We start from the raw sequence: 288,358 nt of genomic DNA, 5'->3' as shown, positions 1-288,358 counted from the left end.
ACCTAAATTTTAGAAAATGTTTACTTATATATGTTTTACATTAACAAAAAAATCTTCATTAGTTGTTGATAAATTTAAAACGATTTTTTTAATGCCATAAAGAACTCAAAAAACTTCACATCGTAAAAGAACGTTTTAGATAAAGTAATTTCATTTCATACTTTAAGAATTGGTTTTAAAGAAGTAATAACAGCTTATTTTCGTTAAACTTTTAGTATTTAATCTAAAATATGTTGCTGCCTTTTGACTTAATAATGTTTTTAAATTAAAAATATTAAACTTATAAGTAGGAAAATATCGTGCATACATTTTTAGTTATGAATTTGTACTTAAGTTACTGTGGCCACAGTAAAAATTGATTATTAGTCCAGAATACCTAATTGTACACTTATAAATGCTAAAAACTTTAGTATTTTAAAGTTACTACAAAACACCAAAAAAAGAAATTTAGTTTGAACTTTTTATAGCTTTCAAATCCCAGAAGTAAAAGTTTTTTCGTGAAGTAATTGTTTTTGAAATATTTATGGATCTTCCTTTATTAAAACATAGGCTTAGAGAAAACTGAAACAAGTATTTTTTATCAGCTTCGATGTAGTTAAGTATCATTTCTATTTTAAAATTAAATTAATTTTTAATGAAAGTTGCTAGGATCTACTTCACACGGTAAAGTAATGGTTTAAAACGATAAAAACTTTACTTAATAACAGAGAAAAATTATTTGAATATTTATCATTCCAATACAAATGTATTTCATTACTAAAGTTTTAGAAAAAAAATTGTTAAATTACATTAGAACGTTTACGCACTATAGACCTATAGTGTCTATTAACTATTTTTTATTAAATTCTACAAAAACTTTGTCATTATACTTAGTAGGAAAAAAATGTTCTTATTTACACTGACAACCTATAAAATCTATGGTTTAATTCAAAAAATATATAAACTAACTCAGACCTGAATATTTGTATTCTTTGCACGATTTTTTGTATTTGTTTTCTTTTGTTTTTTCGCAACTAAACATGCACTTTTTTGCTTGATTTCGTTTAGCAAAGATAAGCTTTCTTAGGTATAACGATTCTAAATATTAATATTATCATTCAAAAACTTAGTAAACTTTTAGTTACTAAGGAAGTTGTATAGTACAAAAACAAAATTGAAAAAAGTTAAACTATATACATAAGTTTTTACTCAAAAGTATAAATGTTATAATAAAACTAATACTTGAACTCATCCAAACCTACTAAGTTATATATTAGTACAAACAGTTAGTAAACTGTGTTTATTAACAAACTTTAATTTTCAGTAATACATATTTTATAAAAACTTGTTGAAAACAACTGCAGTACCAAAAAGCGGCTTGAATATTGCGCTATTACAAGTTTGTTACTTTGCAGTTGATAGTTACAAAAAGCACAGTCTTTGCTCGATTAGTATGTACAAAAACATTTACAGGTGCTCGAAAAGGATAATTACCAGATAAATAAACTTCTTAGAAAAGATTCTACTTTCATTAAAACATTTAAAGCGTCTTATACAAAATACTGAACTTTGAAAATCTAATTGTAAGTAGCTTTAGAGCTTGGTAGAATCACATCAAAGAAAAGATTATGTAAATTACTTAAAATCTCGTCAATTATTATATAAATAAGGTTAAAGTCAAGATAATTTTTTTAATCTATTTTATAAAGGAATTCCTAATAGCTAGAGGCTACACAGCATTCCAGATTATTTAGCTTCTTTTAAACAAACAGAATAAACAGTTATAAGCTAATCCCATTGTACCTCTTATCGTTGAATGTTGTCTTTGAAGCGAGTAAGTAAGAAAATTGAAAAAAAAAACAATTATTCTAAAATACAAATTTGTTGTACGATTCAAATGAAACTGAGACCCTTTTTCACTCAGTTGCTTTAGAAAGTTTTAGTAAATGAAGGTTAAACTGAAAACTCTACCTAAAAACCTTCCATCAAATTTTTTTTTTTCTTTTTTTTATAAATGAAAAATATGTATAAAGACTAATTTTAGTTTCAAAAATTTACATCAAAGATATCGTTTCTAAATTGTAAATATTTAAGCACAAGTTATGTTTCTAATTATTAGTAATTACTAATTTTATACTCAATAAGCTTTTAAATTATACTTATTCATCCTACAATAGTTTTTTTAAAAGTTAAGTTATGCTAAATAAAAACTTTAAAAATAAGAATATCATTAAGATACAGTAACCTGCCGCTTAAGTACGTATTTTGAACACAGCGCAAAAATTGCGTACCCAACCGGAAACTTACCTGAGAAGCTTTGGTTTTTATTTAGAAGCTTACCCACATTAAGCATATACAATCCTGTTAACTATTCACTAAAATTTACATATGACTATCGCACGAAATTCCCCTAAAGTATTTTCTTTTATTGATATTGTTTTTTAAAATTTATGTTTCAATCATGGGGTTTGTAAATGTCAATTACACTGTACATTATTTTAGTTTATCTTAATAAATATATATTTTTAGACTTTTTTTACGTTTATGTTTCAATCAGGGGATATGTAAATGTTAGTTTAGCTGTATTATATATTCGTTATATAAACCATAGCTTCTTTTCTGGTTTCTTTAATTGTTGCTTTATTTAAATTAGTTTAGACTATAAATTATTTTGAAATATAATATTTTTTTATTAATATTTTTAGATTTGTTTTTTGGTTTCATAGTAAAAAAAAATATGCATTTTGAACACAGCATTTTTCGGCCAAAAAGTGCGTACCCAGCCGATAGTTTGTAACTAAGAAAATAGTATCTAAACGACAGGTTACTTAAAAAGTTTAAATTGATTTGAACATACTTAATTTAACTTCTTAATTAAGGTTGTCTATTTTTACAGTATTTGAATCTTGAAACTAAAAAAAGTTTTAACTTATTTAAAATATTTATAATAGCTAAACCAATAAGAAAGTTAAATGTCTAGTTTCAGATAATTTCATAATTCATAATAAAAAAACTTACTTTTTGGAGAATACTTTTTTAAACTGTTTGAGTTCTCGAAAATGACAAAAAACGTAAGCAAACCTAAAATAAATACTATACTTATCTTCATTCTAGTTTTCAAATTTTTAAATGAATACTACCAATAAACTTTAAATTTTATTCAAATAACAGCGAATTTTAACTTCTTTTCTGTTGTCTCTCAAATTTAACTATCAATCTCTAAGTCTAAACTTTTCATTTAGAACTTTTTTGTATAAAAAAGTTTTAACTCTGTTCTATTTTTTATATGATAATGCATTTGTTAATAAATAAGTTAATTGATTTTTTTTCTGAAATATTTGTAGTAATTTAAGACTAACTTAATGAATAAAAACTTATAAGTAAAATTTAACACGGTAGAAATCGTTTATTCACGAAAAGAAACTTTGATTAGTTATTTTTGAATACAAGTTTCAATTTTTTATTTAAAACAAAATTAATGAAATTTTGTTACTTCATACTAAAAAACAAAATGATTATTCTTATACACAGGTTTAAACTAAAAAAAGTTTCACAAAAAAAACATTTGAAAATTTTGATGAATTTATTTATATGTGTCATTAGCTTTTAAAAAGTGTTAGCTCATCATTATTATTTAGTCATCATTATTAACATAAAAAAAATAAAAATTTGTATAATATGAAAAATTTTGAAATCATTACAAATACCTATAAAAATGTATATTACTATTTAATAAGAAAACAAATTTATAACTTGATATAACGCATTACAAATTTTTTTAAGTTGTTTGCATCACTTTCAAGATTTTTAAACTTAATAATTACTTTAGTAAGGCTGAATTTCTGTTTAGATTTAGATAGTTTGTATATTTTTTTAAAACTAATAAAAGGTTTTTTAAATTTACTCGAATCACTAAATAAAACTTTCATTTACAGTTTAATGTAAACTTTATGTATTTTCAATGAAGTATGCATTAACAGAATTGATATTAAAATTCGTGATGGATTTAAGATTATAAAATTTTATACGATCATAAATTATCTGGTTATTTTATTTGAGTATAGTAAAAACTTAGAGTCCCAAAATTTATCATAATGAATGGTTAAAAACATAAACGGAAAATTTCTATGAAAAGTATACTTAAAAATATTTTCAAAAACAAACTACAAAAATTTATATTTTTGTAGGTAAAAAATGTAAAAAAAAATATTTTTAATGATACTAAAGTCGTACAACTTTACCAAAAATATAATTTAGCGTTTTACTAATAACGCATAAGTACAATTTTTAGAAAATGACTTACTAATATCGACAAAGTAGGCTTTTAATAGTTTTATTCGTTCCCAAAAAACATTTTAAAATAAAAGTTGTAAATTGTTCTATTTGTAACTTTGTTTACTAAAAATGTCAAAGTGTTTATATTTTATCTTTTATATATTGTAAGAGTTTCGAAAAAGCAAAAACTGTTACAAACTAGGCTAATTACTATGTAACTTAATAAGAGTTAAAGTATTAACTAAATAAAAAAACGATTTATAATTAATAATACTTTTTAAAGTATTTCAAGTAAAGCTATTTTGTTAAGGTTATCAAAGTACTAAATAACATTGACAAAATAGTCAAATAACAAGTGTTTACTTATAAAAGTATAAATTGCGTTTTACTTAAAAATTAAATACTAGTTAAAAGTTTTCCAGGGACAAATTGGTTTTTGTCGAACGATTCGGTGTCTTTTTTGGCGTCCTAGTACTGGGGCTCTGAAAATTCGAGTCCCGTTTGTAAGTATAAATCCAATAAGTGTTATAACAGCAAAAACTAAAATCGATGTCACTTTTTCAAGTCTTTTATTTTTTTGCACCATTTTAATCCATTAATAAACAGTCAATTTTTCTTTTTATATACAACTTTCTATAAAATAATGTGATAATCTAAAATTTATTAGAAATTTTAAAGTTATTAACTTAAACTAAAGTTTTTCATCTAAGTTATGTTTTAGTTTATACCAAGTATCTTAATTTTTTGTTTAAATGGCTAATCTTTCATCATATGAGCTTAAAGTTAACTGTAGTATTAGGACTTTTTAAACTAGAATAGACTTTTTCAAAAACTTCATTTATTGAATTAAACCCAATAAAAGAAACGTTACAGTTAAATAATGTGTTTATTCTATACTTGATAAATTACTAATAAAAAAATTGTAAATTAGTAGTAGTATTTTAGTTTTATAGTTAAAATATTTTTTGCAAAAAAATATTTTTTTTTTGTAAATTAGAATGTATATTAATAAGAAATAAAATCTAGTTAACTTAAGTTATATATTAAGACTTAGTTTTTGATAATTTTAATAGTCAGTACTACTTTTTTGTTTATAATTTTGGTTTATATTACACTTTTAACTTATTTGCTCAGTTTTGATAGCTTTGTATGCAGCTGTTTGTAAATGTATTTTAAGAATATTTTTATTAGACATTTTTTATTTTATAAAAGTTCATGGTATATTTTGGATTTTTACTTCTTAGAATTTTCTATTTTTAGTGCTTTTTGTAAGTACTGTTGTTTTATTTTCGAACAAAAATTTTTTGCATGTCATACAATTTTCTCCTAACATTTTTAAAAGCAAAATTATTCAAAATGAAGTTCATATAAATGTATTTAATTTTTTTATGTTATCTTATTTTTACTTTCATTTGTCAAGACTAGAAATTTGACGATCTGCATTTAAGAAAATAAATTTACACGGCTAGATAAAAAAAAAGTTTTCAAAGTTTGTCCTGGACATGACTTCAAACTGTATCCTGGTGTATGACTCGATAACCGAAAGGTTTTTTCGTAAACCAGGCCCTTGAACCCAATATTTGAGCGCTTTTTCGTTCAATAAACAATTAAACTTTGTTTGTAACGTTTAATGACAAGTCGAAATATTAGTACTTTAATTTACAATTGTAAAATACTAAAATTAAGTCATAACATACAACAAAACTGAATTTGTTTAATAATACACTATCTTAAATTTTATTTTAAATATTATATGTTATTAACAAAAAGACAATTAATTCTATTTTAAAGTCTTTGTCATAGCTTAGTATATAAAAGCTTATAACTAGAAGCACTGTTTTAACTATTTATAATACTTGAATAAGTTTTTTTTTTAAATATAAAAAATTGTTAATTTTTGACTATTAATCACAAGTGGATATTACTTTAAGTAACAAAATTCAAATAAATGATCTATGTAAAACATTTGTTTCATTAATATTTTTTCTTGAATTGTTAAGTGTTTTCTTTGTTATTTTTTTTTTACTTGGTTTAAGAATTAGTCTTTGATAAACTTAATAAAAATTCCAACAAGTTTTGATTTAAAAGAACTTTTTTAAATTCTTTTTTAGATACTTACCTTTCTATATAATATGAAAATTTTTAACATTATATAGACTATACATTCACTAAATAAAAAGTACCTTTTTTAAAAAGAATTACTTTTATTGCTAATCTTTTCTATTCAATAACTTTTTAACTTAATGCCACCGTATACTTTTTAATCGAATAAAAGAACAGTATTTTTATATAAGTTAATTTTAAACTTCTAGTATTTTTAAAATAATAATAAATTATTATAATTTAGCATTAAACTTAAAATACCTTGTACTAGTGTTGAGAAATTTTATGTAGTATACTTTTAATAGATATAATTTCACTATCGATGCAAGATAACAAACTATTTTCTTGTTTATATGCTTATTTTAAATTTTATGATTTCAATATAAAACCTAATTTAACAAACAAATATATTTTTAACAGATTGGGAAATACTTTTTTTAAATCTAAGTTTTAAACGCAATAAACCTGCACATAAACTTATAAACTGCTTGATTGTGACTTACTATACAAATATATTAACGTTGGTTTGAAAGATAAAATTTTCTATAAAACGACGTACCGCCTAAAACTTAAAACATGTCTAAATACAAAGATGTCACTTATAAAATAAATTTAATATTAAGCAATCGCTATCCTTGAAATAGACTATTGATTAAATTTAACTGTATGCTTAAAAACAGAGACTTAAAAGTTCTTTTTTTTAATGAAACTGTTCTTAACAAAACTTATTTAATTCTTAGCGATATTTGTTAGGGTATATAATAAATATTTAAACTCATGTTAAATTTAATAATAGTGACATGCTCAATGTTAAGTAAATAGTTCTACTGTGAAACAACCTCAACCTAGTTACAGTATCCATTTCTTAATCATACTTAAAAAACTAAAATGTGTGTTTTTTTTTAATTTTTTATTGTCTAGTTCTTACTTTAAAGAAATCATTATACACCAAAAAATTATAAAATTAAAAAGCAACTAAAATTTTTTGGGAAAGACATTTTTTTGTGAAACAAATGTTACTCAAGTCACGAGTATTACATCATTAAGGGCATCTATATAAAATGAACTTAAAAACGATTACCGTGAAAATTTATGATCTCAAAATTTACTTTAATGCATAAAAGCATGTTAACTATAAACATTATCTTTACTGTATACTTTACTATATTAATAAAGTTTTCTTATAACAAAGTTTTCTTATACAAAAATTTTAATTTAAGCCTTTTCAATTCTAATCAAATTTTTTTTTTTCGTTAAATAATTAAAGCAAAAAACTAATTAAGTAATTAATGCAAAAGATATGTAAAATTTAAGATTATACATCTAAAAATAAAACATTAAAAAAGCACAGAAAACATAAGTAGACTATAAAGTATAAAACTTGGTTAAATATTTTTAAGTTAAATCAAATGCAATCGATAAAAAACTCTTTTATTAAGTATACAAACAAAACAAGTATAGTTTATGTTTTATTGACATCGTTTAACACTTTAAAAACTTAATTAACTTTTGATTAAAACTTTTAAATACAAATGAAAATTCAGAGTAATATTTTAGTTGATAATTTAATTTTTCTTGTGATTTCGATTCCAAAGGTTGTAAGGTTTGAAAAATTCGTAAATACTTATTTCCAATTTGTCAACTCCTCCGAACAAGAAACCACATAGTAAATAAAAGGTGCTCACAATTGAGAAATAACATCTTCCAGATTTAAAACTTAAAATATATATCATTAGTGGCAGCGACAAAGTCCATAGTACTAAAGATATCCATTGTTCAAGTGTTCTTGGTTTTAAATTTGGAACTTTTTGAGCAGAAAACGATCTTTTTGAGGGAATTAGTTCACAGTAAAACTTTTTTAATCTCGCTTCTTTCTCCTTCCAAACAAGGTGAATCCACTTTACAAGTTCCTTTTCATCTTCGGGTATCTAAAAGTAAAGTAAGTAGAGTCATAACTACCTAAAGTTTTACACATTACTCTACTTATATACTTGTTTTATTGTTTAGTAGGGTTTGCTAGTTTAACGAAGTTCTTAAAAGGTCAAGTCGAGGGTAACTAATGATGGTAAAAGCTTTTCCATTAACAAAAAATCAAACTTTTTGACTTGTTTTTTGAACAATTAATTATTAAATCAATAAAATATTTAACCTATGCGTTTAATTTCATTAGTGTATACGTACAAATTCTTTGCATGTGTTTTGTACGTTTTTGAAGTTACATAAAATCTAATAAATTAGATAAATTAAATAAACTAAACATTTTTTGTTTTTAATGTAAACATGTTTACTAAAGACTTTCATTAAAAATAAAACACTGTATCGTGCGTATACTGTTTTATGTCTGTGCATTTATATTAAAACATTTTTTTCAAATTGAAGAAACGATGAAAAAAATCTAATTTATAATAAATAGGCGGTTTCTAAGAATACAATAACTAAATAGAACGATTTTTTTTTTCCTTTTCTTTGCTGGTTTTATATAAGTAACTTTCTCAAAAACACACATAATACATAATTATCAATCTTTATCTATTTCGAATTATTTCATTAAGTTTTTAACAAGTAGAAAATCAGTTTAATATAACTTTTCTAGTACAACATAACAACTATTAATGAAATTTTCTCGTACTTTTGACTTACTTATATATAATATTCACATTTAAATCAGTTTTAATTTATACAAAGTAGATTTAAAACTATTTAGAAAGATTTTTTTATCTAAATACATACTTCTTTAGTATTTTTATTTTGATTTAAAAGATGGTTTAACAACAGTTAATAAAAGTTTTTTTTAATATTTGGTTTTAATAAAGTTTAAGATTTATACTTTTGCAAAAAAAAAAATAAAAGCATTTTCCAATAATGTTTAAAAGGACAGCATGGAGGCAAGCATAATAAACATTAATAATTTTTTACTACCGATATTTACTAGTACACTCTATAGAATTAACATATCTAAAGAATAGTTATGTACACTTTGTACTATTTGAATATATTTTTGATCGACATCTACAAAGTTATTGATTTAAATCACTTTAAATTTTACAGATTTAACAGAGTTATAATATTTTAGTGACCTATTTTGATATTTGAAAATATTTAAGTAATAAAGTTTACTAACTATTATAGGAAGGTTTTTGAACGTATTTATATACCATTTGCAACTTAATATTAATAGATTATTCATTTCGTTTTTTATATTTTATCACACAAAGCTTTTCAAAACCATACGAGTTTCATTGTCAAGTGATAAATTTTAAATGAAACTTGAAAAAAAAATTATTAAGTGAACAGCTCAAAAAATGACTTTAAATTATGACGTATGAATAAATTCAAAAACACAAAAACTACAAAAATTAGAGATTTAGCAATTAAAAACTAAAGGTATGCTTATTAATAGATTGTTAATAATTTTGTTTTTCCATTTAATGCTATTTGCGTATTGAAATTATCTATAATTTAAATACGCAAGTAGCATTAAATGATGTTATTTTTTATATATATGAAATGATATAAAATGATAAAAAGGAAGTTATTATTTGAGCTGTTCACTTGACAAAAAAAAAATTCAAATTTCATTTAAAATTTATCACTTGAGAATGAAACTCGTATGGTTTTGAAAAGCTTTGTGTAATAAAACTTAAAAAACAAAATGAATAATCTATTAATATTAAGTTGCAAATGGAATATAAAAAATTTTACTTAATAACTAAGATTCCAGAAAATAGTGATTGAACCTTTATATACAATTTCAAATAATAATACCTTGTTTATCCATATGCTAAGTTAATAGTGGTAAAAACTATCCTGTTCATTTGAAACTTACTTTACAAAAATATTGCTTTACAAATAATTGTAAATTTATATTTTTCTTTATATGTTGAATGAAAATACCAATTATATAGCTTCATAAAACTTTATGTTATCATAGTATTTATAAGCGTTGTATAAATTAATTTTACCTCATTAATACTGTATTTTTTAAGATGAAAATGAACTTCTTTAGGGACTTCCCCTTTAATTAATTCTTTTTCTCCTTGAGCGATGTTGTACGGGTATCCTACCGTCACGTCATAAATTAAGTCTATTCCTCCAACTGTTTTAAAAGTTTTATTTTCAGTACTAAATTTACGTTTTGAATGTTTTTAAATTCGTTAAGTTTTATAACATTTTTTCTTACAATTCACAACTAAATCTAAACATATAGCTTAACTTCATTAAATTACATAATAACTTTAAATTTACTTTTTAAATTTAAAATTAAAATACTAAACTTTTTTATAAGAAGTGAAAACAAAATACATATAAAAAAGTTTTGATATCATTGTTTTAGTTTTGGACCATAGAAATTACCACAAATAAAATGAACAACATTTGTTAGATTCTTAATTGATTATCTGAAGTTGATTACGAATTGCCCTTAGTTGAAAAGTGAATTTATAGTGTATCAATAAAAAAAAATGTTCAAATTTAGAATCTATCAAATAATTTTTTATTTATGAATACATTATATAATAAAAACGATAGATTCGTTTTTATAAAAGCACAATTTCTTAAATTAAAAAAATATTTGTTTTACATGAAACAAAATTGATATAAAAAACACAAACAATAGACTTGAATCAAAATATATTATAAACTTAAGTCATCACTAAAGTAGTTAATTACTTACTCTTTACACTTAATATAGTCTGAACAAATTACGGTCAAAAGTAGCAGAAACTTAACTCATTAAATTATGAGTCTAAGAACTTTTAAGCCTTGAAATTAACTCGTAGTACTAATTTGCTTGCAATTTGAACAGCTTATTTCAGGTTTCTACTACATTAATAATGAAAAAGATTTTGTAAATGTAGATTAGTATAATAATTAAAACTAGTAAACGTACAATGCACATTTTAACAATTATTAATTCTAATTGTGTGCCAGTTTAATAACATATGAGTATAATACTTCTTTTTTAGTTGTTTTTTCAACTTTTAATTTTATAAAATCTTACTTTTTCGCAGTGTTTTTACAAAAAAACAAAATCCGGTAACTCTCGGCTGCAATACATATTCAAATTGCGGTAAGTTGTTCTTTTTAGCAAACTTTTGACTTTTAGCTTTGGTTTCTTCAGTTAAGTCAGTTCCTAAGGATATTCTTACTTAATTAATATAAAGTCAACATAAATTGATATAGACAGACGAGTTGAAAACATACTTACCATTATGACAATGATAGAAAATTATAGCAGAAACTTCATATTGAACAACATCAATAAATATATCATAATCGTATTAAAAATGTTTTAATAATTTATTTTTACTAAATTTTCTATAAAAAGTTGAGGCACAAGATATTCATACACTACTTTTTTAGATCCAATTTAAAATGTATTTCGACTAACCCTTATCAATTACAGTTGTTGATAACTAAATAGTAATTTAGATGCTATTTTTGGTTCTCTTAGTTCTGCTGCACATATTATAAACAAGAGAATTAATAACAAAATCACTAAATTTTATAAACCAACTATACAAGAAGAAAATAAATGTCCTGTTTATTTGAGATTACCATATTTAGGCAAAGAAACAAAAGACCTTGAAAAAATGTGAGAAGCACTGTTTTGTAAACTTTTAGAGCAATTTAACTAAGAATTTTTCATGTCACAAAAAAACAAATGTTATTTATAAAGATGTCACATCAAATGAAGAAAAAGCAATATTACTTATAAAAGTGAAACTGTTTATATCGGACATGCATCACAACGATTCTACTTAAGAAAAGGCCGACACATACCTTTAAAGCACTTTGAAAATGGGTTGATACTGAACTGAATAATTCACCAACAAACCACATGTTATCGCAGAACATTTATTGAATAACTTTGAGTGAACTAGAAATTATAATGATAATCATTTTTTATTTTGTTTATGAAAAGCACGTAATTTGTATAACTAAAGTGTTTCAAAGTCATCATTTACAAGAAAGTTTAGGCCTAAATTATGTAAACAACAGTTTGTTTATGAATCTAATCTTTACAAGTAATTTTTAAAAAATGTAACGTATGTTTAACTAAAATCGTTAAATATTGTAACTGGTTGTAATTTTTATCATGTTTAATGACTATTAATTGTTGTATGCGTACTTATGACTAAACTGTAAATGTATGCTTGCTCACAATTTATTTTTATTAGTTGCTGACAACTGTAATTTATAACAGTTACCAGAAAAATTTTTACATTGTACCTCAATAAATAATTTATGAACGTCTTGTGTCTCAAATTGGAAGCTATAACATTTAATATTTTGAATTCCTAATAAGTTCCTAAAAAGTCAACATAAGCAGAAACTAAATAATATTTTTTTATAATACTTCACAAAACTTCTTATGTTTTCAATGAAAACTTTCATTCATTTCATTTGATTTTTTTGCTTTTTTTAACATAAATTTCAAGTTTCCATAACTTTTGGAGCATTTTGACATTTTTGTTAATTTTTAGCAACTATGACTTCAAGTAATAAAACAAGCTTAAATAAACTAATAGTTTATATAAAGTATGTATTATCTAAGTAGAATATTAAAATTTATTACACCTTCTGGAAAAAGCAAAATGTTTGGAACTGAATTTAGATCAATTTGGTATTTTAGTATTCTTTTGATATGACTTTTGTCTTTTTCCCAATTTCTATCAAGAAATATGTAACTGTCCGCTTGCATAGCCCAACCTTCAATAAAACACAACATTAATCGAAATTTAAAGTAAACTAATATATATATATAACATGAAAATTGCTTTAATATAATATAATACTGAACTTTTTAATTTTAGGCCTACATCAATAACTTCTGTTGTTAAGTAACTGTTTTCATTTTTTAATTTTAGTGTTTGATCCTAAAAACTTTTAAAACGCTTTTAGTCTAGCGAAAGTAAAAAAAATTAAACATTAAGTAAATTTAAATAAACTATAATTAACGGAAATTAGTTTAAATATTTATAACTAAATGCATATATAATAAAAGATTAACTATAAGTACAATCACCTATTCCTGGAAACCATTTAAGAATTGCTTTGAGTGAAATTTTGTGCCTGCTCAAAATGTTTGAATGAAAAACGAAGCTAAAGAAAAAGTACCAGTCGTATCTGGTGCGATGGTTTAAAATGAAAAGTACTTTTTTGTTGGTTTCGACAGAATTTCCGGTGTAAACCATTTTGATGCCAAAAACCTTTTCTAAAAAACTGTTTTTTTAATACTTTGTTTTTAAGGCTTGTATTCTATAAAATACCTCTGAAATCGTATATAACATCTGCTTTGTAATTATTTTGTTCTCTTTATCTTTTAGTACAAAAAATCAAAACTATTAACAAAATATTTTTAGTTATTTATTTAGAACTTAGTTATAAATATCTGTAATTAAAATTGAAGTTAAAGATTTGGTAAAAGAATTTATTAACTAAAATAGTTGTGAAACAATTAACTTAAGATTAATCTGACTAAACTAAACTTAGTCTCATTGTAAATATACTAAACGAATATAAAGAAATAGGTTGCTACTAGTTGGTCTTGAAAATAATTATCTATTTTTAGTTTTTATTTCATCAGTTTTATGATACCTGAAACAATATAAAACAACTATTCTAAAATTTTAAAAATAAACTAAAAGAATATTTTTTAAAAATAAAAATAGATATCTACTGGATTCGGCTGTACCCTAATTAATATACGGATCTAATTAATTGGATATACCATGAGTCCATTTTCTTGTAAAAACAAACGGCTACAATTTCAAGTTTTCAATTTAAACAATAATTACACCAAATTTATTAAGAAAAATCGACTGAAAATACATAACGTTTGAAAACGTAGATTACTTATAATGTAAGTATATTTAAGTCATTTTGATTGTTACAAATTGCTTTTGTCTTTTACTAATCTTTTGATTACTTTATGATTACTTGGTTACTAAATAAATTTGAAAAATATTATCTCTTGTTAGCTTTGTACTATACCGATGAGAATTGCTTTGGATATATTAAGTTTTATGTAATTTGTCTTGTGTATCTTATTGTATAGTTAATGCTTAGTTATGTTCCAATGTTTAAAAATACATCAAACACTAATAAATCTACGGTATTAGATACTTTTACAAAAAGTAAATAACCTATATTCTTAAAGTATACAAATGTTTATAAATATTTCCTAATTGCTATAGAAGTCACAATAACGTAAATATTTAACTTGTACCTCATACACGCATTTTTCCAAATTAAATCAATAAAAACATGATGATTGATTAGCTCCCTATTTTAATGACACACCAATATTTTTATAAGTTTTTTTTTGAATAAATTAATTTACTTATATATTGATTAATATTTAATAGCGGTGATCAGCGGTCTTTTAAAAATTAAGGGTCAAATTTATATAAAATGTCTTTTGCAGGCCAGATTTGTTAAAAAAAAGTCCCTGCAGGTCATGCAATTTTTATAAACTCTATTAAAAAGTTCAATGCTAAAATTTAAAGATAATAACTGTAAAATAAATATTATTTTCTATTTGAAATAAATTTGAAACAATATTTGTAAAAAAAAATGTAAAAAGCCCGACTTTATTATTTTCACAAGTTGTTTGAAACTAAAAGCATCTACTAGGCGTACCGTAATTTGCCGAACCCTGTTCTAAAACAAAGTAGACTCAAAATTTGTAAATCCGAAACTACTTCTCTAAATTTTTTAAATATTAGTTTGAATTTGATAATAAGTTACAACAAAACAATATTCGCAGTGCAATTTAGCATTAATTATTTGTAAAACTTTAAATATCGTAATCCGTATTTTGATTTTAAAAATATCAAGTTCCTAATTGGTGACTGTAGTAATTAATTACATACAAATTACTTTTACTGTCGACTTTTTGACCGCATGTGCTTTTATAATCCTTTATAAATATTTTTTAATAATGACTTTTTTTTTCAATTACCCTACTATGAAAATTAAATATGTACTTTGTTAGGCTAAGGTTTTTCAAACTCATTCACCATTTCAGGTTAAAAAATAGACTAACTTAATATAGGTTTATTGTTTTTCAAATGTAACTATATTTTGTACAGTTATATAAAAACAATAATTATTGTAATATCATAATCAAATAAACTACTTTAATACATAGGCCAATTGTAAAGCAGTTGTAATTATTTTAAAATTCACCTATAAAGTACAAAAACAAATTGTTACAAAGTTACAAAATGCCCATACTTAAAGTAAATTTTGAGTAGAAAACAAACATATTTTAATTTTAATAAGTTTCTGTGCTCAGAAAAATTGTTTTTCAGCACACTATTATTGATATAAGATTGCTGAGTTAGCTTGTAAAGATAGCCAAAATGAGTGGAAATGTTTTCAGCAAAAAAAAAAGTATTTTAGATCACGCAAAAATAATAGAACATTTAAAGACCACTAAAACAATTTACTTACCATGTTTAAGTTAAATTTTTGCTAAAGAGATTATGACAAAAAAAAATACGAACACAAAATAAAAAAAGTTTATAACAAAATTTTAAAATAGTTATTATACTTACAATTTTAAATTTCTAACTAAAAAATTGTAACGTTTTAGAACTTTTACTTCGACAAAATTTACATTTTTGTTTTATCAACTTTACATAGTTAAGTATACATACTATCAACAAGAGAACAAATATATGCTTGCACACTCTAGCTAGATCAACAAAACTCTATTAACTATATATATATATATATTAAAGGTTTTATACAAAGTTCTGATCGATAGTGCTCGACAAATAAAATTGGAGCTTAATTTTATTTAATTATATAAAAAACTATAATTTAAACAGCTGTTTCACACATTGAAATGTAAAATTTCATGTGATCGTCAGTAAGTTACAGTTTATTATAATAGTGAACAGAAATTTCGATTTTAGAATTTTTATAATAATTGTGACGTAGTAATGGTACAGTTTATTGTACGATTAGCTGAATTTGAAATACGCTGTGAATGTTATTTTATGCTTTTTAGGAAAGCTGAAAAGGTTATTTTGGGAAAAATGTTTTAAGCTATTAGGAAAAATTTTTAGACTGTTGGGAAAAATTTTATAAAATGCTATAAAATACTCGTGTTTGCCGCTTCGATTTTATTTTGTTTTAATATTTAGTTGGTTTTAATTTTATTAAAAAAGTATTTTTGATAGTGGATGCATATGTTTTGTCTTTCGCTTTTCTTGTTTAGTGTTACGTTCTTATCTGATTTTTCGATTTCTATTTTTTCTAAGTTGCAAAGTTTGCAGCCGAATTTAGTATTGAATTTTAATTTTGTCCTGTTTAATATTTCCCATTTAATTTTGTAGTCTGTATTGTTATTTTTTAAGTTCCATATGTAATTCGCTAGTTCTGTTGTGTGTCTTTTGTTAATATTGTTGAATGATGATTTGTGATTTCTGTATCTTTGTTTAAAGGTATTTCCTGTCGATCCTATATACTGCTTTGTTGTTTTATTTGATGTTACTGTTGCTTTATAAATTATATTTGACACTAGGCATTCTTTATTTAAAGGGCAAGGTTCTTTACGGCAATTACAAAGTTTATCTTTTATGGTGCTTTTATCGTCTATATTGTTTTTGTTTAATATTTTGTTGTTGTGGGCTATTATTTTACTTCTGAAATTATTTGTGCAACTGTAAGATATTTTGATTGTGTTTCGGTTGAATATTTTATGGAATGGGTGATTTTCGTCAAATGATGTAGTAATCAGGTTTAAGAATTGTTTGCCTATTTTGGAACTTATATTTAGACTGAATGGTGGGTTGAAATATATTATGTCTCTTTTTCTTTGTTTTTTATTTCTTTCTGGTAAAGTGGTCTTATCGTATTTTAAGGTGTTTTTATAATTGGCCGAATTTAATGCTTTTTGGTATTCATTTTTTACATTGTTGAAGGATTCTTCGTTATTAGATAGTTTTATTAGTCTTCTGTTTATTGTTTCGGGTAGTTGTTTTAGTATTTGTCGGGGGTGGTTGGAGTTGTAGTTTACGTATAAAATTGGTGAGTTTGGTTTGTTGTATGGTTGGTAACTTGAGTTTGATATGTTGAAGGATACATCTAAGAAGTCTGTTTGGAATAATCCGGATTCTATTGTTATTTTAAAGCCGTTTTGTTTGAATAGTTTAATTAAATATTTAGCGGTGTTTTCAGCTGATCTCGGTGATTTGCTTCTTATTATCCCTAGCCCGTCATCTCTATATAGTCCGAATTCATTATCTATAAAAATCTTACTTTTTTTGATTTCATTTAGTAAAAATAACCCTATTAAATCGCAGATTTCTGCCCCGTTAAATGATCCCATACTTACATTACATAATTGGTCTGAATTTGTTTTTTCCCAGGTTTGGTTTTTATGAGTTAAAATTTCTTTACAAGAGTGTATAATTAAATTCATTTCTTTGTTTGTTATTTGGTAAAATTTTTCTGCGAATTCTAATGCTTTAATTAAATTATTTTTGGTTATACTAGGGTAAAATTTGGTGATATCGAATTTTATGAATCTGTAGTTTTTGTTAAATTTAGAATTTTTGAACCAGGTGATAACTTCGTCTGTATTTTTCCATTGGTTTAATTTAGATTGTTTTCGTATTATACAATTAATTTTATCTATTAAGTTTTTTGAGTATTTGGTGAAAGGTGATTTACTTGGGTTTATGAGTCTGTATTCAATTTTATTCGGGAAGTTTTCTTTGTGGTCTTTGATTGTAAAGAATGCTTGTTTTTCTTCTAGTTTTGGTATTTTGCCTTCTACGTTGTGTGTTTTTATTAGGTTATAGGTCTCATAATTTATTTTATTTACTGTGTTTTTGTTTGATATTTTATATTCGGCACATATTTTTTCGTTTAATATTTTTTCGTAAATACATTTGTCTACTTTATATAGGTTATTTGATTTGTCAGCAAACACGAATAGTTTATTTGATGATTCTATTTTCTTTAAATCGTATTTTAACTCAGTTTGGAATTTATTATAATGTTTTTTAAATTTAATGTTACTTATAATTTTGTACAGCGCATTTTCAAGTTCAACTAACCGTTTATCTTGTGGTGCTGATCTTCTTGTAGGGAAGGTTCTTTTGGTTTGTTTTGCTGCTCCTCTTTCTCGGTCTTGTTGGAAGAAGAACGCTTTCCATCTCATTCTTTCTATCAGTTGGTAAACTTTTTGGTACATTAAAACTATGTATTCTGATTTCTTTGTTGTTGGTATGTTCTTAAGAGAGTAGTTGAATTTTACTTTTTCAAAATTTTCTGTATTGTCGACCATTTCTTATGGTTTAGAGGCTTTTTCTTTCAGAATGAAAGGAGCAAATATTAAAGGTTTTATACAAAGTTCTGATCGATAGTGCTCGACAAATAAAATTGGAGCTTAATATATATATATATATACCTTGTGAAAGATTAAAACTTTTAAATATCGAATTCTAACTTTAATGTTTTTTTTTACTTTATAAAACTTTACTCTTTTTAAAATAAACGTTATTATAAACAGTTTTAAACATTGATAATATAAAAATACTAACATCTATATAAAAAATTTAACTAAAGTATAACAAGCGACAATAAGTTAGTACCATTTATTTTATCTTTTCTATTCTAAATTAAGTGATCGTTATTATATGTTTAGATTTTCGAAAACTAAAAGAAGATCTCAACTTCTAGAGGAAAATTTAATTAATTAAGTTATCCTTATAGTAATTTATTTCGGCGTCGAAGTAAACGTCAAAAATAAAATCAAGACAAAAAATTAATTTTATATAAAATGATTAAGAGTTTTTTTTGATAAACCTTAAAATTAGTCTGAGTTTCTTAAGAAATAGAAAAACTAGCTTGAGTAACCCTGATACAAAAAGGGACGTCTACTTTATAAATCCACTTAAATATGCTTTTACCAGCACTAGTTAGATAAATTAATATGATTTTATCTTAAGTTTATTATTAACTTTATTAATTTATTTTAAAGTTTATTAAAACATTTTTTGCTTTACTTTTCCTAATTATTAGTTAAAACAAACCATTTATGGCAACAATAACTGGATGCCAGACCGATGCAATAAACTCCATTGTTCTCCTATACAGTTTAGGCCATATAAAAACTAAAGGTAAGAACGGGCCATAACAGAAAACTGCTCCAACAAGTCCTGATAAAACCACCAAACTGCATGTCAGTATACCGAGAACTCTTTTGTGAATTGTAGTTATTAAATGCATAAGTAAAAATAGCACAAAACTGCTGTATCATTCAATAATAATATTTTTTGTACTTACATGGATTTATCTATATTTAAATTATCATAAAGTTATTACGCTTATCTAGTTTTATTTAAATACTAAAGTAATAGTAAAATTAAAAAGTAAGTTTTATTACAAAAAGCGACGCTTTGAATTTTTGATCATTTACAAATGTCAAATTTTAAACAACATGTTTTTATGTTTGATTTTTTTTCAAAATCTGTGCAGCATAAAGTAAGCCAATAGACTTAAGAAGATTTTTACACTTAAAGTTTTATTATAGAAAAGTTTTTTTTATTTTACTGTTTAATTATTGAAAATATTAATTTTTACTAGCTTAGTTCTACTGACAGAGATAACACTTAATGAACTATAAAAGCTATGAAATCTTTCAAAGCTACTTAAATATAGACGATAAATTGCTATAAACAAAAAGTATCTAAATAAACAAAGCTTAAGATAAATAAATTCAAACATAAGTCACTCATTTTAAAAAGGTTTATTTATTATATTCGTTTAACGCATCCTCAGAATAATCTTGCTGAGGATGCGCTCAACGAAATTAATTAATAAACTTTTTTGAAATGAGTGACTTATGTTTAATTTTTTAGTCAAAACTAGTACCAAAACCAAACTATTCAAATAAATTTAGTGTAACACAAACATTCAAACTTAAAACAGTAATAGTGTTCAAATATACTGTAAGGTTTTGTTTAAATCCATGAGCAAAATTTAGATCAACTTTTGTGATTATGACGTTTTTATTCAGCTGTATAAATTCAAATTAACTGATATTTGTTGATTCTAATTATAAGTGCTTCTTTAAATTAGTTCATATAAACTTTTTACAGTTAGTTTACTTTTATAAGTTTACTAATTAAAGTTTTGAAAGAATAAACTATATTAATTCTCCTATAGAATTAGAGGTCTCAATATTTTTCTTTTAAATCTAAACATATAGTAGAATTTTTACATTAAAGTTAAAAACATACAGCTTCAAGTAACACATTCTAATTATACATTATAACCATTCTAATAAGTAAAAAAATAAGTTTATAGTTATTTGCATTATAAGCATACACAACACTCGTATTGATGTAGTTATATTTATTAAATATTGATGTATACTTAACATTTTTATGTATTCAACTAACAGTTTGCCATTGTATCAAACTAGTTCTAATCTAAACTTAAAAATAACTGTTTTAAAAGTTTCGATCATGCAGGTGTCGTTCAATTAATCGCTGTTAGGTGAAAAAAAGTAAAAACAGTAAATTTAAAACTGAAACTGATTAAAATGTTAACTGTAAGATTTTCCATTTAAATCAAAGAGTTTTTTTTGTTAAGTCTAATTAAGTAAGTTTTTTTTACTACTCACAGCTCTTCTTAAGAGTAAAACGAATAAATACTTTAATAAAGTTTAATTTTACCTAAGTTAAAAAGTTACTTTTTTTAAAGGTAGAAAAATAAGGTAGATGTTTAAGTAAAAAGTTTAAGTAAGAAGTTTAAAAAATTAGAAAAGTTTTATTTACATTAATTCTACTTTTTGTCTAATATATTTTTTTCTTAATATTATAACAGTATATAGTAATTGAATAATGACAGGTGAGTGAACTTACTTTATCAGAAGCATTTATTTCTATATACCTTTAATTTTTTTTTCTTTAGTTTATAGTTAACAAAGTAGACATTTATGTCTTAGTTTTTTAAATAAAGAGTTATATACTGTAAGTAGTATTTAAAAAAGTATTTTCTTGATTTTCATAGCTTTGTTGAAGTGTTTTAACCCATTAACACACAGAAACATGTGTTAGGGTAATAAATACTAGTAGTAAGTACTGTTTAATTTGTTATTATTATACATTCCAGTGAACTTGTTTTGCTCGGATCTTTGTTAAAAAACGCTTAAATTTATATTTTTAAACAGTTATTTTAAATATATCTTTTTTAGTTTTATACTTCACAATAACACAAAGTAATTTCGCTTTTTTTTAGGTGTATTTGTTTAGAAACTAATTTTACTTATAGGTTTTCTAACTAGTTAAGACTATATCCCGTTATTTTTTTTAATAGTCTTAGGATAACAAAAAATAGAAGTAAATTAAAAGTTATAAGAAGTACCAAGTGAAAAAACTAAAATAAATCTATAAAGTATGAATAATTAAAATTTTCATAACTTACAATTTGTCTTGTATTTCTACTTGCTTCACATCACACTGGTATTTTACAATAGTTTTTTAGTACGATTAAAACTTTAACATAGAAAAACTTACTTATCTTCTGTAAAAAATAATTAACTTTTACGAAAAAAACAAAAGCATTGTTCTATGTACCCATTTTTTAATCTTGATGATTGAAATATAAATACATACATGATTTATCAAGTAAAAACTACTTTACAAGACCTTATGAGTTAGTTTAAAAAAAAGAACTTTAGAAATGAAAAAGCTATTTCTACATGTCTAACATAAGTATTGAACCATATTTTTAGATGTGTGCAAAAATGTTAAATGACTGGGTTTAAAACTTATTCTGTTGTAAATAAATTATCTAAGAGACTGATGTTTTAAGAAATACTTAAACTAAAATGAGAATTACCTACTTAAAATTCGAATCAAAAAACACTTAAATAAACTTAAATAAGAATTTTACAATATACTATGAAAATAATAATTTTGTATTACCGGGACTACATAATAATGCTAGAACTGTCTTTTTGAAGAAGGTTTGATAAGTATGTTATACTTGAATAACTATACAATGGCATAAAACATTGCATCAGACGTTTGTAATTTTCTCTTGCCCTAAATTTTCTCCCGATCTAAACACTATTTTAGTTGTATCAGAAAAAGTTTCTTGCTGATTGACTCTACATACTTGACATTTAAAAATATGAAAATAAATGTTAAACAAGTATTTTAATCTTTTCAGTAACAGTTTAACTAATAACTTATCAATTAATAATCACAAACTTTTAATACACTTTTTTTAAGTCTAAAAATGCTAAAATTTACTATATAAAAATAATTAAAAACAAAAAAAATGTTTCAAGTTCTTCCTTAATTTTTGTCAGAAATTTCGGACATTTTTTTCCGATATTTTCTCAAACTCCAAGTTTTTCCAGGTTTTTTTACCCAAATTATCAAACTCGAAATTTCTGGCAAACCTAATATTAATAAGAACTTCTTGGTATACGTCCATACAAGTCCTGGACAAGACGTTATAAGGTATCCGTGGTGTGCGACTCGATAACCGAAAGATTCTTTGTGCACCAGGTCCTAGAAACAAATACCTTGAGCGTCTTTTTTTGTCTACCAATAAACTATAATAAAAACATCTTAACGTATCAAAGTCAAAAACACCTGACCTCTTAATGGATTTTTCCTGTTCTTTAAACAATTTCGCATCAGTCACACTTTTTGGACCTTTTAGTTGACTTTTCCTTGCTGTATGGCCGACATTAATGCTTTCTGGTATTTTAGATGCTGTCAGAGTGCTTTCTGGGTTACATTATCGCTTTTTTGTTAATTTTCGAATGCCAAGCATCTGTTTTTTTTACTTTTTAACGAAGTAAAAGTCCAAGTTATCGTTGCCACTTTCCAATCCGGTTTCCACACTTGTGTTTTCTTCATCCAACCAAACTTTGTTCAAGATTAAGATTACGGACAAGATGCTTTCTGTAACTGAATTAATGGCGTGTGATTTTTTCTACCATTTTTGCCTTTGTAGAATTTTTTTGCTTCAATTTTTATGATCCAATATCTCTCATTTTTGAAGGATTTACTGATTTAATTTGAAGTTTTTTCTTAGCTTTATCAAAATTTTATGTATAATCTACAAAGCAGAAGTGCGTTTGTCTCATCAACAATTTTTGTCAGGTTGATAAACTTTGTTGTGGGACTATATTCAACATTGTTTACAGGTAGCGAACTCAATAAGTTTCTCTTTTCACTGCTTCAAATAATTTTGTTCAACATATAAGCTATTTTACTACTTTGTTTTTTATGGTATTTCTTAACACCTTGTATGAGGAAACTGAGGCTGCAATAGCAGGTTGTGTCATTGCATCATGTGCCTTATCTTAAACTTCGGTGAAATCTATACTTCCGTACCCTAGCACTTTCTTACTTGTATCCTATCTACTAAACAAGTCATCTATCTTGAAGAATTTTGTCTGTAAATTCTACCTGCTTATTACGGTCATCTTTTGGGAAAATTCAGGGGTTTTTACACTGACTTTTTTCTTCAGATGGGCAGCATGTTATCTTGTATGCTCAGTCAAATCCTGTCTTTTAATAAGAAAGTCTGAATGTCGGACAACAACTAAAACAGAAATTATTTCAAGCTGCATGATCTCTTGGACACTTAAATTCACTACGTTTGCATGTCCCTTTAAAATAGCATTGCCTAACCTTAATCACATCACTGGTAGTATTGACGACGTTTTTCTGCTTCTGACACCTCTGTGCTGTCTTTCAACGTTGTTTACTTTTGCAGAAACGTGTTACTTACTTCTACATTACAGTCCCTCCCTATTCGAGGCCGGTCTGTCTTTAGAGCTTTTAGATTGTAATAACTTGTGTATAAATAGAAAAGAAGCATTTAAATCTGGTGTCTCATATGTATAATTTTTCAGTGGCAGTAAATCACAGGCATCTTTTACTTGATTTATCATAAATAAATATATTTCTTGTATATAAAGTTTATCAACAAATTAGTTATAAAAATGATGAATCTAAAAAAAATCAACAATTAACACAAATCTTGATTTATACTCATAAAACCAAGATTTTTTAACTAGACAGTCTATTGAACGAAACATTTTGTTGAAAAAACTCTCTTGTGGAAAATAAACCAATAGCAACGATAAAACCAAAACGGATTTTAGTAAGTTGAACACATTTGTGCACTTTTTCTAAAGCTTCAGAATCACTGACCTTTAGTATAAAAATTAACATTGTTTGTGTTCAAGTAAAGAAAGAGTATTTTGTCACTTGAAATGTATCATTTTAAATGGTTACTATGTACTGCACATAGTTTCGTTTTATAACATTCGTCTGTTTACAATAAACACTTTTATGGTTTTAGATATCAATGCATTGCAATGTCTTGTAAAGGTCAAGTCACTCAATAAAACTTTTTTTAAGTACTTATCCCTTTTATGTTTTAAAAAATATAAGCATTAATAATAAAATTAACTTGCTTACTGATAATATATACATAAATCACTTAGCTTGATCAAGGGAGTTGGCACAAATTAAAAATTTCCAAATTTTTTGTATTGAAATATAGTAATTTTAGTAGCTTAAGTATAATAATTTTGACTCTGTTAAATTACTAAACTTAAAATATAGTTAATAAAAGTGAAACATATTTTTATATGTAGTAAAATTAAATACGCACAAAAAAAACCGTTTCAGAAAGTTTTAGTAAAAAGCTTGTTTGCGCGATGCAGTAAACAGTTTGAAAGTATACATTACATATTTAACACATTACAAATTAGTATTTTTTATAATAAGAATTCAAAAATACAACTAAATCATGACATATTATTGTTAACTGAGTTTAGCTTATTTATCATAATAATTTTTCAACTATCTTTTAAGCTAAAACTTTACTAATTAACTTTTTAGTAAACTATGAGTATTAAATAAAAAAATAATTCAGATAAACTAGGACCGTGAATCATCTTTTGTTTCACATATTTTGCATTATTTTTAAAAATTTTATAGTACCTTTATGAAAAATCTAATGTTAAACTAGAGAAGTTATTTTGATAATAAGAAAATGTTTTACTATTAGCACACATTGGATAAATACTAAGTTTACTATTTACTTTAAATTTAAGATCAATTTAATATACTATCAATAAATTTGGTAACTTAAAAAATTTAATCACTATAAAATAATAAACTTAGTTGACAATTAAGTTTTTTCTTAACTTTTAAACAAGAAACTAAAATTTTAGTAAACGATTGATCAAAATGTTACAAAACACACAAATTTAAACTAAAAATATTATTTTTAGGAGCCTGATTATGTAAACAAGGTAAGTTAGTTTTAATTACAAAAGTTATCATTTAATAAAGTTTTTTTTAAGTTATCATCTATCTAAAACTTGTTTAGTTCTTATCAAACTCCATGGTAAAACAGGTAAACTAGCATTGCAAATTTTAGCTGCGATAGATTAAAAATATAAAATAAAAATGATCTTTTATATTTTAATAATCTTATTTAAACAACAATAAAAACATGAAAGGTACTGCATTAAACTGTGAAAATTAGATGTATTATCAAGGAAATATTTTCAACTTATGTTTTTTAAACACTTGGAAATATATTAAACATGATTTTCCGTGAAAAAAATGACAAGAAAAGTAAAAAAAAATATGTTCAAAACAATTAAAGCAAACAAACTTAATTAATAGTTTTGTATAAACTTATATAAATTAAAACAAAGAGTCAAAAATTAAATTGAAAAACAATTAAGAACTTGAACAAACATAATAATACAAAACTATCACGATTTCCTTTAAATTTGTAAGAAAATGATTAAAAAATACTTTTGGAAGCGTTCAAAAATTTGTTGGCTAATGCTTATTTTGGTCAAGAACTTTTTGGACAGTTTTATAAAATCAAGTAAGGTTTTTAAAAAGTAAAAAGTTCAGGTAGCATATTTTAATGGTTAAATGTTAAAATTTGTTAGCAAGTTAGAGTCAACTTTTGAATCGATAAATATATGGGTACAATGCTTATATTAAACTTTAAAATTAAAATGCTAGTACTTTAAAATTTACCTGATGTGTTTTACTATTCAAGAATCTTATTTTAATAGACGAAATATTCAATCTGACTGCTATATATAATGTCAACCTAAATATACTGCAATATTTTAATAATAGTAAAAAAGCATAAGACACAATGAAATCACTTTTTATAAACATTGTTTAATTTTTTAAATACTTGTCGTATGGGTTGCTGTACTTAATTGGTTTTTTAGCCCAGAGCTTATAAGGTTTAAATCGTTCGTAAATTAGCATTTCAACTTTGTCAACGCCATTGAAAAAGTAACCACACACAATATAAAACAAACATATCACAAAGGCATAAAACCTAGCAATGTCATAATTCCAAATTATAACGAACATTAAAAATGTCATGGAACACCAATAAACCAGAGACAACCACATCAAAAAAGCTCTTGGCTTTAGGTTTGCAATTTTTTTATCAGAAAAAGATCTTTGCGCCGGTGTTGGTTCTGAATAAAACTTTTTTAATCTTTCTTCTTTATCTTCCCATACTTTAAGAATCCACTTTTCAAGATCTTTTTCATCAACTGGCAACTAAAATTTATTCAATTTGTTTCGATTTGAAAATGTGTAGATTAAATTTGTTTTCAGAACTAAAAAAATTGTTTTAATTAACCACATATATAATTTTTTTTTAATACTAAAAAGTTATTCATCATTAAACAATCAAATATACAACAATATAGATAATCAATAAGTACCTTAGTTAATTTGTAAAATTTAGCTTGAAAATCATAAGTTATTCTATCTTTTAGTAGATTCTAAACTTCCTATTCTTTACTAAACGAGCTTGTACTTTAAATACTTCGCCACTTTTTTAAGTTTGCAATTTCAAAAAAGACCTAGATTTCCTTAAGTATTTTTTAACAATAAAGACCTAAAATTTTAGTTACAAAAAACGTATTTCAGCCCTAAAATATGCACACAGCATACTTTAGGAAAGACTTAAAGAGAACAAAATATAGTGAAATCTTTTTTATGTAAGATCAAAATATTTTATCATTTAAAAAAAAAAAAAAACATTTTTTAATGACAAAACTAATTAAATAAGCAGTCAGTTAAAACTTGTTTTTGCTACCTAAAAAAAGTCAAACACATTAAAAAAAAAGACTTTTAAAGGACTTTTTTTAATTTATAAAATGTAATAAATAGTTACAATAATCAACTAAATCTTTAAAATATAGTTTATTTGAAGATTTTATTATATCTACAGATTTACTTTACTCTTTTTGAACAGAGTTGCCAAATGTTTTAGGAAAATTTTCTCCAGGTTTTCGAAATTTCTTCCATGATTATTAAAGTACACATTTTTGGGTCCATTTTTAGTTTAAAGTTAAGTTTAAGGTAGGAAACTGTGTTAAATAGTATAAAATATTGGAAAAATTTATAAACTTACTTTAAATGTGTTTTTTAATAAATAAATAACTTTGATTATGACAAAAAAAACTATCTATATGATGGAATTTTTGAGTCAAGACGAAATTTTACTACTTAACATGTTAAAATTGTTAGAAATTCCAGGTTTTTTGTCGAAATTTCCAAATTCTAGGTGTTTTACCCTAAATTGTCAAATTCCAGTTTTTTCAAGGTTTTTTGGCAACCCTGTTTGAAGTAATTATTGTCTCAAATACAAAACATGTGATTTGTCGCATAGGTTTTTGTCAAATTTCTAAATTTTGCAAGTAAACTTGAAAATTTCTTGTACTAAAGATTATAGATGTAAAGTAGTTTAGTTACTATATCTTATAAAATCTAGTATTGAAATTGAAAAACCAGAACTATCGAATTACTTTGCTGTTAAGTTTCAAAATATAACTTTAAAAACAGATAAATATAAACTTCTAGGTAGTCTTATAAAAGTTTTAAGCGAAGTTTAAGCAAATTTGTTGATGTAGACATGATATGAAGATTAATAATACTAATGTTTATTTAGTACGAATTAAAAGAATTCAAACAGTCATATACAATATACATCTAATACAATTATTGTATAAAAAACAAAAACTAATTCGCTGACTATTTTCTATATCTTATGCAGTATTTAGAGAGCAGTAGTCCATCAGTAAAAATAGTCAAAAAACTAGTTTTTAAAAGATCAAAAATAAAAAGTTTAAATTTTATAAATTGCTTTTAAACGGGTTTTAATTTATTTTGTTTATAACACCTGATACCGTAAACTATCTTTTTTCAAAATTTATTTATTGAAGTAAATCTCTTTTAATGTTAAACTAAACAATGTGTACTTTTAAACAAAACATTAAACTAAACAATAAAGTTTAAAAATAATATTAATATATGTTATTTTTAAACATAAAAACATTACAAGGATATATTGTAACAAAAGATTTATATTAAACTAACAATTAAATATATTTATTATAAATTAAAAATGATAATTTCATTCAAATGCAAACGTCAAGAACTTAAATAAAAGCGTAAACACTTAAGTAATATAATCAAGTTTTAAACATCATTTCAACATCATTTAAACATCTTTTTTTTGGCAACCCTGATTATTTTAACAAAAATTAGACAATACAAAACTTACTGTGACATAAAATTTTACATCTAATTTTTACTAATTTTTATTAAGTTATACTTTTTCGAGGTGTCAATACTTATAACCTAACCACATTCATTATTTTATTCTTTATGTTCTTAAACAAAAAGATTTTACAGAAAAATTAAAATATTTACGTTTTAATTGCTTTATAATAAACTACTAACTATCCACTAAAAGTTTTTTAATGTTTCTGTTTGTAAGTATTTTATAATGATTAATTTGGTAATTTATTTACATATGTTTTTGTAAAAATACAAATAACTATTTTAAAAAGTTTAGCTAATGAAATAAAAAGCAGTTTTTTTTTTAATAAACATTTTTTTGAAGAAAAAAATAACAAAACATGTAAAACAACAGTAAATATCTTGTCTTACAGATATTTTTTGTTCAACATAAAAGATAACCATTACAAGTAAAAAATGTTTATTTACATCATGTATTAGTTCGTTGACATTTTACATTTGCTTACAACTTTATCACTTATTAAAGTTCAAATACTTGAACATGTCAAAACATCTAAATCAAAAAAACTTTATAAACATAATGTAAAATACACTAAAATAAATATATATCTAGTCAGGTAATTTTGATCTAAAAATAAATTTTTTTTTGTCATAAAAGTTTATTATAAAAATATTCTGTATTTTTACAAACAAAATATATCTATTCTTTAGTTTTAGTTATTTAACTTCATAAATTACATTCAGTTTTTTTTTAATATATAAGTAAGTCATATAAAACTTGAAATTAAAAACTAACAAAAAACAAAAAAATAATAAAAATTTTCTCTGTAAAATATTTCAAGTATTTCTAATTGAGATACGATTTTATTTACTTTAAGCATAATGAACTAGTTGCTTTAATAAAAGAAACAAATCTTAGTGAATTAACGAACATACTAAAAAGGAAAAATTTTATAAACTTTGAAAAATAATTATATAGTTTGTCCTATAATAAATTTTAGTACTACAATAAATGAAAATACTCGGATTTATTTTTCTTTGCAAAATACTTTTCTTATAAAAGATAATATAATTTTATTTATAAATCATTCTAAATTCAGCGTTAACAGAAAATCTTTCAATAATTTATAAATATTTTTAAAACTTAGTAAAAATATTATAAATGTAAATGTAAAAGGATTTATAAACATTAAAGAATATAAAAGTATTTAGTTTAATAGTAAACTACATGCTAAAAATAATTTATTTTAAACTTAATAGAAAAATTCTTATTTTATTAATAGTATATATAAATACTCAAGTATAATCTATCTTATAGGATTTCAAAACTAAAATAAGTTAATTCGAAAAAAAGTGTAGCTTTTTTTGACAAAAAAAATTAGCTAGTAATTACCTACTTAGGTAAAAACTCGTAAACTATTCAAAGACTGTACACTGTACAGTATGTTTAATACAAAATTTGTTTCTTTCCAAAATATTCATTCTAGTTAAAGTTTTTTATAGTTTTACATACTAAGTAATAGAAGATAGTTACACTACTTTTGTCAGCTTAGAAATTTTGAGTTTAGATAACTTATTTAACATAAAAATAACGTGTACTTAAAATATATATACTATAAAGCAGTGCTTCTGAAATGGGGTTCCGCGGAACCCTAGGGTTCCGCGAAGCCTTTCAAAATCTAAAAAATATCATTAAAAAAGTAAACATTTTAGTAAAATTGAAATTAGGGGTTCCGCGGAAAAGTTGAACTTTAGAAAAGGGTTCCGCCACTAGAAAAAGGTTCAGAAGCACTGCTATAAAGTATTCAAAAATATAATTTTAAGCCTTTGTTAACAAAGATCCGAGCAAAACAAGTTCGCTGGAATATATAATAATAACAAATTAAAAAGTACTCTTTCTTTATTACACTAACACATGTTTCTGTGTGTCAAGGGGTTAACACACTTCAACGGACCTTAAAATAAACATTGTAAGGAAAAAATAAAAGCTAAAGTAAGTATATATATACATATATATAAAATAAGGTTGTTATTTAAACACCTTCTACTGAGCCCACTTGAAGGGCTTTTAAATAATTTATTAGAAAAACAAGATTTTAAAAATACTGGTACACGTGTTTCATAAGACTAGACGCCTTAATCATCATGCAGCTAGATTTAAAATCCTGATTCTCTAAGAAAGAAGAAAATTTTCTAAAGACAAAAGATGAATATGAAAAAATAATGAAAAAATGCGGATACGATAATAAACTTAAATTTGAAAAACCTGAGCAACAACCAAAAAATAATCAAAAACATAAATTAAAAAGAAATGTAATCTGGTACAACCCTCCTTTTCGCAACTCGGTTTTACTAACATTGGAAGAAAATTTATAAATCTAGTCAAAAAACACTTAAACAAAATGCGCTAACAAAAATTTTCAACAAACATAATATGCGAATAAGTTATTCGTGTACGGCAAATTTGGAGAATATCATTAAGGCACACAACCAAAATATTTTAAATCAAAACTAAGGAATTCGAAGTCAATGTGGCTGTGCTGGTAGCTGTAAATATAATTTGAAAGGGGCAATTGCCGTTCAGAGAACATTGTTTACAAGGTCACAGTTAACTCTGGCGTTGAGACGAGATTCTATGTCTGCTTGTGCTGAACTTTCGAAATATGTTTGTGGCTTAAAGCGCAGACGAATTGACTTTGAAATATCCTGGGAAGTTATAAAAAGAGCACAGCCTATAGCTGACGGCAATAGCCCAATATGTAGGCTGTGTCTCAAAGAAGCAACAGCCGTTGTATATGCACTGAAACACAAGAGATGCCTAAATAAAAGAAGCGAGTTTGTATCGTCTTGTAGACATATTAAAAAAACACTTATAAAGTTTAAGAAGTTTTAATTTCATCTTAAAATAATCTAAATTTCAATTTGTACCTTAAATTTATCTTTATCTCTTTTAATTATCTGTCGTAATATATATTTACTCACTGAAGCTTTATGAATTTTTGCCAGTTTATTGTCGATTGGTAAATTAATTTTTGCACAAGCCGTTTTGCATGATTTTTGATAGTTTCAAAATTACGTCATAAACTATTTATTCTAAATTTTTTAACTTTCATTTTTGTGTTTTGTTTTGTGCTTTATTTAAAACTTGTTTTGAAGCTGATGAGTGCAAAGGCACGAAACTCGAGTCCTTTGAGTTTTACATCTTAAATAAACCTTTTTAATAAAGCACTAAAGGTGGGCTCAGTGTGAAAAATTTAATTTATCAAGTTAAATAACTTAATTATATATATATATATATATATATATATATGCGTGTTTGTTTAATGAAAATTAAATATAAATACTATAGACTATTGTAGATTAATTTCTAATAATAAATACATACATAATGTTAAGTCCAGCTGTTGTAAAACTATATAATATTTGTAATTATTAAGTCTAAATTTAATAAAATAAAGTTAAATACAGAATGAAATAACAAATCATAAGATAAAACCACTTAAATGAAAATCAAAAAACTACTGATTCAAAATATTTAAACGTTGCTAATCATTGAACTGAATATACGATAATTACGTCACAATATTACACTTTTATATATTAACATTTAAAACAAGTCAATTATCTTACACTATAAACTAGATAATTTATTATTCATGTTTAATTTAAAAACCTTACTACTTTTTCCAAAAATAAACAATAAATTATCTAGTTTATAGTTTATAGTGTAAGTTAATCGACTTGTTTTAAATGTTTATATATAAAAGTGTAATAATGTGACGTAATGACTATATTTTTTTTTGAATAATTAGTAACGTTTAAATATTTTGAATCAGTAATTTCTTGATCTTCATGTAAGTGGTTTTATACTATAATTTGTTATTTTATTTTGAATTTTACTTTACTTTATAAAATTTAGACTTAAAAATTACAAATATTATATAGTTTTATAACAGCCGGATTAAACATTATGTATTGTATCTATTATTAACCATTAATCTACAATAATCTATAGTTTTTATATTTAATTTTTAATAAACACACACACATATATATATATATATATTTACTTTAGCTTCTATACTTTCCTTACAGTATTTATTTTTTACAAAGGTCCGTTGAAGTGTGTTAACCCGCACACAGAAACATGTGTTAGATACTGTTTAATTTGTTATTATCATATACTATTTAGCTATTTAAACTGTTGTGTTAATACAAACATTGGTTAGTCAAATAAACTATTTAATAATTAAAGACTAAATTGTTTCTAAAAACGTACAAATGACTTCAAACTTATTAAAAGCTATTTACTGACACCTGCTTTTATATTTACCTTTAAAAAGTCTGCATTTTTTTAATTCTCTACATTAAAATTTAGCTTATTTACTCAAGTTATTAAAAAAAAATGTTTTGATCAACTAATATTATCATTTGATAAATATATTGTTATTAATGCCAATTTTTAATTAAAGGAAACCATTCATAGTTAGGTAATATAATAAGATAATTATTTATTTTTGGCATACTTGAAAAGAGTAAACAATATTTTTTTTTTCAATTCTTACTTTAATAGCTTTCTTAAACTAATAGTTAAGAAAATACAAAACACAACAAACTTACCTCACTAATACTGTACTTTGTAAAATGAAAATGAACTTCCTTAGGTACATCCCCTTTTAATAACTCTTTTTCTCCTTGAGCGATGTTGTACGGATATCCAACCGTTACGTCATAAACAGAATCAATTCCTCCGACTGGAATAATATAAAAACAAGTTTAGTAAAATTTATATCTATTCAAAAATATTATTATTTCACATTTTTAGTGTAAAGGTAAACACCAATGACGATATTGTACGGAGTTAAATACCAAGTAAACTAAAAATGAATTATATTTGAAAAAAAAAAGATTAATAATATAAAGTTTCTACATTGGAAATTATACTAAACACTGAAAATTATTATTAGAAAACTATTTTCAAGGTCTCAGAATCAGATGTTAATAGGAAGAACTTTGTTATAGACTCTTTTAAAAGAGCTTTAAACTGGTGAAAATGGCAATATTTTGTATAAATACAGTAACCTCTCAAGAATCTACGCACATTGTGTTCACAGCAAATCTGCGTAACTAAACGGGCGAACGTAATTAAATGAGAGGAAGTCTATTAATCTTTTATACATGATCAAGAGCAAATTCTAAAATTTGTTTAGTTTAAATTTTCTTTTTATATTGCAAAGGTTTTAATTTTTGATATAAAAAAACTTTAAACTTGGCATAAAAAGTTACAAAACTTTTTTCAATACAAATAAATTTGGCTGGCAGGTTTACTACATTTATATTCTTGCAAATTAACATTTTTTGTATCTTTCATTTTAGTACACTAATATAATGTAGTTTAAAATGAACTAAAAATTACATTTTACTATTTATGTTATCCACAAAATAGTTTTATATAAAATTCTATAGAATAGATTCAAAAAATTGCTTTAAGAATTCAATACATGCTTCACATCAGTTAATTTTTATAAATATTTGTAATACACAGGGTTGCCATAAGTTTTTTAAAAGTTTATTCAAGGTTTTCTATATTTCTTCCAGGTTTTTGAAAGTACAAGTTTTTTTGTCAACTTTTAGTATAAAACTAAATTTAAAAAATATATATCTAAACCTTTAAAAATATTGAAAATAATTTTTGATGCTAATTTAAATGTGTTTTATAACAAACAAAATTCTAAATAAAACTACAAAAATGTTGTGTATTATAGATTTTTCGTATCTAATTTAAACTTCATTGTTTTATATGTAAGAACTTTTTAAAATTTAAGGTTTTTCTAGGTTGTTTTTGTTTTTTTTGCCCAAGTTATCAAGTTCCAGATATTCCGAGGTAACACTGTATAAAAAAAAAACATTTAACAATCATCAAAAAATTCATCAAATTTTATAATAAAAGACGTAAATTTATTTCAATTAACTCACTTTCTCTTAAAGTTTTAACAAAAAAACAAAATCCAGTAACTCTTGGTTGTAAAACATATTCAAACAAAGGTAAGTCATTTTCTTTTGAATACTTATGACTTCTTGCCTTTGTTTCTTCTGTCAAGTCCGTACCTTATAAAGATGTTACAGATAATTAATAAAACATCATTTGTTTTCATTCAAAAAATAATACAAACTCTTTTTTTTTTTCTTTAAACTTAAAGTTTTCTTATAAAGAGAATTCAAGAACTGAGAGGTAGTAGGTGTTTCTTGTTCTAAGTAGAATTTAGAATCTACTACCCATGTAGTTCTTGGCATAACTAGGTCATTGAGGAGGTGTTCATGGATAGATAATTGTTTAACTATAGGGTTTTCGTCATCATTAAAAATGAACCTTTTTAGCTTTTTCATAACATGCTGTTTTTGTCTGGTATGGCAACATTGAGATGTACTACCTTCGTAGTCATTTCAGCAATGAAAGTTTAAAACCTATACTATGTTGCTTAATTCGTAAGTAGATTTAACTATTCTATTAAGTAGTTGGTTAGTGTTATATGTGATGAAAAGCTACTAAACTCGATTTAATAGGTAGCTATTCAATCTTGCCTAGCCAAACTAATTGAGTTTTCAACAATGTAAGGAAGCCGGGATTAAACTGGGCAAGGAAAAGCTAAAAGGTAAAAAATCATTTATCCATAAACAACTCCTCAACAATCATAGTTGTAATAAGAACTGATGTGAAGTAGATTTAAAATTCTATTAATAACAAGAAAAGTAAGTTTTAATACAAGATATCACAAAAAACCAAAGGGCTTGTTTATGTTCGTTTGCAGATTCATGTTTAAGATAATATTGGAAAGGTTTAAGGTAAACAATTTAATTTTTATACTTTTTACTATTAAGGTTGTATTTATATCGTCATAAAAGCAGAACTCCCTAAAATTAAAACAATTTCCAAAATTAACTTGAAAACCTTTAATTTTTTGCTAAATACCCTTTTAAGTAACTTAAATTAGATGCTTGTATTTTAAATGTTGTAATTTTAATACTATTATATTACAACTGTTTGAACTTTGTCACAAATAAATGCAAACAGTTACTTTTTAAGAGTGTTATTTAATCTTAATTTAGCTCTAAAAGAAAAAAGCTACATAATTTGAAGTTTTCAATTATTTTTCAACTTTAAAAATCGTAGAAGCTTATGTTTTTAAACCTTAATATTTTTTAAGTTGCAACCATTTAAACTTTACCTAAAATAAATACACACTGTAACATGAGAGTATAGTTCATTCCTAATTTAGTTCAAACACTAACAACTCTTTTTATAAATTACTAAAACTTTGTATAGATGTTATCAAAAGTATAAACAGTACAACCTAATATTTTTAATATTTTAGTAGAAATTTTTACTGAGAGTAGGAGCTTAACTTTATTAAATTTTAATTTTTTTTAATTAAAAACACTCAAACTTTGACTCAAATAAATGCATACACTTACAGTAGCTTTTTTAGATTGTAAGCTAAACATAATTTGATTTTTTTTTATCATTTTAAAAACAACTCAAACATTTTAGAAAATTAATATTTATTGATACTGTGGCTAATTTCTAGACAAAGAAGCAATATAGTTGTGTAGTTTTTAGAGTAATTTTTATTTTTAGGCGTTTTCGGCTCTCAAGGATTTATACTTGTAAAAAATATATCGACTGTAGCAAACTTCTTGATATTTAATCTTTTTAAAATGTTCTTAAACATAAGTCTAAAATAACTATATATATACAAAAAATATTTGGTTTTTTGTGAGATCTTAGGTAAAGACTTACAGCAAAGAGCTCTTTTTTATTCACTTAAAGTATTTTTAACACAATCAAAAATCTCCCATTTTGAAAGTTTTGAAAATCATTAAAAAAGTTAAACAATGTTTTATTGTGATTTTTCTAAAATGTAAATTTTTTAGAGCTGAAAACTCGAGTGTTGAATTTCTATATGTACCCTACTGCACTTACTTATCCTGTAAAAGAAGCAAAAATAATATTTAGAAACAAACAAATGTTTTTAAGACTTTGAATACTAGACCTAAAATATTTTATGACTGTTTTACTTTAGTTTTTGTCATATAAAATAGTAAAAATAAACAGCCATATTTCATAAACAAATGCAAAATCCTAGCAATAACATTTTTTTAGTTTAACAAAATATTCTATGACAAACATTAAAATATAACATAATTATGAAAAATATGTATATCAAAAAAATTATTTGTAAATAAAACAACATAATTTTTATCAACTTCTTAATAAAGTTTATAGATTGTAAAAAAAATTTGATACTTTAAAATATTTGAAATAAAGTTATAAGCAATATAGGTGTTAGAATTTAAAATTTATAAATTCAGCTTGGTTTATATAAGCTATATAAATTTATACACTTTTAAGTATATAACAATCAAACCTTCAGGAAAGTATAGTATGTTCGGTTTTGCATTTAAATCTGTCTGATATTTTAGTATTCTTTTAATATGGGTTTGATCTGATTCCCAGTTTCTATCAAGAAATATGTAGTTGTTTGCTTGCATCGCCCAACCTAATATTTTTTTTAGTTTCATACTAGTGTAAATAAATGGTAGATAACATTTTTAAGACTAAATATTTTTTTGGCCTTATTAATAACAAAAGTTGTGCATCAAATAATAACTAAAACTGTTTTATTTTAAGTAACTTTTGAAAAAGCTACACTAAAAAGGGGCCAGCAAATACTAACAACAAAATACAGTTTATGTACTAGAACTTTTAAACTTCTAACAATTACATTTCATAAATCATAAAGACTTTAAATGTATACTCAGCTAAATAATTCTTTCTCATGTAAGTAATTTTAATGTAATAAGTTCTATATGTCTGTTATTTTTTAAATAAAAACTTACTTTAAAACAAAAACACATTGAAATTGTTTAATAATAAAAATGTACTAAATTTAAAAACACTTTTTAAACTCTAAATAAAAATAAACACAAAAAGTTTTAGAGGAGTCTTTAAACAATTTTTTAAACTTAATTAAATCAAAATAAATTTTCAAGGCATTTATTGGTTTTAATCTACATATTCAGATTTTTTAATTAGAAGTTTTAAAAGTCTAAACAAGAAAAAAGTAACTAAATTTATCTTAGTATATAAAAAATCATAAAAAAATACTACTAGCACAGAAACTTTGCTTAAACAGAGAATCAAAGAAGTTGCTTTGGTGTTTTAAAATTGAATTCATTATTTAAAAACTTTTAGGAATAAGTTTCAATAAAATAGTTAAATTTAAATTCAAAATAAAACTTATATAGCTTAATGCTAATTTTATAGCAAAAATTGTGCTTTATGAAAAGGTAAAACTATAGTAAAGACAATACAAGAAAACAATTTATTCTAATTTTGCTGCGGCTAAACTACTTAACAATTTACATACCAATTCCAGGAAACCATTTTAGCAGTGCTTTCAATGTAATTTTATGACGATTCAAAATTGAAGAATGAAACACATAACTGAAAAAAAAGTACCAATCTAATCTTGTGCGATGGTTAAGTATAAATATTGTTTTCTCATGTCGTTTCACAGCATCACCAGTATAAACCATTTTTATACCAAAAATCTTTTCTGTTAAAAATAAGACTTAAATTTTTATTCTATTGTATACTAAATTAAATTTTCTTAAGATTAAACATATTTGCATGGAAGTACTTACAAGTTATCTAGAACTTATAATTAATGTTTAAATTATTAATCTTTGGCTTTTTATCATATTTTCTACATTAAATTTGTAACAAACAATTGCTCTTTTAGGATTCTAAGAAAACTGCTGGCAGTCATAAAGCCATAAAGGGTTTAAATTTGATTTTTACATGTTGGTTTTATTTTGTAGTTTTTTATCTTAGTTATCAGATATTTTTAACCAATTAACAAAACTCCAAGTAAATTGTAAGATAAAAGCAATCAAAGTCAGTGAGCTAAATAGGTTCTTATGGAAGGTGCAAACTAAAAAGGAGAAAAAGGCCTATTTCATTAAAAATTTACCTTTCTTCATTCTTTAACCAATTTTATTTCGATTTTTACAGAAATTCCATTACTAATATTTAAATCGAATCAATGGATGATTTTTTTTGTTTGGAAAAATGTAATTTTTATAAAAAATCATCTATATATTTGTTACCTTTTATCTAAAATTTTGTTTTTTATTTTGCTAAGATCACAACTTCCTAAATCTTTTAAACTATAAAAGTAATGTTTCCTGGAATTATGAGGTCTTTGGCTCAAAAATGAAGGAGATTATAAATTTATAGTGATTTTTAAACTTTTAAGGTAACTGACCCTGAAAATTTTGCAGTCCATATTTTTGTATTGGAAACTTTAGAAAAACTACAATTTCTCAAAAGTTAAATAAAACTTAAAAATTAAAAAAAGACTGGCTTGTAGTTTATACTCAAAGCTTTTATATTATAGTCAATATCAATTTTTGTAAAAAAAATGTTTGACTCCCTTACGGCCTTAATAATTGAAAAATTATGAATATAAACTAATGTATACTGATTTTGCAAGTTGTGAGTAAGTTTTTTAGTTGTAAGTAAAAAAGTTGACTAACTTGAAAAATAACTAAAACACTTTAAATGTACAACTTTTTAATGGTATAAGTAAGTAAACAAGTTTGTTTTTCTACTCACATGTAATAAAGACTACTGTTTAAGCTTATGGTTGTACAGGCAGTAAAATTAGACCTTTAAGTATTTACATTCTAAACTTAATTTTACTTTTACAGCTAATTCAATGGTTAACCTTTAAAACAATTTAGATAGTTCTCCTTGCCGAGAAACAAGTATATTTTATAAAGGGAAGTTATTAATATGAAAATTTATAATAATAATAAGTAAAATAACAGGGTGGTCACTGGTTTTTGAAAAACTTCTTCCAGAATTCAGAATTTCTTCCAGGTTTTTTAAAGTACACGTTTTTGAGTCTAACTTCAATTTAAAGTTATATTTAAAGTAAAAAACTGTATTTAATAGTTTAACAAAATTGATTAGATGCTCTTATTCCTTTTGTTTGCATAATTCTGGTTTTTCTAAAAATATGGAGATAGCCTCAAACTTCACAAGATCAAATACACTAGTGCAATGATGGATTATTCTAAATCTTGATATGTCATATTTCCTAGCACAATCTCTATTATTTATTGAATTGTGCAAACAAAACAAATTCGATTACAAAGGGACTTTATTAAGTTAAATTATCCTTTTTTTTCCGTGAGTAGTGTTTGAGTTTAATTATTTATTACTTTACACTGATTATTTATTGCGCTTATTACTTTGTTAGTTTCAAGTTTTGTATTTTTGTTTAAAAACTATTCATTATTTTAAACTTGTTCTACTGTTAGGTTCTGACGAAAAGTAGTGAATAAGTATTAAACTATCACAGAAAAATTTGGGAGAGTGTTTTATATATCTGTTATGCATTTAAATAAAAAAGTTTATAATAATATATTTGATATAATATATAATAGGTGTGAGCTAATTTTTATTAGCGTTGTGTTTTTCAATTTTATTAACTTTAGTAGATAAAGAATTTATAATGCTAAAATTTTTTAAGTTTTTTAAAAGTTTTAGGATACTATTCATATTTTTGAGTATATATGTTAGAAAAAATGAGGATTAAATCTTATAAAATGTTTAAAATTTAAACTCATTTTATTGCCTTGAATCAGGCAATTGAAGCTAATGCAAGGATAAACAAAAAAGATATTACTTTGATTGTAGATTTTTGAAAAGTTCAGGAACTTGAATCTAGCTTCTTTTTTTTTCAATACTTTACTTAGGCTAACATTTTCTTATATTTTAATAAAGTTTTAATAAAAATTATGATAAAGTTTTTAATAACTAACTCATATTTTATTTTTTTTGTCCATTTTATATCAGGTAAAACTTGACAATCAATAAATGTTTTCAATTTGTAACTACAAATATTAAAATATTTAACTTATAAACAAAAGGGTTGATCATGCCAATTCGATCATCAGACCACAATTTTTGGTAGACTGAGACCGGTTTTGTCCTTATTAGGACTCATCAGTCAGTCACAACCAAAAAACTTTCAGGTAGCAATCTACAAACGGTTTATCATGCTTTCACACAAAGCAACCATTGGCTGGCAATGATCATGATCACATTAGCATGATCAACCCTTTTGTTAAACCTTAGCTTAGCTCACGACAAATAAAAGTCCGGACTTCTGCTCTGCAGACTTTTGCCAATACTTTTTGTTGATCGTACTAAAACGAGTGTACCAGTTGTCTTGCCTAGTGGACAATGCTTTAAACGTTGCACGGCAAAGACAATGCTGACGTCACTGATCATTGCCAGCAAATGGTTGCTTTGTGTGAAAGCATGATAAACCGTTTGTAGATTGACAACTGCAAGTTTTTTGGTTGTGACTGACTGATTTGTCCTAATAAGGACAAAACCGGTCTCAGTCTACTGAAACTTGTGGTCTGATGATCAAATTGGCATGATCAACCCTTTTGTTTAACCTTAGCTTAGCTCAAGGCAAACGAAAGTCTGGACTTCTGCTCTGCAGACTTTTGCCGATGTTTTTATTAACTTATAAACATCATGAAAATAATTAATAAACACATACTAACTAAGTTTAGTTTCTAATTACTTAAGGCCATAGGGGGGTCCAACATTTTTTTTACAAAAATTAACTTTGGCTTTTATATGAAAGCTTTAAGTACAAACTACAAGCCAGTTTTTATAGAATTCAAAAATACCATTTAACTTTTGAGATATTTAATTTTTTGTAAAAATTTTCCAATATAAACGTATGGACCACAAATTTTTTGGGGTCAATTTTCTTTGAAATTTTAAAATTCACTAAAAATCTATCTCCTCCTTCATTTTTAAAGCAATCTTCTTCAAATTTTCAGGAAACATTCCTCCTAATAAAAGGTTAAAACGTTACTTTAGAATTATAATAATTTAAAAAAATAAAAATTTTATCACAAAAATTAAAAAAAAAAGTGTTTTTTTTTTCAAAAAAAAAATATTTTTACATTTTTTTTTTTTAATTCCAAAGTAACGTTTTTTTTCTATTGTATAAAGATTAGACTGTGAAAGTTTGAAGAATATTGCTTGAAAAATTTAGGAGGAGATAGATTTTAAATAGAATAGTCTTTTTTCAATGTTTTAGTTTTCCTTTCCCATAAGGAACCTATTATGCGGCCCGACTTTGACTGGTCATATCTCAAAAAATAGTTTGAATTTTTTAAAACAATAAAAAGCATCTCGAAGCTTAGAAAAAACTCTATAAAACAAGATCAACTTGTCAAAAACATGGTTTACCCCCCGCCCTATGGCCTTAAGCAACTTTTTATTCTATTGAAACTTTATTTAAACTACTAAAAAGTTTAAAAGAAAGAAAATAAACTTACCATTAACAGTAACTAACAAAGTCTGCCACATAGAAGCAACTATTTCAACACTTCTTCTATACAGCTTTGGGTATATAAACATCAACGATAACAATGGTCCATACATAAAAATAGCACCAAAAAATCCAGAGAGGATAATGATCAAACATGTTGACAAACCTAACACTTTTCTTGATACCATTACTATTTTAATTATTCAAAAATTACAATTTATTTTAAAAATCTAACAAATTTAGAATTAGTTGTAAAACAACTTGAAGAACCATTTATGACTATAATATGATGTTTTAACTTTAAGCTTAGGTTCCAAAAATATTAAATATCAATAAAAACAAATCACAACTATGTTATAAACAAATTTGTACGAAGTATTAATAATAAATTAAAACATGATACCACTCACTTATTAGCTCAATACTAAATTTTTGTAACACTTTTAACTTCTTGTTTTAATAGTTGACTGAAAACTGATCTTATCATTTAAACTATTAATCTCTCTTGATTCTAAAGACCAGACAGGATTGAAAATTTGACTAAACAAAAATAGAAAATGATTAGAACCATCAAAAAAATCAGTCTCAGTCTTTTATAAACATTTTGAAAAGATCTTTTGTTTATCAAAAAATAAATATTTTCAATTCTTATTCAAATAGAATAAGAATTGAAATTTTTTGATAAACAAAAGATCTTTTTGAAGTGTTTGTAAAAGACTGAGACTGACTTTTTTGATGGTTCTAACCATTTTTTAGTCAATTTTATTTAAGGTATAAGTTAGTTTTAATTTTTGTAAAAAACAAATGTCTTTAAGTAAAAAAATAATTTCAGTTTTTAGTTTAAGTGAAAATTTTATTGATAAAATTTATCACAACACTTAAGGATTTAAGCCTTGAAAGTGTTCTATCTTTAAAAAATGAATTAAATTAATTTATAGTTAATGCCAAGTTAAAAACAATTAATAAGCCACTATGTTGGTAATTATGTAGTGTTTATGTGTTTAAAAACTTTATTTTATCTAGGCCCACACAGTAATAAGAAAGTTAAAAATTAAAAAAAATATATTAGAAAATACATTAAACAACAATTCTGAAACGATTTAGAAATTTATATAAAAAAAAATTAGATTTTTAATGGCACTAGCTAATATTTTGGAGCCTATAAAAATGTAGACAAGAGTGTTTAATATTTCAGGTTTAAAACAAAGTAAGAAGCTGTAATTAAGTGAGCATCTATTAGTGAACCATAAAGTGATTTAATGAAGGAATTTGTTGTTACTACATGTACATTAATGCTTGGAAAGGGCACACCTAGGCTAATAAAGTACAGGAAAATGATTTGTTTAAAATAGTTAAATAATAAGTCGAAATAGTGTAGGATTATAGTATAAAATATAACTTATGAATAACCAAGGTAAAAATATTTTTTATTTATAACATTCAAGTCTAATTTGGTGTTTCCCAAAGTGGACTAAGTGGCTCCCTTGAGGGCCATTACAGAAATTTAGGGGGCCATGAGCAGTAAGAGGGCCACAGGGGGGCCATGAGGTCATAAATTGAAACTTACACTAAATTATGGAATTGATTGAGAAAAGCAAAAAAAAAAGATCTAAGCATTTTTAATGATAGTTTTTAAACTTATACTAGATATTAATTTATAGAAAAAAATTAAGAAAATTAGCTGGCCACAAGCAGTAAAAAAGGAAGCCACAACACCATAATTTTAAACATACACTAGATATTCGGGAGTTGATTATGAAGAGCAAAAAAAAGGTCATAGTGGTTTGAACAAAAACAAAAAATTGCTCAATTTTTTTTGGTTCAAGGACCTGGATACACAAAATTTGAATACACAAAGGCAGTTTTACTGGTATTTTTTTAAGAAATATTACTAGAAGGGGCCATAGCTTTTTTTATTTCTTTAAACAAGGTCTTTTGAAAATAAGTTTGGGAAACCCTGGTCTAACTACACCTTAATTTAAGCTGTTGATTTTATAAACTTAATTTTTTATTTAATATTATATCCATGGTAAACCCACTTAAGCATTTTACTGCGCAAGGTACTTACCCTTTTTAACGATCTTAAATTATATTTTAAAAGCATGTCCATAAAAAGAAACAATTCATAAAACCAATGTTAATTGTCAAGTTTTTGAATGTTAAGAATATCATACACTAGTATTACTTTTGTCCACTTTAAGTAACTATCTTTAAAAGCTAATGTTGTTTTAACAGTAAAAAAAAGAAAGAATATGGCAGTTCTGCTATCAGCAAAAAAATTTAAAGCTTCAATTGTACTTTTTTGACGATAACAAAATACACTTGATAACTGTTTTTTTTTTTTCTGTTAAAATTATCATTGTTAAAGTATTTGAATTTGTTAGTTTTAAATCACTGTAAACTTTTATTTTAAATCGCTTTATTTGAGCTCTAATTGTTTGATTTGAAAATAAATCAAAAATTACACATTTAACTATATGATATAAATAGTAATTAATGTTTTTAAGTATGTAAAAGAAAGTATTTTAACGCTACAACAGATAAAAAGGTTCAAAACTTATTGTTATGTTATCATTAAAAATCATAAAGTGCTAAGTTTTTTTTGGTTCTTCTAACTCCTATTATTCATTTTTTTAAACTCAAATATGTAAAAGTTTGATATTTAATTATCAATCTCCTATCAGTGGATAGATTACTGTGTCTTATTTATTTGTTCTAAACTCTCTAGTTAAAATTTGATATTTAAATTATTTAAGTTAGAACTACTTTGATAACTTTTAAAACCGTTCAAATATATTTGTTAAATCTAACAACTTTTGTAAACTGTGTTCGTATTTTTACATTCTAAGATTGAGCTAATATCTAAACGAACAAAAAGCCCATTGTTTTTAACTTTTACAATTTTATATCAGCCCATTTAAATATCTTTTTAGTAACTTAAAGGTTTGTTGAAGTTAGCGACGTGAAAGACTTTCATTTTAAGCTTAAAAACCTTTTTTTATTACTTCAAAATTAGCCTAGTTTTGTTTTGATAAAAAATTATTGCTTTAAAAAATACAAGGTTGTTGAAAAATGTTTGCGTTTTATTTTTTTGATACTATTAAGCATTATCTTTAAAAGGTAGAGAACAACATTAGTAGTAATAAAAAGTAAAAGGTTTTTTAAAGTTGAATCGATCAATAATTTGACTCAATAATGAACTATAAAATGCAGTAGTATTTTTATATTCTAAAAATAATAGGATCACTTTGACAGGTTGCACTCTAGACATTTTTAGTGAGGTTGCACAAATTTTGTCCAATAGTAGAGTATTTTTTGTATAGTAATTTTCAATTATATTTTTAGGTTAATTTCATAACTGTATAAAGTTTCTCATGTACATAAAAATGTTTAAACTTAAAACAATTTAAAATACAAGTAAAACAAAAGGCAAAATTTTAATGAGTATTCCAGTTCTTTAGTTTTTGGTAAAGTAATTTGAATTTAAACCTATGTGCTGTTATTATTGACAACGTAAAAATTTTGCTATTCATTGTGATTTTTACTTGAATTGAGAAATATTTTATACATTAAAAAATAAAAACAAAGTATTAATCTAAATTAGTAATTAATTTGTCTTATTAATAGCTTAACATATTTAATGATATGTAAACAAATAATTTAGCTAAACAGTTACAGCAAAAAAATTTTATTTGAAAATAATAGTTAAATTTGAAATAAATTATGTTTTTGAAACAAACTTGTAGCAGATGCGAGCAATTATTGTACAATTTGATGAAAAAATAAATTGTAAACTTATGTATTTTCTAATGTTCTAAAAATAAAAACAATATGTTGTTCGGTCAAAAGTTTCTAAGGTAAAAATGAAATCATTCGAGTTGTAGAATTATTCAAAAAATATTTTTTAAACTTTTTTGGTAGGCTAATTTTGAATGTAAAGTTTCCTTAATCAAGTAGTTCAACTTTAGTAACTCTAAAATTTTTATATAGTTTATACATTTTTAATACAATAAAACTTACAAAACTATGTAATTTGTGAAGTAATTCTTTATAGTTATTTGTCTTAACTAAAAAAAGATTGCTCAATTTACTGAAATGTAAAGAGCTTATTTAGTAAATAAAATATTTAATTTGCACATCTATATTGAAGTAGTTATTAAAAAAAAATACTAAACTTACTTGATATCAAAAAGTTAATTAATTGATGTGATTTTAAATTAGAATATTTTAAAAGGAAACCATATTTAATTGCTTTTTGACTACGTTTATTCCAGTTTTTCAGGGGTCACACAGGAAATCAGCTAATATACACCCCTTACAGTTAGTATATAAATATTGTCTTTAAAAAATAGAAGCTACTAAACTTTAAAAGTGTTAGTGCATATATGTATTTTTGTCATAAGTTTAGGTCAATTATGCAATTGTTTTTAAATAAATGTTATCAATTTGATATTTCTAATTTTACCAGTAAATTATTATTCACATCGCAGCTGCTAGATACACAGTATTAAAGTAATGGTAACTATTGGACTAAAAAACATAAAATAAAGTTTAGTAAACTCATGCATTACGAGTAATAATTTTCTTAATAGTAATCTAGGTATATTATAGCTGTCACTTATAAGTTAAAACTGACACTTATAAGTGTGTGACACTTATAGAATGTCATCTAGATTCTATAGAAAAAAATTATAAGTTAGCATGCCATCTTAACCATTAAGAAAGTTATCAAAAATTAAAAAGTTGTTTCGAGTTTTGCAGATATAAGGTAAATCGTATACAAAAACAAACCTTAGAGTTTTTAAAATTTTTATTAAGATCTACTCGAGAGAAATTAGATTAACGAATTTTTTTCTTCAAAATAAATTTATTCCTTTAAAGATAACTTAAAAACAACTCTGTTAAAAATTACAATATATTAATATTTATTCTAAAAGTGTGGTGCTGTTGAAACCTCTGAATAAGCATTATGGTATTAAAACTAGAGCATTATGGTATTAAAGTAATACAGTATTTTATTGCCAAGTTTTATTTTCTTAGTTAAGGTTCTTAAATCATTTTACTGGGTCCGATTTTAACTAAAGGTAATTACCTAAACATTTGCTGAGTCAGCAAATGTTTTTTGAAATATTTTTTTAAATTTTATTTATTTATACCCTTAACCCTAACCTAACCCACCTTACCTAAACATTTTAAAAACTAATTAAATTTTTTTTTAAATAAATATTTTATGCTGACTCAGCAAGTATTGGGGAAACACCTAGAATTTCAATAAGATTCTTAATCTTTATTTTGATAAAATCATAATGCTATTGAGATTCATGCTAGCTGCATTGCATTTTATAAACACCAGTCACAAAGTTTGGTTATTGCTTGATTATATGAGTATAAAGTAAGGGTTTTTTATTGAAATATGTTATTGAAAGAAATACATATTTGAAAAAATAATTGTTTTATTTTCTTGAGTAGGGGTCGGCAGGTCAAAAAGGAAAATTTTTTTATGTGCTTTAAAAAACATATTTAAAAACAACTTTTTTGAAGAAAAATAAATTAGGCAATAGAATATACTTTAAATATAACACCAAAATTATATTTTTGTGTTTTTGAGAATATTAGTATACTAAACTAGTTGAATAAAAAAGTTAATGTGGGCCGCAGCTTGCCAACCCCTGTTCTTGAGCAATGTATGTAATATTGTTTAATTACTATTATTTTATTTAGTTAAAATTCAATAATCCGTGTATCTTGATGGTGTAGGAGTCTTATTAACAATTTAAAAAAATCTGAGTTGATTGCAAAGTTAAAGACCAAGTGGTTGACACATAAACATACAAAAGTTTTCTTTGAAAACTCATTGAAAATTCTGGAATATTTGACTCAACTTTTTGCTAAATTTATTTGCTAAAAGTAAGAATACTTATAATTATGGTCAATAGGTTGGCGTGGAGAAAGACTTTTAGGTCATTGAGCTACACACCATAAGCCTGTAAGCAGTGTAGTTAGCTAATTTTACAGTAACAAGATACTTAATGATTATAAATTTATTGAACATTGGTTGACACTTTGATAATTTATTTCAAAAAATACACAAGACTCAAATTTCATAAGAATATTGTATTTTGTGTGTATCTGCTTAGTAAACAACTGACGATTTAGGCACAAAATATATATTGCTATGATATTTGAGTCTTGTGTATTTTTTTTGAAATAATAAAGAAAGAAAGAAAAATGTGAACGCTCACAACTAAGGTCAATGGATTGGTGGGGAGAAAGACCATTTGGTCATTGAGCTGCGCACCATTTGCTTGTAATTAATACTTGGAGCTAACTTTAAAAGAATTTTTAATTAGTTTAATAATAAATTTAAGTTAAATATTAGTAAGCAACCTTTTTAAGCCCATTAATGCCAATATTGACCATGTGTTAATGTACAACAGATTCTAAATTCATTACATTCATTCATTCAAAATCTAAGGTTTGGAGCCCATGGTAGGCTATGGTTTCCATGGTCAATATTGGCAGTTATGGGTTAAAAAGGGTGCTTACCATTTTTAAACTTAAGAAAAAAAATTAATGTAAATACAATTACTTTTTAAGTTTTTTGTTTTTATTTTTTCATTATTGTTTTAAAGTTAGCTCAAAGTATTAGTTACAAGTAAATGGTGTGCAGCTCAATGACCAAAAGGTCTTTCTCCACACCAATCCATTGACCTTAGTTGTGAGTGAAACATTTGTGAAAACATATGTATTCAGGGTTGCCAAAAAACCTGAAGTCCTGGAAAAACCTAGAATTTGAGAAATTAAAAAAAAAACCTGGCACTCTGAACAAACATTACTAAATCCCAGAAAAAACCTGCAATTTTGAACAAGACTTTAGTTTAATAATCTTTTGATAAAATTTTGATATAATATGTGGTTTCAAAAAATTAAGTCAATGTGAAGATTCACGTATTGTAAACTAATTATTGGAAATTCAGACAGTTAGTAAGTTTTACTACAAACTAATTTTCAAGCCCTGATTATTATTTAGAAAAAAAATATTATGTTTTAATAAAAAATACGATTGAAAATTGGTTTGGGGTGAAACTAAGTAACTTTCCGAGTTTTTCAATAAATATTTATTTAAATAAAAAAAAAACTTAATATTCTTATAGAAAAAACAATACAGCTTGACCTTTTACTCTGTTTAAATAGTAAATGATAAAACTTAACTTAATTTTAAAAAGTTAACCTTATATAAAATATCTTTTAAAAAGTGATAACACAAATTTTACATGCAGTAAACATATCAATTATGATGCTTTGCATGATTCTTAATTTTGTTGCTCAGTAAACTTGTTAAATAAACTCTATAATGAAACAGTTTAGTGTAAAAAATTCAATTAATTTTAATAAAGCTTGAAAATTTTGATTAATTTCAATAATTGGTATGTTTTATAAGTAACACTTTCTCTTAAGAATAACAAGTACCTTTTAAATAACATTATTAATTTTATTACTTTTTATACTCTTAATAGCTATTATAAATTTATAAATAATTTTATGATCAAAATTTATGTTTGTATGTTCATGGTAAATTTAATTATTATTTTAATTAAACCTATTATTATTTATCTCTTAAAAAATTCTTACTTAAGTTTAATGTACAGTATTATTTGTTCTATAAGACATTTAAAGTAGCATTAAAGTATTTTTCAGTGATATTATAACTTTATATACATTATTCTAGCTTTAATTTGGTTTTATTCTAAAAAAAACAATAAAGTTACTTTTTATAAAACCTTAAAGAAAATGTGAAATTTTATTTTTTAATAACCTGTGGGGGCTTTAAGTGTTAATTAAAGTTTTAAGTTTAAACAGTATACAAAAAACACTTAAAATCCAGATATATTTATGCTATTTTCACCAGTGGATAAATGGCAATAAATAAAAGATAATTTGAACTTATTTAGTAACATTAGTAATCATCATAAACAAAAAATAATTACATACAAAGTCAATTATACAAAACCAATCAAAATTCTAATTAATATTAGAATGCATTAAAAGCATATTAAATTAATATAATAGCTGATTAAAAATGCAAACATATAAACACCAAAAAAAGCATTAAATAAATAAAGCAACACTATAATCAAATTCTTTTTGCCTACAAAGAGCAGATTTTCTTTTTAGAATACATATAGCTTCCATTTAAAATATGTCAAAAACATAACAACTTTTAATTATTTTGAATCTCTCCAAATTGAAATTTTTAGCACAACTCTGGTTGCTCACCATATGTTCCGCAATAGCAGATCTTTTTATTGCACTCATATTTTTATTAGAATTCTTTTTGTTTTACAGCTAATTTCAAAAACTTGTCAATGCAAGCAGGTATATGTTTTTTGATCCTCTTCTTCAGTTGTCTAGTTGTAAGACGGATATAGCTATTGTTGCAATAGCATGTGAGTTGGTTAAATGTGGGTATCAGGTCTTTTCCTTCAGGTGTCAACATAGGACTTGGGGTAAAAACTACTTTAAGTTTAGCAGGGTTGCCATACACTCAGGAAACTCAGGGATTTTTGATTCTTTTTTTTTTAACTCAGGGAAACTCAGAACAGTTTTGGTTTTTTCTAAAAGTTTCAGAGAAAGTTTACAATTTTTTAAAAATCTCATGAAATTTTTTTCCTAGATCTAGAATGATATTTAGTTGGTCCAGCTTCAATATTTTGTTCAATAAATTTAATTTTAATAATTTTTAAGTGCTTATTTAGAAATTTTTTAGCCTAGTTCTTCAATATTCTTAGAATTAACATTGTATTTTTTTAATAAATAATAAAAATTTTAAGGATTTGAAAAAAAATCAGGGAAACTCAGAGAAGTTTAAAGTTACTCCTCAAAGTCGCTGGTCACTCAGGGAAGATTTTTTGACTCAAAGAGTGGCAACCCTGGTTTTGCAGCTGAAAAAAAGAAATTATTAGTTGCTTAATATTCTTCTCTAAATAAACAGATCTTTTATTTATGTATGGAATTCTCAAGGTGATAACACATTTTTCTGGTCCAGTTTCCTTTTTAAACCATTTAGGTGAGATTTAATAGTTCTACTTACTAACTAGGAAGGATATCCCTTCCTATACAACAAGGTCTTAATAAAATGAATTTCTTCCAAAGAATTCAGGTCAACAGATTAAATGTGCACGATGATACAGTGTCCTGATTAGATTGACTTTTTGTTACAGAACACAATGTGACTGAAAATTCAGATAATGACCTGTAATTTTTTTTATTATGAAAACAGTAGTCACAAATTCAGTATTCGTCTTTACACCAGTACATCAAGGTAGGATAACTCATTATTCTGTTGTTTTTCAATGGTAAACTTTATTGAGTTATGCTGCTCATTTAATAACTTGTAGAAATTATCCACTTCCTGTTCATTTTTGTCTAAAATGAATAGTATTTTAAAGTTTGATTTAGAAAAAACAGTCAGAGGTTTTAACTTCATAAATGGAGAAATAATAAATTTTAATTAGTTTGAAAACTTGATAGCAAAATATTTTCATTTTTAGATAAAATACATTGTATAAAATATGCAAAAAACCAGTATAAGTTGAGTGTCTTAAGCTATAAATGTACCATAATATAAATAGACTATTTAATACAAAGCTTTTTATTTTAAGTAGGATGAATTTTAAAGCATAACTATAAATTTAAACTCTGTTTTATAATTTGTTTTTAACATTAACATTTTGTCATTTTTTTAGTCTCTTTGTGTACCTTATAGTGTTAGTTGTGCAGCCTTGAGAATAAAAAAACAATAATAAGTATAGTATTATATGTTTTGATTTTAAAAAACAAATAAGAGTTCTCAACTACTAGAGGAGAAAACATATATTTTTTCTTTCAAGACTTTATTATGCAAACTAAGTTTTGGTCAAAGATCTTGCCAGTGCTTAAATAAAAAATCTTATGAATAAAAAAAAATATATATTTATTTATTTAATCACTGACAAGGTCTTTGACCAAAACCTAATTTGCATAATAAAGTCTTGAAAGAAAAAATATAAATACAGTATACTAAAAATACATAAAATAAACGTTGTGCATAAACTATGAAGTACTATAATAACAGTAGATAGATTTTTTTGAAGTTTTAAACAAATCTTCAAAAGTTTAAATCAAGCTATATATTTTTATTTCTATAAGAATTATAAGCATGTATTTCAGGTATATTTTAGTTTGATATAAATATGGAAAGCAATAAAGATGAGGCTCAAAAGTGTATTAGAATAGCATTGATAAGTATAAAATCTGGGAATTTCGAAAAAGCTTTGAGATTTGCAAACAAATCACAAAAATTATATCCATCTAAAGCAGCTTTAGGTTTGTGAAAATTAAAAATAAAAGTTTAAATATTCTTCTATATAGTAAGGCATTGAATTACTACTTAAGATAAATTCATGAATTTTTATGGTGTTCCTATTAAGGCCAAAAAGTGGAGAGTTAAGACTTTTTTTACAAAAATTAACATTGGCTCTTAAATGAAAGCTTAAAGTATAAACTACAAGCAAGTTTTTATTCAAGTTGATTTTTTAAAACTTTTGAGGTATTGTAATTTTTGTTTGGTACAAATGTATGGACTGTAAATTTTGGTTGTTTGTTTTCTCGGAAATTTAAAACTTAACTAAGGATATATATTTTCCTTAATTTTTTGAGCTAAATGCCTGAAATTTTTATGAAACATCCTTTATAGTTTAAAAGACTTTGAATATTTGGATTTCAAAGTATAAATTAATGAAAATTGAAGATAAAAAAAAAACAATAGAACTTTTTTTTTTAACAAGTTTATTGTTTTTCAAAATAGAAAAAAATCTGCATTCAATTTATTAAAATTTTAGATATGGACATATTTAAAATATTAAAAAAAAAAGATTGATTAAAAATGAAGTAGTCTTTTTTTGCCTTTTTGGTTAGCTCCTTTGGAAGAGAACCTATTGAGGTCACCAACTTTGATCACTTATATCCCAAAAATTACTTTAAATTTTTTTTAGCAGGTGGACCCTCCTATGGCCTTGAGTTTTTAAACAAGTAAACATTTAAAAATAAACTTCTGATTAAAAAGTCCTAACCATAAACTTAATAGTTTTAAAATATATTTGTGTGTAACTACAATTTTTACAAGTTTCATCTAAATAAAACTTTGCCAAATTTTTTTGCCTCGATTTTTGTATTTACTAGTTTTAAATGTTGATAGGTACTAAAGTTGTTCATATTTTTTTATTCAAAAAATAAAATATTAAGCATAAAAACATTTATAATTTCTGAATGACTAATTGACTTATGTTTTTATTATTTATTGAATTACGTTATTATGGTTCTATTCAAAAAAAAAGTAGGGTTTATTCCTTTTATAAAAGCTAACTTTTCCAGTAAGCTAGAAGTTCAAGTCAAACATTTTCAAATAGATTGTTAAAACTTATTACTTACTTCACCTTCAATTTTTTAGTGTGAGCTGTATGATTTTGTTTTTTTTAAAGTAAATTTTTTTACTAGAATTGGAACAGGAAATTCTTAAAAAGCAAACACAAGGTGAAACTTCCCCAAATCACAAAGGCGAGAATGTATCAAAAAATGATAGAAATAATGGTAATGAAGACTTCTCAAATCTACATGGACAACAAGAAAAAGAGAATAAAAAGTACACTAACAAGCAAAAAGAGCTAGCTGAAAGGTTAAAAATAATAATAAGTTTTACCTGTGGTGTTATAACAAGTTTTTTTTTGCTAGTCGTTGATATAAATATAAATTTAATTAGTTTTTATCGATAAGTTGAAATAGGAATTAAAAATTTCTCAAGCTGATACAAAAATGTTTTATATTTCCTAAAGCTCCAGCAATTTAAAGTTTTCACAAAATCCTCTAGTGTTTTTAAGTTTTTTATTTTAATTTCTAAATAGTTTTAAAGACTTTTAGTTGTATAAGTTATGAAGAAACATTATTAAAAATTCTAAAACCGATTTATGTTTATTGATTTATTAAGTTTCTTATGTTCAACTTTTGTTTATTGTCTAGTCATGGTTTACAGGCATCAGACTAAATTATTTTTGGTAACACTGCCAAAATGTCAGTTTTTGTCTGTTCAAATGCATAGATATTTATGAGATTTTATTATATATTTTAGAATCAGTTTATTTTTGAAAATTTTGTTAAGTTGTGAGTATATTTCTAAATAAGTATTTGGTCTTTTAACCTTAATTTTGGTTCAATCAAGGCATTTTAGGAAAATTGTCTGGAGTTTTTAAAATATATGCTGTAAAATTTCTGAATTAACAAAACAAACTTGAAAATTAATTTGATTTATTTTAATTGTTTTTTAAGTAATGTTTTTTTTTCTAAATGAGGACTTTGCTTTTTTAGCCGAGCACTTAGTGATCTAGCACTCTGAAACTAGATTTATAGATGCAATATAGCTTAAATTAATTAGAAAATTTAACTTATCCTACTAAGAGGGTATGTTATTTTTTATTTTTTTGAGTTCAACTTTCGTTACCTTTTAAAGGGTTCTAAATTGTATTTAAGGTCACAAAAAATAATTTAGTTGGGTTGACTTACCTCGAAAGCTAGCCACCAGGGGTCCTCTGTTGGGCGAAAATTGTCCAAAATCAAGAATATAGTCAAAAATTTTAGTGTCAAAATAGTTGTAGAATTATGATTTTATTTTATATTACAGTACTAAATTAGTTATCTAGCAATTATATTTCAACTATTTTTAACTAAAATTATTAAAAACATTATTTTAATTAAATCTTAGTTCTACCAATTGATTCTACAATTCCTAGGATTAAAGAAATTTCAAGAGATTATTTTTAAAACTAACCGGAATATTAAAATTAATTAGCATTGATTTAATACATCTTTTACAAGGTACAAGTGGTAGCCTTTTATTTATATTGTGGAATGCACTGTAATCTGCTTATTAGAGTTTTGTAAATCTCAAAGTAGTTTGTTATTGTGTGAAATTACTAATACACTTCGTAAGATTACTACTATTGTTATGCAGGATAAATAGGTGTAAAGATTTGTATGAAATACTTGGAGTAAGTAAGCAAGCCTCAGAGCAGGAAATTAAAAAAGCTTACCGTAAAATGGCTTTGCAGCTGCACCCAGACAAGAACCAAGCTCCCGGAGCTACTGATGCTTTCAAATGTTTGTTTTAACTTTAAATACATAAATACCAAAATAACGACTTTTAATTACAAGTTTGAATAAATAATTTTCGAATAGTTTTGTTTGATAATTAATTAAAACAATGTTCTAAATAAAAGTTTTTATAGTTTTATACTCTAGCTAAGTTATGATAGACTTAAACTATAATTCTGCTTTCATTGTTAATTAATACCAAATGATATTTTTTCAGCTGTAGGGAAGGCTTTTAAAGTTTTATCAGATGACAAATCTCGGCAACATTATGATGCTTATGGCAATACAGAGGAAGAGCATGTTATGCGTCGTAGTAATCAACAATATTACAATCAAGAAGAGTTTAATGCAGAAGAACTATTTAACATGTTCTTTGGTGGAGGATTTCCTCAAAGTAAGTTATTTTTTTACAAGGTCAATAAAAATTTTTATATTCGAGGATTTGTTATTAAACTATTGAATTCTGACTCTGTTTTTTACTTAACTATATTATAGTTTTCATTAATTTTTTTAGAAAATTAAATTTTACTACAAATTTTGGTATTAGCTTTTCTTATTTAATGCTACTTAAGCTAGCTTGTTTTTTTGTTAATATTCTTTTATGCTTTTTTAATGTATTTTTAAAGTTTTTTTTATTCTAAATAGATTGTGTATATAATTAATAATAATAATGATAATAATCATGCAAGCTTTGATAAAGAAATATTGTCAAATAAGCATACAGCGCACAAGCAATGGATTTTTTTTTAGCTTCTTCTTTAAAGTTTAGGCAAAATTAGACTACTAACTAAAACTAAGTACGTACAGTTTCGAGTTATTACAAAAAAAATTATGTTATTAATTTATTTTATTTAATTTATTTATTATGTTGCCACACACTCACAATAACTTAAGCTAGATTTTTCACTCAATTTTTTTTCTTAAGAATTTTTGTTGTTATTTAGTTCTTTTGTCTTGATACTTTTAGTATTATAAGCTATATTAAAAATTTATTTTTCAGTTTTTTACTCATCTTATTAATTTTTAAATTTCTTGTAAACTCTATCCAACAAAGGCAAAAGGGCTAGCTTAGTAAAAATTCAGACTAGTTTTAAGTCACTCAGCCAGTAGCCAGTTTTTTTTTTGCCTTAAAGAGTGGAAGCCCTGTGAAATGATCTCTCTGCTTATTAAATTATATTTTTTACACTGCAAGAGGCTTTTTTACTTTGTTTTTATGTACACCCTTTTCCGCTGAAAGTTAAATAATAGTATTTAAAAAAAACATGTTTATATTTTTCTAAACAACAATACTATATGATACATTTTTTCTACTTAATAAATTTTGGGAAATTATTTTATAACATTTAGTTTTAAATGTCCTTCTTAAATTACGAATGTTTTTAAACAAGTAGTTACTTGTCATGCTAAAACTATCAAATAACAATGCCCTAAACTTTGAATAATAGTAAGGTTGTGATTAAATCATATAAATTCTAAATAGAAACAAATCTTTAAAAAACTTGTAATAATATTTTTTAGATACTAGAATATAAGTTACTTTGTGAAATTAATTTATAGCTATGCAGCATAAGCTAAATACCAATGAAGGAAGATTTTTTTTCATCACATCAGAATTATAATGGACTTTCATACTTGAGTAACTTCAAAATAGAGTAAAAATTTATCTGAAAACATTTAAAGTGCGAGAGTTATAGGTAAATAGAAGGCCATAGGATGGCTCTATACAGTTTTTTGATAAAATAATGATTCTTTAATTGAACCTTGAAATGTAAGCTGTCATTAATTTTTTAAGAGTATGAAATTTTTAATTAAACGTTTGACATATAATAAATTTTGAAAACTTTTCTGATATAAACCAATGGATTTCAGTTGTAAAATTGTCAGTTATTCATAAACTTAAAAAAAAAATTAGTTGAAATAAAAAGTTTCAGATAAAAACTAAAACTATATATTTTATTAAAAAAAGTAAAAAAAATAACAATTCATTCTGCCAGAAAGGTTGGTTTAAAAACAATTTATTAGGAGGAAATAAATTTTAATAATAAAGTATTTATTTTAGCTTTTTAGTTTGTGCCTTCTGTAAGAAATTCTATTTAGCTCTCAATCTTTGATCGCTTATATTTCGAAAGTTATAAAAATTTTAGTTAAAGGTAGAAACAACTGGTATCTTGGTATTAATAAAAAAGCAAAACTAAAAAAATGTTTTATACTTGATCGCGATAATATATATACTTTTATTAAGAACATTTATAATTGCTCTGATAAATTTTTTTGTTTAACTGAGTTTAAAGATAACTTTTTTATTAAGATTTTGATGCCAATAAGGCAAATAGATCTCATGTACAAGATAAATAAACTTTTAAAAAATTACAAAGATTTTATAATAGCAAAAATGTCATTAAACAAAATGTTAAAATGTTTAAGTTTCTGATGGGGAAAATAATTTAAAACCCAAGTGTTGACAGTATCCCTTTCTTTGCAGTAATATAACCAAGTACTATGATTTGTAAAAAGATAAAAAAAGAAAAAGATTTAAGTTTTTTCTCTAAACATGAAAAACTATTTCTTAAGTATCAAGTTACTAAAGTATATTTATCACAGATGTTTTTGTGCTAAAACTTTATTCCGACTAACGGCGTTTCACTGCTCTCAAATAAATTTAAGAACAGATCTACGGAGTCTATAAAATGTTAACACACATTAGAAAAAAAGCAGAAAAAAGCATGTATAATTATGTATAGTGTTTATCTAGGTAGTAACTATAAATGGACTTTATGGTTTAAAAACAAAGTTTGGGATAAAAGCGTAAAATTATAAAATTGTCTACAAAAAAAACAAATTTAATAAAAGTAGGCACCAACCTCAAAAAGCTCTAAGAATAGGCAAATTTTAAAAATGAAAATTAAATTGAGTTGTGCAGAAATGTTACGTCATAATAATTTTAACAAATTATTCAATAATTTATACAGCTTGAAAACATGAAGTATTAAACTTGCAAGAATATATAAGTTTTGTGAAATAAATTAGTACATAAATAGACAGAGTTATTTAAAGTAGAATCGTCGGTTATGGGGACAGATATTCGATAAATCTTGCCGCTTATTCAGAAGTAGGTCTTTATCTTCTGCTGCAATTACTGCTCTTTCTGTATTGCAAGTTGGGCAAATTCTACTTACTCCGTTGGAGTAAGTACGGAGTAAGTAGAATTTGCTACTCCCAACCTACTCCCAACCTACTCCCAACGGAGTAAGTAGAATTTGCCCAACTTGCAATACAGAAAGAGCAGTAATTGCAGCAGAAGATAAAGACCTACTTCTGAATAAGCGGCAAGATTTATCGAATATCTGTCCCCATAACCGACGATTCTACTTTAAATAACTCTGTCTATTTATGTACTAATTTATTTCACAAAACTTATATATTCTTGCAAGTTTAATACTTCATGTTTTCAAGCTGTATAAATTATTGAATAATTTGTTAAAATTATTATGACGTAACATTTCTGCACAACTCAATTTAATTTTCATTTTTAAAATTTGCCTATTCTTAGAGCTTTTTGAGGTTGGTGCCTACTTTTATTAAATTTGTTTTTTTTGTAGACAATTTTATAATTTTACGCTTTTATCCCAAACTTTGTTTTTAAACCATAAAGTCCATTTATAGTTACTACCTAGATAAACACTATACATAATTATACATGCTTTTTTCTGCTTTTTTTCTAATGTGTGTTAACATTTTATAGACTCCGTAGATCTGTTCTTAAATTTATTTGAGAGCAGTGAAACGCCGTTAGTCGGAATAAAGTTTTAGCACAAAAACATCTGTGATATACATTCCGATAAGCTTAGCTTATCAGGATCTCCAGGATTTAACGCCTTATAACGTTACATCTTATAAAGTATATTTATATATTTAGGAAATATGCGTATGTACAGAGACGGAAATACATATTACTACGAGAGAGCTAACAGAAGACGGCAAGAATACCAAAACCGACAGCAAGTTTGTAATTATTTTAAAAAGTTTACATTTTTATGTGCTAAATAAACTTAATAGTTACATTTTTGATTATGGTAAACAAAACAATTTGAGATTCAGTACCTAGATTTTATTTTAAAGAGTCGTCAAGAAACAACTGGTTTTGCTGCTCTGATACAGTTCTTACCTTTAATAGTGATGTTATTGTTTTCAGTTCTTGGAAGTTTTTCATATTCTGATCCGGTTTATAGTACCATGCGTCATTCGTAAGTATATATGTCTTTAATGTTCATGTTGAACAAAATTCTTATACTAGTTTGTTAAACAGGCCGTATAATTACCAACGAACAACTAACAAAATAGATGTAAGATACTTTGTCAAATCAGACTTTGATAGGAGCTACCCGAAAGGCTCTCACTCTCTTAGAAGATTCGAAGATAACATTGAGCAGGAATTTTTGGGGAATTTGCAAAATCAATGTTACAGTGAAAAGCACACTAGTAAGTTTAGTTCAATGTTTTAATTCATGTAAATTTTAGATTCTCTGTTTGTAAGTTATTTACTCAAAATTTTAGCACTGTTTGTAAGTTATTTTAATTTTCTACCCTTTTTTAACTTTTTTATAAATTTAAAGTATAATTAGTTTTATATAAATTAAAGTATAATTAATTTTAGTAAAATTAGAGAGTGAAACTTCTGCAAGCACATTGTATAGTTTTTAACTCTTGAACTTTTTAAATGCGACGAGCATGAAGTAAATTTTTTATTTACTAAACCAGTTTGAATCATTAACTTAGTCTTCAAATGATTCTAAAAACTTATGACAAGTACAACAACTTTTGATTTTTTTAGTTTTTCTTAAACTAAAATTTATATATACTTTTTTGAATATTAAAACATATGTGAACAGCAATTATACAATAAGATATACAAGACACACAATTTAAATAAAACTAAATATATTTCGAGCAATTCTCATCAGTATAGTACAAAGCTAACAAATAATAAGATTTTACAAACTTATATAGTAACCGAGTAATCAAATAATCATAAAGTAACCAAGAGATAAATAAACGACAAAAGCAATTAGTAACAGTTAAAATCATTTAAGTTTACTAACGTTATAATTGATCTACAGTAAAACTAAACATAAATAAAGATTTTAACTATACTGTTTCCTTATTTTCGTAATACTTTATAAGGATTTTTTTCATTTTGTTTATGTTTAGTTTTACTGAAGATCAATTATAACGTAAGTAAACTTAAATGATTTTAACTGTTACTAATTGCTTTTGTCGTTTATTAATCTCTTGATTTCTTTATGATTATTTTATTACTTAGTTGTTATATAAGTTTGTAAAGTCTTATTATTTGTTAGCTTTGTACTATACTGATGAGAATTGCTCGAAATATATTTAGTTTTATTGAAATTGTGTGTCTTGTATCTCTTATTGTAAATATTATTAGATTTAAGTATTTTTTATTTTCTTATTATAAGTTTCTTTATATAAACAAGTATTTTGTGTTCGTATTAGAAATGATTTACTCGAGTAAAATCAGAGTTTTGTCATGACCGGTAGTTGCTAATTTCTGATATTTTCTCCTAAAAATATAGCTCTTACTACAAAGATTTAGTATTAACATAAATATTGAAAATTAAATCAGAATATTTTCATTTGATTTTATATAGTTGTGGATAGCAAACTCGATACCTTTTGCAAAATAAAATGTAATAGCTTCTGACTTCATAAATATCACTTGAATTGTTTTAACCTGATATCTTTCTACTGGTATTTGTAATTACTTATTAATACATCTGACATTGTGTCAACAACCTACCATTTAATATTCTCCTATGATCCCTTCATAACTTTAGTTTTAGTTAGTATTAAGTAGTTTGTGAACTCTTGAAAAAATTAAAAATAGTCACTCTGATTTCTTCACGTAAAATGAAAAAACAAAACATATTTTTTTATTAACATTTATATAATAGAATTTTAATCTTAACTAAAAAATGTTCTAAATCACTAAAATATTTTTTTATGATAAATAGTTTCCTGCATTGTTATACTGTATAATGTATTATTATAACCAACTTGACAGTTTTGATAAATTATAAATTCATGTTATTTAAAAGTGCATTCAAATAATTTTTCTAACCTAGTGCAAAACCATCCTATGATGATTATCTTTAATCTGAACAATTACATAAAAATATAAAGCAACTATTGATTTAAGTTAAGTATCAATATGTTGGTCAAGTTTAGTAATAGATTTAATTGTTATTAACAGAAGAACAACTGAGAAGGTCTGGTATGTGGACTGGAAATAAAAAACAGATAAAAAGGAGTGACGAAATGAGAACACCAAGCTGTGATAAATTTAATGATCTTCTCGCAAAATATCGAAGTAATTAAATAAATCTATAAATTTCGTTCTGTAGCAGTATTTTATTTGTGTTTTAAAATAAACTTTTGATAAAAGTTTATTGAATTAAACTTTCGGTTTTAACCGAGTATTGAAACTAGATACGAGTTTATTTACAAGTTTCGTTTCAATGGTTATACACAATAATTAACTTTGAAAATATGCTTTAACATTTAGTAAACGGTAAATAATATGTAAAAGTATGTGTTCTGAATCTTATATTAAATGTTGACAATTTATGTTATAGAAACGCTTTTATTATTTCTAAATTCATGCTCTATTTTTTTTACGTTGGATCTTTTAAGTCTTTTACTTTTAATTGTGTGACTACTTAAAAGTTTTTTTGGAACATTCTTTTTATGTTTCCTGGTTGCAATATTAGTTTTTGCTAGAAATATGAACTAGCTTTATAAAATCTTAAAACTACTCTCTTTTTCAGAAAAGTTTTGAAAGTCATAGTTTTTTTTAAATGTTTTCTATCAAGGAGCTGCTTTTTAAAAATATGTTGAAATTTTTATAAGTCTATTAACTAGTTTTGATTAAAAAAAATTCTAAAATAATTCAAGGAAAAGTTAAATCCATAGGGGAAATTGAAAAGGAATTGTGAAAGAAACTTGTAGCTTAGTCAAAACTCTACAAAAACAAATATAAATAAAGTGATTTATGGTCTTAAATAATTTTCTATTAATCTTTAATTCCCAACTAAATTGTTGTTTTATTTTTGATATTTGTTGTAATATTGTCATATATATTTTTAAAACTTTTTGATTTATAAATCAGCTATTTTATTTTTTAGGTTGTTTATGTTGTAATTTTCACGTTGTTAATGTTTTTACTCCTCCTAAGCGTATTTTCAAGCTTAATAAAATTATGATTGATTAAAAAAGACTAGATTTTATTATTAATTTAGAGTAGGTTTATTAATAAATAAAATACATACGCAATTTATGCCATGAAGGTCGTTTCCTACGTTGAAATAACAATACAGTTCTACGGAGCTCTAATAATAAATACAAACTTTTTTTATTAATAAAAGCATATAAATTTTAAGCATAGGTAAATTAAATAAAAACTAACAATAACTATAATAATCACAATTAATTTTATTTGAATAAGATTTTTTATATAAGCACTGACGAGGTCTTTGACCAAAACTTAGTTTGCATAAAAAAGTCTTGAAAAAATAGATTATATTATTTCTCTTCTCTTTCTTTTATTCTTAAAATCGAAACATGGAATATAAATAATAATCGTTTTAAGTATTAATTTACAAACATTAACCTGAAATAACTAGCAATATAACTATTGTTTAATGGGATTTTAATAGATCTTGAACAATTACTACAAAGTCTAAGACAACTTAGTTATAGCAGAATAAAATAAATTAATAAAAATGCATATGGTAGTAATAAGTTAAATTTTAAGAAGTAGCACGGTGGTACTTATAACTTAAAATTCAATTATATCATTGTACTCGATATTTTATTATAAATTGTTTTGAATAGTACACTTAGGTCAAAAGTAACAATCACAGAACTCAACTTGCATCCAAGAAGAAAAATTACAAATTTACTGGCTCACTAATTTATTGTTAAACAATGTTTTACATAATTAATAAGTTATATTCTCAGTTATAACAAATAGATTATTCAAATAAAGAAATTTTTGAACCAATAAAATTTAAATACCTTTGGTTAAAAAAACTGACTGTTATATTTTTAGGCAGTTAGAACAAACTGCATGTGTTAGTTAAAATTTATAGTAAAAAAAACTTTTGGTTGGTAATTTTTGTGCGAAGATAACAGAAAAGAACGACTTTTCTGTGCACTAAATTGACTTTGTTATGATTAACTTGTTCAAGTAGAATATTTCTAGTCTAAATCGTATTGAATAATTTACCTGGAAAAACCTGGAATTCGACAACTTGGGCAAAAAACCTTGAATTTGGGAAATTAAAAAAAAAACTGGAAAAACCTGGAATTTTCACATGTTCAGTAGTAAAATTTCGTTTTGACTCAAAAAATCCATCATATAAATAAAAAAATTAGTCATCATCATAATTTTTTTTTGTTATAAAACATATTTAAAGTAGCTTTACAGCATCTTTTCATTGTTTTTAACTATTTAACACAATTTCTTACCTTAAACTTAACTTTAAACTAAAAATAGACTCTCAAATGTGCACTTTTAAAAACCTGAAAGAAATTTTGAAAACCTGGACATTTTTTTGAAAAACGAGTGGCAACCCTGATACAATAATAGTTACTTAAAGTTTTAATAAACCTGTTACAGAATAAACTATAATTAAATCTTATTATTTATTGTTTTTAAATTAGTACTTGTTATGATTAACATTTTTTGTTAATTATTAGTTTACTCATTCATAAAGTCTGTGATTTTTTAAATTTATAAAAATGCACATTTTTATACTACTACATACCTTTTATTGTTTCAGATATACTTAATTTTTTCAGAAATCCGTATATATATTTTTATTTATTTAACAAAGAGAAACAATTTTAGTTTTAAATAACAATTTTCTTAGGGATATTTTAATGAACATGTTTCGTTTGAACCAAAAATTAAAAAAAAAACACTATATAATATATTTCAAAGCCATTATATTTATTTTCTTCTTTATTCAGCATTATCCAAAAATCTGACAAAAACAAGTGTGTATCGGATCTCTTTTCGTTGTCTGAGTAAAGATACATTATGTACTGTTACTTAAAGGAAATATGCATATGATTAAAAAGTTTAACTATTTCGTTGTTTTGCTTAACATATAAGACGCCATGGATATTATTAAACTTCCGTCTTGAACAAATACTAAAACTGCTAAATTATAAACTAGTACTTTAGGAAGGACTAGGAAAATAAAGCGAGTTTAATTGAAATTGGTTGACATAAGTTAGTTACTTAAAATTAACTAACTGTATCATCCAAATCATAATTATGAAATTTGATAATACTAAATAATGAAGACTTTTTTAAAACAGGCATTCTCTACAAGCTAAAAGAAATCAGTCACAAATTAAAGCTGTTAATTATAAGTTTTGTAGGTATCTTTTATTCGAACAAATGTCAAAAATCTAATTTAATATACCTTTTCTGCGCCATATCAAATTGTTACTGACTTAGGTTTAAAAGTTTTCAGATTCTTAAAATTTTATTACAGCTCAATAGCTTTATAAATAGAACTAAAATTTTGACTTGAAGCTTTTTAGCATTAAATTTATTTTTTCATTAAATATTGTTATCGTAGTAGTTCTAATTAAATGATAGATAAAAGTTTTAGACATTAAACAGTAGTTATTCTAAGAACTTTCAGCTGTATAGCAATGTAAACGAAGCATAGTATTTATAAAACTGTATAAAAGAGGAATTATACATCAATTTAAGTTATTGAAAACTAAATATACTATATCATGAAGTTTGTTTAACCCTTTATTTTTTATTTTTTTCTATAGTTGCAGCTCATGGAGTAAAAAAATCTGTTTAAAATTAAAGCAAAAAGTAAGTTTTATAGCACTAAACAAAATATTGTAAAGCTAGAAAAAAATTGCATAATGTGGTTGATATAGCAAAGCAGCTAAAGTGCTTTAATTTTCAAACTAAAAAAACAGGTTTCAAAAATGTATGATTGCAGGTAAGTAAACTTTGAACCCTTTTGTAATATCATTTAGATATGAGTTGTGACTTTTATATAACCGAACATGAATTTTATCTCGCTAAATTAAAAATATAAACTTAAAGATTAATTCTGTACGACAGCTAAGCTTAATTACTGACAAAATTGCATATGATAAAAATTAACACTTCAAGCATAGTTGCTTCCGTCGTGATCTATCAATAATGTATAATGAGAAGATTAACAACGAAGAAATTATAATTCGGTTTATTACTCCTACCTCAGCCAGTGCAAGAAAATTCGAGCTAGTTGTATTCCAAAGCAAACTCATTTAAAAGGCCTTATTGTACAGCGAGTCGGTCGTTTGCAACTAGGTCGGTCGATCAAGACTACGTTTCAAAAGCCGACCTAAAAAGTTTATTGAAAAAAAAGATTGGAAAAAACAAACTTATGGCCGAACAAATTGACACATTTTTTAGTAAGAAACTGGATAAACAAAAAGTATTTTAGGAGACCAAAAAATATGACTAAAGACCTTTTTTTTTTCATAAATTTTTAATTGTCTTTTTTTGTGTATCAACTTTGCAATAGTTACTATTGGTTTCTGCTTGATGTTGTGGTTACTAAATTACATAGCCACGTCATGTAGGTCAATTTTTTCTAAAGTATGCTATAGTTATTGAGTGAAGTTAATTTTTAAAATCATCTTTAGACATTTCAAAAACAAATGAATACTTTAGTTAACTCTCTTTCCTTTTTTATCATTAAAGTAAAGTTATCTATGAGCAATTTAAGTGTTTAAGCTCATTGTTACTCATTTCGTTAGGTTTAAAAAATACTAATTACGAATTAGTATAAAAAGCCGATCGCTACGAGAGATGGCCTATTTTTCGAGATTACATAAGTTATATAAATTTCAAGTTCAAAACCGGTTTTTGATTTTTGTCGAAAAGCGCGTATTGTCGACTTTTTGAAATAGGCGTTATTTTGAGATTTTTTAAGCAAGTGGGCTTTACGCCAAATAGTGCGGAGTGAAGTCATCAAGCTACCTACATGGTCTAAATTATATAAAATATGAGTTTTATTTCTTATTGCTTCTTTCTTTACGTTGTAGAATAAACGTTTAGTGCTTTCAACCGTTTACTGTTTACTAGTTACAGATTAGCTTAGCCGAAAAAAAAATTTGTCCATTAATCTGCACCCAAGTGATGTACACATCGATAAGCGAGAACATTTTTTGTACACCAGGTCCTACGACTAATTAATTTGAGCGTTTTTTGTCGTTCAACAAAAAATTGTTAAACTCAGTAGGGCCTACATTTAAGTTTTTAATAAATTAAGTTTAAGTGAATAACACCTAGTACCTAAGTCCTAGTTTATCAATATCTGTAGTACTAGTCACTAAAACCGACTAGAGTACTAGTAGTAACCAACTCAAGCCTTTGTCATATAGAAGCATATCTAGAATGATTACCAAGTATGCAAAAACAACTAAAAAGGCAATTGGTACTAAAAAACATACACAAGCAAATGACGCTAAGCAAACTACGACATCTGACAAACAAAATGTTTTATTAGAAAATAATAATGCGATGTAAAATCTTAATAATGTGTTATCTGAGAGTAATGTGAAACCAGAGACAAATTTAGTAGCAATAGACTATAAGAATTACTTCCAGACAAACCTTAGCTTCACTAAATCTTATTAAGTATTATGATCTCTATTTTAAGCGAAAACTTTTAAACTTTTTAAGGGTGACGAAAAATATTTAAACTAAAGATTAATTATATTATTTATTAACTTTTTTAGATGAGTTACAGTTATTTAATGTTTTTAAAAATGTTTAGATGTAGCAACGCGATTTCGAACCCCCATGGCGTAACAAGTAACATAAGCTTAATTGAAAATGTAGTTAATACTCAAATTTTTTTTTTTTTAGTGATTTTAACACAAATGCATATTTCAATATAAAACATCCAAATTAGTTCAAATTCATCTGCTCCTTTTATTACTTCATCACGCGTAATAATAAAGTATTCATTATTATTTTTTTCATTTTAAGTTATAATATAACATTCTACTATAGTAAACTAAGCTTGAATTTATACAGTTTATTATTAAAAATTTTCTACTGTTTCAAAAATAATTAAAAATAATATATTTTAGGTACAACACAATTCGAGCTAAATTTTAACATTTTTTTTGTTTTGTTATAAAACAAAATCTATGAAAACTTTAGACCGTTTTGAAAAATAAAATAACCTTTTTTATATATCTTTAAACCAGAACTTTATATTTTTTATTAAATTTAGGCAAGAAAGCATGTTTTATATTGCCTAGATCAGAGTTTTCCAAAATTTTTAAAAAATGGCCCCCTTTTTAGAAATTAAAAAAAGCCATGGTCCCCTTCAACAAGATTACTCATAAACAACCTTTTTTTTCTCTTTATTTGCAACTCGACAATATCTAGTGTAAGTTTCTAAACTGCCATAAAAACCCCTAAGACCTTTTTTTTGCTCTTCATCTGCAACTCAAGAATATCTAGTGTAAGTTTCAAATTATGACCTCATGGCCCCTCTGAGTATCTGTCATGATCCACTTTGGGAAACCCTGGCCTAGATTGATTAGTATTTTTACTGGTCATCTATAGAAAAAAGACTACTATGACTACACATAATTAAAAACTAAACTTAAACATAGTGTATTATTATAAAAGTTCATACTAGTTGTAAAACTATCCTTAATTACGCTTAATAAGACTTTTTTTTGCTTCATAATATTTATTGTAAGTTTTAAAATATTTATATTAGATCCGTTTAATTTTTTAAAATTAATACCCGGCCGGATCCAGAATCCAGATGCTTTGATTTGGTAGATCACTAGTTTTAATATATTTTTGGGTTGCATTCTTCAGGAAGGTTTATTTTTTTAATTCGACATTACAGCTAGTTTAGATTTAACTTAAAGAGACTAATTTAAAAAACTTATATATTATGATTTTAAAATTTAGTTTGTTTGTCATTAAGAGTCAATTTCGACAAATATTAATAAAATTTTGAGCTATGGTTAACAATATAAAAACACTTTTTTAAGTCATTAGTTTAAGGGAAATCCCCATTAAACAAATTTTATTGCAATAATATAAAACCTTGTTATACAGCTTTAAGTAAAAATAAACAGAAAATTCTTGGACAATTACAAAATACTACAAAAAAGGCCTTTTCAAATTCTTGACTTTACTCAAGTTTTTTAAATTAAAAACATACAATAGTGTATTATGAAGTTAGCTTTTATTAAAACTTATGAAGAAAAGTAATATTATGACAACAAGAAGAAGGGAGAGAAACAGTTGATATTTGCTTAATAAAAGTAAATATTCTGAATTCTTGCTTTTAAAATTATTGAAAATTTAAATAGTTTTAAGTTAGAATGTTTTTGATATATCTTAATGATTCTAAATACTTATTTTGATAGAAAATATAAATCACTGTATAACATTTGAGTTATAGGCTGAAGCAAAACAGTCATTTTTTTGTATATCTTATGTATTTTTTATATATTTTTTAGCCATGGATTTTGATCTTGCAATATTCAACTCAGAGAGCTTTTACATCTGTCATTAGGACTCCTTATGCATCAGGCCAACTTAATCAACTTCTGAAGATAATTTATCCACTTTAAAATATTAAATTTTTTTTTTTTTAATCAAGGGGGTAGCAAGTTAAATTTTTTTTACATATTATTGGCTCTTATTTCAATTAACTTTTATGATATAACAAGTTTTGAAAATATTCCAATAAGTACAACCATATGGAATTAAAAATTTTCATGGTCAATTTTCTTTGAATTTAAAAAATATTTTTTAAAATATATTCTCACCTTCTATATAAAAGTAATTCAATGCAAATTTTCAATAAATGTACTTTTAATAATACAAACAATTTGTAGGAAGCAAAATAAAAAAGAATGTCATTGAAAATTAAAAAAAAATAAAAAATTTAGGTAATTACCTAAGATGATGTTGCACCAATATCAAGCTGAAATTATATTACTTTTTTTTTAAATATAATTTTATCAAATTAATGTTTTATAAATACATAAATAGAATTAAAACTGTTCAAAAATATAGGTTTAATTGTTTGATTACAAAATATCCTAGTGAAGTAACTTCACTGGAATATAAATAAAAACAAGTTATACAGTAATCTTCCTTTATTATACCAACATATGTATCTGTGTGTTAACTAATCAACATACTTCAACTGGGTTCTGTAAAAAAATATTACTGTAATGAGAGAATAGAACCATAGAATAAAGTAGGTGTATACATGTTTTCATTAAAAAAAAATATTTTCTACAGATAATAGTTAATAATAGGTAAAATACTTAATATTAAATCCGACTGTTCTAAAACTATATAATATTTGTGATTATTAAGTCTAAAATAAGTAAAGTAAGCTAAATTACACAACAAAACAACAAATCATAATATAAACAAACAACTCACGTTAATTGTAAGCTCAATAACAATTTTTTTTGTGTTTTGTTTTCTTAAAGTTTAAATTTTTCACTTTTGATTTTTACATTTGAACTAAATCTGCTTCCTAATTGTATATAACTTTGATTCAATCATTCCAAACATTCAATATATAATATACATGTTACATTGAGTTTCTGTGACTTTTATTACCTTCACTGTTGTTAAGTTTTATTAAATTTTATAAATACACTAACTAATGGTTAATGTTTTATTTTTGTTCAAAATAGATTACATAAAAACTAAATTAATATAATTTGCAATAAAAATTAAATAGTTTAAATAACCTCATTTATATTGTGACTAGTGATGTACCGGACCCGGATCTGGACTTTTTTTTTCAAATTAGAATCCGGCCGGAACCGGATCCGGACTTTTTTTCAAATTAGAATCTGGCCGGAACCGAATCCGGATTTTTTTTTCAAATTAAAGTCCGGCCGGAACCGGATCCGGACTTTTTTTTCAAATTAGAATCCGGCCGGATCCGGATATTAGACAAAAATGGCAATATCCGGCCGGACCCGGATAGTGAGTCCGGTACATCACTAGTATAAACTAGCCTGAGTCAGAATGAGGTTTTTAAAAACTGAAAAAAAGAACTTTAATCTAATAATAAGTAGAACAGCTAGCCACAAGGTTTACAAATTTAGGTGTTATTTACAATAAAAAATCTGAAATCAAGTTTTTGAACAAAATACACTAGAAAATTACAAAATATTGAAAACTGGATCACCTCAAACTCATTCAAAATCTAAAAGAAAACTAGCTAGAGTTTCAATAAAAAACTAAACTAACCTGAGGCAGTCTAAGATTTTCTAAAATTCGCAAAAGTTTTCAAACTAGCAGGGTTGCCACTGTTTACGTCATTAAAACTATCTAGAGTGAGTATAAACAAGCCTGAGTCAGAATGAGGTTTTTAAAAACTGAAAAAATTACTTTAATCTAATAATCAGTAGAACAGCTAGCAAAGGTTGACAATTTGGTAGTAAAGTTGTGGACTGATTTTAGTACACTTAACTTATTAGTACTACCCATCATATTTAAATCCTACCTTATTTAATTAATATCTAACAAATACTAAATTCTAACTGAGACTACTTTCAATAACCAGACACGACAGTTTTGAGTGATGAATCTTTTATATAAAACACAACAAGAAATACTAGCATATTCAAAATTATCAATTTTTTGGTAACACTTTAAAAACTGGAAGCTCTCTAAGTCTATATCAAATGACTTAAAACAATAAACTAAAAATTAAATGAAACTTTTAGTAAACAGGAAACTGTAAAATTTTTAAAAAACTATTAAACTATAAACCTTGCTTAAATATTTAAACAATTAAACACCAGTTGAAATATTCACTTTTAAAACAAAACACTACTTACAATAACCATTCACAAAAAAGTTCAAGATGTTTTGTTTCATCAAGCTGCACACCAAACTAAATAATGCTTACATATAAACTGCCTGTCATGTTCTAATGTTTTGTTGCATCAGTATTTAGTTTGAAACATTTCGTCATATGATTCTCATTGGCTCGTACATTTAACCGTATTAACTCTAAATATTCTCTGAGCTCAACTTTAAACAATAATTAATGCAAGTATTCATTCCAAAGTTTTCAGTTTTACAACATATGTAAAAAGTTGCATTTCTGAAATGTTTATTTCATAGTTTAAATGTAAACAAATGTAAATAAGTTACGTGTACAAAATGAGCCAATTACGGTAGGTGTTTAGTTTTAACTGACGAAAATGACTCTTATTAATTTACACAGGGTTTGATTTTGAAAAAATACTTTTTAGTATGCTCTTTTTTACTAATAAGATCCGGGTCCGGACTTTATTTTTCAATTTAGAATCTGGCCAACCGGATCCGGACTTTTTTTTTAAATTAGAATCCGGCTGGAACCGGATCCGGACTTTTTTTTAAATTAGAATCCTGCCGGATCCGGATATCAGACAAAAATGGCAATGTCCGGCCGGACCCGGACCCAAATAGTGAGTCCGGTACATCACTAATTGTGACGTAATTATTAGTTGTAATGAATGTATTTGTTTCATTAGTTAACAACAAACGATAAAATTTGAATCAGTTATCTTTTCCATTAACGTGAGTTGTTTGTTTATATTATGATTTGTTGTTTTGTTGTGTAATTTAGCTTACTTTACTTATTTTAGACTTAATAATCACAAATATTATACAGTTTTAGAACAGTCAGATTTAATATTAAGTATTTTACCTATTATTAACTATTATCTGTAGAAAATATTTTATTTTAATGAAAACATGTATACACTTTATTCTATGCTTCTATTCTCTCATTACAGTAATTATTTTTTTACAGAACCCAGTTGAAGAGTGTTGATTAGTTAACACACAGAAACATATGTTGGTACAATAAAGGAAGATTACTGTATAATTTGTTTTTATAAATAGAATTAAAGTTATTTATCATAAACTAATGCACCATTAATATGTAATTGCTTTTATTATACAATATAAAGCAATTATATCAATGCAATACTTTATATTGATTACAATATATATTGTAAAATAAAAGCGATTAAATATTTAAGTTTTATTAAATTATTATAAATAAACTTTATTCTTCTTTGTATTTATATAGCTTGTCTATAACAAATTATCTTTTTAGACTAAACATACTAGGTTTAAAAAATTGATTTTTAGCCTAAAATTATGATCAAAAAACACAGTGAATACAATATAATTTCAACTTCATATTGGTACAACAACTTCCTAGGTAACTACCAAAATATGTTTCCTACAAACTGTTTAATATTTGTTTAAGGTTACTCTGAAAAAGTTTTAAAAGGATGGCTCAAAAACTGAAGGAGGAGATAGATTTTTAGTGAGTAGTCTGTTTTTGCTCTTTAAGTTTGCACTTTCCATAAAAATCCTTTTGAACACTTTAACTTTGATCGCTTGTATCTCGAAAGTTACTTTGAAAAGCTGTAAATATTAAAAAGTTCCTTATCTAATTATGTGAAAAATAAGACTAAATTTGAAAAAAAAGTGTTCCACCCCTTATGCCCTTAAAACTATCAGTAATTACCTAGCATGATGAAATAAACTTTCAGATTTTATATTAAATAATAAAAAAAACATTAAATTTTCAACTAATGATGCCAGACCCATTTTAACCTGGAGGTATCTTTGATAATAATAAAGAAAATAACAATAAATAACTAAACTGTATCTAAGAGTTATACAACTAAATAACCTATAGGCCTAACAACTAATAGCCTATTGTTGCCTCCGACTTTGACCAGCTATATCTCAAAAACTGTTTTGAATTTTTTAAATGTGTAAAAAGCATTTTGTAGTTTAAGAAAAACTATAAAACAGGATCAAATTTCAAAAAAAAAAAGGTGTTAACCTCCCTATGCCCTTAATTGTTTGTTAACAAAAGATCCTAGCAAAACAAGTTCACTGGAATATATAATAATAACAAATTATACGGTATCCTTCTTTTATTACACTAACACATGCTTCCGTGTTTTAACGGATTAACACACTTAATCCGAGCTGTGTAAAAAAATAAGTACTGTAAGGAAAGAATAGAAGCTAAACTAGGTATATACATGTGCCCATTAAAATAAAAATAATTGCTATAGATTTTTATAGGTTAACAGTTAATAATGGATAAAAAACTTAATGTTAAATCCGGCTGTTATAAAAATGTATAATATTTGTAGTTATTAAGTCTAAATTAAATAAATGAAGGGCATAGGGGGTAGGATAAACGCTTTTTTTTTGGATTTTGATCTTATTTTATATAGTTTTTACTAAGCTACAAAATGCTTTTTACGGATTTAAAACATTCAAAATAATTTTTGAAATATAGCCGGTCAAAGTTGGAGGCAACAATAGGTTCCTTATGGGAGGCGGAAACTAAAACGGCAAAAATAGACTATTTACTAAAAATCTATCTTCTCCTATGTTTTTTGAGATAACTACTTCAAACTTTTAGGAAATGTTCCTTAATATATTTAGAAAATTCTGTTAAAAGGAATTTAAAAAAAATTAAAAAATAAAAATTTTATATAAAAAAAAAACAAAAAAAAAAACAGTTTATTTTTTATTTTTTTTGTTATAAAATTTTTATTTCTTAATTTTTTAAAAATTCCTTCCAACAGAATTTTTTAAATATTGCAAGTTATATTTCCTGAAAATTTGAGTTAGTTATCTCAGAAAACATAGGAGGAGATAGATTTTTAGTGATTTATAGTTATTTGCAGTTTAGTTTCCGCCTCCCATAAGGAACCTATTGTTGCCTCCAACTTTGACCGGCTGTATCTCAAAAAATATTTTGAATTTTAAAATAATTTTGTAGCTTAAAAAAAACTATATAAAATAAGATCAAAAACCAAAAAAAGGTGTTTACCCCCCTATGCCCTGAAAGTAAAAAAACAAAAAAAAAATAATATAAACTACTTACACGGAAATGAAGGAAGTACTAATTCTAAATATTTAGTATTTGCTAATCATTGAAAAATATATCTAATAATTACGTCACAATATATATTAAAATAAGGACTAGCTAGTTAATTTATGCTACATAGTTAAATAATTTATTCTTTATATTTGGAAAAAGTAGTAGATTGCTATAATTAAAAAATAATAATATGTAATCTATTCTGAATAAAAAGTAAAACAACAAACATAACGTATTGAATTAATAAATTAAACAATAGTAAAGGCAATAAAAGCCACAGAAACTTGGTATAATGTATATTTTTATTTATTGAATGTTTATAATGGTAAAATCCAAGTTATAACAGAATTAAAGTTAGATACAATTAGAAAGCAGATTGAATTTAAGTTTAAAACAAATTTTTTTTTTAAATTACAAAAAAAACAAAGCACGAAAATCAAAGTTGTTATTAAGCTTTTAAAGCCCAGACTAATAACTAAGTTGAAGTGCCATACATAAAACCACCATGACTTAAACTACATATCTGTTATATAATAAGTAAAATAATTAATTATTGTTTTAGGAAGAAGCAGTCGGTCGCCTAAATTAAAGATCTTATTCATATGTTTTAAATATTTAAAAATTAAATTACGTTATAAATTAGGGTTTGTGTTCAATATGAAAGTTAAATTATAAAACATAAAACAGCCAGGTGGTTATATGCTAAGTATAAACTTGCAGTAAACAGACCTCTAGCCGTTCTATTAGGCGTAGTAGGTAAAAAAGCACGGTTCATCTGTGATTTGAATACAGGTTTCCAATTAAACTTGGAACTTAACATATAAAAATATGAAGAATTATAGTCAAAGAATAAAATCAATATATAAAATGTTGGAGAATAGAAAGTGATACGTTTGAAATAAATATACAAAAATAAATGAAGAAAACTCTACTTTTACTTAGGATATATAATTATATTAATTTATATTAAGTGAGTGTGTGTGTTTATGTAAAAGGTAAATGAAAAATGAAAGGTGAGAAAGCGCCAAGGTGTTATTTGAAGAAGAACTGTGGGTCGTGTACACAGCTGTTTGAAGTATCACGCCTTTCATTTAGTAATTGTTTACTATCTTCTGCTACAATTGCCATTCAGTAAATATCAATTAGTAGCAACTCGGGAAACAAATTTTATGTGCACAATGACACAAAGTTCTGGTTAGAAGTATTTTCTCTTTAAACTACAGTTGGATTGAAAATTCAAATAACAAACTGTAAAAGTTTTCTTTCTATACATTGATGTTAAAAATCTATCTTATTTTTGTTTAACTCGTACATCCTAAAGTGCAAGTTCATTATTCTTTTCTTTTTCCATTGTGAAAGAGTAATGCTCATAACTGATAAAGTTATGAGCATTATTCAAAATATTGAAAAATTTATCAATAATTTTCTTGCTTTTAACCAACCCAAAACAATCATCAACATACCTTAGGTAGAATAAATTACTTTTGAAAGCAGGAATAACTTTTAATTCAATATAACTTATAAATATTTTAGCCGATGTTGGTCCCAAGGAGGATCACATGGCTATCCCGTCTTGTTGTGGTTAAGTTAAGGAATTAAACTAAACTTAACGCCAGAAGTTGTAAATTTCAAAAGTTTTTTAAAACTCATTCTGTTAATTGTAGGTTTACTTATTTAATACTACCTATCAACACAGATTTTAATGACCTTTTCCAACGATGCGTTAGTAAAAAGACTTTAAACATCAAACTTTTTATTGAAATTGTGTGTCTTGTATATCTTATTTTATAATTATTTTTTACTTATAAAAGTGTTTTTTGTAGTTTTAAGAAAAACTTTAATTTTTGACAATATATTTTATATCTTACAAAATTTGTATGCTAGAATAATTTGAAAGTGCTTAAGGAACATTTATTGTAAGTTAGAATTTATTTAAAACAAACAGGTTGATAAACTTTATTTTAATTAATGTTTTTAAAATGAAATTAACTATAGAGTTGTAAGAAAACATGCTTTTATAGTTTAACATAATCAAACTAAAGTATGCTGCCAACTCAATAGTACAATTAAAAAGTTACAGTGTTTGTAATAACTTAAGTTAACTTTTATTTTTTTATTCATTATTTTTGTAAGTTTTTTAGTTTCTTTAAGACTGTTTTAACTTCTTTTTATATTTTATATAAATATATTGAATCAAGCTTATTTCTAGAATAATAATTGTTTTAAATAATTATTTAGGAAAATTGTTTTATATTAATATATTAAAATGTCATCCACTGCAAGCAAAGTTTTTGCAAACATGCAAGGAAAAAAACTGGATTCGTATTGGAAAAAGCAAATAGTACTACAGCATGCTAGAGTTTTTGCTCACAAAACATCAAGAAATAGATACAGATTAGCAGTGCGTGCCGTGAGACAAGCAATGTTGATGGAAACTAAAAAGAGAAAAACAGATAGAGAAGAGCTTAGCAAACAAAGACTTCAAAATCTGACTGCTGCCTTGAGTGAACATAACATGAAGCAAGATGTATTTATGTCCGGACTTAGGAAGGCAGATGTTCGCTTAGAAAATAAAATGCTTATCTATATGTCTCTTTACGAACCTCGCACTTTAGAGTCCCTGATTGAGCTTTCTAAACGCACTTTGATTGAAAAAGCTTGGGAAAATTCCATTCCTATTCCTGATAGATGTTTTTCTAAAGTTCTTGAAAATTAATTTTGGACTATGATGTATTTACATTAGAAAATTGAATTTAAATGTTTAAAATTTAGTTGAAGTTAAGTACAAACATTAAAAAAAAATTCTTAATTGATAAAGTAGTTCTAGTTATAATCTTTAAAGTTAGATAATCTTTGTATTTAATAAAACAAAGTAGACTTAATAATCAAATTACTACACTATATCAGTTGTACATACTTTTATAAGTAGTTATTAAGTAGACTTTTATAATCAAATATAAAATGGGAGACTTGGTAGTATCAAAACCTCAAAAACTATTTAAAATAATTATCATTGGAGATTCGGATGTAGGTAAAACATGCTTAACATATAGGTTAGATTTGTTGTTATTTTGATTATTTCTTAAATAACTAAGCATTATTCATAATTTATGTTTAAATATGGTTGGCTCTTTATCAATAAAGGTAAGAATTGTTATAAAAAATATTTTTTTAGTGTTCATTAAAAGTCAGTGCTTTTTTAAGATCAGGTAATATTTTAAAATATAGATATGATATTTTTTTACTGTATTAATACCTAATATCTTTAAAGAGTTTTTTATTAATTTGTGTTGTTTAACATAATTTAAAATATTCTTAGGAGAAAAAAGACATTAAAAATAAATTTTACTTATAGTAATGCTTTAAAAAGAAGTTTATATATAATGAGCTTAGTTCGCTGATAATTAAGGGCTTTGTTCCAGTAGTTAAAGTAATATTTTACATAATTAAATCATACATTATGTCTTTATATTGCATGTTATAAGTGTGATGTTCAATGTGCAGTGTGTAGATAAAATTGTTAAAAAAATTTATATCAAGTTTTAAGACTTTACAGTCATAATTGCTTACAAGACTATACATGACAAAACCAGAGTTGTTCCCAAATGTTTTAATATTCATGGTGATGTTATTAGTTTATTGGACAACAAAAAAACGCTCAAAATATTTGCTCTTTGGACCTGGTGCACAAAAAACCTTTTGGTTATCGATTCGTACACCACGCATACCTTTTAATGTCTTGTCTAGGAAAATAAAGATAGTAGTTGTGATTGAAAAGTGAAATGCTGATTGATAAAATCTAAAGTTAATGCGAGCTGAGCAAGCACAGTAAAGAAATAAACTTTAATTGAAAAAGTTAATCTTAAATGAATTCATTAAGGTTTTTGAATGACCTGTAGACCTTTTTGAAATTTTCTGAGGTAACCATAGTTGGCAGCAGCAAAAGAATGGATGCTTTTTGTTTATAATTTTTAAAATGTTTATATTCTCAGAAAAGAATGAGTTAAAATATTCTAAATAAGAAGGATTTTTTTTCTAATTTATGGTTTATAAAAAAAATAAAACTATTTTTTAATGAAACATTTTTTGAACTCTTAAATAAATATTTTTGTAGGCTCTGTGCAGGAAAATTTCCTAGCAAAACAGAAGCAACAATCGGTGTAGACTTTAGAGAAAGGATTGTTGACATAGATGGAGAGAGAATTAAAGTTGGTCATTTAATAGTTTATTTTGAAACTTCATAGTATAAGACGCCAACAATAACACTAATCATAAAGATGCTTACAGCTTCAACTCTGGGATACAGCCGGAATGGAGCGCTTTAGAAAATCAATGGTTCCTCATTACTATAGAAACGTTCATGCTGTTGTGTTTACTTATGATGTCACAAATGTAAGTTCAACAAATTTAAAACGTTTTTAATGTGTTGTTTTTATAGGCTAGATTTACAGATATAACATCAAAAACAAGTAACTTCTTTTTAAAAAGAATCTTATAAAGTTTTAAAGAATTATCTAAATGTATTGCAAGTTTATTAATTTTTAACGTCTAAACGTTTCTTAAACGAACTTTTTTAAGTATTAAACTTACAACATATTTTATGATTATTTATAAATTTAAACAACTACTGACAGTTCAAATATAATCCTTTGAAATTCATATATTTTTTATGGGTAATTTTGAGTAAACTTATCTCAAAGATGACTTTAATTGAAAATAAAATAAAAGTGTTCAACAAAGTCTATTTGATAATTATTATGTTAGTAAAAAAAAGCAGAAAAAAAAGATTAAGAGATAATTCATAATTGCTTGAAATAATATAGTCAATTAAAAAAAGCCATATCTCAAAAAAAAAAAAAAAGAAGTTTACTAGATAGTACAATTAATGAGGTTTATGATAGTAATAGAAAATTATTTGAAAAAAATTAATTTACAAAACTCAAAATTATAAGGTTTTGAAACGTATGATTTTGAGTTGTCAGAGTTTAAAATCTGAAAATTTGAATCGTTGTTCATCTTAATAAAGGTAATATCAGGAAAAGATAAAGACTTAGATTTTTAAATCTTTTCTAAACTTTTTTACCTCTTACTTTTAAACAAATCACAGACAAAAGTTAAAGAAAACTATTAATGTTATAGTAATTCCGCATATATAGATAACTGCCTTTTTCACAAATTAAAGTAATTCATTAAAAAAAAATTAAACGTTTAAACTATGATCTAGAATACAATTTTTTAATACAAAGCATTTAAACTCAGGGTTGTAAAAAAACCACAAAATCTGGAATAACCTGGAAAAACCTGGAATTTGACAATTTGGGCTAAAAATCCTGGAAAAACCTGGAATTTTGAAGAGTTTTAACATGTTTAGTAGTAAAATTTTGATTTGACAAAACAATATATATTATATAGATGAAATTAACTTTGTCATTATCAATATTTTTTATTAAAAAACACATTAAAAGTAGCTTTACACTATCTTTTCAATGTTTTTATACTATTTAACACAGTTTCTAACCTTAAACTAAAAATAGACCCCAAAATGTGTACTTTTAAAAACATGGAGAAAATTTTGAAAACCTGGAGAAAATTTGCCGAAAACATTTGGTAACCCTGTAAACTATGTATTGCGTAAAAATTTTATAGGTTGTGTTAAATTATAATTAATTTCTTAAGCTGTGATATCTCTTAAAAAGTTCAGATTTTTTTTAAACAACATACCTAAAATCTATAAGTCTATCTGTTTACGACTAAAATTTCAATTTTAACTATTATTTACTTTTCGAAGACTTACTTATCGTAAAGCTAACTTGTCATTAAGAAAGTAATATATGAATAACTTGAGTTAAATTAATACTTTTACAAATCAATACTTATGGGTAAACGCAATTTTTTTTTTGTTTTGACTTGAACACATTGAATAAATACAATTATAATTTAATTTTTTTTAACTAGCCTCTTTTCAATATTTTATTTTGATATTATAAGTGAAATATAGTTAAGTATATTTTCATATTTAAGCAATTTATATATATTTTTATTAAAGTTGTAGGTATTTTTTTTGTATTCAGGAGATTAATTTTTTAAAACAGAGAAAGTCTTTCGAGGAGTTACCAAGTTGGATTGAAGAATGTGATGTTCACCTTAAAAATAAATTACCCCGTATTTTAATAGGGAATAAGTGTGACAGAAAAGATGAAAAACAGGTTTAAATAATCATCAACTTTCTATATATTAGTTTGTTTTACACAATTTTAAGATATTAAAATATTTTTTCAAGAGGTTTAAAAATAACATATAAAGCTACTTGATTATAAACCTAACTATTTGGTAATAATGCATATGATAAATTTACGTTTATAAGTTATTAGCAAGGTAGAATTAATAAAACCTTAGTTTATCTTTTTATTACATACTATTTTAGTTTTGTCTTTATGTTTGTATGTATTGTATATTTGTTATTAGTATAGCTAATGATTGTTTTAAGTGTTTCAAAATTTATTTGTTAATGATTATGTATATGTATACAAACTGATAATTTTTTAAATATTTTTTTTTTAATTGAAACCAATACTTTGTAAGGTTATAGTTTAGTGTACAACCACACTAAAAACCATAATTAAATCTTACTCAAGTTATACTAAATGCTGATATTAAATATTACTTAGGGCTACTCTATATAAAACTAAGCATGATATGAATGAACATATTTTATAAAAAGAACAGATACAAACACTAACAAATATATTAAAAACATCAACTTCAGAAATTACCTTAAATAGAATAAAATATTTTAAACATAAATCAAATCTATAAGGAATTTACTTTAAAATGTGAAAATTATTTACTTGAAATTTAAAACAAAAAACTGCTTAAAAAAATGACATTGTTTAAAAAAGAACCAACAAAAAATACAAATGTCTAAATCAGCGATTCTTAATCTTTTTTCTGTGTTTTACCCCTATTTGAATGGTTATTACTAAATTTATCCCCGATCTACAAAATAAAATTGAATTTTTAGGAAAACAACTAGATTTTTTGAACTTTGCTTATTGAATATAAAAAATCGTAAAACTTAAAGAGACTATTTAAGTTTGAAAATTTCAAATATATACTAACTAATAAAGCGATTAATAAACATTAATTTACATAACTTGTAACAAAGAAAATTTAACCTAAAACAAGGCAATTTACCTCAAGGGGTAAATTGACCCCAGGTTAAGAATCACCGTTCTAAATGAACTGTTAGCGTGTTAGCAGCAGCAAAATGGTATAGAATGATCTCCTTTCCATATGTTGAGTACTTATATATGGCTATAGTATGCAAATGCAAACTTGCATCAGTAAAACACGTGACCTTGCGAGCTTTCTTTTAAACGCTTGGATAAACAAGAACTTTGATTCAAAACTTTCCATTAGATTTAAACAGCTATCAAATGCAGTTTGATATCCTGTTACAACTTTATAAGTTAAACATTCAAGTTTTCAAATGTGAACATATTTATTTGGTTTTTTAATAGCAATAAAAGTTTATTACTTCAAAATATTATAACTTTAAATTTTTTATATTAATTTTAAAAATGAAATATAGATGGATTAGATCAGAAAAGTTATTAAAAAAATTATATATTTGCTACATTGTTTATATTTTGTTATATACTAAAATATCATTAATTTTTAAAATTACGATGTACATGAAGTTTATATATTTTTTGTTGATAACGTAGTTCCATTATTCATAAATTACTAAGCCATTTTATGGCACTTATTCTAATGTAGTAAAAAATTGCATTAGAAAAGCATAATAACTAAAACCTTAAGTTTTTTAAATAGTAATTTTATATGTTAAATTCTTTATGTAAGTTATTTTTTGTTAGTATTCTAATACATAGTTGATGCAATAACATGTTTTTATTATGCAATAGTCCTTAACATGCACACAAATAAAATGTGTAAATTAAAAGGTTGAAACGTGGGAGGCGCAGAGGTTTGCGGACGCGCACCTGATGCCACTGTTTGAAACAAGCGCCAAGGAAGACTCGGAAAAGGAAACCGTCGAAGGAATTTTCATGACCCTCGCTCACAAGCTGAAGACTAGTAAGCTGCTGTTCACATCCGAGTATCCAAAAATGAAGCGCGCCACGGTGCTGAGCGTGGAAGCTGAAGTTATGAGGGGAAGTAAAACTGATTACTGTTACTGTTAGACAGAGTTTCTAATTAATCCCAATTGAACAATGAAACATTTTGGAGTTTTTCTCGTCTGTTATCAAAGTTGAATATAATTCTAACGAGGAACTGGTACGGAGTTTTGTTTTAGTACATAAAGTATTTAACATATTGTTTTATAAACTATCAGTTTTCTTAATTTACACTTTGTACTAAATATTTATTAAGAATTAAGCTATAAAATATTAAAATATTTGTAAAGTATATGCATAAAAATTATTTCATACTTGACATTTTAAAAATTAAGTATTATGCAATTAGTCTAGTTTTGAGTCAAAACTATTTTATACTATTTTATAGTTTTTATGACGATTTAATATTTTTTTATTTAGGTATGTGTTTATATAAAATTATAAATTTCATTTATGTGAATTCTGTGAAATTCCGACTTTATATATTTTATTTACTTGATAGTTTTTATTTTATTTCTTTTTTGCTTTTGTTTGTAACTTTTACACTATATTTAAAATATTATATGATAATAATATTACGAAAAAATCTTTTGAATATATTAAATTTTTACTACTTATTCATATACAAATTGTTTAAACCCTAATTCTAAATAACAGTTGTATCCAATGTCCTTCAATCTCTATAGGTTTATTTGTTTACATATATATTATTTATGTATAATTTGTTCTTTTATGTTTCTTAAAAAGTTTTTTCTGAACACTTTTGTTGTATTCTTACTAAAAACTTCCTTTTTTGTCTACAAGTAAAACGAGTCGATGGCATATAAAAATAACTTTTAGTAAATTAAACATTGAAAAATGATTAAAAATTCATATGAGTACCAACTTTTAGTAAAAATAATACTTTACATAACTCTTAAATAGCTTCCTTACATCAGCTAGATAGGAAATAAATACTCACTTTATGCTGACATTTAAATAGATTAATAGCTTGGGTTTTCAAACCAATGGTTTCAATATTTAAAAAATCTGCCCTATTATTTATTTAAGTAAATAATAATCTGTTCTACCAAGTATATTGCTATACACACTAAGATATTTCTTGAATTTATGTTTATTTGTAAATATAGATTAAACGCAATCTTAAAAATATTGAAATTACAATTTTTTTTAGAATTTGTTAAGCTTAATTTTGAACAAGTTCTCTATATACCAATAATATATGTAATTTACACGTTAAATAAACAGTAGTTTTGTTTTTAAATACTTGATATTTATTGGTACAAAATTTTATTTAGTAAATTTTAATTTGATTTAAAGAAAGCAAATCAATTCCTATTGTCGTAGTGTTTTGGCGTATAAGTTTGACTAGGTTGTAAAACAAGTTAAGATATTAAATAAAAAATTTGAACTTAAAACCAATTAATTTGTGCTACAAACTCATAGCCTTTTATCTAACTTTTCTATATATTTTTTATTTTTGGTTAAGTTTGTATAACTTATTTTTGATTTATAACAAATCATATACCCAATGTGCATTACTTGCTTATTTTTATTGAATTTATTGTATTTATATTTTTCAGACTTATGTGTATATATTTTCTATAAGCATCTATTATTTTAATTTTCTACAGTTAAGTATTACATTTACAAACTTGAAAAAAAATTACAATTTATTTAAATATTCATATTTTTAACTTATTTTTACTTTTTCAATATAAACTCGCAAAATAAACGATTTAATTATTATATGATCCGATGATATTTTGATGTTTGTTAAATTTTCAATAATGTATCAATTATGAAATATTTTTAAGCATTTGTTTCATAGTTGTACTTAAAAGTCGGGTTAACCAAAAAATAAGGCTTTTTTCTAAATGTAATCTTTTTTTAATACATCAACAAGAGTAAGTTTAAACTTTCCATTCAAAATGATGATAGATATATTTTTACAATAGTCATTTCTACGTTTGAGGTGTTTTCAAACAACCTGCAGAAAATATGTAGTCTGAGCAATTGCATGGTTCTTCAACCATTTAGCCTTTTCCGTATCATACATTAGAACTTTTGAATGTTTTCTAAACACAGCAACCTTCTTTCCGATTGAAAGTGCTCAAGCTGGGTAAAAAACCCTAATATCATCGAGTTTCAATGGTGAGCTAATAACGCTAAAATTATTTGTGAATTTATCAAAAATTTCTCATGACTACATATATACCCCAATTACAAACAGTTTACTTTTCACTGACACAAAGATGTGATAGGACTTGCGTTGCACCATTCTCGACATGCGTGTCCATGTATTGCCATGCGCCACATGATCGTATATTTCGACTGAGTTTGTTTTCTCTGCAAACAAGTAACCATTATTGTCTCTCATCATGTTATTGTGGCCATCAGCGATGACTATTTTTCCTTCATACTTCGTGCATGCTGAATCGCTTCTCGTTTCGTTCATTGCAGAAACTTCTTTGAACTTACAAAACGTTTACCAACATCTAAATATTTTACAGGGAGTATGTTTTCACAGTGAATGCTGCTACTAACAATTACGTAAAGTTAGCCATTAGAACAAACAGCTCTATTTACGTGATGTCTATGAGTAATAAAAGGAAATAAACTATTTACCTTCAATTTTTTCCATCAACCGTATTTCTCCATTAATTACAACATCAAACCAGTTTTGAGTACATTATCTACTAATATTATACTTTGCAGTATATGTTAGCTTTGCTTCCTTTTCTTCATATTTGATTGTTTTTTGTATGAGTTGTTCTCTAAACTCATTTGTTCCGCAGATACGATATTGTTATTCAAAAGATCCTTTAAAGCAGATTTTGACAACAAAGAAAGACGTACTAACGACAAACGTGAAAACTTGGAAAACTTGGTGATCTGTTCTGTTATAATCAAGTTTTTGCTCACTATATATTCATTAGTCCTAATATGTTACTTAACATAACTTAATTTTTTTAGTTGAACAAGTGTTTAACTTAAATAAATATGTATCTAAAGTAAAATTACAGTATTTAGATCAAAATGTGCGTTTATAATAGAAACTATATAGAAAGTTTGTTAAGGGGTTCTTTCTATAAACAGACTCTCATGAATTATAAACTTATTATGAGTTTATAACAAACCTAAAACTTAAATCTTTTAATAGCTGTTTTATAAAAGTGCAAGATAAAAAAGAGATATACTTTAAAAGAGTTGATGTTGTGAAAACATTAGGTTGTATAGTATTGTTTAATAAACGATAAAAAATTTGGTTCAAGGACCTGGTGTACAAAGGAACTTTACGGTTATCGAGTCGTACACCACGTATATATTCAACATTCAAATATTTAGTGATAAAACACTATTATTTCTACTAAACCAAATGAAATTTAAAATTTCTTATTTAACTAAGCTTTCACTTGATAATAAAAAGATAATTTTTTCATTCTCTTTTTTTTCATGGTGCACGAAGGGTCACTTTTGCGCAAAGACACTTTCACAAAGATCTCAGTGGGTAACTTTAGTTTATATATATGTATATATATATTTTTTTATTTCTTCCTTTTTTGTCTTAGCTATCATTGTTACCCCTCACCCTTGGTCAATATTAAAAAAAAAATTCTATTAGTTTTTGTTTGTTGTTTTTATACTGTCGTGTAAAATTAAACTAGAACACATTGACAAAATCATTAGTTTACGCGTACGTTACTGTTATTAATATTTTTTTATTTTAATTATTGTTACTTGTAAAAAATTCATAAAAAGAAAACTGATTAACATACATTCTTTTATACAATCTTCTTTTTATATTTTCAACATCTGTTTTTTTAATAATTTTAATGAACTTCATTTTAAACATGACTTTGACATAATTGTAAAACAAAAAAAATACTATTAATGTCCACTAAAATGTTTAATAATATTTTTATTTACAAACATACCCGGTATTCACGTAAAAATGAGATACAGATAGAACAAAAAATAGCTAAAATAATTTGTTAACTCAAACAATTAACATAATAATAAACAAATTTTCAAGCAACGAACAATCTTTTAATTAACAAGATTATCGAATAGCCCTTAAATCCAGCATCTACAAGTTCAGTTTAGTATACCAGAAAACAAAATATCCAAAAAGCAAGAAAAAGAAAAATAATTTACTTTAACCGCCCCTTTTTCCTTACAGTAGCAAATTTCTAAAATTAGTCTATCAATAATATCAATAGTGAGATTGTTAGTTCTTGTTAATCATGTTACTTCTTTAATTTTTTGTAACTTTTTTTTTGTTTAGAAATCTATTTGAAGTTCGATAGCTAAAAAGGGACATACTTTTTATTTTTCTAAAACTTAAAATACAGCTAAAAAGACTTAATAAAGACAGCAATAATACGAAAGTTTATAAATGTCAATTTAACACCATTGCTTTTAAAATCAGCGAACCTTACTTCAAGCCACTGTATTAGTTTTTGTTAATGGTAAACAGATAGTATACTCTGCTAGGTATCACAAATTTTGAAACATAAGTACATCTTAGATAAGAAGAATTTCCTTTTAAACTTAGATTGATTTTATTTTTAAGATTTTAGATACACTTAACATTTTGACTCATAACTAATTTTTTTTTTAAATATTAATTAACTTAAGAAAGTAATAAAATTTCAAAGAACTTACTTAAACAAAAGTATTATTAATTGCTTTACTTTAAACATTATTGTCAAAATTTATTTATAAGTAGCTAAACTTGATTGTATATCATAACAAACAAGTTTGACTGCATAAAGTATCTTAAAAACTTTGTTTGTGAAAAACTTTTGTATAATCCATTATATGCAAGCAAAACAAGATCCTTATGAAACCTTATTTATAATCGTTGACGAAGACTAAGATATTTCAATTGTTGTTATTACATTATAGAATAAAATTGATAGTTTAAGTCTGCATACCTGACTTATTTCACCTAAGTTAGGGTTGGGCAACGTTTTCAATCGGCGGGCAAGAAGTGGAAAAACTTAGTTTATGGCGGGCCAGAGCATTTAAATTTCTTCGAATTTGCGACAAATATTTGATTATAAAACTCATTTCAAATTTTTTTTTTCACTGTGACTAACTTTATTAACTATATGTAGTGTAAGTTTTTTGGATTTTCATTTAAAATATCAGAAAACTTAATTTAAGTTTAAAACTTAGATTTATTAGGCCGTAGTTTTAACTTTCGCGGGCCGGATTCTACTTATTTTTTTTTAATATTGGCGGGCCGGTCATTTTCACTCCGCGTTCCAAATACAGCCAGCAGGCTGCACGTTGCACACTTATAATCTAGCTAGACAATAAGTGGAACGCTTGAAAAAATATACTCCAAAGTATATCATTTTAAATGTACTTTAATTTATCTTTATCAGTTATATACTAAAGTTTTTGTCGAGGTTGAGAAGAATAAAGAATGTGGTAAGAATCTATCAGTAAGATATTATTAAGCACAAGTAAAATATATACAAAAAATTTGTTGAGGATATCTAAAACTCAACTAACTTTTGGCTGAAGTAAAAAATTAGTAAATCAAAATATTTCAATCTTCTGAAAACTTTTTTTTTTATAAGTAATGATGATTCTAAAGATGTTTTAAATTAAAATAACTTAGTGTTAAAAAAACTAGTCTTAGCAAAACAGTAGTTGCTCAATTATTTTTCAACAAACAAAGCTGCTAGTCACGGTTTTTTTGAAACAAGAATTACGTTTTAATTTTTTCTCATAAACGATTTATCTGAACCTATAACTTAAAATTACAAAGCTTTTTACAATATAGCTTTTTAATTACTCTCAAAAATTCAGAGTGTAATCAAAGCTGATTAAAATAAATATTATTACTTGTTTTCACACATAAAAAATACGACTTGTTATTTTACTTATAAATTGAATAAGTAACTTAGCAAAGTAATTGTAAACTATACTATACAAAATTGATAATTAAAAAAATACATGACATAAAGTATGAAATATATAGTTTTATAAATACAGTCGTTTAATTCTAAGAGTTCAATTATGTAGATAAATCAATGCATCACACTTGATTATAAAAGTATTAGAAATATCATTCAAGCAAAGTCTCAGATGTTGTTTATGGTCGTGCAATGTACTCTATTTCATATTGATGGCGGAAGCATCTCAGTTTTGCTGAAAATAACCTTATAAAAAGAGTATAGACTAATATCCCTAGTTCAACTGACTGTATCATAGAAATTAATTTTTAATGATCTACTTGCGTCAGTTTTTGTGCAATACCCGGTGATGCTTCAGCGCCAATGTACTTTTGTTATACTTCAACAGAATTTTCACACGAATATATCTGCTTGATGAGTCCTAATCAGGACGAAACCGGTCGTAGATGAAAATGTAGTGAAATCTATTTATTTTTAACGCAAACATAATGGTTATGCAAATATGCTTTTAAACAAAGAAGTATTTAATTAGGTTATAAAAACACATCTAATATATTTATTTTAACTATACAAACTTGCAGTACTTCAAACACGTTTTTTATTTTTACTATAACTAATCCAAAATAATGTTAATTGTTTGTTGCTGTAAAACAACTATTGCATAAGTAGTTTTAAATAACTGCTAATATCATATTTTCTTTAAAGAACTGTGTACCTTAATACTATTTTAATCACTGATTTATTCTTAAGTTTTTAATGAAATAATTTTATATCAAAATGAATTTTTGAAAATAATAAAGTGAAAACATTGTTTGCTAACAAAAGGTCCGAACGATTTAAGTTTTTTGGAACATAATAACTACAATTTAGAAATTACTCAATTATTAAGAACCAAAGAAGTTTCTCTATGTTAAATTAATGATACAGCTAAAAGGATTTCTGAAACAATATAAATACTTTAAAGAATGAAAGAAAAAAAGCAGAAAATAAGTTAGTGTTTTTGTTAAGGTTCTGAAAATAAGTTGTTGTTGGTGGTCGTGTGGTGAAGTTCAATATTTATAAATGATGGCGCGAAACATCTCAATTTAGTTTATGGTGGCCGTAATAAATACTTGGCAATACCTAAACTAGCTCATGTACTTTGTGTCATTATTTCACATTTAGAATAATTCTAAAGTTTTTAATACTTAAAACATAGCTACAATATTGTTTAAACATCAGAATAGTTAAAACTTTAAATTACTTTTTAAACTATTATAGTTTGACGTAGATATTATTTTGAAAATTATCATGCACAAATACTTTAACTCAGGGTTCGGTAAACTTCGGTCTGCAGGCCAAATGCGGCCCGCAAATTAAAGATTTACTTCCTCCGATGTAGTTTATAGCTTAAAATATGCTATTTTATTACTAAAAAAATAAAAGTTATTGTAAAAGAACTTACAACTAGGACTTTATTTTGATAGTTACTAGTTACAAGAGTTTTTTCAATACTTTCCAAAATACTTTTTTTGTTAAAAATAACATTTTTTTATCTATTAATATGTTTATTTGAAAAAATACGGTCCGCGAAGGATTAATTTCTATATGTGCGGCTTGCGAGCAAAAATTTCTAAGAATATTAGCCAGTTACTTAAAAAGGTTGCTACACCTAGTTATATATTTGATTTAGTACTGCTATCTACTTTATAAAATTAGTTGAAGTTGTTATGATTTTTATTTTAGAATATTTATTATTTTAAGTAATTTTTTTGTTTCATAAGTATTTATCTTATTTTTTGAAGTTGTTTTATACATCTATACTTGAGCTAAATATCTACAAGACCTTTTGATACATTTGATATGAATATTGCATACTTAGAGTAAAAATAGCTTTTATTTTGTTTTTAAGTTGAAAAACTATTGTGTTTAAATCTCATTTGGCAGTAGAAACATTTAGAATGATGTTAGATTTTCAAATATTAAACCTTATCTGAACTTAGAACACTATTTAAGTTATTAAATTAACTATAATTTTCTGATTGCATTTTATTTAAACTTAGATTTAAACAAACCAAGTCAAAAATTTGCTTAAAATATTTTGTTTTGATATGATTTAGATTTTTTATAGTTTAAAGTTTATATTAGTGAATAACGGTATAATTTTGGTAGTTACTAAAATAATATTGAGCTAAATTCAATTATTTAAAGTTTGAATATATTTTTAAATAGTTCACGTTTGCTTATTGTTTATTATTGTAGCAAAAATATGATTTGTTAGTTAGGTTTAACAAAATTGTATTGTTAGTATTTGGCTCAGATAACTACAATTTCTTTTACATTAGCAGTATTATTTATCAAAATTTGGGCTGTTTTTTAATAAGAACAAACCATATAACACTGAACAAGCTAAATTTAGTCTATTATATTATTTTACGTTTTTCATACTATTTTAAATGATTAACGTTACTTTAATTTAGGGTTGCACTTAGTAACTAAGTACACAAGTAATGATGCAGTATTTAAAGAGTACTATTTTATTGAGCAACAAATACATTTTGGGTTTATACAGCTTTATAAATACTCAAATAAAAATGTTCAAGACAAGCAAATAGAATCAATAATGAATTGAGAGAGTAAAAAAGGTGGTTGTAATCTATCTGTTTAATTTTTGCATTACATAATTTCTTTACTATCTGTAATAGAATTTAACAAATTTGTTTTGATCGTTAATGTTTGCGAATCAGGAAAGCAATATAAAATTTTAGTTTTTTTTGTTTAACTAAAAGTTTATTAAAGTATTATGTTGTACCATGTAAGAGTTTTTTTTTCTTATAAGAGTATTAAAGAAGCTTCAAATCAAAACTATATAACAAAAGTATCCTAACCAATTTGCTTTAAAAAAATATTTTTTTAATCTTAGTTTAGTTCTTAGTATTATTCATTGATGAGCTAAAAAGTATATCTTTTAAAGTAAACAGTTCGTTAATTGAAAAAAAAAACTTAAAGTTGATAATAAAAACGAAATTGGAAATGATCAAAAGAAAGATGTCAATGAAAGATTTGTTAAATAGATATATAAAAAAAAAATTCCGGCTAACTTTTGTACCTTTAGTTTAAAATGACTTTAAAAAACTAAAATAAAAATTCACCAAGGAAAAAAATACTTAAGTAAAAAAAATAAAGCTGAATTATACGTAAAAGCATTCATTTAAAATAACAAATTTAAAAATACTTTACCATTGATTTTATCTAAAAGTATAGAATACTCAAACTTTTTGCGATTTCATAATTTAAAAGTTAAAAGTCTATGAAAAAAAGTAACAACCACTTTATTTGTTTTTTATCTTCTTGAAGCAATTTTGATTCAAAATTTTATACTTAAACTGATTTGCAATAAAAAGCAGACATATTACGAAAAATCTTGTAAAATTTTATAGAAAATAGTTTTTTATTAAAATGTGATTGTTTAGGTTCGAATGTAAGTTCATAAAAATTTTGAGTTTTAATTTTAATGAATAAGTATGATTACATACGGACTTGTACAGTCAGTATAACTAATTTAGGATAACAATCTAGTTACAGTTTATTAAAATACGTTTTTGTTTTTATTTAGTCATCTTTTTAAACGTAAAAATAAAGGCTAAAATAGTATTAATATACTTACTTATTATAAATAAAAAAACTTTTAGCCTTTATGTCTTCTTATATGTTTATTTTAATTTTCAGATTTTGGTCTAAACAAAAATATCATTAATCTCTTTTACTAACTAAACAAAATTTTGTTAAATAAAGTTTTTCAATTACTAACTTTCAAAAAAAAGCGTTTGAAACCTTGTTTAAAATTATAACTGTAAATTAAAAAAAAAAAAAAAAAAAACTAGACAAAAGAAATAAATAAAACTACCTATTAATAAAAAAATATTATAGCTAAATAAAATAACTGTAAATTGTAAAGTAAGTTGATTGAATTTGTATTCATGAATTTCTTGTTTACTAGCTACAGTAAATAGTACTTTTCTATAACTAGACACAAATTCAAAAGATAGTTATCATACAATCAGTTTTTGAGCATTTTTTAATGAAAACATAACTGCTGGTTTAAAAAATTTCAAATCAGTCCTAACTAAGATTTGTTAATATATGTATAACAGTTTAGTTTAAAAATTAAATAATGTTTAAACTTATTCTTAAATTATAAAATAAAAGTTTAATAGTAAGTTAAAATGAACAAACATTTTATTATTGAATCAAACTAGTTGTCTCTTGAAACAAATACAATTTAAAAAACTTTTCATCGCATTAAAAAATAGCTTTCTTTTATATAATTTTCAAAATAGAAAGTAAATGAATAGTTTAAAAACCTGCTCCTTGTTTTTTTGTATTTCAAAATAGATTTACTATTTTTAACATTTTTATTGTTTAACTTGTATGTTATACTTGAACATATCTATGCAACAGATTAAAAAAAAAACGTTTATTTACAAGTTTACTTGCTATTATTTTCTAAGAAATGTATAACTTCAGTTTAGAACTCATATAAAACTACTACACTATAAGTACAGTTTGGTTGCAAGTATAGTTTTATGTTAAAAAACTAAATTTCATTACTGATTATTTATTTCTTTGTAGATATTAGATACTATACTGTTTTAAATTTAAGTAAAAACCGTTCTCTACGATGTGTAGCTTACAAAGATTTGTACTTATTTATAAATTAGTTTTAAAGGAACAGTAGAGCATATTACTAACAGGTATTAAGGAATTTTTAATGTTTATGAATAATTTAATCAATTCATTATGTTTTCTGCTTAGAAAATTGGTTTAACAAGACTCAGTGTTTAATTTTAAAGTTTATACTGTATTTGTATTCAAGTTGTATTATTTTTGTGTAATGTTAATTATAATAACTTAATTAAAAATAAAATATTATATGGCACTTTACTTTCATTTTAGAAAAGTAATTTTATGACGAATAATTTTGATAAACATAGATTCAAATTCTACTTAAAATCTTTTATTATTCACAAATTTTAAAACCATGTAAGTACTGTTAAAATAGATTTAACTTTTTTGTATCTTGGTGAAAAATAGAAATGAAACAATGAAGGAGTCAGTTTTAGATTCCTTAGAGGTATATTAATAATAACTTTTACTGTTTCCTAAGAAGTAGCTTTAAGAAAAAATATGTTAAATAACTTTTGTTGAGAAAGAGCAGTAAAAAAAGTTTTTGTTTAATTCTTTTATCAAAATGTTACCTTTTTATTTTTATTAACAGTTATATTTAAACTTTTTACTATTGTTAATGAATAAAGTTTTAACAACAAGAATTAAAAAAGCATATCACTTGTTTTTAGCTTCATCAAAGACAAACCACAATTTGCTTTTTTAAATGAGAAAACCGTTGTGATTTTTGTTTTTAAATTTATTGCTTTGTAGTGAAAAAGTGTTTTAGTTTTATATGCATTTTACAACAGCAATAATTAAAGTCCGTTTGAATAAGTTACAAAGCTATTCAATTTTAAAGTTTGAATCTTTGAACAATGATAGTAAGTTTTGAATATAAAAAAGTAGTTCTTTGTAACAACTTGTTCTAAAATTAAGTTGAAATTTATTACCAAGTTGTATTAGATTTTTAGCAACTATCAATTTAAAGCAAAACTTTATTTGGAATATTTAGAATACATTTTTTTCAGTTTTACTATCTTATAGCATCAAAAGAAAAAAAGATTAAAATAAGCTTTAGTTTTGGTTATATAAGATCATTTTTTAATGGCGTTTAATTCAATTATAAATTTTAACAAAATAATGAGAAAAACACTTTAAATAACAATTATATAAAGAAAGTGCTATATATAACTTAGTTATGTAAAACTGCTTTAGTACGAGTTAATTAGTATAAATTTATATCCGGATTGTAAACAAATAATTTTATTTCAATTGTCAATTTTAATTTAAATTTTATAAAAACACGATAATTACTTGTTTCCCATCGTCAAAAGATAGAAGTATTTCCATTTTGGTGCTCTAGTTAAGTTTAAATAACTATATAATTTTTTTTTTCATTAAGCAATAAATTGAAACAAAAGTTTTATGAACTATAAAACTAAGCCTTAAAATAACTATACTAAAACTGAAAAAATATAAAATTCTTTTATAATTTCGAAAATATTTAATTCCGAATAAGAAAAAGTATTCCAATACAAAAAATACTGTGCTGGAAAGAAAAGATATGAGGTAATTTTAAATTAATTTGTATTCTGTATACTAAAACTTGAAATTTAAATTTAAATGAATTAAAACATATTCAAAGTTTTTTTTAGAAAATCAAGTTTTACTCAGAAAAGTTTTTATCAATTTCATTAAAACTTCGATCTAAATCGAATTCTATAATAACTTTAAAAGTATTAACTAGATTTAGAGTTAGTAGAAATAGTTTCATTTTTATTTATTTAGTTTTAAAATATTGTTTTTTGTTTAAATAGTAATCTATACTGTGAAAAAAAGTTTTAAATAAAACAAAAAATATTTGAAAAATTTAATTTTTTTAAGGTAATTATAATCCTATGAATTCGATTTCTTTTAAAAAAACAAAAAAATTAACAAAATGTAACAATTAAAAAATTTTTTCGTAGTTTTTGATGATTCAACGTTTTGAAGTTTTTTTTTTTGATTAGATTAATTAAATATTTTACTTTTCTCTTTTCTAAGTCAAGAAACTAAGCATACAACTGTTTTATAAATATAATGTCAAGTGATCTAAATTAATATTTTTTACATCTTTTTTGTCTACTTAATTATTCTTGAATTTTTTTTTTAAGGAATTGTAAAATTTTAAGCTTTATAACTAGTGCATATGTTTTTTTTTTAAATCTGAAACTAATACATACAATAATAAACTTTAAAAAACGCATACGACATGACTTAAGAATTTGAAATATATATTGTTAGTTAAAATTGTTATTATTTGAAAAAATATTTAAAATGTTTATAAACAAAAGTTTTTTATAAAAAATTATAAAAAATGTAAACTCGTTTATAACCAAAAAATATTTTTAGATTTTTACAAAGTTTAAGATTTATAATAAAAACAGTTTGTAAAATTTTCCCAATAAAAGAAGTTTGTTTTTGAAAAAAACTATTGAACGAAAAAATCTTACTTTTTTTTTCGTTTATGGTTAACAATTATTTTTGTTTTAGGTTTGCACTTAGAAATAAGTCATATGCTAGATAAGATTAATAATGTACAACTACTTGAGTTAGTCTTCTTACTTTAATTGATTTAATTCATATTTAAAAAACTTTTAGTAATAATACACTTTTTTTGAATTCTAGTAGCTATACTTTTTTCTTTGAATATATTATAATATACTGAAATAAAAAATAGAAATATCAGTTTAAGTAACTTATTTACTCCTTAAATCAGTTTATTTGGAATAAAAATTAAAACAGTATTATTTAAATAAAACAAATACACTATTGATATGTGTTTATAATTACACATTTTAAAGTTTTTGAATTGTGAACGAAACTTGTACAGTTATCGAAAAAATATTATTTTTATTTTGAAGACATATTACTGATTTATTAACGAAATCATTTCTTCAAGTAAAAAAATAAAAAAAGAAATTAATATTAACTTATGCGCTGCATTTTGGACAAAATTTAACTTCTAATTAGTTAACGTGTTATTCACAATTGCCAAGTCTTTAATGTAAACTTAAACTTTAAACTGCTGAAGCTTTAAAAATTCATTTAATCTAGGGGTCGAGCAACGAGCAGATCAAGTATACTGAAAATCATTTTGCGTACCGGACTTGTAAAAAAAGTCTTCGCCCTACTCGTAAAAAATATGAAAATGATAAAAATAATCTAAAAGCAAAGTTGTGCTGAAATGATAGTTTGTTAAGCACTACCGTGTATTGAAAAGAAAACTCTAGACCAAGTTTTAAAGTTTTAGTCACATAAGATATCAGTTTTTTTATTGCGCAATTTTTTTATATTTAAGAAATGATCGTGGGCCAGATATTTCTAATTCAGATAGTACTTTGCCCCTTACTGTGAAACAATTATGGCAATTTTCAAATAAAGTTGTTTTTGTTTATACTAAATAAATTTAGTTGCACTACAATTAAAAAGTTGTAAGTTTTAGTTGTTTAAAAGCAATTTTATCAATATAAAATAGGATATAATAATTAATTAATTAATTAACTCAGTTACCTAATGTAATAACTACTTTAGAACTTTATTAAAAAAAAAGACAGTCTAATATTATAATCTAAACTTACTTAAGATGTAAATAAGTATTAAATGTTAAGTGTTGAATGAATAAGTTAGTAAATGGTTTACACTACAATATAACTATTTAGCGCCTCGTGAGTTTTAATTAACAAATATTATACAGTTGAGAAGTAGAAGTTGTCTTGCTCCTGATAGATTTTTTAACCTGCTATTAGAGCAGTTTTTTGCACAACTAGGATTATTGGAGGTTGTGTTCCTTGGTCACTGAATATTCCCCTATGAGACATCTTTATAAAGTAGGCTTTTTCAGCTTTATTGTTAATTGCTGATATCGTCTGACATAAAAACGTTGAAATTTACGACTTACGTAGCCATTTCCGAAATAAATAGAGTAAAATTATACGACATCACTTAAATTAAGGGGAGGTGTATCATCGCTAATTACTTGTTCAAACGAACGGCAGTTGTCATACAAAGCACGTAAAGGAACGCTATTGAAGCTCGAATCATTACATTGTATATAATTTTTTTCAAGTAACAGACTACAGAGTATAAAGTACGTGCTTCTACTAATTATAAAATTTTCACCAACAAATTAATTCGAGTTCATTGTTAGATTTTAACTGTTTAAATAAAGCCTTCTTATTCTTTGTATTCATATTGCTAACATTTATTTCTTCTGCACAGAATAGTCATACTACTTTTACTTTTTTAAACATTACTAGTTTGGGTATTTTGTTTTCTGTTGTGCTGAACAAACTGCAATCTTAAAGCCAGAATTATGTTTTATAAGGTTTTAAAAATATGGCACAACACCAATAAAAACTAAAATATTTCTTATTTTTGCTAATAGAAAAAGTATATGAAGACAACATAACAAATTTATCTTAAGTTTATAAAAAATGAACAACTTGCGAGCTCTAAAAAAATGTAAGAAACCGAAAATTAGGCAATTTTACGAACATTTTAAAATGAGTCTTAAAATTTTTCATTTCTGCAATATGATGGTATTACTTTTAATTATTTATACTTTTAGTACTTACATTAAAACTTTTAAAAGTGACAGCTAATCAGCAATCTAAAGACATTTAAAAAAGTGTGGTTACACTGTAAAAATTACTATTTTTTGAAAATTATAAATAGTTTTTTGTAAAACGAGTAAATTAAATATACTAAAAACTAAAAATAAAAAAGTCTATGAATCAATATACCATTCTCATCGAATCGTTAAAGTATTGCAATCATTTTATCTTTTTTTTAAGTTTTTTATTTTTAAAATTTATTATAATCAAATAAAGATGAAGCGTTCTTGGTAGACTTCTTAAAATATTGATTTATGAACAGTTAAGTACTATATATTTTATTTAGGTACTAAATACAAACTATCTTATAGAAACATTATAAAATTAAGTACAGTAACCTCTCGCATCTTTACGTACCCGTGACGTTACGCACTCTCGTTTAGTTACGCATTTTAGAATTCTAAAAAATTCAAAAAAAAAATTTTAACATTTTTTAATGTTGCACAACTTAGGTTTATTTTATATTTTTTATGTAAAATATGTTTTTAAATGCTAACTCACTTCACTATATCTTTAGACTTTGTAAACTTATGTTCCTTGACTAATTGATAAACATTTAGTTATACCTCAGTATATCAGAAATTTTGTTAACAATAAGAGTTTAAATTAGAATTCTGAAAGAAATATGACTGTGTTAAATAATGAGAGTATAATGAAGTAATGAAAAATTAAAACACAAACCAATAATACAGCACTCTTGCCCTATATATGAACAAACATATAAAAAAGAAATCTTATGAAACTTCCTAGCAAAAAGTAGCAGTGATACTTAATAATTATAGAATTTACATATAAAACAAATGCTTAATTATAAATTGAATTTGCTAAGTAGAATAGAATATAAATGTTTAGTATCAAATAAATCACATATAAATAAAGATGAAACCTACTTATTATTAAAATTAGTAAAAATTTTCTACAAGTATTAGTATTTTATATAAATCTAAATTCTTGTTTTAATATATGTATAGTTATATCTTTTGTGTTCATATTATAAATAAATTTAACAAATTTTTTAAAAGTTAGAAAGTCTCCAGTCTGCTTTTAACTAGAAGCAATATCAAAAAATAGCCATTATAGTAAGTATATTTGGTACCTCTCGTATCTTTACGATCTCTCGTATCTTTACGCAGTTTTTCTGTGGACACAATGTGCGTAAATAAGCGAGAGGTTACTGTAATAACGTAATTAAAAAAAGCTAGTATTTTAAAACAAAAGTAATATAAGCATTGAATTTACTTATGAATTTTTTTAAAATGCAGTTTAGTTAACTATAATAAATTGTTGAGTTTAACGATATAAGAGTAATAAGAATAGTTTAATTTAATTACACAAAAAATATAACAATATGATACTGGCTTGTTCTGCCAAAACTAATTAATAAACCATATACAATTGCTGATTTTATCTTAATGCATTTATAATTTTACTATTACATTTGTGTAAGTCTATTTTTGATTTTGATTACTTACTTTTAACAAAGTAAGCTAAACTAAACATACTTCATAACTCAAAACTAAAACCCTATAAAGTGCTGAATTTTCAAAATAGTTGTTAACATATTTACAAAAGACTAAGATTATTTATATTTTTATTTTAATAAAAAACCTAATTTTTTTGTATAGTTTTGTAAAGTGATAAAGCACAAAAAAACTATTTGATAAGTAATTTTAGAAAATTCAAAATATATGAGTTAGAGACTATAACTTATTAAATTTACAATTTACAAAAATATTATAAAAGGTAATAAAATATTAAATACAAAATATAATTTATCTAAACTTATTCTTTTTAGAAAATTTTTAAATTTCTTGGTAGCTGAAAATTAAAACATTTTACATAGCTTAATCTTTATCGGTCTAAAAGTATCGATAAAGCTGTATTTTATTATACTTCTAATATTCTATACAAAAATCTAAGACAGGATTCATTCAAAAACATCTTTTAATAAAGAAAACAACAAATAAAATCGATTTTGGCTAACACTTATCAACTACTTTTGTTAGCAACATGTTTTAATATTAAATTTTGAGTAAATAAATAGTTAGAGGTTACATCATAAAAAACAATCAATTAACACTAATTAGAATAACTGAGCAAAAATTAATTATACATTCACAATTCATAAACACATATTTAAAAATATTTGATTAGTAATTTAACTAAGATAAGCAACAATAACAAAACAAACAATAAAACAAGCGACAAAATTCGAATAAAACTAAACAAAGTTTAAAATTTCATTCTATTCAATTCCAACTTATAACAACTTATAAAGATTAGAAATATAAACGTATTGTTGCTTGCACAAATTAGGTTTGAACGTTTTTATAAATAAAGATTCTAAAACACTTAGGTGATAATCATTACGAGCTTTACTTATAATTGAAAAATTACTTTCACTATAGTTCTTTGCACAGTCTGAATTGTTTAATAAGTGTTCGGCAATCGCCGATGATCTTTTAGATGGTTTTTTTAAACCCGTGTCCATCCAACTTCTGAGGGCTTTAAAAACATGTTGATCTCTTCTATATGGAATCTCTGGGACGTTCTGCCAATGTACACACTGTCACAGTGGCATTTGTATTTATAAATTACTTTACTTTTTCCGAGATCAGCAGTGTGATCTTTATAAATTTTATTTAAGGGCTTTCTTGAAGTATGACTGATTCTTAATTGTACAGAATTAAAAGAGGAGTTTACTGTGTATTTGAAATTATTTTCAAGAGCAGTTGCTACTTTATCAAGATATGGCAGTCTTAAATATACAGGGCATTTACTAGGACCAAATTTAACAGGTTTTTCAAATTTTGAGATTGTATTGTTAATTGTCTTTTTGACTAAATGTGATGGATAACCAAGAGCTTCAAAATATTTTTAATTTTATCTAATTCTTCCTTAAACAACTATTTCGAACAAATCTTGTGTGCTCTGAATACTAAACAGGATATTTAGTCAAGATTTGTTCGAAAAAGTTGTTTAAGGAAGAATTAGATAAAATTAAAAATTATTGAAGCTCTTGGCTATCCATCACATATAATCAAAAAGACAATTAACAATACAATCTCAAAATTTAAAAAAACCTGTTAAATTTGGTCTAAGTAAATGCCCTGTATATTTAAGACTGCCATATCTTGATAAAGTAGCAACTGCTCTTGAAAATAATTTCAAATACACAGTAAACTCCTCTTTTAATTCTGTACAATTAAGAATCAGTCATACTTCAAGAAAGCCCTTAAATGAAATTTATAAAGATCACACTGCTGATCTCGGAAAAAGTAAAGTAATTTATAAATACAAATGCCACTGTGACAGTGTGTACATTGGCAGAACGTCCCAGAGATTCCATATAGAAGAGATCAACATGTTTTTAAAGCCCTCAGAAGTTGGATGGACACGGGTTTAAAAAAACCATCTAAAAGATCATCGGCGATTGCCGAACACTTATTAAACAATTCAGACTGTGCAAAGAACTATAGTGAAAGTAATTTTTCAATTATAAGTAAAGCTCGTAATGATTATCACCTAAGTGTTTTAGAATCTTTATTTATAAAAACGTTCAAACCTAATTTGTGCAAGCAGCAATACATTTATATTTCTAATCTTTATAAGTTGTTATAAGTTGGAATGGAATAGAATGAAATTTTAAACTTTGTTTAGTTTTATTCGAACTTTGTCGCTTGTTTTATTGTTTGTTTTGTTATTGTTGCTTATCGTAGTTAAATTACTGATCAACTATTCTTAAATATGTGTTTATGAATTGTGAATGTATAATAAATTTTTGCTCAGTTATGCTAATTAGTGTTAATTGATTGTTTTTTATGATGTAACCTCTAACTATTTATTTACTCAAAATTTAATATTAAAATATGTTGCTAACAAAAGTAGTTGATAAGTGTTAGCCAAAATCGATTTTATTTGTTGTTTTCTTTATTAAAAGATGTTTTTGAATGAATCCTTTCTTAGATTTTTGTATTGTGTATGTAGTACTAAAAAGTTATATACTTCTAATATTAGTAACGAGTAAACATGCGTTAATGCTTATAATGACATTCAAAATAAGTATAAATAATTCATCTGCTTACTTTGATAAAAAGAAAGTTCTTAATGCAATTTATAATAGATTTCTAAAACAAACATAAAAACTTTAACCTTAACTTTTGAAATAAAATAAACTGACATTTAAACTTAATGACATTTAATATATTTGAAATAGGTTAGATTTTCTTTAGATTAACTTAACCATTTAAAAAAAAGATAAATAGTTTTAAAAGATATTTACAAAAAAAAAGATAAATTTAATTAAGCTTTGATTTTTTTGTTACTTGTTTATAAGAAGTACAAGTGTGCTAATACTGCAATGATATTAAAAAAGGTAAAAAAAGTTTGTTTAATTTTAAAAATAAGGAAATTATCTCAATAAGAGAAGTTCTTAAAGGGTAAAAAGAATAGTATAGTATAGCAGATTAATACAACAATGGAACAAAACTTATTTTCTATTTACATAAACGAAAGAAACACAAAGATACATTATAGCTACATCACACTATACTAAAACTACACTTAAACAAAACTGATAATACAGTTATAATAAGTATCTTATAACTTAATTAAGAAAGCATCTTGAATTTAACGTGTTTGAAATACATCTAAAATTTAAGCACACCAATAACTGCCGAATGCTCATAACTTTCAAAATGATGTTTATTTTATATCAAAATCAAAGAAAACTTCTTTTTTCGTACGTATTCATTGTTAAGAAATTAACTCCTAACAATAAAAAAATGTTTTTTTTTTCAATACTGGAAGCACGTCACGAAAACTGCGTAAAACAGTATACAAAATCCGCTTTTAAATAAATTTATCGCGTGAATACTGCGACAACATATCTTTAAATTTTATCGACATTGATAACGTTAATGATTATTACATTTCGTTCGAAAATTTTTCTTTAATTATTTTAAATGTCGTATAAAAGTTTACAATTTTTTTTTTTATTAGTAGTTTATTACGTTAAATAAATAAAAAATTTTAAATTGTATTAAGTTCTTTTACTAAAACATTAATCGAATTATTTTAAATAAGCACAACGTTATGTGTGACCCAACTGTTTTTACTTGTAGAATAAATTGATGTCGTTTTATATTTTTATAACATAAATTGAATGGGTATATAATTTTTTAATCAGATATAGTTTTGCAAAGCTTTAATAAAACACTTATAGTACTTGAAAAGGATTTTTTAAACTTGAAATCAAACATACCAAACTTCAGTATGTATGTTGCAAAAATGCAGTATAAATATTAGTTAATAAAATACTAATCCGTGTTACAGTGTTAACTAGGCAAAAACTGTATATTGATAATATATAAGTAAACATTATGTCCCAGTATAATTGCAAGAGTAGTAGATTGACGTAAATCTAGCGGTTGTAAATGATAAAGTTTCTTAAACTTTGATCTTCAAGTGTCTATTGCAGGGTTTCCTAAAATGGGCGGTATCCCTGGGGCAATTTTAGTAAGTCGGGGGGGGGGGGGCAATAATTAGTAAAGGGGCGAAAGGGGGGTGATTAAAATTCTGGCAGTCATAAAACTTTTACTTTATAGCTTGCTATTGAATTTTTGACCCTGAGGTAAAACTTAGACAAATAAAGTCCATTTTGTTTACGAAAAACATAGAAAAAAAATTTAAGTGTTTAGGACTACTATTTTCAAGTAAATTACATATTCTTATTCATATCTTTTCTCTTTTAACAACTACATAGATCACAGATGAATGGAATCCTTCTAACCATAACTTGAAATATATGCTATTAGGTACCATAAATTGTTTATAAAAATCTATGTTATCTATTATAAACTATCACCTCATAATATTTTCAGTTGTTTTGAAAAGTCTATTAGTTGGACTAAAAAACAAAACTATACTAAAGTCAATTTTTCAATAGAATAAAAAAGTTGTTGTAACTAATTGAGTTATTTTCTGTAAGTTATGTTTTGAAATCAATATTTAGTTTTTGAGCTTGCACTACTTAATTAAAAAAAGCAACTTTTGATTATCATTTATTTACAAATTTTTGAAAAGGGGGCGATTTAGTAAATGAGTTTAAGAAACTCTGGTCAAGTGTTAGCGAATAAAGGTCAAAAACGAAGAAATTTTAAAACAGATTTAATGAACTTCATTTGTAATTTCTCTGCTTTGATAAAGGAGCAAAAAAAAAAAAGCCGAGACAAGTTAATTATTTTTATACGTGTTTCTTTTCATTTTAAAGACGAAAAGAGCAATTAAAACAAATAACTTTTAGAAAAGGGTAATTATAGATAAGATAATATTGTGACACAAATTAAATCAAAGTAAATAATTTTATTTCAAACTAAAGTTATGTTTTGCTTGTTATCATATGGTAGTAGACAATTAAAAAAAACAGCTTTTTTGATTTTTGACAAACATTTGAATAACTGTTTTATGTATGTTTTGTAACATATACATAAATATTGAAGTTTCTAGTTTGTACTTTATTTATCTGAAGCAGTTTCTTTATTTTTACTTTTTTAAATCTAAAGTCTAAATTTTATACTGTTTTACTTGTTTTTTTCAATTAAAAGTACTATCTAGTCGAAAATTTCTAAAATATAGTAAATTGGTTTATTTATTAGTATGAGTTTAAGAGTAATTAAGTACAAAACAAAAACTCAAATAACACCTAATTTTAACTTTTCTTGTTAAGGTGTTTATTAATTACTCCGTTATGTTTGAATATTTTTCTTTAACTAGGTTATTCAAAAATTTTATATAGAAACGTGTTTTTACAACGAATAAAAACTAGTGATATAAAATATCAAATGTACTATAAATGTTAGTTTGTTTTAAATATTCCAATATAGGTACTAAAGAAAAAAGTAATTAAATTATATTTTTATTGATTGATTTGTTATGGGGTGCGGTTTGTCTGCGCCTGTTTCAGATGGAGCCCTAAAATCAAATGAAATAGACAAACAGCTAAGAGAGGATGGAAAGGATTATGACAAGGAGGTAAAACTTTTTTAAATATCATGTCATTAATTTGCATTAAAAAAAACAGTTTCATTAATCATCATAGTAAAGTGCTTATTCACTTATCCGGACACGTTGGGCAAGATTTTTCTATAAACATGTCCGGATAGCTAAAAATCCGGATAACTACAAAAAAATCAATTTTATTATATAAATATAACTGCTGCATATAATGCAGTGCATAATAAAAGTGCTATGGTAAAAAAAAATATATATTAAATAATTGTGAGCAATATATAATAAAATGATACATAACAATAATAAAAGCTAATTTTTAGGTTAATTAAATTATTTTTGTCTAACGTAGAAAAACATCAGACTAACTAACTCTCTGCAACGATATACGTTTTTTGAGGGTCAAGCAAGTTAAATTCACCATTTGTAATTCCGCCTGCCCTAACTATCAATTTTTAAAAAATATTAATTTTTGTTTAAGAGAAAATATAAGTTGTTCTTATTTTTACAAACGAAAAATAATGGCAACCTATCTCTGTAAACAAAAAAAAAAACTTTTAAACAAAGAAAAAAAAAAGACATAAAGAAAAACTTTGACGAAGTTTAAAGTCCGTTTAACGGAAACATATCACTCCTAACAAACTAGATCTTATTGGAAGTTTTACTTTGACAAGACAAAATATACGTTTGTTTTAGTTTTTTCACGTTTAAAATTTGTATCAAACAAAATTTTTAATGTTCTGTATAAATTTTTTTTTGAATTTTCTTGTGACCGAAACTGTCCAGATAAGTGAGCGTCCGGATAAGTGAATAAGCACTGTACATCAATTTTTTATTTAGTTAAAAAATTTTAACTTATTTTTAGTAACTGTAAAACTTAAATTAAATTTATTTGATCATCTACTCGGTAGTAAAAAGTTAGTAAAAACATTCAACTTATTTTTAGTAACTGTAAAACTTAGATTAAATCTATTTAAATCAAATACTCGGTATTCCATATTGTTTTGTTTCTTGTTGCATATAACACTTAACTTGATCAGAGTTAAAAAAACAGCAAAGAACAAAACTTGTAATTTATGGCTAGATATATTAATTTGAGTAGCTAATTTAAGAAAAAAAAAAAGAGTATATTAAATTATGATTCAAAGTATATTACTGAACTGATACAATAAATTGAAAAAGAACGTAAGATTGTATGAATTTAAATCTACACAATGTACTATTAGAATTCTTTTTGCTTTTAATCTGTAGGTTAAAGTGTAAAAATAGTGAGCGTCGCAATGAAATTAAACTAAAAAATATTTACTTTAAATGGTTTTGTAGTTAATTATGAAAAAAAGTACACTACTACTTATGCTTTATTTTTTGTCAAACCTTTTAACATTTTTTAATCAATTGTATAGCAATTTTATTAGGTAATAGTCTAAGTAATAATTTACTGTTGTTTGAAGAAATAGTTAGAAATTACTGATTTTAGCAGATTGCAATTCAACTAAGTTGTAATGTAGTTTCGCATTACTAAAAATAAAACCCTATTTTTATAAGGTTTGACTTTAGTTTGTCGTAATTAAAAAAAAAAGTCTTTTAGTTATGTTTTAAAAAATGTCTTTTTCAACTAACTTAACAACTTAATAAAGTCAAGGTAAAAAGATAAATCTAGATAAAATTGTTTATATTTTAGTATAAACAATAAATGAAAACAAAGATATTATTCTACTTGTGATTGCTTTTACTCAGTATTATTTATCTTAATACGTCTTAGCTTAGAAGCATATAAAGCTTAAACTGCGAATTAAAAAGAATTTTTAAACTTTCAATAAAAATTAACACTAAAAACTTAAGTGTAAAGAAGAGAAAAGAAAAAAAAAATTATATGTATAACAAGACATTCACTGTAGTAAAAATAATAGTTTTTTGTACTAAATACCAACAACAGATTGTATATTTAATTATAATTGTTAGCTAAATTTTAATTAAATCGTAAATTAAGAGGTTTTTTATGTTATAACAATATAGTAATTTTAAACAATAAAATAAAACTTATTTTATAATATTTAGGTAAAGTTGCTTCTACTCGGAGCTGGAGAGTCAGGGAAGAGCACAATAGCCAAACAAATGAAAATATTGTACATGAAGGGGTACAATGTACAAGAAAGAAAAAACTTCGTTCACATAGTTTTTGCCAACATAGCTCAATCCTTGCTAACCATCAGCAACGCCATGAAATTTTTGGATATTCGTTGGGCGGAGGATAGGGAAGATGACATGCGCATCGTGATGGCATCAGCTAAAACGCTAAACGACTTTAAGGTTTTTTAGAAAAGTTTGTAATGTAGTAGAAAATTTTTTGAAAATAATTAACTAAAAATATAACTAAAATATCACTTTTTACTAAACTAAAAGAATATTAGATGCTTTATTTTAAAAATTATTTTGATTTTTGTATTTAAATACTAACAATTTTTTATAAAACTAAACAAAGCTTGGGTCTTTGAGCTTTTCGAAGGCTATGCAAAGCTCCTTAACAAACAAAATAAAAGTCTTTATGCTAATTATTAAATATATGATATGGTTTCTTATTTTTTTTAAACATAATTTATTAGTATATGTCAAAAAAAAAATTGAAAAAGAGTCAATATAGAATATAAATAGCTTTAGGAATTAATAATGCTACAAAAATAAACTTTTATATAAGACAGTACTAGTGTTTTTCAAGAAATGTACATAGAGGCTTGTTTTTTGAAACAGTAAAATACACAACTTGAATATTAAAAATTACTCAAATAAAAATAGTTCAGAATTAAATTTAAAAGGTTTTCATATGTAAGCAAACGTATTCTAAGCAAAAATAACTAACAAAAATTATACTATAAAATATATTTAGATAGACTGACGTTCATTCAATTCAAAAAATTAATTTTGAATACTTATTTAAGAATAATTTATCTCTTAAATCTTATGCTATGACACATCTGTGAAATTCCCGAAGCTAAAAAAAAAACAAACAAATACGATCGAAATGACATAATAATTTAGGTTAAAATTAACCTTAATACGTAAATAAGGCTTAGTAGAGTATTTAGATTTTTAAATTTAAATTTTATATTAAAGTATATCATATTTTAATTGCTTATTGTCCTTTAAAATAAAATTAATTTATGCTAATCTAGATTATTAAAAGTTTTAAACACCACTTTAATAAAATAGTATAATATAGATTCAAAACTATGTATAATAGATGAACTCTTTTTATAAACTTGATTTAAACATTTTGCACATGAAAATGTTAGTTATATTTTAAAACAATACATTTAATGCAAATTTAGTAGTGTAAAAATTATAAAAAATAAATTTTTAAAGAAAAAAAAAACACCAGTAAAACAATTAGAAAAATAAAAGTAAAATATCTTCTTATTAAATTACACCCACACTTTTACTTAGTTTCTTAGCAAGTATTTTAAACAAAATTAAATTTGTGCCTTGAAGAATATTCAGTGAAAAACGTTTCGTGTATTTACTTTTTAAATTACCTTCAGCAAACTTAACTAAATACCTGCTACTTTAAACAACAGGTTTAGATAAATGTTTAAACTGAAAATGTAATTAGATTGATTTTTATCAAAATCATTTATAACAAAGAAATACGTTTATTTTAAATTCAGAATCTTTATTTTCATTTCTTTTATTTGAGTTCTCAATTTTATTTAACATTTAAATTGAGAGTTTAACTTAAGTATTTATATCCGTTTAGTATTTGCTTTTAAGCTTTATAAACTTAATGTAATTTATTAATGATGATTTAATGACATTTCCTTATGTGTTTACAATCAATAAAAAAAAACTTTAATTAACTTATTAAAACATTAATTTCTCTTGTGTAATAACCATTTTTAAAGTTCTTAAAAGCAGATTAGATTGGGAATTCACAAGTTTTTTTTTTAAACATGGTTTATATGTATGTTTTATATATTTATTATACTTTCATGAAACATCTTAAATATTAACAAATTGAAATAGAAATATTAATCTTTCAATTAAAGTTTAATAAATTGTAACATATCGTTTTAATTACATGTGCTTTAGAAAAAATGTATTTTGTTTAATTTTTCATGGTTTTTAACAAAAAATTACTACCTGATATTGCTCCAAAAAAAAACGATTATCTGGATAAAAAAAGATAAACAGGTACTTTTTTTTTCTAGATTTTTATTTAAAACACAATTGATAAAACTTTTATTGTTGTTAAAGTTTGAAAACTATTAATTTAATTAAAACAAAAACTAGAAAAACACAATTATTCGTAACTAAATATATGCCTGTACTAAAAGATTTTGATTTGTATCGAAAAAATAAACTTTTGAAATTTATCCACAGAAATTTTCAGCTTAAGATTTCACTCAGATTTTTTTATTTGCTAAACTCAATTACACTAAAAATGTAAAACTGAAATTTTGTTAAAACTTTAATAGCTTCTAAAGTAAGTTATGTAATAAATGATTGATAATATTAAAATACGTAGTAAAAAAGTAATCAACTATAAACACAAAGTACATTTTTTTTAGCAAGAACAAATTTAGATAAGTTTTGTTCTTAACTTTATTACAAAAATGATTGAATTAAAGTATACTTTACATCTATTTAAAAAAAAGTTATAGCATGCAGTGATAACACACTTTTTATTAAAATTGTGCAAAAAAAAATCTTTAAGTTAAAAGTTTTAGTCACAGTTATTTGTAAAGTGTGAAAAGTTAAGTCTATTAAAATACCGCATACAAGCAATTAATAAAAATAAACGAATGCTTGATTATTTCATACCAGAAGCATAATCATTTTTTACTATTTTCATTACCTAAATTAGATAAAAACTTATGTTAGTCATTAAAAATAAAAGTAAGACGTAAAGGAAAACAAAAAAGTTGTTTAATAATGTTCTACTGGCTTTAAAATACATTTTTGATAAATTTTTATTAAATCCAAATTTATATAAATAGTAAAACTAATAAGTTTGAAAAAGTTATGCTTCACGATAAGTTTTATGTTATCTAAATAAACATTTTTTAGTAGAAAAAAATATTATTAACTTATTCATCATGGTTTGTTAAACAACTTAGTTGCTAATTTTAGTCTCAAAAACTCAAACATTGTATATTTTTATTCCAAATGCGTAGTTTTTAGCTATTTGTATTATCTATTTTTAGCAGCAGCAAAGTATTCAATAATTTAAGTATGCATGTATTTTCTTCTTGGTTTATAATTTCATTAACTACACTAAAATAACAAACAAGTAGCTTGAATGATTTATTTATTTTGGTTCTTCTTCTTGTAATTTTTTTTTCCTTGAAGAAAAAAGACTGATCATACTTATATCAGTTAAATTTTAAAACTGATTTTATTTATCTACTACACAGGGTTCAAAATTATTTTGGATATAAAGTTTGAAAGTTCAAATTACATAAATAAAATATCAAGAAAAAAATTCTCAATGTAAAGTGAGATAATTCCTACTTTTGTAATTTGAGGCGATGCAGTTATAATTATTTGATTTTAATAATCCTTAGTTGATTATTTGCTATTTTTTATCAGACATATTGAGCTGTTATTTTGTTAACATATCATGTAGTGTTTTTGAGTTGTTACGTTAACTTTGATTCTTTTTTTTTGGGATACATTTTATAAAATTTGCTGTTAAAAAATATTGTAATCTGCATTTTTAAGTTTGAAATAAAGTCTTTGTTCTATTTATAATACATAATTACACCTAATCAGTTATAATTCGAAGATCATCTGCAATAAAAAAGATTAACTTGCACAAAAAACAATTAGAAGGTATCTATAGTTTATTCATTTTTTAATGGTTACATGTATTTTCATTTGAGTAAAACATAACTTTCATTATGGATAAAATGCTATTACAAAGAAAGTCCGAAAATTTAATAAAAATTGCCAAAAACTTAACAAATTATATTCATTATTATATAATAGACGACCGAGTAATAATTTTTAATTTCTTTATAAGCAATGTAATTTTAAGGTTTAAAAAAGATAAGAAAAAAATAAATATACTAAAATTTAGTATGATGTAAAAGAATAGTTGTCTATATTATTCAAAAGTTTAAAAAAATAAATCCTTTTTTTTTCTTTTAAACCAAATAAGTTTATTCGGACAACAATATAATCCTGGACCACTGTGTTTGAATAGTTGTTTTGTACAAGTTATACAAATTGCAAAATCTTAACAAAAATAATTTATAAAAAAATTGATTAACAGTAATATTTATCAAGCTGATTTTTTAAGGTAACAGAAGAAATTGGAGCAGCACTCAAGCGTATATGGCAGGATGCAGGCGTGCAGGAATGCTTTGCCAGGGGAAACGAGTTTCAGCTAAACGACTCAGCTGCTTATTTTTTGAACGAAATTGACAGACTAAGTAAAGATGACTATGTCCCGAGTGAACAAGACCTGCTTAGAACTAGGGTGAAAACTACTGGAATAACTGAAATTTCGTTTCAATATAAGGTGCGAAAAATATTTTGCAGAAAATTTTACTTTCTATATTAAGCTAAATTAAGAATACAAACACTTCATAAAAAAAATAGTAGTATTTTTTTTTGCGAAGAAGCTCATAGAATACTCCAATAATAAAGAATTAGATAATTAGCGTAAGTAAGCAATTTTTATGTTTAGTAAAAAGCCATAAAATATTTTTGTTAATGTTTTAGTTTTGAGCAGTGCCGGTATTGGCTTATAGCGCACCTTTTATTTAATTTCGTATTCTAAATAACTATTTTGTTACTATAACAGAATTTAAACTTTATTAGATTGACAAATAAATCATCATTACACTTGAGTCTTTGCTTAAACGTAAGTAAACTAGAAATTAAAATGCTTATCCTAAATACTTAATTATAAAAAATATGCAAAAAGAACATTTTAGTTTTTTTCCAAAAAATGTTTTAACTTTAAGTTCATAACTAAAAAAGTGTTGCAAAACTTCGCTTTAAATAACAAAATAGTAGTTAAAAACTTATTAAAGTAAAACTTATCAGGAACTATGTTTCCGATTGATAGATGTTGGAGGTCAAAGATCTGAACGAAAAAAGTGGATTCATTGCTTTGAGGACGTGACAGCAATCATATTCTGTGTTGCCTTGTCTGCATACAACCAGCTTCTTGCTGAAGATGAAGAAACTAACAGAATGCACGAATCTATCAGGTTAATTTTATAAAAATTAACTTTTTTTTGAAAGAAGTAAAAAACTGTAAATACTAAACTATTGCATAACTTGTTTAATTTTTAACATTATACAATATTCTGTTTTGGTTTACTATTTTTAGATAAAGCTTAAAATAGGTTTTCAACGTAAGAAACTAGTGTTGCTCTAAAATAAATAACATACTTTGAAAAAAGTATTTTTTAAAGCCTTTTAACAACAATATTTTAATTACAACAAAACTAAGTAATCTTAAAACAAAATCTAAATATTATTAAAAAGTATTGTTATTTTTTGTTCTTGGTATTAGAATTGAAAGTTTATAAATAAGCTTTTTAGTTTGAAAATATTTACAATATGATACAAATCAATTGTATCATATATTTTTTTGATTTTTTTAAAGTAATGTTCCTACATCTTTAAAATGTCTATGTTTCTTTAATCTAAAGAAGTTTATGAAAACTTTAGTCATTATGATGTTTAAACTTCATTAATAAATAACTTATAAACTATACCCTTTATCCTTTATTTTACTGTACAAGAGCTTATAATAAAAAAACTTAAACTCTTTAAAATGCAGTTTTGTTATGAGTATCAACAACTTAATCTATAATTAATTATAATCTACTGTATTTAAAAGAGCTAGTTAGAATTACAATTATATAATTGTAAACAAAAAAATAACTTCGTAGAACATACTAACATTACGCAAAAAAGTTGTTTTTTAGTTAAAAAATATTTTTTTTTAATTCACATTGATGATAAAAAAATATGTTTTTACCAACTATTTTTTAGCTTTAAGGTCAAAAAATCTGCTAGTTCTTTAACTAGGACTAATATTAATGGTTTGAAAACATAAAATAAATTTTTAAATTTTAGGAAAATAATACTTAAAGTGATGTCAAAATTAATGATTTTTTTTTCTATTATAGTAAGAAATTTTAAGTTAACTACAGATTTAAAATTTCTCAAATATGAGTTACCACTATTTAAGCAATAATAAAAATTATTTCAAAACTTTACGAGTAAGTTTTACTTTGTAAAATAAAACAATTTTTGATGAGTAGCAATTAGAAGTTATAAAAAGTAAAACAGAATTATTAATGTGGTTTAATTCACAAACAATCAATTGTTTCACGTATATAAAATAGTATTATGATAAGCAAGCTATTAGCTGAATGCGGCTTGTATTGTTTTTTAAAGTTAGTTATGTACAGAATACACACCAATAAAACTAGTTACAAAAACATTGATGCGGAAAATTATAGTTAATAAACAAACAGTTAAATAATGATAACAAATAAATAAAACACTGTACATTTTAATTCTTGTTTTTTCGACTACTTTGTTTTCTTAAAGTTTGTTTCCTCTCTAGTTTTTAGTAAGTCGTTTATATCTCATTTTAAATCGCGGTCATTAGCGAGCTCCTCCAATATATCTGTGCTGAAATTTAAACTGTTTGGGTTACACTTGCAGACGAGTCTAAAATGATGTTTGTTAACGATCAACTTGATGTAAAACAGAGACTTTAGGATTCGCTCATTGCCTATCCTATTAAAAAAAAACAAACCAGAAAAGCTAGCACTGGTTAGGATTAAGAGCATAGTGATAAGACTATTACGTCTCAACACTTCTTCGTTAATTATCATTTGTTGCCATCCAATTCTAAGGGTACAACAGAGGCATTTTTGATGAAACGTGTTGATTTATTCTCTTATATTTTCAACAAAGACGGTCTGTTAATTTTTGGTTGTCCTAAACGTTTGCATTTAGACGAGCAAACGTGCCTAAAGCTTTACCAATAAAAAATGTATCTTTTTATCATGAAATGCATTTGATAAAGACATATATTTTTTTTAGAAACTAAAAATCTGGATTGGTAATAGGATGTATGTTTCCTCGCTTAGGAAATTACGTTTTTTAAGGCTAATTGTAAGGAAACTTTGACATATTGAAAAAGTGATTAAATAAAGTCAAAAGATTTTAGGCAGAGTGAGCTACAAGTGCAGAGTCATCAGCAATAAAAAAATCAGCAAACTGTAGCTTGCAAAGGGTAAATGTGCGGCTTCAAGAATGTTTTTTTTCTCGAAACACAAATATGCGACTTGTGAGCATGTAAACCTTAAACCTGGCCTGCAACTACCAAATTACTGCCGACACCTGACGTAGTGTGAAGTTCTTATCGCCAAATACAAACTTGCATTACAAACGAACAACTTCTAAAACAATAACACAAAGCTATCTGACTTAAAATATTAGTTAAACTTGAGGAGTAATTTACAAAAGTGTTTAATTTTTTAGTTTTTTACATCCTAAAAAGACTAATATTATTGTTTAAAATAAATCGAAAAACCTACATTCACTAATATTTAAGAATTTAAAAGGGTATTTTTTAAACTAAGGCGTGAACATAGGAGATATAAAACCTTACTATATCCTTATATGGAAAATTTTACTTACAAAAGGTTTATAAGGTCTGTAAGTGACGTTTATATTAAAATATATAAGTACATAAAACAAAATATACATAACAGAATTCTAATAAGGCGTACTTTATATCTCGTAGTTTTAAGACAATTATGTATGTTTAAGAAACTTTAATTTTTAAAAATCTTTGAAACATGTTAAAATTAAACAATTAGAAAAAAAATTAAAATTTTTGGCTGTTTTTTTTAATTGAATCTTTTTAGCACGTTCAAAGACTAAACTAAACTAAGCATAACTTGCACACTTATTTATTAACGACTGCCACTCAAATTTACCACTAAAAAGCGTCGATAGTTTTTGTCGTATGAACTTAAGAAATAAATAAACATGTAAAAACTTTACGCTTGAAATAATGTAAAGAAACTTTTCAGATTATTTGATTCCATATGCAATAATTCATGGTTTAGTACTACATCAATGGTTTTATTTCTTAACAAAATTGATTTATTTAGGAGCAAAATAAAGACTTCACCTTTGAAAATTTGTTTTCCGAATTATCAGGTAAGTACTTTCACTTTTATTAAAAATCTTATATTTTTAAATAAAAACATAAAAGTAAAAATACCTTATCACAGTTACAAACTTGCAAAGGTGTTTATAAAGTGTTTTGGACAAAATTAACTACTTATGATAACATATTTAAACAAAAACTTTATTAAACCAAGAAATAGAAAAACATTTAAAAAAATATTTTGTCAAGTTTTTTATTCATAAAGGTGTGAAGATTTGTTACCACACTTATTTAAACTAACAAGTGTTTTTATAACCAAGTTTTGCTTAGAAAATTCATACTAACTCAAAGATCAATAAAAAAATAAAATTTTATGTAAATTTAATGACCTAAAATATTTAAAGTTTATGAACAAACTTATTTCTTTATTTACTTTGTTATTTTCTTAACTAAAAGCAAAAACAAATTTTGAAGATTAAATTTTGATTTGTTTGATTTTAAGTTTCATTTTAGTTTGCTAAGTAAAAGTATAAAAGAAATGACTAACAATTAAAAAAAGTGTAATTACTAAACAACTTTAAAGTTAAAGTAAAATTCAACAAATATACGACACTGATTACATGACAATTAAAGTTTATTCTATTCAAATTCTATAAAAAATGTTTAGAGACCATGTCTGCAAAAAAACTAAAAGGAATAAGAAAAAAGCGGTTTTAGATGTAATTCATAACGATAGTAAAAAGTTAATTAAAAAAAAAATTAAGAGAATTTTGAATTTACTTTAAATTACTTTATTTATAACTTTTTTTAGTCGTATCTAAAAATATTTAAAAGTGAAAAAAAAAAATTTAGATAACTAATAAGTTTATAACCGTTTTTTATTTTTTTTACTTTTTAAGTATTGGTCTCTTAAATAATTTTTCAAGAACTTTTGTCAGAACTTGAATAGTTGTACACCCGTACGAAACTAACGATTCTAACCGTACTAGGTTTGGTTTAAGCTATTATTTCGCAATTAGTAGGTTAATAACAGTTAAGCTAATAAATGTAATGTATACTATACTTAACTTAAAACCTCCAAGTTAAACTATAATTTTTCATTGCCAAATTGTTATTTAGTTAGGCTGCTCTAAAAGACTTGAAACATTTTAAAGTAAATTATACTTACAAAAAACAGTAACAATAAGCTAGCTACCAGCTAAAATTGCCTATGCGTTTTGAGTTAAAACAAAATAACTATGTACAAAAAATACTAAAATAATGACAAAAAAATCAGTTATGATTAAAAATGATTAAAAAAATCATAATAGTAGTAATATATAAACAGAAAAAAAAAATAATTGATCAAAAATGTTAAGTTAATTCTGGTTTTAACTTTCTTTAGCTGCTAAGGTTTCTCAAAATATTGCTTAAATCTTTTTTTTTAGTCTTTGAAGATAGAAGATTGCAATTTAATGCGATCATTAGAAAGCTCTTCCTACTAATAAGTGACTGAAAGGCTTATTAAGATGTCTTTAAAACGTTGTGTTGGCCGACCGCGGTTGTGCCTGTTACCACGTTAATGAACATACAGATGATTTAGGATTCGTTCGCTGCTCATCCTCAAAAAAAAAAACGTTTTAATATTTTTTTAAAACTTGATTTTTTAAATTTTGGTTAAGTAAAAAAACTTCTTTTTTTGATTTTATCATTAACTTTTAAATTTCAAAGATTTCCAAGTTTAATCCAAGCAAAATTTCCTTGTGTAAACTGGAATAACATCAATTGATAGATAATTAGATATAGTTTTTAATTTAGCTTGAAACTCTAAATTCACTAGAGTCTTATTTTGTGAACTCATAAAAAAATTGTCATCAAATAGTTATAACTTTTTATAAATTTTTGTTTCTGAATTCTGAATGTAAACAAGTAAAATAGATTAGTTTTGAGAAATTACAAAAATAATCTTACTCCAATCATTTTGTGTTACCATATATTGATTTCGTCAAACTCGGCAAGTAAATTTAGTCGGCAGCTTCTATTCTGATTAAAAAAAAAATCCATTTCAATCGTTTTTTTTTTAGCAGAATGTCTTTACAACCATTAAAAACCTGTAAAGTTACTCAACAATTACTCAAAAAATGTTAAAATAAGCTAATTTTCTAAATCTGTTAAAAATTTTAGTCTACTCATTGCTTTATTTTTTTCAGATTGAAACATTATCTATTGTTCTTTATGTAAAACTTATTAACGACGTTTATAGTTTGGTATATAAAGTCAGATTAAAACTATGCAAAATTACTTCATAGTATTTTTTGTGTTGGATGAAAATTCAAATTACAACTTTTTAAGTACTTAATAAAATTTTAAGGATTCACATATAAGGAAACAATTTATATTTATAAAAATCCAATTTTTTTATGTATGTTTAATTATTGGTATTACGATGATAAAAAGACTAAAAGAAAAACATTAAAAGAAAAAATTCATAGTTACTATAAGTAGCCATATCTAAGTGTAATGTTTAGAACTGCTTTTAACCATATCGCAAAATAAGTTTAATTAAAAAAACAATAATGAGAATGTAGCTGTAAAGATTTGATAGTAAAAACTAAACTGCAAAAATTTTTACAAGAAAAAATAATTAACATTCACTCAGAATTCTCATAATTTGAATTGTCGGAATTCGAATAGTTAAAATTTGAGTCGTCATGTATCCGTTTCTTGTAGCATTTTATATATATTTGTACTTTACATAGTTTGTTTAAAATTTTGTAAAACAATAGTAATGGCTAGCTTATAGCTGAAATAGGCAGTATGCAGCGTACTCACCGGATATGCACAGTAATACAAACAAAAAGAATAAATAGAAAAAACAGAGAATTACTTTTTTTAAGCTTTCTAAACTATTAGTAGTTGTTTACAAAATAATACATGACTTAGATTTTGTTTAAATAGTAATACTTTTAAGTAGAAAATTCTACTTGATAAAACATCACTACCAGATAAAACAAGATAAAATTTCAAGTTTTTTATATTAGTAGTTCGGAAGAACATTGAACTGATTATATTTATTTTTATGTATATTTTCTATGATTTTGATTATTATTGTAAAAATAGGATGTTAAATTTAGGGTGTTTTTTATTTTTGAATATATTAGACCAAATAACTTAGTCTGCACATTAAATGAAAATATTACAAAAAATATTAAAAATAGTTAAAAACTTTAAAGTCTGTTGCAAAACAAATATGTTAATTTTTTGCGTTATTTAAATTCATATTACCATATTTTGTCAATTTAGTATAAGCTGACAAAAATGTACGTAGAAAAGTCTATATAATTCATTTTATTACCCACACAATTACTAACTTTTAAGTATTTTTTATAATGTGATGTGAAATTGTTATGGCATAAAATATTTTACGATGAAATTTTATAGTATGAAAGTTTTATGTTATTTTTTATGTATTTTTGTTCAAAATGTCAAATTAGTTTTACATAAAACTTTAGTAAAACTTGAAAGTACATACAATGTTTTACGAAATTCTTTAAATAGTTAGTTTAACATAATTTGAAAAAATTTTAAATAAACTAACGAACTCTTAAAAAATTATTTCAAATACAAAAACTAGGGTAAAAACACATTTGAAGAAGCATCATGTTACATCAGACAAGTGTACGACTCACTCAACAGAAATCCTGATAAAGTAATATATTCGCACTTTACATGCGCCACCGATACCTCCAACATTCAGTTTGTGTTTGATGCAGTGAGTGACGTCATACTGAACAAAGTTCTTGGCGATCTTGGTCTTGTGAACGAGTAAAGTACTTGAAAAAGTTATGGGATTTGAGAAAAAGTGGTTCATTTATAAGTTTGTTTCGGACGATACGCATTAACGTGTGGCTTTTATATTAACTCTACTTACGTTTCGATGAAACTACTTGATAATTCTATGAATTGCTTTAAAAAATATAAAACAAAAGTTAAAGCTTCATGAAGAACTTGCATAAAGTTTTAATTCAAAACGTAATAGTTTTTTTATCAAAAAAAAAAAAAAACATAAAAATCTGTTCTTTTTTTACTTAAGGTGTTACAAAACTTTTTTTAAATATTTGGTTCATATTTTTTATTTTCTATGGACTTGTTGTTGTTAATTTTCTTTTCAAATATTTTTTTTTTAATTTTGCTTTATTGCTTGAATAATAGTTGTATAAAATATAAGTAACCAGCTTTTTATTGAAAGTATTAGCTAAAACATACCATGTGCTTTTCTTTATCAGACAAAAAAGTACTTAATCTATAATATATATTTTTTAAATTTATTTCAAAAGCCTTCAGGCTTAATTGATAAAAAAAAATGTTTCCTTAGTATTGACAATTTTTTTACATTTAAAAGGTCTCGACATTTTTTAAACGTGTTAAAACAATGTTATCTTTTGTTAAACTACGCTTTAAAAATAAAAATTATTCTACAACAATTTTTGTATCTTTATACTACACTACTCGTTTAAGTTTCTCAAAATTTCACAGTATATTTAGCTCTAGTTTTCTTTTTTGTTTTAATTAGTTATAAATAATAATTGACAGTAGTTATTAAGTTTTTAAAATTTTCAATAACAGTTTTAAACAATATTTTAAATAGAAAGTTTTTCTAAATAACTCAGTCTTTTTCAACTCTGAGAAAATATTGATTTTTTTAAATAACTTTTTTTACAAATATTTTTTGGTTTTAATGTAACAAAAACTTTTAAAATTCTTTGAATGTAGAAAAACCAATAGTTTTATATATGTAAGCTTAAGTTTGTTTTGTAACTTTTGTTTGATTAGATCTTTTAAATAAAAATTAGAGGATTAAAATAAAGTTTTGAATAAGTAATATGTACTTTTTTATACAATATACATTACTAAGTTTATTTAACAAATTATATTCTATTGAAGCATATATTAATTTGCTAAGAAAAGGAAAAAAATTGTAATGTTGTATCAGGTCTTCTATACAAAAAATAAAAACTTGGTATGAGCAACATAGCTCATTTTTTTAAACTAAAGTATAATAAATTGCTTTAATAAATATACTAGACTATAAAAAACTTAATTAAAACGAGTTATTTTGAAAATATAGTATACTTTCACTATAAAAAATAAAAAAGTAAAGAATAGCCTTTATTACTAAATTTGATATAGTTTAAACAGTTTTAATTAGTTTGTAAACGTTTTAAAGCTTCAAAATATATGAATTGTACCACTAAAATAATTTACTTCTATAACAAAATACATACTTATCATTTTAGAACAAAAACATAGAACAGTTTCCAAGCTTTAATTATGCTAGTTTTAGAATTTATCTTTTATATTTATCTAAAATGGTAGCATAAAAGTTCTTGCAATACATTATTGCTACTGTTGATAAGTATAAAAAAAGCATTTAAGTATATATATTTTTTTCTAATATATTAAAGTAGTTTATTTTCCGAAATCTTGGTAAGACAACATTCTTACTAATGAAACTTGTAAATGAGCTTAAAATTTGTTTGTGTTTTAAATAAAGCTGTTATGTAATAAAATTACTTGTATAACGATACTAAATTTTTGGATTCTGTTTTAAATATAATGCCATAAACATTTTTAAGCAGTTTATGTTTTTATTTTTTTAGCTGGTTGATTTAATTAAAATTTAGTTTCTTCAAACCATGTAGTTGGTTGAAAACATTATTGTGCATAAATAACATATTTTTAAAAATTTTTGAATGTTAACTAAAACTAAAAATTTGTACTAAATTGTATATATGAATACCGTCTTTGACGGGCAAGTCTTTTATTTATGTCTGTTTTTTATGGTACATTTTTTGTTCAAGGTTTTAAATATAAACTTGCAAAATACTTAAACAAAACGCAAAAACTTGTTTTAACTTAGTAAGGCCTATTAACAAACATGTATTTGAAAAATTTGTATAAAAATTTAATTTATACTTTTTATTTAAACTATCTATAATGGCTAAAGTATAACAATATTAGTATAAAAACTTACTTTTTAAAAACATGCATTGTTAAAAATTACAAATACATAAAGCTCAACAAGTTGCAAAACAGTTTATTTCTCATACTTTAAAAGGAAAAAAGAAGAAAAATAGAAAACTCTTTGAAAACTTTGTCGTATCTAGTTTGCTTGATGTTTTAAACTAACGTAAATTTTCTTAAAACTAATTTCGTAAATTATACATTTAGAACTGATATTCTTAACTCTTATAACTTAAATGTACAGTAAAATTTATTTATATTTGAAAATTATAATTATCAAAAAAGAAGTTTAGATTTTTTAATTGAGTGTAAAAATATTCTAAGAGTTGTATTAGATATCACAGCTAACTTTAAATTTTATAATCAGCATAAAGTATGAGTTCAGTTTTTAGGATCATTTTTCTTACTCAAACTTTGTTTTTCTTCTAATTAAACTGTTTTTAAAAGAAGTTTATTCTGAGAAAATACATTAATTTTTTTACTCGATTGTTAAAATTAATGATCAATATTAAAACAATCTTGTAAAATAATACTTTTTTTTTAGTTTTTGTTTTGGTAGACTTGACTTCAAGATGCAATTCAACAAATATAGTTGTTATAGCTAAAGTTATATTTGAGTAAATTTTTATTATCGAATAAATTTAGGTTTGCAATTCTAGTAGTGATCTACTGGATCCACAAATTAGGGATTCGGATCTTAATATAAAAATACAACCGGATCCAGTAAATTTTAAATTTTAAGACTAAATTATTCTTATAAGTTCTATTCTTTTATTACATGGGTAAGCAGGCGTAAAGTTGTCTTAGCCAAACTTCGAATAAAAATTTCTTAAGTTGTTTTTTTATAACGTAAAATTGTTTTTACTCTAACGATGAAGTATCTACTGTAAAATTGAAACTCAAGACCCCGGAATATATATTTTAAGTTCCAAAACTTTCTGTTATATACCTACAGTATACATACATCAGTTACAAGTTGTTAAAGCTCTAACACTGTGGTATAGATGGTATAGACTCGATAACTCGATAACTGATATCTCGTTAACCGAAAGGTTCCTTAGTACACCAGGTCCTTAGACCAAACTTTTTTAGCAATTTTTTATACATTCAACAAAAAATAATATACTTGTTTCTTGTCAAAAAATTTTATAATACATTTTTGGTGTGATTTTAAGAATTTTAGCATAGAAACTTTGTATTTCAAAAACATTGCTCTTTTAATCATTTGGATCCGGATCTGTTCTAGAATCAAGTCTGGCCGTGTCCAGCCGGATCCTTTAGATCACTAATTCTTAGCAGTACAACTACCTAGTATTATTTTGGCTATCTTCATTAAAACTGAGATGAATTTTGCCATTATAGATAAGCTTTAGACTGAACCGCATGACAAGCAACTGATCAAATGAGCCTTAGCTGTAATTTCACATTGAAACTGACAGTGTCCTATACATTAAAATGTGAACAATTTAAATAGGTTAATGTTGTCGTTTGCACCCACAAACAAACGCTTTAGTAATGAAGTAAATTTTTGGTTTAATTGATACAGCGGATTATTCATAACTTTGTTTGCCTGATTAGTCCTAACGAGAACTAAACCAGGTCGCAGAATGCCAAATAATCTTTTGTGATGATCGTGCGGTGCAGATTTTATTAGAAAAAAAAGAAAATTTACCCAATAAACAATAAGTTATAGTAATTGGTTAGTAAGTAAAGTAGCACACAGTTTGAATAAATACAAAAAATTAACACTAATATATTTATTCAAAAGCTTAAAATTGTTAATCCTACATTTTTCTACTTTCTTTAAAAATCATTTATAAAAAGAAAAACTGCAGATTAAAAGACGAAAACATTATAAAAAAAGGGGAAAAACATATACTAAAATTATATTAGATATAACAGCTAATTTTTTTTAAACAGCGTAAAGTCTAAATTCAGTTTGTTAGGATCATTTTTTATACCCAAGTACGTTGTTTTGTCATCTATGTAGTACACTATTAGTAAATGTAGTGTTGTTTGAGAATAACAAAACAAGGAATAACAACTTTTGTAAAAATAAAATTCTAAATGACTGCATAAATGCTAGTCACAGAAAACTTACAGTTTATAATCCGAAACTTTTGAAATTTTTGCATTTGAAGATACATATTTAAACGAATTGAATAAAAAATACGAAGTTAAAGTAAAAGCAAAAAATCACTTTTTTGATATCAGTTGCATACATATACATAATTTAAAAATCATAAAACATAAACAAAATTGCAAGCATTGAATAAGCAGTTGTTGTAACTGAAGCGGTTAATGTTACACCAAGCGATTGTTTACTGTGATCACCTTTACTGCTCTTGCACTTTTTTTGTGGGTTCAGAGCATCAATTTCGTTTAGCAGTTGTTCAACATTTTTTAAATCAGCCGAACCTAAACAACATTTAAAAAATATAAAATTTTAAACTAACAACTTATAATAAGAAAACTTTTTATTGTGTTGTATGTAAAATGTATTTTTTAACAATACTATTAATTATTAAAAGTGTGTTTTATAATATTTTTCGAAATAAATGAAAATGATAGCATAAAAACAGTCAAAAACACTAACTTAAAAGATTTTTTTTTGTGTTTTGTTTGATAAAAAAAAAATTTAAATTTTAGTTGACTACAATCTTTATAACTTTTATTTGTACTAAAATTTAAAAAAACTGAATAAATACTCTTACTGTAATATGCTCGTAATTAGAAACTAACAGTATTTTTGTTTGTAATAAATTACTTTACGGAAAAGAAAAAATATATAAAAACTTCAAAAAAAAACTTTAGAGTATTAAATGTAAAGTATTATGTAAAAATGTAGTGTTATTTAGTCAAACAGCGGAAAATATCTGAGAATAGTTTTTAGTATACCTTAACAATTTAACAGCTTTTTTAATTTATTGTAAACCTATAGATTGTAGGTTACTTAAATCAAGAGACTTGTATGGTTATAGTGTAATAAAAATTAAAAATAACCTCAACCTTTGGCTTTTAAATGTTATGAGTATATGCATTTAATATAAATGTTATGCGTATATAATGCCAAACAGTTTTTGTCTAGTACAACTAACCAACAATATAGCTGACCACGCAGCTACAACCACCTCCTTCATTTCTTGGCTTTTCCTTACTGTGCATTGTAATCACTCTGGTATGAGCTATTGCCAATGCATTGGCTACTTCTTGAGTAAAATTTTCACTGGAAATTTGTTAAAACTTGAATGTATCGGCGTTGTATATTTTATATTTTTCAATGTTATCATAAAACGTAAATGTTAAAAAAAAAGTTTTATTATGTATATTCTAGATTAAGGGTCGGCAGGTGTTTGGTAATCTCGGGCTAAACTTAGAAAATAAAACTTTTTAAGGGCCGCTCTTTATTTTTTACTTTTCATTTCAGTTTCCACGATACTAAGTGTAAACTTCAAAAAATTTACAAACTTGCATGCCGCATAGTCGTTTTTTCGAATTAAAAGTTATAATTTGCACAAATTAACACTTTTTTCATATAAAAACGCACAAAACTAGGGGTATTGCGAATACGTTTACAGACAAAGTTACTCATTTAATTTATTAGAAACTTTGAGGATCTCTTTATAAAGGCTTTATCTCGATCAGAATAAAAATAAAATATTGCACGCTACATTACTAAATAAAAAACTATAAACAACAGCATCATTATTTGTATTCATTATACTAATTTCTAAATTGTTTTTTAACTAAAAAAAAAATTTAAGTACAAGTGAAGTTTTAATTACACTAGATTAAGATTTTTTCATTAAAAATTCTAAAAGCAAAAATGTATTAGAAATAAATCTTTTCAAATGCATAAAAATATATCACGAGCTTACTTAGAAATACTTAGTTTTAATAAGTCAATGTATTTTTTGAATTAGTTGTTATTATTACTATTAGAACAAGCAGCTTCTACAGTTATTAACCAAATTTACTAAAAATCGTCAGCACACTTTTTCGATTATTAATTTAATAAATCTGTTTAATTCTTGAAAATCATAAGAAAAGCAATTTATTCGAAACTTGTATTTAAATCAATAAAAAAATAGGCTCTTTTATCTGATAATATTTGATAATATCCTAGCTTACTGTTTGTAGACAGTAGAAGTAGGGAAACAAATTTTATAAATTTCATCTTTAGACGGAAGTATAGACGCACAATGATCGGAAGTTACTGAAGCTCCTTCAGCTGTTGATCCGTGAATTTTTATCGATCGCCCAATAACTGTTAAAGAACGTGTTTTTAAATAATTTTTTAAGCAATTTTAAGCGTTCTATATAACCTTAACTAATAAATAGTAATTCCTGTTTTTATTTTGTTGAAGAAAACTATTATGTTAAGGTTTGATAATTATATGATATTATAAAAAAACGGTCAGTGTAATTATATTTATTTAAAAAATAATCCTGAGTTTAAAAATTTTTCTCAGAACAAAATGAAAATATAAATAGTACACATAACAAAGTACTTAAATAATGTTTTAGTTGTAAAAATAGACTTAATTTTTGTTTTGATTTTTTTTAACAATAGATAAAAAAATCCTTCACTTTAATACAAGAAATGAAGTTTTAAAGTATTGTAGCAAAAGGAGTGATGCAATTAAAAAAAGAAAATTTTGACCAATGAAAACATTTTTTTTTAAAATATGTAAGTCATCTATGTAAAATTTTGTACAATTTTTTATGTTGACATGATAATTTCATTTAAAAAAATGTTTTTTTTTATACAAGAAAACACCTTACGTCTTTTTTTTTTTAATTTAAGTGTCTTACTATTCTCCTACTTTATGTAAACATATCAATTATTATAGAACAAACTTGTGTGTTGCCCACCAAGCGGTAAATTTACATCATTATATAATTTGTACTTTGTGGCATCATTCACTGTAGCACGTCCCTGTTAATAACGAAATTGTTTTAGAGCCGAGTTACAAAAACAAAGCTGTAAACTATTTCAATTTTTACTTGAAAAACATAAAAGAAAACAGAACTTCTATCGGAGTATATTTGAAGAAGCAGATTTATCTTATCCAGCACAAATACATTTAAAAAAATACATATGTTACAAAACAGAAATCTTTAGTTTATAAAGATTTTGATTATACCACTTTAGAAGAGCAAAACTCTTATTTGATTCGGTAAAATAAGTAATTTCAGTCTATTACGTTTTTAAAAAATGATACATACAAAATATGTAAGCTTTTTAAATTTTTATGTTAATGAGCTGTTGTAGCAAAAATAGTTGTGTTTAAATATATTTGAAGATTACCGAAAAAAATCTAAATAAATGATAAAATTTTACCAAATTCTTAATTTTAATCGTCACGAAAATTTTATATTAGTACTCACTAGCTGTAAAAATGTTTTATCTTCTTCAAAATTATCTGTTTTTAAGTCGTCTAGAGTTTTATTTTTAAGTTTGTGTTAAATCCTACGACTAGAATTAGTTTTGTAGTACCTTTGTGTTTAGTATCAGGACAACTATCTTGACTCGTACCTTGGAGACTATTTTTTATCTCTTTATATTTTAAACTTTATATATATATTAGTTTTAATATCAGCACTTTCGATAGATACTTTTGAATATTATAGTTTAGTTCTAAGTTTTAAGTAAAAAAAAGTTACTACAACTTAAACTATAAATATGATTTAGTAATAACGAACTAAGACAAACACTAATAACACAAATACTTTGTTTAAAATAAAGTATAGCCAATCACTCAATAGCTTTATATTCGCATAGATTACCTTTGAAATTATTCTTTTTTAAACTAAAGAAACACAGAAGTGATAATTAAGCTAAAAAAAACTGATAATTAGGATTGACTATAAAACTTACTTTTAGTAAAATGCGTAAAAAAGATAAACGTTAACGTTTTCGACAGTTAAATGATTAAAAATTAAGAGTTTTTACAAACAATTAATTTTTTATGTAGTTATAAATAAAGTTATTGATTTTGTGTATTTTCTGTTTGTAAAGAGCACAAACTATATGTTTAATTAAAAATTTATCAAAAAAATAAACATAGAGTAAGTTAGAAAAAATTTGAAACTTACATGTTTCTTACTGAGGTCACCAACTTCGCATTTCCACTGTTCATTAGCACTACAAGCCTCCCCGTAATTGTCTTTATTTACGCTCCAAGGGTCGTAGTGACCTTTAACACCTTCGCAGGAGTTTTCTTTCTCAGTCGGGTCCACATGAACATGGTACTTGTGGCCCGTAGACTGATGTTTTTTTTTTTTGAATTAAGTTTTTAAAAAGTAATACAGTTAAACTTTAAAGGTTATTTATTTATTACTGTTTATCTTTGTTTCTTACTTATACTTTTAGGATAAAAAGACACATAATAAAAAAAAACATATAAAAATATTAATTTTTATACTGTGCAAGCTAATTTTTTTGCTTGAACATAAAAAAGTTAAAACTAAATAAAACTTAAACCATTTTAAAGGTTATTTAATAACGAATTTTGATTTTAAGATTAAATTAAAAGTAGTATTTTAATGTTTTAAATTAAATTATAAGTGTTCTAGTATAGAAGTCAAATAATCAATATCAAAACTAACGCCAGCTTTTTCAAAACTAAAAGTTCGAAGAAATTTTATTAAGTTAAGTTTTACGTTAAAAGTAACTAAATAGTTTAAAACCTACCAGACTGCCTTTAGGAGTTTTCAGTTTTACTTGAACAGTTGTTGGTGACATATCACCTCTACCCCATAACAGTTGTTTCTTTAAAATAACTTTAGTTATTTTAAGTAATTAAACACTCATTTTTTTTTATTCAGTTTACCACTTGTTATAACTTTTAATGATGTGTAATATATATTATTTTTTGTTAAAATAAAAATGTACCATTTCGCATTTCAAAGTTTCAAATTACTTTATTAAATTTTTAAAGATAATTAAACATTCAGTTAAACGTTAAAGGAAGCTGTTACTTGTAAATAAAGAGTTTCAAAAAATAAATTATATGACAAACTTAAGCTACAATAAAAATACTTACAAACACTATTATGCCTTCAAACTGTTCGTAACTAAATTTGGCAGTTGCAACAGCTAGAAATGAACTGTTTTTATCTGCATTCAATTCCAAATTAGCACAATTTCCTCTAAATATCAAAAAACAAAATAAAATTCATGATCTATATATTTAAAAAACAACTTATTAAAATAGAAAAAAACTATTTATTGTAATCAAAAATTTTTTTATTGTTAGACTTTTCTTTAAGTACTTAAGTTAATATTTTTCAACGTAGGTAAACACTTAAAACATTTAGATAAAATAAAAATATATGACATAAAACAAATTATAGTACTACCGTTAAACAAATAAATAATTATTTTAGTGAAAACTATGATAAATAAAGCAATTCCTATGCTACAACTTTTTTTTGTTTTGTTTTTTGTTTCTAGCGCTTATAAGTGAAGAAAATACTTAGCACCTGTTTAATTTGAAATTCCTAAAAAAACTCCTTATAAGTTTCTAATATTACTTAAGAATACTGAGTGGAACGTACTGAACTAATAAAAAGTAAAATTTATTAACGAATTCTATGCTATATAGGAACATAATACACTTAAAAACTAAATACTTTACAAACTAACATAAAAAAGTCATAAATATCGATATAAATGATACATTTGTAAAAGCAGGTAAAAGTGTTTAAAAACTGTTTGAATGAAACTACATTTAGTATGACTTTATTTATTTACTAAATATTACTAACTTCGTTGATAGCTTTGTTGTACATTTAATCCCAATTTTATTTTTAATACTTAACATAAAAGTTAATATACTCATTATCTATAACTATAACAGTTTTTTGAAAAATATGCACAAAAATTGTTTTAGGCAAAAAAAGTTAACTAAAAGTTAATTATAGATTTTGGTTTTGTTCTTTATATATTTTAAATTTAGACATGACTTGTAGTATAGGTTAATTTACCTAAAAATATATTTTAAGTAAACCACTTTGCAAAAGTAAAAAAGTTCTAGTTTAAATGTTTTAAATTCTATAAAATCTATAATTAGTATTACTGTAACTTTCGTTTTTTTTTAAACCAATCACATTGTAGACAAAAGAAGTTTCATAAAATTTAATAGTTCTAATTTTTCGCAGTACTGGTATACATTTTTTGCTGAGAAACCGAGTTTAAAAATATCTACATAATTGATAAAATCTGTATGTTTTATATTTTATCTTATTCTTTTTCGCATCTTGTTCAAGCTTATTAAAAAAATAACAGCATAGGAATAAAAGCCAGAAAAAAACTTAAGAAAAATAGACACAAGTTAGTAATTATAAAAAATGGGAAGTTTTGATAATAATATTTTTGTTTAACCGTGAAAATTTGCTGAAGACTAAAGTTGGCATAGTGTAAAATTATACATTTAAAAGACTTTTAAAATAGTACGTTGTAAACAGGAAATAAAAAAAAAAAAAATTCGAATTTCGAACGCTTTTAAGATTGTGAAAAATAAACAAACAAAACTAAAACTATGATATAATTACTAACATTTAATAAAAATAGTAAGTGCAGATGTAAATTTTACTCTAAAAATCAAATTAATAGATAAAAAGAATTTTAAGATTACGGAAAATAAATAAACCAAGTTATATATACAGTTTAGATTCGATTTGTATTTGTCCTTTTATGAAGTGTATATTTCAACAAAACTTTGAAAATGCTATTATAATATGCAGTTATATCTTAGATATTATGAACTGTAAAGAAAAAATTAAAACGCTTATTGATAGAATTTTCCAAACATTTGAAATGACTGACTTTTGTTGTTTTTTTCTTCATAAAAATACACTATGACAAAACTTATCTAATATAAACGTAAATCTACTGTGCGTAGTAATTTATCTTAATTAACTTATAGGTCGTAGTTAAAATAGGATAACCAATGGTTTTTTTGTTTAGTAAAACGAAAACTTATGTCTAGTAAAGTTAGTTTTAAAAGATTCTTTTTTAAACTAGATCCTTGCAAAAAAAAAAAACTGGTAGAAATTAAAAAAAAATTTATAAACATTACTCTTTGTTGAGTTACTTATTTTTTATAAACTGTATAAAATAAAAGTAAGGTTTAGTTAAAATTATCCTATAATAAAAAATATTATAAATATATTATGTAGTAATGTTATTTAACTCTAAAAATACCCGTTTTTAACAGCCCGTCCTGCTACACTGAATTTGTTAAAAAGAGGCAGGTTGTCATCGTAGCCAATAGTAACCGACTGTTTTCCAGATAAATCCCCAACTTTGTACATATCTTGAGTACTATCTGAAACTTCGTCTGCAATTCAAGTTACTTCAAACTAAGATTTTAGTAAACAGAAATCTACTGATAATCTACCAGTTAAAAAAGTATATATGCAAACATAAAAACAAAAGTATTTTAATTAAAAATTATTTGTTATAAAGTTTAATAACCAACAATTGGTAAAATCAATCTTCATAACATAAATAGCCTAAATAAAACATTATAGTATTCCTAATAAACTTCTTTCACTAGCTTTTGATTTAAAGTATCTAATCACTTTATTTAACAAAACTAAAAATATTTTTAGCATCCTAAAAACTGTCGCAGCATTTAAAAATTTTTTGTGTGTAAAAGTCTTTGACTATAATAAAAACTTTAAAAAAAACCTTAAAACGACATTTTATGTTTATACATTTTTGATTAGTACAGTTATGTTGTTTATCTAATAATATACAGTTTTTAAGATTATGAATTAGTACTTTAGTACATGAGTGGCCAACGTTCGGATCACCATGTAGAAGTGTTGGCCATAGACGTATTTTTTAGCTTGAAAACTACTTTTAAAAAGAAATCTAGTTGAGCTTTTTTGTGATAATTTTTTTAAAATGTGCTTATTATAAAGTTCATACTAATTTTTTTATAACTATGAGTACACTATTTCAAGAAGTTCGAGTCACGAAAAACTTTTCTATTAAATCTGTTCCGCAACTGGGTAACTTTCCTACTCCTACTATTACCTACTTAAATACAGGTAAGTAGGTATATGGAAAATGTTTAATGTTAAACTACTAGTATAAACAAGTATGAAAAACTTGTTATGTTGAAAGGGTTGTAAACTTGTCCAACAGTACTTTCCGAACAATTCTGCTCATCGTTGTACAAACTTGAGGAGTCCCTTTCTCTTATTGAAATTTCACCACTTAAAGTCGAAATAACCTGAAGATTTAAACAACTAGTAAAATTCTCTATTGTTTTACTTTTTTAGAGCCTAGGCGGTATCTGAAGGAGTAAAAAAACGCTATATCTTTTTTTATGCTTGAAAAATTATACATTTCTACTACAAGTAGTTTTCTTCTTAAAATACCTAACATTTTTTACATCAAAATGTCTATTAAACAACTCAATGTAAACTATGATATTTTCATCATTGGGAAATAAAATGTGTTCTTTTCTAGTTTTAAGTTATACTTCTCATGAACAACTTAAAATAGACGTTTTTTGTAAGTATTTTTGTTATTTTTAAGCATAAAAAGTATAAAAAAAGAGAACATAAAAGTATAAGTACAGTAACCTCTCGTTTATTTGCGCACATTGTGTTCACAGAAAAAATGTGTAAAGATACGACAGATCGTAAAGATACGAGAGGTACCAAATATACTTACTGTTATGGCAGTTTTTTGATACTGCTTTTAGTTAAAAGCAGCCTGGGGATTTTCCCACTTTTAACAATTTTTTACTTTATTTATAAATATGAAAACAAAAGATCAAACTATACATATATTAAAAAATAGGATTTAAGTTTATTCAAAATAATAATACTTGTAGAAAAATTTTACTACTTTTTATAATAAGTAGATTTTATCTTTATATTTATTTAAATGAAACTTATTTGATACTTAACATTTATATTCTATTCTACTTAGGAAATTCAATTTATGATTAAGCATTTGTTTACTATTAAGAAATGGTGTATTAAAATTTGTGTTGCTTTATTCATATATAGGGCAAGAGTGCTGTATCATTTATTTGTGTTTTAAACTCTCATTATTTCATTATACTTTCATTATTTAACACAGTCATTTTTTTTCAGAGTTTTAATTTAATCTTTTATTGTTAACAACATTTCTGTTATACTGAGGTATAACTAAATGCTTATCAATTAGTCAAGAAACATAAGTTTACAAAAACAAAAGATATAGAGAGGTGAGATAGCATTTAAAAACATACCTTAAAATAAAAGTATATAATAAACCTAATTTGTGCAATATTAAAAAAAATAAAATTTCTTATTTTTTTAATTTTATAAAATTCTAAAATGCGTAACTAAACGAGAAGGTGTAACGACACGAGTGCGTAAAGATGCGAGAGGTTACTGTAAATATGAAACTCAAGTGAGGCTAAAAATAGCTAGTATTAAGTTTTACAAGTTTAACATTTATACATAAAATGTTAGTGTTGAAAAAATTAAAAGCATTTTTTGTAGGTGTCGACTACTTGGTTTGACTATAACAAATTGCTTATATATTTTAAATAAAAAATGAAGATTCTTTTAAATATCTTATATTTTGTTTTTCGGCAAGCTTGAATAAATTGTACTATGTAAATTCATAATTTACTGTAAAGCTTTGATATAAAGTTTGAACTTATTCAATTTCTGAAACTTTAATTTTTAGATTTATTTTATGAAAATATACACGGAGTAAATAGTACGCATATATTTTAAACAAAAATCTAACTCTGCATAAATGTGTTATTTAATTATCATAGAAAAAAATCATAAGCTAAATAATTAAAAGTTCTTTAAAAGATGTTAATTTTTGTTCAATACAATGTTGATTTGTTTTAAAGTTTACTGTTAAACATTAGCTCTTTAATAAATTACACTTCAGTCGATTTCTCTTTACGATAGAATTTTTATAGTTTAAATTTTAAAAAAAGTAAAGGTTTGATAAAGATTTGATACAATGAAAAAAATATTAAAGCTTTTTTTGAATAAATATATATTTTTCGCTACGAATTCCAATAATGGATTTTTTTTCGTTAAGAAGGTTTATAAATTAATTACTGTTATTTTATTATAAGATGGTAATGTTAAAAAACATTTTTCAAACATCTTACTTACAAATGTCATACATGTATCTTAATTAACTGTAATAAAATGGATTCGAGTCTCTTTTTTGTTACAGAAAAAAATATAGTTATTTTTACACTTATTTAGTCATACTTAAAAAAGTCAATGTTTGTCTTTAGAAATATTTTGATGATAGTTTTAATACTTCAATTAAATAACATTTACTTCAAATAAATTTACCTATAACTTATAATATATAATAAAATATAACTAGAAATAATTATTTATTTTTGCTTTTTAACGAGTAACTAAAAACTGTTAGTAATACTTTTTATTGCTATTTCAGAAAAAAACCTTGGTCGTTTCAAAAAAACTGTTTTGTGATAGTTTTAAATCGTCTGTTGCAACGGTAACAGGGTTTAAAGTAACCAAATCAGCGCAAGAATATCTGGCAGCCCCTATGTTTTCTGCGTGAATGACGATTGACCTGTATTGTACGGATTTATAACTATTGTTTTAGCTTTTTTATTTTAGAAGTTTTACCAACCTCCCATTTATACCATGATCGCCAGAAAGAGGTAAGAAGGAGTCGGTAGTAAATTGTTGGGAAAACTTAGTATTCAGTTTGTTGTCGATGTTGAGTAAACCATGTTTTTTCGATAAATCACCAACTTCACATTTTTGAGGAATTTCTATAGAGCACCATAGTTTGTATGGGTCCCCTAACTCAACCTGGTATTATAAATAACGTATATATATTTAGTATTGGGTTTATTTTATCAAAGTTAAACATACTACTTTAGATTGTTTCAGCATAAATAAAAATTTTAGTGTCGTATTCTCTTATTATAAATGATTAAATTTTTTTGTTAAATTTATCAAATGCAAATAAAACTAACAATCTAATGTGATTTCAATACTTAGTAAAAATGAAAAAAAAGTGTTGTTGTAATTTTATTTGAATAAATTTTTAACCTACTTTTTAAGTAAATATTTAATTTCCTTTTAAAGTACTATTTAGAGCCTAAGTTTTGTTATTTTAAACTTAAAGTTGCATGGGTGAAATTTATTTTGATTTAAAAAACAATTAAACAATTAAACTCAGTTCATGTATTAATCTTATTTTCAAAAGTTAATTTAACTAGTATGAAAACTTCTTAAACGTCTATTGTTTTTATGAATAGTTACTAGCAGGAGCGTAGCGTGGATGTAGGTGCTCTGCCTTAAAACATTAAAAGAATTATTGTTATGTTTTAAAAAAAAGTTTAATAAACACGTGTTTACAGACGATTTGTTCTAACTGTAGTACTATTATCTTATTAATTTAGTTATAGAGAGTATCAAATTAAGGGGTTTTTAAAAATACTTGTAAATTTTCCGCACCACGTAACAAAATATTACGCGTTGCCATAGGTTTTAAATATAAATAACTCCAAAAGGTACGCTTGTATATAGTTTCATGTTTTAAAACTAAATTTGTGCATTAGTTCGCAAGTAGTTCTCTTTAAGATCTATAGCTTCGAACTTGAATTAAAACTTTCTAAAAAGCCTTGTGAAATTAAATGGTCTTTAATCAACTATACAAACTTTAATATAACCTAAAAACGTATTAATTTATAAAAAGTTGTTTTTGTTTTAACTACATTTGTTCCTAATATTATTTAACAACCATTGTGTTTTAATTATTTTAAAGCTTTAAATTGTAAATAAATAGCAGTACGGTGTATTTTGTAAATTCATTGAATATTTGTTTCTAATATTTTACTTTTTATTTTCTCCTCTTGATAATCTAAATTAGTCTTTTAAGTCATATAATTTGTAGTTAAATATTCATAAGTAAAAAAACAATTTTTTTATGTTGTTTACTTTATACCTCACCAAAATCTTAGTTAGAAAGCAATGTTTATGATTTATTATGTGTTGAATTTTAAACTTATTTGAACAATTATAAAAAAGTATGTTTATAATTTAAATTTAACTAAACAAAAGTATAGGTTGGAGATATTAAGGTCGATAAAAATAAGAGTTAAGTTAACTAATACTTTACTGTGACTCTTGTGGGCTTACCACTTTGACCTTTAAGTTTTTGTTGTTCAAGGTTTGTAAGTATACTTTTACTAACATACTTTTCATATAATTAATCAAATTACTGCCTAAAAATTTATTTTGAAAATATAATGTTTATTGTTTTGTTATCAGGCTTACTACTTTAAAGAAGACATTTCAATTTATAGCATAAACAAACGTCAATGGGGTTATAATGTCCTGCTGTAGTCTTGCAATCTCCACCAACTGTAATTGAGTTTGTGTGTACATGGTACTTGTGCTTTACTGTTTTGTTTCCTTGCTATTAATTAAAAATAAATTAATAATCAAAATCTAAAGTTAATGTGCATAGTTTTTAAAATTTAACTTTTGATTAGTAGTAGAACACTAATATCAAAACAAAATTATTATTGACAAAATAAATCGATGACGTTTGTTAATTTCTTTCAATACTATTAAACATTTTTATAACATTCAGTTTCTCGAGTTTTACAAGTAAAACTTTTATTAAAGCATCTAATAACAAAAAAAAAATCATAAATAAAGTAGAAAATTTCTAAATATTTTATAACTTCATGATGGATAAATAATGTTTTAACTTAATTGTATACTGTTAAAAGTGTTAAGTTATGGAAAAAATACATCAAAAAATAAAAGAATAAAAAATAAACAGATAATAAAATACAAAACAAGATATTTTATATAATTTCGGTGCTATAAAGTTTTGTTTTGATTTTTTAACCAACTAAACAGAAAACAGTTCACATAAATACTTTGAGTAAAACAAGTTTTATTGGTATAACAAACATAATGAGCAAGATTGTGATAGTACTGGGTATCAGATGCCCACTCTCCTTTTTCTTGTCTGAATATCATGTTTCCGTACACTGGCCCGTTTCTAAATCTAGCGATCAGTGTGGTATATTCAACGTTCTGCAGTTCTATGTTACCGCACAACCTATGTTTAATAATATATTATCAAACAGTATCGGAGAAAGGCAATGTATAAAATATAAAGCAATTTAAGTAAGAAATACTTATTTTATTTAAAAATTATAAACTACTCAATCTGTTTTTATATACACAACGAAGTTTTATGCTTGTTTTAAACTTTTAAACTTGAAATAAAAAATTAACATTTATATATATACATGTTTTTATAATGTAATCAAGCTTAGTTAAATTAATAAACTGTGTAACATTTCTATCTACATATATCCTGGACATGACGTTAAACTGTTCTGGTGTGTGACTCGATAACCAAAAGGTTTTTTGTACACCAAGTCTTTTGGTCAAACTTTTTGAGCTTATTTTTTTTTCGTTCAATAAACAATATATTTATTATAGCTGTTTTAGTTTAAAAACATATACTTTATTAAAAAAAGTTTAAATTGATTTTGATAGTATTTAACATATGTTTTTTTGTTTTTATCTTTTAGAAATAAGGTAACGGTTTTAAAATTTTACAATAAATAAATACAAATTTAATAATCATAAAATATTCTATCGATCGTTGTATAGATTTGTTTATCTTATATAACAAAAAATGTTTCTCATTTTTTCGGAAAAACAAACTTGTTTAAAATGATATTTTATTTCTTCACTACGTTTTTATTCAACCTTATTGAGCTATTATAGAAGTTTTGTTCATCTTTTCTAAATATTGATGCAACTTAGAAACTAGCTAACAATAAATAAAAAGTCTAAGGTTGTTATAGTTTTTTAATTACGACCATTAATAAAAAACTAACATATACTTTGTTAAGTTTTACAGTAAAAACCAAAGTTTAAAAAGTTATTTTTTGGTTAAACTTACGAGGTTTCATTCGCAATTATTTTTATACTTCTTCCTACAACAGAATTTTCATTGTATAGTGACAATTGACTAATTTTGATACTTTGCAGTTTACTCCCACTAATTAATGTTAATTTTTTTGAAATCGCACCTAAATATAATAATTAAACTTAAAAAAGTATTTTTCTTTTAGCTTTAACAATCTGTGTTATATGTAAAAATTTTATGTATTTATAACTTTACTTAAAATAATTTAATTTTGTTTTAACCAGTAGGTATTTTTTTGTTATCAACTTTGTACTAACTATAAATGTCCCCAATGACATTATCAGAACATTTGTTTTTTAAGTTTGTATACACTGGGTACTGATGAATAGAAAGAGAAGTCAATTCTTCCTGTGAATAGCAATCAAATAAATAATACTGATAGTTTTTAAATTAAAAGGATATCAGATTATTAGAGTAGCGAAAATTGTCAAGTTTAATTTTAGAATATAGCTCTAAGGAGCTTTTTATTTTGAGTACATATAAAGAATATAATATAGAGGTTTTATTAATTTAGCAAAAATTCTTTCAAATCAAAACATTTTTAAACAGGTTTTTCGATTGGTAATTAGTACAAAAATCGTACTTTACTTATTTTTGTCTTGTTTAAATTAAACTGTTTAGCATACATTTAAGCCAATCAAGTCGAAATTCCCAGTTGTTACATCAAACGGAGACATTTGAGATAAAGTAATTTCTGCTTTACTTCCTTTGTTTTGTAGTTTAGTCAATGTAGTTCTACTTTTTACAAGGTGAAGTTTTGCACAACTCTTTTCAACACCATTTACGGTAGCAACTACTGCAGTTTTGTTTAGTTCTGTCGCTTGATCAATATATCCCGTTGCCATAGACCCTAAAATTAGTTAAAAGTAAGTGTTTTATATGTTAACTTAATGAAAACAACTAATAAAAAATAAATAAAAATACTATTTTTTTCAAATTCTTTTGACACAAATCTGACAATTTCTAATACTTTTATACAACTATATTTAAAATTATGTGCCTATGCATTAAAACCTTTAAGTTTGGATTTTTAGTTATAAGAGACTAATTATAAATAGAATTTGAAAATTTGAGATGTATTTAACTAAAAAGAGAAAATAAGCATTGTTATTTTTGTTGATTTATAAAACAAACTAGCTTTATTGACAAGTATGATGTTGTATAAGTTTTACAATATACGTAGTAGTAACTTATACTAAAGCAAAATGTCTTAAAAAAGCTTTTTTACTTATAACTAAAAGTTATTTTTTTTAAATACTATTTATCTGTTTAGTTATAAAAATAGTTTTGTTTTGTTTTTATTGTAAAATTTGGTTAAAAATAAACAAATGAAACGGTGGCATTTTTTATAAAATAGATAACTAACTCAAAAATTAAAGAACTCAGCTGTTTCTAAGTATATGTATAAGAAATAGTAATTGCTTAACTTCATAACTTGTTACAAGTTAATGAAGTAATTTAAAGTTTTTTATACGTTAGTATGCTTAAAATAATTCAACTTTTTATTAGTGTTTTATCTAAAAGGTTTTACGACCTTAACATAAATCAATAACATAACTAAAACAATGTTTAAAAATACATTAAAAATGTTCAAATTTAAAAACACTAATACTGTAATTTAACAAAAATCAAAATAATATATTTAAGTGTGTAAACCTTTGATTGGTATAAAAGATGGTTAAAAAGAATCATGAATCATGTTACTAAATCATATAACATCACACCTTTGTTTAAGCCTTATGTAATAGTAGTTAATGTTACGTTTTAAGACTTTATTGTTTGAAGTTGACTAAACTAGTTTTAGAAGAAGAATTGTGATAACAAAAAATTATAGACTTAAAAGTAATTAACACAGTTTTGATTTTTTTATTAAATGTAGAATGAAGTTAATTATTAGCAGTAAAGTTAAGAAAAATAAAGTATATACACTATGAATATTTGAGTAAATATTTGGGTGATCGTCAAAACTGTTTTATTATAAAATTACAATTGAATTTTACTATTTATACAAAAAAACTGATATATGAAGTATTAATTTATTAAACTATTAGCCAAATTAAAAACACTCCACAATACGAAACTTATTTATTTCTTAAGTTTTATTATAAATTTTGTACACAAAGTACTGAGGACTTTAAACCAAGTTGAAATAAACCAACAAAGTATCTTAATTTTTTTTTTTTGAATACAAGCTAGGTTATAACGATTTAGAAAATATTAGCTTTTCGTATTCAAAAACTATTCTATTACTAGAATATGGTTACATACTCTTAAAACTGAAAATATTTAAATATAATGAGATACTACAATCAATTGAATAGTATTTTCAAACATTTTTTTTACTATTAACTTTTACATTCGCTTACACCAAGCTTTTTTTTTAATTAAAAACTTAACTTGAAGGCAAATCAAAAATTATATATGTTAGATTAGTAGGATATAGTAATACAACATAGACTTTAGTTTTATAGTTTAGTCTTTTCGAAATTTTAATAATTTTTAACAAATTTGAAACGTTTAATGTAATAAAATAGATTATTAAAAGATAATGTTTTGTACTTTAGCTTTTTGTTAAAGTAAACCTTTTCATTTTTTATTTTTGTTAAGAAGCTTTGTTAGAAAGTTTTGAAAATTTTTAATGTTGTTCAAGTATTTCTAATCTTGTTGAACAAGTAACGCATCAAACTGTTCTACAAAAACAACTGAATGTTTTGTATTAATTAACGAAAACAAACTTGGATCAGTATTTAGTTTGCTTGGTGTAACGACAGTCACTACTTTTAAATCTGAAGAAACTATGCAACCGTCAATTTTCGTATAACTTGTTATAGAAATATTGTAACTGGTATCTGCAATTGTGCTCTTTGCAAAAAATAAGTTTGTGTAAACAAAAGTTTTCCCCAAATTTGTGCTGCTCCTGTAATAGTTTAGTGGTTAAGTTTTTAAATAAATTCATAAAGTACTTTATGTAGATAATGAATAAATTTAAATTTAATAATTAAGTTTGTTTTCAGTCAAAGCTCTTAAAAAAATATATTAACTACAAATTTTAATTGATTTGGAGTTAAAGTACAAAATAAAAAAATTTCAAAAAAATATTTTTTTTTTGTTTTAATATGGTTATTGCGCATAAAATATTAACAAATAAAAGTTAAAATACAATTCAAAAGATTTAGATATATAAAAAATATTCATACTAAAGGCTAAAAATCCTTTTTAAAATTAATTATTAAACAATAACGTATTTTGTAGCCATAAAAAGTTTAATAAACTAAGCTTTATTGTTTAAAGAAGAAGAATTGTATATCTAACTTACTAATGAATTTGGTATTAAATATTTTAGTTTGAAGAAGTTGTTGTATTTTAGATTAAACAAAGCGAAAGTAAATTATAATAAGGTACAGGACATAGAACAAAATACTGTTTACAGATTTGACATTTTAATAAACATAATATTCGCCACTGATAATGTTTCTACTAACAGCCTAAAACAAGTTCAAATTGCATAAGTTGTAAATCATAAAACAGAAACTAATTATATAATGAGAATAATTGTTAAGTATAAGTTGCTTCAAAATTGTTTAGTTTTAAGAATTTAACAAAATTTTGTGACATAGCTATTGTATAATCATATATAATATAATAAATATCTAACTATCTTTAAAAGTTACTCAGGTTTAGACTAAATCCACTAAGATTGATAATTGAATACACAGATACATGTCAATTTTGTATCATCATCAATAAAATAAATTATGATGTCTTTGTTGTACGTTTTGTGGTTTTAAAGAAACAACAATTAAAGATCTTTACTTTTTTAATGAAAACAAACTTGTACTACTAAGTTTTTTCTAAACTTTTTTATGCAGACAGTTTTTTGCTCAATGAGCTCTTTGATGAACCACTATTTACATTAAATACATTTACAAAAAAAGAATTAGTATGATGAGTTTATAGTAGTAAAAACCTTAAATATACGTCTCCAACGATATCACCCTCCATTTTTCCATTTGATGTCGTTATCACTCCACTATCTGTTGGAAGAAGAACTGCACAAGCCGTTGTATTACCGCTGATCACAACTAATCCTCTCATAAAAAACTCAGTTGAATTTTTCAGTTCGCCAGATGTTTTTTCATAATTTTCTGTAACCAGATTGCATTTTATTATATAAGCCTTACAAGTAGATTTCAATTTTGTTTTAACAAAATGTTTTTACTTAAACGAATAAAAATTCTTAAATACGCACTAACTTTCTTGAAAACGTTTTAAACAAAATAATAAATCTTAGAAATATACACATACACCAACTGTATTATCATTTTAAAATTATATTTAGACTTAATATAAACATATAAAGAAAAAATTTGTTTTGTAAACATTATTTGATAACAAAGTCAATTATAAAAAAAGTATGTTGTAAAAATAAAAACATTGTACTAATTTACAAAAGTTAATCATTATATTTATTTAGTTTGTATTTGTTTAGATTTTCAATAGAGTTTCTTAGCAATGAAACTTAATTAGTGTCATTCTAATACTAATACCTTTACCAAACTACTTACAGAAAAACAAAGATCTAAGTTACTGTTATTAAATTTTATGAACCATTTATTTTTTTAAAACTGAATAAGGTTGTAGATTTTTTAACGTCCTCACAAATTTCACTTGATGACCTTGAGGATCTGCAAAAAAGAGTAATAAAAGTTACCGTAATAAAAGCAAAACTCAATAAGCTTAACAGTTGGTAGTTAATTTATTTGACATATACCTAAAAAATCATTTCAGCAATTAACTTTTAAAAATACTCAAACTTCTTATTCCTACCTTTATGAACTTTTATTAAAGATTTTTTTTATACAGGTAAATATAACTTTATAAAGTATTATAGACTATTGATTCTTTTACTTACTACGGTTTGTCAATTATGTTAATATTAAATAATAAGCTTTTATATTTACGCAAAAAGTGGTGGGACGGCTTTCACATTGATTACTGATCCATTTACAAGTGACAAGTCTGTTTCAATTAATAATGTGCCCCCAGGAGTTTTTATGTCGACATAGCCATCTAAAATCTGCGCCCGATATTGTGCAAAAGTCCTCGGCAAAATACAAATAGCTGAAAAAATGAGTTTTATAATAATATTTTGACAGAGTTTACCTAAAAAAATTAAATAGTGTTATGTTTTGAAACGTTTGTAACAACTTAAAAATTACTTTAAATATAAAATACTGTATAATCTACAAACAAAGTATTTAAAAACTTGGTAATTAAATAACGCTTTTTTTAAATCACAAATCAAATAAGCAGGGTTGCCAAATGGTTTTGGCAAGTTTTCTTCAGGTTTTCTAAAAGTACACATTTTTGGGTCTATTTTTAGTTTAAAGTTAAGTTTATGTAAAAATGTATTAAATAGTATTAAAACATTGAAAATATATTGTAAAGCTACTTTAAATGTATTTTTTAATAAATATTTTTTTGATGATGACACATTTTTTTTATCTATATGATAAATTTTGTCGGTTAAATCGAAATTTTACTACTTAAAATGTAAAAACTGATTAAAATTCCAGGTTCTTCCAGATTTTTAATAATTTTTGTTCGAAATTCCAGGTTTTTCCAGGTTTTTTAACCTAAACATTCAAAATCCAGGTTTTTCCAGGATTCCCAGTTTTTTGGCAACCCTGAATAAGTCTTTGAGGTAATAAATAAAGTTTAAATAACATTTAGTTGCTTAGTTTTTATGTATTTCAAAAGTCATGATACAAAAGTATAAAAAATATTATTGATATTACTTAACTTGCTTATTTAAATAAAAATTAGAGAATAAAATAACAAAAAACTTCAAAAATTTATCTTATACTTGCATATTAAGTTTTAAATATTTTGTAATTAGAAATTTTGAATAAAATATACTTTTTTACTACATCCTAGGCTATGAAAACTTTAAAGGTAAACAAAAATTTTAAATGAATTATAAAACACGCAAATTTTACAGTTTTATTAAGTAATACAAATAATTATAGTATTTAAAAAACTTACCTAAAATTGCACACAAAAACACTTTTGATTGTTTTTTATTTTTCATATTACTTTTTATAAATATCTGTAACGTTTTAGTCTTTGTAAAAACCAACACTTTTAAAACAAATAAACTTTAAATAGTTTTCAGTAGACTAATATAAGTTTTAAGTGTTTAATTTACGCTAGCATAAAACTTATAAAAATTTAATCAGTGTATGTAGGCAATAAAGTTACTTCAGTGTTTTATATATTTTTTATTTTTTCAAATTAAATCACAGTATAGATTATGCCTTTCGTTAAAGTTTGTCTATGTATACAAAGACATTGATGTTAATTAGAATTAATTTTGGAGATAAGTGTATATAGTATATGATTTAATTATATCAAAATAAAAGCAGTCAAGTAAAACTGCAATCCTAGTTTAGTACAACGGTTAAATTACTTGAGTTTTTTTAAAACTAACTCACGTTGAAAATTAAGCAGCTCTACTTTTATTAGTTACTTACAAGAACTGTTAAAAAAATTTATCAAAGTAATTAAAACAAAAACTTAAACCTTATAAAATAAAATAATTACAAAAAAGCATTAAGAAATATAACTTGGTACACTTCAGTATAGTACGTTTTTAATAACTCTTTAAATGACAATACTTATATGGTATAATCAATATAATTTCAAACTATATCTACTTAGACATGACTACAAATCTTATCATATATATAAAAATAATGGTAGACTTGTATTTTTTTTGTAAAAAATAGAAATCAATTCGTACATTTTCCTTTTGTAAAAGTTGTTTTCAGTATTTCGCTACTAATAAGTCTATACTTGAAGAAATAAACTTAGATTTTCTACTTTTACGTTTGGAAACTTTCTGCTCAACACACGTTTGTTTCTTTCAAAGTTACAGAAAACTTGAAAACAACCTTATTAAAGTTGTACTTGATATAAATTTTTTGTCATAATATATAGACTATATATTTTTTTTTTTTTAATTGTCGTAAAAATTTGTTATTTTTTATTCACAATTTTTTACTTATGGTTGTTCGTTTAGTTTACTTAGTAAAAGATCATTTGTTACTACAACTTATTAAATACATTTTTGATAAATAGTTAATAATCAATCATTACTTTAGTAATTATGACGTGTTACAGTTCACTTGTGTTCTTGTCGATAAAGACTTTGTTAATGAAATCCTGCTTATTACTTTTAGGTCGTCGCCTTTGCTCTTAAGCAAAAGGACAGGATTTTATCAACAAAATCTTTATCGGCTGCTGTACTTTGCATGTTTATATTTCTACATTAAAAACCGACTTTATATTAAAAGTATGATTTATAAAAACCGACCTTACAAAATATAGTGCTGTAGATGAAACGTAGCCTACTTAAATTTAATATTCAGCAAGTTTAAAAATTATTTTTAGCGTAAATTTGTTTATTTCGGTAGTAAGTTACAATTTTTCAAATGCATTCAGAAAAATAAATAATTTTTTTAAATAAACTGCTCATAACATTAACTTTTAAGTTTCTTTTGACAAATTAAATACTGCACTATGTAAATAAAATAATAAAAACATCATTTTAACTTTTAGAGACGAACGTATGTAATAACTATGCTTAGTTCTTATTTTACATTTTTGAGATACTACACTTGCTATAATTTGCTAGTACCTATTATAAAGTAAAATTATACAAATCAATCGAACATAAATAAAAACGAGCTTATATAAATTACAACTTTAAAACGAAAAATAATGGTTTTTGTAAAAAAAAATTTAAGCTTTATTAACTTCAATTTGCTTGGTATAGTTTACAACTATTATTATAACTCTGTTTTCCTATGTATGTTGCAAAAAAACAAGCATTCCGCAAAGAGCTGCAAGAAGTATTGGTAAAAAAAAACTAACAAGCTGTTAAAAAAATAAATGATGACTTATTCATCACAAAAAGCATTCACCCCACCTTAGCTTTATTAAGTTTTAAACAACTTAGACTTAAATTTAATAAATATTTTAGATAACTAACTATTATAAGTTATTGTATTCTATTTGTAATTGTAAATACAAAGTTTTACATATATTTCCTTACAATTTATAGATATGGTACATAACTTTTTGCGAGCTTATTCACAATTTACGCTATAATTATATACAGCCTGCGTGTAAATGTTCATACTTGTCAGCGAAACGCCCTTAGCTTAAGAAAGTATTTTCGTAAAAAACAGTTGTTTTGAATTAGTGTATTTAGTTTTTGAAATAATTCTTGTATAAGCAGATACAGAGTTATTAAACAATTTTCAAGCAATATTGTTTTAACGCAAAAAATCAAGTTTTCAGCTAACTAGGATGATTGACATACTACTATAGAGGTGAGAAACGTACGGCTTTCGAAGTGTTTTTATCTTGTTAAGAACTTGTTTGATTTAAATTTATTAAACTATACTGAATAAATAAGATAACTCAAATTCTTTCTTTTCCAACATATTTCATTAATTTCCATTAGGAAAAATGCAATTGAAACAATAAACTAAGATAAAACCCAAACAATATATAACATAAATATACTGATTGGTCAAATAAATAAATTCAAACTTAATCAACATAATTAAAATTTAAAACTAAACTATGACAAAATGGCTTTTAACTAAATAAGGCTAAAGTGAAATCAAGTTCTTTTTTTACATAAATTAGCTTTATTTAAAATTAAATGTATTAGAATGGCTTCTAGCCTTATTAATTCCAAATATTTGAACATTCCCGTCGCCTATAAACAAGAATAAAAGAGCATGTTCTAAAATGTATTATTTCGTACATCAGTGACAAAAAAGATAAAAAGAGCGTAGCGGTCAAAAGTGCGATGAAAAAATCAGATATGGCTAAACATATAGCAAACAACATTTGCTGTGAAAACAATTTTGATATTTCAAAACTTAATATTATAGACAATGTTCAAATAATAAGGAATTAATAAGGCTAAAAGCCATTCTAATACATTTAAATAAAGCTAATTTGTGTTATAAAGAAGAATTTGATTACACTTTAGCCTTATTTATTAAAAGCCATTTTGTGATAGTCTAATTTTCAATTTTACTTATGTTGATTACGCTTGAATTTAGTTAATTGATTAATTAGTGTATTTATGTAATATATATCATTTTAGTTTTATCATAGTTTAAAGTTTTAATTATATTTTCCCTGATGAAAATTGATAAAGTTTTTGGAAAGGAAAGAATTTGAGTTATCTTATTTTTTTAGCAAAGTTAAATTTATTAAGCATTTTGGTAACATTTACTCTAAAATGTGGTTTTAATTCGGCTATTTTTAGTACACATTAGTGCACTTTTTTATTTCATTAAAAGTTTAGTTTTATAAAGTATAATTTTATCTTTTTACTAAAAAATTTCATAACTACACGGCATGCTAAAAATCTTTTTAACAAACTAGGCCTGCAAAAGACTTTTTCTTGTAAACCTGTACCGCTGAAGAAAAAAAAACACTCATCTCTGATATATCTGAGTGATTCTTTTTAGTCTCTAGCAAAAAATATTCACAAACTAGCTAAGTGTATCTGAAAGATTGTCCTACATTTTGATAATACAAGTTTAGAATTGGCGACTGAAAATGTTGAAAATAAAACTTTTAAAAAGCAAACAATAAGTGCGTAAAAACTAATTTAACTAACTGAATATAAGATTGTTGTACTACACTTAATAAACGTCGTCCGAACATATTATGATTAAATCATTTCCTTAAGCAGTCTACGTAGATGTTTCCTTAAAAAATTTAAACAATGGTTTTACAAATTGCAAATTGTTTAGTTTCTAATTGATTTTGAATGAATTTTACTTAAAACTTATCACATTTATACTTTGATAAATCTGTTTAAAGTGAATGGCAATAGCAATTTACTAGAAAACATTTATAAATTAAGGACTTATCATTTAACTAAAATTCTTAAGTTATAGTAAAATATTGTTGATTACTTAACACTGGTAGAACATTTGAAATTAATTAGATATTTAAAATTATAAGTAGTTTAAAAAGACACTTATAACTATAGAGGCAAACTAAAAAAAAGAAAATAGTCATTTACAAATTTTGAATGTTATTATTGTAATATAAATTTTTAACATTAGTGCAACATATGTTAAAAAGAAGACAAAAAATTATCAGTATAGATAACCAAATGGTAAATAGAAAATACGGTTTAAAATTAAACTTCTTACAATAACTTTGCTATGTTTTGTTTCAATCATAAAAAATTCTCCATTTATAAGTTTTAGAATATTATTTTTATTGTTAATTTCTTATAAAAGATAAAAGTCATTAGGCTTTATAAGGATTTATTGTGTTTTATTACAATTTATTATTTAGTTAAAGTGTTTGATATATCACTTCATTATAAAGCTGTTATATTAGAGCCTACATTACTCAATTTTTGCTAAAAATTAAATAAGTATTTAAAATGTAGCATTTAAGCATTCTAAATATATTTTATTTATGTAAAAGTATAGGTGCTTTAACAGATAATTCAATTTAGTTAAAAAACACTATTTGTAATAATATTTCAATATATTTTGTTGTAATTAGTTTTTTGTATAAGTTGAAATACGTTTCAAAACTTTAAAATGTATTTTAATTAAAAACTTTTAGTATTAAAACTCACATCGAACATTAAAAAAATGACGAGAACTTTCATATTGGAACTTTCTTATACAATAAAAAATAGTTTCACGGTAATTTTTTTTGCTTTAGTTTAATTTACAATACTCTAAAAGCACAATAACCTTTTTTTCTAGCTTTTGAGTAAAGAGTTTATTTGGCTAGGTATTACCAAAATGTTTTTCATACACCTGGTCCTAAGACCCAACTTTTTGAGCTTTTTCTCAAAAAGCCTTGAAAAATGATTCATATACTAACAGAAAAATGTTTTACCAACTTTTCATTTAAATTATACAACATTTGACCCATTCGTGTGTGTTTGACATGCTTCAAATAAATATAAGTTTTAATATAATTTAAATATAATTTTAAAGCTGTATGAAGTTTGTTTTTAAGTTTGGTACTATTATATATTGTAAGTTTTTTATTCACTTAGCTGCTATATAAGAAATTACTCATCTTAACGGATTTCTTTAACTTTAGCTTGATTATTTCCTACTGTTAGAATTCTGGGTTAACTTTATCATTAGGCATACATTGCACAAAGGCAGTTTTTAAGTTACCTTGCTTTTAAAACAGTTTGTTGTATACCTATTATTAAACAATATTCCAGCAGTTAGTAGAATTTTTAGACTCCTATAATTTAAACTTATGACAAAAAAGTTTATTAGAAAAAAAAAAAATTTAATTGTTTCAGTAATTTTCAAGTATCAAGCTAACATAGTTAAAAAAGTATACTAAAAATTAGATTAAATTTTTTTAATGCAAATATGTAATTAAATAACCTTCAAATAATCCTTTCTGTTCACTCACATTAAATTAAGAGCACATGAAAAAAATCTTAGACTTGTTTGTATGAACATGTTATTCACAAACTAAAAATAACAAATTCTTTCAGATTGATTATATTTTTCTCGCACATAGCAAAATCCCGATCCCTGCTTTATATGTTGAAAAGTATTTTCTAGTTAAAAAATCAGAAACAAACGACTTACGGATCAATAACATACAATATTAACTATGTTTGCAAAGTAGTACTAATTTCATGATTATTTCGTTATAATTACGGTGGTTAGACAGAAGTATAAGCTTGATTTATAAATTTACAAAAATACGGCAGTCGCGAAAGTCTATGTCTAAAAAATCTGTATCGTTAGGTATAAGTACCCGGATACTAAAGAAATTGCATATCTTTTATTCTAAATTACAGAAAATCATGCCCTGCTTAATTTATGTTTTCTTATTTTAGCAACACAAAGTGAATCAATTAAATCAAAATATGATTTAAGACTACATGCCTTCTTTAGTTATAACTTATGTAGTTCTCAGATTCGTTTTATTTATTATGAAGGTGACAAGTTTTATTACCTAAATTATTTAAAGCACAGTAAAAGCACAGCAATTATTTTTCTAGTTAAGTTTCGACTATGCATTCTAATAGGCATAAGTTATCTTATTTAAACACTTTATATAATTGCGTTTTAGCTTTAATAAGTTTAAACTTAAAGTACTGACTTATTTCTAAAAGTTACATTGTGACAAAATGTGATTAAAAACAGTTTTAAATAAATAGTAAAGCTTAGTAAATAAAATTAAATTTTTACACCAGTTTTTGAATTATTTCTAACAAAAAAAAGTATAATTTTTTTTTTAACTAGGTAGAGAGCTGTTAGAAGAGTTGAGAAAATTAAGTACGTCTAGTTAACAAAAAGTATTTTAATTACATAATTCTAACAAAACTAAAGGAGATAAAATGTTTAATCTTATTAAAGTACTTTAAAACAAAACCTAGTCAACTAATATTTAAATAATTACGAATTTTGTTAATAGATAAAAAAAACTGTAACAAATATTTACCCGTTTTAATCATTGTCTGAAAATACTGTCATAAAAACGGAACCTTAATGATACAACAAAAATAATTAGAATAACTTTAAAATGTTATTATTACTAATCGATTATTTAAGAGTGTTATACCATTTTAACGAACAAGCATAAAACATAAGATGATATGGAAATATTTTTACAAGCAAAAATATTTCTAAAAAATCATTTCGAAAAGGCTGAAATATTTATGCTTTACACTCAGCATGCAGAGCAGTGTAAACAGGCATGTCTTATAAAGCCAGTCTCATGCAGAACACAACCGCTATTATCAGATAAGTTGTTATTGAAACATGTAGTCTGGTAGTATTGTTCAACCCTAAAGAGCTTTTACAGTGGTTGTTTGGGTCTAAGTCCTCTAGACTATTTGATAGCAGATCATTGACTTTGGAGTTGTCCAAGTCACCTGTTATTTTTTGCATTCATTATCAATAAATAGCCTTTTAAAAATTTAAACTTTGATAAATTTTTTTCTAACCTTATCAAACTTTTGTAAATAAAGCCTTGTATGGTTATAAAGGCTTTTAATTTTTTGGTATTTATGATAAATACTTTTAAAGAATTTTTACACACAAAATAAAGGATAAATATATTTATTTAAAATAATACGTTTAAGTCTTTTAAATTTCATTAAAATCATTTTAATTGATTAATTTATCTTAAATATAGTAAAATAACATACCAGCAATGTACGTAAACATACAATGACATCCATATCCTACATTAAAGGGTGAACTTTTTTTATGTAAAGGAACGACCCTAAATTTGCTAATGTTTAGTTTTGCAGCTACTGAAGCGATGAAGTCGTTGCTAAATTTTTGTTAAAAATAAAACAAACTTTATAAAAAATTATTAAAATACTTTTTGTCTACAGCATTAAAAAATTAATTACTAATATTTTTTCAATAGAAAAAAGAGCGTTTCTTAATTAAAACTCTTAGAAACTTCTTCCTATTTCATACATTGTGTAAAAAAACACTTAATATTGTTAATAAATAATTTGTATAACTAATAGCAACAATACTAAATTATGTAATTTTCTCAAAACGTCCTTTAAGCATGTCAGTTATACATTGTGATTATGTTTCTTTATCTGAATAGCTATACATAAAAATTGTCATACTTCAAGCAAGGTAATGAGTGTAAAATAAAAGCTTTGTTGATTTTTTTGAAGTACTTTCAAAACCATCGTCAGCAAGTGACTAGAATATTATAAGTTTGAATAATAATTCTGTTTGCTTGCTGACAACGGTACTAAAAATACTTCATGCAATAAAATTAATGTAAAATTGATTTGTGATTTTTAGAAGTATACCAATTCTTTAGAAGAACAGTTAAAACTAATAGCAAAGGTTAAATATTTTCAATTAAATACAAACTTGTTTAAATAGTTTTAGAAATTAACGTAGTAAAAAAAGTACTTTTACTGTAAAACTATGAGTTTATATTACCTGAATAAATTATTTAGTTTTAAGTTACTTTTAATTAAAGTTTAGTTATTTTTTTTTTACTGGCTAACAAAGAGTTAACTAATTAATATGCAGTCAAAGTTCTTAACTTGCATTCTGTGTGAGTTAAACAACGCTAATATTTAATGTTTTAAAAACTTAATATAATTTAACAAATACAGAATAAAAACTAAATAAATTACTAAATGTAGTTAACAGAATCTTGAAAGCAAATGGTAAAACTGTTGCTGGTTGGAGGCAAAATTGAAGCACAATGATCTGCAACTCCTCCCTTTGCGTGAACCCGAATAGATCTTCCTATAACTAAAATAAACCATTAGTACTAGTATGAAATTTGTGAATTTTTTCTTAATCTATAACGAACAAAATCAAAATTATATATTTTTTTAAATTTATCTATAGCACTTAATAAAGTACACTTCTTTCTTTTTAAGTTTAAGTCGAGATACAACTTGACATAGGTTTTGAAATTTTTAATAAAGGCTATCCATTAGAGTTAAAGTGACATTAAGGTTTAATTTTTAGAAAATATAGTTGTATGTATAATCAACATTAAATTTTACCGAATAAGAAAATTAAATTTACTAGTGTTTGGACCACCAAGCGGTAGGTTTTTGTCATTGTAAAACTGTATACCATTTTCATCATTGATTGTTACTAAGCCCTGTTTTGAAAAGTGACTTGATAAAGTATTAAATCTTTTTCAAAGGTTTACCTTGTTGTTCGTTACAAATTGTCTCATGTATTAATGCAGTGGTTTAAGTCTAAGTTTATTATGGTCTAAGTTTTTAATTATTAAAAAATGTAAACTCTTTTATTTCAACTAAAATCTTATCAAATTATTTTTGCACAGTTCTGTTAATAATAACATTAATTTTATTATATTTATTCTTAAGTAAAAAACACTATTGTATTAGTTATCAATAAAGATTTAACTGAAAAGTTCAAAATATTAATTGACACAACGTACATGCTTTTTGCTAAGATCACCAACTTCGCAAAAAAGAGGAGAACTTTGACTGCATTTAGTATCGTAATCATCTCCTTTTACTTCGAAAGGGTCATAATGCCCTATTTATTTTAAAGAACAGTTTAAATAATTATTCATAAAATTTTTTTTCGAATATGTTACATGAAAGAATATTAAATATAAACCTTCAATTCCATCACAAGAATTTTCATTACTTTCGTCAACTGCATGAAGGTGTACATGATATTTGTGACCTGCTGACTATTTTAACATAATATTTTTAAGTTTTTCAAGCAAAACAAAAAAAAATTGTTGTTTAAATACACTACTGTAATTAAATAGTTTAGTACATTTGTTTTAAATTTTAGTAATCTATTTTTTTACTTCTTACTAAATGCTAGAAATAAAGTTATGAGTTTTAAGAAGTTACAAGCAACAACAATAAAAAACACTTATTCTAGGGATGGACAACATTTATCCCTGCGGACAGGATAAGCAAAAATTTGTGGTCCGCCCTGTTATTTAACTAAAAAATACTTGTGCAACACGTAATTTTTCTTTAATGCGTTCAAAGTAATTACTATATGACTTAAACTACACAGTAGAAGTTATTCAATGATTTAAACTTTAATTTAATGAGTTTTAAATATGTTTTATCAATTTTATTTTTAACTACTTGGCCCACAACAGCGTTTTAATTACTTTTTCTAGTCTGGTCCTTCTTCTTGTTTAAATAAATTAAACCGAATAAACAACTAACTATTTCTGATCTGTTAGTCAATCCAAGAAGCACAGAAACAGTTGTTGATGATTCATACCCATTTTTAGAGACTTGCTGTTTCTGTTGTAAAAGTTTAGTTTTCAAAACATCAATATTCAGTAAAACGCCAATAAAAATACAAAACGTGAACAACTAAAAATTTATTTGAACAGTTTTATATTAAACGTTAATGTTTAGTTTGTACGAATTCTAACGTGATTTTAACTTACAAATTCAACAAAACCCTTTAAGTGGTTGTTTCTAAAGGTTGCTAGAGCTTCAAGAACGAATGAATTCTCTGATTGAAACTCCAAGTTGGTACAATAACTGTTTTATTTTTGTTTTTAATTAAATTTCTAAATAAACCAAGTTTTAGAGCTTATGTACAAGTATAATTGTTTCATACAATTTAAAGTTATTTATAGATTTTTCACCAATATAAACTTACTACTTAATATTATAAGCATGACACATACTATTAATTTAGTATTTACTGATTTTGAACCTCTCAGTTTTTCTTATATCTTTAAGTGCCCTTCCTGCAACAGAAAATGTATCACCATGCAGATTTATTGTGTAGTCAACACCCGTTTGAAAAGATTTTTCTGAAAGTTCACCGAGGGCAAACATTTCTTGTGTTTTTGGAGAACTGACTAAAAATTTTAGTTATTCTATGTTAAAGTAAAGAAAGTTTTTGCGATAGTTGAGTATCTACTTTAAATATTTTTTGTTAGACAATATAAAAAATACCTTACATCTTATTTTTATGTTTGTTGTTATAGTATATAGTATTTTAATAAAATAGATTTCTTCCTACTAAAGTTTATATAAAAATATTACTAAAAAATTTAAACTTTTTGTTTATCAAAAAAAAAAGTATCTACCATATTAATTTACGTTCTCTTGTATGCGATTTTAGTTTTATTCTTTTTAAAACCTAACCATATTAAAGCGTGGTACAAAAACCTAGCCATACGAATTACCTTATTTATTATTCTCGGCTTTTACATTATCAATAACCATGAAAAGAATTTCGATACATTAAAAGTTAAGAGATTTTGCCATTAAAAGTACAAAGAAAGCAATTTCAACAAACAAAAATAATAAAACAGCCAAATAAGTTTTATGATTTCACAATATAGTTAAACAAGTTGTATTAAAACGGTAAAATAATGTTCTTTTACTTACTAAAATTGATTTATGCTAAAGAAAAACTTGTTATAAACATATTCAATAATTTATTTTCTTACTTTTTTTTTAGGTTTAGGTATCTTTTCTATAAACTAAACTTTTTTTTTAATTTTTCTAATCAATGTTGCGTTTTTTATTAAGTAAACAAAATATGTATAAATATCACTATATTACCAATTACCAAAATAAAACATTTTAAGCTAAGATGTTCTGAACTTATTATCTGTTTTGTAAAATATATTAAAATACTTAAAAAATAATTTAAAAACCCAAATAAAAGTCACTACCATAATTAAAATTTTAGATCAAAAAACTTCAAACTTTGTTATAAGAAACGTTAAAGTGAAACTCTAAAATTAATTTTATTACCAGTAAATATTTAGCAAAACCTACTTTACTAAAAACTATTGAGTAAAAATTAAAACACAGAAACAATTCTTAACTCTTAGATTTTCAATAACAGTACAAAAAAAGTTACTTCTATAAACTAAAGATAAGACTAAGCAAAAATTTAACAACAATGAATTTTGGTTCTAATAAACAATTTATAAATTTAAACCTTGAATAAATTTTTTTTACAAAGTTTTCAAAGCTTTTAAGTGTGATAAAGTTCTAGAAAAATTATCCAACAAACTAACGAACAATATTAAATATGCAATGCTATTTTTTTTTCAAACAACTCTAAAATTGAATAGTAAAAAACATTTGATAATTTTTTTTTAAATACTGGTAATTGATATTTTAACGCATAGAAAACATAAATGTATTCTTATTCATGCCAACCTTAAATAATGGGGAAAAGTTTAAAACTTTATTACTTAACATGTGATATCCAATAATAACACTAAAGACAAATTCAGTTAAGAAATATGCAAAAGTTAAAAATGGTATAAACGTATGCTGGAACATTTAGGTGAGTTTAAATTTTCCAGTACACGATTTATAGGAAAACGAAAAAAATTGCGAATTTATTAGATAAAAAAATATAATGAATGAATAAAGGTTGAAAAATTAAATAAAAATTTATAAAAAACAAACTTTTAAGAAAACAAATAACATTTTTTTTTTCGATGGAAAATATAATAACAAACGTATTGGCAAAAAATATATTAAAATAAGTTTATTTTAGTCCAAAAGTATATATATTAAACGAAATTTTTAAAATTTCGCTTGAACATCGAAAAATTGTACAAACAGTATAAGGTATCTACTAAAATTTAAAAAGGATAGCTGAGGCAACAACTTTACAAACTCTAAAAACTAGATTACAATTGAAACTAATAAATTGTTAACATAAGTATTTATATAAAACATGAGACAGATTTATATATAAAATAGTGTGTTTAAACTTCAAAGTTTTAAACTAAAGCTATAATAAAATAGAGTGAATTTTTAAAGTAATACTAATTTTATTAAAAAAGTAAATTTACTAAGTTTTGTTATATATTTAAGTTAAGATATCACTAATATTCAACTGTATTTTATCCGTTTGCTTTAAAACACTTAAAAAAAGTAATTATTACTTAAAATTTTTTAATGTTTTTGATGTATTCTGCAATTAAAAATTAGTTGTTTTAAATTAATCAAAAACTTTAAAGTACTAAAGTAATTTCAAATGACGGTTTTGTAACTGTTAAAACGAAAAAATTTCAACACATGGTGTTAATAAGAAATTTGATGAAGCTTCTTATCAATAAACGATTTGTTAAGTACTGCCAAATTAATCTAATTTCATACAAGAACTACAATTTAATCTAGTATGATATACTTATAAAAACAATTACAGTGAAAACATTTAAAATCTGTTAATATAGGTCAATTATAGCAACCTGCTTTTTTAACATCTAAAGGATTGTAAACTTGGCCAATAACATTTTCTGAGCAAATTCCGCTGTCGTTTGCCCCTTAAGTAATACTATTTGTTCACTTAATAACTTTTATAAGAAAAATAACATAACCTTGTTTATATAAGTATTTTGAGTAAAAAAAATAAACACAACTTTTTGTAATAAAAATTATCATACCAGTTTGTCTTATTTAATATTTTCGTTTAAAACTTTTGTTTACATTTTTTTGTTATAATGAAGTCACAAATAATACACAATAACTATAGGCTAAAAACTAGTTATTACCCTAAGGTTAATTAAACAATCTTTAACTATATTTTATATGTACATAAAAACACTTTAATCAAATTTTTGTTAAGTATTAGTACGAATGTAAATTCTTACATCAAAATACTTTACTATAAATAATACACTTTAATTTTTCTCTACTTATGCATAGATTACAACAACTAATCAGATTTTAAAAAATTACAAATTAACACTTAACAGTAGAAATGAAAAATAAAACTTTACCTTTTGATTAAAGGTGTAACTATTTAATTTTATAGTTTACAAACGTCAAAACTGATTTATTAGTTATTATATACTACTTATTTTATTAAACTAACAATGAGTAAAATTTTGAAAAAGTTCATTGTAAAGTAAGTACTGCAGCTTTCTTCGTTCGTGTACGTTTACGCTATCACTTTTCAGTTCTTCTTTTTCTACAGTAACCTTAATTTTTCAATACTATTGTTATCCAATTATATTACTTATCAACTAAAACGATTTTATTAAACTCTAAAACATCCTTATTCAATTTTTGCAATTAAAAAATAAATATTAAGTAAAAATTTTACTGTGTTTTAACTTTAGTAAATGTATCAAAACTTATTTGTAACCTTAGTATCTTCCCACTGAGAGTTTTGGGTTAATTTAATTTTTCCCAGGTCTGTGACCGTCGCATCTTGCCCTTTTTTCCACTGCTTACTTTCTAAAGTTATAGGAGAAACTAAAATTATATCTGCACAACTTATTCGCGGTCCTCCTGAATTTTTTGCATGAATGACCACTGACCTAAGATTTTTGTTATTTTAATTTAAAGAAGTGAACTCATACAAAATATCTTTAGTATAGTTAAACATTTTTTTGTTGTTTAAAAAAAAAAATTAACGTTCATTTTATTAAAATGTTTTAAAAATTATGAAGTTTATACTTTTTTAATACACTCTATAAATAAAGCTATATTGTTATGTATATAATTCAAATTAACCACTTTGCCTACAAAAAAAATTTCAATATATGAAGTACTAAAATCCTAAAAATTAACCCCTTGCTAAAACGGTTTTTTAAATCTAAACAAAAAACTGTTTGTTTTTACAACATTTACGTTTTAAAAAACTATCGTTTTGCTTTAGCATTTAGAAATTTATTTTTGTTAATTTTTTATCTAATAAAAGTAGTATTGTTGTTTTTATACATACTTCAACTTTCTAAAGCGGTAAATCAATTCTGTTTAAACTCTGCATCTCATTTAATTAAAATAAGTATCTAGAGAATCAATTTAGTTAATGTGTATTTTAGTCCTATACTATAATAAGCTTTAAACAACAGCAAAAATCACTATAAGATAAAGTATATCTATACCTAGTTTGAAAAATATAACTCTTTAATACTCCTAGAGTTATATACGTTTTGTAGAAATAAAACTAAACACACTTTGATAAAAATTAATCTTAAAGATAGTTTTATGTCAATTTAGTTTTGTATTTTAGTGATATGAAGTGGAGTAAAAATTTTCGACATAAAAAAATATACTAAAACGAAAAAAGTCTTTCCATAACTAGAAAAAAGTGTTTGTTTATTTGTAGTCCAATGTTTTTGCTTTTTTTTTTTTCAAAATGTTTTGCCGAAAAAGTAAACAACAACATACACAAGATTATGGATAAATTACGTTTGTTTTATGGAAAAAAATTATATGTACAAATTTTACAGCAATCGTACTTACTCTCAATAAACGCTTATAATAGTTAAAATTATAAAACACTATTTTAGTTCAAAAAATAACAATTTATCAACATAACTTTGTAATAAGCAAAAACATTATTCTTAACCTTCCAACTATTGAGTTCGGTCCGGATAATGGTAGAAAATTTTCGTGAGTATACTTTTGGGATACTCCATCGAAGCTCAATTTGCCATGCTTTCCAGATAAATCGCCAACTTCGCATTTGACTGGATTTTTAGGATTGCACCACAGTTTGTAATTATCTCCTAAATCTTGCTGTTTTTAAAAAGCTAGTTTTAAAACTGCACTAAACTTGTTTTATGTTTTTTTTGGTTAGTGTAATTTGTTACTTTTAAAGTAATGTCAATAACAATTTTTTACGTTAATTTTCAATTATTTTACTTATTCTATTTGAAATACTTAGTTGTTTATATATGTAATTCTTGTTAAACTGTTTTGCCGGTAATTTTCATTTTTTAAATTAAGAAAAACTAACAACTAACAACTAAACATATAACAGCTACATAGTTATCAGACTAATCTTTATTTGCAAGTCAGGATAAAAAAAAATTAAGTTATTTTATTAAATATCTATAAGAAACAATTATTTTTTTACTTATTATGATAAATTTTATAAAATTTATCAAATAGCTAATTTTTTGTAAAGAAATAAAGGGTTTTTAATATTTTACGTTAAATAATTTGTTTAAACATTCAAATTCACTTCACTTAACATAACTTAGCCTTTCTTAAAAAATAGAAAAAAAAATTAAGTTTAACCTTAAGGGGATTGTAGTGACTTCCGGTTGTTTTGCAATCGACTTTTCCTTTTCCAAACTTAATAGAATTACTATGAACATGGTACTTGTGGTCTTCTGTTGAAGTTCCATTCTGTTATTCGTATAACATTTTCTTTTCATATAAAATTTCAAGATACAAACATTAAAAAAAATTAATTAAGTATAAAGTAAAGTTTAAACGACAACTGATTATAAAAATAATCGTGTCTGTAAAAACTACATAAAAATCATCAAAACTCTCATTAAGCTGTAAAAAGTGCTTAGTTTATTTTAAAACAAAATTAAAATAACGTGAGATGATAAGTACTTAAGTTATAGCGTTTACTATTTGTCTTTAATTAGCTATAGTTTCGTGTCATTCTTCATGCTATACTACTACATCAAAAACGTCTAAAAAATACAAACTTTGAAATTCAATATAAAGCATTTATTTTTTCTAAAAACAGTGTTGATAAACATTTAAAATATTTAACTTTTTTATTAGCATACATTATTATTAACCTACTTTAAAGTAAGCAATTATTGTTAAAAATTTTATATTTATAATTAGTTAAGCATATTAAATAAATTCTACTGTAAAAGCTGGTGGGATAAATGTATGTTTGGTCTTAAAAAAGCTGTAAGAATAGTGTTAAATAAAAATTTAATAATGTGAAAAGAGTTTAAAGAGTTTAAAGAGAAAAGAGTATAAAGTTTGAAAACTAATAAAATTAAAAATAATTTAATTAAATCAACTGATTTGGACTATTATTGAAATTAAGTTTAATAAATAATAAAATTTAATATAGAAATTAAAAATTTAAGTTTAAGAGTTTAATAGCTGTTTTTAATTACTATTTAATAAATTTAAAAGACTTATAAATAGCATTAAAATATCTAAGCAATTTTTATGTTTAAAATCGTGCAGTTTTGAAAGTTTCATCATTTTATGTAATATTTAGGTAATCAAACTAAAATTAGACGGTTGTAAAAGTTTCACAGTGCTTTTATTTTCTTGTAAAAGCTATGTTTACTAAAACGAATTTATGCTGAAATTTCAAAAAAGAAAATTGCTCAACAAATATATATTTTATACATTTAAATCTAAAAAATAAAAATGAATAAAGTTTATTACAGAACTTTCTTTTATATTTTAAGTGATTAAGAGTATAATAAATTTTTTATACAAATGTCATATTATAAAAAAGAATACTGTTTTTATTTTTTCAAGTTTATAAATATAACAAATTCGTCCTTTGTTATTAAATTGTGTTTTAGTTTTCAGTCATTTTTGTGTGTTGGCGGTTAATGTTTTTATTTTATTGAGTGGTTCTTCTGATAAGCTGTTTTTGGACTAACTTCGTACATCTGTTTATAATTGTTGTTGATGTAAACTATTTTTTTACACTAACTTTGATAGTGCCAACCTCTATATGAAAATTTCTTTATTGCTACCATTAATTTAATACAAAGATTAAAATATTTGCAAATTTAAGTCTGGTTGTTGTAATTTCTCACATATAATTAATTAATACAAGTAGAATAGTTAATATTTATTTTCTTGTATTCAATATCTAATTTCTTGAACATGGAGGAGAAAAATTTAGGTCTTGCCCCCACCACCAAACGCTCTAAGCCTTTGGCTGTTAAAAAAATAACAATAAGACTAAGAGGAGCCTTAGCTCTACATATAAGAGTAATCCTTTTACGCAGGCCACAAGGGTTACAGATTAACTTCCGCACTAGATAAAATTTGCTCTAAAATCCCAATAAACTGAATAAACTTGCGAACTTTAAAATAACGATTAATACCAGCATCATCCTTATTTAGCTGTAACCAGAATAATTCAAAAATTGAACAAAAAAGTCACTATTTCAAACAAGTTAAAACGCTTTTTCTCTGGTATTTTGTTCTTAAGAGCTAAAATACTAATAATTTTAAAAGTATGGTACAAAGGACGATTGTAAATAAAAAACAACATAAAATCTAACCCTTTACGTCTCGGTCGGTAGTTTATAAACAACAGTTATCTTTCATTTCTTTTTTGTTGTTTTTTCACATTATAGCTCTTTAGTTTAAATTAAATCAAATTTTTACCATCTTTGATAGATTTTACTATTGTGTAATTATAATCGACACTAACATTTAGACCGGACAACCAGTTTGTGAGTTTTTTAATAGTTATTTAGAATAAACAATACTTTTTAAAAGTTTTATTATTTGCATTATTTATTGAAATACAGATACCCAGAAAATTAAAACAATTAATAGTTATGATTTAAACCATATAAATTACTTAAACAATATACATTGGTTAAAAGCTTGTTATAGTCCTTTACATCATCAAGTAGTATGGTACAGTTCTACTTCATTTAAAAATAGTTTAAACTATGATAAGACAAACTTTGATATAAAAAGATTAAGAAATTCTAATGTATAACACATTGAAGTCATTTGACAGTTTCACACACAAGCTTGAGCGCCACTACTTGTCAATGCGTTTAAAAAAGCCATCGAAAATAAATTTAGCTTTAAACCGTCGGGAAATACTAGACAAGGATAAGTCTTTAACACTTTGGTAGTGAGACTCTTTAGACCTGTGATTAAATCTTATAAATATAGAAATATAACAAAAAAGCTTTAGTTTAATTCTTTTTAGTTCTGGTAGATTAATAGTAGAAAGTCTCGACTCTCCTAGTTTTTTACTCCGATGAGATAGACCATTAGATTCAAGTTGTTTTTGACTGTTTTTTTTTTCTTTATCGGTTGTAGGTATAACCCTGGTTGGTAAAATGATAGGCGGCAGGGTTTTTTTAAAGTCGTCAAAAAAATGTTATGTTTCATAAACAACTAAGACCTAACTTAAGCTGCGCAACTAATACTGTGTTATTCCGCTAAAGTTGAGCTTTATAAATAAGCTGTAATAGCGAAAAAACTCTTAAAGCGATTCACTTGACAAACTTAAACGTTATAAGACTTAGTTTTATTTTTTTAACTTAGGATGTTAAGTTAATGTATCGAGTATTGCAAAATCAGCCATTCAGAAGGTAACAAGTTCAACTGATGCAATAAAGTTATAAAATTCACAGCTTTATTTTCTCACTATTATACAACTCACTAGTTACAACTTAAGCTTACGATTTTTGCAGCCTAAAATTACATACCTGAGAAAAAGTCAAGAGAAGTGTTTACTAGAAAATGAGTAATTGTTAGATTTTTGTTATGATTTTATAGTTGTTATCATTTAAAACGACTTTTTTATTTAAGAAATACACAATTTTAATATTTTCTTCGGTTAAAAAAAATAATAGTTTTTTTTTATAAACTTCCTAAATTATATTAATTTTAGTCTAAATTCTTTGTTAAATTTTTGAATTTGTTTAAAGCATAGTCAAAAGTGTTTTTTTACAATAAAAATATAAGTTTATAATACTAGTAATAAAAATTTCCGTCTCAGAAAACAGTTTCATTAGTCTTAAGGTTGTATTGCAACTTTTTTGGAGACAAGCATTCCTAGTCAAGCATCCATAAAACAAAAAAAAAACTTAACGTTCCTCTTGCATGGTAAGTATGTTGACGAATATAAAAACGTTGTGTCGGCTTTGTTGTCGCAGTTACGCTTCTTACAACGGGAACGGGTCAGAAAAGCACGGGTGACACTTTAGCACGGTGTGACACTTTAGCACGGGATGACACTTTAGCACGGTGTGACACTTTAGCACGGGGTGACACTTTAGCACGGTGTGACACTTTAGCACGGTGTGACACTTTAGCACGGGGTGACACTTTAGCACGGTGTGACACTTTAGCACGGGGTGACACTTTAGCACGGCGTCACTTTAGCACGAAGTGTCACTTTAGCACGGGGTGACACTTTAGCACGGTGTCACTTTAGCACGGTGTGACACTTTAGCACGGGGTGACACTTTAGCACGGCGTCACTTAAGCACGGGTTAACACTTTAGCACGGGGTGACACTTTAGCACGGCGTCACTTAAGCACGGGTTAACACTTTAGCACGGGATGACACTTTAGCACGGCGTCACTTTAGCACGGAGTAACACTTTCGCACGGCGTCATTTTAGCATGGAATGACACATTTGTTTATGCTTATATGTTATGTTGAAAAATATAAAAATAAACTATGCAACATAATACTACAAGCTTTTAATATGTTTCAAGTTAAAGCTTCAACTAAAACTTTGTATTTAATATAGAATTACACTAGTTACTCTAAGGCAAACCTCAACTTAATAATAACAATACAAAAATAATTTTAAGAATTCTATCAAATCATTTTATTAAGATATTTTAACTAACGTATTTAAATATTTACTATCATATTTTAAACGTAAAACTACTTGTTTAAACCTAGCAACAAAAGTACCTAGCAACTAATAAATACTAGTATATTAGTAAATACGTTAAATAAAAGTGTAAATGTGTAAAATTTATATAAAAACAAATTATACAGTAATCTTCCTTTATTCTACCAACATATGTTTCTGTGTGTCAACGAATCAACACACTTCAACTGGGTTGTTAATAGGAAAGAGTTATCTTTCCTATTAACAACCCAGTTGAAGTGTGTTGATTCGTTGACACACAGAAACATATGTTGGTAGAATAAAGGAAGATTACTGTATAATTTGTTTTTATTTATATTCCAGTGAAGTTACTTTACTAGGATCTTTTATTAGCAAACAATTAAAACTATATTTTGAACAGTTAAAATTTATATAAAAACTGCAATAAAAGTAAATAAAACTATTTTACAATTTTCTCTGTCTATTTAGGTTTTCTATTCTTTTAAATTTTAAGAAATAGTACAATTTGAAGTTTGATCAGTAAAATTTTTATTTGATTATTTTAAGCCGATTGTTTCAAAAGTGTATGTACTCATGTTTGCATTTTACCATCTGCCGATATTGTTACTTTTATATATGCGGGTTTAGCGTTTAACTGACTTAACACGTTATTATAAGATAGGTCGTAAATAGTTTCTTAAGTTACTTTTAAATTAAGTTGACATGTTAATAAAGTCGATGTATTAAATCCGAATTAAACTTTTACTATTAACTTAATATTTTATAGGTGCTAAACGTACTATTGTTTATTAAAAAGGATTTAAAAAACAGTTAACTATTTAAATTTAGACTAGTTGTAATAAAATCGAGTCAAGGAAATGGTGTATTTACAATTAATAAACTGCGAAACATAAAGATGATAAAAAACTAAAGAACATGAATGCCAACTAATCGAAATACCGAATCAAAGAAACAGAACACAAAATTTTCGTTTAAACTAAATTCTTGAACAACTGAGCAAGATAATAATGGCGTCAAGTTAACTGTGCAAAAGCATAGCCAAAATGAGCTCATAACAACGGCAACAAGTTACTGCCAAAACAGTACAATAAAATGAACCCAATAAAAAGAAAAGTAATTTTCCCCGCTAATCGACGCAAAGCCGTTTTGTTTTAAAATGTTTTGAACATAATAGAAAGTATAAGGCTTGTTTATGATAGGATTAATTTTAACACTCAGTTCATAAAGTTAGCAGTTCAACATTAACATTATTATAAGTATTAGTGATTAGTTGAAAATAAATGTTTCTTTTATTTAAACACATAGTTTACTTATACGTTTAAGCTGTAAAAGTAAAAGTAACAATACAAGTTCTCGTGTTTAAAGAAAGTGTAAAAGAGTTTATGTTTTGTTTGTTTATGTTTTGAACAAGCTAGTATAGGTTTAAAAATGTATGTTTTGTTTGTTACGTAAATGTTATTTTAAACTTTAGTACTAGTTCCTAGTGCAAGTCCAAAAGGACTTGTGAGTTCGGCAATAAATGGAATTCCACTATCAATCAAAGGCTCATTACCAAAAGAAAAGTCATTGAAAAGAGCTGCAATGTAAGTAAAGTTCATTTTAGTATGGATTTCAATTTGTTCAAATTAGTATCAATACCTTTTGGACTAACAGCTTTATTTCCAAAAAGTGCATGATTTTTATTGTTTTTACAAAACAAAATTTTATTTTAGTATAGGCTTTAACTTATACCAGTCAATATCCTTTAGACGTAGAGCTTATATTTTGATAAAGTGTTTATTATTTTGTATTTTCATATAATTTAATTACATTTTAGTGTAAGTTTTAGCTTCATCGATCTTTGTACGCAGTATTAAATGGAAACCATCCCAATCTGTGGAGTTTTATAAATATTCTGAAAACGACTCAGAATTCTCGGGATATGAGACTAGAACACCTTCTGGCAGGGATAAAACCAGATCCCAAAAGAATAAGGTTCAGACAAGCAGATGAGCGTCTGTTTTATCTGGTGTCAAGTTTTAATGAAAATAATAATATACTTGAATACCTACGCGGTATTCAATACAATTTTGATATAGATTAAATGTATATATTTGTAAATTTCGTTTGTGTTCGTTTTTATAATAAAATTTAGTGCTATGCATAAATTTTTTATTATTGTTTTACATAAATAAAGTTATTTTAACCATGTCAGCTGAGCAAAGTAATTAAATAAAATGTAAGTAAAGTATTACTATTTTATTAACAGAAGTAAAAAAGAATACAGTATAAGAACATTTATATAATTAAGGATTTTTAAAACTAGTTACCATTTAATTTACCAACTTCTTGTTTTTCAGTACTTATTTTTGTTATTAAGTATAGTTTTTCTAAAAAAATACAGGCCACTAAAGATGTTTTCTAACGTTTTGCTACCTACAAATGATTTTTCTAAATATAGTTCCAAAAGACTGCCAAACTTTGTCTTACAATTTACATCTTACTTAAATAATATTTTTTTAAAAAATAATTTTGGAAGACACACTCTTTCTTGAAATCACACTTTAAAGTGCCTAAATTGCATAATTAACAGCATGCTGGTTATATAAATTAATTTTTAAACGTTTTATTAAATACAAACTTTACACGTATTTGATTAAGTTACTTAAAACTATCGATGGCGCTTAAGTGTCACTCCGTGCTTAAGAATCATTTTGTGCAAAAGAATCAATCAGTGATAAAGTTACACTCCTTGTTAAAGTATCACCCCGTGCTAAAGTGAAGCCGTGCTAAAGTGACACTCCGTGCTAAAGTGTCACACCGTGCTAAAGTGACACTCCGTGCTAAAATGTCACACCGTGCTAAAGTGACACTCCGTGCTAAAGTGACGCCGTGCTAAAGTGTCATCCCGTGCTAAAGAGACGCCGTGCTAAAGTGTCATCCCGTGCTAAAGTGACACTCCGTGCTAAAGTGAAGCCGTGCTAAAGTGTCATCCCGTGCTAAAGTGACACTCCGTGCTAAAGTGACGCCGTGCTAAAGTGTCACTCCGTGCTAAAGTGCCACTCCGTGCTAAAGTGACGCCGTGCTAAAGTGTCACACCGTGCTAAAGTGTCACCCCGTGCTTAAGTGTCACACCGTGCTAAAGTGTCACCCCGTGCTAAAGTGTCACACCGTGCTAAAGTGTCACCCCGTGCTAAAGTGACGCTGTGCTTTTCTGACACCTACCCTCTTACAACATGTAGAAGTTTGATTTGATGACAACGAGCTTGTTGCCACTTTTCGTTTAAACAGAAGTTTTGTTAGCGTAAAAACAAAAGTTAACATTTATGAGAGATTACTTTTTAAAAATACTAGGTTAAACTTAATCAACAACTTAATCATGACCAACTTAAAAATCTAGGTTACTTCAATTCGATACTAAAATTTTAATTACACAATAGCTCCTTGTTTACGAAATTTTGGTTATAGGAAAAATAACTTAAGTTACTAGCGCCTTTTAAAGTTATATCATGCTATCTGTCAGGCCTTTTCATTTTTTAGTAGTTCATTATTCATAAAAAACCTTTATGAAAATATTTCTGTACAAAACATTGGAAATAGCTTGATCTTATTTAGTACGTCACCATATGAAAGACAAAATAATCCTAGATATTGTTTTGCACAGTGAACAGCTAGTTGGCAAGTGAAGCATCGGTCGACCAGGACGTTACCAAACGCGACCTGAAAATCTCAAATGATATGGTTAGTATAGTTTCTGAATGAGAGAAGCTTTCTGACAACCGCATTAAACCTTTCTTTCTTTTCGGCCAGAGAACAAGAACTAAAAGAGATGAGCAATATTTTAAATGAGAAGGATATGATAAAGTAATCAGTATGAGTAACTTAAATTTCCTTTGATACCATAGTAACTTTTGATTAATCATATTTTTGTGTTTACAACGTTTTGTCTTTGTTTTTTTGCTCTTTTTAAGATACTGTTCATTGGTTTGGATTCAGTATGTGTGATCAATGTAAGCTACAAGAGGGTTATTGTTAACGAATACAAAAAAATTACAATAAATAACTATAAGAACTGATAAAAGTAAGATGTTTTGCAATGAAAAAATTCTTTATCTCATGTTCTTTTTTTTGTAGTAAATATTTTTTACGAAAATCCGGTTTAACTAGTTGTTTAACACAGAGAAAGGTACATCAGTTATATTAAAAAAAAATACTGCGCAAATTTTTTTTTATAACACTTTTTTTAGTATTCTATAACAACAATATGTACCTTTTTAATATATTTTAACAAGTTTAATTCAAAGTCAAACGGTTTATTGGTAATCTAGTTAAAAATTACTAACAAATTTAATTACAAACACTGCATTTAAACTTTTTTAGCTTAATAAAAGAATAAGTTTTAGTGTATTCTTGAAGTTTAGTACTTTTTACAACGGTTTAAACAAAGTTAAATTTTTTATCTTAATCTATGAGTTAAGAAAAAAAAAACATTATATCATCAAACTTGTTATTAGATGTAATTAAGCTAGCATAGTTCAAGATATATAAGAATAATAAAAAAAAATCGTTAAAGCAACTAACGTAGTGAGTAAACGAATGGTAAACAGAAGTAGTACTGCTAAAGTCATCGGAGACTTGTCGAAAATAGATCTGACCTAATAGTGGTTTATGGTGAAAGTTAGCCACAGCAGTTGTAACTTCTACGTTTTCTAGTCTAATATCCCCACACCGTCTGTAAAAAATACAAATTTTTTAGTACATTTTAAAACGTAAAAACTTTTGATAGAGACTTTTTATTAGCTTTAAAATTAAATATATTCATGTTTAAGTTGAAATTATCTTTTATACTTTACTCCATCCTTATCTTCGGTTACAAAGCTTCTACCGACTACGCTGTAGGATCCAAAAAGGTGTAAGTATGCGTCATTATTGAGTGTATGTTTATTTCCCTTAACAGTTGAAACTGTATTCTTTTTCGACAAAAAACCTGTAAATTGTAAAAAAAACTTTACTTATTGCTTACCAATATATATTTATTGTCACTACTTATTGCTTACCAATAGCAAAATTGTCAGAGCTTGTCCCGCTAGTCGTTCTATCAAATGGATCAAATGTATGTCCTAGTAACTCATTATCACACCTAGAAGCATCAAACCTAATAGGAGTAGGATAAGTTGCGATGAAATAATTGCCAGTTACATCTTCCTAAATGTTTAGATAATGTTTAAGATTAGTTATGTTGCCAAAATATAATGACGAGGAAAAATAATAGAAAACAGTGTTTCTTTGATTTGTATTAACTTAGTAAAGTATTAGTACCACCAGGAATTTTAAGTTTGTTATATAAAACTCTAAACAGAATCTTTACTGTTTTTTTTTTTAATTAGACAAATATTCAAAATGCTGATATTTAAAAAAAATGTGGTTTAGAATCCTTTAGGAAGAAAGCTGGCGTCGCAGTAGCGCTCTTTTCAGTAAATTGTTAATCAAATAATAGCAATTTTTGCAAGAAATCATAGACTTAATTAAAGTTATATTTTGATGGACGGTAAAAGCGAGCGTTACGGCCGATGAATGAACTGAGTATGGTTATGTTAATATATATTGCTTTTTTCGCTATTTTTCTTTTTGTATTGTATCTAGTGTATAAATTTTAACAAACGCTTAGAAGAGTATTTAGGTTAGGCTAACATAAAAGTTTAAGCTATATTATCAAAGGCTAGTCTTGTATAAAATGTTTAAAACATTTGAAGGGTCAAAAACATCCTATATTTTTACACCAGCTTAACAATAAGTCATGATACAAGAAATCTCGTATATTATAACTATATTGTAGGTAATTTTGGTAACTATATTTCTAAAAAACAAATACTTTAAAGGGTTTTTTTATAACTAGTTTGGAATAAGTTATTTAAATAAAAATGATAAAAAATATTTAAGTATAATTTAAAGGCTTAAATTAAAGTATAATCGTAATAGTTTACTAATGTATATATTAGGCTACATCACTGCATACGACAAAAAATTGACGATTTTAGCTTTACAGATTTAATTTTTTACACTAGTAACTTTAAAATTGTAAGTTTATTTTGTTTAACATTTGCATCCAAAAATGTTAAAAATGTACTTGAAAATTGTGTATAGAAACTTGTAATATATTTTATTTCTGAATTTATTTTATCTTTAGAATCTATGGTTTATAAATTTGTTCATTTTGTTTATACATAGAGATTATATAACTTTAGAAGAATAAACTACCGAAATTTTTTTAAATTGTATTTGAATAGTATTGCACTTTACTTTCAACGTTTAAACCTTAGTTTTATTTCTTTCTAAAGTATGTTTATTTTCAAGCCTTACCTTATTTCTAGAGAGTCATTTTTCTATACTAGCTAGTAAACAAGACACTAAATTAGACAAGTTGTTTGCCTTTAATTAAAAAAACTACTTAATAACCAAAATATAAACTTTAAAAGACGAACTACCTGTGCCTCAGTCAAGTCTAATTCTACTTGAGTTTCATCAAACGGACTTTCTTGGACCAATGTAAGTTTATGAGCACTTCCTTTTCCAAACAAAAAAGCATTCGCCTTTCTTGGTTCTTGAACTCTTATTTTTCCACAAGAAGCCTTAACTCCACCATTTGACAAAACAACAAACTTTTCTGCTTTAACTTTAGACACGTCATCAACAAACTTTCCGTGAGTTCCCTCTTAAAAATATTTAAATATAGCTTTTTTTTTAATCAAAATACTAATTGGTTGTTTGAAAACTGACTAGGATTTTTAGGGTCGATGGAGGGTGCAACTTGAAATAACCTTACAGAATCCTCTGCTGTTTCCTTGCAACTATCTTGTAGAGAAATATCAAACTTTTTCGTTTTTTCTGGTGGCTTTGAAGTATAGTATAAATCAACGTAAACAAAACTTCCATCTAGCTTTGAGTTTGTCCTTAAAATAGTAGAACTATTAATTTTTGTTTTCTCTTAAGCTGATTTTGTCGTAAAGTTTTAAGTTTTGTTTAATTTTTCAAATTAAAATAAAATTGAACATAATTATTACCGAAATAAATTTCGAACAAAAACCTTTTAAAGAAATGTTTGTCTTTTTTCTTCTTTCAATGTTTTATCATTAACATTTTTTACTGTTTTAATTTTAACTAAGCTGTTTTTAATTGAAAAAAATTAATAAAAAATTAAAATTGATGTAAACAAAACAGATTAAATATTTATAAAACATAAATTAACAATTTACTTGAAATATAATTCTCCAACAAGCTCGCCATCTACTTGTGAGTAAAAAGTATTTACGTCAGAAACAACGTTAGTGCGAATAATTGCACAGCTATAAACATTTTCGTTCGTATCACTTGTAAAAAGTAAGCCCCGAAAATACAGAGCTGATTGAATATTTTCCAAGTTGTGCGTTTGTGTACCAGATGGTTTTGAAGTTATGTCTAAATTTTTAAGCTTTTAACATAATGCACTAAAGCTTCTATACTAGAAAATTAATAATTTTTTTTTTGTTTACTTAAAAAAAAGTAAATAAAACAGCATTTTTAGTAAAATATAAAAGTCTTTTTTTTTTTAAATATATATTTTTTTTAATCTGTTATTTGTTTTGTATGATTATATTTGAAACTTTTATTAAACAATTTTATTTCCTTTTTATAGAAAGTTAAATTATAAAAATAACGATTATAATCATCTTTTAAAAAAAATACTTTGTTTGTTAAATTATTTTATTAAACGTTATTAGACTTAAATACTAAAACTTTACAAAAACTTAATTTATTTTAATGTGTATATGTACCAAAACTTTTTTATCAAAAACACTTATTTAAAAAAACCTGCGCTACTATCCTTTAATATAAACAGAGTCTCAGACTGCTTTAGTTCTAAACAAACTTCTTTAGGGGACTTTCTTTGTCTAAAAAAAGAATTTTATCGTCAAATACCTAAAAATAATAAACTATATTCATAGAACTTGATGTTAGCCTATCAATAAACAGCCTAATTTTTTTATCAATATAGAACTTAAATTAAAACTACTATTTTCAGTGTTACACTATAAGTTTGAACAATTTCTACTATTATGTATACTTTTTTTAACAACTTTATCAACATTTTTTCGAATTGTAGCAAACCGCATAAGAAAAACCTTTAACGGGTTTGATTTAATAATAAAAAAAAAGAACTGTATCTTACGCAAATAAAGGTGGTATGCTTTTTATTTCAATTTTGTTTAGTCCTGAGCCACTGAACGAGTTTACTTTCCAGTTGAATTTTCCAGCTGAAGGTTCTGCAAACTGTACCTCACCTTTGAAACCTCCCACATCGACTTGTGCAACATAAGTTCCAACAATGAAGTCCACGAGAACTAAAAGTTAAAGTTGAAAACCATTTATAAAATAATTATTACTTAAACATTTTAATTCTAACATTAAAAGTATAATTTAAAAACATACGAAGTAACTTTACAATTGCAACGAAGGCTTTCATTGTTTGTCGCATTTAACTCTAATGTACTAACTAGTATTCTGAATTTTAACACTCAACGTTATACTTATTAGTTTCCAATTTAACTAAAAAGTATCAAAACTGATGTTAGAACATATAAATTATGTGAGCTTAAGTTAAACCTCACAAAATAATGTTAAAACATTAAATTTGTGCTCAATTCACACAATGCAAAACTTTTAAAACTAAAAAAGTCACTTCCTTATTTCATAATTGTTACATGCTAATAATTGATACGTATAAAAATGGCTATTAAAACGAAAAAAAAAAAAAGCCAAAACTAACAAGTATTTCAGTTTAGTTTTATGCAACAGTTTAAAAAACTTTAAATGTTAACAATAACTTTCACAACAAATTTATACGTATTGAGTTAAACAAACGTTATACATAAAATAAAAAAATAGGAGACATAAAATCTCAAAAAAATATTAAAAATGCTTTTACTATCTTATTAGTTTGTTCAAAAGTAGATATGTACAAAAAAAAACTCCGTCTTTACTCAAAAAGTCTATATACATACTTTTGGTATTTAGATTCGAAATGTAAATAAAAATAAAAATTTGTTAATGAAAAAAAAAACTAGTTTGTGATCAAATCATAACTTTAATTTTCTTAATTGTAGCTTAGTTTTGATTTTTTTAATAAATAAATAAAAAATAAGTAGTACTGTCAATAAATTATTGTATATTTTACTTTATAGTTAGATATTTTAAGAAACGACAATACCGTGATTTCTAAAACCTCATAACAAATAAAAATTAAATAAGATTTTTGAACCAAATTAATTCGATTTAAAAAATATTTTAACAGCCTTAAAAGTTGCTTTATATTTATAAATAGTATTTACTTCAGTATTTTACTTTAGTCTTCCGTCCATTTTAATTAAAATATATGATGTGTAATTAATTTGATAATCTGATTCAATAATTTAGTTATACAGCATGTTTCTTAGCTAATTGAAAAATAAGTATTAGTCTTTAATTCACCTCTTCTTTTAATATACTATTTTAATTGTTTTTAAACGTTTGTATGATGTAAACTACTCATTTATATTTTCTGAAACTACACTTTTAAAGAACTAAGTTTAAGCAAAAAAAATCTATCATTATTTAAAGTTTAAAGATATTTTGGTTTTTATTTTAAACTTTTTCTTCTTTAAAGATCTGCTTTAAATTACACGTTTAAACATTGTCGCTGCATTCGCTAATTAATTTCAAAACCTTATAAGTTCTCTATAATGCTATGATATAATAGACTGCTACATTATATGAATTTGAATATATGTAATATAAAGTCATTAATTTTTAAAATAAGTGTTTAGTTAATATTTAGAAAAACTATAGTTTTATTACTAATATAAAATTAAAAAAGAAAGAAAAAAATGTATACGACTAAAAACACTGTATATATCAACTATGAATACTTTGTTAACTTTAGGTAGTTTCTAAATTTAAAAAGTCTTTAAAGTATAATTTTATCGCATCTTGTTTTACAAGTTAGATATATATTATATATAAATAATCTCTAGCTTTGAAATTTTACTAAATGATAGGTTTACGCTAAAAATACAAAACATTTTACCTTGATGCATAAAAAACTACTCAAGCATCACTACAAACTTTTGAAAATATAAATATTTATATTATTTCTTTAAATCACAAACATTTTACTAAAACTTCAAAACATTAGATATTTTGTTCTTATAGTTAATGTTTAGTTTACAAAATAAAAACTTTAAAAACTTCTAAAATAAAAGCACTACTTATATATACTTTTTTTTATAAATATCAAAAAATAAGAAATAATCAAATAACTGTTCAAAAATATATAGATTTAATCGTTTGCTAACAAAAGATCCTAGTGAAACAACTTCACTGGAATATAAATAAAAACAAATTGTACAGTAATCTTCCTTTATTGTACCAACATAATATTTTTTTTACAGAACCCAGTTGAAGTGTGTTGATGCGTTAACACACAGAAAAATATGTTGCTACAATAAAGGAAGATTAATGTACAATTTGAAATAATCAAATAGAAATCTATAAAACATTGTTTTAAATTAAGAAATAATGAATTCTGTTTTTTCTAAGTTAGTTTTTTAAAAGTCTTCATATTAGTATTTTAAGAGAAGTAAATTTAAATATGACTGGTTTTAATTGCTAGATATGCTTAAAGTAATGTTATTTTTATTAAACAAGAGTTTTAGAATATTTACATTTAAAAGACAAATAAGTTTTCTTATTTAAATTGTATCATGAAATTCACTTACCTAAAAAAAATCAATGTACATAGGTTTTATTTTTAATGACCAAGATTTTGTGTATTAATAATATTTTTTCTAAAATTTTATAAAAACTTCATTTAGATAACACGAAAATATTAAATAACGTTTAAATTATAGTCAACTGAAAAATAAATAAAATGTTAAAAATATTTTTGTATCATTAATATTTGAAAAAATATATACGTAAACTTTTGCTTTAAATTAAGATAATAATAAGTCTTTATAACTTAAACCAAATAAAGTTAATTTGTTATTATGAACTACAAAAGAAAACACAATAAACATTTTTACAAACTTCATTTAAAAGTAAAGCGTTTTTCATTACAAGTTAACAAAATAACTTTACAATATATATTTTTTAGTCTTGATGTTTTGATTTAATGTTTACAATTTTATCATGTTCTTTAATACTCTTTATTAGAAAAATAAATGTACTCATTATTGAAAAAAAAAACATGTGCTGAGTCTAAAATAAATTCTATTATGGACCTTTTTTTTTAATCGTATCTAAAAGTTTTACTTTGAAAGTTTTAAAAAGAAAGCTGAAATAAATAAAATTTATTTTTACTTTGAAATATTTTTTACACACACTTTTATTAGATCTTTCAGAGGAATTACAAATGTTTAATTTATCTTACAAATTATTAATATGTACTGAATTCAGTATTTTATTTAACATTACAAACAACTTAGAAACATACAAAAAAACACTAATGATCAAATAAAGTGAGTTTAACATAAACAGCTAAGTTAATTTATTTTTAATTAATCTGTCTTAACCTTAAAGAATTTAAGTATGAAAACAAAGTTACGCTTGTAAAAATTTATTGTGGTAAAATGCATAAAAAAAAACTAGTTTTCGAAAATTCCCGCACAATATCTAATGAAAAAACCAAATTGTTTATATTTTTCAAACAATAAACACTTTAAACTCAAAATAAAACATGTTTTTTTTTGCTTTGCAAAAATTAATCACACTTTTGTTAACTTAGTAAAAAATGATTAATAAAATTTTAGATAAAAAAATCTATAAATTATTTTTCAATTATAACTAATCGATCATAAAATTGTTTAAAAAATAATTTTAAAGGGATTAAATCATTTGTTTTGGTATTATTAAAAAACGAAGTAATAAAATGTTTATGAAATCATTCAAACTTGTTTTAAAGATTAATTTTTAAACAAAACTGTTCATATAAGCTCGTAACTTATTCTTCTAATCAATAAATTTAGTTTATATTTTGTAGTTCTATTTTTAACTTTTCTATTAAATTACTTTGCTTTTTATACTTGTTTGTCAAATTAACTTAAAAAGTATATACAATAGTTCTGCACATACATAATTGTCAAATAAACTATGGAAAAAGTTATTGTTATTAAAAAAAATATAAAACTCGTTTAGGCCGGAGGCACTTTGTATTATTCTTTAAACTTAATCATTCATAATAAATTTTATTTCTTAGAACTTCGTTGACAAAAACTAAAGCAAAATCACATTGTCTATTCGTCTAAAGTTCTTTTTATTCTTTTAACCTAAATTGTACAAATCCTACAGATTAAAATAAAATTCTATGAGTTCTATTAACTTTTTTTTTTCATTTACTTTAAAATAAAGTTACTTTGGTATACACTAAACATTTTTCTAAATAGATACATTTTTTATTTAAAGTAACTCAAACACAGGTGTTACAAAATTTAAACAGTGTTTTTAATTTAAACTAACAAGATAAATTTTTACGATAATTAAAAAGATATCGAAGTAAAAGTATGGTAAGATAACTTAAGTAATGGAATTTTAAAAGAACATTTGTGCTAAACTTTACAATTTATTTACTCTAAAAAATTTACTGTATTAGCTTTTGTAAAGTTAAAAGTTTTTAATGGGTAGTTTTTTCATTTAAACGTTTTTATATTGTAGCAACTTAAACTGTTACTAAGTTGTAGTAAAAATAAAATTTCAACACGCTAGCTAAACGAAAATACGAAAATAGTTATTCAAATATTAATTAAACTTAATATAATTATATAAATTTAACTTCTATACAAATATTTTTTAAGAGTTTCATTATAAAAAATGTTTCACCCAACTCGAGAGTTTATGTTTTATCTAAGTTATTATTTAAATAGAATTCTATCAAATTTCTTTAAAAAAAAGTAAATACAAAAAGTATTATTTAATTTACATTTTATTTTATTAAATCAAATTTCATTCTAAAAAACACTAACATTTTTATTAGAGCTAATGATTTTTATCGCATTACTCTAGTAACATCTATGACATTAAACTGTAATAATCATGTCAGAACCACAAAATTTCATAGATCATCTTTTAGAAGTTTTTAAAAACTAAAAGCACTTCATTGAAAACTATTAGTTCAAATTTACCTTACAATGGATAACAAAGTAATAGCATAGCATCTTTTATACGAAACGGTCATATAAACCTATAGTTTTTTAGTATAATACAATAAACATTTAGTTTTAAATCAAAGTGTCGAGCGCTATCGACGAAAACTTAAAAAAAACTATATATATATATTTCATTAGTGATTTTGTTTTGTGCTTTATTTTAAACTTGTTTTGAAGCTGATGAGTGAATAGTCACAAAACTCGAGTCCTTTGAGTTTTGCATCTTTAAATAAACCTTTTTTATAATAAAGCCCTCAAGGTGGGCTCAGTGTGAAAAATTTAATTTATTAAGTTAAATAACTTAATTCTATATATATATATATTTATAGTTCCTTGCAATTTATTGAACTCAATAAAAATAGGACAAGTGTTTTATAAATCAAAATGCGTCATCCTCAGCTGTTAAAGTTTGAATTTAATTGTACTGCGCTTTACATGAATACACAAGTTACAATGTTAAGTACTTTTAATAGCTGAGGATTAAAAAATTTAGCTTTATAAAACATATGTACTGCTTTTTATTCTTACTCGACAATTTGCAAAAAAAAATTGAAAAGGCCTTCAAATGGGCTCTGTGCAAGTTGATTTATTTTTTTTAACTATATTCTTTTCTACATATGTATATATATATACCTAAATTGATATTAAAAAAGGCATTTATGAATTAATTAGTGTGTTTAAACGAGAGAACTAGATCATTATAGCCCATATATTACAACATCTGATTGTATGTTGTAGCGACAAAAATAATTACTCTAACTTTTACTAAAAATGTTATAACAGTTTGCTAAAAACTTTAAAACAAAAAATATATAGGGTATTAATAAACAAAAGAAATATAAGACAACGTTTCTATTTTACTTTATGTTTCATTATAGCTTTTTGTATATATATTTTTTTTTCAAGCACATTTGATGTTCAAAAATATTAATTATTCTTTTACTTTTTACTGTGTGTGAATAGACAAATGTAACCATTTAAAAACCCTATTTAATTTATTTATACTTTTTTTTTATTTAACAAGAAAACAAATATTTCACAGTAACTTACATTAATTTTTTAAGTTTTTGATTTTAAAATAATAAAATGTTTCGTTAACCTTAATAAAACGTTTTGTTTAATAGAGTTTTACTTTTAAAGATAAATAATTTCCAGCTGTCGTTTTGTAAAATTAGTTTTATCTGTATTAAAAACCAATTAGTATAAATACACTTATTATCATTAAATAATATATCTAAATAAAAAACATTAAATACTTAAAGTAAAAATTTAACATTCAGTAAAAATATAAAACACATTTAACAAAAAAAAAATTTAAAATTTGGAAAACAAGTGTTAAAATAATATTATTATTTGTGTGTTTAAAATTTCAAAATATTTTAGTTATTTTAAGGGAAAAATCGGAAATGAACTTTTAATAAACCTATAATAACTTTTTGTGCTAAAGTATAAAACTTTATTATTTAGAATTTTCAGCAGTCTATTTGACTATTTATTTTTCATTACTATAAAACATAAAGTTTTAATAAGATCAGTCGAAGTAAATTTATAAAGTTCTTAACTTTAATCATAAACTAAGCTTTTAGTATTTTTAAGGACTTCAAGACACGATTATCTATAATAAATAATATTTTTGTTTCATTCAAGTTCGTTTTTTTTGTAAGTCAAAGTACTATATCGTGTAATCTTTAGAAACCGTTTAAAAATTCATGCGTTTCTTACAATTTCAGAAACATAAGTTAAACAGGAAATTATCTTTACTTTATTATAAGTTAAAAAAGAAAGTTTAAATAAATATTTTAAATCCTCTAATTAATTTACTTTTTCTAACGCTACAAAAGTAGTTTTGCTTGTTTTGTTTACACTATAAAAATAATATTAATTATAGTCAATTTTTTGATTTTACTAACTAGTTGTTTCATAATATTTTAAGTGACCCTTTAGCCCTTATCTATTAATCAAATTGAAAATTGGCTAGGTTATGTGTTCTTAATCTACCTTAAACTACTCAAATAAAAATTATAAACAAACTTTTAGCCACTACGGTTTGCTACCAAAAACCGATCTTATACGATGAATTTATTTATTTTTAATCAAGCATTATTCTAACTTATACTTCTTATTTTTATTTTTTACTTAGCTTCAAAAACAAGCAATACATTTTTTATTCTAGTTTTTTATCATGTTCAGTATTTGTGGTGTACGACTCGATAACCGATAGCCTCCTTCGTACACTAGGTTCTTTAGACCAAAATTTTTGAAGACTTTTTTTTATCGTTGAATAAACAATAATATCAGGTTGTGATAAAAGAGATTTTTTTTTTTCGGTATGGTTCAAAAATTATTCCTAATATCTTTTTTCAGGTATTAACCTAAAATAAAAAATTTATATATTACTTAAAAAGAAATCTAATTAATATAAAAGTTGAGAAAAATTAAACAACAACTTTTTTTTAGTTTTTTATTGTAAAACTAAGTAGTTAATAGTATTACAGAGTCTAAAAAAAGTATTAATATGTTTTTTGAACACTAATTAATAATTCGTAAGACTTGTATTTTTCTTTTAAAACCGATAAAATAAAAAATTAAATGCTCATCTCAAATAGTGTTTTTTTAAATTTTAAAATATTTACCGAAATTTCAATCTTTTTAAACTTACAATTTTTAATAAAAGTTTGCCTGATATATTTTTTAAACATTGCATTACAAATAGAAACAAAAATAGAAAGACTTATATATAAAGCGTTCTATAATTAGATTTATATGTCGTTTAGTTCAAACTATCGATAACTGCTAAATCAACTTATATCTATTAAATTATTATTCCTCATCTAAAATATTAGTGAAAATTATAACTTTAGTAGTAAATACTACTGACAAGTATACCATTTTTTAATAGTTTTAAAGACTTTAAGAACAAAACTAAATTTACTTTTATAAAAGCAAAATTTAGTACTACCTAATAAAATGTGTATTTAGCTTATATAAAAACTTTAAGTTAAACAAAAGCTCAAGCTGACAATATAAATACTTTTTTTAGTCTAAAATCATAAACTTTTCTTTCTATATTAAAGTAGTGATAAGTATTTATATCTACTAGTTATATGTATTAAAACTGAATTGTGTATACTACAACTAGTAGGTTAATAAAAAATATTTACTGAATAGTTTTTTTTTATGTTTTCTTGCTAGTTTAAATGAAAACTGCATGATCTAAACCTTTATAGTATACTTTTAATTACTAAAAATAATTTTGAGTTTAAATATTGTGAAAACTAATTTTTAGCTAACAACGAAGCTAACTTAAATATTTTTTTTTATACAAAACTATATTGAATGATTAAAAATATTGAAACACTAAAAAAACTGTAAGTTGTAACCTTGTTTTGAAATGCTGAAAAACATTACTAGGTTGTTGTACCGTTTTAAAAACTATAATCTGATTTGTTTAGGTTAAGTATCGCTTAAAATCTCACCTTGCATTTTTCCGCGTAAAAAGGAGATAAAAATCTTAAAATAGTTTTAAAATTTTTGTAGTTGTAATTTGTCTTTCTACATACTTTCATTAATAATGTAAACCGTTTTTTGACTTTTATTAGTAAATGTTTTTTTTTGAGAACTTAACAGAACTAGATGCGTGTTCATTTTAAATGTTTCTTATGAAGTTTAAAATGTTTTTTAAATGCATAAATTGGATTATTTTGTTTTTAAAAGGTTTTTGTAAATTATAAGTTTAAAAAAAATTAAAAACTTTAGATTTTTAGCTTAAGGTAACTTAAATTAAACTTGCATTTTTGTAAATTTTGAAGTTCTATATCAAATACTTGACCAAAGTATTGCAAAAAGTAAACTTAAATATTCTCTTTTTATTCTAAAAAATAGATAAAAGATACAAAAGTGAAGTAATATTTTCTGAGTTAGAGTACTTAAACCTTATAAAAAACCTCTTTTAAAAAGTAAAAAAATGAAAAAAAAATTGCTTCTAATGAGAGTTTTTTTCTATAAATTATATGAATTTTTTAAATAAAAACAATACAAAGATATACATTATAGTATACAAACAAAACGTTACTTGTTAATTTCTACCTTAAAACAACTTTAGTATTTTGATCGTTCATATCAGTTTAACAAAAACTCTACTTTCAAAACTTTTTTTTGCTGTTGACCAGCAATTAACTTTTATTAACAAAATTAACAAGTTAGTTCTTACAATTTGGATTATTTACATGATTGTACGTTTTGTCCTCTAGGTTTTTCAAATATTTTTCCATTTTCTACTATTTTTACCAAGTTATACTATAATAATAGTTTTTAAATCAAAGCAATAATGAACTTTAAGGGCAATTTTATTGGAAATATTAAATATATGTTTTAAATATACTCCGATCACAACCAAAAAAGTTTTAAAATCATTCATACAGTTAGTAATTATTATAGCTTGTTTTGATCTTATTCAAGTTTAACTTTCTTCACTTCATCATACATAACTAAACACTTTAAAAGCAATTTAAATTTAAAATTAATTAACTGATTCAGACTTTACTTTAATAATATAAAAGCAATTAGAGTATTTCGTTCTGATTTGTTTATGTTTATTTAATCGTTTTTTTTTTCTCTAAAGTTTAAATCTTAAGTTGAAACGCAATTTTTTTTTCATATTTTCTAAATATTAAAAAACATATTTTTGTATGATTTACTTTTATCTTTTATATGGAATACAGTAACAAACGTATTTAGAGATACGAAACGTCAATTACTATAATTAGTATAAAAAAATATAAGGAAACATTTGACAAATTACAAACAATATATATTTTAGCTTAGCTATTCTTGTGTTTACCACTAAAAATTAGCATACTAATTAAATAAACATATATTTTTCACATAGAATTTTCTTTTAGTAATTACAAATAAGTAGGTAAGCATTATGTAGATAAATTAGCTAGTGAAAAAAATTAGTTGTTTAAAAGATTTATGTTTTATAATAACAAAAATCTATCTGATCATTACGATCTACTAACATTTCGGATTTAAACTAGTAAACGTAAAGTAATTTGCTTTTTATTATTTCACGCAATACAATTCAACTATATATAAATGCTGAGATAAGTTTATTTAAAAACAGATAAACAGGATAAGTAGCGTTTTATTGAACTTTTAAAGTGAAAAAATAACGAATTATATGTTATTCTTTTTATTTTATACACTGTTATAATTTTTAACCTACTTAAGCATGTTTAAGCAAACAGTTTGTCAATATTTACCTTAAAACTAAATTATCTATTATTTATTTTTATAGTTTATCATTAACAAAACAATGTTTCGTTAATAATAAACTGTAAAAATAAATAATATATATAAATCTCCTTAAAACTATTGAATCGAGAACTTTGAATTGTTTGATTTGAAACAAATTGCAATATCAAAACTAAATTAATACTTACAACAAAAAAAAATTGTTATGTTATACTTAAAAATATTTTTTTAAACCTTTGCTAAAAATATCTTATAGTTCAAAGTTTATTAAATTGCAGAATAAAAAGAGTAAAGCATATGCATAAGTAAGTGATTTATTAGCAGCTAGTTGATGCTGCTTCTAAACAATAAAAGTAGTTTTTTTTATGTTCAACACATAAAATATTCAGCTATTTTTATCTCTGATCTTGAGCTTTTCATGACATGTTTAAGTTTTAGCTATTAGCCAAAATTTGTTTTCTTTTATTTTGTGTAAATAAAGTAATGAACTTCTATAAGTGTCAAAGAAAGGCTCTTTTAATAAAAAATAACCTCAGTTTCTTAATTAATAATCTACTCTGAGTTCTGAGTTTAATAAAGATTACTTATAATCTAAATAAAAGCTATATTAGAAGTTAATACAAGTTTAATTCTTATTAACTTTAAATAATTTTCAATAACAAGTTCTACAACTAAGTATCAAATGTGAAGAAAATGACTTTTACATTTTACTTTTGTAAATAATGAAACTGAAAAAAAAATCTATCAAGTTCGTGTTTATTTAGTTCGTTGCTTTAAAAATAAAATAATTTTGCTCAACTAATTTTAGAAAATACTAAGCTAAAAAATTCAACAATATAATTGTTATTAAGCAACAAAAAAAAAATTATTAAGTAAATAAAAAACATTTGTGTATCTGTTTCAATAAAATACTTAAAATCATTAAGTAAAATTTTAACCATAAACAGCTTTACCGTTTTTCATACTTTTCTTCCTGCTTTCGTTTTTTTTTTTTCGACAGTTAATTTATTCTACTAAAATTACAAATGGTATATGTAGCAAAAATAAATATACGCTCCGAAGACTAAACAATATAAAAACTAACACAGTAAAGTTTATTTTTTAGTAAGTACAAGTTATATTTAAGAATTGCTAAAAGAGTTAATAACAAACTAAGGACAATAATAAAACAGTTTTTTGTCAGTTTATACTGAAAAACGACCAAACAGAATGAAATAAGCTCGTATATAGAACAAGTTCTTTATTGTTCAAACAGGCGTAACTTAAACTTTACTTTTGTTAAAACGAACAACAAATATTTAGAAGTAGAAATACCTGGTGTATTTTTAAAGATGTCATCACAGGAGATCTAAGTATAAAAAGTTCATTCGATATTCATTAATAGTGTAGTTTACATCTTTAATGTTACACAGTGATACAAAATCTGAAATTTAAAATGATTAAACGAAAAGATAAATATAACTGAGGTTTTATTAAATGTTTGAAAGTAGTTTTTGAAATACAAATTGTAATCAAAACTTTTTTTAATGTCTAATAACTATGGCAAATATGAATAATTCATATGCTAAATGACAAGTTTTTTAATCCATATAAATCAATTGTATTATATGTTTCGATTTTTTGAAAACAAATATAAAGATGTCAACTTCAAAAGGAGAATTAATATAGTTTATTTTTTCAAGACTTTAATTAGTGAATTAAGTTTCGGTCAAAGACCTCGTCAGTACTAATATAAAATCTTATTCAAATAGAATTTATAAATGAGTGATGTGAGTATAAAGTGAGTGAAATATTTTAAGACTAATGTACTAACTCTTTTCATTTTAAAGTGATAAAACAAAATACATATAAATACTAATACATAAAGATTTAACAACAAACAAAACTACTTATAAACAAACTTTGTGTTAAAAATAACTTATTGTAACATAAATGAGAAATATGTATATTAAGAAGTGCTCAATGTTAAAATTTACAGATAATAATTAAAACTAGGTTTCAACTAGTAAATTCGAACTTAAAACTAATATTTCGTCAAGTTTATAAATTAAGCAATGTTGACACGATTAAACTTTTTTATTAAGAAAATTCCAAATCAACAACTTGAATCGGTCGAGTTTTTCAAAAATACCTGTACCTCAAAACCCCTTCAAAAACAACAAGATAGCCTAAAATGTATTTAAGGTTTATTGTTAGTTATTACATGTAACTAAAAACCTTTTTACTAAAGAAATTTAAACGAAGAAAAAACATGGTCAGTTTGTGGCTTAAATACAAAACTTTGGTAAATTTTATTCACTTTAACATATTCAAAAATTAAGTTAATTAAAAATTAATTATAAAACTAATAAATGGTACAAAAACTGTAACATGAATTTCAAACAATTGTACATGGTTCTAATAAACGTTTTGTTTATTTATGTTTGTAATGTTATAATATTGTTAATTTTTGAACTGAAAAGTTTTTTAGTATGACCTGGTGTACGACATAACCTTTTGGACATGGAGTAATAGTCTACTGATAAAGTTTAGTGTCATTTTTGGGACAAAAAAAAAACATTTATTAATATTGTTATCATTATTAGTTAGTTTATAGTGTATTGCCATTGTAATATAGCATATCAAAGGAATGCTCACAAACACTTTAGGTTTTTTTTGCAATTTTGAATTCTTTTTACTTCTTTTTACTTCGTGCGTACTTTTGTTATAGTTTATTGAACGACAAAAAAAAAGGAGCTAGAAATATTTGGTACACAAAGAACCTTTCAGTTATTGAGACGCACACCACGAATATTTTTTAACGTTTTGTCCAGGACTTTTATCTTAGAAATCAATAATTAACTTTTTTTCTTTCTACTATATACCAACAATTATTTTAAGCTTCCATATTTCTTAAACAAAATACGTTGCTCTAAATTTCAGTTAAATAATTAAATTTTAAGTTACATAAAATGTTTATTCCTAATACTTTTTAGTAGTTATGTAAAAGTTTTTAATTTTTGTCGTTATTTACATCTCATAATTTATACTTTGTTGTTATCAAAGGCTTTTACGACTAAAAAGAAGTAATTAACTTTAAAAAATAGTTTCTCTATAATCAAATGTTCGCTTAGATTAAGTAGCTAATTTTTTGGAAAGCTTTAATATTTTTCATTTATTAGTACAAAATACTTATCAATTTAATTTTGTTCACTTTTATCAAAATTAAACATTGTCGCTAAGAAAAAAACTACTAAAACTCAAACTAAATCGTAGGTTTTTAATTTATATAATGTTCTGCTGTATTTCATGGTGAAAATTAAATAAAAAATGTAAAAACTAGTTTTAATTAATGTTAGTCTACCACTATTTACTTATTACTATTTGTAGATATACATTCTGTGTTTATTTATTCAATTTAAATTTGTTTAACATACTTTTTTTAATTTTCTTGTAGAAAAACTTTTTTTATTCAAAAATTTTTAAAGGTAGATTAAAAAGAAAATTAAATAAAAGTTCAAAACTTCGATTTGTATAATACAAAATGATTACAACAAATTAGGAAAGAAAATAATCAATAGCTTTACTTTGTCTATATGTAAAAATACTTAAAATAACTATAATTAATAACGTCTTATAGATTTAAAACTCAGCATTAGTTTCTTTCAAGAAATTTTATAAAGTAATATAGGTCCTTTAAAAAATCGTCTTACCTCAATAATTTATATTTAATGCAACTTGTAAAAAAAATATGTGTTTTTTTTGCAAATATATTTCTTGAGGCTTTGTGTTGCTTTTGTTATATAACGAGTCCATCCTTTTTGTCTAGTTATATTTTTAAGCTAAGTTTAAACAATAAACACTTTTATAGTAAATACGATATAAAATACAAGCTGATACTTATGGGAACCGATCAGTTCCAACCAGCGGTCAATTCCCATTCGATCAAATCAGAGAACCGCTTACCGATCAAGTGTAGGGGTTAGGGGTAACAGCAGTAATCAAAAATAGATAATATATAAAAAAAACATATATTTATATATATAAAATAAACAAATTACGAAGAAAAAAAATTAGGTGGAAATTGCATGTTTACTGATGATTATACAACCTATTAACTGTTTACAAGAATGATTCAGATTGGATCATATAAAGTGTTCCAAGTCGGACTCCGGGATTTTTTACTAAAAATCCGATTAAAAATATTTGAAATAAGCTTTATGCATTAATATTTTTGTATTCCTTAAGTAAGTAATTATTAATACTTTCGTTTTTGAAGCTAGTGATTCTTGGTTAGGAAATTAATATTTGACATTGGTTCAAGTCAAGGTTCTAGCTGTTTTCTTTACACTTATATGATATTTTAGAAAGTTAGTAGACTATTTTATTTATTAGTTAAACACATTTTTTGCCAAGTCGTCGTAATAATTTGGTTTAAAATGTATGACAATTGAATATTTAGTTCAGCTGACTAATTAAAAACATTATTAGTTGCATTTAAACTTTTTTTTGTTGTAAAGAATTATACTTTGACTTTTTTTGATTATTTTGTTATCGTTAGTTTCAAATTAAAAAGTAGTTTAACTTTGTAAGAACATAAAAATTTACAATCATTTTTAGAATTCATAAAAAATTAGCACTAAGAACTTTTATAGAAATTATAACGAATTATGATTGAGTTTATACTTTCAAGTTAATTAACAAGCATTTGAGACATACAAATTTATGATCGAGTAGTATATTGTTAAATATATCTCATTATTGTTACAATAGTTGAGTAGCCCGATCATAAAATGTGTTCCTTTACATTAGGACCATTTACATTAGCGTCCAGTTTTTTTTTTAATTTAATTTTTTGTTTTATATGAAACTAAATAAAAAAATTCTAAATTTTTTTTACAAATGTTAAATATTTTTTAATTAAACAAAAACTCTTTTTTACTTATTAAGATGGGTTGATAACAATTAAAAGCTTTGTCAATTCACCTCAACTAAACACCATAATACCAATTACTTTTATTAAAATATATGGTTTTTCAGAATAACTTCAAATTACTTTAGCTTCGGTAAAAAAAATTCGTTATAACAATTCAAATATTGAGAAATATTTGATTTGAATATTTTTTTTTGGAAAATATGTGTTTGTTAACTTTTTTAATGTTTAAAAGCTATTGTATTCCAAGGAGTATCGTAATTTACTATTTTATACATAACCTAAAAGTATAAACTACAATTCAAATTTTAAACTAAAGAAAAAATTAATCTTACTTCAATGATATTATTCAACTTTTTCGAGCTCAATCCAAATTTGTAGACCTCTCATTTTTTTTTTTAATCTATAAGTTAACCAGGAGTCTATTTGATTTAACTATTAATTTATTTTATCCTGAAGTCTTTCTTTAATAGTGATTCAAAGTTAAAATATTGTACTTTTTTAAATACAAGAGATTTTTTTCACAAAAAACTTTCCTTTTCTATTATGAATGCAAAGGAAAAAATTCTTCCTTCTTCTTTTTTATTCAATTTTACGGACACTCAACATTTTTTTTCAAAAAGTTAAATGACATCTTCTCCAAAATTTTTATAATATTTCAAAATTTTTGTGCACCAACTTAACTTATCTAAACACATTTTCATTATTAACAAAAATAAATAATTTTAAGTTATAAAATCAAATTATTTGAGGCGTATTTTGCATATTAAACTATCTTATTTACTCTTTTACTTTGATCACGTACCAAAAGTAGCTTGGGCTACCTAAAGTCGTTAGCTTGATAAAAACTATTCAAAAATATAAATATAAGCTTTTGCTAACAAAAGATCCTAGCGAAACAAGTTCACTGGAATAAATAATAAAAATAAATTATACAGTATCCTTTCTTTACTACACTAACACATGTTGCTGTGTGCTAATGGATTAACACACTTCAAAGGAGCTATGAAATCAAGGAAGTTTAGTTTAATAAAAATAAATCTTGCTTTCAGAACATAAGTCACATTAGTGTTTTAATTATTATTATGCTTTTAAATTAAAGTTTGTTTATTTCAAAGTAAATATGTGTTGAAAAATTTTTTGTCAAAGACGAAAATAGTACATAGCTTTAAAAATGTAGCACTATACGAATTAAAAAAAATGTATTACAAACATTATAACTTTGAATAATTTAAGATTATATTTTTGAAACAATATTTCACTAAAAAAAAGTTATCATCAGTTTATAATAATTCTTTTTCGAATCTATTACAGAAATTAATAAAAAAAGATAATAAATACTAGAGTATATTTAGATGTAGCTAAATAACTAAAAACATAATTATCCAGGTCAGGGTTGCTAAAGCTCATTTTCATGATCTCCCCCTCAAAAATGATGTATAAGATATGGGAACGGGTCACTTTTGCACGAGGGGACACTTGTACACGAAGGGTCACTTTTGCACGAAGAGTCACTTTTGCACGGCGACTCTTTAGCACGAGGGGACACTTTTGCACACAGGGTCACTTTTGCACGAGCGTCACTTTAGCACGAGGGGACACTTTTGAACGGTCGTCACTTTTGCACGGCGTCACTTTTGCACGACGACATTTTTAGACGTCAAAAATTTTGCACGACGTTACATTTGCATGGCGACATTTTTGCAAAGCGTCACTTTCGCACAGCGTTATATTTTCACGGCTATACTTATGAACTGCAAAAATTTTAAACATTCAGTCAATTTTGAACGGAACTTCACTTTTCCACGCTTCTAATTTTTATTTTCTCATATAGAAATTTAAATATTTTTTTTGTCAACTTAAATAATATTCGCTTTTAAACGAAAGTTGTTTTGAATGAACAAAATGTGGTAGTTTTTTAATTAAATTTTAATGTTAAGTTTTTATAAATTTATTTTTTTAAGAATTTATTTTACAAACTAAGTTTTGGTCAAAGACCTTGTAAGTGCTTAAATGACGTTCTTAAATAAATGTTTTTATATGAAGCTTTACGTAGAACAATATTATAGAAACCACAATTCATTAATTCATATTTACAATCTTAATTTAAATAAACTAGATGAATACACATTTTCTAGTTTTAAATAAAACAATCTCAATCTCGTTAATTTTTAAAGAGAAAGATAAAATTAATTTAACAAGTCTTTAAAACACGAATCTTAAGTATTATTTTTTACTTTTGTTCTCTTGATGCTATAATTAGCATTATATAGTTGTTTAAAATATTTTTTTATTTTAAACAATTGTTAGAGTAAAAAAAAAGATTTAGTTAACTTATGAAGTGTAAAGGTATTTCAAACTACACTTGATGTTAATTTTATTTTTTAATTTAACGGGAGAATAAAAAGAGCAATAGAATAGCGCATTCTTCAAGATTTAAACTTGGATTATTTCATAACTAAAATGTTGCATGATCATCATAAGCCAATGAGAGAGTAACATTTGAAAGTTTGAACTTATGTTCAAAAAAAATTTACAGTATTAGTCTTCAACCGCTGCAATATTTCAATAATGAGGTTTGGCAGAATTCTTTTTTTTGTGGGTCAGTTGAAATATGGAACAAACTACTAAATGAATAAGTTTTTTGCAAAATTTTAAAGAATTTCGATTATAGTTAAAATAGTATTATCTTAATTATATTTGTGTTAGTAAAATTAATAAATATTTTTTATCAACCGTTGATTTAATTTTAAGATTTAGCTTAGTTAAAAGTTCAATTTTATTAGCAGCATCTTTATTCTATTAATAATGAGTAATTTTACAATGTACTTAGTGATTATTCATGTGGCCAGTCTATTGTTAATGTCCTTGCAGCGTTAAGCTTTTATTTTTGTTGTTAGTGAATGCATGATGTTGATCGTTCTACATCAAAACGTAAATAAGTATAAGTATGTGGTTAAAATTTTGCTTTTATTGTTAACCTAAAAATAAATGCGCTCCTAAATCCAACAACAGGGCTGTACCGCGACGATGGTTTAATTGTCATAGAAAAAAACAAAAGAAATGTTGATATATAGAAAATTAGAAAATTTATGCACAGCATATCAAAAGACATGGGAATAAAATTAGATATCGAAAATCCTTCACGTAAAATTAACTATCTAGACCTAAGCTTCAATCTATACAACCACACATTCCAAACATATAGAAGAGAGAACAGCAAAATCATATATATTAATTCAAAGTCCAACCACCCTCCAGCAATACTGAAGCAAATTCCTAAAATGACAGAAGAAAGACTTTCCAAAAATTCTAGCAATGAAAACCTATTCAATGAAATAAGTAAAGATTACAATGACGCATTAAAGTTAAGTGGCTACAATTACAGTACACTACCGCTTAAGTACGCAAATTGAACCCGACCAAAAAGTGCGTACTTAGCACGGATAGTGCGTACTTTTCGACGATATAGTATAATATGAAATTTAGTTGTTTGTTTTCTTTCTTACAGCTAGCCACCAAATAATGAAGCCAAATAAACAAGTTATTTATTTTAAATAACATTTAAAACATAATTCTAATTTGCAAATTTTTTTGATAGATTTTAAAATGATTTGTTTTTTCTATAAAAAGCTTCTACATAATTAATACATACATTTAATATAGAAAGTCAATGTCAGTTAATAATTTAAAAAATATATTAATCTACATTTTGTTTTGTTAGAGGGAAAGTACCAAACTACTTTGTGTTTATCAAACATTTTCAAAACATCAATGTATGTACATTTAAATTAAATTATGACTTAACTATTTTGTGTATGTAGATTTTTTTAACTTTGTCATCTAGATTTATTTATTTTATATCATTACAGCTCAAATATCATTATTCTTTTTACTTTTCTCCAACCACTTCATAAGTATTTAGTTTGTTAACATTTAATAACAGGACTGTCTCAATCTCAGGCCACTTGGCCTACTCAGGATTACTCACCCTAGTTTAAAAGTTGTGAAAGTATCAGGCTAACTCAGCAGGTTGGCCATTCTACCTGGAAACATAAAATAATCTGTAAAAACTTGATGATTGAAAATTTAGGCAAAAAAACTGGAATTTTTTGAAGTTCTAGTATAACATCCTTTACTTTGTCTTTCTGGATAAGTGCGTACTTAAGGCGTGATGCGTACCAAAAAAATTGCTTACTTAAGCGGTAGTATACTGTACAAAATAAAGTTCAAAGATGAAGATGATGGAAAGAAACGGCCTAGAAAAAGAAAAATAAATCCATAATAACATACATTGGCAAGATATTTCTCCAAATAATAAACAAATACTTTGGAGTAGACATTAAATTCAAAAAATACTTGAACAAGAACAACATAAAATTAAGTTACAGCTGTTTACCAAACATTAAGACAATCATAAAGAATCATAACAAGAAGCTCACAAATTGCAACAAGAATAATGAAGATGAAGCATGTAACTGTAGAAACAAAGAGAAATGTCCTTTGAATGGCGGTAAATGTAGAGCAAAAAATGTCATATACCAGGCCACAGTAAAAACTGACAATGCAACTAAATCATATATTGGTCTAAGCGCCAACCTGTTTAAAAAAAGAGTGGCAACCCACAGAACAACAATAAATAGCAATCCAGAAAATAGAAATTATATTGAATACAAACAAGCAATTGAACTATCAAAATACAACCACAAATTGAAGAACTAAAATAAAAATTTTGAATTGACTTTGACAATACTAGAAAAAGAACATAAATCAAGACCCAGAGTAGAAACGTGCAGGTTGTGCTTGAAAGAAGCACTAATGATCCTTCAAACAGATAAAAATTGTATTAATAAAAGATCAGAAGTAATGAGTTTATGCAGACACAGGAACAAATTTTTATTATTTTGTTGGAATGAATCTAAAACCTAATAGTTTAAATATTAATAGCATTTAAATCATCTGTTAGTTTTTTTTAAGAATTTTGTTAAGAATTTGTTGTGTTTACGTTAATATTGCATTTAGCTTTTTAAAACTTATTCATTTTTATTAATTAATACCAATCTTAAGTTCACCTAATTATGCATGTTTCATTAAAATTTGAATAATTAATGTTTATGTTTTTACGCATCAATGAGTTCAGATTCACATTACTGCCAATGTCTAAATGTTATTTACTGTTTTGAATTTATTTGACAAGGTCAGCTAACGCTCACCGGAACCAGGTAATAAACCAAAGCAGTGCATAAATATTTGTTTTATTATATTGTTAACCTATAAATTTTATATCAAATTATGATTTTATCTTTGTTTTAATAAATAAACTATTTGTGTTTATTCTTATGTTTTTTTAATGTGTCTTTCAGTTTAAGTGGTCTAGGTTTTGATGCCTGGGTCCGTCATATAAACAATAAACTTGTAACCGTATAGTAAAATATATAAAAAGGCATAGCTGTTGGTTAATATATTAAAGTTAAAAATAAACTAGAACAGTTTACTTACACTTTTAGTTTTCTTTTATCCTAGTTTCTAATTAAATTCAATTTTTTGTCCCTAGTATGAATATTTTGTAAATAATTTTATTTTATCTTTTCGTTAGTTTGTTTCAAACCTTAACTTTTACTGTTTAAGATTTGTAATCTTTCATTATTTGCCTTTAGTAAAAGTATGTTAAAAAAATTTAGATTTCAGTTTCTTTTTATGTTACAGATTTGGTACTAGCTAAAAAACTTTTTTACCAAAATGCAAAATTAGTGTACAGTGCAAAAAAGTCATCGTGCAAAAGTTTCATCGTAAAAATGTGACGTTGTGCAAAAGTATCGTTGTGCAACAATGCTGCCGTAAAATTTGTTATCGTGAAAAAATGTCGCCGTGCGAAAGTTACCCTTCGTGCAAAAGTGACGACCGTGCAAAAGTTTCCCCTCGTGCAAAATTGACGCCGCGCAAAAGTGTCCCCTAATGCTAAAGTGACGCTTGTGCAAAATTGGCGCCGTGCAAAAGCGACGCCGTGCTAAAGTGTCCCCTCGTGCAAAAGTGACGCTCGTGCAAAAGTAACCCCGTGCAAAAGTGACGCTTGTGCAAAATAGACGCTCGTGCAAAAGTGACACCCACCCATTAGATATAGCCCCTTACAGGTAAATTACCTACCAACTTTTTCTCGACCTTACTAATATTTTTTTCCTGATAACCGAAATCGATAACCATATTGGAAAACCCTGATTTATATTTATATTTACTAATTGCCTTATTTTAAGAGAGATCTTATTATAATATTTAAAAAATTATCCACTTTTAAATTCGTTTTTTTTTTCTCAAATTTTCTCATGATTCCTTTTAATTTCCACAAGCAATAAAAATTATTAAAAACTATCGAAGACTTATATTTACCAACAAATTATACTGTATTATAACACTATATATGTAAAACACAAGAAAATTTTAATTTTATTTATTTGTTAAACTTTGTTTACAAAAATTTTTTTTAACTTTTGACTATTCTTTTTATCATTTAAGTGCAAATCACAAGTACAGTGAAAACTTAACGGTCATTTAAATTTTATAAGAATATTTTATGATTAACTTTTCGAAAAAATTAAAAAGCATTATTTTAACTAATAGTTCAACAATTCCGCAATATGTAAATTAGCTAGGTCTTAAACTTCATAATAGTTTAAGATGTCCAGTGACTTTATCAACGATATCTGCTGTGTGAGGACCTACACACAATACAGTGGCAGTTCCTGGTTTTACTTGAGTCCGGCCAGCATCGTGAATAAGTACAGTTGGAATGTTATATTCGTCTGCTTGCTGATGGATTTCCTTTACTTGCTGCAGTGAATTGGATTTCAAACATACTTTTGGCATACCTATTTTAATAGGGTTTTATATTTTATATGTTCTTAATAAAAGAAAACTAATTATAACTATGTTTTAGTTAAGATTTAAATAAGATGCTAATATTTCTTTGAAATAACACTTCCTATAGAATGCAGATTCTATAAATTTTTAAGGCTAGAAACAACCTTTTTCAGTTTTTTACTTTTTCAGAATGTTTTTTTTTGAATAGGTGTCTGAAGAAGTTTAATGCAGTAACCTGTCAAATAGGTACGCACTGCCTAGGTACTCACAGCCAGTATGGTATGCTGTGTTTAGCTGAAAAACGCTGTGTACAAAAATAAACCAAAATAAACTAAGTTTTTCAAAACATTTAAAGCTAGCCTGAATTGTTCTGGTTAGGAGTAGCTGTCAAATATGCACGAGGGGACAAAATTGCACAAAGAATCACTTTTGCACGAGCAAAATTTTTAATAATTTTAAATTTTTTGTTAGTTTTTTTTTTCTTCTTTACTATCACTGTTACCTCTAACCCTAACCCTCGGTCAGCAACTTTTTTTCTTTTTGTTTTTTCTTTAATTTATGTTTTAGTTTTTTTTTTTTGTGCAAAATTGACCCTTAGTGCAAAATTGTCTTCGTGCAATTTTTTCCCCTCGTGCAAGTTTGTTTTCGTGCAAAAGTATCTTTGTGAAATTTTGTCCCCTCGTGCAGTTTTGTGCACTCGTGCACTTTGTTAACCTAGTACAATTTAGACCCATTCCCCTGGATAGCCCTTAGTTACCTGAGAATGTGGTAACCATGACAATTGCATATAAACAATTGAGTAAAAAGCGAAGTAATAAAACTGTTTAGCACTATTTATAAAAATCCATCACTGCCAATATTGACTATGAAAACCAGTTTACTGTGAGCACCACACCATTTTATTCTTTATTGTTGTGTTTTCTACCAAGACAACCAATTACAAAACAAGTATTGCTAAATAATAAGCGGGAGTAACATTTTATACTTTATAGCTATACACTAGCTTTTTTGAAAAAGCACAATTTAATATAAGCATTATCATTTATTCATAAATCTTTGTTTATTCAAAACTAGTAATTTTTCATATATACTAGGTGAATTCACAAGTTACAAATATATATTCATATTTTAAATAAACACTCAAGACTCTAATATCAACAAATATGTTTTGTTTTTATGCTAAAAGTTATTTTTTTAAAAATTTTAGTTTAATAGTTATTTGTAAAATTTAGTGGCTTTTAACATGTCTGTATTAATCTTAATTTTGGTAATAATTGACCAAAAATTACTAGGTACGTACTACCAGTTGGGTACAGTTTAAAGTATGTATTAAGTTGCCAGGTTACTGTACATCAGTGGCGTAGCGTGGTACTTTGGTCAGGGGGTGCGCAAACTTTTTTCTCAAAAAATTCTCTAATTTAAAACTTTTTTAATTAGCTATAAAAAGGTCTTTTTATAAGTAATATAATTGAAATACAATCATTAAGTGAAATACTTATATATTACAAAATTAAACAATTAAAAAAAAAGTATAAATTTCATTAGAATTACTTATACTTGCTCAAATGTAAACTTACTAAAAAAATGTTTTTACTACTTACAGCTAACTTTATATCTTTAAAAATGAATACATTCAATAAAACGAAAGCATCTGTTTTATTTAAGAAAAAAATATCAATCTCTTTAATATACAATACAACAGTGATAACAACACCTCATTGCACATAATTTGAATAAAGTTACACAAAAGTTAAAATAGACCAACTTTATAACTGTTATTGCAATTTATTACAACTTTGTAACATAGTATACTTTAATTTAATTTATCTGATGGTATTTGTTTAAAATAAAAATCACAAAGAAAGTTTATTTCTCATAGGCCGACACATTTCTTCTTGTATCTAGTAAAATAAAGATCAGAAAACTAGCAGTAGTCTTAACATTTATTGTAGCATAATAAAAACTTGTAGAATTGTTTAATTTTCAATTAAGCGTGACGTATTTTTGTAAAATTTTTATAGAAAAATCTGTCATAAGGTTATACTACTGCGGTGCACTATTTAGTGGCGTTCTTTTTGAGTCTAAATTCTTATGAAGTTAATGAAGATATAAAATTATTCCTTATGAATTTTTCAACAACATCGGTGCGAACTTTCGCTTGCGCACCGAATTGTGTAATTTCACCTAGCTTGTCACTAATTGGTATTCAAAATTTCGTTTAACTTTTTGAATACTAGATAAACTTAGTTGAAAAAAGGCAAATTAAACAGAAAAATTAAACAATAAAGAAAAAGATATTACATTCTTTTTTTTAACTGTTTTTTCGGTGGCATGCATGCGCCAATGTCCCTCCCCACGCTACGCTCTGCTGTACATTAAATTCTTAGAGAGTTAAACTATACTAAGAAATCAATTTATATAGATATATAATTGTATACAAATTTTCATAAATTTATTACATGTTCTTACTAGGAAAAGGTTCCTAAAATTTTCAAGTAAACATGTTAACAACTTGTTATTGACTTAGGAATATCGTAAAACTCTTATTACTTTTATTCTACATGAACTTAATGATAAGGTAGCGTAGAGTTATTTAGCTTTAGCTTATTTTAGTTTATTTGTTAATAGTTGTTTTGTGTTAGATATTTTACATCGTTATTAAATTCACTTAATTCAACAAGGAGTTGTTCTTCAGGTAGAAATAAGTTTTATTTAAAAATATCTTAAAATAGAACTTTTTTTTAATAGTTCTTGTAAATTGTGGTTAATTTAGACGAAGGTTTATGATTATTATACATCTGACAGTTTTATTTGAGTAATAAAAATTTAGAGGCAATATTTTAGATTAGGCTTAGTAGACTATGTATAAACGATAAAGGCTTAAAAACTTTAAGAGTTAGGGGTTAGTTATTGATTAGATCTTAAAGGAAGGTTTATGATTGAAGACTATGGTTTAGTTTTAAGGATAATTAAAATTAATTTAAGTATTAAAGTGATAGTGCAGTGAAATACGTGCTGTAGTAAGACTGGACAACTTTTCTAATATACTGACAGAATTTAACAAGTTTTTTTAGTGCGCAAGACTTATTTTTTTAATCTTTAAAAGCAAATTTGTAATGAACTGATCATAAGAACTAACGTAAACTGAAAATCAAATTAAAAGTACATTCTAAAGTTTTTTTTTAAAGCTAAAACTTATTTTCTTTTTTACGGAATGATTTAAATGAAAAAATACTAGTGGCAAGATATTTCACTTGGCATGCTAAAGTGAGACTTCGTGCAAAATAGACATCTGGCTATAATCTGGTAACTTCTCGTAAAATTTGCATTGTCAATTGCTTATATTGAAGTATAAACTTGTTTAGACTTTTACAAAAAGTAATAGTTGATCATAAAATATAGATTGATTTACCCTTAAAAGAAAGCTATTTCTCAATAATTAAAGTTAAGTTCAAAAGAAAAAAAATTAAGTATTAAATTAAAATTTAGTAATTTCCTTTTTTAAATAAAAACAATCAAGAACTTTCAAAAAAGAAATATCAAATTTAAATTGGTTAAAAACTTTTTTCTATGTTATTATAAGAATTTATTATGAGTGTCTACAAAATTTTATGGAAACACTGAAGAAATTAAAATAAAACTGTTTTTTTTTAAAGTATTATAAGTTTATAACATTACTTACTAGAACAAGTTTATTTTTATTCACCTTGAGAACACCACTTAGTCAGAAGTTCACTTTGATTTTCTTCTTGCAACTTGATGTACATTCCAATGGCTGCATGCGCGCACTGAGCGGCCATTTTACCTTTGTACATCCCTATATCTGTCCGGACAACTAAAACCATTTTGTGGTTGCCACGTGCAATAACATTTAAAATGTTCTGAAATTTGACACCAAATACTCGCTTAAGCATTATTTTTGTAGTTTATGAGTTCTGCAAAAATAATAAAAGAAAATCTTGAAAATAACAACAAAAACTGAAAAGTTTTTGTTTATTATAGTAGTAGTGTGCACAAAAATTATTCTACTAAAAAGTTAGTTTTTTAATAACATTTCATATTTATGATAATTTAGTTTACACAATTTATTTCATACTAACTTACTTATACAACTTTTGAAAAAAAATGAAAACTAATATATTAGAAGACTTTCTAGATGTACTTTTTTTTTTTAGTTTTAAAAAAAACAAAAACAAAAAAAAATACTTACAAGACTAAAATAATTAAAAATTTAAACTTAATTGTTTGCTAATCAAGATTCTAGTGAAACAATTTCACTGCAGTGAATAAAAAAACACTGCAGTTTGAACAGCACCAGGGTTCGTGCGCGAAATTTTTTTCATTTAGCCTGACTGAGAACAATTTAGCCTGACATTTTTTCAAAGTAAGGAAAATCTCCTTTAGAAGTCTTTTTAAGTATCCAGGAGTCTTGATTAGTACTATTGTAGTCTTTCGACTTCAACCAGCTTTATCTCAAAAATATTTTGAGCTTTAAAAATAAGTAAAAAGCAACTCATAACTTAGTTACAACTAAATAAAATAAAACTAAATTTTAAAAAAGGTGATTGAAAAGAAGGAGTGTTGTTTCAGTTAAATAAGTTGCTTTTCTGACTGACACTTGACTACTACTTTTGGTTATCCATAACTGTAATTATACTTTTTGTCTACTTTTTTGAAAGACTAACTTACATATTTATAAACTACATGATTTTCACTGTAAAAAAAGCCAGCCTTAGTTAAATTAAGAAGCCTGAGTTGGCTCTGAATTTATGAGATACTGAAAATAAGACTTGATATGAATAAAAAATAATAATCAAACTTAAACACCTACAAGTACCAAAATAAAAACAAGACATAGTTAATCTAAGAAAAATAAATTAAATCAAAAAAAATTGCTTGAGATTATGAAAAAGTATCTAAACTAGTCTGGGGTTTGAAAAAAAAATCAAACTTACATGAGTCAGCCAGAGTTTTTAATGAAATCAAACTGGCTACAGTTAGCCTCAGTACTCTTATCATTTTTCAAACTTGTCCGAATTATGGGAAGATGATACTCATAAATTATAAGTTAAATTATATTTGCTAAACTTCTACAACATAGATGACTTTAGGAACTGATTACCTACTGAAAAATAGATTTTTTTATTAATCAAAAAACAACATTAAACTAAATTTTATAAGAAACAATATTTAATTAATTAAAATAGTATGTAAAGAATAACACTATATAGAACTTTTGTGCATTTCATCTGATTTTAGTATGAAATTAGTTAATGCTTTTTATAACATGAAATATGTAAATTGGCTATTTCTAAAAAACTAAGTTATAAATAGTTTTTCTCAGGTAGTAACAATAAATGATTGTTGTCTTGTTAATTTAGTTGCAAAGTATAAAAATAATAATTAATAAGGAACATTATATAAGATAAACTCATTTTATTATAATTACTAATTATTATTTATTAAACAATAAGCTAGTTTAAAGTTATGAGTAAAGCAGCATCAGTATTGGGATTCAAGCACAATTTAAATCCTTGTTAATAATAAATAAATACCCACAATTGAAAAGTTAATTAATGCTATTTTGAAACAAATAATATTAACAGTTTGCAATATATGATGACTAGTTAAACATGCTAGCATTTTTAATATACAAAACAACTACTCGGTGGTCAAACGGTGGTCTCATAATTTAGCTAAGATGAATTTATAATGGCATTACCTTATGATTTTTGTAAATAATAATCTTTAAATAGTTATAAAAGTGAGCTTTGGTATTTTTAAGTGTTATACATAACAATTTAAAAAAACTTTGTAAGTTTAATTAAATAGCTAGCAACAAGGTTACTACTCGTTTTTCAAAAAAAATTACCAGGTTTTGAAAAGTACACATTTTTGCGTCTATTTTTAGTTTAAAGGTAAGAAACTGTGTTCAATAGTATAAAAAAAATTAAAAGATACTGTAAAGCTACTTTGAGTATGTTTTTTTAACAAGAAAAATTTTTTACAATGACAAAAATTGTTTATTTATATGATAGATTTTTTCAGTGAAATCGAAATTTTACTATTGAACATGTGAAAATTGTTAAAACTTAAGGTTTTTCCAGGCTTATTTAGTGATTTATGTTCAAAATTCCAGTTTTTTATTTCAAAAGTTCTAAAAACCCAGGTTTTCAGGTTTGTTTTGCCTAAGATGTCAAATTCCAGGTTTTTTCAGGTTTCCAGGATAAAGTGGAAAACTTTTAGTAAACCTTGACTTGCCAACCTTATTGAGCTTTTACCCATGCAAGTAATGTAGACCAAAAGTAGGTAATTTATTCATAATGTTCTGAATTGCTAAATAAGTTCAAAATTTTGTTAAACAATTGCTGCCTCTTAAATTCATAATAACTGTGTAACTTTGAGAGGTATATGAAATTAAATGTTAATGCTTACAGTTATAGTTAATGGGTTTGTTTGAAACTTTTTATTATCATTTAGGAACCTTTATTGTTAACTGCTCTTACTTTTGACATAAAGTTACAGCTTGAATTCAATTGAATCAATATATTCAGTATTATCTGTACTTTATAACTTATATTGTTTTGTGTTTATTACCTGCAAGAATTTTGAATTTAAATATAATTAATTTGTTAAATTAGAAATTTTCTTCATTCATATTTAAAACTTATTGTTTTCGTTTTAGGGGATTTCCTTAATATATAACATTTTTCAAAACACCAGGGCTGTATTCTAAGAAGTGAAATAAGAAGCTAGAAAAGAAATTAAAGAAAAATTTAATTAAAAATGTTTTGACTTTTTAAAACTTTTATAGATAGCTGGTTGGTCAAAAAAAAATTCATAAATTTATAAAAAAAATCATTTTAAAACAAGGTTAATAAAGATCTAAAACATTAAGAGTGTAAAAAGATAAAATTTGTTCTAAAATATGTAGTTACTGAAAATGTAACAATAATTTTATCTATAGGATGCTTTAATCAACAAATTTCATTGTTTAAAAACTGGTGTGACCTGATGGGATTTACTTATTGATAAAAATAACTTTAAAGTAACTTTATTGAAGCAAATTTAAAAATTATTTCCGTTTTTAATTTTTTTTAATTTTTTTTTAGTTTCTAAAACAACACAACATAAAATTGTTTTATAGTAAATTTTCACTAAGTTCTTTCAAAGTTTAATACGCTAAAAAAAGTGTTAAATTGTACCTTTAAAATCTTAATTAGATTTAGATAACTAAGAAACATGATCAGTTTTTATAAACTTTGTTTTGAACATAAATTTTGAACACATAACATTTTGGCTCTGGTAAAATAAAAGTGTAGTACTGCGGTAAGTAGTAAAAAACCCTAAGGTGAATATATAATAAATGTGCTTCAAATTGGTTAAACCTAATAAAAACAACTTATTACTACTAAAAATGTCCTACAAGTTAATCACAAGAAATATTAGTATAGATTCTATACTAATGAAAAAATATTTTATTTTTTATTACTTTATGTTTAGAATTTCATTATACTAACAATCAAAACTAGTTATTTACTAAATCTACAGGTTTACTTATAGTTACTTTTTAGCTAATTGTGTGACTAGGTCGCATAAAGGTTCTTAAAAGAGTTGTAAACTTTATAAAATTAAAACAGATTTCATTCAAATATTTTCTGTCTAATTTTTTCATTTTGTTTTAAGTTTTTTAACACTTTCATGTTTTCAACCTTGTAGTATTGACCTAAATACTGATAACTATATTTTAACAATTAGTTTTTTTTTTACTTCTACTTACAAAGTTATTAATCAATTTTTGGTTATATTAAAATATATTAGATCACGCCTTTGACATAACAATTTATTTTTATTTTAATTTTTAAATTTAATTCTTATATGTTTGTTAAAAACTGAACAAATCTTTTTGACTGTCAATGTTTTGTTCATTAATATATTATTTATTGACATTTATACTAAGATTATATCTTATAACTTAATAATTTAACTTAAAACTAACCTTTTACTTGATTAAAGATATTATTATTGGTAAAAGGATAAACTTATTAAGTTATATCATACAACACAACTTTAATTTAATGATAGCATTCAAAGGTTTGACCTCTACAACTGAACATCTTTATTTTATGCAGTATGTTGGTTTTTTCGATTAAAAGAAAATATTTATTATATAGTTTGAAATGACACAACAATAAAACTTTAATAGATGAATTAACATTATAATATATAAGTTAACATACAAAATGAGAATTTCAAATTTTTTCAAAATTAAATTTTTATAATAAATTATCATATTAAAAAGTGTGCCTGAATATACTTAAATATGACCAAGCATTTTTTTTTAGAAATAAGTTTCGAGTTAAAATCATTTTATCTTTTAAATAATTTTTTAAATATTATTAGGATTAAAATGAAAATTTATTATTACAGTTTTATTTAATCTTATTCTTGTTTAGTTAAAACTTAATTTAGACTCACATTTTTCATTAGCTATGATATTTAAGTGTTAAAAAATATTTAACTTTTAAACTTTAAGAAAAACTATATTGTTACTGTATAAATACTACATGATTAGCTTTTGATGAAAATAAAAGAGTTTAACAGTTTGAAAAAACAGTATCAAAAGTAAAATATTAATCTAAAATGTAGTTGAGAATTTTTTTTAATATATTAAGAAGCTAAAATAGTATAATGTTGCAATATTAAATTTTTATTGTTGACAAATATACATAAAAAATTATCAAAGTAATTTTACTATTTAGGCAGTTTTTAATGTTTTTACAAAATGCAGAAGAGTTGAAGCTTTTTTCTTTAAATTTTAAAGGCAGTAAATTTAAATTTCTTGAAAAGCTAAATTGTTGACTAGTTTAAGTTGTAAAAATTAGAATGTTTCCATTTTTTATGGTGTCAAAGCAAGTTTAACCTTAAAACTTGCATCTTTATAGTTTTAAACAAAGCAGTTAACCCAAATTACATTTTACTGAAAGAAGAGACAAAAAAATTTATAAAATTAAAACTTTCAAATAGTAAAAATTAACATAATCTGGTGTTATATCAATTTAACTTTTTAAAATATCTGTATTAATAATAATGTTATACTTCAGTTTCTCAAATCGTCCTTGTGGTATCAGGGTTGCCACACACTCAGAGAACTATAAGAAACTCAGGGTATTTTGAAATTCTAGAAAATTTCAGGGTAACTCAGGATATTTTAACTTTTTTTTTTAATTTAGGATAACTAAGGGCAGTTTTTGTTTTTTATAAAAATCTCCGGATAGTTTTAGAGTTTTTTTCTTAATCTCAGGGCAGATTTTTTTTAGAACTTGAATGTGTATCACTTATTCAGTTTCAATATTTTGTTATTTTGTATATAATTTTTTTTTTTTAAACATGATTTTTGTTGATTTGTATTGATTTTGAAATGCTTATTTAAATAATTTTAGATATGTGGCTAGCTCTTTACTATTCTTAGGAACAATGTTTTAGTTTTTGTTTTTTATCAGAAATTAATATTTATCATGATTTGAGTTTATATTAAATAGAATTTTTTTTGAAATATAAACATTAAATTATGCTTAAATAAATTTTGATATACTTGATAACTTTGATTACTTATACAGTTAGATAAAATTATATTGTTTTATACGTCTTTAATTTATAGTTGTTTTCAGTAAAAAAATAAAAAATGAGTATTGACCAAACTTTAATCTTCAAAAAAAGTATCTCTCATAGTTTTAGTGAACTTCCAATGCAAGAGCACACACATACACACATAACCATCTTTTTAATTATTAAAAACAAAAATGAACATGAGGTATAATTAGCTTGCACCAGAGATAACTTTTTTTTAACAACACAGGGTGACTTAGGGCAGTGTTTTATCACTTAGTAGTAGGACAATTTTTTGTTTTTTACTTGGCTAGTGCTTGAATTTATTACTTATAGCTGAAATTTTAAATAGTTCTAAGTGAGGGGGTTAAAACACTTTTTTCACAATTTGGTCTTATTTTATATAGTTTTTACTAAGCTTCAAGTAGCTTTTTACAGATTTGAAAAATTCAAAATATTTTTTGAGATACAGCCAGTCAAAGTTGGAGGCAACAATAGGTTACTTATGGGAGGCACAAACTAAAACGGCAAACAACTAGAAATCACTAAAAATCTCTCTTCTCCTAAGTTTTTTGATATAATTACATCAAATTTTTAGGAAATATTCCTTGAAATGTTTAGAGAATTCTATTAGTACTAAATTTTAAAAATCAAAATAATAAAAACTATTTCTGAAAGAATTTTTTAAATATATCAAGAAACACTTCCTGAAACTTTGAAGTAGTTATCTCAAAAAACGTAGGAGAAGATAGTTTTTAGTGAAATAGTCTATTTTCGCTGTTTTAGTTTGTGCCTCCCATAAGGAACCTATTGTTGCCCACCACTTTGACTGGCTATATCTTAAAACTTATTAAGAATTTTTTTAAATTGTAAAAAGCATCTTGTAGCTTAGTAGAAACTATATAAGATAAGATCAAACTTAGAAGTGTTTTAACCGCTCCTATGCCCTTAACTTTATTGAAATTTTGACTTGTTGCATCAATTCAATTCAGTTTATTGTTTTTAAAAAAAACAGTACAAACTTAACTCAGCTATGCATTTATAATTTTAAAAGTTTGGAATGTTACACTCTATTTTATGTTTTTATTTTAACGCTTGAATAAGTTTTAGTTTTTTTTATATAAGCAATTTTGTTAAAGTGCAGCTTTTTTATTATACATTTAACAAGGTCAGATTTTTTTCTCACTGAAACTGGTAATAAATAGAACAGTAATTTAGCACATTTATTGTTATTAAACCTCTGTATACTAAAACTAAAAAGTTTTTAGGCATTTATATAGTTATAAATCAATTAAAATGGATGAAAAATCACTGGAAATTTGCAGTAGTCTTGTACCAAAGTCATACATAGATCAGAGCTTAGATTCTCTAAGTTCAAATAAAAACTTGTTCAATCAACTTCTATATCATGTAAGTTTGAAAATGTATGGTTTTGTTTTTGAGAAATATTTCTTTAGTTAAACAATATTTATATAAAAGTAAGGAATTAAATTTTTTTAACCAATCATATTTATTACTTATTTTATTGTTATTTAGTTTAATAATAATAATTTTTTAATTAAGAATTCAACCTATGTTTTTATAAATGATCAACAAAAACATTGGCAATAGTCTACAGAGCCAAAGCCTGGATTTTCATATGCCGTGCGACAAGCTCAAGTTAATATAAGTATGATCATACCAATTCGATCATCAGACCACAAGCCTTCGGTAGACTGATAAGTCCTAAAAAGAACAAAACTGATCTCAGTCTACCAAAGGCTTGTGGTCTGATGATCGAATTGGTATGATCAATACTTATGTATTTTTTAAAAGAAATTTAAATATAAATTTATGTCAAAACATATCAGTTTAAAAAGAAAATAAGTTTGATTTTTTATAGTCTATTTTAGTGATAAAAACTTATGCACACAGTAATAATGAGAACAAGAAGTTTTAGCTTTATTAATGAAAAGTTTTCTGTTTAAAGGGTAAATTTGTTGAAAAATTTGCATACTGTACTTCTAGTTTTTTAAATATTTAGATATATGTTTTAAAATACCATGTTTATACAGACTATGTTTTAAAATTTTACGTGAGTTTAAAAGTTACATAATTGATAAAACTTAAAATGAATGAAAGTAAAGCATTTTTTTACACTGTACTTCTGAATAAAAAGTAAAAATGTTAAATATGTTTTCTTTTAAGTTGTTTAAGAATGATTTTATTTTTAAGTAAATTATAAAAAGTTGGTAATGAAAAAAAAATATTTAAATCTAAATATTTAATTGAACCTTCTTATAAAACTAAATAAATTTACTTTTTTTTTTTAGTAATCAACAAACATATTTTTTTGTTTTTGTTCAAAATTTTATTATATAACATATGTTGTTCTGTCTTATTTAATCAACTTATCATTTATATTTAGTCAGTGTTGTTTATTTTATTTTTACTAAAATAATAATTTTGAAGAATTATTATTTTTTATAAGTGAATACAATTTTTTATACATATACTTGTAAGTCTAAAACTTTGCAAAGAAATTATCACGTTAATAAATTCTTAAAAACCACCCATGTATATTATATTCTGAAGTATTTAAATAGACTTATTTTGTAAAACTTGATATGATACTCAAACTCACTCAATGGTTTCATTAACTAAGTTTTTTTTTTGAAGTACAATATTTAGACTAGAGGTAAGAAACTTATCTAGTTGGCAGGAAAAATGAAGCAGACTTTTGTACATATAGCAGGATTTATTAAAATTTTTTTAACCCTTTTGTTTGTACAAATTTTTACAATAAAACATAAGTTGCGAGCAGATAATTTGATTTAACTAACTGCACCAAGTCTGCAGGCTGTAAGTTTTTCAGCCATGAATTAGACTCTGAACAATAATGTAACATTAAACCTACAAAACATAGTAATTAATTTGTTATTTTAAATAATATTATTGTATATATTATTATTAAAAACTTATATTTTCAAAATCAAAGTTTGTAATACTTTTTTTGCTATCCATTTTCAAAAAAAAATTAATGTTTCTTTATAATAACTGTTTAAGTTTTTAAGTATATCAATAAACTATGAAATTTTTTGTTTTGTTTTTTAGTTACTTCTATTATAACAGTTTTAAAACTTAAAAATGAAACGTAATTTATAAAGTAAAGTCTCTATAGTTTTTGTTGTAACTTAAAAATAATACAAAGCACACTACTATTCTTTTTAGTTGGTAATTAGTATATTTAACAGAAAAAGATACCAGCCAAGGGATGGAACATCAAACAGATAAAACTGTTTATAGAAAATCTGTCTCTGATGGATAGCAATAATAGCCTTGTGAGTTGTGGAGCTGGGGAAAGAGAAGGCAGAGTTTTCTCACAATTTGTTGCAGACAGACATCTTGGGTATGTTTTAGTTTTAATATTAAAATTGCTGTCAGGCAATAAAAGAACAAATAAATTTCGTGTTTTAAAAACCAAATTTTTTTAAATAAAATCTGTAGGAATTTTATGCTTTTTTTCATAAATTATTTAGATTTTTAGCAATTATCTCAATAACTACCTCAAGATATTCAATGATAATTATTTCTAGTTTTATCACTGATTGTAAATTACTAAAAAATTATAGTAACCAACACATTTATAGATATAATTAAACTAGTTTTTGTTGAAAGCATTACATACTAAATAAAATAAAATATGTAGATATCAAGTATGAAAAGTCATTTAGAAATAAGAGCTAATCTGATTCAGAATATACTACCAACTTAAATATTTTCTGAATTGGTAGTTGTAGAATATTTTTACTTTTGCAAAACTATACATTTTTATATTAGAAAAAACAAGTTGCTTATCTCTAAATATTTTTTTTTTTATTATCTTTTTTTATTAAATCTCCTAATATTATAGTCTTATCTAAAACAGAGTTTTAAACTCTTAAGTCAAATCACCAAACTTTCTATTAAAAAATGAAAGCTTGACCTTGATTCGAATGTACATTTAGCTAAATAGCTTGAATAGAATTTTAGTATTGCACTGTTTTTAATAAATTTTATTATGGTATTTTAATCAGTTTGGCTACAAAACCTGGAATAATGTAAAAATTTAGAATTTGAGAAATAAAAAAAAACCTGGAATTTGATCAAAAATTACTAGAAAACCAGGAAATTTTGGAATTTTAAATAACTTTTATACAGTTAAGTTGTAAACATTTGGTCTGACACCAAAAACTATTATATAAATAAATATTTTTTTTTCATTATCAAAATTTTTTTATCAAAAAACACATTTATAATAGCTTTACATTATATTTTGTTTTTGAACTACTTAACGCAATTTTGACCTTAAACTTAAATTTAAACTAAATTTAGACCCAAAAACATATAATTTGAAAAACCTGTAAAAAAAAATTTAGAAAGTTTGGAAGAAACTTCTCCCTGTGGCAACCCTGTTTTAATAAAAAGCATAATTTGAATACATATGGCTATGTAAAACAGTTTTGAATACTTGACTGTGGCTTTAAACCTACTAAGAAGAAGCAGGAAGTAGGATTAAATTATAGTTGAGCAATATAGTAAAACTTTGTGTTTTCTATTCTGAATTTTATGACCTTATTTTATGTTCTTGAAAATAGTCTTTAGAAAAATATGAAAAAGTTTGATTTTATCTGTAAATTTTTTATGTGCCAAGAAAAGGAGTTTTCCGTTATTTAGTCTTAACTTTATGATGGTTAGAAACGTAAACAAGTGGGAATCTAGTGTCATAAAAAGTTTATTTCTATGGTTTGATAGATTTCTAATTTTTTATCATTTAGGCGTCAACAAAACAAGTTTAAAAATAAAACTAACTTAGCTTTGAGTTTAATTTATGCTAAAAAAAGGTTCTAAAATACTTTTTTAACTTATTTAAAATTCCAATTAAGTGATATATTATTTTATAATATAAAACCAATCTTTAAGTATGAAGAAGTTTTTAGTTTGAAAAAGTATAAAAAGTAAGCTTAAGAATTTTAAATTGTTGGTCGAAACAATATGTTTTAGTATTTTTCACAACATAAAGTTTTGTTTTTTCAACTTTACTTCAGAAAATAAAAAGCAGACTATTTGCTTAGGTTATGATAATGCAAATGCTAAAAAACGATTGCCCATCCACTTTAAATCACTCCCTATTTTGCCCATTTAATACTTATTTCCTACTGATGTGTTGAAATCATCTGGGTGCAATATCCTATTTCTGCAACTAGCAAACTGTAATCTAAAAGCAAAATCGTCTTATCAGTATATAACTTACTGAATGCTGTTAAGAATTTATATTATTAGTGGGCAACAGATCTGGACCACTAACCGAAATCTATAGCACACCCCATTTGTTTTACCTTGTGAACAATCGATGAAGTTAAGTTGTTTTGACAACAAGTATATTGAAAACTGCTCTCGAAATGATTTACTCAGTTGTGCTTAATAAACAACAATTTTTTCTTATAAACACTTCTTTAATTTTATAGTGCAATTTTCGAAATTAAGTGGTCATGTGACAAATTCGCCCTTTTTTTAATTTTGACTTTTGGCATTTTTTGTCATTAGTTGGCGGCTAATGTTTATTTTATTGATAGTTGTTATCATAAGCTGTTCTAAACTAACTTGTTCATATTTCCAACCTGCATTTAAAAAGTATTAATGTTCCTATTTATGAGTTGGCTCAGTTGAACACTGTTTCAATATAATGTTTATAAGTTATTTGTTTCTTTATTGCTGTTGGTAGTTTAAATTACAAAGATTAAACTATATGTAACTGTAAAACTGATTGTTGTGGTTTCTTACTTAGATTAAACTTATAAAATTAGAATATTTAATATTTACTTTCTTGTATTTAACTTTTACTTTCTTGGAAATTTATATAACCATGGAGCACCAAACTTTCAAGCGTTTAGCTGTTAAAAAAGATCAGAGTAAGAGGAGTTTCAGCTCTATATTTAATCTTACCAAAATTAATCCCTTAACCTCAGGCCCCAAGAGTTACAGTCCGCTAAAGTTTTTATTAATAAGTCCAGCCTACAATTTTTTTTTTTATTCAAAATCTTGTCTGCTGAACAGAAATGTTGCCCTTTCCTAGTTTATATCGTAATTTTGACAAAACTATGTTTTTTACACACAACTAATTTCTAATTAGAGCAACTATTGTAAAGTATGCTGAATATGTTCATTCTATTCACTGTTTTATAGATAATTTTTTATTTTAGTTATAAGGAACGCTACAACATAATATACCATTATAGGGGTTGCAGAGCAACATAAATTGCCTTAAATACAGTTATCTCCATTACTTAAATATTTTTTCTATAAATTTTATTACAACTACTTATTTGAATATAGAATATAATATGAATCGAAGTAGTTTAAGTTGCTCAGTGCTCCTACGTCGTCACGATTTACTATTGATACTGAGTGTCTACTATTAAAATTTAACTGTTAATTTAAAATTTAAATTAAAAAATTTTTGCTATGGATTAAGTGTAGATGGTTTTTTTTTATACTTTGGGTAATACATTTTTACAAAACGATAAACTAAGAAAATATAAGTTTTTATTTTCAAATGTCTTTATAGAAACAAACGAACGATGGAAAATAACTGTAAGTTTGATGATTTGTTGAAACTGGGATAAAATAAAATTAGCATTAAACTCAAAATTATACTTTAACATACAAATTAAAAGATTTATCTATTACAATTAATATTACAACGCATTCTAAACGTTTAATGAAACTAATTTTATAGATATTTTGTTATACGTTTTGAAATATTGGTTTGTAATTAGGTTGTCCCATGGAGTTGGTAGATCAGGTGATGTTACTGCAGTTCAGCCAAAAGCTCCAGGATCGTCAATACTTAATCAGCTCTGCTCCAAACTGATCTTACACTTGATTCAGCTTTCTGGTTTGTTTAAGGTTTAGCATTGAAGGTTTTTAGTTTAACTAGAATATTCCATTGTTAAAACTAAGAAGTTAATGCAGTTTTTATTAAATTTTTTTAAATATTTGAATATACTTTTATTTTAAGCTGATATTAAAAAGTAGGTTGAAAAACTTTAGTTTATCTAATTGAATACAAAATTATTTCAGGAATAAAGTCAGCAAAATCCTCAATTATTGTTCCAATGGCAACAGGAATGACTTTGATGCTGACGTTTTTGACATTGCGATCCTCTAGACCTAATGCCAAATACATTATATGGCCCAGAATAGACCAAAAGTCTTGTTTCAAGGTAGATAAAAACTTAAACTTATAAAAAAATGTATTTTGAGTTCATCCTTAAATATTTGAAGTTTTGTAACCTCATTAACATCTCTTTGCATTGTAATTTTTAAAATTTGCTTTTCTGATTTGTTTACTTGTAGCAATATTTCGACTATCATCAGCAATACTGAGATGTTTTCGCACTTATACATTATGCAATAGACTGCTTAGTATAGGGGTGGGCAACGTACGGCCCGCGGGCCGGATCCGGCCCGCAGAGTGAAAATGACCGGCCCCCAAACCTTTTTTAATTTTAAATGGAATCCGGCCCGCGGACAACATTGATCCGGCCCGCAAGTGGATGATCCGGCTCGCTAAGCATTTTCAAAATTTATATAAAATCCGGCCAGCCAATTTAGTTATTACAAAACTTGTACAAAACCTTTTTTGAACTATTTCATTAAACAAAACTGTAAGACTTTGACCCTAAAAAAGTTCGTTAAAATGGCTTATTATTTTGTGGGTTCTGTTTCAAGTCAGTTGAAGTAATCCTTTCTCAAATTATCCAAAAACAATTGTTTGCTGAACTAACTTTGATGATCTCACCTACCATAATGTTTTCATAAAAATAGACATGTCAAAAATTGCTGTCGTTTACAAATAAGTATTAAGTTGTTTTTTAAACGTTTAAAAAAGTAAAAAAAAATATCTTTTTAAACACCGACAAATTTTTTAAGTCAAACTGCTCAAATTTAAATTTTTGTCAAATTTTTTAAGTTTAGATTACCATTTGCACTTTTTCTGCTATTGTTTTTTCATTAATGACTTTTTGATTAATTATATGGTTAAGTTTAGTGATGACCAATTGATGACAATAGTTTCGCTTAATAATAAGTTTGGTCGTCGTTTTGCAGACTTTTAACAATTAAGTGAAGAATTCGACATTATTTCATCACCGTCGACGTTTGACACCGAAAATGTACTTAGTAATATTGTTAGAACTGTTGAACTTCAATGTGGCAGTACACAAAAAGAAAAGTTCAAAACTGAAAAATTGACAGATTTTATAACTTACTTAACAAGTAAAAGTTTGTTAATTTAAAAAAGATGACAATGAAGTTATTTGTTTTGTTTGAGTCTACATATTTTTGCAAACAAACATTCTTAACCATGTATATAAACAAAAGTAAGCTGCGTTCAAATCTTACAGATACCAATTTACAGTCATTACTGAGAATATCTACTTCAAATAAACTTCCAGATCTTAAACAACTTGTTAAAATCTTTTATGATCCAAAAATGTTTCATTGATTACTTTTCAGTGTAATTATTCTTGTTAAGTTCTTTAAACTTAACATTTAAAGTATAATGTGACAGTTTTATGTTTTAGTTTTTCGTTTAGTAATATTTTCACTAGTGAAATCGATCTGAATCTAAAAGTCTACTAAACTAGAATGTTTGTTATGCTAAAAATATATATTAATTTCATTTTTGTTTAAATATTTTGTTATTTATGTTAGTACTCTTATTACAGTATTTTAGGTGCACTGTTTGATTAATGTTTTTAAAGTACAGAATTTAGTTAAATTTCGTAAGTTAATTATAACTATTTGATATTTTGAGAGTAAAAGTGTTAAAATTTCAAGCCAAAGTAATTTGTTATCTAGGCTTAACTGTTTTTTAAATAAGTTACTAAGAAAATTTGATATCAAACATATAGTTTTTGTTGCTTTTATAAGATTTTTAGATATATTTTATGTATTATTTATCGAGCCAAAGTTTGTCAACTTCTAAAGATGACCACGGAACTAGTTGTGTTGTTCGATACTTCATACATTTAAAAACAAACATTTCCGACCATAAACATTACGAGGATAAACTATCTTCAAACCTAATCGGTATTTCAGTGCATTTGCAGATTTTCCAAAACTTTCATGCAACTAGATTTAAACAACTCTAATACATGATCAACCTTAAGTATTTCATCGAAATCTTTTATCTATTTTTTTTTTGCTTTTTATGGTATTACTGTTTATTATATCAGAATTATTTTTTATTTAGTTTCTTTTATACATGCAAAAAATGTAATGAATCTTATTTAGCTTAATTAAATTAAATAACAGTAGTTTAATATTGTATTGTTTGTTAATTTTTGAAAAAAATACTATCTCTATAAACTCCAGATAAGGATTTCCAAAATTAATTAATTTCGAATAATTAGCATTTTTTTTATGTTTTAGCTGGAAATGTTAGGCTCGAGTAACTTTTAGTAACCAAATTATAATTTTTTAGGACTAACTAGTATTAATTCGGTCCAGAGTTACAATATACATAGAATTATGAATACTTAACTTAATTTAACATAAAATTTCATACTTAAGAACCTTGGTAATTAATGTATTGATTCAAAATTCTGAAATACCCGATCAATAAGCATCTAACCGGATCCAAACCATTTTGAAAATAGCTTTCATTCGGTTCCAGATCTTTGTCTAAAATTAGTATTTAGCCGGATCCGGATAATATGTTTAAAATGAGATTCGGTTCTAAAAAAGGATCCAGCTGAATCCAAAAGATCACTAACTTGAAATGATCCGGCCCGCTGAGGACTATATTTTTCTGGATCCGGCCCGTCAACTATTTACGTTGCCCACCCCTAGCTTAGTACAAACATCAACACAAATCCACGCGACATTCTAAAATTTAGGTCCATCCTCATTAGGACTCATCAGAAAGTCACAGTTAACCCTTGATAAAGTCTAACCAATCACGCTTAAGTAGAAAACGTTTAACAGAAAAAAGTACTTTTAAGTACAAAAGCAAACTAAAACAGGGTTGCCACAAGGTCAGGAAAAGTCAGGAAAAACTTAAGAAAATGACAAAAGTCGGGAAAAATTGGTATTTTTAAAAAAAGTCATGAAATTAAAAAATAATAATAATTAGTCAGACTTTGTCAGTTTAAATTTACAAAATTCCATATTTACAGTTTTTGTAAGCTTTTTAGTATTGATGATCTGTAGCAAGTAAACTTCCATAGTGAAACTGTGATATATGCACAAAAGTTTATCTAGCATATTTTTAGAATCAAAGTGTTTATTGTTTAAGAAAATAATTTAGGCAGCAAAATTGGAGGTAAAAATAAATGAGTGCAAATAGAAATGAAATGAAGCCCACAAGTTGTGGCTAGATTTATAGAAAATAATCTCTTCGACAATTGTAGGGGCAACCGATGAGAACGATTTAAATAAAATGAGGCAAATGGTTTTAACTGCCAAGAAAATGAAGCGGGATGCAGACCAGATGAAGGAAACAATGTTTTCATTAGATGAAGAGGTTGAAGTGCTACTAAAGAAACGGAGATAATAAGATTTACTACATATAAAAAAAACGGTGTCTAATTACCTTATTTATTCTTTTAAGGATTTAATTGTAAAAGTTTGTTACTGTTTTAAGGTTTTAGTTGTGAAAATTTGTTACTAAATTAAGGTTTTAATTGTAAAAGTTCTTTGTATGTCTTTTCGTTTATTTAGATACATTTATGTTAGGAAATGCTAAAAAATTGTGTCTTTTTTCGAACAAGCTGTGTTTATAAGGTAATAATACGAGTATTTTGCTGATAAAGCTGTTTATTGCAAATACATCAATCATACACAGATGGTTCAAGTGATGTAATGAAAGTTTGATGATTAAATTCAGCAATAAAACCGTTGTTGCTGTATAAAAATTAGATTGATTATATAGTTTCAAGTGTTGATTATGTATTTTAGAATAAATTTATATTAAGAGTTTGATTTAGAAAAGTTAGGAAAATTTTAGTAAAAAGTCAGGAAATTTTTCTCTGCTTGAACTGTGGCAACCCTGCTAAAATCAACTTTTTGACTGTGCTTATAAACGGATGCTTCAGTACCAATTAAATTAACCCCTTATTGTTTGACTTAAACAGCGGTTCAATTGTTACTATGTCTGCTAGATGGTTTTTTTCTGTTGTGGCTACAACAGTTATTATTAGCTAAATTTAATTTTTCAACTTGTTCAAAATTAAGTTACACCTAACAACATGTGTTGTTTAAGCAACATCCAGTGATCATTAGCTCAATTTTTGACTTAAAAGTTGAAAATAATCTTTACAAAATTTCTTCGACTCTATGTGGTAAAGAAGTTGTTTATAAAAGAGCCAAAAATAATTTGACTAATACTTGCAAAATCTTTTTTTTTTATGGTTTAAAAAAAATATTTACTAGAAAACAAAGTAAAATTTTAAACGTCTTTGCAAATATAGCCATATATATTTTGTAATCTAATAATAATATGTAATTTGTTATAGGTCGAAGGTAGAAGTTAAATACTTTTTATCTTTACCCATATATTAATTCTGACTAATGATAGTTTTCAAATTCCAGCCAGTTTATTTTGCTTCAAAAAAGGGCAATCCTGACTATGTGTAATTTAGCCCTACTGTTTTCTAGAAACTTATATATTTTTTTTACAAGGCTATATCTTGAAAATATTTTTTATTAAAATATTTGAATCTAAATCATACGTTTTTAAATTTTTTTAATTATTTTCAAAGGTGTTTTTGTCTAGAGCATCAGTTAATTTACGTAAAACTAAACTGTATAGATATTTAATAAAACTTTGTTAAAAAAGCTATGTCATAAAGAGAAAAAATTAAAACTAGTCTAAAAATTATGTATAGATTGAAAGTTGAATGATATTTACTGTAAAGCAGTTAAATATAGAAATTTTTTAAATTAAGAATTTTTAAGATTTAAATTATAGAATTTAAGAGGAAAACAAAGTTTTAATAACTTATTTTTTTCAAATAATGTATCGTTTATTTTTTAGGTGTTTTTGTTACACTTTTAAACTTACATTCTTTAATTAAGTTTAAAAATGTTTCTGTCATAGTATAAAGTATGTTTTGTCCGTTAAATTTATAATTTAAACTCAACTTTAAACCGATATAATAATATAAATATGTTTATATTTCAACTTAAAATTTTTATTTAATTTTAAACAATTAGTTTACAATTGTCTCTTTATGTTGTAACTTTTTGAACTAAGTTTTTTAAATATCTTACACTCATCTACACAGAATTTAAATTAAGGTTAAAAGCATACTTTTTAAAAACAGTAAGATAACAAGTTGAAGTGGTAAAATTTTTTAATTAGGCTCTTAATTTAAAAATAAGTAGTTTTTTAATGCTTTATTATTGAATATTTTATCGATTTTCATTTTTAAAGGATTTTTTGTAATTACTATAAATATCTTAACTAATTGCGGCCCACAGAAGACTTTCCTATACAGTGCGGCCCGCGAGCAATTCTATAAAGAAAAAAAATCAGTTGCTTATAAACAGCTGCTTACCTTTGCTATACAGTTTAGTTTGTAGCAAATTATAATCTATAATGCGCTAGACGAAAACATTTTTAATAAAGATTCTAAACTTATCAGAAATGAAAGTTTATGTTTAAACATCTTTAAAGATGTATATGTTAGTTAAGTTATACAAAGTTAGTTTTTAGACAGTTTAAAATTCTATATTCATAATTTTTTTTTCTTAAATCTTAAAAATTTACTTATAAATGTAGTTGAATTGCCGATCAAATATATTACAAAAAAATAACCAGTATTTCAATTTTGTAATGTTTTTTTATAATAAGTCATGTTGTTTAGGTTTAAATACTGTTTTATACATTTCATCTACAGCTTAATTTTCCAAGTCCTCGTTTTAGTTTTTGTAATATATAAATACATATTAGTATCTCTAAAAATCATATATATTTTTTATATAACTTAAAATTTATTATCCACAGTCAATGATTTCCGCGGGTTTTACGCCTATTGTTGTTGAAAACTTACTAGAAGGAGACGAACTTAGAACTGATGTAGAAGCAATCGAGCAGGCAATTTTACGCGTTGGTCCTGAACAAGTGTTGTGTGTTCATACGACCACGTCGTGTTTTGCTCCAAGAGTCCCTGAACGGTTTGTTAAAAACTTTAACTTATAATACAAGCAGAGATAACTAAAATTGTCGACCAGTATTTTGAAATAACTTTGTACAGTTTGTAGTTTTATTTTGACTTTATATAAATTAATGCAATTATTTTAGATAAAATATTATAAATCGAATTGAACAGATTGGAAGAAGTAGCTGTAATTTGTAAGAATTTTGATGTACCACATGTTGTAAACAACGCTTATGGACTACAATCTAGTAAATGTTGCCACTTGATTGAACAAGTAAATAGTATATATTAGATATGATCAAGCATTAAAAAAAAGAGTGAAATGTTATAATCAGAAACTTTAAAGAATCTAACAGCTACTTTAGATTTGTTATATTTCAGAATAAAATTAAAGAAAAAACAAGTTGTTTTATATTCTGAAATTAACGATCTAATCTAAGTAAATGTAAATTTGTAAATTTTGTTTACACAGTATACAGTGATGTACTGTAAATAAATAAATTTAAATTTTTAACTAAGTATGTTTTGACAGTTTACTCTGTTATTAGTTTTCAACTTTACCAAAAGTATTGACAAATTATAAATTTTTTATTAGACCTAATTCTAAAGATTCATAGATTTTATTTTTTTTAATTATAAAAAGTAAACTACTAAAATATATTTTTTATATAGAATTATAAGAGAATATATACTTTTTTTTATATAAGTAGAGGTATGTTTGTTTCATTTAAAAAGTCAATTAATTTGCAGGCAAACAGAGTTGGAAGGGTAGATTGTTTCATTCAAAGTTGTGATAAAAATTTGATGGTTCCTGTCGGGGGTGCAGTACTTGCCTCTCATAACAAAGAGTTTCCTGCTAAAGTGGCTGCAACTTACGCTGGTCGAGGAAGTAGCACTCCTGCCTTAGATATAACAATTACATTGCTTGAGATGGGTGTTGAAGGTTGGAACAAGCTTATGAAAGAAAGAAAGGTAATACATGTATTGTAGTTGGCGTAAAATTAGATCAACTCACAGTAAAGCTGCCACTTAACATGTTTTATAGCTAATAACTTTTTTTTTAGTTAAAACTTCTAACATCTAATAATATTCTAACCTATAAAACTGTATATTGACCTTGTATGATTTTTTTATTTGCTATGTCAAAAAAAAAATATTGTAAAACATTAGTTAGTATTTGTAAAAAGTCTTGTTGTATTAAAAAACTGTTAAGATTAGATATGCAACAATTTTTATTACTTACTGTTATACATCGGTTAAAATATATTTTTACTTGTTTTTAATTTGTTAATACCATTAAACCTATACCGTTTATTTAAAAGTATATAGTAACCTTTAAATTGAAACATTTAGTAATAATATTCATATGACGTGTATACGGAATATGAATCAAACTATAAAATAAGTGTGAGTTACAATATTTTTTAAGCTGTTTACTGTTTTTTTTTTTACTAATACTAAACTTTACGCTAAATTTTGTAGGAAAATTACATTTACTTAAAAGAAGAACTTAAAAAGCTTGCAAGTTTGTATGGAGAGAAGGTTTTAGAAGTTCCTCATAACCCTATATCTATGGGTATGTAAAATTTAACATTTAAAAAATAAACAAATATAAATCTATACAATTTTTTGCATTATCAACTATTTTAAACTCCGTTGTTTTAAAAATTTTAGTAAGAGATAAAAGTTATAATGTAAATTTCAAGACACACTTCTATAAAATGCAGGTATTTTTGAAAACTATTTTTGCTGAAAAATGCTTAAAAGTATTTAAAATATTTTAATAAAATTATCAATATCATAAAAATGTTTGATTATTTGTATTCTAAACGTTTTTTCAATCCAATAATGAGTTGTTAAATGATTTTAAAAACTTAAATTGTATGTGTTATATTCAGAAAAAGAAGTTATAGTTTTGTAAAATTTAATTAGTTTCTAACACAGAAAACTAAATTGGATAACGACTTGAAACCAGAGGAGGTTGGCATGCCAACTTCCAAGGGTTTGTTTAGGAGGGTAGGAGGGTCAATGGTGGACTCATGGCTAAGAGGTCTTTGGCTCTGAATGCGAGCACTCTTAGCCCGAGTTTGAATCCTAGTGTCTGGAAGACACTCTGGGTTTGGACTGACCCGTGACATAGTTTAATTTTACTTTAATAAAAATTATTTAATAATATAAAATACAAAATAGTTGAAATAAATTTATATACTAAAAACGTAATAGTAAACCAATTTGTAACAAAATATAAAAAACTTAAAATGAACAAGGTAGTTAAAATTAGACAAAAAATTACAATAAAAACTCAGGTATGAAAAAAATCAATAAAATTTTATAAATTGTTATAAAATTTTATACAATGTTAACAAAATTCAAGAAAATACTTAAATTTGTCTAAAAACAATTTAAGTATCTTGCTTATAAAAAAAAGTCAATAAAATTAGTCACTAGCACTCAGGAAAAGTTGATTCTGCTGGAAGACAATAAACTTCACTTCAATTCTTTCCTCAGAACTCAGACCACTCACTCTAACAATGTCCAAGCTTACAATACTCTTTTACTTGACTGAAGACTATTGTTATAGCAACAATTTCAAATTTAGCTTTCCGAACAACAAAGTGTTTCCAATTAAAAAATAGAAAATTGGAATAAAATAACGTATCGTTACAGACTAAATGATAACAATAAAAATAATATTGCAATATATAAAGAAATTTATTGTCATAAAATTTCAAACTATTATACAAAACCTATATTTTTATACAATTTTAGTTACATAAACGTATTAGATAATAGATATTTATAATATGTAAATTTATAATTTTAATGGTTAGGTTCAATGCTAAAAATAGTTTTAAAAACTTTAATGAAAAATAATGGGTTTCTCTAAAAATGTATACACACTCCCTTCAAAATCAAGTCTGTCTCTCATATCTTTTGTTAACTAATAGGTTTAAAAATAAACAATTAAGTTTTCAACTGTAACAAAGTCGATATTTATTTGAATTATAATAATTCTTAAGTTTTTAATTGTTTAATGTGCTTATACATTTCTTGGGATCCACATTTTTAACACAACCTGTTATTAATCAATTTAAGTCAAAAATTGTCATAAAAAAAAAGACTTTATTTTAGTACTTATGGTAACTATAAAGTTATTTTTGGGTCTTAGTTTTTAAACTTTTATAATGACTTTCAAAACATAAATCAATATATAATAAATGTTTTAATAGAGGTATGAAATGTTTAGCTTGCTTACAAAAGGCTTTTTTTTTAAACTATAAAATGATAAGACAATTTGAAACAAATCTTTGCTAAAATTACATTTTTAAAGTATGAAATATATAATGAACAGCACTGTCATGTTATAATAAGTTGATCAAAAATGAGTACAAAACTACTTTATAAATGTCTATTTTTCACTGAAAACAATCACAACTTGATAATTTACAATGTAGGTTTAAACCTTTTTGTTAAAAAAAGTTGGACTTTATAATTTGCTAAAAGTCTAAATAATACGAAAAAATCTATAAATTGAGTTTAAGTTATAATATTATGGAGTAATTCGTACGTTTAATAATTTCAGCTAGACTTTTATTGTAAAACAGTTGATTCAAAAAGGCTAAACTTCTAAAAAACGGGTAAAAATGAAAATTGTATAAAAGCTCAGTTAATATTTTATAGATTTAAATATGATGTCTAAAATAAATTGTTGCATAAAGTTTGCTGTTTCTAGCTTAGTTGATTTAATAAACACATCTTTATTTTAGTTATGACATTGACACCTCCAGAAGACAGCAAAGATGTAAGCAGGAAAATCACCGAATTCGGAAGCATGCTTCATACTAGAAAAGTATCTGGTGCGAGGTATCTGATTTTAAATTGATATTTAGTTGATTTTCACTCTAAATTGTTAGCACGTAACAAAGTTTAATTTGTTTGCAGAGTCGTAGTTCGTGGAGCTGCAAAGGAAATTGAATCTTTTAAGTTCACCGGTTATGGATCACACAGCGACAATTACCCTCATTGCTATGTAACGTTTGCAGCTGCAGTCGGAATGAAAAAGTCAGAATGTGATCTCCTCGTTAATAAAGTAGGAAAATGTTTGGTGGACTGGATTAAAACTTTCAAGTAAAAAAAAAACAGAGTTTAGTTTCTGCATTAGGATAATTACACGATTTTTATTGCAAGTTAGTATATATTTCACTACATTTTTTAATTTCATAAAGTGTTTTATATTTTTTATTATTACTTAAAATATTTTAGTTGTGTTTAAGTTTTTAAAAAGTTTTAGGTACGCACAAATAAATTTTTATTACTTTGTTACATTTAAAGAATTTTAAAGATAGTAACTGCACCTTATTTTTAATTAGCGCTTAAATTCCTGAAAATTACTGATTTAATTCTATAGTTATTTTGTAGAAAATGTTTATGTTTTAGTTAGAAACTTCAAATTATACAACTGATAACTTTATTGGTTCGTTTAAGATAAGATTCTGCAGTTTTTAAAGTTATCGTGCACTATTATGTATTTTATTATAATATATATGCATCTTTTTTTATATATTTTTTTCAAATTTCAATATTCTATAAACTTTAAGAATAAAGCTTATCTAACAGCAATTGGTATTTTACTACTGAGATACTTATTAAGATAAACTGAGCTTATAAACTAGGCTAATGTTGAACTTTGTAACAAATATTTGACTTTATCTCTTTTAGTTTTACTTGAAAGACAAATAATTTTGACAGTATTCTACTCACTATAATATGTTTTTAAATACTTTTGTACTAAATTTTTATTTTAATTGAACTTTTTTAGATAACACAATAAAAGTTAATTCTTATTATTAGGCAAATTCAAAAGCTTTTTAAAAGTGATTATACGCTTTAATACCAACAACTTTACTTGCACAACAAAAAACGTTTATTGTTTGAAAATAAGTTTAAAATTTATGTAGTTGTACGCATTTTAATGCTATATAATTAATTTAAGTTTAGTATAAATTTTCGTAACTGTATTGAATATAATTTACGAGCTGGAAATGTTTTTTACTAGAAAAGTATAAAATAAACTTTTAATAAAGTAACTAAAGTGTTTAAAAAATATGTTTAATTAGCAACTAAAAAACTTAAAGGTATACGAGGTAAATATTTTAGCATTATGAGGTAAGTATTCAATTTAAATAGTCATTTTAGGACTAATTTTATTGAAATTAAAGAATTTTTTAGTTCAAGTTTCAATTTTGTAAATTTTTCTTTCTACATTTGAAAACAGAATCAAGATAAAAAAAAGTTGTTGTAGTTGGTTAGTCATTTTATGATTGATTAAAAAGTAGAACAAGCGAATCAAAGTTTGAACAATTAAATACTATTTTACCACGTTACATAGGAATATACAGTTATATGTATATAAGATAAACTATTAAAAGTTAGTAAAATTTTCGTATACTTCTAATCTTTATTTTTAAGGTAAAGCATTAAAAATAGCATTACGATAATCGTTTGATAGATTATAAAAAACTAAATTCCGTAATATCAAAAATTCTTGATCAATTTAAAGAGTTTGATTCCAATTTCAAAAAGTGCTCTGTATCATTTCATAAGTTATCGAAAAAGAACAGAAAAATATTAAGTTGCATCAAAAATTACAAGTTAAGATTAAAAGTAAGTAAAGTATATATTAATCGATCACATTGTAAAATGAAGTATATAAATAAACGTTACTTAATAAATTTAAATTATTTTTTTTGATTATTAAAAACAGCTTTATAAATTTAAACTTTACTACTTCTAAAAATTGTATCTTTTTTATATAAAAAAGTGTAAAAAAAAATAGCTTATGGTATTTAAAGCTTTATAAATTAAGAGTAATATAAAATATTTATATTAAAAACAATAATTAAAGTAAAATTAAAACGAAGGTTAAACAAAAAGTACCAAATATACTATACTTAAGTTTCAAAAAGTGACTAAAGTATAAAATAAAACTGTCGTCTAGTAATAACATTTTTGAATAATATTTACGTTTATGTGCTAAATAATCAACATTAAATTTTTAGTAGTATTGTACTTAAAATTTAACAATTAATGCTTATTGGTCCGTTGTACAATGTCAGTGGTTAACATATATTTTACCTAGTATCAGTCATTAATCTATAACAGGGTTTCCCAAACTTTTTTTTTTATAGCCCCCTTTAAAGAAATTAAAATAGCTATGGCCCCCTTCAACAAGATTACTCGATAAGCTACCATTAAAAGCACCTAAGATTGTTTTTTTTTTTTGGCTGTTCATCAACAACTCCAGAAAATCTAGTCTAAGTTTCAAAACTACAATTAAAAACACCTAGTACTTTTTTTTGCTCTTCATCACCTACTCTAGAAAATCTAGATAAAGTTTCAAAACTACCATTAAAAAAACATAAGACGTTTTATTTTGCTCTTCATCGACAACTCTAGAATATCTAGTGGCTCCTTAACTGCACATAGCCCTCTCTTTGGCCCTTTGGTGCTCATGGCCCGCTGAGTACCTGTGTTGGCCGACTTTAGGAAACCCTGATATATAATAACTATGGCATGTATTTTATTAAATACTCTTGAATACTCTATTAAATATTCTTTTTTGCAGTACTTATTTTTTACATAACTATTTTTAATTTGTTAATTGTACAACACAAAAAAAAAATATGTAAGTTAAGTAAAAAAACTACTGTGCATATTGTTGTTATTGTCCAAAAACCATAACATTAATTTAATATATATTAAAATATTGAAATAAACATTATGTTAGCTCATTGTTGGGTTAAAGCTCATATCTTGATTAGACCTAGTGTTTCTATTCAAGCTTGACTGTTCAACTCTTTGTTCATTTAAATTAAAATTAGATTGTATTCTGTTCGTTTTTTGAACCTCTTCGGCCAGTTGGTCAATTCGAAGCGGTTGAATTTCTACCATAACCTTGCTTGAAGCTATTTTTAGAACAACTGTTTTATCTTCATAGTTAAGGGGAGAGTTGTATAAGCATTTAGGGTAGCATAGCGCTTCTAGTGGTAGTTGACCTGAACCTCCGGCGCTTCGTTGAATTTTTTCATTTCTGTGCAAGTGGGAGGTTACGAACACTCTTGCTTGTGAAAACCTAAAACCATGTATACACTCATTAGTTATATATTCGTAATTACTTTTTTTAACTACAGCACGAATAAGTTTTATTAATTTTTGTAATAAATATAGATATAAAAAGCAATATTTAAGTCTACAAATATTTTTATAAATAGTATAAATGAGTTAATTTTTTTTATGACAATACTTACTAACTTTAAACAATTTCTTGTATATCAAAACTTTACTTTAACGTAAGAATTGTATTTAATTATCTTTATCTCAGTTTCTATAAACTTTATACTTGATTTAGAAACATTTCTAGTATTAAAAAGAACTTTGATTCATTTATAAAACAAGCTTATTTTTAAAAGGTGTTTTTTAAGTACACTAAACATTAAAAAAAAGTGTTTAAATGAATTAAAAGACTTTGTAAAATTTGTCATTTAATACAGAAAACAAATTATTTTCGGATATAGCTTTCAAAAAATCTGAACTTTAAATATATATTTATATAAGTTTAAAGATTATATGTTTTTAACTAAACTATTTTTTTATATTTCAGCTTGGCAAAAGCTAATATTTGCAAAATTAAAAACTATTTCAATAGTATATCCTATCTGATAAAATTAAGCAGGTTTGCAATTAGCTTTTTTTCAAGTTTTTTTTATAGTACATTTTACAATTTTTTATATTTTTAGTTTAATAACATTTTAGATTTAATTTTATATTTTATAAAACTGTATTATGTACTTTTATATCCTACCTATATTTAAAAAACTAATCAAATTTCTAATATCATAATACACCTATGCTAATTGAAAAAGATTGTTAATTTTTTTTGTTAAATAACCTTTTAAAGGTTGTTTAATAATTCATGTTTGGTTAAGTTTTAGTTTTGTTTCATCTAAAACAACTCGCAACATTACATGCTAACTGCTTTAAACTAACAACAATATTTGTGTGTAGTTACATTGTTAAATAAATATCTTCTTTGTAAGTTTTTTTATTCAAATTACATTAAACCCTTTTGCGTTTTTCAAAAATTGTTCGATTGCTGGCCTAGTGGCTCTTGAACTTTTAACTCAATAAAAAAGTAGTAAATTGCAGCTATTGTTTTAAAAATCTTCTTCCGCTTAGTAGTGTGTAAAAAAAGTTTTACTGTCTCTAAAAAAATTATTTTAAAATATGCTTTTTGTTTTGTAAAGGCAATGATTATTTCATTATATAACCGAAAGGTTTATTCGTGCACCAGGTCCTAGGACAAAATACTTTGAGCGCTTTTTTTGTCGTTCAATAAAATATTAAATTTAACTCGTCTAACCTAACGATTTTTGAAAAGTCTCAGCATCTTTTTTATCAACAAAACCATATAATGGAAATTTTTAATGAATATATTTTTTTCAAAGTTCATTAAAAGCTTAGGAACAACTTTGCTTAAATAAAAAAGAAAGTTATTCTATTTTTCTATAATCCTATAACTTAACTCATACTTAAGTTATTGTACATTGAGTTTAATTACCTAATTAACTACTCTTTTTTTAATTAAATTAAAGTAGAACTTGTGAACAAAAAGAGATAATATTTATACTATATGTTCGCAATTAACTAATATATCTATACTTTTATTTTCAGTATAAACTAAAATCTAAGTTAAAAAAAGTGGGTAGTATTCTCAGACAAACACAATTTCAGAGAGTATATAACCAACTAGTTTTAATAACTACAGATCATCTTAATTGCTTATACTTGTTATCTTTAGCTTAATATGTTTTTTTCATTTTAAATCAGCGGTACTTGCCTACTAGACTTTAACGTTTGTTGATTCAAAAATAATAATTTAAAATATTAATAAAGAAACCTAGGCTAAATTAAAAAGTTGTGGTTGTATTTTCAATTACTAAAGACCTCTGATTGGAAAACTCTCAACTATGTTTATTTACTACTTTTGTTATAAGTTTAGATTCTTTATAATATTAAATTTGTATTTAGTATTACTGACCGAAAAACATTTGTTAACTAATCGTAACTGATAATTTAATTAAACCTGCTTTACAAAGATAAATAAAAAGTTTTTTTTAAATATGAATTTTAAAAGTTTACAAATATACGTTGTTGTTTAAAAATCTAAAAGATGTATTGAAATAAGTTTATTTTTGGATAATCTTGTTTTTAACTTTCAAAAACTTTCACAAGAATTTTAAATTATTTTTTAGGCATTATAACTCAAAAGAAATATATCATTACTGTATATATAATAAAATATAAGATATGAACGTTATTTAATGAAGATTGAAACGTGAATTTACAACTTGACTATTTCTAGCCCTTTGTAATAAATTATACAAGAAGATAATACAATTTCAATAATACTAAATATATTTCGATCCCTTCTCATCAGTAGAGTACAAAGCGAACAAGAGATGAGAATTTACAAACTTATATTGTAAAAAAGTAATCATAAAGTAATCAAGAGAGAAATAAAAGACAGAAGCAATTAGTTGACAATTAAAACTATTAAGCTTACTTACAAAATATTTAAACTACATTTAAACTATATATTACTATAATTACAATGATATACTTTATAAAGTACTACGAAAATAAAGAAACAGTAAGTTCAAAACGGTTTTTTCTTGCATAAAACAGGTTTCCTTAATAAAATGCAAATTGCTTCTAGCTTAATTAGATCAAAAATATTGTTATAATTTTAATTAATTTAAATCTATTTAGATAGTAACTGTTTGCACACGTTGAGTTGTTTACCAAGTGTTCTGCAGTAGACAAACGTTTTGAAATATGCAGAACTTTAACTGGTATATCATTCCTTTTTTTAATAAAAAATCTGTACATTCTTTAGGACATACTCTTTTATCCTTTTCCTTAGTTTTCATGTTGTCAATCCGATATAGTTTGCTTTACAACAGCAGCTGAATTGGTAAATTACCTTACTTTTATTTAAATTGGATATTCGATCTTTACCACCTGGGTGTTATTAGTAGTTTTGACGTGAAGACAATCCTTGGGTTTGCTTTAATTAATGTAAGTTTTAAAATAACTACACTTTTTCAAGTTCTAATGTCTTTCTTTTATCTAAGTTTTTCAACTGCAATTTTTTTATTTTGTTAACTAACTCTTGTAGGTACCCATTTTTGTTTAATAGTAATTTGATCTGTTTGATTTAACTTAGTAGCAGCTCTGGGGAACAAATTTTAAGTGCACGATGACACAGAGTTCTGATTAGATTCACTTTTCTTTTTAAACTGCAATTGAATTGATAATTCAAATAACAACCTGTTAAGGTTAAAGTTTTATAAACCGATATAAACAGTCTATTGTCTTCCTGTTAACTTGTACATCTAAAAAAGCATTTTCATTGTGAAACGGATAGAGTTAAGAGCACAATTCAAAAACTTATCCATAATTTTGTCACTTTTTACAAACACAAAACAGTCATCAACATACCTTATTAAGGAAACCTGATTTATGTCAGCAAAACGATTTTGATTATAATGTTTCATTATTTTCTTTGTACTTTATAAGGCTTGTTATTGTCATCATTTTGATGTAAAGTTTTACTGTAGGTTAATTATATTGTAAGTAAGTTTATTAATCTTAATTGTTGATAATTGCTTTTGTCTTTTATCACTTTTTTGTTAACAATATAAGGTTGTAAAATCTTATATCTTGGTAGCTTTGTACTTTACTGATGAGAACTGCTCAAAATATATTTAGTTTTACTGAATTTGTATGTCTTGTATAACTAAAATTATATTATGTTTTCATCTGTTATGTTTGAATTTATGTAAAAAACTTACTAAAAATATTTACCAATAAGTTAAAATTTTCAACCACTAAAATATAAAAAGTTTACTTTTAATCCATAATTGAGAAAACAAGACTTTTATTTTCATAAATAAACTCATTTCATCAAAGACGTTGTTAAAACACGCATTTAAAGTTTCGATACTACTTAACAAACAATAGATTCCCTTTCTGAGAGGAATAAACTTTAATTTTCGATAAACCGATTATACTCATACAGTCCCAAAATAATTTCATCAAATTAATTTTTACTTCAATTATTTCTCAAATAATTCTTCATTTTTATTAAACATTCACTTCTTTTTTATCTAATAAGCTGACAAAATTCTTGACGTGAACGAATGAAGTCTTTCAAGTTTTACCAACTTACATTCATAAATAAAAATTTTGCTATTGAAGTTAAACACAAAACTTCGTTTTATTTACAAATCTATTTTTTGAAAAAAAACCTTTCTTGTTGTACGATTAAATACTTTTTATATATTACTTTGTACTGAGTAACTCAAACTTCTAAAAAATTATTCACTTTGTGTAAAAAACTAAATGCATTCTTTTAAATTTAAATTATAGGATAATAATTACTTTTAATTCTCTTATTAATTTTAATTTACAGCATTGTAGAAATAATTTGTAAAAGCAAAAACATTGTATTTAATACAACAATAACTCTTAAATACTAGTTTATAAAATATTATTAACAACTGAAAAAATAAACACTTTTTTTAATCAACGTTAACATATCTAAAAATACAGTTACAACAAATTTTTTACTCAAAAAGGAAACACTGTAGAATACAAATACGTATTCTAATAAAAATAACACGTTCTAAAATTAATATATGACTACTGCCTTGAATAAAACTGAAAATAATAAACAACCAAGTACTTAAAATTTAGTTGATAATTGTTAGTAGAACAACTATAAAAGTTTTATTAATGCAAAATTCATTAAGTAAAAATTAGTTTAACTATAGCTAAATAAAACTTCAAAAACTTAAGCCATTGTGCACAAACGTTTAATAAAAATAATAAAAAAACAAGACAAGTTGAAATGTATGAGAAAGCTACTTAAAATAATGTTTAATCATACTTAGAAATAAATGCTATATATCATTTTAAAACTTAGTGTATAAAGCAAATAAATTTAATTGAGCATAATTTAAAGTTATAGAAATAGTTTTATTACAAGAAAAATGGTAACAACAACAGTTAAAAATCTTAAAAAGTAGTCTATTGAACAAGATAAAAAATAAACGCTCAAAAAGCTTGGTTAAAACGACCTGGTGTATAAAAAGCCCTTTGAGCTAAAAACAAACGATTTACATTGTCTATTTTATATTTTAAAACTAAGAGAAAAAAACTTTTATTTAACATTTAGATTTTGAAGTTTTTCAAAAATGAAACATATGAGAAGAAAAGAAGCACACATTTAAAGAGAAATAAAACACAGTATGTTGTTTTACTAAAAAAAAACATTTAAGTGGTAAAACAAATTTTTGCTTTATACAACAGCTTATGCCTTTAGAATTATTTAAAGTTATATATTACTGTGAGTGTATATAAGTAAAGATTTAACAACAATACGATAAATAAAGTAAGCAAAAAGAAAAAGAAGTACACTCAAGTTGTTTACAACAATTGTTTCTTTATATAAAGCATATTAAAAAATACTGAGATATCTTTAATTTATATTTTAACTTAAGTTTAGTTAGTAATTAAATTTTTTAAATTTTTTAAACAACATATAACAAAGACTTTGCTAATGTACCTATACCAAAAAATTTTAGTTGAAAATTCCATAATTGTCTAAATATAATACTATTTTCTACAACCTAGACTGGATAAATATCATATGAAACCACTAAACATACTTAGTGTATAAAGCAAATAAATTGATTTTTTAACTTTTTTTACTCTATACTTTGTTACTATATTTTAACAATTAGTCGCATATTAGTTTTTCGATATAGCTTTCAAAATATACATGTTTTCTGCTTAATAGAGTATCTTAGTTAGGTGACTGAACCATGTATTCTCTTTAACTTTGAAAGAAAAATCATAAAAAGTGTTCAAATGTTTTTAAAGTCATAAGTATTACGTCAAGTATTGTAGTACGTTAAAACTTTAACGTGTTAACAGTTAAAAGTAAACTTTAATTTTAGTGCTACTTGCTTAAAGTTCTGCGGTACTAAAACTAAGTATTAGTTTAGAGCTTTTTGTATTATTAAAGAATAACTATGATGTTTAACTAAACTTCTTAAAGTTTGATTTAATGAAAAATTCTTGAAACTGTTTTTAAAATTCAAAAATATGTTTAGAAACATATAGAATTTACAGCATTTTACAATTTACTACTCTATCATTTTTTAGTTAATTCAAAACAAAAGTTTCTCCCTTAGTTAACAAACCTACTTTTGTAAATTTATAGCTCTTATAAAGATAACTTTCGTTAGTTACTTTACGTTTTTTGAAATGTTAAGTAAATAAATTTCACGTCTTGTTTTATTGTTTAATTTTCATCCCATACTAAGTTGTTAAACTAACATCATTACCTTAAAAAAATAATCTTTTTTTATAAAAAGCATAACATATAGAATACAACATAAAAGCCCAAACTATCTACGGTAAAGCTTTAAAATCAAGTTTTAACTAACTGAATTTTTATTTAATATTTATAGTATTAAAGCTGTTCTGTACCTGTAAACTAGTAATGAGTTGTTTCTGTTGTTGTATTTTATAAGTATGCCACATCTAAAGGCTTTTAAGATATTCTCAACGGTTCTGTCAACAACTGCCGGTTTTCTAATTTCGATACCATTAAAACCTGTTGCTCTTATCATTGATGCCATTGAAGGTTCATGACGCTCAAGGACCTAATAAGCAAAAGTTAAGCCATGCATTTGTAGCTTTTGCACTTCAAAATAAAATCTTTGTAGTTAAAAAAATGTTTTGCTTTTGGAAAATAACGTCTTAAATGAGTTCAAAACAATTTTTATATCTATAAGGATACATTAATCTTTATAAAACTTCTAAAATGTACACAAAAACTATAGATAGTTTTAAACATCCGCAATATTAAACTTAAATTAAGTCAAAAAAGAAGGTTGGACGCGTTATTAGTTTTTTTTAATAGTAATTTTAGTAGTATTGCAATAGAATATAGACTGAAAAAACTCTACAAATTTTTTTTTAAACCAAATTTCGGTTCACCTATGAAAACCTTAAAAGTAAAAAAGAAATACCGTTAGTGTTCGTTGTTGATCTCCGTAATAAATATGAAGGCCTTCACTGTTCAAGGTGAAATTTCTATTGACAACTAATCTATCTTGGACTTTAATTCGGATGTTGAATTCCAATATATGATTGGCTGAGTTTTTGTTTTTGGAATAAAACTAATAAATTAAAATAAAAAACAAAATATTATTGATAAATAGTTTCCTATATAAACACAGTTTTAATGTTTGAGTTTTCGAGGAAAAAAATAAAGCGGCTTCTGTTAGATTTTATAAAATTTATATTTCCCGGTGTTTAGTACTCTCATATTGTTATTCTATTGCAAAAACTAATTTTATGTGTCGATTTTAAATATAAATGTCATTATGCGTAATCAACTTATCGGTATAAAAAATTTGTTTTATTCAATAAAAACTTTTTTTTTTATATTGTTTCGTTTTTTAAGATTATCGATGTAAAACTAAAACTAAACTAAAACCTCACTAAAACTTGTAACGATATGCTTTACAAACATAAGTTCAACATACTTTTTATAAACTTCCGTGAAGTAAATATTTACTGAATTACCTTGCATTTGAAGTTGATTGAGTAGTTGTAAAAACCGATTATTAATATCTGTAATATCTAAGTTTGTATTTTGATTGTTTAAATTGCTTCGTCGTGATTGGAATTGCTGATGAGAAGTATCTATCTGGCTTCGCGAAAGTGATTGAAAATCTACGTATTTTTAAGTTAATTTATGTTTATTTTAATATATTTCACTTTTTAAGTTTATTAACTGTTTTACTTGTTTACAATTAGGTTTTAGTCTATAATTTTGATTAAAAGCATGGTTCTATAGTATATTTTAATGGTGTTTGTTAGATAAGCATGAACATAAGTCGACAAACAAAAAAAATACAGCTAAATAATTTACAATAACGTTTTTTTAATGTTTAAAACCACAAAATAACTTTAAAAATAAATTTTCTAAACTTAAGTTTGTATTTAGTTATTTTAACAATAAGTAGAACAATATTTAATTCTTTCTTTTTTTAAACTAAACTTTTTTTTTTCTAACTTTAATTTAATTACTACTAAATTTGTTTATTTTAGACAACAACAAACAAGTTATACTAAAGTAGATCCTATTAAGAAAAAACGGGACTTGTTTTTTTTTTCAAACAAACAAAGAATAACTTACTAAAAACTTTTTTATTGCATAGTCTTTTGTAAACAAGCCTAACGACTTGCTTGTCAATAAACCAACTTTAATTTTATATATTAAAACACAAACCTCATCTAAATTACCTTAAAGTTTGGTAGATTAACGACTAGATTTGTTTTATTTAGTCTGCTTACAACGAATTTAGTCTAATGTAATAAAATACAAGTCAAATTGATTTTAACTTTAAACATACTTATATAACGCTACTATCCTTAAAAGTTTACGTCAATTCTTTGTCTGAATAAAGTTTCTTTATATGTACAACTTTTAAACTTATGTTTCTTAACATTAATCATATTCACATTTGTCTTAAAACCAAAATAAAGTAACTTTTTTCGATCATTTATATGAGTGTTTTAGTAATCGCTTAATTCTTCGAAATACCTGAATGTTCATCTGTAGGATGCATTATAACTTGATTGCTATAAATAGCTGTTTGTCGATTAGCTGAGGAAGCCTGTTGATTAACAGTTTGAAATTGCTGGTTGTTTATTTCTCCATGCTGTTGACTGTTTGTGTTTCTAGAGCGACTTGTTTGTGGACCTGTAGTTTGTGATGTGCTTGGACTCTGAACTTGAATTATATTTTCTGAAGTTTGTATCATTGAAGGAATTTCTGCAAAATTAAACTAGTTAAGAAAGTATTTAAAAAGAAACACGTTGTGCAAGGCGTTATAAAATCATTGAAAGTTGTTTATGTAAGTGAAACTATATAAAAACCTCTGCTTGACTGATAATCAACATTTTGTAGTGGTATACTGCTTAAGTGTGAACTATTACCAGTCCTTTCATTACCGTAATGAGGTCGTAACGAAGCAAATTCTCTGCCTGTTTAATTTTTGTTTTTAAATATCAATACTTAAAGTTTTATTGAAATGTCTAAAACATTTAAAAGTGCAAAATCTAGTTTTATTAAACAACACGTTTATTGCTTTTAAAGTATTTTATTTCAGATTAAAGACAGATTATTCATGTTTAGCACTTACTAAAGATACTCTATTATTTAAGTTTTGCGAAAACCAAATCAATTTAAACTAAACAATTTAAAGTTTTTCTTAATATCGATACAAGGAAAATGTTAAGATAAATTGAGTATTTCAAACTGTCGCAGACTATTGCTATAATTTTAGTAAATAGTATTAGAATATTTTTTAAACCAAAATGTGATAAAATAAGCGGTAACTGAGCGTTAGTACAGACGAATGTTAATATACGAGCCTCATGGTAAATATTTATCAAAAAAAACTTTTACTTTTATTGTAAGCTTTAAAATACCCCGTGAGCCGCAATACTGACCCCTATTCTATAGCTAGCTTCTACGGAGGTTAAATTTTTATAAAACTTTTGCTAAAAAAGCAACAAATAATTTCAAAATAAAATTTTATTAATTATTGCTTTACATTAAAAAAAGTAATGTTTAGTATAAATCTAACAATCTATATGATATTTATTTATATTAAATACGAAGAGTTATAATTTAGATGAAAATTTGCCTTGAAAATGTAAAATTTATATTACAAACGACCAACAAAAACTTTTAATACTTTTTTTTAACTATTTTTGTGGCTTATTATAACTTAAGTTAAACAAACCTCTGCATAAATTTTATTAAAAATAAATATATAACTTTCTAGAATCTATATTTACAATTAGTATATGCATTGACACAAACAAACCATGACTTGATCTCAAATTTCCAAGTCTATTAGAGCTGCTTAGAAAGTTTGTAGGTTTTTTAAATATTTTTGTTGTATTCTGTATTTCAAAAACGTATTCAATTTTTTTTTGGGTATTTTTTTCTTGTTTTAGTTTAAATTTAGAACATTTAAGGTCTTCAATAAAATACATAAAGTGCATTTCAAGGTCATTTTCATTAAACATTCTAGGATTGGGAACCAATCCAGAGGAAAATTGTTTCTTGAAGTTTAGGTAATCCTGTAAAATACTAGTGTTAAAGCAGTTTCAAAACTATTTTTGCTTAATTTTTGTGTACTTGGTAGCGTTAGCACTACTAAAGTTTTAACAGTAAGCAATTATAACATATGAAATAGAAAATTGCAGGAAGTTTTTATTTTTTATAAATAAATTTACCGTCTAGTTCATTGGTCTTTATGGTGTACACCTATGCACTACACAGTGCACTGTATAGTGTGCATGTAAATTATTTTACTGTGCACAGAAATCCAGAATAAAAAAAAATGATTCTTAATAATATTTATTTTGTGTTTTCTATTATAAAAGCTTGTTATAACATAAATTAAGAGTTGTTTATAAGTAGTTATTTATATATTCAAACATTATAAAGACTTTTATTTTAGTTGATTAAATTATTATAGCTTAGAGTGCACAGAGTTTTTTTTTCTTATTTAATGTGTACAGCTTTTGAAAAAGTTTAAAACCACTGGTCTAGTTTATGGTCATTTCGATAAGTTGTTTTAGATTATACCGCTAAACATTAATAATGATGTAATATAAGTATATAAATACAAATAAAATATATATTTTTAAATCTAGACTAACATAAATAACGTTTTTTTATACAGATTAAAAAAGCAATGTTAGGATTTTTTGATGCGACCAATTGTTTATAACCAAAGTTTCTACTTATATTTTTAAACAAAACCAAAGTTTTCTTTTTCTAAATTAAATACGAACTTAGTTAGTTTTATATCAAATGATAAATATTCAAGGTTTTACTAAAACTAATTAAAGTAATTAAAAACTTTATAAACATACTTATTTTTCTTTATTAGTAATGTTAGTCAAACTAAAACATGTTTATTATATTTATATATTTTAAATTCTAAGTAATTACTAAACTATTAATACAAACTTACAATCAATATTTTGAATCTTAACAATTTATCTCCTTCTTTTAATTTGACAATTTTGAACAGTTTATTTCCTTCATTTAAATCATTTGGTACATAGAGCATATTCACATAAACTTTCGAGTCCAAGTTTTTTATTATCCACTCATAAACTTTATTTTCAATTGTTTTATTTGATTGAAGCATTTCATTAGTTAAACTTCTTAAAAACTTGTTGCTTTTGAAAAATTTAAAACTTATATTACTGAAACATATTCAATGCATATGTTTTTATTTATAACAATTGACTTTACTTTCTTCCAAGATAACAAACATTTAAAAACATCAGTATACTTTACTAGACTAAACGAAAATGTTAAGTAAGTATTTTTATTAAAATCAATCAACTTATTTTAATCAAACAAAATTAATTTCTTAAAAAAAATTTAAAAATCAAAAAAAAAATCTAAACTGAAAACCTTTATAAAAGCAAAAGTAAAAACATACATCAGTAAAACCAAAAATAACTTCAGTTTTACTTTTTTTAAGTGAAACATTTTTTAGTAAAACTAAAACTACTTTAACTACGCGAGACATTTTTCATTAAACACGTAAAAAAAGCTTAGCTGCATAATATATAAATTCAAAATGACAAACTAATTTATAATTAAAATACAATTTGCAAATAACTATAAGTATATTTTTAATTTAAATAATTTCATATACTTAAAACTTTTCGGATCGTGTTTTAATCTTTTTGACAAAAGTTAAATAAAATGTAAATCAGTTATGAACATATTTTTATAAAACTATTTCTATAATCAGCTTTGAAAATAAAATTTAAACAAAGTAAAATTTATTTTTGACAATAAAACTAATTTACTTTTTTTTTTCAATTTTAAGTGTAACTAATTCGTGAAACCTGACATAAATATTTCTCGGGAAATTTTTAAAACTTATTTCTTAACTAATGCCTTATAACTTAACTAAAATAAAATCCTTATATATATTATGTTTTCACGAAAATTAAGCTATTTGTTACAAAAATAAAACTACTGTTTAAACTGTTTATATACGTACAAAAATGCTTTTTAAAATTCATTATTATTTTAAAACTCTTTTATTTGGAGTACACTACAAAACAACGAAGTAAAAAAAATAGTTTATTTCAAAAGAACAAAGCAAAAATTTATCAAACTAGTCAAGTTCTTAAAACTTATAATACAATTAATGATTTTAAAAATTAGTATGTATCATAGCAAGGGCGACGCATGATGATACCCAAGGGGTGCTGGGCAACATAAGTCATCTCAAATATTTTTATTTTTTATATTTAAAGTTTCAATTTATATAAAGGTTTTAAAAACTAAAAATGGAAATATTTAGTTTTGAGAGATAACTGTATTTGTCGTAGTAGTTAGGTTGCTCTAATTCAGTGGACGCACTTATACCTAAGTTAGTCATCGATTTAGGGAATGCAGTAAGGTCATGTACAATTAAGTAAGTCATAATTCCCCTTAAGCGGCAACATTAGATATTAATTTTGTTAACTTTCTAGGTTTCTCTGACATATTTTTATTTTCAATTTAATATTTAAGGCAGAATATAAGTTGTTGCCTAAATTATTTAAGCACAACTAAATAACGTATGTAATTTGTATTTAAAGTAACTGAGTGTATATAAACTAAGATTAAAACTAAGGTTCTAGTATAGTTGATAGACTGACTTGTTTACTACAATGAAACAATGTCATGTACTAAATTAATGCTGCTAAAATTAAAACAAAAAAATATTACAATATCGCACCACAAAGTCTAACTAACTGAAAAGTATATATCTTTTAAATTAATATTTATTATGTAACTGAAAAGTAAATATCATTGCTTTCGCGAAAATACACATTGCTGTCTAGCGGATAGCGTTACTCTACTCTTACTAACTGTTCACTAGCTATATAATCTAAAAATATACGTTTATTACGTTTTACTTACATAAACTTCGCCTTTTAACGGGTATCATGACAGATTAGTACCTTTAAGACATCATATCGCGTCACCACTGCTTTAAGTATGTAAAAAAAAGTCTTTTTAATATATATTATCCCAGTATTAGTGCACATTATAAAAATAATTATGATTTAATATAAGGTAAGAAATAAAGTTGTTATAAATTTCAGTATCTGCTTTAATTTATTAGATTATTTTTAATAACAAGTTTGAGGTTTTTAGTTAGCGATCGTGAATTAAACAGTCTTTAATTACTAAATATCTTATCAAAACATCTACATAGCAGATTTTATCAATTAAATTTAAATTATTAACAAAACTAAGTATTTAAAAAGGTTTTATATAAGACCGGTAAAACAATAACAATTTTATTTGTTTTATTTGACAGGCCTAGTAAAACTTACTTTCTTAAATATTTTCTGTTATAGATAGGGTTTTTACATTTAGAGGTCTTTAGTTCATAGAAGAAAAACAAATGTATTTTTATTTTTTAATAAAATGTTTTGTCAGTGCATGAAATAAAAACTCTTTTTGAAATTTATTTTTCTGGAATATAATATAACAAGTGTTATCTATGAAAATTAATTAACAATTTAAATACAAAATTAATAAGCTTTAGATGTTCTTAAAAAGCTAGGTGTAGTACGTTTATATTTTCAAAAACACTAAAAAACATTGTTTATTATACAATATAAAGAAATAAACGCTCAAAATTATGGTAAAAAGACTTAATGCATAGAAAATCATTCGGTCATCGATTTATTAAGTTAAATTATAACTTTTGTTTATTACTCAATTTTATGTACGGTAGATTTATTGAATCAGAGCCTCCCACAGAATAAAAAAGTTACCATGTTCACAACATTTTAAAAAATGAGAAATTATATGCGAACCTGACTTTTCAAAACTCATAGAACTCAAAAAATAATTCCTCGAGTATATATAAAATGCCGGTAACAGTATTAACAAAAAAATAAACATGACACTTAAAGTTTTTTTTATTTATATTTATTACTATTGTTAGTTAAACTACAAACGTATTTATTTTTTTAGTATTCAACAAATTTGCCGTGTAACGTAAATTAAAATTTTTGCACACTACAGTGAACTTTAAAAAACACTTGTTTAAAGATAATTGCAGTTTTCAGTTGGTCAATTGTTTGATATTTAAAAATCACAACTACTAGATGTTAATTAAGTTATAAATTTTATAAAATAGCTACACAACTTTTTTTAAGCACCATTTCTGAACGAAAAATCTTGTTTTGTTAATAAAATCTTAAGCAAGTCTTTGTTAGATCTTTTTTTAAACTTACCAGAATTTTAAATACTTACAAAAAAGTATAAAAAGGTTATAAATAGATGTTTAAATGATGATGTTTAAACATAACAAGCTAAGTATTTTCAAGAATTTATTTCCTATTTTTTATTTACTATATTTAGTTTAGCTAAAAAGTAATTATTGTAATTGCAAAGTAGAAAATAGGTTGAAAAGTATTTAAAACAACAAAAAGTAATTTACATAATAGTAAAGCTAATATAAGCTAAACAGAATTAATTTTTTCACTGACAAACAATAGAAATAATATTATCATTCATACTTTAATGATTCTTTCTCAACTTTGTTTTTTTATCAGGTATGTAGAAAAATACTAAACAATTAGTTTACATATAAATAACTACTTGGATAATATAATAAAAGTACATATGACATTTATAATACTTAAAAAATAAATAAAAAACAGTCTAAACTATAAAAATAATAATTCCAATAAAAACAAAGTATTAGAAAGTAGTTAAGTTTTGAAAATAAAAGAAGGGTAACTAAATCTAAAACTTGTTTTTGAGCTCTTCTTTTGTTATTTAATTTTTAGTTTACTTAAGTTGTTTTCTACCATAAAAACCACAATGACCTACAACTGTATAAAAGCTAAGTACAGTTTTACTAGTTTGGTTAAAGCATAAAACTATGTTTTATTATATTAAGGTATAATTTACTATTAACAAAGGTTATTGTAACACTGTTACTATAGTGTAAAGCACAGTATAATTTGTACAAACAGCTAGTTAACGGTGAAGTTTTAGTTTTAGTTTTTGTCGGAAAAATAAGTACATGCTTCAGAATTTAATTAAATATGTTTTTGATTACTTTTAAATATTTAAGCGTAAAATAGTTTGTAAATAGTTATACAACTTTGAACATAAATATTTTAAGATTTAAACAAGCGAGCAGTTTATTAGTCTTAAAGACGTAAAGATGTTTTGTTTAATGATCTTAATTAAGCATGCTAAACTAAGCAAAATAATATTATTCTTTCGTTGTAGTTGTATAACTACTGTATTATGAGATAGATGTTCACCACATTATACTAATAAATATGCATGTTTAACAACTTCAACTACATAATCTAATAAATTCTTCTACTCCTCAATGTAGTTTGAATAATTTTGGCAAGCTAAGTAAATATAAAATTTTATCGTTTTAAGAAAAATGAAAAATATCCTTTGATAATATAGATACTATTGTTTTAATGTTAGAATAGAAAACATAAAAAAAAAGACAGCTACTAAACGTATTTTTTTATTTTGATTAGTTTATGTTACTGTCGTTTATTTAACTTTACTGTAGTTTATTAAGTGCTGACAAAAAAAAACAATTTATGTTTCTAATATTCTTTATAGGAAGTTAATATCAAAAATTATTCTACTTACAGTTAATAAAAATATATTTTTCGTTTATTTTTGAAAAAATCAGTTATAAGATAGTAGCTTAAATACTTTTTTACATACAAATTTGATGTTCTTTTTGGAATTAAATTTTACCTGTTTATTTCCACATAAGAATAGAAAGTGTTTTTATTGTACAAAAAAAATAAATTAGCAGAAATACAAGTTATTGACGTCTTAATGGTAAATAGATTTTTTTTTATGATAAAACACGCCAACAAAACATTTATACATTTAAGAAAAGGGTCAGCAGTCTTTTACTAACGAGTCAAGTTCACAACATAACGGTTTTGAGCTGGTCGGATTTGTTAGAAGTCTTTTAGGGCATAATTTTGTATAAGTATAATAAAAACAGTAAAATTAAATCTATAAATAGAAAAGTTATTATAAATTGTATGAAATCATTTATTACATACTAACTTTTAACCAAAATCAAATTAAGAGCACATTTTTAAATATATGAGAAAAAAAATCTGTTTCTTTGCAGAAATTGCTTGTGATTTTAAAATACTTCCAGGCCGGATATTTTCGCGTAGTGGGCCGGATCTGACCGTTGTTTGCTGATCACTAATTAAGTGTAAATAAAATCTACAATTAAAAACTGCTTACGAGTATTTCACTGCTTTCACAGATTCTCAAGGCAACTAATAGTATACTAAAAATGAAGATTTACTGATGAACATGTTATAGTATAACGTATTTAACACAAAATTAATGCAAGTTAGGTTTTTCTAAAAACTCAGCGTACAAAAATTTCCTGTTTTATTTTAGTTTTACTTTGGTTTTAGTTCTCCTAAAAAAGTTTTTTTATTGTGTAAAATCGGTTGCTATTCTTCAAAATATTTTTATAATGTTTGAACTTGTTTAGATTGAGCTATGTATTAAATTCAAGTAATTAAATCTCAAAAACTGATTAAATTTATTATACTTTTTAAATAGGAAAAATTTTAATGCTTTTAAATTTACATCACTATCATTAAAAAAACAACAATTCATTGAACTATTGGTGGACAGTATTGTTTATAACCCAAAATAATTTACAATGTATAATATTTTCGACAATTTGATATAATATTTTCGAAAATTTAATATGCGTATGTTTGTCAATTAAAGTTAAAACAATACAAAACTATCTCACAGTTTTTATTTGTTTCTTTTGTACATTATATACATACATCTAATTTTGTTTATGAATATTTCAGTTTACAATAACACAAAGACCAATAAAAACCATTTTAGTTATAAATGATAAAGTTTATGCAATACGTAGAATTTTGTCATCAATGACTATGAAATGACAATGTCTATAATTATGACAATGAAAACTATGTTTATTGGTTTATATAAAAACAAAATTAAAGTTGTGGTTTAAAGCAACTAATTTCAATAAACTATTATATTTATTTGTATAGTAATTTTTTTTTAATTTCAAAAACATAAATCTTTTAATATTATCTACGAAAAATATAAAGATTAGAACAAACTTATAATTTTTTAAACTTGTCGTTTATTATTAAAAAATTGATTAAAATATTTCAGATAAGTAGTAAAAAGATACCTAAAAATAGCTTGTACAGTTTAGTAAAAACAAATGAAAGTTTACATCAACAAAAAGAAACAGCATTTTTAATCGTTTTCTCCAGTACTGAATATATTGAAACTTATTTCAAGCAATAAAGCTTGATTTAATTAAAAGGCAAGCAGAAAAGTACTTAAATGAGGTAGACTTAAACACGCGTTAAATAAACAAAAAGACTCATTAAAAACTTAACAGTATATTTTAGGCAATTGTTTTTTCATTATATAATATTTTAATCAATCTTTTAAGAATATTTTAAGCTGGATCGTAACTTCTTTTGTTTATTGTATGGATAAAACAAATAAATAAAGCATCTAAATCGCTTTTAACTCTTAAGCTTTTTTTTTTAATTAAACTTTACACACAGAATACAACCTTAAATTTTACCGAATGACTAAAAATCTAAAAAAAACTTCGATGAAAAGGTCTTTAATAATTGTAAAAAGAAAAAAACTGAACAGATTATGTAAAATTAAAAACAAATGAATCACTAGCAAAATATTCAATTTTTTTTTTCTTTATGAACTAATTTTTTGTAACAACTTTTTTAATATAGCTTAACATTGTAGCATTACTCAATATACCAACATGGTCATTGTTTGGCATACTCACATCAATGATGTCATAGTTTTGTTTTCCTGTAAAAGCACATAAACTTTGTAAAACTTTTAAAAATTTAAATTATACTCATAATTTAGTTTTTTAATATTTGAAAGACTTATCAAAAAGAATTATTTTCAAAAGTTGCCGCTAACAAAAAAAATATTTTTATATTAGATTTTTTTGTAAAAAAAAACAAAAAATAAATCACCTTTCCACCTCAAACAAGCAGATGAACTGTAAACGTTAACAGTGTGGTCACCATCTCCATATAAAATACTTTGAGGTTCAAGGTTTGGTAAGCCTTTACTATTGTAGGTCATCCGCTGTAAAAACTTTACTTATATAAACTTATAAATTTAATATTTAAAAATAAATTATTACACAGTTACTAAGTTTTTTTTTTTCGAACCTTTTAAGTTTAAATACTTGAAGTATTGTATTTATATAAAGCTAAAAAAAATTTTTTGTTATGTTCATTCTTGAGTTTAAGTATTAATTTCGTAGCAATTATGGTTTCAAAGCCTGCTTAAAGATCAATTTAGTCGTTTTTTAAATGAATTACTTTAAAAACGTTATTGAATGAAAACTTAATTTTTTTTCGAACATCTAACATAATTAATACTCATTGGTATAGCTTCAGACTTTACATAAAAATCGACACATAGTATTAGGCTATTCTGGAAAAACTCCAACTTTACGGCAAACTCTATTTGCAGCTTAATCTGTTTTTCAAACTCATTTTCATAACCCCCCACTTTGTATATTTAAAAAAATAATTAACTCATTATATTAGATATCTCCTCTTTAATAATTAGATAAAATTTTGATTTTTCCTACTCTTACTAGTTAATACCCCCTGATAACTAAATTAAAACCCGATGAGGTGGTATAGCCCAATTTGAGACATCCTGAAGTTCGTTTTTTATTAAAAGGAGCAAGTAAAGTGGGTACCTCTCTAGTATATGATCCCTTTAGCGTAGTCAATGTAAAAAGCTACTTTAATAAAACGTTATTTTATTATGTTTTAATCAAGTCCTAATTTTCATTATTTCCATAAGTACTACTCAAAGCTGAGAATTTTTTTTAGACTTTCTATAAGTAGAAGTCTTTGATATAGCACGGTGGTGTTAACATAATTAACAAAATGATAAATACAAAAGATAAATAAACACTTATACTAATTATACTATTAAACCTTATTTTTTTTTGTTTAATAGTTTTTACAGTTTACTTTTATTTATACAATGGAAATAGACTTAATAGAGACATAATAGTTGTTTTATTGGTTTCAATGGTTTTAATTCAAGTAAAAATCAAAATTACATTCTAGCATAAAACTAAAAATTTCATCCATTTATCACTTTAAACACAATGATACTAACCGTTTTATATATATATACAAAATTTAATAGCTTCAACTACTCTCTTGATAAAGTATATACGATTTACTTTTTTTATTCAGTTTAAAATTTTACTTTGAATTTTATTATGTTACACTATAAAAAAGTTATTTTTCAACATTCACAACAGCAAAACTGATATGTTTTAGTAGTAAATTTTAAATTATAAGTAAAAGTGCTTTTAAATAGCTAGTGAAATTTTTGACTTGTTTATAACCTTGTTTCAGAATATTCAAAACTACTATTTTATAAAAAGACAAGATAAAAACTTACAGGTTTACTAAAAAAAAATCAACTTTCAGCTAAAACACAATAAGTTTATTTATATTATGTAATACATGTTTAAAAAAAGTTATAATATTAACGACGAAAACTAACGTAGAAAAACTTTAAAAAGTAAAAGGTTTTGGTAGATTTTATTACTTAAAGTTTTTCTTTGTAACAAGGTATTTATTTTTTCATAAGTTAAGTTTTTTAAAGATTAAACGTACCTCAAAAGTTTTTAGCCCAGTACCATAAATGCAGTGAACTTTTACATTAGGTGGTTCAAAATTTCCCATTGCTTTTCCGTTGTCGAGCCATAACTGATAGCAGTTATCACAACCTGTTTAGACAACAACATTCTGTTGTTAGCATGCTAGATATTAAAACTTTCCTTCTTAAAAGCCTTAAGTTAACATAGCTGCGTCTTATAGTTGATGTTAGAAAACAGATACAAAAACTTGTACCAAAAAAAAAACTGTAAATTCGTGCATGTTTAAATGGTGATAACTAAAATTCTGATTGCAAAATTGTGATTCTGCTTAATCCCCGCTTACTTTAAATTTACAACATATTTTATAGAAAATTAATACTAAATCTAATTAGAGGTAAAATAATTGTGACATTTATATTAGTGACCTAACGGGCATGTCTTTTTTTGCAAACCTCAGACCTTGAGTTGCAAAAAAATATCCGTCGGGAAATGCGTTAGTTTTTACATGTTTTACGACTAAAAAGTTATAAAGTAGTTTTATTTTCAAATAAAAGACAACTCACATGCTCGTTAGTGATAACATTAAACTAACTAGCAAAGATCGACAAGATTATGTCTCACGGCACACAAAAGTCAAAACTACTGTTCTGAAAACTTATGCAAACTTTTTTGAAATCAAATCACCAATGAGTATTCTAGCTGTCTTGCTTGTATACGATGTACTATACGTTGCATTTTAGTTAGACAAAGCTCGATATCACTGGTCATTAGAATGCTTATAAAATCGGTGACCTTTGAATTTTAAGCTGGAAAATTTTTTCACATTGGGAAATATTGCAAAAACCATATGTGCAAATTTCCAACTGATTTGAAGTAGCGAATTTAGAGACTAATTTAGATTTTCTGAAAACAACCATAATGCAAGTTGTATGGGTGCCAAAAAAATTATTCTAGAATTTTCAGCTGAAATTTTATAAATTGTGGCCAGTTATCACAAAAACACATTGTAACTATTCAATAGTATAGCTAAACACCTCTATAAACCGCCATTTTTTATATGTTGTTAATTAATTTTCGCTAATAATTGTATTAATAAAGTAACAATATTAAAATATTGTTAAAAACATTAAAAAACTATTCATTTCTTTCAAAAGAGTAAGCATTTAATACTATTACTACCTCGCCTCACGTAACAGTTTAATTAAATTTTTAAAATTACTTAAAGGATCTACCTTACTTGTTCTTATAAATCTTTGTTAGTTATAAAATACTGTAATAACTTACTATTACTAACCCCTATATCTGAATGATGGGAACGAGTCAAATATGCACGAAGACATTTTGCACAAAGGGAAATTTTTGCACGAGAGTAAAAATAAATTGATGAAATAAAAAGAAATAAAATAAAAATACAAGAAATAATAAATAAAAAAATAAATCAATAACAAAAAATTAAACAAAAAAAAGCTACCGACCGACGGTAAGGCTTAGGAGTAACAGTGATAGTAAACTAAAAAAAAACATAACAAAAACAAAATATTGAAAAAAAAACAAAAAAAGTTACTGACTGAGGGTTAGGGTTAACAGTAATAGAAATAAAAATCTAATGAAAATTATCTAATAAAATTAATAATAAATTCAATAAAAAACAAAAATGAAGAAAAAAATTATTACCGACCAACGGTAAGGGTTAGGGGTAATAGTGATAGTGAAAAAAAAATATTAATTCTAGTTAACAAAAAAATAAATTAGTTTAAAAATTTTCAACCGGTGTATAAGTGTATTCGTGCAAAAGTGACCCTTCGTGCAAAAATTTCCCTTCGTGCAAAAGCGTCTTAAATAAATACGTAAATTTTAGACTCCTACCCCTGAATAATAGTCAACTTTCATTTAATTAAAGAGAAAACTATTGCACATTTAATATTGAATCTTTGTAAGTTTAAGTAGTAAAAAAGAAGTTAATAAATGGTACAAAATTAAAATCAGCTTTATGACCAATTAGTATGTAATTTTTTCAAGTGAAGGCAAAGTAGGCTCATTTCAACAGCCAAAACCAGTAGAAGTACACGACGAACTCGAAATCTTGCAAGTATTGATAAAAATTTGAGTCTACAATCAGTAAGACAAGTTTAGTCGTTTAGAATTTTTTAGTTACTGTTTTAGTTTTTGTACAATAATTTAGAATGCAACATGATATGATGGTAAAAATGATACAAACTACTTTTTGTATCAAATAAAATACAATCATATTTTCAACTTATTGTCTTTTAATAAATTATTTAACTAAAATAAAATAAGTTTTTAGTAGTTTTAATGTTAACATAAACTTTATAGAAAAGTGCTTTAAACAATCTAAAATATAATTTAATTGTTTATGAAAGATTTTTATTTTTAGTTTTATGAGTTCAAAAAGTAAATTTTATAAGACTTGCTGAATTTTTTAACTGACTAAAAATAAAAATTGCAAAGTCTTAGCATCCTATAAGTAACAAATTCAGTTTTCAAACATTAGGTACTTTTACTTGTAAAGTAAGGTATACAATTACTAATTTAACCTACAACACACCTAAAAGATAATTTATAAAAAGTAAATAAAAACATATTTTTTATTTTTATAAATTACCTATTCTTTTTAGCAGTTTTTCATAGTCATTTAAAGTGTAGTTTGTTGAAGTTCCATCTGTTTCTACTATAGAAACTATTGTTTGTTTGTTCTTAGGCCATAAGTCAGGTCTGGGTAGCATCATAGCAGAACTAGGCATAGTTCGAAAAGCAGCTCTCATTTGTAAACCAGGAAGCACCCAAGGATGTCCTTCAGTATCACCTTTAAAAGTTGCCTTTTTTGAAATCTAAGTATACAAGAACAATTAATAAAAGTAAGTATTTTACATAAGTAAAATCATTAATACTTGTATCCTTTAAGTAATTTTAATTTTGCCAACACAATAGAGCTGATAAATTAGTTTCACATGTAAACTAGTGAAAGAGGCGTTAAATGAAAAATAAATAAATGAACTATTGTACTAAGCTAAAATTTGTTAAAACTAGAAATCTTCAAAATTGAAAATAAAAAAAACTATACTTTAAAATAAAGTTTCACGTTTATATATTAACAAAAATAAAAATACAGTAATCTATGTAACAAAATATGTAATAATAAAACATGTTAAGCACATTTTAACAACAAAATTAACTCAATTTAAGTTTAATTAAAAAAGCTTTCACAATTTTGAAAATAAACTTTTAATTAAAAGAGATTATTAATAAAATGGTTGTAGTCATATTTTCAAATAACTATAATCAATTTTTTTCCTTAAAGCAAATAATCAATTAGTTTCTCATGAACAAAAACATCGGCGAAAGTCAGCAGAGCAGAAGCCTGGACTTTTGTATGCCGTGAGACAAGCTCAAGTTTAACATAATCGAATTGGTATGATCAGCCCTTATGTTAATTTCTCATGGTTTTGCTCACACTTGATTAAACTAGTTTTAGAAATAGAAACAATAACTCTTGTTTTCTGTCAAAATCTACAGCTGCAAATTACGCATCAAGCTTTATTAATGAACTTTCAGTTGTAAAAGCTACCTGAAATAAGAGCTTTCATAGCTTTGGTAGCACCAAGATAAGGTCCACTCATAGAGACATGGCAGTCAACGTACTTGTCTTTCCACCCAGTAGATTGTCGTTTGAGCATAGCGTAAGTGAACATATTTCCCATTGAGTGAGCGATCAACACAACTTTTTGTTGTCCATTCAATTCGTAAATATGCTCAATAAGCTTTGTTAAGTTTCCCAAAAATTCTTCATGCTGCACTGTTTTTTTTATACTTAAAATTGTTAACATTTAGATAAAATTAAAATATAACACTGTTTGTCTTTAAATAAAAAAAACAAAAAATATATTTTTAACTTTTTACAGTAAAATATTTAGAGTGCTTTAAAAAACTAAAAACCTGTATTGTTAAGATCTAATGTTTGGTAAATAAAAAGATTATTTTATATAAGGTATATATTGGTTCAAGTATTAATTTACACTTAGTAGTCTAAGACTTAGATTTCAACAAATAATTTTTATATTACTCTTGTTCTACTATTTTCTTTAAGTTGAAACATAAATTTAAAAAAAACTTAAAGTATTAAAAATAGGAGCTGTTTATTTCTAACTTACATAAATTTTTAAGTTTTAATTTCTTAACTTGCATATTACTAATGTTTAATTTCTAACGTGGTAGGTTTTTTTTCTTACTTACCTTTCTAGCATTAATTTTATAAATTTTATAAATTATGTATAAAAAAAGTTTAATATGATTAATCATCTTTAACATGTATTACATTTAATTCTTTTACAATTTAGACTTAAATTTGTTTCTCATTTTAACTTTTGTAAGAATGCTTGTTTTTAACTTCTTCATTTAATTTAAAACCTGTATGTTTAATTTACTAAAACATAATCTTTAAAACTAAATAAATACTAAATCAATTTCAATTAGTCTAGTATTAAAGTATATAAAACTAAATATTAAGTTAAACCTAAATGTTACTAAATTGTTCAAGAATATGTATTTTGTAAATTAAACATACAGGTTTTAAATTGAATGAAGAAGTTAAAAACAAGCATTCTTACAAAAGTTTAAGTGAGAAACAAATTTAAGTCTAAATTGTAAAAAAAATTAAATGTAATACATATAAAAAATGATTAATCATACTAAATTTATGATTAAAAATGCAACAACCTATAGTGCAAATGGCACAATAAAAATTATAAGTAATGAACAAAGATTGTACTATCGTTTGAAAGTTGCCTGTTTCAATTTGACTATTACAAATTATTTATCATAAACTTTCTATTACTTTTAATCTTAAACAACAACAAAACATTTTTTATATTAATAACTAACAAACACTAATATTTTTCCTTTAAAATTTTGTAAGTTTTTCTAATACAATAATCTGTTACATTTCCTACTTGTCACTTGTATTTTTTTATTTTTTCTACTTTCTATAATTTTTTGAATGTCTTAAGTAAATTTAGCAGAGCTTTCAAATTAAAATTTAAAGATCTATTGCTTTGGGTATTCCAAAAATACATACTAAAAAATTTTAAACTTAAATTATTAGTTTTGATATTTCTTGCTGTCATTGGTTTAACTTTAATGTTGTTATTTATTCAATGTGTGGCGTGATGGTGTAGAGAATTAATATCATAAAAAACTGAATAGAAGTGAGATCTAATACAAAAAACATGCACCCGAAAAAGTACTATAAAAACAACTTAAATAAAACTAATTCAAAATGCTTTTAAAAAAAAAATTAGTAGTGTTTTACAATTTAATGCGGTTTTAATTTAAACTATTTCAATATACTACCAATTGCGACTGAAGTTTCACTTTTTTTGTGTAGTTTTTACTAACTACAATGAATTGTTTTACGTTACGATATAATTTTAATAAAAAAGTTCAAATGAAAAATAGTATTAACATGGGTTCATCAAACACAGCATGAAAAATGTCTTGTATGAATATAAACATTGACTAAGTATACTAAATGCTTTCTGTTAAGTCATTTTTGTTGCTGCTAATTTCTTAAGTAACAATGAGTTTATAATGCAGCAAACGTAACTTTTTTTAAGTTTTAGTGTTGTTAAAAAACATATTTGTCAAGTAAAAACAATAAAAAGAATTTAAAGATAAATACATTTTGTTTAAGTTTCGATATACTTTAAAAACACTGGTCATCTTAAACGAGGGAACAAAAAAATGTAAGTTTAACATTAAAAAATCTTTTGAACACTGTGATCTACCTAAATTTGTTTTAAAAGAAAGCTGAATTAAAGGAAACTTGTAGTGATTCAACTTCAACAAATGCTTTATAAATATGAAAGGCGTTTATTGACAGAAAACATTTGGTACTAATTAACTAGAAAAAATAAGATATTACTTGTTTTTTATGCACAACAAAGAGGAAAAATATGGTCACTTATGCATGAGGTTATCGTCAGAGTTAGAGTTAGATTTAAGGTCAGGATTATAGTTAGGGTTAGGGTCAGTATAAATACATGCAAAGTGATGCCGTTCAAAAGTGAAAACTTTTGCAAAGGTGACTTCTTGTTACTTGTATAAAAAGTATAGTATGAGAAGTAAGACTTACAAACAGCCAATCTCCAGTCATAAGGAGCACCAAACAAGTTCTTTCCTCTCTGGTATCCAAGTTTGTTAACCATGTATCCTGACATAGGAGCGAAATACGCACTACCTTTAATAAATAAATACACTACTAAAACTCAAAAAAAGTCAAAACTATAGTTTTAAAAACTGTCATATATAATAACTGACAGTAGATGCAAAACCAAAAGCAAAGTTTTAATGTTTAACCTGATCATTAAACTTTGAAATTACATATAAAAAGCCTAATATTTTTTAAGTATTTATTTATTCCTACTAACCAGGCACATGGTGATCAGCGTCTAAATAATCAACATAGTCAGTTTTACCCCAATCCATAGCTTTAATAGTAACACCTTCTTGATTTCTTACATCTGATGCATTAAAGTACTTCATTCTGTATTAACAAGTAAAAACATAGCTAAAAGACTTTAAAGTATAGAAAGAATAAGCTTAGAAATCGGACTATAGATTTTCTGTAGCTTTTATATATTATGCAATTTTAATGCTAATGTTTACATAAAAAACTAATTTTTCTAAAAAAGCTTTTGGCTTAGATATTAATGCAATAATAAAATAAAAAAAGGCATAACATGTTAAAACTAAGTTGTAGTTACTGTTCCTTAATAATGTATTAGAAATTTATTTTTTGTTAAATAAATTTGAAGCTTTTCTCAAAATTGCAGATTAATTAATTTATTATGTTATAAAAAATAAAAATACAAAATAAGACTATCAATTTTTCCTAATACTTGATTTTATCAAAAGTGTTTTTTTTATTAAACATACCTCATATTATCAGACCAACAATCAACAACTTTAGGTAAAAGCTCTTCCAAATTAAGCCAAATACTAAACCAATCTGACTTTTTATAGCAAAATATGCTAACTCTTGACGGCTTATCAAGTTTTGCAAACAGCTGAGTACCAAGAATCCCAGGAACTAAAATTGTACTTAATTCAATATTGGTTTATGAACATAAGATTTTATTAACTTTATTTAGTATTTCTACACACATAGAGTTTAACTAAAAAACTAAAGCCTCTAATCGTCAACAGAGTACTTTTTAAAAAACGATCACAATTTTATTAATTTTTTATTATATTTGAAAAGGGTTTAATTGTTTTTCTAAAAAAATTTGTAGTTCAAATTGGTCAAGACTTGGTAAAAGCTAACTTAAAAATTATGACAAAAATCTATTGTATTTTGTGCTGTTTGTAAGTAAAATGAGTAATAACAATTTATTTTATAATACTTCTAAAATTTTTTATAAAGTAAAATAGAAAGTGTTACAAGTGTTGAGTTTTAAATTATTTATTTTTTAATAATTTAAACATCAGACTTTATTTTATAATTTTTATATTTATATTTTTAGTGTTTTTATAGTATAAAACGTATAATTTTTAAAGCATTTAAAAAAATTATTATAATTTTCAATAAAATATACCACATGTTGAAAAAGTACATTTTAAGTTGACAGATGATAAAAACTTGTGATAAATATTATTAACACAGACAAAAAATGTTAAAAATTATATAAAAAAAAACATTTAAATAAATCACAATAGTAGACACTTATTAATGTCAAAAACAATTAAGTCAAAACTATACAATGTATGAGATATATTAAATTTTAAAATTAATGATAAAATGACATAGAACTTAACATGGAAATGCCTTTAACGTTTACGTTTTGTATGTTTCAAACATAAAAATAGTAGTGTTACTTATATTCTAACAATGTAAATATACTTTAGTAAACATGAAAAGCTCTAAAGTAAAACATGTTAATAGTAAATGCAGTATGTACTAGTTTTTTATTTATTAAAAAATTGCATTATGTACAATTACAGTATGTACAGTATGTACTGGTTTTTCATTTATTAAATAAATAATTGTAATTTGTTTTATGTTTTTTCAGAACATAAACTTAAGTTGATAACCTAAAGAAAAAAATTAAACTTTAATAGTATGAGGTCCATAGTTAAGGCATTTAATGAAAATCTAATTAGAATGTAGAACTTTTATAAGTTTGTTAAGTAAATGTTAAAAAAAAATCATAAAAATAAAAAATCATTACACAAAAGTAAACTTACTTAAAAGTGCAGGTTTAACAGATGGTAATTTCTTTGAGAACTGATAAACATTTTGTTCGCTTGCAGGCTTTGCAAAATGTAAAAATGACTGATCATTTTCTTTTTTTTGAAACTCAATTGAGAAAAAAGAATTAAGGTGAAGTAATAATAATATAACAACTTTATACATGCCACTACTGTAACAAGTTAGGTGTTTATGAGCACAAAAAAAAACAATCAAGTACAAAAAGCTTAGCAAAAAAAGTAAATACAAGTTTTTAAGGAACTAAAGTAATTTAAATATTAAATTTTTCATATGATATTCAAAGTATTAAAGTTATTTATATGAAGAATTACTTACTATATATTGGTTTACTATTAGTACTGACATTTTCCCAAAGTAGGCAATATTTCCCTTCAGGGATTATTATGGATATCAAAGGTGTTAATTAGTAAGCAGAAAAAGTTAAATTGCTAATTAAGGGCATAGGGGAGGGGGGAAACACCCTTTTTTGGTTTTTGATCTCATTTTATATAGTTTTTACTAAGCTACAAGATGCTTTTTACAGACTTTAAAAATTCAAAATAATTTTTGAGATATAGCCGGTCAAAGTCAGAGGCAACAATAGGATCCTTATTGGAAGCAAAACCTAAAACGGCAAATAACTAGAAATCACAAAAAATCTATTTCCTCCTACGTTTTTTGAGATAACTACCTCAAATTTTCAGGAAATGTTCCTTGCAGTATTTAGAAAATTCTGTTGGAACAGAATATAAATAAAATAAAACATAAAAATTTTATAACAAAAAAAATTAAAAAAAACTTTATTTTTTGTTTGTATTTTATATAATTTTTTTATTTTTTGATTTTTTTTTAAATTTCTTCCAAAAGAATTTTCTAAATACATCAAGGAACATTTCCTGAAAATTTGAGGTAGTTATCTCAAAAAACGTAGGAGAAGATAGATTTTTAGTGAAATAGTCTATTTTTGCCGTTTTAGTTTGCGCCTCCCTTAAGGATCCTATTGTTGCCTCTGAGTTTGACCGGCTATATCTCAAAATTATTTCGAATTTTTTAAATCTCTAAAAAGCATTTTGTATAGCTTAGTAAAAACTATATAAAATAAGATTAAAAATAAAAAAATGAGGTTTACCCCGCTATGCCCTTAACAAGTCTGTATTGGGCAATATCAAAAAATGAGGTCATTTTACTTTAAGCTTGGTTAGAATAATTTTAAGAAACCATGACCTAAACATTTGGCGCACAGTTGATTTTATAACCAGATGAAACAGCATGAGCATAGTCTACTTTATATGTTGTAGTTGCATAACTTTTAATAATAGAATTTTCTAGTACAGTGTTTGTATATTAATTTATCATTATTAATAAAGAAATGATATAGAAAAATATTGTATAAGTTTTAGTTTTTGAAACTTGAATTGTTGTGTAACTGCTTCAGATATACTTAATATTTTACTTTCAGAGTGCTAGCTCACTCTTTTTCTAGTTTTTTAAATAAATATAAATCTACCAACAACGATACAATCATTTTATAATTCTTTTTATTTCAAATTAATAAATATACTCTTTGTGAATAGTCATTTTTCTTTCAAAAACTAAAGGTTTATTTAGAATTAAATTCATATCTTACATCTACTCAATACAAAAAAATATTCTCAAAATTCTTTTTAAAATCAAAAAATTTTCAAGCATTTGTACTGACAAATACTGACATTTTGCCTTCAAAGCAAATGCTTGTTTAAAATAAATCACAACTTAATAATCTAATCAAAAAGCTTGAAATTTTCAAGCTTTTGAAACGACAAAAACTGATATTTTGCCACTTTTTTTTCCAAAAAGACTTAATTATCTTGATGTGTATGAACCCTAAACCATGCCTTTTATTGTATAAGAAATTTTCCATTTAACAGTATAAACTTGAAGTAAAAAGGTATTTTTAATTGTTTAAATTTACTAAAAAGATTCAATGTCATTTTAAAAAAGTTTTATTCTAATACAACTTAGACTATTTATTCAACCAAAGTTCTTCAAAAGTTTTATCATATAATAGTTTTAGAGTCACAAAACTGGTATGTGAAAAATTGTCTTAGTATTAGAATTGAAATTACTTTCAAAGTTTTACCTGTTTTAAACATAAACAAACTTACTTATGTTTTTATTTTACATTTTTGGTAAATACTTAATTTTGAGTATTTATATATATAAACCAAGTTTAAAGGAAAAAATAAGTATAAATTTAAGATTTCAAAAACAAAAAAGTACTAAAGTTATAAGGTACATTTAACATTTTTTAACTTAAATTTTCTAAGGTTTTCTGTTGTAGTCGCAACTCATTAGTATTCTACATAAGAAGCTCAATATCTTAGTAATAATATTTTTTGTCTGATGAAAATATATGGCATTTAAATTGGTTAATTTAATACTTTGTGTACTACTTTCTTTATGAGATATACTAGTTGGTAGCAATAAAAAATAAAAAAATCACTTACATTCTATACAAAGTATCAAACTAATCCCTTGCATAAATTTTGAAACATGTCAAAACAAAAAATATTTCTTTCTGTTTACAGTTAGAATATTATATACTAAAAAATTAGAGTACTCAAATTTATTGTTCACAATACAGACAAAATATAATAATTACTTCCAAATAAATTCAAAAAATTATTCAAACATTCTGAAGTGCTATAAAACTTTTAATTATAGTTCAATTAAGTTTATTCAAAATAATAGTATTTATACTTACATGATATTTTTGCCTGAACTTTCAAATTCTATAACTATCTAAGATTCCAGGATTAATGATGACCCTATATTTAATGAGAACTAGGACTAGCTTACTGATGTCATTAGGAGTACTAAGCAATCAAAAATTTTAAAAGACTAGTATTGAATTATTCAAAAAAGTATATTTACACAACTTCATCAAGAAATACTTTATTTCACAATCATAAGGTCAAAACTTTAAAAAAATATATATCATTGTTTCTCTAACAATGCTATTTTACATAAACTTTATTCTTTACAAAAGTGTTTTGAAAACTAAGCTAAACTTTAAAAAAAAAAAAATTTAGTAACATAAGTTTGTAGCAATCATCTTTTATTCATTAAGTAAAATTTTCTTAAGAACAAACTATTTTTTCAACAGTTTAGAGTAAAACAACAGAACTATCTTCAATCATTTTAATTTAAACTAAGATATTTGTTACTTAAAATCCAATCAGATAGATGTCTATTTAATTAATTAAATAAAGTTCATTATAAAAGTGTTTATACTTTATTTTTACCTTGAGGCTGGTTGTAAGTTGTCTTGTTTGCTAAATATTAAACTTTTTACTTTAGCCTCTATTCTTTCCTCATAGTATTTATTTCTTTACAGAACGCCGTTGAAGTGTGTTAATCCTTTAACACACAGAAACATGTGTTAGTGTAATAAAAGAAGGATACTGTATAATTTGTTATTATTATAAACTTATAAATTTATGGGAGTAAATAATGGAGTGCTGATGATAGTTTCCACGGTCAATACTAGCAGTATTTGGTTATAAAAGAGTGATTACTGACTTTTTCAACCTAAATAACTGTTAAGTTATCAAAAATTATGTAAATTTTTAAAATGTTAGTTTATTTAGGATTAATATTTAAAATCATTCTTAATTAACAAATTTAAAGAGCTCAAAAAATGCTTTCATGGCTAATAATGTGTATCTCAATAACCTAATGTTTTTTTACACCAGTCCATTTAAATAGTTTCTAGAGTTCACATTTTTCTATCTTTTATTAGATACCAATTTTATATATCATGAAAGTTTTACAAGTTAAAAACATGCATATTAAGTTGCAACATTCTTATTATTTTAAGAGAAAATTATTTTTTAAACACTAGTCATTACAGTAACCTCTCGCTTACTTACGCACATTGTGTCCACAGAAAAAGTGCGTAAAGATATGAGAGATCGTAAAGATACGAGAGGTACCAAATATATTTACTATAATGACTGTTTTTTGATATTGCTTCTAATTAAAAGCAGACTGGGTATTTTCCAACTTTTAACAATTTTTTACATTATCTATAAATATAAAAAGAAAAAAGAAAACTACACATATTTCAAAACAAAAAAAAAGGTTTAATTTTATATAAGATAATAATACTTGTAGAAAAATTTTACTCATTTTAATAATAACGAGATTTTATCCTTATCTTTATTTATATATGCCTTATTTGACACTTAACATTTATATTCTATTCTACTTTGCATATTTAGTTTACAATTAAGCACTTGTTTACAATTAAGAAATGGTGTGGTGTCTATAATAAAACTTGTTTCTATAGCCTTTTACAAAAATATGCATTAGGTGTTATAATGGATTTCTTCTTTTCAACAAAAGTATAAGTAAAATGTTTGATAAAAGTTGTTTATGTTACTACAACTTTTTTTAATTTGACCTTTGACTACATAAGGATAAACTTGTCTTGCATTGAATTAAAGATATATTAATTAATTTTTTCAGTAGGAATTAAATTTCATGCCATAAGAATTTGAGGAATTGAAAATTATTTTATTTATTGAAAGGTACAAAAAAAGGGGTGTTAAGACAACTAAGCTATAAAGGTCAAAGTCATAGAGTACAACAGGCTCCTTATGGAAAGCATGAACTAAACATTCAAAATTAGTGATATGTTTACTAAAAAAAACAATTGAGATTTGTGTTAAGTGTCTAAATTTATTTAGTATAATTGCTATTTTTTGCTAGAAGTTTCATAAGATTTCATACATAGGCCAAGAATTCTGTACTATTTATTTAATTTTAAACTCTATTTATTTCATTAAACTTTCATTATTTAACAAAGTCATATTTCTTTCAGAATTTTAATTTAATCTTATACTGTTAACAAAATTTCTGATATACTGAGGTATAAATAAATGGTTATCAATTAGTCAAGGAACATAAGTTTACAAAGTTTAAAGAGATATAGAGATTAGTTAGCATTTAAAAACATATTTTAAATTTAAAGATATACAATAAAACTAATTTGTGCAATATTGAAAAAAGAAAAATTTAATTTTAAAGTGCATAACTAAACGAGAGTGCGTAACGTCACGAGTGCGTAAAGATGCGAGAGGTTACTGTAATTAAAAAGCTAGCTAAAACTTTATTTATGAACAAAGTGCTTACAAATTGTTTTGTAACATGTAATAAAATTGTCATGTGCCTTTATTTGTTTATTATGTTATGATATCTGTATAGTTTTTTAAGTACGGGAAAGTTTCTAAGCCGAAACTTTGTAAAATTTTATATTACATGAAGTTTTTTTTTTAATAAACGAGAAAAAAGCGTTCAAAAAGTTTGATCTAAGGAACTACTAGTTTATGAAAAAACATTTCAATTATCGATTCGTATTTGCATGCTATATGCATGTATCTTTTTAACAAAACGATATTTATATATTTAAATTGCTCAATAATTTTGACATAGAAATCACAGTTCGAACATAATAACTTTATCTAAATATTTTTATATTTGAAAATTGTGTTTAATTACAATAACCTTTTAGTTATAATGAAAAATGTTCTAAAAAAAAACTAATTAATTTTATTGTATTTAAATTTGATAAAATAGGTTTAATTAATTTTTAACCTTTTTTACCAACTAATCTGTACTAAATTTTTAATCGTTTGTTTATCTATTAACATGCCTATGGTTTTACAAGATTTACTTTTACGATAAACCACTATAACAACAATAGTAATTCATTCTTTTAAAAAAAATCTTTTTAAAACATAAACTCAATAAAAATTTCCTAATAACTTTTCTTGAAATAAATTTACCACCCGGGCTCCCATTTATTTATTGTAATTTTTTAATAAATTATTGAAATTGGTTTTTAAGTTTTTATAAAATGAGTATAGTATAGTACTAAAGTTTATCAATAACTTAAGTATACTTTAATATTCTTTAAGATATTACAATAAATCACTTTACAAAGAGGCTCTTTTAAAGAGCGGTTTTTATCTCCAGCAAGTCATCATTGTATAAAAAATTGCAGAAAACTTTATTATTTAAAGTAACGTTTCTCATCAGGCTGATAGAGTCAAGATAAAATATACAAATTAAAAATATAATAGGAAATAAAAACTGAAATTTTAAATCAACTTATAACAGTTTAAGTTTATTTATACATATATACTAAATAAAATCGACAAATTAAAAAAAAAATCGATAAATCGTTAAATTTAGTTTATGAGCGTTCACTAGGTTTATAGTTATGACTAATTTATATAACCATACAAGAAATTAAATAAAAACAAAACATAAAAGTAATTAAACGAAAGCAGTATTTACACTAAAACGAAGTTCTAAAAACTTTTCATTTTACACTTAAAAAATTTCTAAAAGACAAATAGTTAAAAATAGTTAATCTGGGTTGCATTAAGTTTTTAGAGTAATTTAAATTAAAATGATATAAAATTATTAAGACACCCCGAGTATTAAACTCTCAGTTTTCTCAAATAATCATTTCATTAAAACCGATGTATTATAACAAAGGTGCAAAAAAAATCCAATAAACGTTTATAACAGAAATTAAAATATTACAAAAATATGATTTGTCAAACAGAGATTTTCGGCTTGCTGTATTTTAAGGTCTTCAACGAGTAAATCATTTATTATAGTTAATAACTATATATATTTTTTTAATTTCAATACTATAAGTTTTCTATTTTGCTATTTTCAAACATATCAATTTTTGAAAAGTTTTATATTGCTTGAAGTTTTTCCTTGAATAAATTTAGATTTTTAGTTTTGTTCTTACTAAAAATTAAAGTATACTATTAAACTTGATACTTATGTTAGGAATTTTTCTTTGTTTTCAAAAACTGCCTTTAAACTTTTCTGCATTTTTATTTAAAACTTGAAACTAACTTTAGTTTCAGAGTCAACTTCTATATCCAATTTAGAAATAGTAAAGCTAATCGCAATTATTTGAAAACAAAAAGGGACAGTAAATATAATTTATTAAACTGCTTCAAATACACTTTAAAAGGGTAAACTACAAAACAAACTTACAAAGCATAACTTTACATAAAATGTTGATTAAAAAACAGTTTTATAGTATATAATTTATCATTTTTTTATTTAAAACGTCCAGTTATAAGATAATTTTTAATACTGTTGTTTACCCGTATACTTATCATTTTAATAAATCTAAATACGTAAACTATCATTATAGCGTAAATATTAAGTATCAGGATAAAAATAAAAAGTATTCCAAAAATTACGATTATTTAAACAAAAAAAAATTGTACTTTTCAAGTTGAAAGTATCTTATTTCTAATTCGTAACTCAGTTTTAATTTTTTACTTTACACTTTTTTTTGTTAGCGGCATTCAATTCTAATTATAGACAATCGTAACTAAAAAATTAAAAAAAAGTTAATTTGATAACAATTTTTTAAACTAAAGTTTATGCTTCTATACAAAACACTCTCGTTTATTTTTATTTAATTACCTAAAAATCCCTACATTTTTGAATAAAACATATAAAAAAGTTAAACAAAGGAGCTCTTATAAAACTCTTAGTTCATCACAGAAAAAGGTTATACATCAAATAAAGGTTTTAATTTATGATATTTTTGATAAGTTTGACAATAAAATCTTACATTATTATTTTAAAGTTTACTTATATTAAACATTAATAAATGAATAGCTTTTTTGATATGGTATTATTTATTATTTTCGTATTAGGTACATTGTTTATAATATTTACCTTGACATTTCGCTATTTAGCAAGATTTGATAAATGTTTCTAAAATACTGAAAACGACTTTGAAAACAGTTACACCTGTTGGTAAACTTATAATAAACTTCCATGTATTTAGTTCAAGTTTTATAAACGAGGACTAATTATAGAAAAAACTAAAATAAGCTTTACTTTATATATACTTTAAAAACTATATGAAACGAACTTTTAAATTAAGAAAAAATATTTGTCAGTATTATTTGAACTATATTAAAGTTTTTTTTTATTAATGTAGTTGATAAAATATATGTAAAAAATACGTGAAAGCTAGTACAAAATATTTAGACACAAGAATAGCATACATTTACTCAACAATTAAAAAAAAAATTAACATATCAAAATTAGCAAAACAAATTTTTTATATAATTTTAATAAATAAATTTTGTTTCAGATGTGTAAAATTTTTCGTTATTACTAATCTCAAAACACAGGTTTAATTGTTTAAAATATACTACTATGCTTAAAATATAAAAACAGTAAGGTTATCAAAAAACTTAGGGAAATTAAGCATGTATTTATCATTCTTAATTAGCTTTATACAAAGATATATTTCATATAAAGTCAAGTACAGAATAGTTTTGTATCTAGCAAAAAATAGTAAAATATATAGTGAGGCATACTTATTTTAAACATATGATTAAAATTGCTACTTGTATATTTTAAAAAATTTCTTAGGAAACTTAAAAATTGTTTTTATTTCACAAGGAAGTCTCAAACTATAATTAAAAGTATTAAACCTGTAAAGAAACTTATTGTTTAACTAAAAGCTTTTAGAGTAAAACATTTAAAAATAAGTTATCAAGCTTTTTTAATAAGTTAATTCAAAATTTTTGTAATAAAACTATTTGAATTAGGTTGAAAATGTTATTTATTAAAAATAAATTGCTTAGAAAACTAACGTTTCAAATATTTCTTAAAACAAATCGTAGCTAACTTGTATTCATGACTGGCTTATTCTGCTAAAAGAAAGTACAAAAAAAATAAAATATGATTTTAATTGAAGACTATCGTCTTTTTTAATTTACAATATTAGTTTTCTAACGAAAAAACTAAATCATAAATATTTTTAACTTCATACTTTAAAGATTTAACAAAGTTTTTTGGAAAAATACCTAAACTTTTGTAGTTATCTGAAGCACAAGAACCTTCATACCAACTTTCATTTATTATTTTTGTCACAGTCAAAACATCCCCTTTTCGAAAATTCAAGTCCCCGAAAACATTTGTCTCAAATGAATAAATTGCAACAACTAGAAAGTTAGTTTCTTCAGGAGTTTTATTGTGAGTAGAAAACTGAGGTGAACTTAAACTGGGGTCAATGTTTTGTGCTTCTAAATTTAGTAAATTTTGTTCTTGCATCGTGTTGTGCACTAAAGTATTTTGAGAAAACTGCTCAGTAGCGGTATCTTCTTTCAGTGTATTTAAATGCAAATTTTCTTTAAGGTTATCTGAGTCAGATTTAGATACTTTATAAAACTCGGTATTCGCTTCATCATGCTTTAAATTTTTTTCTTCGTTTTCAAAGTTACTTACGTTGTTTTTATCTAAATTAAACTCTACAAATTGCTCTTCCAAAGATGCATTTCTGACAATGTCGCTCGGTAATATATTTCTAATTGAAGATTGCTCACTTAATAAATCCTCTGTTTTCGTGTTTAAACTAAGATTTGCTTTCACGTTATTCAATTCAGCAATAGATTTTGTCGAAAAACTAATGTAAGACTCGTTAAGCTTCATAGTTTCCTCTTTATTTTTAAAACTACATACGTTATCCGTACATGAATCAAACTCTGAAACTTCTCCTTCAAAAGTTTCATTGTTCCCCTTTGAAACTTTTTTAATTGAAGAGTATTTATCATTTACTGCATCTTCTTCTATTGTAATTAAACTTAAATTTGTTATCACGTTATCCAACTCAGTTTTAGAGGTTTTATATAACTCTACAATGGATTCATTAAGTTTAAGATACTTTTCTTCGTTTTCAAAGCTACTAACGTTGCTTAAATTATTATGAATAACATCAACGTTCTCTTCTTCAATAGATTCCAAAGAAAAGTCATCAGAATCATTTGTCTTGCATATTCTTTTACTGAACTCTCTTAAGTTTAAAAAGTTTTTACTCTTTTAATAAATGCTATGCACCTTACAAAAAAAAATTGATTTAATCGTTTCAGATAAAGTATTTAATAAGTTTTGATAAAAAAATTACAATCTATCAATATGATTAAAAAGGTTGTTTTTAGTATAAAAAACAAACAATGTTAAAAAATTAATAGTAAACAATAATAACCGCTTTAATGCTCAGTTTAAGCTCTTATGGAGAATTTATTGCTAACAACTTTTAACAATGTCCTACTCGGTGTTTAATAACTTAGTTTGTATTTACAAAATACACTTTTAAACGTTTTTATTTTCATTTAAAACTGTATTATTCAATGTAAATAAATGTAAATTTGTTAATTATACTACTTTTAGACTTAAAAAACAAGCTTCTTAAAACCTTGTCTTTTTAATTCATACAAGTTTTAATATTTTCGGTCTTTACAGTCAAACTTTAGAAATAAGTTATAATTTTTTAACACAGAGTTACCTTTTAATAAGTAGTTAAATAGTATTTTTGGTATTCAAACTTTGAGTTTTTACTTGATATTTAAATAAAAAGTAGTAAAGAAAAAAAAATTTAATAAAAATTAAATTTAGAAAACGTTATAAAAACCAAAACAGCGCTTAGCCTTAATTAAACTACAATATGTTTAGAAAATTTTTTTTTATTAGTTTACGTTAATAAAAATTATTTAAAAATATTACCTAGAAAAGGGCCTATTAATTAAACTAATTTTTAAATTAAACTTACTATCTATATTTATGTCTTGTTTTAATAAAATCAACTACTTACTTTGTTTCACCTATTAGCCTAGTAGGGGAAAATATGAACTACTATTGTTAACCCTGCTTTAGTGTATTTCTAAGTTTCGATTTTTTGAGACGTAGTAATACTTTTAATATAATCTTATTTATATATCTTATTGTATTTATGACACCAGTGTAAAAAAATTCCAAATTTCTATATACTTTAATTTATCTTTTGTTATATATATATATAAACAATGCATGCATGTTGAATAAATAAAATATTCGCATAAGAGTGCGTTAAAAGTAATACATTTAGCTATATATGGAAATAATACTAAGCATTTTTAACTAATCTCTTTAATCTAAAACTTTGTAATGAATATATGTAATACAAAGTAATGTAAAATATCACATCCAAGGTTTATTTCAACTTAACATAACAAAGTTATATGAAAAATACACAAGTTATTTTTTACATTTCAGCTTTTGAGTCAATTTAAAACAACTATTTATTTACTTTAAAAAAGCATGTTCTGATTTAAAAAGTAAACATTAAGTAAATACAAATATTTTAAAGCAATCATTAGTTTAAAAGCGAATGAATGTAAGCATAAAAAGGAAAATTTATAAAAACAAAAGAAGAAAAATTATAATTCCCTGATAAAATAGTATTAAAAAGTTAAGCTTTATTAGTTAGCAGGCTAGAATATTAATATATTGGAAGTGCACTTAAAAGTTGTTTTTTAGGCATTAAATGGTCTTAAACTTTGTTTACTAACATAAAATTGCAACCCAATATTTTTTGTGTATATTTTTAAAGCTTTATGATTACGGAAGAAAGTTGTGTTTAAGAAATCGAATGTATAATTTAAATTTTTAAACAGTTTTACTATACATTATTATTCAAAAACATATAAAAACAAATAAAATATAAAGTGATAGTTACATAAAAAATCAAGCATTTAAAAAAAAATTTAATCTTAGTTTACATTTTAATGTCATCTAGATTAAGAGTTTACATTCATAACACTACTATTTGTACAAAATCAAAAACAAGTTTAAACATTTATGATTCGACTTGTTAGCTAAAATGTATTGTGTATTACAACAATATATAGAAAAACATTTCTAGAAAGCTATAAAAATTATTTTATTTGTTTGGCATATACAACTTGTGTTTTGAAATATATTCTAAAAATTGAAAACAAAGTAATCTTTTAGCTACTTAGCTACACTGTTTGTTAGGGTGTTTATAAATTTGCGACCTTTAGATGAAAACTCAAAGTTCTAGCTGAAAACTCAGAGTTTTTTTTTTACTTGGCAAATACTACAAAAACACCCTTGTGCAAAATTTTTGATGATCTGAAGAAGCTTTTACCTTAGCGGAGTTCGATTTTATAAAACAACCCCAATGTAAACTGTATGGGACCCCAAAATTGCGACTTTAGTGTTTTAAACTGGATTTTTTTAATTTGGCAATTATCACAAAAACACATTGTACAGAATTTAAGACCAAGCTTAATCAAATCATCTAAAATTTTGCACAGGATGTTTTTGTGGTATTTCCTAGTGTAAAATCTTAAAGGTCGTCGTATTCATAAGCACCCAACTTTTTTTAGAATAAGGAGTTTTGTTAGTTGCTTACTAAACCTTATTTACTTGACACAAAAACTAATAAAGCACAAAATCCGGTTAATACTTTTTGTTAATGCAAAGCAATTAAACATGATATTTTGTTAAATGATGTTTCAGGCAAGATGAGTATAAAACACAAGCGGATAAAGGTTTCTATGAACAGCTTTGATCTACTTCATTCAAATTCCTGTTTAAATTTTTATATTAAAGCTGTCATTTAAGAAAGGTTTATAATACATTATTTTTACTGATAAAAGCTTTGAAAAAAAAATTACAAATAGATTGTTTGATGGTCAAAAAAAACAAATTTTTGTAGATCTTATAATTTATAATGGTTTTATTTCAAACATATATTAACTAAACAAATAAATGTATCAATAAGCTCATTCACCCTTAAATCATAATAACTAACCTTACGTTTTGTTTTATACTAAAAGTTAAATTTATAAGAGAAAATTCAAAATTGTCATTAACCATGTTCATTAACAAAAAACAGTGTTTATTTATACAACAAGAACCTTTAAATTTGTAAAAAGTAAACGTTATAAAGCTTTTTGACTAGCTAACTGTTTTATAAAAATCTTAATAACCAAATCAAAGTTTAAAGTTCACTATATATTAGATAAAAAAGTATAGAAAATATAACTATGTTTTTTCACTTAAAAGCGATAATTCTTATATTTTATTTCAGAACGGTGATTTCATATTTAAAGTAGGCTTTAATCTGTCACGTCACACTGTAAAAATTTGTAATTAAGTTATATTTTTGTATTACCGACTCAAAACCAACTTTACTTCAACTGACAACTATTACCTTAACATTATATTTGAGCTTAAATGCTGATTGCAAATTAGTCATTAGTTTTAATATATTTACCTATAGTAAAAGAAAAATATTAGATTACGTTTTCTCCTAGTCGGTTTTAACCATTCTTTAAAATTGATTGTTAATCATAAAATTAAAAGTTAGAATATTTAGAATTTTTTGAAGGTAAAATTGCTTACACTGTTTTAATTACTTAAAGGCATAATAAGCATGGAATTTGGTTTAACACTATTTTGTTCAGACTTACTATCTTTTAATTCGTAAAATAATAATTAATCTTTTTTAAGGATTCATAACTGTTTCCAAGTAAAAATATTTTCAAGTACAAGGTTGAATTAAAATTGTTTTGTTAAATAAGTAAAAAGAAGGTATCACTTACAGTGAAACTTTATTTTTGTAGCTGACATAAGTTTGTTGATTAGGAATTATTTGATTTGATGATTTTTCATCATCAATACCTTCTACAGTACACTTCTTGAATGTTTCCTCGTCAAGAGATGACCTAAAAAGTAAGTTAAAGTTGTTGAATACATGTTTAAAAGCACTAACTGAATTTTATACAGCCTTGTTTAAATCCACTTATATTATTTTAAGCAAGTAAGAAAAAAATATTCATTTACATAACTATGGTTATAACTGTTTGAAAATGGTTTTATTTTCCATAATTATTATAATTAAATGTTTATTAATATTTTTATTCCATTTAGCAGAGATAAGCCTTAGCCAACTTAAGTGTGTCATAAAGCTGTTAAATTATTTCCGAGCATCAAATTATTGAAAAAAAAAATTATGAATTGAAAATCTAAAACAAAAAACATTCTGGTTACTAGGTTATTAAGTTTGTAAATTTATACCAAACTTTAAGCATACCCTTAATGTATAAAAATATTAAGTAACTTTAAGGAAGTATCTTCTAAATGTTGCAATCTTAAAACATTTTTATAAATTTCAAAATAGAGATTTGTTTTTATATCGTTTTAAATAAATGGCACGAAGAATTTAAAAAGAAAGTAAACTGTTTATAACTTACTATATATTTATGTCAAATTATTTTTAGACAGGGTTCCCATTAAAATATGAACAAAATGAATAATCAAGGTTTTGTTTTAACAAAATAGTGTTTTATTAGTATATAATAACTTTGTAGCTATAGTTTTGAAGTAAATCACCAACAATGTCACACTTTAATACTTTCTAATTATATATATCGTTTGTTTAAAATATCAATCAAATACCTTATTTCACCAAAACCAGCCTCCTCATTGTTTTTTGAAACTCTCATATTTTCTAAAACAAAAAGTTTGAAGTAACTATGAATCAAATACTTTTCAGTATAACAATTTTTATTTGTATAAGGCTTTTATCTTTAAAAAAATTGAAGAATTAAAACTCAAATATAGAGATTTTAATTATAAACATGTTCTAAATTTCAAATAAATGCAAAAAACTATCTTTTTTAAAATATGATTCTTAGATTTATTTTAGTTTTTACATAAATGGATACATTTGTTATACTGAAAATAAAATATATATTTTTTCAAAAACATACCTCTATTTTCTTTAGACTGTATGCAATCATTCTTTAAATGTATAGTATGATTTTGTTTGCTTTCGTCAAAACTAATAAAAAATCGAAAATTAGTAAAAGCTATGAGTAGCAATGATTTAAAACTTGTTTTTTTCTTCAATGTAAATAATTTTACATCAATTATATTATAAAAATGTAAAATTAATAACACCGAGGAAAAAATCTAATTTTTTATAAACTTATCTAGACAAAATTAATAAAAACAGATTTATTAGGACTTTATCTTAAAATAATATAAGGGTTGTTTTTTTTAGTGTAAAGTTTAAGAAATGGGCTTTGTAATAATATTTAATAATAGTATTATGTATGTTCCCTGTATCAAGCAACATTACAAATGAATATATAGATATATTTGAAACTTAAAGTTTTTTATTTCACAATGTTTCACATACACAAAATTACAGTATTCTAAAAAAAATTTAACAATAACTTCATTAACGAATAACATAAAAATTTAAGTGGTATCTAACTTTTAGTGGAATAAAAGTTGACTGATATCTTATATATAACAAAATAAACTTTAAAAGGTAAATAGAAAAAATTATAAAAATTTACTACAGGAATTTATAAAAACTGTCAACGATTTTGTTACAAGAAAAACAAACAAATATGCGATAAAAGAGATTTAGACTTTATTAATTCATGTCACAACATACTTTAAGCAAATAGAATATGAGCATGAAGTGAATACTTAATCTATTATAATTTACTACACTATATACTACTTAAGACCACAAAGACATCTTTCCTGGGACTTTAATAAACACAAGTTTAAAACTTTACTAATACCAAATAGTCTAGAATTATTACAATTTTGATAAGAAATGAGATAACTGCCCGCAATGATTAAATCTAGCAAAAGAAGCTATGAAACTTATTAACTAGTATAATATAAATAAACTGATTAAAGTAAACTATACAGCCAACAAACTAAACATATTTTATTTTGTTTGATTAAATTACTGCGAGCGCTTTTAAAATTTAATTAGTAAAAACTTTGTATAACACCTAATTCAATAAAATGTAGGGGTAGGGAGTACTTGGGTGTTGTTTGCTGGACTCATGAGTACATATAATTTAGATGTGTTTTTGCTTCATTAAAAAGAATCTAAAAAAAAAGTTTACAAAAAATAAGTATGCTGCCCAAAAAACTAGTTTCAACCAAAAAAATCACATATTTTTCAATTTTTTGACTTAAACAGTAATAAAATTACTTATAATTTATATCTTAAATGAAAGCTTACTTATTGACATAGATTTGAAGACATATTAATTGCTTTTGATGTAATATGACGCAGGGTTGCCACTCGTTTTTTCAAAGTTTTTTCCAGGATTTTCAAATCTTTCTTCCAGGTTTTTAAAAGTACACATTTTTGGGTCTATTTTTAGTATAAAGTTAAATTTAAGGTAAGAAACTGTGCTAAATAGTATAAAAAGATTGAAAAGAAACTGTAAAGCTACTTAAAATGTGTTTTTTAATAAAAAAATTTTTGGTAAGGACTTAAATTTTTTATCTATGTGATAAAATTTTTGAGTCAAACCGAAACTTTACTACTGAAGATGTTAAAGTTCTTAAAAATTCCAGGTTTTTTGATCAAAATTCCAGGTTTTTCCAGGTTTTTTTTTTATTTCTTAAATTCCAGGTTTTTCCAGGTGTTTTTTGCCTAAATTGTCAAATTCCAGGTTTTTCCAGGATTCCAGGTAAAGTGGCAACCCTGTATGAAGTCATAGTGACTCTAAATATGCAAATTTTGTCTGTAAAATGGTGATTTTTAGATAATTTAAAAAGCATTACATGTTAGTGATTCTAATTAAAAAAAAAAAATAATTTTATAGGTATACTTACTTACCTTTAAAAATTTAGGTGATGTGGTATGTATATTAGCCGGATATTTGATGTGATAGTTCATCTAGCTTTAAGTGTTTGAAATTAATTTTTGAGCAGCATACTTTTTTTTTACAATTTTTTTTTTTTTTTTTGATTCTTCTTAATGAAGCAAAAACACATTCGAATCATATGTACTCATATAAATTTTACAATACGTGCTGTATTCCCTACCCCAATAAAATGTTTAAAAAAAAATTAAAATATTCACTAGTCAAGTAAGTCAGAACTTTAATGAAATTATTTATAAAATTAAAACCATATTAGGAGTTCAACATTTTTTTGAATGAAATTGCAAAGTTGTAAAATATTACAACTATAGTGTAGACTATTTTATTATTATTTTTTTTAATATTTATGTGAATATTTTTTTATCAAACTATACTAAATTGATTAATCTATATTTTAAGAACAAAAATAAACTTATCATAAACAAAAACATGTGTTTTAAAAAAATGTTAAATGTTGTATTGCCTTGAGAATTCATAAAAGCAGCAAAACAATTGTAAGCAAATTTCAAAAATTTTGTTGAAGTATAAATGTATAAAGATTTAAACAGAAAATTAAAGTTCACATTGTTTGTAGTTTATTTACAATAATCATACTAAAAAATCATTTAAAATTAGCTGTGTGTTGACTCTGATAGATTATTTAATATATTAAAAATGTAAAAATACTAAATAGTTTTGGTCTAGAAACATTAATAAAAGCCTAAAAGTATTTGTTTTTTGATTAAGTTATTTCATTTAAAATGGTTTTTATGGTTCCTTCAAAATAATAAATCACATTTTGTTTAAATAAGTGTATAAAAAGGTGTTAAGGTGTGTTTTGTTCTAATAAAAACTTTTTAAACTGTTATTTTAAGACTTATGAATGAAAAAAAAATTGAAGGTGAACACTATATATACTAACATTACCTGATATCATTTAGCTTAGTTTGAAGACAGGATTTATTTTCTAAACTATTTGTGGATGTATTCTTATCAAGTAACTGCTGAGCCATTTCCAATGGAAAGGTACCTTCTTCACCACTTATTTCATTCCTACCGAACACAAGACCATTTCCTAACTCTCTCATTACAAACAACCTGTCCCCCTTTTTAAATTCTAATTGAGTGAAATCATTGTTGTCTTGTATAGCTACAAATTCTCCTTGTGAAGAAATGAATGACTTCATTTTAACATCTACTACTTTTTTTGGGGATTTTTCAGAGTTTGAAGAAGTTTGAGAAGTTTTGTATGCTGAAATTGAAGGAGAAGGCGGACGTGGGGGTGGTGGCCGTGATGGTCTCTGTGGGGGTGGCGGGCGCGATGGTCTCTTTTTTAAATTTGAGCCGTTAACATTGGAAAATGACTTTGGTCTTGGTGGCACTTTTTTAACTGGAGTATTTAATGCAGGATCTTGTTTATTGGTTGAAAGTAAGTCATAAGAGGCTCTTCTGTTACTTTTTGAGACAGTTTCTTTTTTCTGGATACCTAATTTTCCAGCCCATTTAATACTCTTGCTACGTAATACACTTACTTTAGACTTTTTGTTTTTACTATCAGACAAATCTGTTTTTTTGTTACCAGAAGGTGAATTTTCAAAAACTTCTGAGTTTGGCTTTATATTTTCTTGTAGATTAAAAGTCTGGTCTTTGTTGCTTACTACATTTTTAATTTTTCCAGGCGGAGACTTTATTTGTCTATCAATAGGCTTTGCATTTGGTTTTATTAAGGGAATTGGAGGGGGAATTCTCCGAGGTTTAGGTTGTGGAGGACATTTCTTGACACTGGAGTAAACATTTGATTCAGTATTTACATTACTGTTCATAACCTTGTCATTTTCATCTGTTATTTTTTCTGTAGCTAAGTCAGTTTTATCATTTATAATATTTTTAGAAGAACTTATTACTTTATCCACCTGCTGATTTTTGTCAGAAGAAATTGCATAGTTTGATTTATTATGAAGGTTTTTTGCTTTGTTTGCTCCTAAAGATTTCCTTCTTGGAGGTTTTACAGGCACTTTACCATCAATACTTGAATCATCTTGTAAACAATCTCTTAAGGATTCTTGGGCTTCTAATTGACTATGTTTTACATCTGACATTTGTTTTATTTAAAGCTAAAAATCTAAAAATATAAAAACCTTTAAAAGATTGAAATTGTTTTAAAATTTAAACATATTTTAGTTACATTTATAAATTTCAAAATACTTTTAGATAAAGCAAAGAATTATAGTTTTATAAACTAAAAATTCAAACCTTAAAAACATAAAATATGTTTTCTTGCTTTTAACTCTTATTTTCGCTAACAAAGATTATTCACTTTTGTCACTTTTTTTCTTTAAAAAACTATAAAACTTTAAACATAATAACTTTAAAAGTATTACATATGTTTAATTTCAGGATTTATGGGTGAAGGCATTAATTTTTAAAGTTATATTATCTGTCAGCTGCAAATCTCAGGAGCTTCTGATTGGCTAAAATCATTAACTAACTATTATTTTAAGTTCTAATTTTTTTATGATTTATTTCTTATATATTTTTGTAAGGTGGATTAAACATAAGGGTATAGACTAAAAAATTTGGGTAAAAACGTTTAGAGATATGGGTTTAGATATTATTATATAATGATGTATACTTTGTCTTATTTGCTGATGTTATGAATGAAAATTTATCCAAAATCTGCAGCCCACTCTTAAAACTATTGTTGTACCACGTTTCCGATGAGGTTTCTTGAAATAACTTAGAAATTACATCTCTACAAGTATTGCTGGTTGTAGCATATAAGAAACTTTATCAATTTTATATAATTATACCACTTAGTCTATTAGCTAAACAGTTTATGTTTTTTTAGATAAAAATTAAATAGCAAAAATGTAAAACCATAAAGAGAAACTGCAACCTAATAACAAAAGCTAGAGAGACTCTTGGCACTTCTTTTACAAAAAGTTATATTGGCATTTAAAAGAAACCTTACAGTCAGTTTTTAACTAATATATATATATTTCAATTAATTTAAAAATATTTTAAAAAATAGTTTTATACAAACGTATGGAACACTTTTTTTATTGACAATAATTCTAATATTTGTATAATAAAATATAGTGCATCAATTTTATCATAACTTTTTTAGTTATATAGACCTATAACTTTCAGTAAATATTTCTTTAATAGTGCAAAATATTTTTATTAAGTATATTTTTCAAATATAAAAAGCTAAATACTTTTTATAAAAAATTAAAAAAATATATGTTTTTTTTTTCTAAATTAAAAAAAGTCAAATTGTAAAACATTTAAATATTAGTAATTGACTAATTGTAAAACTTTAAGAAGATTAGTTGAAAAAGGAAAAAAAAACTTTTAGTAAAACAAATTCTTTGAGTTTTTTGTTTGATTGATTTTTTTTTTGTTTTATAAAAATTAGACTTATAAAGTTTTATAAAGATGGTTCAAAATTTATAGGAGTTAAATTTTTAGTAAAGTAGTCTTTTTTATTTTTGGTCTTTTAGTTTATACCTTTTATAAGGAATCTATTGAAATAACAGATGATAATCCAGCATACTTTAAAAGCTACTTTGAATTTGTTTGGTAGTTAAAGTATGTGATAACTAAAATAAATCTCTAGAAATACAATCAACTTGGAAAATACAAGTTAGACCCCTCCACTATATTTTAAATTTCAGATTTAAATTGAGCAAAAATATGACCTGAAGCATTAACTCAAAAAAAAACATTTATTAAAGGTTTACAGTTAATGTTAATAATTGTATAATGATAGTAACAAAAATATATTTAGAGTATTATTAAACACCTTTTTAAAACTACTTCCTAATTTTCAGTTAACCCATTGTGAATTATCCTCACAAATAGTACTTATTTAGTCATGTATTCTGTTTCAATGTTGTGATATCATAATTACTAAAGATGAAATAAAATTTAAGAAGTGGTTTTAAAGAGGTCTTCAATAGTATATATAAAAATTTTCAATACTTTATCTGCATTAAATTTGACAATAATTAGGTTATTTTAAGAACTAAACTCTGATTCAGTGGTCTTCCGGCTAATCAAAATACGTGCACCCTAGTGCAAGATTTGGTGCAGGGTTTCCCAAAGATTTCTCAAAATATGAATCCTAAGACTTTTTTTTTGCTCTTCATTATCAACTCTAGAATATCTAGTGTAAGTTTTAAAATTTAGATATTTTTTCAATTTACTAACCATTCACCCCAAAATAAATTTTGAGTACACTAGTGTGCACTGGTAAACACTTTGAAGACTATTACTCTAATTGTTTAATACTTTAGCAACCAGAGTTCTTCTGAAGCAAGTTAGTCAACTTTAAATTTTGGTCTTAATTTAAACTGTTCTCAATGATTTATTTTATAAGTTTTTTAATAAGATGGTCATTTATTTGCATTTTCAATAACATACAAAACTTTTCTAAAATATTATTTTGTTTAAAACCAGTAAAATATCATAATTCTTAACTCCATTTAAGCACCGAAAATAAATTCCATTAATTTTTTCAACAATTAAGTATGTGTATCATTTAAGCTACCAACATAAATGAAACTTGATCAACTTTAGATCAACCTAGTTAATTATACTTTATTATTTTCATAAAACTTTTTTTTACAATGATCTGCAAAGATCAAAGAATAACGTAAACAGTTCTTTAATCTTTGAAGTTTATAAGTTTCGTTTATGTTGGTAGATTAAATGATACACATCAATAAAGTCTCATTTTATCTTAAAAAACTTTTTTGGTAAAACTTTGGTTTAAACACATCTAAGTTTTTTTTAAAACTTTTAGCACTTTTGAGCTAGAATTCCATCAATTTTTGAACAAAAATATTTTTCAAAAAAAAATTTTGTGTTAAAACCAAAATTTGTGCAAAAAACTTTTCTTCCCTAAGTATTTTTTGCATAGTATTGCAATAGTTGCATTGTACTGTACAGCTTATACTAAATTAATGATTTTTATCAGAATAGGGACTTTTTAAGCCTAAATGAAAAAAGTAACGTACACAGTGTGTACTGTGTATTTCACACAACACATTTACAGCCCGCCAAGTAATTTATCCTGAACGCAGGTTATTTTTTTTATAGCTTCTAAAACCATCCTAATATATTTTTTTACAACTGTGATTTTGATCTAACTTTAAATAAGCTGTTGTACTAATTTACGATAAAGCTTTGTGTGTATTCATAATATAGTAAACTAAAAATGCTTTTACTATTTAAATAAGGAAAGTAATAGCTGAGTGAAAAAGCTTTTTTTTCTTTTTTATACCCTTATCCCTATTCCGTCTTACCCAAACATATTAAAAATTAAGTGGAAAATATAGTTTTAATAAATATTATAAAACAAAAACTAGAAATAAAGCATTTTGCTGACTCATCTTTTTTCAGCTCAAACAGAACATAAAGTATACTAGCCATTAAAAACATGTATACTTACTTTTTTTAATAAAATGAAGAGAAAAAAAGTTCTCTTAAGTTAAAAGTTCTACAGCGTTTTGTTTGAAAATAATATAAAAAAGATTGTTAAAAAGACCATGTAGTTTTATGAATCATTTTTCACTATTTAAAACAAAAATAGTAATGACTATTATTTTTTACAGTAACCTCTCGCATCTTTACGCCTTCGCGACGTTACGCATTCTCATTTAGTTACGCATTTTAGAATTCTAAAAATTCAAAAAACGTTTTTCTTTTAATATTGCACAAAATAGGTTTATTGCGTATTTTAAGTTTAAAATATGCTTTTATATGCTTACTCACCTCTCTACATCTTTAGACTTTGTAAACTTATGTTCCTTGACGTACTGATAAACATTTAGTTAATATATCTTTTATACAATGCAAGACAAGTTTATCCTTATGAGGGCAAAGGTCAAATTTAAAAAAATTTTAGTAACATAAATTTTTTATTAAATATATTATGAAATCCATTACAGTACCAAATGCATACTTTTGTAAAAGACTATAGAAACAAATTTTAATATAGACACCACATCATTTCTTAACTGTAAAAAAATGCTTAATTATAAATTGAATTTGCTAAGTAGAATAGTATATAAATGATAAGTATCAAATAATTTACATATAAATAAAGATAAAGCAAAAATTAAATTATTATTTTACATAAATATAAAACCTTTGTTTTTAATATATGCATAGTTTTATTTTTTGTTTTCATAAATATAAATAAAGTAAACAAATTGTTAAAAGTGGAGAAGTCCCCAGTCTGCTTTAACTAGAAGCAATATCAAAAAACAGCCATAATAGTAAGTATATTTGGTACCTCTCGTATCTTTACGATCTCTCATATCTTTACGCACTTTTTCTGTGGACACAATGCGCGTAAATAAGCGAAAGGTTACTGTATATTGAACAATTTACAACTTAAATAAGTTCATATATAAATGTATACCTGTTTTAAGTGTATCCGTAAGTTAAATATTTCATTTAAAGTGTTTAATTTTATTATTTTAGAACTTAAATTAATAAAATTCCCTGTATTATTACAGTTACTCTATGTACACAGACGTAACACATATTGTTACAGTAAAAAGTACTTTTATTTAGTGTATACGTGTAGTGTAAAACAATACATAAGTTTTTAGTGTGTAATTCACTTACATTTTTACAAACTCTGTAGTTCTGTTTAAATCTTATGGGCATTAAAAACGCAGTCATTCAACAAAAGTATTTGCTTACAAAATTACTTGTGTAATGTCTTGTCATAGCTAAACAAAAAACTCTTTGACAAACGGTCTTTTTCAGAACAACAGAAAAATTCATAATTCCTAAAAAAAAACCTACTTTTTTTTTTGATGCACGACTATTCAAATTCTTTAAAAAAAGTTATTAAGGAACACAATTCAAAATTTAATATAAATTAAAAAGATTTAAAAATAGGTATCTTCGTCTTGTTAATACCTACAAGCTTATTTTCTTTTTTAATACATTTTGAATATGTTTGAGATATGGTTAAAAAAAGTTTTAAAATATAATAACTTTTAGTAAGTTTTAAATATCTATAAAATGTTTAATATTTTGCAAAAATTAAAAACAGCTTATAGATTTTAATAAGACTTCTACAATTTTTTTTTCAAATATATACAACTTAATGAGATATGATCTCTTAAGTATTTTTAAAATTTTAGTTGTCGAAACTTGAATTGTCATGTAACCTTTTTGTTTCAAGCAATCTGGTTTTGAAATTTAGAATACAATTTTTTTTAACGTTAAACATCATCACAACAATAAATTTGTTTTTGGTCTGATTCAAAAAACATATTATATAAACAATTTTTTAATATAAGCTTTTTTTAATTCTGAACTTTTGAAAAGCAGTCTTAATCATTTTTTTCAACTTTCATTTTTATATCAAAAATTAATTTAAAAATGTTTGAACATTTAAAAACACAGCTTTAGTTGGAAAACTTTGAATATATTGTTCAAAGAGGTATTTTGTTTCACCAATTCGTTAATTCTTTTTATTTTTGACTTATAATCAAAAACTTTCTTTTTTATTTTTGTTCTACAGTTGTTTTATAAATTTGAAACTATTTGAAACCTCAAATACGAATACATTTTGTACGATAATGAGACCAGACACTAAACTAAATTAATTAAAACTATTTTGATGAAAAATTAAAATTTGCTTTTGTTTTAATTACATAGAAAGGTAAGTAAAAATATAATTAAAAAAATTAAAATACTAAAACTTAACTTTAAAGTAAACAAAAACAAACAATATAATAAAAATCTGTTTCCTTCTAAGAATTACATGTATTGAACCAAACTTCTTGAGATGTATTACAAAAAAAAAATATTAATGCACAAGAATTTAGTAATAATAAAACAAATTCCGGATCTTTTAAGTAACCATTGCTTATGTTTTATAGCAATTAGTTTACATCAAATCTTTTAAACAATCTTCTTTTATTTTAGAACTTATAAATTTTGTTTAGTAGTTTTTTACACACTATAAAAGTAATCAAAAACACACAGTAAATCATTTAAATTTTACTAGCAATATAACACAACCTCTAAAAAATCTTTGCAGTAAACATAATAAATAAAATAAAAATATTCTGTATACAGTAAGATATACAAAAAAACGTATTGTCTATAAACTTTTTCTTATAAAAATTATAAAACATTTACACAAAAAGAGTGATTTACTTTTATAAAGTTTAAGATAAATCGAAAATATTAGTATAAGTACCTTAATTTGTCACAACACATAGAAAAACTAAAATATACTTGATTTGTTAACAAATATCTAAGAGTAAATTTTTATTACTTTCTTCCTGGAATATATCTCCATTTTGTATCCTTTCGAAGGCATCTTCAATAATTTCAGCATGCTTGCTTATCTGTATTTTTGTATATAAAGCGTATAAACAGTTTTTTTAAGCTTTATTAAAAAAACATTAGAAAAATACAAAAATTAATTACAGAGGCAAAGTAGATAACTACTGTTTGAGCTTTGTTTTACAAGAAAGCGCTGAGCAAAATTCAATAATAAATTATAATGTTGGAATAGCTTCCAAGCTAAGTTATTTTTAAACACTACTTTTGTATGGCTTATTAAGAGTTATAAAATATTAATTAAACAACTTTTTTTCAAATGAACGTTTTTTTAAAGAAAATAAACATATTTTTTAATAAAGAAACTTGTGAGTATTATTAGTTAAAGTAAACTTTATAGTTTCTTAACATTGCAACACAGTATCATTCTAGTCCTAATTTATTTTGAAAATTGTTATCAGCGTATGTACTAATTATAACAGCAACAAATAACTTTTTATTGCAGCATATATTTTACAAGTACATCGTTTTTAATTTATTTATTGTAATGCTTACACATCATAAGTTTAAAAATCAACTATAAACATTGTATAGAATTAAAAAAACATATTTAAAACTTGTAAAACTTCAAGAAAATTATTAAACATTTTACATGAATCAGACGTTTTTGGCTAATAGGAGGTCTACTCAAAGATAAGAGTGGATTTTTTGAGGCTGACTTCAAAACTTTAGTGGTTGGTGCTTGGAACTTGAAACTTTCTTTCATCTTTTTTCTACAGATATTTAAAACATTTAAAAATTTATAAAGCAAATAAGTTTATTTTTAATACAAAATTAACCTGAAGTATTTGCAAAAAAAAGTAAAATATAACCAACTTTTTGTTAAATTTAAGGGTTGCCAAAATTGTTTTGAAAGTTCTACTCATATGATTGTTAAGAAAACATAACATAACTCATCAGTTTTGAAAACAACAAAGCCTTAAGTGATATAATGTATAGATGACATATAGCTAAAAAGTCAAACTAACCAACAAAAAGTAACAAAGGCACTTAATCAGAAAGTATTTTAACCACAAAATCTAAAAAAAAAAAAAATGATTTATCATAGACTGAATCCAAACTATTAACCATAATCGAATTAAACATTAAATTTAACTAAAGTAAATTATGTTTACTATAGCTACTTTAAACCTTTAAGGCACAATTAATGAATTACAACTTATACTATAAACTTCAGATTTATTATAGCTGCTATAAATATATTGGGCATAAAATATTGCATCAGACATTTTTATTTGGCACTGCTCTTTTTTTGTTCGCGCTCTTAATTTTCTATTAAGTTGCATCAGTCAGAAATAGGTTTTTGTTCACTGACTTTACATGACATTCAAAACGATGGAAATACAGCTAAAAAAGTAGTTTCATTAAATAAAGCAATAATTTAACTAACAATTTATCAATTACTAATTTAAAACTGGTAGTAAATACAATTTTTTTTTGTAAAAATGATAAAGTTTACAATTTTTATTACCCAAAACTTTTAAAACTAAAACTTATAAAAATTCCAGGCATTTCAAAGATTTTAGTACAAAATTCAAATTTTTTGTCAAAATTTTCCAAATTTCAGATTTTACCAGGATTTTTTTTGCCTAAACTGTCAAATTAAAGGTTTTTCTCTGTTTCGAGGTTTTGTGACCACCCTGTTTATCAAACAATAATTTAAAGTATGAACTAAGCTAATAAAAATTGAAACTTTACAACTTAAATTTAAAAACAAGTAAATAATAATTACTTAAAACAGAATAAGTTATAACTAATATTTTAATACTTTTTATTGAGTACATACTTGAACCTCATGAGTACTTTTCAGTATTATAGTCTGACATATATTTTTTAGTTATATTTATCATATCTCAAAAGTTTTGAAGGATATAAAAGTAAACTTACAACAATATGTTTAATCTTAATGCTATCATATATGGAAAAAAGAAGCTATTAACAGATAAAATATTTTGTAAATTTTTCAAGTACAAAGTATTAAACAAGGGTTTCTCAAAATGGGTGATATAGCCCCTTGTCCCTTTGGGCAGTTTTAGCTACTAGAAGGCAATTACTATCATGGTGGTTTAAATTACTAGTTTGAGTAATTATATATTTATTGGGTCAAATTTTTGCAGTAAAACTGTTGGTAATAAATCCTTAGAAACAAAAAGTGTAATACTATTTAATTACTTCTAAATTTAATAAGTTGTATAAAAATAATGCACTAAGTTTTAGTATTTTTTGTAATAGTCTAATTTTATAGTAAACATTTTGTACTACATTCGATAAATACTTCAGTCATATACAGAGTAACTTTTAAAATAAGTAGCAGTAACTTTGTATATATATATAAATTAAAATTTTAGTTTGTTTAGTATAAAAAAGAAATATTTTTAAACTCACTCATAAGCAAGCGCTCTCTCAGTAAATTCTTGAGTTGAAACTTTTGTTTCTATGGCTGTTATGTCAATCACATCCCTTAAAAATAAAACAAAACACTAGTAATGAATGAGACAAGATATACAAGAATTACTAATTTAGAAAGAAATAATCTTACGCAAAAAGAAGCAAAAAACACAGCTTATAATATAAATCTAGATAGATTAAATCATATTGACAATATTAGGGTTGCAAGAAATCAGTAAAACGCTAATTACTATTCAAAATATAAGTCTAAGGGTTTGTACTATGTATATACCTACTTTAGCTTCTATTCTTTCCTTACAGTATTTATTTTTTACAGAGCTCCGTTGAAGTGTGTTAATCCGTAAACACACAGAAACATGTGTTAGTGTAATAAAAGAAGGATACTGTATAATTCGTTATTATTAAAACGTTAATTATGAATTTTTAGAATAGTCTTTTTTATTCAAATAATAGTCATTTTGTTCTGATAATTTAGATATAATGGTTGCAATTCAAGGTTTAAGTAGAGCAACATAAACTAGCCCACATTTTAGGAATAAGTTAAAAGTGGGTTATTACTTTTAACGAAAAAAAAGCAGTGACTGGAAACTAGCTTACACTATGCTAGTTTATGAAAAGGTTTTCTAAGAAATACTAAACACTAAAAATACTATAAAAAATACTCTTAATACAAGTTTAAATATCTAAAAGTACTAAGGTGGTAATAAAAAGACTTGATAAAAAAAGAGTTTTTTTTTAAGCAAAAATATTTCGAGTCAAAAATAGTAGCCTGACATTTAAGAAAAAAAAGGGCCTGAGTCAGCCTGAGTTTTTCCAAAAAATCAAACTAGCATGAGTTTGTCTGAGTTATTCATAACTTTAAACTTGTCTGAGTAGCCTAAACGTGTGTCAACCCTACTAAATTAATAGTCTTTTTCTTCTATTTTCATTAAATACAGATAAAACTAAACTCCATGATTTGTGTAATAATTGAAAAGCAGCACTAATGTTTCATACACAATTTCAAAAATAAAGATACAATAAGTTTTGTTAAAAAAAGTGATAGAAAAAAACTGTCTCAACACTTTAAAAACAAAAAAAATATTTATAGATATTTCGTTTTATTAAAACATTTTCATATAGAATTCTATTTGAATAAGCAGAATTTAAAAATGTTTTTTATAAAAGTAAAGATCTCTGAATATGTTTATATATACTATATACTAAAACACCTGCTGACCCCTGAAACCACAACTGCGGCACGCAAACATTTTTATTTCAGAAATACTATTACATGTTGTTGTTTTAACTGAATATGTTGTTTTATGTTTTAAAAAAGTTTAGAAATTTTTTTCTTATGGGTTTTATTTCTCGAATTTTATTGTATGTTTAAATTATTCAAAGCTGTCCAATTTTTTATTTTAAAAAAGTAAGACTACTTTTAGATTTAAACCATTCATTCAAAATATAAAGGTCACCATAAATCTATAATTATGGGATGTGTGATAACATGATTTTTGTCACATTTATACATTTGCACTACTTTTTATAACATTTGCACTTAAGATTTGAAGTTAATAGCAAAAAAAACTTAGGTAAAATTTCCAGAAAGTCAAAACTTACACTCGATGTACTGAGGTTTGAAAAAAACAGTAACGTTTACTGGGATTAAAAATTAAACTAAATATTTTGAGTCTGATATATACTATATCACCTGCTGGCCCCTGAAACTACAACTGCTGCCCACAAACATTTTTATTTGAGAAATTTGACCTGCGACCAACAAACACCTGCTGACCCCTGCTTTAGCTCATAAAAACTTAAATCATTTGAAATATTTTTACAAATTTTATTTTAAACCTTATTATAATTTACAGTTAAATTTTAAAATTGACAATTTAAGAAAAATTAACAAAAAGAACAGAAATTGCTGTAATAGGTTAACTACAAAAGCATAACTTAGTTATGACAGTATTACTTTATAAGTGTAATTTAACTAAAATGAATTACGTACTTTTTACTTCAAAGGTTGCAATCAAAGTTCTCGACTTAAATAAAAGGAGAATGATCAATGATAAATTATTACAATACAATGTTTCACTCGTTTAAAAAAAAGAGATCTTCAGTTGTTTAAAATCTGTACAAAATTTATGTTATAACAAGTGGGAAGACATTAGGCTAAACTTGAAATAAAAGAAGTTAAAAAGAAAAAAGTATAACAAAAAACTGAGTTAAATCTAATTAAAACTTATAGCTTAAAGTTACTAGCATATGATTTTAATGTTGTTAGGCTAAATTTAGAAAAATGCACGTTACTTAATAATTATTCAATCTTAAAACTTAAACAAATAAATAAAAAATAAACAATAAAAAATAACTATACTAACATTTAGTGGCCTTGTGAAACTTGTAGATAACTAACAAAGAAAACATCTCTTTAACTAAACCTTTAAGCATCTTGATAAGCAAATATCTATTTAATTTGTACAAGTATTTAAACCAATATATAATTACATCATAATACAATAGCCAAACTTTTTTAAACGAGTAAATTTAACTAAAAGGTTCAGTTGAAGAGATGTTTTCTTTGTTAGTTATCTACAAATTTCACAAGGCCACTAAATGTTAGTATAATTATATTTTATTGTTTATTTTTTATTTATTTGTTTAAGTTTTAAGATTGTATAATTATTAAGTAACGTGCATTTTTCTAAATTTAGCCTAACAACATTAAAATCATATGCTAGTAACTTTAAGCTATAAGTTTTAATTAGATTTTACTCAGTTTTTTGTTATACTTTTTTCTTTTTAACTTCTTTTATTTCAAGTTTAGCCTAATGTCTTCCCACTTGTTATTACATAATTTTTTACAGATTTTAAACAACTGTAGATCTCGTTTTTTTAAACGAGTGAAACATTGTATTGTAATAAAATTAAAAATCTATCATTGAAAATAAATTAAAACAAAAATATTTTAATTTTGAAATTAAGACTTAATAAATCTATAAAAAAGGATAAAAATCCTTATAATATCTTAATTTTCAAATTAGACTGAAGTAGTTAAAAACTTATTGCACTAAATTATTATCCTACAAATGTGTTTTTTACTCAACGAGAAAATAAAACACTGTTTCTACTATTTTTCATAATAGATCTGGTACAATATTTTGATTAAGTAATTAGTAGCAACCCTATATTGAAATTAAGTATATTAAGTAATTTAAAATTAGTCTGCTTGGAGATTACTAATACAAATTATATTCTTTTTTATAATAAAACTTAGAAATTACTTAGAACTAGGAAGAAATATTTAAACAATTATTAAAGTTATAAACCAAAAAAAGTATTGAATAATAAAATAACTAACTTTTCAAGATTTTGAATAATTTTACTTAATCTATCGGACTCTGTTTTTACCGCTTGATGTGATGTTTTAAAGGAGCTACTACATTTTTCACTACCATTGCTGCTTCTTTCCGTTGAATGTCTTGTTGGTTCATCATTCACAACAGTTGACTTTTTGTTGCCTATTAATGGTGATCTTTCATCCTAGATAGTAAATAACATTACTTTCTTTAAAAATAGTCTTTAAGAACATATAGGATTAAAAATAATTTCAAAAACATTTGTTTATCAAAAAGCTGAAGGTTTACAGAGTACAATAAACATTGTTTTTATTTATCACAAATTTATACACTAAACACAATTTTTATTAGAGATTTAAACACAATTTACCACAAATATTTTATAAAAACTAAATAAAATAAGGAGAAAATTAACATGTTATAGTTAGACATTAATGATTTTAACATTTTAAACAAATATTTTTTTTATTGAGTGGTAGATTATTTACAATAATAAAGCAAACAATATTATTAACTATTTTTATACAAAGCTAATTTACTACACTTTTTTACCTACTTTTTTAAGTGTTTTAAAATTAAAGCAACACATGTTGTTTGTTATAATAATAAAAAATATGATGTTGTTTTGTTATAGTTTATGGTGCTATGTTTAACAACAAACTATATATAAAACTTTTAACTACTTTTTGATAAAGATCTACTTTGCTTAATAATTATATTTTCATTTATCAAAAAATAATGGCAAACCTTTTCAAAATCTTGCTAAAGTAATTAGTAATTTGAATAGTTATTAACCAGAAATAGATATAAACTGTTAATTCCAATATCAGTTAAAGAATTTTGTGTTAACAAAGTTTAATATGGCTGAAATCAAAAACTAGTTCTGTTAAATTAAATCATCTTTTTATTAACTTTAACATTTAATTTTTCTATAAGTTAAACCAAGTCGAAAGTGGTCTGAATTATTTTAAATTAACTTAAATTTGGACAATATATTTCAAATGTTTACTGATTAGTCAATTTATATTGCATTAGAAATAAACATAAAAACAAATATATATATACTATAGACTATAACATTTATTGTTGTAGAAAAAAGAGTGTGAGATTGATGTTTTTCTACCATAAAAAAGACAACAATAAATAAAGTAAATACATCACAAAAGCTGATTTACTATAAATCTTTTTTAAAGTTACTGCAAAAATAAATTTACTTACTAAATCATTTTCTTCTTGAGGTTTCTGACAGCTAGAACAACATCCCATGGCTTTTAAAAAATATTCAAATCATATAATTAAGACAAATTTTTATTATAAAAATTTGCACCTAAAAAATAATGTAAGTTTTCTACAGAAGAACAAGAGCTAGTTATGTATTTTAATAAAAACAAAAATATGTACTTAGCATTTTTTTATTAGTGTTTTTAGACAACAATTTTGTAGCAATTATATATGTTGTAGTAAATTAAAGTTTAAAAATGCATAAATTCAACAAAAACCAATATAATGAAGGATCATTATGATTGATCATTAAAGAACATGTCTAAAAAATATTAGATATTTTTATTAAAAAAAAAAGTTTTTAAAAGTCAAGCAGTAGTAGCTTATATTTTGAAATAGCAACTCTATACATTATATTGAGGTAAAGTTCAAACATTTGTTAAATGTATAATAGAAAATTTAAAACTATAATAAATTAGTATTACTATAACTGTTCATTGTACAACACTTCTGCAAAGTTTCAGTTTTTTATATATAAATTTAATGATAGTGTAAAATGGTTATAGCTTATATATTGGATATATTATTATGTAGATAAGGTATCTGAATCTATCAAGCTAATTCATTTGATTAGCCTACACAAATCAGTTGTTTGAGTAATTTTTTTTTAAGTGTTTTTTTTATTATCAAAAATCATTGAATTGTTACAAATACTTTTTAGCTATAACTTTGGACTCTGAAAAACCCATAAGTAAATTTTTAGATCTTAAAAATAAATATAAAGTACTTAAACGTTTGAAAGAAAATTGCAAAAACCAAAATTCATTCAATTAGCCTCCGCAAATCAGTTGTTTGAATTGTTTTTTTTTAAAGTGTTTTTTTCATTATTAAAAATCATTACAAATACTTTTTAGCTACAACTTTGGACCCTGAAAAACCCATAAGTAAATTTTTAGATCTTATAAATAAAAATAAAGTACTTAAACGTTTGAAAAAAAGTTGCAAAAACCAAAATTCATTCGATTAGCCTTTGCAAATTAGTTGTTAGAGTTGTTTTTTTTTTAAGTGTTTTTTTCATTATTAAAAATAATTAAATCGTTACAAATACTTTTTAGCTACAACTATGGACTCTGAAGAACACATAAGCAAATTTTTAGATTATAAAAATAATAATAAAACACTTGAACTTTTGAAGGAAAATTGCAAAAACCAAATTTCATTTGATTAGCCTACACAAATTAGTTGTTTGAGTTGTTTTTTTATAAGTGTTTTTTATTATTAAAAATCATTGAATCGTTACAAATACTTTTTAGCTACAACTTTGGACTCTGAAAAACCCATAAGTAAATTTTTAGATTTAAAAAATAAATATTAAGTACTTAAACGTTTGAAAGAAAATTGCTTTAAAAATTTATGTAATACGCATATGTATATTTTTATATACACTGCTAACTTTTTGTTAATAGCTAAATCACTCAATAAAATTTATTGGAGGTTACCTATTATGAACTTGGCTGAGTGGTTTTTATGTATTTTTTTTTAACCAAACTTATAACCAATTATTTTCAAATTCTTTTATGCTAACTTGATTTTTTTCTAAAGAATGTTCTTTGCTTTGCTTTTCACAATAATTTCCATTAAATTGGGGTTTGACTTTTGTGGTGGGGCCCCTTTTAAAGTTTTGATTTTTTTCTTTATTTTTAGTTTTCCAAGTTTATCTCCAAAATTTTTTTTTTTATTCAACATACTTATTAAACTAAGTATAAACTTATAGTTTTTTTTTTTTTTTTCAACATACTTATTAAACTAAGTATAGACTTATAGTTATTTTTTTTTAATTAATTTTTTTTTATACCATAAGCCTAAATAATTTTTTTCAGAAAAATTCCAATTTTGCACAATTTTTGATTTTTAGGTTTACAGACTTTTATGCAAAAATTCTTTTTTTTTCAGTAATTTTTATTTTTAACAGACTTGTATAGTTAAGTTGCATGATGTAATTATTTTTTTTCCCAATTAATTATTGTTTTAAGAATATATGACCCATACAAACTTTACCTAAACTCTTAGCACTTGAGCAAGAAACCCCTCAAATAGCTTAGCTAGGAATTTAGGTAAAACTTGTAAGGGTCATATGTTCTAAAAACAATAATTAATTAAGAAAAAATTATAATTAAATTATGAAACTTAACTGAACAAGTCTGTTAAAAACAAAAATTACTTTTTTTTTTGCAAAAAAGTCTGTAAACCTAAAAATCAAAAATCATGCAAAATTGGAATTTTTCTGAAAAAAATTATTTAAGCTTATGGTATAAAAAAAATTAATTTAAAAAAAATAATTACAAGTTAAAACTTAGTTTAATAAGTATGTTAAACAAACATAAATTATAAAACAAATTTTATTTTTGAAGAAAAACTTGTAAAACTAAAAACATAGAAAAAAATCAAAATTTTGAAAGGGGCCCCACTTCAAACCCAAATTTGATGGAAATTATTGTGAAAAGTAAGGCAAAGAACATTCTTTAAAATAAAAAGTTCCAAGTTAGCATAAAATAATTTGAAATTAATTGGTTTTAAAGTTTGGTTTTAAAAAAAATACAAAAAAAGCCACTCAAGCCAAATTTATGCTTGTTTGTGAGAAATGCTAGTCCATATAATTTTAAACTCTTTTGCCCAGTGTATAAGTACGTAATTTATACAGGTATAGTTTTATATTCGATTGAAAGTTATAAAACTCTTATAAAATTTTATAAATCCCAAGAAAACGTTTATCATTGCAAGGGATAGAACTAGAGACTGATTTGTTTTTTACTTCAAAAAATAAAAATAAAATTTATTACAGTACATTATTTATATTTAATGTTTTCTTGTTGACCGACAAAAAAGAGCTCAAAAGTTTGGTCTATAGACCTGGTGTACGAAAAAGCCTTTCGGTTATCTATCTAGTCAAAAAGCATGGAAAGAGTTTAACGTCTTGTCCAAGAGATTAATCAATGCCAGATCATATAATACCACAAAATATTTATTTTGTATAATAAAAAAAATATATATAATTTTTTTTAACGTACTGCATTAATTTTAGCTTTGTAATACTCGATTTTGTCGCTTTTTTTCATCAAAATTCTATATTACTTTCTAGAATATCGTAGACAAGTAACGAGTTTTTGTATTGCAGTATATATAAATAAAAACATAAGACAAGAACAAAAAAAAAATCTAGTGTGCTGAGCCATCAAATGCTTACCCCTATTTAGCGTAAAATATAAACAAAATTTGTAAAGACATTTGAGTGCTAAATAGTTGTATATTAACAATAGAACGTAACGTAGTTAAGTAAATTAAGTTATTATTACTAGTATATTGTAGGTTAACCTTTAAATAACGATATATTACGTTTAGTTTGATTAAGCTACTTAGTACTTACTTTAAAATCAACTACGGTAAGTCGTCAACGAAACGCTGAGACCAGCCTTGGCTCATTACGGTTACTTCTATTCTAGTTTATATCACCGAGACCAGCCTCGGTTCGTTACTCGTTACCAGACTCGGTTGATTCCATTTTAGATCCACTATGCTTAGTTGACACCATAAATAATGAGTACTACTAGTAAGAAACCCATAACCCTTTCAGCAACCAGCCTCACTAATCTGGTAAAGAAGCACACGAAGCGTGCACACTCGGCTGACAAGGCAGTAAGTTCTAGTAGACCGGCCCAACAAAGAAACCCCGAGCTAAATACAGTCTCTGACCAACAAAATGTGTTAACAGACCCCACTGTAACAGGTTAGGCCTATAACAAAGAGAACAATGTAACAGGTGAAGCCTATAACATAGAGAACAGTGTAACACCAGAGGGTTATAATGGCATCCCTAATCGCACGATTACACTAACCTTCGATAACAGTAACGAATATTTAATAAAGACGAAGACAAAAAAAAAACGGAAAATGCGCCAAGACTGTTTCCCACAGGGCGGTTTCCCATTTATGCCGGTGGGAAGTGATTGCGGATCCCTGTATCCGAAAAATAGTATATCAACTTAGCTCGAGTAGCAATTTTTGTAAGTCTGTAGAAAATATATAAACTTATAATAACAAATTATACAGTATTCTTCTTTTATTTCACTGACCTATGTTTCTGTGTGTTAAACGAGTCAACAACTTCAACTGAGTTCTGTAAAAAAAAACAAATACTAAAAATATATAAACACCAAATTGTAAAACTGATAATTACCTAGTTTGAATCTTAATTCGGACACTAGCAAACGTTGCAGCATTTAGTGTAGTATTCGCCAAGTATTCGCCAAGTATTCGCCAAGTATTCGAAGTTTTTTTAAAAAGATAAGTTATCATATAAAAGTTAAGTATATACCAAAAAAAAAAGTACCTTCTTTTTCTGGATGGTCTGAAGTTTTAGAAAACAGTTTTTATTTTTAGGTATATAAGTTTTAAATTACCTTAAATTACGTCACAATAGTAGTATTTTTTTTCTCTATTTGATATCCTAAAAAAAACTTTGTTTCGGAGAATTCTCCTATAAAGAGTCAAAGTTAGTCTTTAAAAGAGGTATTGGCGTCTTCCTTAAGGTCTGTAGTTTTGCAATTCAGTCTTTGATTTTTAATTTTTGACGTATTTTTTTTTCAAAAATGACGTCACAAAGAAAAAAAAAACAATTGCTATAATCAAAAAGTTTCGGAGAATTATCATATAAAGAGACAAAAATGGTCTTTAAAAATTGAATGGGCGTCTTTCCTAAGGTAAGTAGTTTTGCAATTCAGTCTTTGATTTTTAGTTTTTGACGTATTTTGTTCAAAAATGACGTAACAAAAAAAAGTTATTTTTCGTCGTTAAAAAAATGGTTTCGGAGAGTTCCCCTATAAAAAGTCACAAATGGTCTTTAAAAATGGTATTGGCGTCTTCCCCAAGGTCTGTAGTGTTGCAATTCAGCCTTTGATTTTTAATTTTTGACGTGTTTTTTTTCAAAAAAGACGTCATAAAAAAAGTCATTTTTCGCCCTAAAAAATTTGTTTCGGAGAATACTCTTATAAATAGGCAATATTGTTAATTTAGAATAGTATGGGGCATTTGCATCTATTCAAAAATTTTATCTTTGAAATTTTTTTTTGACTTTTTTTTTTTTAATTAATTCA

The 288,358-nt window shown here is 24.4% G+C and overlaps 14 protein-coding genes across 19 annotated transcripts; 5 read left to right on the top strand and 9 right to left on the bottom strand.

Annotated features, from left to right (window-relative positions):
* Nucleotides 1-7,922: 7,922 nt before the first annotated feature.
* Nucleotides 7,923-23,692, bottom strand: LOC145842925 (lysocardiolipin acyltransferase 1-like). The gene is made up of 9 exons (XM_082950401.1): nt 23,651-23,692; nt 23,189-23,337; nt 22,997-23,125; nt 19,413-19,579; nt 13,385-13,573; nt 12,937-13,068; nt 11,357-11,488; nt 10,320-10,453; nt 7,923-8,285 (listed from the first exon to the last, which is right to left on the bottom strand). Exons 1-9 carry the CDS (start codon nt 23,690-23,692, stop codon nt 7,923-7,925), a joined length of 1,437 nt encoding a protein of 478 aa, XP_082806527.1.
* Nucleotides 23,693-25,993: 2,301 nt separating this feature from the next.
* On the bottom strand, nt 25,994-42,619 carry LOC145842222 (lysocardiolipin acyltransferase 1-like). Of its 2 annotated transcripts, none has more exons than XM_082949637.1 (6): nt 42,402-42,619; nt 38,393-38,596; nt 37,391-37,522; nt 34,941-35,072; nt 33,585-33,718; nt 25,994-26,972 (listed from the first exon to the last, which is right to left on the bottom strand). In XM_082949637.1, exons 1-6 carry the CDS (start codon nt 42,580-42,582, stop codon nt 26,577-26,579), a joined length of 1,179 nt encoding a protein of 392 aa, XP_082805763.1. In that variant the 5' UTR covers nt 42,583-42,619; the 3' UTR covers nt 25,994-26,576. The 2 variants fall into 2 exon arrangements, with proteins under 2 accessions (XP_082805763.1, XP_082805765.1); XM_082949639.1 differs by having other exon boundaries at nt 38,393-38,581.
* Nucleotides 42,620-52,607: 9,988 nt separating this feature from the next.
* On the top strand, nt 52,608-62,859 carry LOC145842090 (dnaJ homolog subfamily B member 12-like). Its single transcript, XM_082949470.1, has 9 exons — nt 52,608-52,759; nt 53,930-54,107; nt 55,437-55,582; nt 55,794-55,970; nt 59,493-59,578; nt 59,696-59,820; nt 59,883-60,055; nt 61,848-61,964; nt 62,549-62,859. Exons 1-9 carry the CDS (start codon nt 52,627-52,629, stop codon nt 62,587-62,589), a joined length of 1,176 nt encoding a protein of 391 aa, XP_082805596.1. The 5' UTR covers nt 52,608-52,626; the 3' UTR covers nt 62,590-62,859.
* A 13,996-nt stretch (nt 62,860-76,855) lies between these two features.
* Nucleotides 76,856-77,338, top strand: LOC145841946 (large ribosomal subunit protein bL20m-like). The gene has a single exon (XM_082949259.1). It carries the CDS (start codon nt 76,880-76,882, stop codon nt 77,327-77,329), a length of 450 nt encoding a protein of 149 aa, XP_082805385.1. The 5' UTR covers nt 76,856-76,879; the 3' UTR covers nt 77,330-77,338.
* A 204-nt stretch (nt 77,339-77,542) lies between these two features.
* LOC145841945 (putative Ras-related protein Rab-33) lies at nt 77,543-84,358 on the top strand. The gene is made up of 5 exons (XM_082949258.1): nt 77,543-77,666; nt 78,728-78,821; nt 78,901-79,005; nt 80,706-80,819; nt 82,578-84,358. Exons 1-5 carry the CDS (start codon nt 77,575-77,577, stop codon nt 82,815-82,817), a joined length of 645 nt encoding a protein of 214 aa, XP_082805384.1. The 5' UTR covers nt 77,543-77,574; the 3' UTR covers nt 82,818-84,358.
* Nucleotides 84,359-104,919: 20,561 nt separating this feature from the next.
* LOC145842924 (G protein alpha o subunit-like) lies at nt 104,920-112,221 on the top strand. The gene is made up of 4 exons (XM_082950400.1): nt 104,920-105,018; nt 107,053-107,304; nt 111,290-111,511; nt 112,042-112,221. The coding sequence occupies exons 1-4, from the start codon at nt 104,920-104,922 to the stop codon at nt 112,219-112,221; spliced, it is 753 nt and encodes a 250-aa protein (XP_082806526.1).
* A 4,911-nt stretch (nt 112,222-117,132) lies between these two features.
* On the bottom strand, nt 117,133-143,246 carry LOC145842430 (uncharacterized). Of its 3 annotated transcripts, none has more exons than XM_082949876.1 (22): nt 143,187-143,246; nt 142,103-142,262; nt 141,750-141,826; nt 141,109-141,286; nt 139,877-140,058; nt 137,768-137,991; nt 137,399-137,489; nt 137,115-137,244; nt 136,106-136,256; nt 135,498-135,599; nt 133,800-133,984; nt 133,607-133,739; nt 131,274-131,397; nt 130,359-130,494; nt 128,197-128,302; nt 127,845-127,922; nt 127,247-127,417; nt 126,008-126,086; nt 125,279-125,414; nt 124,246-124,373; nt 123,482-123,565; nt 117,133-117,161 (listed from the first exon to the last, which is right to left on the bottom strand). In XM_082949876.1, the coding sequence occupies exons 1-22, from the start codon at nt 143,230-143,232 to the stop codon at nt 117,148-117,150; spliced, it is 2,715 nt and encodes a 904-aa protein (XP_082806002.1). In that variant the 5' UTR covers nt 143,233-143,246; the 3' UTR covers nt 117,133-117,147. The 3 variants fall into 3 exon arrangements, with proteins under 3 accessions (XP_082806002.1, XP_082806001.1, XP_082806000.1); XM_082949875.1 differs by lacking the exon at nt 117,133-117,161 and adding an exon at nt 118,763-118,956; XM_082949874.1 differs by lacking the exon at nt 117,133-117,161 and having other exon boundaries at nt 121,409-123,565.
* Nucleotides 143,247-149,947: 6,701 nt separating this feature from the next.
* LOC145842923 (uncharacterized) lies at nt 149,948-171,376 on the bottom strand. Its single transcript, XM_082950399.1, has 14 exons — nt 171,297-171,376; nt 169,803-169,975; nt 169,511-169,737; nt 168,083-168,230; nt 167,874-168,012; nt 167,607-167,757; nt 158,719-158,829; nt 158,045-158,214; nt 156,833-157,007; nt 152,914-152,994; nt 152,339-152,414; nt 152,154-152,254; nt 151,769-151,847; nt 149,948-150,120 (listed from the first exon to the last, which is right to left on the bottom strand). Exons 1-14 carry the CDS (start codon nt 171,374-171,376, stop codon nt 149,948-149,950), a joined length of 1,884 nt encoding a protein of 627 aa, XP_082806525.1.
* A 21,540-nt stretch (nt 171,377-192,916) lies between these two features.
* On the bottom strand, nt 192,917-197,193 carry LOC145842488 (peptidyl-tRNA hydrolase 2, mitochondrial-like). Its single transcript, XM_082949942.1, has 2 exons — nt 196,969-197,193; nt 192,917-193,270 (listed from the first exon to the last, which is right to left on the bottom strand). The coding sequence occupies exons 1-2, from the start codon at nt 197,174-197,176 to the stop codon at nt 193,065-193,067; spliced, it is 414 nt and encodes a 137-aa protein (XP_082806068.1). The 5' UTR covers nt 197,177-197,193; the 3' UTR covers nt 192,917-193,064.
* Nucleotides 197,194-204,144: 6,951 nt separating this feature from the next.
* LOC145841850 (O-phosphoseryl-tRNA(Sec) selenium transferase-like) lies at nt 204,145-220,878 on the top strand. 2 transcript variants are annotated; one of them, XM_082949134.1, is made up of 10 exons: nt 204,145-204,281; nt 206,105-206,259; nt 209,669-209,787; nt 209,973-210,115; nt 215,905-216,074; nt 216,230-216,332; nt 216,809-217,030; nt 217,541-217,634; nt 219,826-219,922; nt 220,001-220,878. In XM_082949134.1, exons 1-10 carry the CDS (start codon nt 204,168-204,170, stop codon nt 220,188-220,190), a joined length of 1,407 nt encoding a protein of 468 aa, XP_082805260.1. In that variant the 5' UTR covers nt 204,145-204,167; the 3' UTR covers nt 220,191-220,878. The 2 variants fall into 2 exon arrangements, with proteins under 2 accessions (XP_082805260.1, XP_082805261.1); XM_082949135.1 differs by having other exon boundaries at nt 204,208-204,281; nt 206,093-206,259.
* A 1,955-nt stretch (nt 220,879-222,833) lies between these two features.
* Nucleotides 222,834-231,931, bottom strand: LOC145842771 (uncharacterized). Its single transcript, XM_082950254.1, has 5 exons — nt 231,804-231,931; nt 230,780-230,929; nt 230,221-230,345; nt 229,676-229,851; nt 222,834-223,190 (listed from the first exon to the last, which is right to left on the bottom strand). The coding sequence occupies exons 1-5, from the start codon at nt 231,826-231,828 to the stop codon at nt 222,842-222,844; spliced, it is 825 nt and encodes a 274-aa protein (XP_082806380.1). The 5' UTR covers nt 231,829-231,931; the 3' UTR covers nt 222,834-222,841.
* Nucleotides 231,932-240,307: 8,376 nt separating this feature from the next.
* On the bottom strand, nt 240,308-251,483 carry LOC145842019 (lysosomal phospholipase A and acyltransferase-like). The gene is made up of 9 exons (XM_082949367.1): nt 251,278-251,483; nt 249,970-250,123; nt 249,462-249,577; nt 249,167-249,271; nt 246,605-246,832; nt 245,642-245,842; nt 243,035-243,147; nt 241,352-241,466; nt 240,308-241,178 (listed from the first exon to the last, which is right to left on the bottom strand). Exons 1-9 carry the CDS (start codon nt 251,444-251,446, stop codon nt 241,066-241,068), a joined length of 1,314 nt encoding a protein of 437 aa, XP_082805493.1. The 5' UTR covers nt 251,447-251,483; the 3' UTR covers nt 240,308-241,065.
* An 8,459-nt stretch (nt 251,484-259,942) lies between these two features.
* LOC145841997 (uncharacterized) lies at nt 259,943-269,988 on the bottom strand. Of its 2 annotated transcripts, none has more exons than XM_082949333.1 (5): nt 268,783-269,988; nt 265,942-266,012; nt 265,628-265,679; nt 264,772-264,894; nt 259,943-261,176 (listed from the first exon to the last, which is right to left on the bottom strand). In XM_082949333.1, exons 1-5 carry the CDS (start codon nt 269,952-269,954, stop codon nt 260,108-260,110), a joined length of 2,487 nt encoding a protein of 828 aa, XP_082805459.1. In that variant the 5' UTR covers nt 269,955-269,988; the 3' UTR covers nt 259,943-260,107. The 2 variants fall into 2 exon arrangements, with proteins under 2 accessions (XP_082805459.1, XP_082805460.1); XM_082949334.1 differs by lacking the exon at nt 259,943-261,176 and adding an exon at nt 262,535-263,753.
* A 5,684-nt stretch (nt 269,989-275,672) lies between these two features.
* On the bottom strand, nt 275,673-283,316 carry LOC145842685 (uncharacterized). The gene is made up of 5 exons (XM_082950162.1): nt 283,206-283,316; nt 281,990-282,171; nt 278,620-278,694; nt 276,827-276,947; nt 275,673-276,239 (listed from the first exon to the last, which is right to left on the bottom strand). Exons 1-5 carry the CDS (start codon nt 283,251-283,253, stop codon nt 276,135-276,137), a joined length of 531 nt encoding a protein of 176 aa, XP_082806288.1. The 5' UTR covers nt 283,254-283,316; the 3' UTR covers nt 275,673-276,134.
* Between the last annotated feature and the right edge of the window lie 5,042 nt (nt 283,317-288,358).

This window comes from Thalia democratica, chromosome 8 (genome assembly GCF_965202585.1).
Source record: "Thalia democratica chromosome 8, ktThaDemo2.hap1.1, whole genome shotgun sequence".
NCBI lineage: Eukaryota > Metazoa > Chordata > Thaliacea > Salpida > Salpidae > Thalia > Thalia democratica.
This window is presented reverse-complemented; position numbering and strand designations above follow the sequence as displayed.

Excerpts from the sequence above, each read along its gene's own strand:
- LOC145842925 (XM_082950401.1), bottom strand. The coding sequence starts at position 23,692 with ATGACACAACCTGCTATTGCAGCCTCAGTTTCCTCATACAAG. Across the intron at positions 23,338-23,650 it reads CCTCAGTTTCCTCATACAAG|AAAAAATCACACGCCATTAA; the intron begins GTGTTAAGAAAT and ends CAAAAATGGTAG. Across the intron at positions 23,126-23,188 it reads GACTTTTACTTCGTTAAAAA|CACTCTGACAGCATCTAAAA; the intron begins GTAAAAAAAACA and ends TAACCCAGAAAG.
- LOC145842222 (XM_082949637.1), bottom strand. The coding sequence starts at position 42,582 with ATGGTATCAAGAAAAGTGTTAGGTTTGTCAACATGTTTGATCATTATC. Across the intron at positions 38,597-42,401 it reads TTTGTTAGTTACTGTTAATG|TCTTATTTTTAACAGAAAAG; the intron begins GTAAGTTTATTT and ends TAAAAATTTAAG. Across the intron at positions 26,973-33,584 it reads CAAAGTACAGTATTAGTGAG|TTGCCAGTTGATGAAAAAGA; the intron begins GTAAGTTTGTTG and ends AATAAATTTTAG.
- LOC145842090 (XM_082949470.1), top strand. The coding sequence starts at position 52,627 with ATGGAAAGCAATAAAGATGAGGCTCAAAAGTGTATTAGAATAGCATTG. Across the intron at positions 55,583-55,793 it reads AGCTACTGATGCTTTCAAAT|CTGTAGGGAAGGCTTTTAAA; the intron begins GTTTGTTTTAAC and ends ATATTTTTTCAG. Across the intron at positions 55,971-59,492 it reads TGGTGGAGGATTTCCTCAAA|GAAATATGCGTATGTACAGA; the intron begins GTAAGTTATTTT and ends TTATATATTTAG.
- LOC145841946 (XM_082949259.1), top strand. The coding sequence starts at position 76,880 with ATGTCATCCACTGCAAGCAAAGTTTTTGCAAACATGCAAGGAAAAAAA.
- LOC145841945 (XM_082949258.1), top strand. The coding sequence starts at position 77,575 with ATGGGAGACTTGGTAGTATCAAAACCTCAAAAACTATTTAAAATAATT. Across the intron at positions 78,822-78,900 it reads TAGATGGAGAGAGAATTAAA|CTTCAACTCTGGGATACAGC; the intron begins GTTGGTCATTTA and ends AGATGCTTACAG. Across the intron at positions 79,006-80,705 it reads TTACTTATGATGTCACAAAT|AGAAAGTCTTTCGAGGAGTT; the intron begins GTAAGTTCAACA and ends TTTTTAAAACAG.
- LOC145842924 (XM_082950400.1), top strand. The coding sequence starts at position 104,920 with ATGGGGTGCGGTTTGTCTGCGCCTGTTTCAGATGGAGCCCTAAAATCA. Across the intron at positions 105,019-107,052 it reads GAAAGGATTATGACAAGGAG|GTAAAGTTGCTTCTACTCGG; the intron begins GTAAAACTTTTT and ends TATAATATTTAG. Across the intron at positions 107,305-111,289 it reads AAACGCTAAACGACTTTAAG|GTAACAGAAGAAATTGGAGC; the intron begins GTTTTTTAGAAA and ends TGATTTTTTAAG.
- LOC145842430 (XM_082949874.1), bottom strand. The coding sequence starts at position 143,232 with ATGAAAAATAAAAAACAATCAAAAGTGTTTTTGTGTGCAATTTTAG. Across the intron at positions 141,827-142,102 it reads GCCGTCCCACCACTTTTTGC|ATCCTCAAGGTCATCAAGTG; the intron begins GTAAATATAAAA and ends TCTTTTTTGCAG. Across the intron at positions 136,257-137,114 it reads ATAATTGCGAATGAAACCTC|GTTGTGCGGTAACATAGAAC; the intron begins GTAAGTTTAACC and ends TATTAAACATAG.
- LOC145842923 (XM_082950399.1), bottom strand. The coding sequence starts at position 171,376 with ATGTTGCACAAGTCGATGTGGGAGGTTTCAAAGGTGAGGTACAGTTTG. Across the intron at positions 158,830-167,606 it reads ACCATTCGTTTACTCACTAC|AATGGAACTTCAACAGAAGA; the intron begins GTTAGTTGCTTT and ends TACGAATAACAG. Across the intron at positions 151,848-152,153 it reads GTGATCTTAGCAAAAAGCAT|GGCTTAGTAACAATCAATGA; the intron begins GTACGTTGTGTC and ends TTTTCAAAACAG.
- LOC145842488 (XM_082949942.1), bottom strand. The coding sequence starts at position 197,176 with ATGCTTAAGCGAGTATTTGGTGTCAAATTTCAGAACATTTTAAATGTT. Across the intron at positions 193,271-196,968 it reads GACTAAGTGGTGTTCTCAAG|GTATGCCAAAAGTATGTTTG; the intron begins GTGAATAAAAAT and ends CTATTAAAATAG.
- LOC145841850 (XM_082949134.1), top strand. The coding sequence starts at position 204,168 with ATGGATGAAAAATCACTGGAAATTTGCAGTAGTCTTGTACCAAAGTCA. Across the intron at positions 206,260-209,668 it reads GTTGCAGACAGACATCTTGG|GTTGTCCCATGGAGTTGGTA; the intron begins GTATGTTTTAGT and ends GTTTGTAATTAG. Across the intron at positions 209,788-209,972 it reads ACACTTGATTCAGCTTTCTG|GAATAAAGTCAGCAAAATCC; the intron begins GTTTGTTTAAGG and ends AAATTATTTCAG.
- LOC145842771 (XM_082950254.1), bottom strand. The coding sequence starts at position 231,828 with ATGCATCCTACAGATGAACATTCAG. Across the intron at positions 230,930-231,803 it reads TCCTACAGATGAACATTCAG|ATTTTCAATCACTTTCGCGA; the intron begins GTATTTCGAAGA and ends AAAAATACGTAG. Across the intron at positions 230,346-230,779 it reads CAATCAACTTCAAATGCAAG|CCAATCATATATTGGAATTC; the intron begins GTAATTCAGTAA and ends ACAAAAACTCAG.
- LOC145842019 (XM_082949367.1), bottom strand. The coding sequence starts at position 251,446 with ATGTATAAAGTTGTTATATTATTATTACTTCACCTTAATTCTTTTTTC. Across the intron at positions 249,272-249,461 it reads CGCTGATCACCATGTGCCTG|GTAGTGCGTATTTCGCTCCT; the intron begins GTTAGTAGGAAT and ends TATTTATTAAAG. Across the intron at positions 245,843-246,604 it reads TATGAAAGCTCTTATTTCAG|GTGATACTGAAGGACATCCT; the intron begins GTAGCTTTTACA and ends CAACTTTTAAAG.
- LOC145841997 (XM_082949333.1), bottom strand. The coding sequence starts at position 269,954 with ATGTCAGATGTAAAACATAGTCAATTAGAAGCCCAAGAATCCTTAAGA. Across the intron at positions 266,013-268,782 it reads ACTAAGCTAAATGATATCAG|TTTTGACGAAAGCAAACAAA; the intron begins GTAATGTTAGTA and ends ATTTTTTATTAG. Across the intron at positions 261,177-264,771 it reads TACAAAAATAAAGTTTCACT|AGAGTTCAGTAAAAGAATAT; the intron begins GTAAGTGATACC and ends TTTAAACTTAAG.
- LOC145842685 (XM_082950162.1), bottom strand. The coding sequence starts at position 283,253 with ATGGGATGTTGTTCTAGCTGTCAGAAACCTCAAGAAGAAAATGATTTA. Across the intron at positions 282,172-283,205 it reads CTCAAGAAGAAAATGATTTA|GATGAAAGATCACCATTAAT; the intron begins GTAAGTAAATTT and ends TTTACTATCTAG. Across the intron at positions 278,695-281,989 it reads ATTATTCAAAATCTTGAAAA|GGATGTGATTGACATAACAG; the intron begins GTTAGTTATTTT and ends TTTATTTTTAAG.